Source organism: Camelus dromedarius, chromosome 13 (genome assembly GCF_036321535.1).
Source record: "Camelus dromedarius isolate mCamDro1 chromosome 13, mCamDro1.pat, whole genome shotgun sequence".
Classification (NCBI taxonomy): domain Eukaryota; kingdom Metazoa; phylum Chordata; class Mammalia; order Artiodactyla; family Camelidae; genus Camelus; species Camelus dromedarius.
Genome location: NC_087448.1, coordinates 39,858,094 through 40,146,451, shown reverse-complemented (window position 1 = coordinate 40,146,451; position 288,358 = coordinate 39,858,094).

The window sequence follows — 288,358 nt, the reverse complement described above, 5'->3', positions numbered from 1 at the left end:
GAAATAGTCGCTCATGACTTGTTCTCCCACAGATGGACACTAGCTAGAATATCTTAAAAATATTTGCCAATATGATAAGCAAAAGTGCTTTTTCATTGTTTAAGTTTGCATTTGATGACCAGTGAAGTTTTGAGCATTTTTCACTCATTAGCCATTTGACTTTTTTAAAATGAATGATTCCTTTTGTCCTTTGCCCACATTTAAGTGAGGGAGCTTCTTGTTGCTTTGTGACAGCTTTTTGTATGTTATGAAAATTAACTTCGTGACTTCATCAACATGTATCACAGAGCTTTTTCTTGTCATTTCTTTCCTTTCATTTTGTTCAGGAAGTTTTTTGATTTTTGTTGTGGTTCAAACTATTCTTAAGATAGTAACTGTCTTCCTTATGGGTTTTATCTTTGACATTATTCTTAGAAATACTCTCTTATAGTGGAATAAATCTCTTCTGTAGGTTTTTTTTTAATCTCTAAGATGGAGATTATAATAGTACATGTTATAGTGAGGAGAAGTTGAGTTAATAAGAGCAAAGAGTTGTATTTACTGTTACTAGTACTTTTTAATATTTACATCCCTATCTGCAATTTATCTCGTGGTCATTATGACAGGAATAGAATTTATTCTTTCCAGGTGATTCTCTGTCCCAGGACAATTATCGAATTCATACTTTTCTCTTTGATTTGAAATCCCACCTGTACAAAATACTTACATACACTAGAGTCTCTTTTGGGGCTCATGGTTCCCTTTTGTCAATCTCCTTTCCTCACTCCAGCACCATATCTTACATATTGTAAAAATTTATTTAATAACTGGCAGTCTGTTTTTTTTTTTATTCTTTTCTTCCATCCCAAATTTTCTTGTCAAGTATTATGACTTTATTATTCCTGAAGAATTCCAAAATATTTTGTTCAAGTTAAAAAAAATCAGATTGGAATTTTCATGGGATTTTTTAGTAAGTTTTGAATTATTCTTAGGAGAACTTACATCTTTACAAAACTGCTTTTCTCCACGCAATATGTTTATGTCTCTACATTCATACATCTTACTTTAACCCTCAGTACAGTCCTGAAGTTTCTCCATTTAGAATATGGGCTTTATTTTTTAATTTATTCCATATTATTGTTTATGTTTTTGTTAATTTTGTAAGTGAGAATTTTTTGCTATTATATTTTAAAATGCTTAAAACTGACATTTAGAAAGGAAGATTCGGTTTGTCAATACTCACTTTGTAACTTGTCATTTAAAATTGTAAGTATTAAGTACTTGTTCCAGAATCTTTTCTTTTCTGTTTTTAAAAATTTGTTTCCAAGATTCTCAAAATGCTCATAGCTAAGTAGTATAGGTGGGGAGACAGATGGAGAGAGGTAGTGTGGCTCACGTACAAACTGTGAGCAGTTTCATGGCTGCCTTTAGCCTGGAGAAGCCGCAGAAGAGCCCAGGTTAGACCGGGGGTGGCTTTGTATGCACTTGAAAGCCAGCTTTCCTGCCTGTATGGTGAAGCCTGGTGGGCGTGGCAGTTAGATGATCAAGGTCCGATGGAGGCCATTGGCTGCACAGAGCGCTGTGTCTGTGAGAACTGGAGTCCATCGCCATGGGAAATGCTTGGCGCCAGGAACACTGCAGGGGAGCTGGGGAGCCTGTGTGTTAAGGATTTTCCAGTCCTGGGAGTGGGAAGAGCAGACTCTGCATTCAGATCTGAGTTTGAATTCATCCTCTTTAGTTTACTGGTCCTCTGACTTTTGTCAAGTTATACATCCTCTTTGAACTCCTGTTTTCTTGTCTCTCAAAACAGGAGAATTACAGCCTGCTGCTAGAGTGTTTGATCAGTGTAAATGATTTGTGTCTATAAGATGCCACGTACAGTCACAATCTCAGTGAGAAATGGGCTGTCACCTCTTCTTCTGCAACTCAGTGCTCGATAAGACATTGGGGGAAAGCCAGTCCCTAATTTTTATGTGATGCAGTGAGGAACAAAATTAACGTCTTGCCTTTCCCTAGCAGTATTCTTACTTCTTTGCTTCATTTATCTCTTTCCTCCTTTACTCTCCCATTTCACCTCCTCCACCAAAAGAGACTGAGTCTGTCTCAGAACACTAGATTCAAATTACTTTAAATGTTGGCTCATCCCCATGAAATTACAGTGAAATTAAAAAAAATCTGTACACGTCCCAGACATGATTATATTTGATTTACACACACACACACACACACAATCAGGCTACCTCCCATTTGCTGAGGGAGAAGGACCACTTTTTCTGAGTTTTCATTCACTGAGCGTGAGAGCAAAGTCTCTTAAGCAGAAATTCACCTGGCTTCTTGCATGGTTTTTTAAATTGGATTTCTGCTTTGTGTCCATAGAAATATTCTCCTATTAGAAGAGGGGAAGTGGAGACATAGATATTCTGCTGAGATATTGGTGTCATCATATTTGAATTGGAAAGGACTTAAGACAGCATAGAGTCGTAACTTTTTATGGGTAAGAATACATGATAGTGTAACTTGGACAAGAACTCGGGTCTTCTGTCTTCGTGTCCACTCGGATGAAGAGGCAAATGGGTGGGGGATGGCAGGTATCCTTGCTTGAGTTCCGGGGTCTTGATAGTTTCCATTGTTCAGCTGCCTTTATTTTATGTCCATGTGGCCTCTCATGGGTAGGTCACTATGTCCTGATAGATTGAGTTTCTAATCAGCAAAAAGGTCTGGACCCACTCATGGTTCCCAGAGATTTTCTGCTGACCTGCTGACACTTTATATAAATGAGACCTAAGAAACTGCTGGATATAAAATCCTTATTGTTATCGTTTGCCCTCGAGTTCCACAGGAATGGGGTGCTGTCTCAGGCTACCTAAGGCCAGATCTGAACAAAGATATGGTGATAGGCTGTGCAGCTGGACACTCCCCAGTCGAATGGGATTTCCAACTTAGTTTTTAGAATCAGGCAGATTAGTTCAAATCTTGCCTTCACCAGTTATTAGCTTTGTGACCATGAGGAAGAAACTTTACTTTTTTGGGGACAAATTTTCTTTACCTGTAAATAAGTTCAGTATTTATTTTAGGGTTTTTGTTTTAGAATTGAATGAGCTAATTCCCTCATTTATTCCTAAAATACTGATCACATGGTTCTATGCTGGTGACTTAGTGGTTGATTACTAAGGGACTCAGCAGTGAGAATGTGGGAGAGGCTCCCTGGATAATAGAGCTTATATTCCAGGATATGCTTGTAAAAGACTGGATTGCAGTGGATTTTTAGTAAATGTCCATTCCTTTCCTAATCCCCATTGATTGTGTATATATCTTTATACTAATATATGAACAATTTTTTATTGCAATTTACGTCTTTTTGTAGTATTTAAAGTATGTAGCTATAACAAAAATACGTGAAATAAAATGATTTGACTTTTATTTTCTTTTCAATAAGCAAAACAAAATAAAATAGAAAAGAAAAGAAAAAGTTTTGAAGGAGTAGAAATAATTTTATTTCCGTCAAATCAACTCCCTATGTTAGGTTTTTCGGTTGTGTTCTTAAACAGTATACAAAATTGACAGGTTTTGACTTCAGTGTTGATAGCTGGGTGAGTATAGTTTCTTTTTGTGGTTGTCTTTGATGAATTATTTGCACTAGATCATAAATAATGTGCATGTTACATATTGGAAACGAGGAAACAGTGGAGACATACTACCTCCAATGCAGTCATTTTGTTACCGAGTCAAAACTCATTCTGCTCACCAAATGACAGGCCAATAAACAGGGAGATGAGGTGTTGAAGCAAGGAATAGTGACTTTATTTGCAAAGCTGGCAGAGCCAGAAGATGGCAGACTGATGTCCTGGAGAACCATCATCCCCAAGTCAGAATTGAGTCTCATTTTATACTAAAAAGGGGCGGGGCTGCGGTTGTTTGTTGGAAAATTCTTGTTGTATGAATTGCTTGTCCTTTGAATCCGCTGTTCTTGCAGCTGTCCATGTGGATCAAATCATGTTGCCCGTGTAAAACCTCCAAAAATAAAACAAAGTTATTCTCTATTTTGCAACTTGCCATCTCTACATATGTGCAGATGAGTTAGCATCCTTCAAGATCACGGCCAGGAGAATAGGCTGTCCTGGATATTTCAGTCTAAAGGCAACTTTCTTTTACAAATGGTGCAGAGATAGCAAGTCTGAGCCTAGAAAACAGGGCACAGGGTTAAAGCCAAAGGAACAGACCTAACATGGGGTCAAAATTGTTCTTTTCTATTACAATTCCCCTTTCCGCTTCATACATAATTTTAGTAAGAAAAATGATCAGTTTTGTATTTTTGTTTCTTAATAACCGATAAGTGGGCCAACTATATTTTTGTGAGCAGGGATGCTGTGTAGCATAGGGGTCACAGCAAACTCTTGTTGGGGTTGGCCGACCCAGCAACATGTCTGATGCCCCATGAGTGTTGGTGAGGGTCCCCCTAGCCAGCGGCTCTCTTCTGGAACCAGCATATGGGCATTGACTCCTGGAGACCTCATTTTGGGCTGAAGGAATTTTTTTAGATACTGCGATTGAAAAATCACTCCAGCTGGGGATAATTAGGGAAAAAAGGTAAAGGAAAAGGGTTTGGAGTAGAGTAGAAGAGAAGGACATCAGATCACGGAGCCTGAGTGCTTGGCAGCGGGGCTTTGGGGGAGAGGGGAGCAGAGGTGGGGAGGGGTCCGGCTCTGGAAACAGCTCCTGCACCTGTCCCCTTGCCCAAGCCACATAGCTTTTAATTGGGCCACGTCTCTGGGCTGGATGTCACCATTGACTGAACCTTGAGAATCGAAGGTAAGGGGTGGGCAGCACTCACCTAGGGGGTCACTGTGGATTTCGGTCAAGTCCACAGTGCCTTTTCTGGTCATGTGTCTTCATTTGTCCTTTATCTCAGGATCTGAGGAGGAGGAGAAAGGAACTCAGGTAGAGATCCAGGGAGATATCCGACTGTGTTTAGAGAGGACAGACACAATGACACGGGGAGCGAGGACACTTGCACCAAAGTAAAATTAATTCACAACTATTGCTTCAGAGCTGCAGGTGTGAGAGAGCCTAAGCCTGTCTCAGAGTGCAGGGGACAAGCGGAAAGGAATGGCAAAATTTCCACTGAAAATTGAAATTTGGTTAAATAGCTTGCTACTGTTGCTTGTATCACTTGAATGAATGCAGGCATATTTCAGTGGGCATTTATAGGTTCACTCAACCCCACCAGCCCCTCTTGCCCCCATCGGGGATGGGATTTCTCAAGCCCAGTGCCCCTCCTGCTTGGGTGGGCCACGCTGCGTGTCCTCGCCTGGGGCCGCGCTGCTGCAGGGCACTGAGTCCGCGAGGCGCGGCCTGGGAGACACGACAGGAACATCTCTGCTCTCGACTGAGGGCCTCCTTTTCCCCCTGCAGTGTAAAAATGCCGGTGACTGAGTTAGAGGCATGCTTCCAAGCTGTCCGTGTCCTTGCCATTCAGAAGCGGACCCTGGAAGCTTCCGAATTTCTCCAGAATGCGTTCTACATTCACATTCGGCAGGTGAAGTGTACGTCTTTACACAAGTGGAGGAATTACTGCCGTTTTCCTGGAACTTACTCACCACTAGTCCATCTGATTTTTCTGTGCTAGGATTCAGTATGGCCTGCTAAAATATCTGGAGTCAGATCTTGAAACACTGATGAAGAGGATCATTTATTTTATTTCTATATATGATAGCCTTTTACTTTCAAAATTCAGAATTTTTGGTTCTTTCAGGAATTTTTGGGGGGGTTGGCGAAACAACTTTGCTCTTATCATCTTTGAGACCTGTTGCTTTGTGCCTCTCACCTGTCTTCTGTCACTTGTGAGGCGATTCCATTTGTGACCCTGTCCGGGTTTTTCATGGTATAAAACATAAATTCTGTAAAAGTACAGGCCCTTTTACTTCGAAGACATTCCACAAATACTACTAAAATCTGGGTGTGGTTTTAAGAAGACAGAATCATTAGAACATGTACTTGCAGGTTGCTAGTGCAAAATCCCCAAATCAATAGTCTAGCTCAACATCTAAAATCTTTCTAATCTACCTTGGATTTGTATGGATAAGTGAAGCAGTTTGCTAAGAACTCAAGACCAGGGTTAGAATACAGGCTGGTGTAGCTCAGCAGGTCCTCCTGGGCCAGTGCTGTGCCAGAGGGCGGGGCCTTGGGGAAAGGGTAGGGCCAAGAAAGAGGGGGGTCCTGCCGTTCCTGAGCTCAAAGTTTCATGGCAAACACCTTCACCAGGTGAAAAACTTGGAGTTTCTTCTAAGAAAAGTAGGTTTGAAAAGAGTCATAAAAGCACGGGAGTGACAATATCCCATTTGTGTCTAGTATGGGAGAGCGGCTGGGGGACCACTTGGGAGACTCGTGAGTCTAGGTGTGCAGTGTTGGTGGCTTCCACCTGAGCGGTGGGACAGTCAGTGGGACAGTCAGTGGGTAAAAGTGAAGAGATTGAAGGCATCTTTAGATGGTAAAAAGGAAAGGATGAATGATGTCTGTGTAGGTAGGATGGAGTAAGGAACAGGTTTCTGGGTGGATTAATGAGGTAAATGATGGTCCTGCTGTGCTCTGAGGAGGGAAATCTGCAGAGGAAGCTCTGGGGTAAAACTGATGAGTTCAGCTGTGGGTAAAGTGAAAGGCTGTTCGATGTGTGGTCTGGGAGATCAGGTGAGAGCCAGTAGCGAATAGGGGGAGGGGAGAGAGACTGTCAAATCATTTTGTGAGCATACAAATAATTATGAGTAATGATACACTTACACCTCTACATTCTGGATTTAAAACCCATTAACATTTTGCTATATTGACTGCAGAGGTTCCTAATTTTTTTTAACAGAAATAAAATAAATAGAAACAAAATAGTGGAGTTAATGAACATCATAGAGTTGATGTGTGTCCTTGTATGTATTTTGATACCTCATCTGTTTATAAACATAATCTATAAAAAGTTAACTAGTTTAGCATAAGTTTTAAACAGAGGGACGTGACACACAGTGTTGGGGCTTGAAGCTGATCTTCTCAGGCAAATTATGTCGCCTCTCTGTGCCTTAGTTCCATCTTCTGTGACTGCCCCCGGGCCCCTCATCACAGTTGATTTCCTAGACTAGATGTTGGGAGGGAGGCTGCTGAAGGGAGTAAGAAGTGGCAACGGCTAGGGACACTGAAGAGAGACACAAAAAGTGATTAAAGCCGATAAACTCAGTACAAACAAATACTCTCAAAAGAGAAAGAATCCCGCAGTGTTTTGAGCCACTTAGCGTAAGGGAAACAAAAATACTTGGACCCAAAGCTCTTGAGCATGTGAATATTGTGGGTGGGAGGGTGTCATCAGAAAAGGGTTGAGAAAAGGCCTTTTGGTTTCCCTTGACGTTTCCAGTAAGGATGGGGAGCAGAATCGAAAACCCTCCGCTTCAGTGGAAGCTGCTGTTTTGTGTGAAACTGACCAAACTTTGGAGACCAGACATCAGCGGTGCTGGCAAATGAAGAGACTTCGGGATTGGGTGGGGCACTTGCTGTGACTTCCAGGAGACCTGCTGGCTGGGGGCTGTGAGGCTGGCAGTAGGTTTGCAAGGTGACCCGGACATAATCCCTGGCTCTGAGGCTGCTGGTCTGACTAGCAGACCTGGGCACCCTCAGTCCTAATGGGGCAGCTCGGGATGTGGCCTGGGACACCTGCCATGCTGAGGGCGAGAAGAGGGCTTCCCTGAGGGGGTGTCCCTGCGGAGAGTGGAAACGTCCTCCTGCAGGGAGGAAGAGCCTCTGAGCAGGGTGCTGGATGCACAGGCAAGACCACCCTGAGCACGGAGGGTTTGGGGAGCCGGAATTCACACAGTGGCCTGAGCAGCCTTGTTCCTGAGAAACTAGAGGGAGAAGAGGCTGAAAAGACAGGCTAGGGTCAGACCCTGTGGTGGGTTATGAGTGACAGTAAAGGACTGGTCAGGCAGGCACGAGAGAACCCTGTGGGAGTCCCAGCGGGGGCGTCACAACGGAGGGTGTAGCTGAGTTACAGACTTTGCCACTTATTAGCTGTGTGACTTTGAGCAAGATCACCCCACCTCTCTCTATATATCTTCATCTGTTAAATGACACAGTGACAAGCTCGTGTCATCAGAAGGCTTAGTTTAGCTCTTATCCTCTGTGTCCAGTCTTGTCAGTGCTTCCCTGCAAGGTTCTGCAGCGGCTGCTCTTACCCTCAGATGGGAGGGCGTAGAGGGACATTGTAGCACCTGACGGCAGGAAGGGGTTGCTTTAAAACCAGACACGTAGCCGCCTGCAGCTGCAGGCCTGCAGGCAGTTTGATTGATGGTCCTGGAGAGGACTTTGGAGGCCTTAGCATCGTTTTAAGACTTGTTTTCCCTTGGGGGCAGCATTTGCCTTTGCAGATTAATGTTGAAGATTTGGGCTTCTGGCAAAGCTGTCTTCAGAGATGGTTATATACGTAACATATCATATAAAATAAAACGCTTTTATTTAATGTGTGGGACTTTGCAGCTGTTGGGAACAGCTCTGTTGGCCTGGTCTCCACGGAGGACACTAGGGGTCAGTAGAGCGTGCGGGAGGGCAGGCAGCCCGCCATGCTGCTGCGGGGTGTTCTCCCCAGCACGGCACTCTGCTGAGTTGACTCTTCTCTGAGTTTGGTTGCCAGATGAGCAGACAGCAAATTAATGAGTTCTGGTGGGATTGTATAATGACAGGAAGAAAGAGGGTCCCGTAGTTTTTCTGGACTAGAACATGCTTTTGGTTCCTGATCCAGTGTGCTCCATTACAGAATTGATGAGTTGTGTCTATTCTGGGACTTGTCGACTGAAAGAAATGTGTAGCCTGAAAGTTTAGAGTTATGCTTTATTTGGCGGGAGGACTCGAGGCGGGATGACAGCCTTCAAATCTGTCTGAGGGACTGCTCCCAAGAAGTAGGGGAGGAGCTAGGATTATATAGGAACTTTACAACAAAGACCAGGGAGTTGGAAGAATAAAGATTGCTTGTTATCTAAAGAAATCCACGCATCTCAAGTTCAAGAATTTAGTGATTTTCTTTGTATGGGAGGAAGTAAACATTTTGGCTCATTGAATTCATTCCTTTTACAAGCACCTAGTTATCTAGGGCCAGTATTCTGTCCTTTCTTATTCTGAGTCCCCTCAGCGGGCACCATTCTGAGTGGCTGCCTAGGCTGAGCTATAGGCCTGTCCTCCCTGGGAGATGGCGGCAGCTGCTGCTGACTTGGTTTCAGCATTCTTTGTTTACTGACATGGTTGCAGTATTTTCATTCACATTGTAGTATTTTCATTCACAGTGCTCCCCCTTGGTCCTAAATTCGACCAATATTTTGAGAGACATTTCATGACCAATTTTGTCCCAGGGTGCTATGAAGGCTCATTCCTAGTTCAGGTTGAAGAAACTTCTGACCTGCCATTAAAGGTTTTAGGTGTTTTTATCAGGCCTTGTTGATACTGAAAGGTTTCTGTATGGCCTGTCTTACTAGTCTATTATGATCCAGGAAATGTTTACCCTTCGTTGCTCATTCCCATACCTAGAATCACACTGTTATAATTATTTTATGCAGGGTTATAAATTTTATGTATTTCTTCAATATGATTTGCCATCATCAGTCTTGTTGTAGGCCTAGCTACACTTTGGGAAACGTAAGAGAAAACAATCTTATAAAATAGACAGGATATAAGTAATACAGCTAGTAACGTTAATAAAGTCACGATTAAGAATTTAATAGTCAAGAAGTTATATTTTTGGGTTAAAATTTTTCTTGTGTTTCTGACTGAGTTTGAGTGATCTTACGAGAAAGTTCGTATTTATGGTCAGGCTTCGAGCAGGTATTAATTGGCCAGGTGAGGTCTCCCACCTTGTAAGATCATCAGTGGCCTAAACAGAACTATAATTTCCTTTTTAGAATAACGTTTCTGAGGGCTATCTAGTTAGAGCCTTGGAGTAGGGAAACCCACCAAGGTAACACAGAAGTACTAGACATAGGTAATTTACCATAAACTTAACAATTGGAGTAGTTCATAATCAAAGGTAGGAGAAATTATCAAAGTAATTGGTATACAGGCCTGGTCTGGTGTCTTGGGTCAGCTATCTACCTCATATGTCATCGTCTTCTCATCCTGGCCTGGTAGATTTTTTCCATTTGGGCATTGTTTTAAGGTGAGCAGTGCTCTATAGGCCAGTGCACTGCAGGGGCTCTTTCTGATTGGAAATGAATCCGAAAGTCAGTTTCCTTCAGCTTTGGTGTGTATGGTCTAGTTAAGAGTACCTGATAGAGTCCTTCCATTCATGTTGGAGACAGTTTTTTAAGTCATGCCTGTTCCAGTATGTATAATCCCCTGGCTGCAGGTCATGGGGCATTGGATCTTTACCCAAGGATATATTACTAAGCTTCAGAAAGAAACATACAGTGTCCTTTTAATAATTCAATTAAACTTTGCAGCAATGTAACATAACAGCAAGGAATGATCTGGGAAGTGTCTTACTAAATATAGACCTCAATTAACAAAATGAGAATTTAATATCCACTAAAATATAATCTTTTTCTCTCTAAAGTTCCCTCATTTTTATCAAATATAGTCAAATCAAGGTGAATTTGTTTACAAGTTAAGTCTGATTATTTGATCATATAGGCTCTTTTAAATTGGCTGTGTTGGAACTTTTAATAAGGACTTTTAAGCTAGAATGTTAATAAGGTTTTCTAAGGCCAGGAAAGCCCCGTCAAGGGCTTGTCATAGATTTCTGCCTAACAGATTTAGGTAAATTCTTTTCTTTTTGAAGTCCTTAAAATACCTTGAGGTTCCAATACCTGTTAGGAGATGACCTTCCTAATTTATCTCATAGAGCCACTGGGGACCTAAAAGATTTTAGTCTCTTGAGGGATCAGATAGAGAGAAAAGATAACTGTTCTAAGTCTGCTTACATAGGTATAGTTTATCAAATTGACGTGAATCATATAAGTAGTTTAAGGAGAAGAGTTTCTTTATGTCTGGTAAACAGGTTAAAAGCCAGTAGTATTTCAGACAAAATCAAAAATTGTAACCATATTCATCAGTTTACTCAGTCCCACGTAACTAATTCTTTTAATCAGAGTTTTCTTTAGACCTTTAAAATTTCTTACCCAGTTTATTTCAGTGTTATAGTTTGAAATTTATTAGAAATCAGTAAATCTCCTTGAAGAGAGAGTATTTTGCAAAATCATCAGAAGAAAACAATTACCTGCCTATAAATGACAACAGAATTAACAGCATGGTTAAACAACATTACACTGTAATCTATAAAGAAACCTGGTCACAATAACCAGAATTATGACTGGTAACATTTCAGATATACCAGAATTTTAGGGAGTCCATATAATTTCTAGAATATCTATATTAATAATATTTTCTCATACAATATAACCTAGGAAGATTTATTATTCATTTGACAATACTTCCCATGTTAGTTAACATGCCAAATGAAACTTACTACTTTAAAATCTCTCTTTGAGGTGTTTCAGGGACCCTTTGTAGCATCCCATAGTTAACTGGAGACTAAAAGAATTTTAATGAGAAATTGATATTTGGGGAGCTTGCTAAAAGTTTTCAAAACACTTGGTCAGATAAACGTATAGATCACTGTAAAGTAGTACTTACTCATTAACAAGAAAATATTTCAAAGGTAAAGGCACAACAGATCACTTAAGTCGCATAAGAAGCTTTACAATTTGTTACTGAAGGTGGATTAATATTTTAAGAAAATTTTGTCCCCTTAACAGAGAGAAAACCAAATGTAGTCTTGTACCAGCTTACTTCTAAGATTCATTTACTTTGCCCAAATTGATTCTAAACTTAGCCAATTCCGACCACGTAGAAAACTCTTTCCTCAGGGTTCCTCTTCCACAAGCCTTCCACAGCTTTCTATACTCTTATTAGTGTGTTCCTTATTTTTTCTTCCATTCAGAAGTAACCAGATTCAGGACAAAGTCACTATTTTTCATTAACAAAATATAATTCCATTCCTTATATCTTCCTTTACACATTTATCTTACCTTCCTAGGATACTGAGATCTTTCCCTTAATAATAGAGACTATTTCAGAGTGGCACCAAGCATTTATTAATATTTCTAAACACCTTTAGTTTCTCTGTAAGAGGAAGTCATATGTTAAGTAATTCATATTTCAATCTTATTTTATCTGAAAATGGCATAGCTATTAAATAAAATCCTATCATTTAACTTAATTTAGCACAACTCTAGAATTTAGATACCAAACATTTAGAGATTATCTTAAGCATACATTTTAAATGCATATTTTAAAAAATTTACCCAAAACTCTCATCTCATTTGCATTTAATTTACTTCAAATTTTATCACACCACATTACTATTATTTTTTTTGACAAATCTGCAACAGATATAACAGGATCTTATTTGACTTTCATTAAACCTGGGTACAGTAAAGGTATTATACTTAATATTGATGACTTTAAAGATGTCTATATTAATTAGAACATACTTAAACTAAGCAATACCAAGTGTTATCTTAATATTGAATATTTTCCAGTTCACGTGAACCTGAAGGTCAACTTAGTTTTTATTTTAAAAATACTTAATTTGTAAGCTATTACTTTTTACGTCAATTAAGCAGAACTCTTTGACTTTGATTTTTTTTTTTTTTTTTTTTTTAGCAGTAGAAATATCTCACATCTATAATGTGTACTCAGGCTTATAAACATACAAAAGCTAGAGATCTCATAGCTTCACTTTAAAACTTACTTATAAGATAGGTATAATAATAGTTGGAGTAAGCTGAATTTGCTTGCTCAAATCACTAAGGCTTACTATTTATGAAAAAGACATTTAAGATTTCTTGACAATTTCTGAAGGACCCATCGGAGTTCTGAGTTCTAAAATGCCAAAAATTTCTTTGGCCTTAAGTTTTATTTCATTGAGCTAATTAGGCTCAGTCCTAGGTCACTGTTTGCTGTATTTACATTTCTGATCTGCAAGACAATAACAGACACTTACAGTTCCCCAGAGAACTGCTCTGTCACCTAAGCCCAATTGTATCTCCTTATTTGGCTTTTTTGTATCAGTGAGAAGAGCTGTAAACAAAGAATTCCATTTTTTAAAACTTTAAGGTTCAATTTATCTTGTCTTCCAAAGCTTGCATACGGCATTTAGTAAGGTCTCTTTTCCTTGAGTTATAAGTTAAACCCAGGGTAAACCTCTTATTATATTTTTCTATTAGCCACTGAATATTAGTTTTTAGTTTTACATTATATTGGATGGCTCATGTAACTCTATTGGTTTCTTTATTTTGTTCAATTAATATTTTCTGAGGGACAGAAATGTGCCCAGCCTTGTAATACCAAGAAAGGGAAGCGTTTTTCCATTGAAACATATCTATCCCACAACATAATTAAGCAAAAAGTTTATATAAAGCCCATTTAAACATGCCAATTTTACAAACTTTTATCTCAATTTTATTAACTCTTATACCTTTAATTTTAATATTTATTAGGTTTAATCAGTAATTTTTATTTCTAGAAGGAATGCCGGAAGCCTTTTTCTTCTTTTCTTTTCTTTCTTTTTTTTTTTTTTTTCACTGTATCTAATTTTATAGAAAAGTCTCTGGGATCCCCAAGTTTGAGCCAAAGAACTTAGGCACTTCTCAACTTTTAATTTGATTAATTGGTCTGTTGCCCCAGTCATTGATCAAATATCACAGTCTACATATATTATATATATATATATATATATTTCTATCCCTATAAATACATACATTTTAAACTGGGGTAAATAAAACGGACTTCTTTGAACTTTAATTTTGGGGGGCAGTAGGTGATCTGTTTGGCAATTTTTTTTTTTAACTTTACGTAGTGTAGTATCAAAACCTTGTCTCTAAATCCAAAAATGTCTATTTTATTTATCTCATTCAAAATAACCATCAAAAAAATTTACTCATTTGGGATAAGCCCCTTATCTTTTTTTTTTTTTTCCGTTAAGAAAAAAATCTTTCGACATTTTTACATTCCTTTGTCCAGTTACTCAACCTAATTAACATTAATTATTCTAAGATTTTATTAACATCTCTAAAACCATTAATGGGAAAGGAAAAACATAAATGTAGCTTTTCAAACCAGTTTTTTTAAAATAAGTTCTTAGATTAACCATTAGATATATTTTCTACCTTTAAACTTGATTTTAATAGGTACCAATAAAACGGCTGTTTATAATGAGAGCTCTTTCAACTTTCACCAATTTAAAAGTTTTTCCAAATTAAAGGATCCATCACATGGTCATCAATTTATATATATATAGTGATTTTAAACGAATAAGATGAAGAGGCTTTTCCAAATGAGAGTGGGGGTGCTGCTTAAATAAAATTCAAAAGTTTACTCTCCAAAAGGTAAAGCAATTCATGGTCCAGACTGATGCAACAAAGGTTAAGATGGCAAAATGCCTGAAAATTGGTACAAAGGATTGTTGAGAATCCCAATTTATTTGCGTGGCCAACATATGTACACAATACTTGTACCTTTTGCATGGCAGAGTCCAAATTTTCCATTAAAAACAAAAAGGAAACACATATATACATACATACACACACATAAAACACCCAGAGAAAGATAAAACGTTTATATTTCAAGGACAAAGTAAGAGAAATCCAAGTTCCCCCTAAAAGGGTTTTGGTTTTTATAAGTCCAGAATTCCAAAAAATGTTTTTATCAGGCCTGGTTAGTTACTTTAAGAGTGAGATTTTTTTTTAATTCCCAATTAAATTTGTAAGTTTTGTATGTATATAAACCTGGCTGGGGTATTAGTTGGAGGCTGGCAATCTGTCATTTCTTTTTCTTTTTTTCCTTTTCTTTCTTCCTTTCTTTCTTTCTTTCTTTCTTTCTTTTTTTTTTTTTTTTTTTTTTTGAAAGTTCTATTCCCCATTCTAAGGTAGGGTTGTCAGAATAAAATTGCTAGTAGGTTTTCCCACAGGGACAACTCTATGGCATAAGTCTTTGCCTATACCACTCCTGCAAGTTTCTCAGTCATCCGAGAAAGCTGTTACCAGCCAGGAAGAGGGTCCCATTTTTGGAGTTGAAAGTTTCCTCATAAGAGTTTTACTTTTATTCTGAAAAATTCAATGGAGGTAACCAAATTGAGGAAAACATTAGACCAACCTCTTACCTAACCACTCAGTCCTGACCCCAGTGTCTTTCAACATGGACCCACTCAGGATGTCTCCACTGGGTATTTTCCTGGTATCTTTCAACCAGCCCCACCTTGGACGTCTCCTAAAGGTGGGTGTTTCCCGTTATCTTTCAACCAGGCCCCACCCAGTATGTCTCCACTGGGTGGGTTATTCCCCCCAGTATCTTTCAACTGGAGGGCCAGGTACCTGGATACACCGCCAAATAAAACTCAGGATTATCACCCAATATGGGAGATCCGAGAACCAGGAGAGACTCACCCAAATTCATCTGGACTCCCCGAGGAGGTGGATGGGCACAAAGGGCCACTGCTGGTACCAAGGCTCCGGTTACTCGAATAGTTCAGGTGGAGAAAGTCTGCTCTGGGTCCCTTCATGGTGTCCAAAACTGTTGACTGAAATACATGTGCAGCCTAAAAGTTAAGAGTTATGTTTATTTGGCGGGAGGACTCGAGCCGGGATGACAGCCTCTCAGATCGCTCTGAGGGACTGCTCAGAAGAGGTTGGGGAGGAGCTAGGATATATAGGAGCTTTACAAGAAAGACCAGGTAGATGGAACAATAAAACATTGTTTGTTATCTAAAGAAAGCCAGGTATGTCAAGTTAAAGAGCTTAGTGATTTTCTATGTATCATTTGGGCTCACTGGATTCATTCTTTAGACAAGCACCTAGCTATCTAGGGCAAGTATCCTGTCTTTTCTTATTCTCATTCTGTTCAGAGGGCACTGTTGTGAGTAGCTGTAGAGGCTGGTCTTCAGGCCTGTCCTCGCTGGGGGATGGCGGCAGCCGCTGATGACTTGGTTTCAGCATTCTTTGTTTACTGACATGGTTGCAGTATTTTCATTCACATTGCAGTATTTTCATTCACAGGCTGATTGTGGATAATCTGGAAACTTGGAAAGGTACCGAGATGGAATTACTGCAGGTACCTTCTACTTTAATATTCCGTGTGCAAACATAAACACTGATGAAGCATACATTTGAATTTGGTGGTGTAGGGAAGGGTTTCTGCACATTACACGAGAAGGCAAGGCAGAATTCCTCTACTTTGTTGGCAGGGATGTGGGTCCACCTGTCTTTTCTGTAGCGGTTTCTGAGAGCAGTTTATGGTAATTAACCAACATTGACAAACGGTGGCACACATTGCATTTAAGAGCTGGCCTGTGCAAACTTGTGTATTGGACAGGTGGATTGGAGAGAGATGTAGCCCAGGCCTGGGCTCAGATACAGGTTTAAATAGCCATTTCCTCACCAAAGGGCCTTGGACTAGAGTGCAACCTCCCTTAATCTGTTGGTGAATCTGTGAAATGTGGATTATAATATTCGTTTCTTTCTGGGTTTGTTGTAAGTTGTAAACAGTATTATAACACTCATGAAACACTTAACAAACAGGCACTTAGCAGTGTTCACTGTGTCTGTCAGCCCCGCTTAGCGTGTGTCACAGCCGTAAAGACAGCATGTGCCTTTTGAGGACGCATTGGTAGCCCCTTGAATTGGTTGTGAATTTGGTGATTTCCTTTAATCCTTGAAACTCTATATGCCATGGGCAGTTATTTTCATGGACAGATGAGGAATCTTAGGGTAAAGAAGACTGTGTAATTTGCCCAAAGTCAGACCATAATTTTGGGTGCTGGGGCCTCGGTTCAGCATGGGCCCCTGGGCCTTCTGGCCTCTCCGTTCAGCCCCAGAGCCAGAAGTGGGGTCGCCTGTCTCCCAGCCCAGAATATCCAGTAGGCAGCAACACAAACCTGGACCTGTCCTGCTTAAGCAATACTCCGGAGTGGAGGCAGGTACTAAAGGGATAAATGTAAAAACACAGGACTGCAAACTGTGATCAGCTCTGAGAAGGAAAGGAACACGCCTCGCTGGGCAGAGCTGGGAGCTTTCCCTTCGGGGCTGCTCTGGGGGCGTTCATCTCAACTAAACAAACTCCGGTCCTGCACCAACGCGGGAAGGCAGGGCGCGTGTGACCAGGTTGACTTGGCCTCGTTGATCATACTCATTCCCCATTCAGTGGCAGCTGTCACGGGCACTTACCTAGTAAACAGATGTCGGCCATAATCATCATGCATTTTGCTTGGTAGTTTTATTGGCCTCACATTTGAGATGAGGTAATTGACGCTGGGGAGTTTGTTGCATGCCCGTGACTACCTTGGAAATACCCCCACTGGTCTTTCAACCTAGACTGGTGTGGCTGTTATATCCCAACCCTGTGAATGGCATCGTGTAGCTTCTACCAAGTGGCGCAAATGACTGACATTGATTTTTCTTAATTCGTAGGAAATGGTATGTGACAATAAGAGAAAAAGGTAGTCAGAAATTGTTTGGAAAAGTAGAACAAAATCCAATTCTTCCCCAGCTGGGGAAGCGTACCCAGTGTCACTCACCCTACTCACTGCCTGGCACCTCCTCCCTGCCGACTCCACGTTCAGAAGCCACTCTGAGCCTTTGAAGAACATTTTGCCTCATGACATTGTTGACTAGGACCTGCGACCTCTCTGTCCCTGTTTAACTCTCTCTTCAAAGCCATTTAAATTTTATGCAGGCTCCTCAGCTCAGATGTAAGAATAGCCTCTTTAAACTTCTTGATGCAGCTCCTTAGTGAAGATCTTGAGAAGGAAAACTAGCCAAAACCTGGGAGGTATGCACACAGAGACTGCAACCTCAGCACTTTGTGAAGTTCAGAATCAGAGGGATGGGAGACTCAGGAAAAGCTTTTTAAGGTAGAAAGGGGAAAGTGAAAGGACGCAGGCTGTGTGAGACTGAAACATCTCGGTCCCAGCTATCAAGGCAGCTGAGTTCAGGATGGTATGTGGGGAGTACAGAGTTCTCACAAAGAAAGAAGTGGTGGGATGGGAGGGAGGACAGATAGATTCTTTACTAAGGAAGGAAAAATTGCGCTGAAAACTTCCTGGTTGAATAAGAGGACTGTGACATGATGTGCTTGTATTTTGGAGAGAAGGGTTTTGTGGGGACAGGCCTAGGAGAACGCTGTCTGGCTAGGGAGTCAGCACAACAGGGAACCACAGAGAACAGGGCCGACCTCAGGGCCCCTGCTGGGGGAGGGCTGCCCGCCATTTTGAGCCCTGGGGGCTGCTTCTGTCCCTTAGCTGGGGCCTCAGAACTCCCTTCATATCCCAGTCCTGTTGATACAAGAAAACAGATGTGGGGCATGAGAAGGGCTGTGTCCCAGGCTATGGTTGAGCCCCTGGAATGTGCCCCACCAGACATGGGTCCTGGGCTTCATGCAGGAAAGATTTCAAGAGCAAGTCAGTGTTGAGTAAAGGTAGATTTATTCACAGAGACACTTTGAAAGGCAAGAGGAAGGCCACGAGGTGTGGGGGTTGGGTGCTCAGATTAAAAGTAGGTACACACTCCACAGACTGTGGGCTTTCTCCGAAGAGGGAGAGAGAATGGTGACCAAGAGGTGGCGCTGTGTTGCTCGTTTTCTTGGGCTTGGTTGTTTCATATGCTAATAAGTAGACTGAGCAGCCTAAGGGCAAGGGGCTGGGATTCCCAGGGAGTTGGCCATTTCCCACCCTGTGACTGTTTGTGGCTAGCCTTGGGATGGCCATGGTGCCTTGGGGCATGTTATTCACCATGTTACTATTACAATGGGTGTATAATGAAGCTCAAGCTCTGCTAGAAGTTATATCTCTTCATCCTGAGCCTCAAGGCCTATTGGGGATTGAATCCTTCACCATTTTGATGTTAATTGTTGTGGCCTTCCTTGAATGGCTGTGCTCTGCCAGTTTCCATCCTGTCTCAATGTGATGACTTGGAGAGAACAAAGGCCCGGCCCTGGCTGTGGTCCTGCATTTAACAGGGGGAGTGGTGGTGTGGGCTGAGGATGACTCTGAGTGGTGGGAATGGTGTTTCAGATTTTCCCATGTGGGACATGGGGACGTGCCAGCAGCCACTGCAGATTTATCTCACGGGCATTATCGCTTGTGTCACTCAACTTTTTCAATTTTTCTTTTTTTTTTTTTTTCAAGTATTTAATCTAAATTTAATATCAGGTTTTTTTAGTAAAGAAATTTCTCTTTTTCTTTTCTTTGGGGCTCTTTAGGGGGTAGGTAATTAGGTGTATTTATCTGTTCGTGGAGGTCCTGGCACTTGAACCCAGGACCCCGTGCACACTAAGCACACGCTCTACCACTGAGCTGTACCACCCGCCCCATCATCTTTCACTTTTTGCTTTAGCTGCCAAGAATCTTACAGCTGAATTTCTAGTCGGCCTTTAACACTTACCCTAACTTCATGGCATTCATTTTTATGATTTTACCTTCCCCTGTTTTCATTTAAGTATTCAATCTCCATTTTCTCTTCACTCTAACATTTGTCTTTTTGTTGTTATGGTTGTTAAGCTGTGTTTAAAAAAATTGTTTAATTTCTCTTTTAGCAGGAGGCTGAAAGTAAATAAATATGTAAACAAACTTATCACACTTAAATATTTTATACTTTCTAAGCTGTTTAGTAGTTACTTAAAAACCGAATTGAATACTAAAGTGATAAAATTTTTAAATTATTTTTTAATTTTTTATAAAGGTATAGCTGATTTACAATATGATATAAGTTTCAGGTGTATAATAGTTGCACAATTTTATTTTTATGTTCCATTTATAGTTATTGTAAAACATTGGCTCTATTCCCTGTGTTGTAAGATACATCCCTGTAGCATGTTTATGTTAGATGGAGCAGTTTGTATAAGAAAGTTGGGTAACGCAGAGTCTGGGGAGTGGCTCTGTCTAACCCATGTTCATGGTCACCCTTCCTGTCAGAGCCCAGGCCCTCACTCCTCTCTGCAGGGGAGCGAGTGGAGGCAGCCCTCATCAGCGCTGGCACCAACCTCTGAGTGGCAGTGACAACAGTGACTGTCTGTGGACATGCAAATTGTTGTTCCAAGAGCTTTACATGCATTTCTGCATTTAATAATTAAAGCCCTCCTGTGAGGAATCATTTTATGATTTTAATGAATAATACATTTTATTTAGATTTTGATAGACTTCAAACCTCCAGAAAATGTACTGGAATAGTAAAATAAACGCTTAGAGACAGTTCACCTAAAAGGGCACTATTTGCCCTTTTGTGTCTGGCTTATTTTAGTATAAACCTTCGAGGTCCATCCATGTTGTAGCCTCAATCAGTACTTTATTCTTTTGGTTTGATAATATCTCTTTTCTTTTTTTCGTTTTTTGTCTATTTAAAAATATTTTCATTGAATTCTAGTCAGTTTATAATGTTGCATCAGTTTCTTGTACAGCACAACACTTCATTTATATAGGAACATACCTGTATTCATTTTCATATTCTTTTTCAACATAAGTTACTATAAGATACTAAATATATTCTCCTGTGCTATCCAGTATAAACTTGCTGTTTACTCTATACATACTCAGTATCTGCAAATCTTGAACTCCCAATTTATTTCTTCCCACAACCTCTCCCCTCTGGTAACCATAGTTTGGTTTCTATGTCTCTGTGTCTGTTTCTGTTCTGTAGATAAGTTTATCTTTTTGTTTGTTTGCTTTTTCTTTTTCTGTTTCTTTCTTTTTTTTTTTTTTTTAGATTCCACATGTGAGCGATCTCATATGGTATTTTTCTCTGTCTTTCTGGGTTACTTCACTTAGAATGACATTCTCCAGATCCATTCATGTTGCTACAAATGGCATTATTTTATTATTTTTTTATGGGTGAATAGTAGTCTATTGTACAAATATACTACAAACTCTTTATCCAGTCATCTGTCAGTGGACATTTAGGTTGTTTCCATGTCTTGCTATTGTAAATAGTGCTGCTGTGAACATTGGAGTGTAGGTGTCTTTTTGAATTAGGGTTCCTTCTGGATATGTGCCTAGGTGTGGGAATTCTGGGTCATATGGGAGGTCAATTTTTTGTCTTTTGAGGAACCTCTATGCTGTTTTCCACAATGGCTCCACCAAACTACATTCCCACCACAGTGTAGGAGGGTTCCCTATTCTCCACAGCCTCTCCAGCATTTATTGTTTGTGAACTTCTGAATGATGGCTATTCGGACTGGCGAGATGTGATATTTGATTGCAGTTTTGATTTGCATTTCTCTGATAATGATATTGAGCATTTTATCATGTGCCTATCGGCTGTATGTATGTCTTCATTGGAGAAAAGTTTCTTTAGGTCTTCTGCCCATTTTTGGATTGAGTTGTTTGTTTTTCTTTCTTATGAAGTGTAAAAGCTGTTTATATATTCTGGGAATTAAGCCCTTGTCAGTCTCATTTATTGCAAATATTTTCTCCCATTCCATAGGTTGTCTTTTTGTTTTGCTTACAGTTTCCTTTGCTGTGAAAAAGCTTGTAAGTTTAATTACATCCCACTTGTATATTTTTGCTTGTATTTCTATTGCTTGAGTAGACTGCTCTAGGAGAACATTGCTGAGATGTATGTCAGATGTTTTCCCTATGTTTTCTTCTAAGAGGTTTATAGTGTCTTGTCTACATGTTTAAGTCTTTAAGCCACTTTTAATTTATTTTTGTGTATGCTGTGAGGGAGTAGTCTAACTTCATTGATTTACATGCAGCTGTCCAGTTTTCCCTACACCATTTTCTGAAGAGGCTGTCTTTATTCCATTGTATGTTCTCACCTCCTTTGTCAAAGATTCAATGACCAAAAGTTTGTGGGACTATTCTTGGTAATTTTGTTTATCCGTTCATTGATGGATAGATATTTTTTGTAAACTTTGGCTACTCTGAATGATACTGCCATGAATATTGATGTGCAAGTTTTTGTGAGAATATGTTTTCATTCTGTTGGCTGTACAGTTGGCCCGCCATATCTGTAGTTTCCACTTCATGGATCCAGATGGCTGATTGTAAAGGGACTCGAACATCCTTCGATTATGGAATCCAGGATGGGGGGTTCCTGAAACCAACCCCCCGAGGATACTAAGGGATGACTATACATGTAGGAGTGAAACTGCTGAGCCATATAACTCTAACCTTTTGAGGAAACAACAGACTTCTCCAAAGAAGCTGCACCATTGTCCCTTTCCACTGGCCGCATATGAGGTATCTCTGCCTCCTGAACAACACTTGTTATTGTGCATGTTTTGATTATAACCATCCTGGTGGGTGTAAAATGAGATCTCATTTTGATTTTGATTTGGCTAGTGATGCTGAGCTTCTTTTCATATGCTTATTGGCCATTTGTGTATTTTTTTAAATCCTTGGAAAATTTAAAAATTGAGTCAATTTTCTTTGTATTGTTCAGGTGTAAGCATTTGTTATATATCCTGAATACTAGTCTCTTATTAGATACATGCTTTGTAAAATTTTTCTCCTATTCTGCAGATTGTCCTTTCACTTTAGTTTTTTAAACATTAAAACAATTTCTTTACAGGGGAGGTAATTAGATGTATTGATTTATTTTATTTTTCTTGCTAAGCACACACTCTATCAGTTGAGATACCCCCTTCCCCTGTCATTTCACTTTCTTGATGATGTCCACTGTAACAAAAAGTTTTTAATTTTGATGAAGTCCAGTTTGTCTGCTTTTTTCTTCTATCACTTGTGCTCTTCGTATTGTATCTAGGAAACCAAAGCCTTTCCTAGGACCACAAAGATTTATACTGTGTCTTCTTTTAAAAAGTTTATACATTTAGTTTTTACGTTTCTGTCTGTGATCCATTTTGAATTAATTTTTATTTGTTATATAAAATATGGGGGTCCAGATTCCAGATTCATTCTTTTGCCTGCAGATACCCAGCTTTCCCTGCACCATTTGTTGAATAGACTATTCTTTCAATGCAGTGTTGTTGGCACCATTGTGGAAAACTGACTGTAAATGTAAGTTTTTCCCCCTGGGATTTTATTGTGTCTCATAGATTTATTTATCCAAACTTATGCCAGTACCATACTAACTTAGTACTATAGCTTTTTAGTACCCTTTAAAATGAGTCCTCCCACTTTGCTCTGCTTCGTCAAGATTGCTTTGGCTGTCCTGGGCCTCTTGCACTTCCATATGAATTTTGGGATAAGTTTTTCACTTTTTGCAAAGAAGTCAGCTGGAATTTTGATAGGGATTCCACTGAATTTGTAAATCACTTTAGGGAGTCTTAACATTTTTAACAATATTGTCTACCATTCCATCAACATGGGATGTCTTCCATATATGTAGATCTTTTAAATTTTTTTGGTGATACTTCAAAATATTTAATGTACAAATCTTGTAAATTTTTGTTAAATGTATCTCTCATTTTATTTTTAATGTTGTTGTAAATGGAAAGGCTGAGCTTCTTAAGGGTAGGACTATATATCAATTTGTTTATTTCTAGGATTTCTACACAGCAAATACCCTAGGTTTATATTTGCTACATAAATCTATCCACAACTCTTCCCACCCCCGTGTTATAAGAAACAAAGACCCACGTTAAGCTATCTGAACACATATGTGGAAGTGAGAAATGAGACCCTTGGGTGGGGCTTTTGCAGATGATACTGAGAGCTTATTTAGGATGGCTTCATCTTAATTTCTTTTAAACAACACTTTCGGTGTAGTCAGATACATTAAGAACATGCCCTTTTGATGTGCAGAGGAGCTAAGACTATTATTTTCAAATAATTTCTAGAGAGAGTGTCGTACTTGAAATTAATTTGCATCAATCTTTGAAGATTTATTTTTCAGGAGCTTTGACTAAAGAACACCTGTCTTTATTCATTAGTGACAATTAAATGCTCAAGCAACATGTAATAGTCTGAGAAACTGCCCCCGCCCCGTAGTGCTCGGTGGCTGCAGCTGTAACTGGAGTCAGCCCTTACCTTTCCCAGTATGCTTGTGCTGATCTGCCTAAAGCGGTTCGTCCAACAGTGTGTCTGTAGTCTGCTGGACATAGCCATAAAACATTGAGTTAAGGTTGCTGGAATGCATTATATTCTTATTGATATTAAGTAAGCACATATTGAGTGCTTACTGTATGTTGGGAATTGTCCCTCAGCCTCACATGAATATTATTTCTCTTAAAACCTCACATATTTCCTTGTTATTCTCACTTTACAGATAAGGATACTGAGAATTAAGTCTTCTCTCTTTTGGGTGGAGCTCATTATCAATGAAGGGAAGTTGTAAGGAAAAAGATATTGATTCATCCTGAGAAAACATTTTATTGAGAGTCAGCAGTGAAGAGGGTGAACACTGAAGAAGGTGATCATTGTTCGATTGAGACGAGCCCCGGGTTGCACGGAGTCAGCATCCCTGTCCTGGACACGGCCAGTGTAGAGCTGCGTGGTGGGTGAGGCGGTGAGGCCGCGCAGGGAACGCGGATGCCGGGCCATTGGGCTGTGCTCAGGCCCGGTGGGGCTTTCTCCTAAGGGCAGTGGACCGTCATTGACAGATATTAAGTAGGGGAGTGGGGTGCTCTCGTAGATCACTTTTGTCTTGTAGAACGCTTAGAAACATTTAGAAGGCTCGGCAGGAGGTGATGTGATGAGTCAGATTAGGGTGGCTGCGAGGTGTAGGAGTGTTCAGTTTTCAAGTGGTTTTCAGTCCCAGTTTTGTGGCTCAGTAGCCGTGTCACTTTGGATGATGCACTCAAGGAAGAGAAACAATTTATCTAATCAATAAAAGCAGTGATGTACCGACCTCCCAGGACTGCTGTGGAGATCCAGTGAGATAACGTGTGCACAGTGTGCAGCGTGGTACCCAGCACAGAGTCAGTGCTGAGGGAGTGCCAGTGAGTATCTGGTAGGACAGGTGTGGGTGGTGGGACTCGGTGACTGAGGAAATCTGGGCCCTGACGGAGGGGTCCAGTCACATCTCTTAGTGATGGGCCTGAGCTGGGAGAGGCAGAGAGACCTTGACCCCCGACCAGGGGCCCTGGGCAGGACGGCTATGGGAGGAGAACCGTGAAGTCAGCTCTTTGCAGGTGGAATTGGAGTTGCCCTTGAGACATCTAAGTGCAGTGTCACGAGCTCAAAGAGGAGGTCTGGGCCCAGGCTGTAAATTTTCCTGTAATCTTAATCCCTGAGGACGCCGAGGTATTGATCACTGAACGTGAAGACATACTTTACAGGACAAGTGAATAGTAGTATCATCTCTGTCATCAAAGCTCACGTCTCTTTATTCATCACCCACTTTGCTAATTGGGTACTTATAGAGCTCACTTCACCACCCTACCCTGGGCTCAGGCTCCACAGTAAAGAGTTGGTGAGCCTCCCTCCTTTCCAGAAGATGACACATTTTGCTGGTAGCCTTCTGTACCTCGCCAGACTTAGAATTTTAGTTTGTTGATTTAATTCTATTTTCTGTTAGCCATCTCCTTACAAGAGAGACCTTTTACCTCATGGTCATATTTCAATTAGCTGTTACTGAGAATTGCTGATCTGATACATAGAGTAAGTATTATATTAACCTTGTAGAGTATTTATCATTTTTCTGTCTTTGCCCTTTAATTTTGTATGCCCTTTCTCTATCCTATTTTGGGCCTTATATTTTAATTAAAAGATGTCTGTTTGCAGTTAAGAAAACAAAAGAAAAATTACACATGATAGCTAAACTTAGAAAATACCTAGTGTGTTTTCTGTCTCGGCAAAGGAGGGTTGTAGAAACTCGTGAAAACCTTCATTACACAAGTTTCTTAAAATGCTGATTAAGAAATAATACCTTCCTTCTTCATCTTTCAAGCTGCACAGCTAATTGTGAAGAAAGTGAGGGGAAATCCTCAGAAGCCAAGACAAACCAGAAAGCAGGGATTCTGGGTGATACATGAGCCTTAGAAGCACTGGGGTGCCTGTTGGCTCCTGTACTGAGTTTCAGTTGCCTTGACAGTAGGGCAGGAGGTGAGCCCGAAGCCTCTCACACTGGGAGTTGGATGACTGATCATATGTAAGGCCAAGCCTATCCCGAGAAGCATGGTTTACTAAAGGGTGAACTAGGAAAAAAAAATTCCTCAAGGCAAGACAGTAAGGAAAGACAATTTTGTTGGAAGAGGGGAAAAATAACAAATCCAAAGTAAGGATATAGTTTAAAGCTCTTCTGGCATGAGAGTGACCACAAACTTCTGGCAGAGAAGCACAGCTTCTCCTGGAATGAGAAGCTGTGGTTTGAATGAATCAGTGAGCAGCCATTCCGAAAAAGGCCTCCAGAGTCTTGTGGATCAAGATACTTGACGGCAAACACCTCTCTTCCAAGGTCTCATTCAAATAAGTGGAAATGTTTTAAAGGAAAGAAGCCATAATCATAGTTCTATTTATTAACATTACTATATGCTAGGAATTCAGAGGTGACTATGGAGTTGACTCCTCATTTATGGACCTTACTTTCTCTTTGGGGAGACAAACTGACATAGTTGGGGAGCTTGGTGGAGGGAGGTGTTAGTCTGTTGCAATTAGCCAGGAGAGGAGATTAAGAAAGCAGTGAAGGGTGGGTGAACTTTTTAGCTGAGGACAGACAGTCTTGTTCAGTTGGCTTTTAATTGCAGGCTCAATGAGTAGTCACTGCAGGGTATAGATCTTACGGAGGATGGACTTAGCTCAGGCCTCTTTAGAATGGACAAGTGAACCTGGAGAAAGACAGTCAAATCTGTGCAGACATTGAAGTTCACTTGAACGTGCTGTATCCCTGAGCCAAAGATCGGACAAGTAGAAAGCACTTCTTGAGGACAGAGGAGTGGTTTTTAAGGTTCTCCAAGAATGAATCCCAGGGAACCGAGATGGCCAGTTGTCAAACTGTGATTTTGCTCTTTGGACGGTGTACCCACCAAGGGTATTGCTTTTTATAGGTTACCATTTCTCTTTAATACATGTCAGGTGATGAGGACGTGGGCACAAGTATTTGACACCTTGTCGAGGCGACTTTGGTTACCTGCCTAGAAGCACGGGCACAGCTTCGGCTGCGTCATATATCTTGCCGTCCATCCCGTTCTCCAGCTCCGTGATCATGGCAGAGTGGTTCCTTGTTGACCTGTCCGTCTCCTCTGTGACATCATAACCCATAAAATGACCGGAGCGTATTAACTTGGCTTTGTTAAATTCAAACGAACAGATCAAATATGGAGTCAGATTTGTTCTTTCCTATTTCAGTAGTGCCATGGAGAAGGCAGTTTGGGCAGCTTTTTGAAGGGCCCTGGAGGCTTTCTCTCAGCCTCTGGGCGCCTTTATTGAAAACCCTTCATAGCTGTCTGGCGTGCTGTAAAACCACTCCGCCTGGTTTGCCCTGAAGATGTGTTCAGTTTATAACTCATCTCTACTCCTTGGAAAACAACTCAATAAAAACTCAGTTGGTTTTCCACCAGCCATGGGCAGGGGTGGGGGATACCTTGTTATTATTTCATAAAATAAAAATAACAACAACAACAACAACAACAATAATAATAATATTAATAATAATAAAAGAAGTCTTAAAACAGCACTGGGCAGATAGGAGAGAGTCAATAAATGCTTCCTGGCTTAAGTCAAAAGTGATGACTCAGTGATTCCATGGCTGCTGTATTTGCTGAGCTAATTACTCCTTTGCTCCATTACACATTTTTTTTTAACTGAAAAAGAAATACATGCAAATGGTTAAAAAAAATTCAAACAGAGCACAAAAATACACAAGTGAAAGAAGTTTACCCTCATCCTCTGTTCTTCCAGCCCTCCCTGGAGATGCCACTGTTTACTATCCTTTGGGTGCTTTTCCAGATATGCTATGCACATTCCCACTTATGTATGTAAATTCCTTTAAAGTTTTAGTTATTTTTAACTTAAAGGGATTTAAATCCTCAAGTGGCTTCTGCCCGGGTAATAGAACAGAATAAATCTGACTCCATATTAGATCTTTTCATTTGACTTTAACCCTATGCTCTGTCTCCTAGGCTTCATCTTGCTTGTAAAACAATGTTGCTTAGAGCCTGAAATATACAGGAGAGCCTATTCTGAAGGCTCTGACCTTTAAGGATATTTAACACTTTTCCATTCATATAAAGATAACAAATTACAGAATAGAAAATAACGTTTGTTTTGTTGGAGGTTTACAGAGATTTGACCCAGGCAGATAGCTGCAAGAACAAAGGATTCTAACAAGAAGGAATTCCTACACCAAGAAGATTGCAACAACCAAGCACGTAGGAAAGGAGCCTGAATTCTGACTTGGGGAGATGGTTTTCCAGGACATTAGTTTGCCATCTAGGTCTACAGAAACTTGCTATTCCTTGCCCCAACACCTGGTCTCCCAACTTATTAGCCTGTCCTTCACTGAGGAGAATGAATTTGGACTCGGTAACACTCCTATCTACCTAGCAAGCTGGCCACTGGAACTGAGTGTTATGGAAAAAACAGGCCAGCCAAGAAAAAAGCACCAATCGGAGGGTTGGAGTACTCAGATTTATTATGCCGGCGGGCTCAGAGGGGCTTCTGCTCCGAAGTTCTGAGCACCTCCAAGACGTGCACATGAGGTTTTAAAGGGTTAATTACAAGTAAGGGGTATTAGCCAATAAGGCTCAAACAACAAAAATCAAGGAATCAGTACACTGGAGCTTATCAACTTGTAATAGATCACGTTACTGACACTTGTTGAGCTTGGATTTACGAGTTAGCTTGTTAGCCCAGTAAACTGACACTAAACTTCAGATTTACGAGTTAGCCCAACAGAATTTAGATCATTAAACCGACAGTTATCACACTAAGATTTGTGACTTAGCTTGTTAGCCCAGCTGGGCTTTTCCTTCACATGAGGATAGCTCTCCCACACCCAGGGAACTACTGTGAGCCCTTGATGGTTCCACTAGGGTGGGGTGTGGTTTACCCAGGAGGGATGGGGACTGTGCACCAACAATCAGGCAGTCTGCTCTGTCTGGGGCCCTGATCTTGTACCACCCCGCTCCCCGCCAGCCCAACACCTGGGAGAGTGGAACTAAGGCAGAGATCATGCCTGCCTGTTTCCCAGAGTGTAAAAGGGGAATATATACTCTTCCCAAGGTAGTTCTGAGCGACAACACTTGCGGTTGCTTGGTTCCCAGAGCAACAGAAAACCCAGCTCCGCGTGAGGGCAACGGGTGTGATACCCATAGGGGTTCTGCAGAAGCATCGGATGGAGGGCTGGATCAGAGAGGTAAAACATGAGCTGCGGGCCTTGAAGGGTTACAGAATGGTACAGAGGCAGGACTGCCGCCTCCTTCGGGGCGCCTCCAGAGGTAAAGCTTTTTCTCTCCATCTCCGCTACGACCCTCCCCTCTCCAGATCCCTCCCTTTTCTCTGCTCTTCCTGTCCATCTGTCTCCCTCCACTTTTCCCCTCCTCTATTCCCGCTCCCATCTTCTCCCTCCTTCGCTGCCCCACCTTCTCTCGCAGAACCCAGAGTGGATCGCTGGCCCTCCTGCGCATGGGCAGTCGGTGCCAGCTGGACCGCGGGTTGGAAGCTCCAGCTCCGAGCCGGGAATCGGCCCCAAAGGCTTCCCAGCACTGTCTACCGGTAGGCCTTTAGCTCCTGCCAGGGGCCGGGGCCTCTGGCTGTGGAAGTGCAAGGTGGGGGGCTCCCGGGAAAGGGGTCAGGCGGCTGCGGGAGGGCGGTCGGCATGTCACAGCCCCCCAGGGCGCCAGTCAGACTGTGTTCAGCTGAATTGCTCGGGCCAGACCCCTCTGCCCGCGCCACTTACACCGGCGCCCCGGCCACAACTGTCCAGGGCCAGGTGTGCACCTGCAGCCTCTCACCCAGCCGGGCTCCCCTCAGTCCGCGGCTGGCGTCCCCTTCCCCTCTCCCGCCCGCGAGTCCTCTCCTCCCGGGCTTCCTCTCCTCGGCCGCCGGCCCGTCCCCGCCCCTGGGCGGGCTGTGTCCCGGGCGGGCGGGGTCTGCAGACCCGGAAGGTGGAGGGTGGCTGGGGCTGAGGCTGGCCTCCGAAAGGGGCTGCAGCCAGCGTTTCCACCCCCCCCCCCGCTTTCCCTGCCCCGCGACCCCGGGGCTGCCCTGCTCTTCCTTTTCTGCTCCCTGAGGACAAGATCAGCGGCGTGGGCGCTGCTCCCTGGGCTGAGAGCCTCCGGTTGTTAAGCCCAGCTTCTGGTGGAGTCGGGAAAGTGGATCCTCAGTGCTGAGCGAGTTTCCGTCTCCCCCCTCAGTGTTTCTGCCCCAGGTAAGTACCTTGAACAATTTCAGGTGTTATGATGGCGGTGCTTGTTGATGTCACGTGTTTTTATAGTGCCAGGGATTACAGTGTTGAAAGCAGGGCTTGGTTCAGTTAAAAATGAGCAGAAGGCATGAGGCTGTGACATCCTCCTTCCTTCCCTCTCCCAGGGTGAAACGTGTGACCATCGATTTTAAAAAGATACTTACAGCCCCTAACTAGCCCAGCCCAGCTAAGGTGCGTTAACAGGAACAGCACCACCAGAGGCGTTGGAGACCCAGGGACATTGCAGTCCTAAAGAGCTCCTGGCACGGTTTGGTTAGTTTTGGTTTTTTGTTTTTCTTAAATCGTGGGGCAGACTAGTAGTATAGAGGGAAAAATAATTGTCAAGAAATATTTTTTCATATAACAGCTTTATTGTGATATTGTTCACACACCATGAAGTCCATCCATTTAAAAGGTACAATTCAGCAACTTTTAGCATATTCACAGTTGTGCAACCATTATTATACCAGAACGTTTTCATCACATCAGAAAGACCAGTGGAAATGAGTGACATATCCACCCCTCCCCAGTGGTGTTTCTAAAGAAGTTTCTTGGCTGTTCCTGACCATAAATTAACTTGTTACATTCCATGAAAAATCTGGTAGGAATTCTAAACAGAATTGCAATGAATCTGTGTATAAAAACAGGAAGAATTAATGTCTTTATGGCATAAATTTCTTCTACCCGTGAATATATCTGGGACTATATCTTTTCATCTCTCCAGAGCCTGGCCCATGGGAAGTCCTCACTAATTTTTGGGCTTGTGAATGATGAGATTCTATACATCGTTAGTTGCTACTGTAGCTTTTCACAGAAGAGAAAAGTAACCTCAGTGAAGCCAAGTGACTCTCTGATGGTCAGAAACAGTGACAGCCAGTGCTGGAGTGTTCCAGTGGACTTGGTGTTTGCAACCAGGATTCTCCAGCACCTAAAGATAAGGACATTACAGTATTCTGTTTTTTTTTTTTTCTTAATGGCTTGGCTTTTATTTTTACTTATTTTTTAATTTATTTTTTTTTGAAGTGTAGTCAATTTACAATGTTAGTTTCAGGATATCCAGCAGAGATTCAGTTATAAACATATGCATATGTATATACATATGTTTTAGATTGGTTTTAGTAGAACAAATTACAAGAAATCAAATATAGTTCCCTGTGCTATATAGTAGGTCCTTGTCATTTATTTTATATTTATTAATGTGTATCTGTAAATCACCCTTTCCTGCCCGCTAAGCACAGTTTGTTTCTATGTCCATGGGTCCATTTCTAGCAGCACCGTTTTTCCTAGTAATATATGCTCTTTGGCTGCTTTCAGCTTCAGTATTTCCAACTTATCTGTGGGCACTTTTCTTCTGGTGGGCCTTTATGTGGTTTGCACACGTGATAATAGAGATTTGTACTTGGGAGAACTCCAGGCCTCGTGTAGTCCCTGGAACAGAGTGCCCACTGAGTTGATGCTTCAACTGGGAAAAAAGCACAGTAAATGTTGGAATTTCCACTATGGTTGAGACTTCCAGATTTCTATAACCTGTTTAGCCCACCTTAATAGTGGCTGCACCCATACTGGGTAATTTGGTGGAACTTCATGTTATGGTGGTGTAGAGACAGGGCCTTGTATGCTTCTTCTCTTTCCTTTTTCTAACACTCATTCTCCTGGTTCTCCCAGATCCTCCCCCAGCAGTGCCCAGGGCTGGCTTGGTGCTGCGCTGAGGCAATATTTGTTAATAAGGCCCTTTCCTCATCTCTTCTGACCCTCCGTTTCTTTCTCTGCACAATGAGGGCTTACACTAGATAAGTGCTTTTCAGTTTCTTTTAAAGCCATGTTTCCTTTGAGAAACAGAAAATGCAAATCTCTCCTCCCATCCCAACACTTTAGATTTTGTTACGTCCTGCAAGGAGTGACATAGCTCTTTGTGGAAAATTGATGTGATTGTGATTCCAGGTGGCACAGAAAATACTCTTCAGAAATTTATTGCAGGGAGAAGGCAGGAAAGGGGCAGCATGTCACACTTTCTAGTGTGAGCACTGGAGCAGGGGCTTGGATTTAAATACGGTGTCTGACGTGCCCTCTCTCTAATCTTGTACAATATGATAAACTTCTCTACCTCAGTTTCTTGATGTGTCAAGTTGGGGTGATAATATTTTAAGGCTTTTGTGAAACTTTATACACATAATCTATTTGTGTCGCAGTAGAAACAAGACCTGCAAGGGATTCAGGGATTTAAAAAAAAAAAAAATCTTGCCCATAGCACTATGTCGCTGTGTATTTTAAATTTCCTGGAGGGTGAGGGTTGAGTCTAAAGTCCATCGTGGGACAGGTGGCCCATAGTTCTCTATGCCCCAGATTGCCCCCTCCTCCCCAGTCCTCTTCCTCAGTCAAGGATGAAGTTCCCTAGTAGATTTACACAGAGGTCTTGTGGAAATGGCTTTTCATTTTATTGTTTCACCAAGAGGGGCTGCCATCATGATCACTGTGGTCAGGTTTTGAAGGGCTGCCATCATGATGTCTAGTCAGGTGAAGGCTATGCAATTGGTAGTTTCTATTTAATAAAAAGAAAAAAATTACAAATAGAAAATTAGAACAAGGGTGGTGACAGGGGCTCTTGGAAGTGAGCACCATTAGCTTTGTTAGCTTCAGGTGCAGTGGCCTCTTGCCACGAGGACCCATCCTCTTGCTCTGAAGTTGGAGGGACCAGTGGGTTCAGTGGGAATGATAACTGAGTGTATCTCATGTGCTGGGCATTGTCCTATTTGTTCTGTGTGTTCCTTTTTTGAGACAGTGAGCTCATTTAACCTCAATAGCCTCTTTAAAAAAGTAGAAATTTTGTTTTGAGATATAATGTAGATTCCCATGTAGTTGTAAGAGATAATATGTAGAGGGCCTATGGACCCTTTGCCCAGTTTTCCTTAATGTTTCCATCTTGCAAAGTTGGGGTACAATTCATTACTGACTCACTAACAATTTGAGGTTTGTGTTATTGCCCTCATTTCTATTCACGATTAAACTGGGGCTTAGAGAAGCACACAGGCCTGACCAGGTCACCCACATGGTTAGTGTAGAGACGGTGGAATGTGGGCTTGGGATTTCCAGGCAGTACCATCATGATGGTCTGTGGCAGGGAGCAGCATTCATTTTGCTGGTTCATTCATTCATTCAACAAACATTTATTGAGTAACCTCTGTGGGTCAGATGCTTTCATAGGGTTATCTGATTCTTCAGCAGTACTGAGAATCAGGTAATGTTTACTTTTTTTTAAATCTGAGAAAATTAGCTCTGAGAGGTTATAACCCCCCCCCCGAAGGAAATATAGCTCATAAAGGAGGGATAGTAAATTTGTAGTCACCCCTTTTTATGCAGGTGGTACCCTAGACATTTTACATTTGCAAACTTCCGTAATCCAGATATATTATTGTAAGGCAAGGTTTTTTTTTTTTTAATTGAATTATAGTCAAGTTTACAATGTTGTGTCAATTGCAAGGTGTTTTTTGAAATTTGAATTAAAAAGTATTTTTTTGAGGAGGGTAATTAGGTTTATTTATTTGTTTCATTTATTAAAATGAGGTACTGGGACCTCGTATATGATAAGCACGTGCTCTACCACTGAACTGTACCCTCCTTCCCAAGGCAAGTTTTCTTATCCATTATTCTGCAGCTTAGGGGTTCAAATAAATTGGAATTGAAATCCAGATCTTTTGCTCCTACTGTTGTCCTTTTCTTTATATTCTGCTGAAGGGGGTTGCGGAAAGCAGTTCCTTTTTTCATTTCTTTATTCAGCATTTTTGAGCAGTGACTTTGCATCAGGGCCTTGCTAGGTGCTTAGAAACATAAAATAAGAAATGACCCTTCTCTGCAGGGGCAGGAAGCCTAGACCAAAAGCTGGGTAATGTGATCCGAGCTAGGGTAGCCATGTGCAGGCTCTGAAGGACAAACTGTACCCCTGGATTTGCTTGGGCTTCCCCTGCCTTCTGGCTGGTACACACCAGGTCACCGCAACCCAGAGGGGCCCGTAGCCCACAGCACAATATTTACCTCAATCTCCTCTCCCCTCTCGGCAGGGCCTGCAACATGAGCATCCATGACTACGTGCAGTGTGCTGAGGAATATGAGACTCTTCCCGTGGTGGTCCAACCAGTGGGGATCAACTCAGAGGAGAATTTCTTTTGCATCTAAAGGCTAATCTCCTTGGTGAGCCAGATCAGCCCGTGCAGCTCCCAGGGCGTACTCTGTATGCACTACAGGCACCACTATGCACCCGAGAATGGATGGAGTGGCTTCCAGACCTACCGCAAGGTCGTGGGCCTTGTCACCATTACCGACTGCCTCTCGGCCATGGCCTTCGAGAGGCTCCACGTGCAGAGGAGCTGTATGGCACCACGCTTAATGACTCTCAGCTCTTTGTCTTTGTGCTGCATGGGGAGGTAGCCGAGCAGCCGCGCACCAACTTGGCCTTCAAACTATGAGTAGTGCAGGGTGGTGGAGAAGAGGATCGAGGACTTCACTGAGTCACTCTTCATCTGGCTCAAGTCCAAGTGGCTGGATGGGGCCCCTGACAAGTTTGGGGACAAGATCCCACCCCTCTGCATGCCGTTTGAGAAGGAGGACTTCATGGGACTGGAGACAGACAGCAGGTAATTTTACCTGGAGGGCTGTCCACCCTGGCTGTGTGCCGGGTTTCTTCCCTCCATCCAGAAAGGTTTCAGCAAGGAATAGGACTGTCTTGTAGCCAAGGGGGGAGGGAGGTGCAGCCTGCCGTTTTACAGACATTTAAAAGTGAATCCACCTTTGTTTCAGAGAGATCCTTTTAGTGTTAGTGTGGACACTTACTCCTGCTTTTCAGCCAGGACCCTGGTGGGACCCCTGGAGTTGCTGTTCAATAGAGTAGCCACATCCACTGATGCTAGGAGCACTGGGGAGGAGGCTGGTCTGAGCTGAGATGTGCTGTAGTTCAAATGCACATGACACTCTGAGGCTTGTCTACTAAAAGCATATAAACTATCTTGTTACTTCCTATATTGATTACATGTCAAAATGATAGTATTTTACATACAGTTGATTATGTAAGATATGTTCTTAAAATCAGTTTCTAGTACTTGTTTTTTGTTTGTTGATTTGTTTCTTTGTTTACCGTTTTAAATGTGGCAACTGGGAAACTTTCTTTACATGGCTCTCATTTCATTTCTGTTGGGCAGCCTTCCCTGGGACAGTCTCATCCCTTTGCTTATAGATGTCATGCTGAATCCCGAGAGGCAGAACGAGGCGCTGGTTGAGCTGGGTCTGGAGCCGTTGTCTCCTGCATCCCAGGCTCAGCACCTGTTCGGCTCAGGCCCTCTCTTCCTGCCCGACAGCCACCATGCCATGTTAGGACATCAGAAACACTGCCAGGGGCCTCCGAATGAACTCCTTATGCAGGGAAAGGTGTATCACGCAGTATGGGAAAGAGCAGAGAAATGTTCATCCTCACTTTGTCCCAGTGATTAAGTCAACGTCCCCACTTTGCCTCGCAATTACAGACAAGCTCTTCTGGGCAGCCTAACCCCCACCTTCTGCTCTGTTTCCCGGTGTATCTATCGTGCTGTCCCTCGGGCAGAAGAGGGTGAGATGCCTTTGCCGAGAGGTGGTCCCCCTTTGCTGGGGAGAGTGAGGGAATTTGTGTCCCCCCGGCCTACGGCCTCGGGCCTTGAGTCTGGAGAGCACTCATGGCGATCCCACAGGTGACGGTTGGAGGACCTGGCACGTGCTGCCGGGCCAGCTGTGGAGGCGGTGCTCTGTGATTCTTGAACTTAACTAAGATCAGATTCTACTTTCTGGTTGTTGGTAAGTTGGAGGAGAAGATGCCAGAGAATTGATAAAAAGAATATCCAGAACAGCCCTGTGAGTGATAGGCAAGAGGACCCGAGTCCCACCTCCGTGAGGTGCCTAGCGGGCTCTGGATGAATTTTCTGTTCCTCCCGGATATGCTTAAGGAAGGGGCAAGGCATGTCGTGGCCATGATCTGTTCTTGTCCTCACAGGGCCCTGTGATCTACATGCCCGTGCTCCCCATCTGCTCTTTGGAGATGAGGTGGCAGGTTTAGGAGCATGGGCACTGCTGAGGGCACAGCTGCCAGCACCGTGCTACACCGAGGCTGGTTCCGTTCACCTCACATGTCACCTCCTGCTGATCCCCCAGGCGTCAGTCAAGGTAGGTGCATCAGTGCAACGTAAGCAGGGACCATGTTCTCCTCCTGGACAGACTGGTGGGTGAGCAGTGGAAGCCTGGAGCCCTGCCCCAGCCCCCAGGCCAGTGCCTCCTCTTATGTCACAGGAGGCACTGGTGACATTTTTGCTCAGCAACTGTTTGGCTCTGAGTCTGCGGACCCACCAGAAAATGCCAGCTTGTTTTTGCCTTTTGAAGTCTGCCCTTGGGATTTGGCAGAGTAGCTGGATATGTGCTTAGCCCATAGTGGATGACACAGTCACCATTGTTTACCCAGAACCTCGTGTACCAGGCATGGCTCCTGGCATCAAAATGTAACAGCGCATTAAACCTCCCTCCTGGTGCACCTGTCTGTTTTGGTACCGTAAAGTCTCAGCCAGCATCTGAACGTCAGTGAGATAACGCGGCCAGTGTGCTCGGGTCAAGCACGTTCTCCTCCAGTCACTTTTACTCCATTGTTGCTTTTACTATTCCGCAGACATTAATTTTTTAAACAATGCTTTGGTGCAGGAACAGAGCCTAATTCTCTCCTGCTACTCTTGGTGGAAGTGCTTAAAACTGTCCAGCCTGAAATGTGACCACAATTTGTAGCTTAAGACCTGCCTAGACCAATGTAGGTGGTGTTTTGGTTAGGGGCGCTGACCACGTTGGTGTCCCCCGGCAGCGCCGCTCCCCTCAGGCCCCTGGCTTCCCTGCAGCAGGAGGTGAGGGTGGGTCTCACCATCCCCGCGTTCCTGGCCTCAGACACTCACGTAAATTCTTGTACGTGCTGTCAAAGTCATTTTTGTTCTTGTGTGTTTCTAATTTTCTCTTGTTCCTCTTTTCCTTTTTCTTTATTCCTTTTTCTCTTGTACTGCCCTGTGAGCATGTTGTTGCGTCTGAAAATGTGTGCTGTGCACACCCTGCATTGGAAATAGCTAGATCGCCCTCCGTGCTGTCTCCATCGCTTTAAAAAGCAAAAACTTAACAGCTGCCTTGAACCATGTATTATCCTTGTCATCTTTTTATTTTCTAATTTTTTGTTAGCACATCACCCACTGATTTTTGATAACTCTTAAAATCTTTGCTTTAAGGAAACAGTTTGGTCCTCTTTATATTTGGTGACAAATGCACCCTTATTCAATTTGTTTGATTGTTTTGAAGAAGTGAGATGCGAATTGATTTAGGCAGCTGCTGAAGGATGCTTTTCATTGAGTATTTAAACTTATAAAGTCAAATTCTGCAGCATCTTGCTCGATTCCTGCTTTTACACAAACGTGCTTGGCACTCGGTTCCTGTCTGTCGCTGTGTGACGTGCGTGACGGAGCTTCCTGGCCGGCGGTCACTGGTGAGGAAGTGACAGGCTCGGGGGTGAGCAGCTGTTGGAGGAAGCAGTCACCGTTTTGTTATTTAACTTTTTTTTTTTTTTTGCATTTTACTTCCCGTGCCATTTACTTTACTTTGCCTTCATAAAGGGGCAGAAGTGCGTCTAAAATCCATGCCACTCTTTTGTTCCCTTTACGAGGCTGGTTTTTCTGAGTATCAGGACAACATGTCCTTCTCCTAAGTAGCTGGCTCACCTGCATCTGGTGGACATAGGGACTGCTAAAGGGGACCGCAGCTTCCTCTCTGCTCCAGCCAGTGGGCATTCAGAGCCGGGTCTGTGGTTTTCCTCAGCAGCCGTGCAGGCCTCCCTGCACCGGCCTTTACTTTTAACCCATGTTGGCAGTAAATAGCTGACTCCGTATCTGTTGCAGCTGACGTCCACCACTGTCGGCCTTGTCGTTAGTTTGCAGTAGTGAGTCTCCAACATCCCAGTCAACTGTGAAGGAAGATGCTTTGGCCGATATAGGACCTTGGATTCTCACCCCCACCATGGTTCATCTCACCCGGGGGAAGTGTTTGGCCACCACCATTATGCTGATCATGAGGCCTTGTTTCTCCTTTCATGTTCTGGTCCAAATGTGGACACTTCATTTTTCACTGAATTTGTCTCGCTTGAGACAGGCCAGAATATCTGAATGAGTCCATCACATTATGGGTGGGGAAGAGATCAAAAGTAAATGTCGCAAGTAGAAGGAGTCTAATCTGTCCGGGTTGGCAAATGCAGGCTGGGATCTGTGATGGCCGGGCTATGCCCTGGACACAGGCCTTTCCCGTGGCTCACGAGAGCCCAGGGTTCGGAGTGAGAACAGCCTTGCCTAGGTTTCTCCAACCTCATCTGCTTACTGGTAAGTGTGTCTGCTAATTAGGAGCTCCCCCACACCTCGGGTCCTTCAAACCTCAGACCACGGGAGAACCTTGGGTCCCTTCTCTTGGGCCGCCTTTGTGAGAATCCAGTGCCTTCTGAGGTGACCAGTGGCAGGAGATGCCTCCCCCTCCAGGGAGCACCCTTTGGAGGACTGTGACACAGTGCACCTTGCTGTGAGCTTATGGGGTTCCGGCTGTGGTCCATGCAGAACCAGAATTGAGATGGGCTTAGCGACGGAAATAACAGGACTGATTCCAGGGCAGGGCTTGGGGGAGGGAAGAGTGGAAATTGAACGTGACCTCAAACACATAGTTGGGTGCTGGGGCTGTTACTAAAATGGGGTGTCTGGGAGGTACCTGCCAGGAATCAAATTCCAGAGTAAATTGTGGACATGAGGCATTTTTAAGATGCCATTTGTCATCCAAGTTAGGACTTCAAAGAGGCACTCGTGTCTATGGCCCTGGGGCTCAGGTGAAGGAGCCGGACTAGAGATACACGTTGGGAGTCATCATTCTAAGCTGGTGTTCACAGCCTTGCATGTGAATTAGATCATCTTGAGAGCTGCAGACTGAGGCTGAGGCAGGCAGGGCTGTGCCTGGGTTGGAGGAAAGCCCAGACCATGCAGCTTTGGTGTGTCAGTCAGCGGCGTTTGCGATTTTCACACTAATGCCATTTATCCTTAAGGGGCCGGGGGTTGGGCAGGGCCAGCCAGGAAGAAATCTGAAGGGAGGGTCGTGGCCACGTGTGTGTCTTGGGAAGATGCAGAGTCTGCAGGGTCAGGGAGGGTAGAATTCTAAGGAGCTGGAGTTGGAGTGGGGAGTGGGGAGAAAGTAGTCACACTCACCTGTGAGGGAGGGAGGGAGTCCTTGGGAGTCGCCACCCTACTGGACTCGCTTTCCAATGAACAGAAGGCAATCAGACAGAGGATCTGAGGTGAGAAGTGATGGGCGCTGGGAGGGGAGCCAACCTGGAGAATGGTGCTTGCAAAGTCCTGGAATAGTCTCCCTGAAAAATAGAGTTAAAAATACCCAGAATCTTAAGAACATTGATAGTGACTGGGGAGGAGGCAGTTGTTTTTCTGGCCTCCTAAGGATAATGCATGTATCCAGGGATACACAGAAGATTCGGGCAGTCTGTTCCGGGGATTTGATCCTTACCAGGGGGAACAGTGCAAGTTTAAAGGGGGACAAGGGCAGCGGAGGGAAACTAGCCAGGCCCCGTGTCAGGTACCAGTCGGCAGCCCTACTTGCGTGTTGCATTCTCATCCATGCCTCCCAGGTGGGCGGTGGCAGCCCCCTTTTGCGGATTGGCAAGCCTTCTCAGAGGGGTTAAGGAATCGGTCCATTTAGCGGCTAGTAAATGCTGTGGCAGGATTCAAGCAGGGCCTTTTCAGACTTCAAGGGCATGTTTTCTCTACTAATTCTGGTACCTCCCTGTTGTACCTGGAATGGTGAAGTGGGTCAGTTTTGGAGCCTTTCAGAAAAAGTGCGATTAAAGTGCCTCAGGATTGTTTCGCAAAGCTCAGTGTTCTTTGATGGTTCGGAAGCACCTCAGTGCTTTTCCCCCCACAGAGTTAAGGTCTTACTCCTTTGACGATGACGTGGTTGCAAATGACGTACAGGTGCAAAACCAGACTTTGCAGCTTCTGAAGGGAAACTCTCCAGTTCTCCCTTGATCGGCTTTCTTCCACGGGATGTAACTGCTGCAGCGTAGGCCTGAGCTTTCAATATGGAGTGAGGGTTTGATATCCAAAGTTAGCATAAAACGGTCAGATGAAGAAAATCGACGTTGACAATTTATTTTTGGGTTACATTAGTGAAGATATTCTATCAGTTAATGACCCATATATCGAATGAAATTGAGTACAGAACATTGCATTTCTTACTTTTTATTTAGAGTTCTCTTACAGAGTAAGGTTGCCTGCTTTGGAACATCAGCTCCACCACCACGGCACCTATCAGTGTGTTGGTATGACTGCATTTACACAGTGAATGTTATCTGGTCTTCCTCAGCCCCAAACTCTCCAGTGCAGAATCACGGGCTGTAGCCTCTCTTAGTCATGCAAATACTTCTAAAATTATATGATGCCAGAAAAGAAAGAAGAGAGAGAGAGAGATTGCCTTTATCAAAGTTCCTTTCTATTCTAACTGCAAACTGCTGTTGAGCAGCTCTGGTTTCCTTTGGGTATGAATATATATACATTTCTTTGCATGTAACCTGGGTTTTGGACTAGAACACCAAGCTCTTGCTGTCCACAAGCCACAAAAATAGTAGCCAAATTGCACACGTGTGAAATAGTTTATACTTTTTTCTGAGAAAGTATCCTTGATTTTGGGACTTGGGCTGTGATTTTTGCTTTATGCTCCCCCACCCCTCTTGTAATCTCTCACTCCTTCCCACGTGGCCCCCAAGAGTTCGTGGTTTCAAAGGAGTGGGCAAACACCCAGTTGGTCACCATGTACTGTTGCTATAGATGGAGCCCTGCCAAGACCTAAAGGACATTATCAGAGAGGACTTCCTGGAAGAAATGGGCTCTACATTCAATCGTGAGGACAGAGTAAGGGTCAGCCAGGAGAAGGAGTCAAGAGTGTGGCTCAGGTGGCAGGTGCAGCCCAGGTAGAGGCCTGGAGGCTTGTGGGGTGGGGACCCTGGGAGAGCGCCCTGTGTGGTCCAGGGTGGAGTGTTCCCCTGCTGGGGAGGACCCTGGAGAGAGCCTGGGGTGAAAGGCTTTGGAAGACGTTTGGTTTTACTTGAACAGACACTGGAGGCAGTGAAGGGTGTCAGCAGGAAGTGACCCTCAGGAAAGGTACTTCTGGTTTTGCTTCTGATATTCTACAGACAGAAGGGTCGGGACGGGCGAGAGCAGGTCTGTCTGTCCCTTTGAGTCCCACCCCGTCATTCATTTATTCATAGCACGCGCACTTCTGTGTGTCTAGGGGAGAGAGGGTGGACCCACATTAATAAGCAAAATGTATTTGCTTCTTGTGAGCTTAGCATTGTCAGAAGTTGACTTAGCCTAGAATGTTCTAGGAATAGAGGAACAAGTTGCGGAGGTTGGAGGGAGGGAAGGCTTCCTTGGGAAAAAATCAAAATGAGCCTGGAGGCAAGTGGGAAGTAGGAGCAAGACAGGGGGTCCCTGAGGCCACTGGGGACCTGGGAACTGGGGTGAGGCTGGGTGAGCAGTGTCGGGGACGGGGCTAGAATTCCACCAGGGAGCCTCTGAAGGGTTTGAAGTGGGGTGATGTAATCAATTTTGTGATTTGGGAAGGCTGCCGTTGCTCTGTGTGTGTGTGTGTGTGTAGCGGGGAAGAGGGGGAGGGTGCCACCAACTGGGGGGGCCACTAGAAGACCATTCACAGGCTGGGAGAGGGGCGTCAGTGCTGCTTGGGGAAGGCAGGGGCACTGTGGATGACGGATTTCCTTATGGGGAGGGCTTGTTATCGGGGTCGCCCGAGAGGCGACTTTTGGCTGGAAGAAAAGAGATGGAGGCTGCCAGATGGACTTTCCTCTTCTCTCCTTCCCTGCCTTGTGTGATGATCTTAGCTCAGCCAACTTTTGGAACAGAAGAGCTAAGTTCCAGGGTAGCCCAGGACTTTGTTGAGCTCGTTCGAGTGAGATCTGGTAGGATTTAGACTTCTGTTCAGATCTGCATGTTCACTTAGCTAGAAACGTCCCGTCATTTCAATTTCCAATGGGTATTTATTCTTGATAAAGATTGCTTTCTTGGTGAGAGGAAATTTAATAAAGCTGTTGTCTTTCTCAAAAAAAAAAAAATCGTATCTTTTAAGAACTTTAATATTCAAAAGAATAGGAATATTTAAAAATGATAAAGTAAGGCTTTGGTGTAATTTCTTTGGTTTCTGAGCTAATGTGGAGTTAGAGCCTTTGCATTACTTAATAGCACATCCTTGTCAGTATTTAAACAGCTGTTAGTGAGCGCCCCAGGCCCCAACTCTCAAAACATCATTAAAGTTTGCTCTGAAATAGTGAGGTCATAAAGGTCTTGTTTGCAGAAATCAAACAGTTGGTTTATATTATGCAGCATAGCTTCATTTATAAAATAATAATAGATTCAAAATTAAGAAAGTGGAAGATAATTGATTTTTTTAACCCTGAAACATAAACTTTCTTGTGCTAATGTTGCAACTGGAAATTTTGAAAAGAAAAATCCTACTGTAATATCATCTACGTGGAATACATATATGACTTCCACATTTGAAAAGTAACGGTGCAGTGGTTTTAGAAGTCAGGAGCATTCCAGCTCAGATACTGGCATTGATGGTTGCTGGTTTTCAATGGAAGAGCCTAAATTTGCCTCCTTAGCTTTTTTTTTTTTTTTTTTTTTTTTGTAGTGAGAGGGCTGAGTAGTGCTTTGCCAGCATGATTTTGGGGCAATTTGAGGGCAGATGTCTTGTACCAGAAGGGAGATATTTCCATGCATTTAATTTTCCGGACATCACCAGGGCACATGTGGGGTTTGTGCATGCAGGCTGGGATGCTGCAGGACTCCCTAATCCATCACCGTTATGTCCTGGAGCTGCTCCGGTTAGTGAATAAATTTCTGTGCCTTGGAGGTAAAGTGGTCTGATGCAGATGATCAGATATGTAGTTAAAGTGCTATTACTTGAAATAAGAGAAACCTAGAAACATGGCTCTAACAATACAGGATGAGGGAGGAGAATTGGCTGAGCTGCGTGCAGTGGGGAGTCTTCTCAGGTGACTCCCTCGTCGTGATTCCTGCCAATATCCGCCCCAGCCCGGCAAGGTTGTCCTGCCGAAGCAAGCATTCACTTTGCTCAGAAACACACTGAATTTCCTTGCGCCTCTGTTTGTTGGCTTTTTTTTTGAAAGCACATCTTACCCTTTGCTTAAATGCCATCCCTGCTAGTCGCCTCTTACACTCATCCTTCTGGACCTCGTCCATACATAGCTGCTGAATGGATGAACAGAATGTAGAACCTCCATTTAGTGAAACATTATTCAGACGTAAGAGTGAATAAAAAAAAAAAAAGAGGAAAATGAAAAAGGCCACCTGTTCTGGGAAGTCCATTCTGACTGCTCAACCCGCCCTTTTCCCTTTGAAACACAATCACTTATGCTCCACTCTACTCTTTTTGATATTACTTACAACCCTCTAATAAACTTTAACGTTTTCAAAAAAAAAAAGAGAGAGATGCTGATACCACTTCAACATGGACGAGCCTTGACAACAGCATGTTAAGTGAAAGGAAGCAGACACAAACGGCCACATATTGTTGACTTCAGTGATCTGAAATGCCCAGAATAGGCACATGCAGAGGCAGAGAGCAGGTGATGGTTGCAAAGGTCTGGGTGGAGGGGGGTTAGGGAGCGACTGCTAGTGACAGGGGGATTCTTTTGGGGTGATGAAGTGTTCTGGAAATAGATGGTGATGAGGGCTGCACAACTGTGAGTGCAGAAGACTGCTGAGCTCTGTCTCTGGGAGTGCCTGTGGTTGGGGGCGGCTTTATTTTCTTCTCACCATGCACTCTGAAGAGTCATCTTGTGCTGTGGCCTTTCTACTAGTGTGAGTGGTGAGACGCAGAGACTTTGCAGAGTCATGTTTCTTTTTCCCCCCCTGCTGAGTGTAGGCAAAATAGTTTTAAGTCTGAGAAAGTGCTCCATCTGCAGAAATGTCTTTCAGTTTTGCATGGTGTAAAAATCTTGAGAGCTTTTTAATCGTTGAGGACAGTCTGTGGGGGGAAATAGCCCGTGAAGCCTGGGTGAGACCTGGAAAATCCGCGCTTCCCTCCCTGACACGGGTGGAGTTTTCACCCCGTTCAGGCAGTGAAGGGCCCAGACCCATGAGCGGAGTTGACAATCGTGAATATTTACGTGTATCCGCTGCTTCATCTTGGATATTAATTTCAAGCTGAGTCAGTTTGTGGCGGCAGCCTCATCCTACATCAGGAATTTATAGTATCTGCTCTTTGAGGTGAAGACCTGACAGACTTGATTATTTAACAGTCTCCCTTGAATTGATATCTCAGATTCCTTTGTCAAAAGCAAAACAGCAGAAATACAGACGTCCTTTAATGCCAATATGACCTGGAAAGGGTTTAGTCTCTGTGCCTCAGTGGTCTTATCTGCGGGTGGGGAAGATGATAACAGTGTTTCCCTCAGAGGGGCTGGTGAGGGGAGAGTGAGAAGCACAAAGGGAGGACTTATACGAGATGCTCATGAATGACCGAAGTTAGTGCTCTCAGCCTGGTGAGGCCTCAGGGGCAGAGATAGCCGAACAGAGCACTCCTAGCCAGAGCTCGATCCGTGTTGGCAGCTGTTATGATCAGTATCACCACTGTGGGTTATCATGTAGTTTTAAGACTTGGTAATATGAATTCATGAATAATGTTAGAAGACTAGACATCTCAGATCTGGTTTATGTAGTTCTCAAGATTTCCTCTGAGAAATGGATGGTTTTTTCCCCATCTTAAATCTGATATGAGTCTCTAAAAAAATTCTGTATTCCTCCAACTTTTTGCTTTAATTCTCCATTTCTTAAAAAAAAAGTTTTAAAATGGAGTTACTGGGGACTGAACTGAGGGCCTCATGCATGCTAAGCACATACTCTCCCAAATGAGGTATAATCTCCCCCCTGATTTTTTTTAAACTTTACTTTCTTAGTATTCAGAGGTTAGAGGCCTCTAATTCTTTTTCTGGAGACTTGTCCATGAACCTGTAAATCTATAATTAATGGACAAATCTTGGTTTAGTAAAAAAATGAATAGAATATTCTGCAATCCATCCAAAAGGAAATGTTCATTGGCTTAAAATGTCTCTCCTTTAAGGTGATTTGTCCTTTTTGGTCTAGCTCAATTTATTAACAGACATCCTCATCATCATAATGACCAATCTCGCTCTGAGTGGACACCTACCTAAGGCTAAAATACTTTCCTCATGTTTTACTTCATAACAGGTGTTTGACGGTAGGTATCAGTGTCTCCTTTTTTGCAGCTGAGGGATTGAGAGATGGAGCAGCTTGTCCCAAATCACATGCAGCTGGCGGTTGCTAGCTCGGTGCTGGAACCCAGGCTGCACAGGATGCATTCTTAATTGCTCCTCTAATCAGCCTCCCGTTGAGTGGTTACCCGAACTCCTGTGACTCCATAAATGGCCGATTTTAGTGATCTCAGCCTGATGAGGCCTTCAAAGGGGAGACACCAGTGAGAATGTGAGACAGAGTGGCATAAATTAAATCTGTACATTTTCACAAATGTTCAATTCTCAGGTAGTGGCATAAAAAGTTAATTTTTATGTATTTTAGTGCTCTGTGAGCACTAAAAACAAAACATTAAAAATAATTATAGTGCAAAAGAGAAGTGAGCTTTGAAAGTCCAACCACTGTTGATGATGTTACTTGTTTTTCTCTACTGGCCCTTATTGACAGAAATACTTACAAAGACTGAATTGGTTTTATGTAGTCTTAATATTGAAGAAAAGATTGTCAGTGAATATTTTAAGAAAATCTTTATTCTTTTCTTTCCTGATGATGTAAATATAAGTTGTTTTCATAGCTTAAGTACATTTCCTGTTTTGTGAAATTTGAGTAATATCGTTAAACATGTCTGACTGTGAGAGTTAGCAGCCTTGTATACAAAGAACCCAAGAGGTGCTTAGTAAAAATGTGCTGTCACAATGACAGATATTTTAGAAGGATCAACTCTGAATACTAAAGAGGGTGGCTTATTACTGATGCATATTTAATATGTATATATATGATATATATGAATATGGCTTAAAGTAACAAGGATTCTTTTTTTTTTTTTTAGTGCACTATGAAGTTTTAATGAAATCTGTATCATTCTAGTGAGACAGGGACTAGTTAAATTGCCTTAAGCAGACGATCTTGAAGATTATTTACACAGAATGTATTGTTAGAACTCAGATTTCATGTTGCCGTGTAACCATCCACTCAGACATTTAAATTCGTTGGATTCTGACCAGATTTATTAAGTTTAGAAAAATCCACATTGATCATTTTCAGGGAATAAGCTTCTCTCTTTTGTGATTAAAGAAAATTTTGATCTTTTTTCCTGCACTCTTAACAGGTTTAAAATATCAAAACATTGATTTGACATGTCACTTTTTTAATAGAGAGAATAAATCTCCTGCTGTTTTATTATGAAAATAAATGTTTTTTTATTTCAACAAACTTGTATGATTTCCTGGCTTTTTGAGAAGTATGTTGCAAGATACTTAGATAACCTACTTTCGGAAAAATACAGACACGACTTTTATGAATATAGGCCTAGTAGAGATCTGTTGGTTTTTGCTACACTGCAAGACATGAGGCCTAGGAGAGATTTGCTGCCAATTGCAAGGAGGACAGATCCCATGTCTCAGTCTCACCTCCTGTAAAATGAAGTGGCTGGACTGTATTCTTTCCTCTTCTAAGATGAGTTTCCATGAGCCTGTGTCTTTTGTTTATATTCAGGAGTATTAGCAATATCAGATTAAATACTGAGTACCCCTCCCTTCCCCCGAAGCAAAGTGCAGTCTGTGCTATAGAAGCTTTTAGTTATCTGATTCTCATTTCTGATCCTACAGGCAATTTTGTGTTGCATGCTTCCTGGCAACCTGGAAGGTCTTTTTAGCCATAGGTGGCGCTGTTGCACCTTCTTACCGTCTTAATATTCCTGTTTGTTAAAGAAGGCTTAAACAACGTTATTTTGTTTTGATTTCTTTGCTTGATGCTTCAGAATAGCACAATGTCCATTATGTCTGTCTACCTGGAAAAATTGTTCTGCTTATATTTTAGTTTTATTCTGTCATCTCACTGTGAACATCTCAGACTTGCTGTGTAAACAATGGCAAAATCGGACTTTTCTTCCAGTGCTAGAAACCAGTGAGCCGGGAATTTATAAAACAGCTAGTAGCGGCCTCTGGAGCACCTTAAAGCTGAAAAGTGTACTGAGTTCCCTGAGTACTGACCCAGCCGCTGTGTGTCATTTGGTGGGAGGTGATTTTGTACATATATGAAGGGGTGTAGTGTTTTGACTTGGGTTTGCGTGCATGCGCTGCCACTGAGCCACGTGAGCCTGAGTCAGTTTGTTCTGAGATTCTCCCTCGTCTGTGAGATGGGGATGCTCGTATCTGCTTTGCAGAATTGTGAGAATTAGAAATTATGTAAAGTGTTTACCACAGTGGGTATGTCAAGAGGGCTCATAAACTTTAGCTGCTGGTTGGTGCGAAGCCATCATTTTATAGTCTTTGGCAATTACTAAGAAACAGGAAAACAAGAAAAGCTGGTTTTATGTTGAAAGATATTTGAGGAGGTTCCATAGTTCCTATACCCATAATTAAGCATCAGCAGAGTCAGAACTGTTACACAGTCGCCCTGAACCAACGTTAAGCCACAGAATTTTTTGTTACTTCATATATGTTGGGGCTTAAGGGGATCCAACACTTATACACATGTTGTCTCCAGCAGCCAACTGAGAGATGACACAAAAGTGTAGGCAGGCAATAAATGCCTTCTTTGTTACTGATGAAGCCACGTTCTCCATGAACTTCAGGGCTGTGGAAAAATGCGTGTCATGATACTGTGTCCCAGAATTAGAGACTCACCCTGTCCCAGTTAGCTCTGGGCCACAGCGAGCCTTCCCTTGAGAGGACCTGCCCCTTCATGCACAGGGCTGTCCTGACATGGAGCTGAGCATCCCAGGTGCTTCTCAATGGTGACCAACACTGGAGGGAAAGGTAGGGTTTCACATTCCCTGCTTGTCTCCCCGGACTCACACCTCACCCTGTTAGTGTGACGAGGGCTAGCTGTGAGCCAGGGGCCAGGGGTATGAAGGGAGAAGCACTCTCCATGGCCCAGAGGAGTGTGGATGAGGCATCCCCTCCGTAGTTTAAACAGGTGGTGAGATGGAACGGGAGGGTGCTCCCCAAGAGTTTATAAAAGGAGAAATAAGGATTTTCTTTGGGAATTATACTAGCCAGGTAACACATAAGATTATTAGAAGGGAGACTTGTAAATCACTTTTATATTAAGTTGACATTTGTTGAACACCAAAAATGTGCTACATTCTTTTCTGAGAGTTTTACAGAAAAGAATCCTTCAATCTTCTCAACAAGCGAGTAAGGAAGGATTGATTGTTATCCCAGTTTTACTGTGTGGAAATTTCGGCACGGAGAGGGTAAGTAAGTTAGCCAAAATCACAGAACTGGTAAGTGGCAGAGCTGGTATTTAAACCCTGGCTGTCTGGTTTTGAGGCTCCCAGGGATGGGCTTTGGGTGTTTAGAGGTATCTGCATCCCTGAATCTTTGTACCACTTTGCATCAGTTAGCCCAGAAAGGACAGGGAAAGGAGAGTTACACAGGTGCTCACTGTCATGTCTCGGCCACTGTCCACGAAGTGTGCACTGTGATTAGCGTTAATTATTTTCTAGGCAGTAGAGCTGTTCGTATAACAGAAATTTAGTCCATTGAATTAATCTAGAAACCCTTCCTGCTCTGCTTCTGTCCACGCTTGCCATGTGACTGCCTGCCCGTGATTGGGCCTTGGAGGAGAAAATGTACTCATGGTTGAACTCTGATATTTCAGTCTGGTGTATAGCTTCACTTCTTCTGTTACATTAATAAGTTTCTGGTTTTCTTGCATCAGTGTGTCATGAGTTTGGTTAATGTGAAACCAGTCCATGGGAGCCCAGGGATGCTAACGTTATAATTTCTGAGCACATTGTCGCACTTCTACCCATGCAGACCTGGCCGGAGGATGTCCGCCTTCCTCACTGATTTCTCCAAGCAGCAGGGTCCTCTCCCACCCACGGATGTGAGGCTGGGAGCTCTATGAGTTGGCCAGTCAGTGGCCAAGTCCACCAATCAGAAAATGATGAAGTACCCAGAAGTGGGTTTAATAGAAGAAAAGGGCTTCCAGGTAGTCCGATGGGCTGTTCGAGTCCATTTGGTGAGTAACTGTCCAATGTCTGTGGTTGAGCTGCTGCTTTGCTGTTGAAAAGTCTGGATTAGATGAAGGGATTTTAAAAAGGAGAAAGGAGTGATTTCAGGGGGTACGTCCACACCGGTGAGAAGTGATGGATGACCGCCTGTGTGAGGCATAGACAGAGTCTTACAAACTTCATAAAACAGCTTTAAAAGCTCTGCCATCTGAGTGCACTTCATATGGGGTCCAGTTCATCACTGGTCGCGCTGAGAGGGCAAATAATTGATGATGGCACAAAGGACACGGAGGCATCAAAATGGTCTCAGTCATGTTCCCTGTTTAAAGGATGTGGCACAGTGTAATATATTTGAGCTGGTTTTTCACTGAACAATTTTTAGTGTTTTCTGGGACTCCCCAGTGCCCCAAGGCTCCATGCAGCTGGATGTCCCCTCAGAGCAGCTCTGTCAGCGCTTGCCCTGGGCTGACGTGGTGTCACGGGGAGCAGGACGGTCAGCGTCCCCGGCTCCTCTTAGCTCCGTCTCCTCATCCACAGTGCCGGGTTGCTCATCCATGTCTACTTAGTAGGTTTGCTGAGAATCACACGTGATGATTGTCAGGTGTGATTTGTGATTGTCTCTGTGATTGACATATAGTCAGTGTTTGATAGAAACCCTTGTTTTTTTAGTATAATTGTAGCACCTAGATTGCAGTGGTTTTTAGTCTGCATTTTTTTTTATAACTTTATTCTTATTTTTAAATATGCACTTATTTTTATTTAGTTTTTTGGAGGTACTGGGGATTGAAGCCAGGACAGTGTGCATGCTAAGTAGGTGCACTACAACTGAGTAATACACACCCTCCTTGTCTGCACTTGAAAATAAATATTGCAATACTCAAAATAGATCTTAAACACCATCATGGGACCTAGTCTCTGTATAGACAATTGAACACGTATGCTATTTCAATAAGAATAAATGTTGTTGAGACATACATTTCTGAATCTGTTAATGTGCTTAAAAACGATCATAGGAAGTGATAAACACGAGTCTTTGATCTGGTACTTCTTAGGGTCTGTTTTGCCATCAATGGAAATTACATTCTACAGAGAAGGCTAATTGGGTCTCTTTGATATTTGGATGGTTTAGCAGATGATCAAGGCTTTCAAAAGCTAACAGAATTGTATTTAAAACTAACTACAAAGTTATCTTCTAGAAGTTGGAATTCCAAAGCTTGTGAAGTGCCCAGTAATCCAGGGGGTATGTGTCTGTGTCTGTGTGAAAGTGTTTGTGTGTGATTTCAGGAAGGTAGAAATAAGTTCCATATAGACTCCTGATACCTTTCTCCTCCAGTTCAAGCTGTAGGCATATATTTACACAAATAAATTGATATTCTTTTGTCATTTGGCATATTGGGTATAAGAGGTTCTCATACTTGTTTCAGAAGGGTTGGGGAGCATGAGCTTAGAAAATGGGAGGAGAAAGAGGCAGGGAGGCACTTCACAATTTGTGCAGGATATGAGAAACAGTAGCTTTTCCTTTCTCTTTTCTTCTAAAGCAAACTGGCGCTGAATTGTAACCTACTATTACTCAGAATTGTTTTTCTGATCAGATACAAGTGCCTCAGATTTTTGAAGGCAACATGAATGATGAAATGTGTTTTAGCAGTTATCTTTAAAAGTAGTTTTATTTTTCAAGTAAAAGGCTATAGCCTGTTCTTCCAGCGGTACAACACATGCTGATTAATCTATGTACATGATCTGTGTGCTTAGTTTCTTTGGTTTTTTATTTTTATTTGTTTGAAATGCTTGTTTCATTGTGGTTTGAATGAATGTTTAAAATTTCTGGATTTTGATGTTTAGAACATGCTGATTTATGAGAACCGTTAAAAACCTGATTGTTCTTTGGTCCTTGTTTGTTGGAGCACCCTATTGATTTCTGTTGTCTGTTAAAGAGGGAAATGCTTCCTCTAGCCTGCAGATCATTAAGTGAATGGTTTGCAGTGTGCCTTTAAAATTCTTTGAATGCATTGAGCATGTTTGTCCAGTGAATTTTGAATTGACTCATTGTAATGACTTTGCTTTTGTTCTGTGGCTTTTGCTCCTCTCCACAAGAATTTGAATTCTCTGTTGCATTTTGTATATGTGTTCTTAACAGGGGAAGAAATTTTGCATTTTTTACAGAGTTGGGTTTTCCTATCCCCTCTGAATGCCTTCTATAATTGATACAATAAAAATCTGTTATTGCAATGCATAATTATTTCATAAACTATTTTTTGACATAATCAGAAACAATGACAAAGAATGATAAAAAGAATACAAAAACCTTCCTTCCTTTGAAGAATAGAAATGAGGTGGTCAGGCTCACGCATGCTTTGTGCCTGACACACTTACTCTCATGTCATTGTGTATCATGATTCGGAGATGGAGTTGCTTCAGGTTTGTAGATTTTTGTTTTAACATTTGTGTTGAATTCTTTCTCCAGGCTGATGTTTCCTGTTGTGTTTGTGGAAAGAGTTGAAGGGAAACAAATACTTTGTTTTGTTTTCAGGAGTCCTGAGTTGATGAGAAAAGAGTTGAGGGTGGGCTGAGGAAAATAGTGACACTCCCTCTCTTCCCGGCTGAAATTGATAAACAAAGAAATCAATTAAGTGTATCGATATTTGACCAATAGAAGTTAGTGAGCCCAAAATGGATAGATATGCCCAATGGAAATTACTGAGTTCACCTGTAGAATTATGTGCTTTACCAAGTAGAAGCAGATTAGAGCAATCAGAAAAATCAGTAATATGATGAGATATAAAAGGAATATTATATCTTTTATTTCTGAAACTTTTCTACGGTAAGTTGTGTAGAGCTAAAATTAAGTTTCAAGCACCAGGATTTAAGAGTGTGGGTGGTTCTGTAGGATCGTTATTCACGGATGTGCCTAGACCCTGCTAGAGTGGCTGAAGATGGCAGGAAAAGACCCAGAGGCAGGATTTGTCATCCTAGGGTGTCCTCCATAATGGTTCCATGTGAGAGCCCATGATTGGGTTAACAAACTGTAACACACCCCAGCCGCCTGTGAACTTTAATAAGAAAAACGTATGCTTAGAAACTGCTTTGCAAGCAAGTGCCTGTGCATCCTCACACTAGTCTTGCCTTAAAAAGCAGAGACAATGCTTTGCTTGCATAGTTGAGGTTTTAGATAGCACTCTGCTGGTTGCAAAGCAAGGACCATGGCCCTCAGCTATAAACGCTGGGCTTGTGTGTGGTTAGATAGTCTATTATCCCCCAAACAAGGACATGGCTGGTCTGGTGGTCTGCTTTGTAATTCACATATATAAAAATGTATCTTGTTCCCCTCACCTCATGACTTCCCTAAAGATACACTAATCATTTGTACTCATTGTTGATTTTACAATCTTTGCCTCATCCCGTCTTTCCCGAAGTTCCTCCTTACTATCTCACAACTGTTAATGAATTTTTCCTTTGATTATACACAATAAATATGGGAGCATTTGAGAGGCTCGTGGAGTTGGCTCCCTACTACCTCTCGATTTCTTGACTTTTTACACAGAGTTTTGAATAATCATTCCGTGCTGGTAAGACTTCTGCCAGCCAGATGCCACAGTTCCAGGTGAGAAGGATGAAGGCTTTATCTCTCCTACCCGAGGGAGAGAGAGGAGAGAATTGAGATATGCTCCCCCGTGGTCCCTTCCTGCCCAAGGGCCACTGCAGTTCACCTGAAGCCTTCTGGCCACTGCTCAGAGGGCCTCTGTCCCAGGACTGACTGCAGCCTTTTCTTCCCTTGTCAACATTTCCTTTCAGAAGTTGGTCTCTTCTCTGCAATTCAAACCTGGCAGATGTGATGGTGGTCAGCGTGCTGGTGGGCAGTCATTTGGGGACTCCCAGGAGCCATGCTGATTCTCCTGAGTCTCTCAATCGGGGTTACAGAACAGTCGAGAACCGAAGGAAGCCCATTCACGTGAGGTCAACAGAGCATTACATCACTTTCATTTTATTTTTGAATTTTCAGTGGAGAAATTATTTGTAGCAAACTGTTCCAGATATTCGGCCGCCTGCTTTCCTCATCACCACTTCCTTGCTGGCTCTGGTGCTTGTTTTACGGACCAGGTTTCTTCTCTGGTCATTTCTAGCAGCTGGGCTTGCAGAATCCTTGATCTGCATTTGAAGCAGAATGCTTCATCTTGATGTGAAACTAATTTTCCTATTTCTGAATATTTCGTGTACACTCAGCAACTGTTTCAAGTGAACTGCTCTTGTCCAATTTCGGTTAACTCACATTTGCTGATCTCCTGCTTTCATGCTGAGGGCAGTTTCTTCTTCCTGTAATAAAAGTTAGCAATTTGCATTTACTATGGAAGGTACTGGCCCGAGGTGCTTTTGTTCTTAACAGTTTTAATACAATTCACCCATTAAAATGTACAGTGGTTTTTACTCTATGCCCAGAATTGTGCATCCCATTCAATCTTAGAACATTTTCTTCCCCCCAACACGAAGCCCCGTACGCATAAGCAGATATTCCCATCTTCCCCATCCTCCCCCAGCCCCAAGGAGCCACCCTTCTCTCTCTGTGGATTTGCCTGTACTGGACATTTCATTTAAATCGAGTCACTTCATGTAAGTGGAACCGTCTATTGTGACTGACTTCTTTCACACTGAGTAACGTTTTCAATGTTTGTCCACGTTGTGGCCTGGGTCAGTACTCTATGCTTTGCTATTGCTGAATAATAATCCACTGTATGGCTGGGCCCCACTGTTTACCCATTCATCAGGTGATAGGCATTTGGGTTGTTTCTGCTTTTTGGCTGTGATGAGTAGTTTCGCCGCGAACATTCCTTTAGGAGTTTTTATGTGGACATTTGTTTTCAGTTATCTTACTTGTGTGCCCAGACAGCAGAATTGCTGGGTCATTCAGAAACCAAATGTTCAACTCCCTGAGGACCTGCCAGGCTGTTTACCAAAGTGGCCACGCTGTGTTACGTCCTCACCTGCAACTGCTGCGAGCTCCGCTTCCTCTGTGTCCTCATTAGTGCTTGTTAATTTTTTTTATTATAACCTATTGTTGTGGGTGTGAAGCGGTTTCTTCTAGTGGTTTTGACTTGATTTCCCTTAGAGCTAATTATATTGAACATCGTTTCATTGTGCTTATTGGCCATTTGTATATTTTCCTTGAAAAATACCTTTTCAGATCCTTTATTCACCTTTTAATTGAGTTGCTTTTTATTGTTGAGTTGTAGGGTTTTTCTTTTTTTTGTTTTTTTTTTTCATTTGGAGATACAAATTCCTAATCAGATAAATGATTTGAAATATTTTCTCCTGTTTATTGTTTTTTCACTTTCTGGATGGTGCCCTTTGAAGCAAAGTTTTAAATTTTGTTGAATTCCAATTTATCTCTGTTTTCTTTGTTCCTTGTGCTTTTGGGGTATTATTTAAAATCTGAGGTATTTTATTTAAAATTTTATATATAAAATAAATTAATTTGTAGGACCGTTCTAGGAGATGGGTGCAGTTGTTGTCCCCAGTCTATGGATAGGAGGCTGAGATGCAGAAAATTTCACTGACATATCAGTGTCACAGCTACCCAGTGCTGTGGGAGTTCAGACCCTCATGTTTGTCCCCAGCATCTGTGCTCTTCACCACCATGCTCCACTACTGCCTGGAATCGTTAATGAAAACGTATTTCCTTTTTTGATTTCTTGTTAGTTTGTTTTCTCATTGGGGACCTCATCTCCTCATTTTCCTTTCGGATATCAGTGTAGATTTATTTTAGGTCTCATGTAGGCAGAAGTATTGCTATCAGTTAACTTCTTTATTACTCACTCTCCAGTGATGATTGTTGCTAGTTGACCTAATCAAGTCATGCTTAAGTCTTTCCTGCTCATGACACTGAAAACAGTCATGACTTACAGAATGCTCAAAGAAGAAAGTACTTGATTGATTTCATCTTGCTACCCAATCAAACCAATCAAATAAAAACCCGGTGTTGACACAGATTATAAGCCCTCCAAAATAGGGTCACTGTCTTCCTTATGTTTCATTTGTTTGGTCACAGTGTCTGGATAGCGCCTTGCTGTCCAGCAGTTTTGTGAGGATACGGTGCTCGTGAATCATTGTAAGGACAGAATTTTGACAACAGACTATGTTGTTCATTTCACAAGGGAAAATATAATATAGAAATACTGCTCAGATCTATTTTAAAATTAAGCTTGGAATTTTGAGAAGAATTCAAGAAACCATACAAAGATCTTTTTCACTAATTTTAGATCTATCTTAGACACATTATGGTTACGTAGCAGAGTAACTTATCAAGTAGATTTGACAAGAGGTGTGTAGTATTGATTTTTTGTTTTAGTTGAAATATTCTATCTGGGATAAAGTAATCAGTGCCTATAAATGAACAAATATGTTTGTATTTCTATGCAACATGGGAGCAGACTTCATATGTTTCTATATAATATATATGACTGTGTGTTTTAATCTGTCTGTCAGTGTTTTTATAGTTTTTCAGCAATGTTGTAACTTTAGAATTCTTCTAAGAAATTCACTCCCGATACTACTGCAGTTTGTACTGTGTATCCTGTCTTATGCATGGGATTCCACTGTCCCCTCAGTGAGGAATTTCCTCTCCTATTGAGTTAGTAGCAGATTTAAAGGAACTGGGATTTCTAGGCCTTTGCTCTCCATGTGTTTGCAGTTGGCTGTCAATCACGATTTTCCCTTTCTTGAGTTTTCATTGTTCAATTAGAATTTTTGAAAATAACTACAAATATGTTTCACCGGTCTTCCTAGAAACTTGATGTGTTTGTGCTTTTCAGTATTCAATTTATGAAAAATGTAAATGCACTCTTGTTTTTAAGTAGTCCTTTTTCACTAGATATTTGTTTATCTCTTTATAGTTAAAATAATTTATTTCCCAATGAATGAATCGGTGTGCATGTTTTAAAAAACCTTACTTTTTATTTTTCTTATTCTAACAGGTATATTCATTGCAGAGAATTTAGAACATAAGGATAAACACAGTAATAACATAAAATGGCCTCTAATCTCACCTGGAGATACAGTTGTAAGGTTTGAAATTGAGAATTACCAGTCCTCTCACGTTGTTCTTCTTTTTCAAGTACGTTTTGGTTACTGAGACCCTCGAATTCCCATATGAACTGCAGCAGCAGCTAGTCAGTTACTGCAGAGGAGCCCACTGGGATTGTGATCGAGACCACGTTGAATATATGGATTGCTCTGTGGAGCACTGCCATTCCAAGAGCGCTGTCATCTGATCCAGGAATGTGCGTGGTGTGTCTGTCCAGGTATTTAGGTCTTCTTTAATTTCCTTCAACAATGTGTAGAGTTTACATAGGATTATTTTACTTTATTTTTTTCCTGTTATACTGAGTAAAATTGTGCAAGGTACCGGAATCATAATTGTATTATAGCCCCGCCACTTGCTGCCACCATGGACTCTGTGGTCTTTCTTTGCCCTCTGAAAAATCTCGCACAAAATAGGACCTAAGTAACTCTTTCTTCAGTGAATGATTTTTTGATTGCTGAATGATGCTTGAGAGTCCTTGTGATGATATCTTTTTTCCAGACATTCCCCTTCTCTTAACTATGCCCTTTCTCTTCCTTTCCTCCAGCCTGGGTTTCAGCCTGCCTGTGGCATTGATTTTCCCTGTCTGTAGACTCTTCCTTTCACTGGTTCACGATAATGTTACATGTGGGCTGTGGAAACTTGCTAGATGTCAAGAAAGAGCCAAACCATTGCATGCTAGTGTTTTTAGAGTGTTGTATTGTTTTATCGATTGAAATTAAATGAGGCTGACCCCCTTAGCCCTCCCGTGAGCTCTTTTCACTTTCCTACATCTGATACTGCTCTGGTTGCTACATGTGCCCTTCCCACAGACTTGGTTTTTGGGTTGAGTAAGTATCATCAGTGGAGCCCTCTCTTTAAAAGATGAAGAGAACATTTGCTCCTTCTCCCTGGTTGGGGCCTTGGATGAGATGAGATACCAGATAAAGAATGGAGCTCCACCTCATTCTGACACCCGCTCTTTCCGTTCCGTTCTCCAGAGGAAAAGAGTGCAATTCAACAGTATAAAGATTGATTGTGAGCTAATGAGATAGACAGGACAATCGATCATTTATTAAATATCCTTTCATGCCAGAAACAAATGTATTAGACACACAAAAATCACACAAAGCATGATAATATCGTGCTTACAGACGTGGGTCCGAGTTCGAGTCCTGCTCTGGAGTGACCAGTCCTGTGAGATGGAGAACTGGTAGGTCGGCTTAGGCTCTCCAGGACTGGTTTTCTGTCCTGCAGTGATGGGGCTCGCTAGGCGTCCCTACCCCGTAGAGGTGCTGTGGGGTGTAACTGTCACGCGTGCACAACTGCTCGTTCCTCGTAAGTGCAGGATAGCATAGATTTTGCGGTGACGGCTTTATGACCGCCCCTTGTAGACTCTCAGTGCTCCAAAGGGATGCCTTGTGGTTTGGAGATGGGATTCTCATTTCTGTAAATACCCAAGGATTGTGGTATTGGGCCCTGCTGATTTGAATCTATTCTTTAGAAAGTACATATTGTAGATATATTTTTCAAGCATGCATGCTTTTTTCTTTTATTGTTTATAGTTCTACCCTCTCATCTCTTGGTGTGACTTTTCATGGAATCCAGGAAACAGTCCTAAGCTACCTGCCTCTTCACTCTTCTCCGTGGTGGTTTTCTTCCCTGTCTAGAAGAGGGTTTTGCACAGGAAATTTTATCTGTTCCCCTTTTCTTGGAGTCTCTCTTTCGGTCTGCCCATCTCTCACCTGTCCATCTGTGCATTTATCTACCCACTCATTCTTCTGACTTGTTCCAAAAAGCATTTCAGGCAGCTTACAGAAGAACAGATACCAAATAAACAGGTGAGAAAATGGGGCCAAGTTCAGACAGTGAGGCTAGAAGGCGAGCCTGTGTGAGGGTGGCAGCCGTGAGACACACGCGTCTGCCCTGTGACTTATAAGATCGACAGCAACAGTGTGACTGAGGCTCCCAGCAGACAGAGGGAAACAGGGTTTGTGGGAGATGCTCACTGGCTGTGAAATAAATAAGTGGCTTAGGAGAAGCCCAGCCTTTCCAGCTACTAAGGCTTAGGAGAATATTTTGAATGTCTTCCAAGATCAGAGTATTGCATCTTTTATTTTTTCAGAGTTCTATGTATAGTTGGTTACATTCTATACCTGGAAATTTCTCCAAAACTGCTTCCCACGTGAGTCCCATGGCTCGGGAATGGGGTGGTTCTGCTCATTGAATGTGGTTGGCCAGAAACTGAAAATGACAGCCTCAAAGGAACCTGGGATTTGTCAGTTACGTTTTGTCAGTGCTGTAGATTTCAGAAAACGCTTTCACCGTTTCTCTCCATCTGAGGCGGCAGCGTGCTCTCTTAGCAGCATCAGGAGCTCAGGGCCACGAGATGGTGGGGGCTGACTGCACTGCCATCAAGACAGCTAAGGTAGTTATTGCAGGCGTGGTGCTTTCACGTAGTGCATTTCATGTTCTTTAATAGGTTTCAACAGGTAGTTAATTAACTGTGTTAATTAACATTTAATAAATATGATGCTTTGTTGAAAAGACAGTTATAGGCAGAATATAAGTTGTGAACACTTTGAAAACGGTTTCATTACTGAAATTTCAGTAGGGGAGATACACAGTTTATCTTATTTACGCCTCTCTTTAAAAGTAACAAAGAAACAAGACAGAAAAAGCAGAGGATGGTTTCTGTTCTTCCTCTCGGCTTGCAGGTGCCCTCACCTCCAGTGGCATCCATCCAGACACCAGCACTGACACTGGCCGTGCTCAGAACTGCCTCAGACCTGAAGACACAACTGACAAATAGAAGGGGGCCACGCCCTGTTACAGCAGGTGCTCTCACTTTGTGGGTCCTTATGTAACTGCGTGGTGTTAATCAGGATCGCCCGTTCTACACTGTGTGACGCTGCTGCGGTGTCTCTTAGTTATTGTTTCTGTAAGTACTCGTGTATTTTTTTCAATGTGTGGTACTGGACATCTAAAAATGCTTTTTTTCAGATGAAAAATAATGTGTATTTAATATAAAAGTATGAAAAAAGGGGCAAAAGTGTCTATCCTGGTCCCACTTCTCAGAGATAGTAATTAACACTTTAACATCTATTTTCTGTTCTTTTCATCATTATGTATCTCCTCTGTCATAAAAACCAGAGAGCACTCTGTGCCTTTTTACTGTGTGGAGACCTCCATTTTCCATTCTGCTTATTACACGTTTTTCTACAATATTCTATCTCCCCTGGCATGATTTTTAATGACCAGTATAGTATTCTGTCTTGTGGAGGCATCGTCCATTTTAGTTCGGACTTAAATAAACTTTGAAATTCCAAGTATACTTAACTGAAGTACTTAAAAGAGAACTGTGGTGGTACCAAAAGGCCCCTACATCCCTTCCCCTTTTTTCCTGAGAGTAAAAACTGCTGAAAATGTGGTGTATATATGTCATGACCTTTATGCCTATGTCATATACATATACACATTCATACATACACGTATATCAGATATCTATCTATATGTGTGTATATATATGCTTTATTGAAAAATAAGGTCATACTATATGTTTTCTGCAGCTCGGTTTATTCACTCAGGGGTATATCATAGACGTCTTCCCACTCCAGACTCACCTGGTCCTTTCAGATAGAGTAGAGGGGTCTCCTGATGTGCAGGTTTGGTCTCTTGTGCAAGGACACCTTCGGTGGGAGAGTGCTGTGGACAAGGCCTTGGACCACGCCGAAACGCCGGCCCCTTAGTGCCCACAGCTCGCCTTGATTTACCGCATCATTGTCTTGATGGTGGATACTTAAGTTTTCTCCATTTTCCACTGTCAGAAATGGTGTTTGACTAGCATCCTTCTTGTACAAACATTCCTGTGATCTTGGATGAGTATTCCTTTAGTTAAGGTTTCTGGAAATTTAGTCCCTGGATTTGACAATTACATACATCACAGGCTCCTTTCAAGTGACTCTAGAAATTCCTTCTCCTGTGGGGAATGAAAAGATGTAGAATAACTTATGTAACCAATTCTCTATCGCTGGATAAGATTTCACTTCAGCTTTTCTTCCCACCATTGTAAAAAGTGCTGTGTAAATGCTCTGATGAATACATCTTTTTGAACTGATTTTTTTCTAAATGAAATGATTCTTAAAAGTGTTCAGTGTGTGTGTACACACGTTTTTCAGAGTTTACATATCCATTGACATGTCGTCCTCCAAAAAGATCGCTCACAGTTTGTTCTCTCAAAGATGGACACTAGCTAGAATATCTTTTAAAAATATTTGCCAATATGATGAGCAAAAGTGCTTTTTCTTTGTTTTAGTTTGCACTTGATGACCAGTGAGCTATTGAGCATTTTTCACTCATTAGTCATCTGACTTTTAAAAAGTGAATGATTCCTTTTGTCCTTTGCACACATTTAAGTGAGGGAGCTTCTTGTTGCTTTGTGACAGCTCTTTGTATGTTATGAACATTAACCCATTGTCTTCATCAACATGTATCACAGAGCTTTTACTTGTCATATCTTGCCTTTCATTTTGTTCAGTAGGTTTATTTTTATTGTGGCCCAAAATAATCTTAAGATAGTAAATGTCTTCTTTTTGGGTTTTATCCTTGATTTTATTCTTAGAAATACTTATAATGGTATATATCTCTTCTGTAGTTTTTTTTTAATCTCTAAGATGGAGATGATAATAGTACTTGTTATAGAGAGGAGAAGTTGAATTAATATGAGCAAAGAGTTGTATTTGCTGTTATTAGTACTTTCTAATATTTACATCACTATCTGTAATTTTTCTTGTGGTCATTATGACTGGAATAGAATTTGTTTTTTCCAGGTGATTCTCTGATTGTCCCAAGACAATTATTGAATTCATACTTGGCTCTTTGATTTGAAATCCCACCTGTAAAATATACTTATGTACACTAGAGTCTCTTTTTGAGCTCATGGTTTATTTCTGTCAATCTTACTTTCTTATTCCAGCTCTATATCTAACATACTGTAAAAATTTATTTAATATCTGACAGTGTGATTTTTTTTTGATTCTTTTTTCCATCCCTAATTTTCTTGGCAGTATTATGGCTTTATTATTCCTCAAGAATTCTAAAATACTTTTTTCAAGTTAAAAAAAAAAAGATAAGAGTTGTCATGGGATTTTTTAGTAAGTTTTGAATTATATTTAGGAGAACGTACATCTTTACAAAACTGCTTTCCTCCACACAATATGTTGATGTCTCTACATTCACACCTCTTACTTTACCACTCAGTACGGTCCTGTACTTTCTCCATGTACAACATGGGCATTGTTTTAGAGTTTATTCCAGATTATTGTTGATGTTTTTGTTAATTTTGTAAGTGAAAATTTTTTGCTATTATATTTTTTAACTGTTCAAACTGACACCTAGGAAGGCAGATTCGGTTTGTAAATACTCACTTTGTAACAAATCATTTAAAATTGTAAGTATTAAGTACTTGTTCCAGAATCCTTTCTTTTCTGTTTTTAAAAATTTGTTTCCAAGATTCTCAAAATGCTCATAGCTAAGTAGTATAGGTGGGGAGACAGATGGAGAGAGGTAGTGTGGCTCATGTACAAACTGTGAGCAGTTTCATGGCTGCCTTTAGGCTGGAGAAGCCCCAGAAGAACCCAGGTTAGACCTGGGGTGCCATCGTATGCACTTGAAAGCCAGCTTTCCTGCCTGTATGGTGAAGCCTGGTGGGCGTGGCAGGTAGGTGATCAAGATCCGATGAAGGTCATTGGCTGCACAGAGCGCTGTGTCTGTGAGAACTGGAGACCTCTGCCATGGGAAATGCTTGGTGCCAGGAACAATGCAGGGGAGCTGGGGAGCCTGTGTGTTAAGGATTTTCCAGTCCTGGGAGTGGGAAGATGAGACTCTGCATTCAGATCTGAGTTTGAATTCATCCTCTCTTGTTTACTGGTCCTCTGACTTTTGTCAAGTTATCTACCCTCTTTGAACTCCTGTTTTCTTGTCTCTCAAAACAGGAGAATTACAACCTGCTGTTAGCGTTTGTTCAGGGTATATTATCTGTGTCTATAAGATGCCACGTATAGTCACAAGCTCAGTGAGAAATAGGCTGTCGCTTCTTCTGCAACTCAGTGCTCGACAAGACATCGGGAGAAAGACAGTTCCTAATTTGTATGTCATGCCAGTAGGAACAAAATTAATGTTTTGCCTTTCCCTAGCATTATACTTACTCCTTTGCTTCATTTACCTCTTTCCTCCTTTCCTTTCCCTTCCTCCACCAAAAGATCCTGAGACTCTCTCAGAACACTAGATTCAAATTACTTTAAAAGTTGGCTCATTCCCTAGAAGTGACAGTGACATAAAAAAAATCTGTTCACATCCCAGACTTGACTGTATTTGATTTACACACACACACACACACACACACACACACACACACACACACACACACACACATACATCTGGCTACCTCCCACTTGCTGAGGGAGAAGGACCAATTTTTCTGAGTTTTCTTTCACTGAGCGTGAGAGCAAAGTCTCTTAAGAAGACTTTCTCCTGGCTTCATGCATGGTTTTTTATTGGATTTCTCTGTGGCCATAGAATTATTCTCCAACTAGAAGAGAGAAAGTGGAGACATAGAGATTCTGCTTAGATATTGGTGTCATCATATTTGAGTTGGAAAGGACTTAAGACAGCATAGAGTCGTAACTTTTTATGGGTGAGAATCCATGATGGTGTAACTTGGACAAGAACCTGGGTCTCCTGCCATTGTGTCCACGTGGATGAAGAGGCAAATGGGTGTGGGATGGCAGGGATCCTTCTTGCTTGAGTTCCAGGGTCTTGCTAGTTTTCATTGCTCAGCTGCCTTTAGTTTATGTCCATGTGGCCTCTCATGGGAAGGTCACTCTATCCTGATAGATTGAGTTTCTTATCAGCAAAAAGCTCTGGACCCACTCACATTGCCCAGAGTTTTTCTGCTAACCTGTTGACACTTTATGTAAATGAGACCTAAGAAAACTGCTGGATATAAAACCCTTATTTTTATCATTTGCCCTCGAATTTCATAGGAAAGGGGTGCTGTCTCAGGCTGTCTAAGGCTTGATCTGAACAAAGATAGGGTGATAGGTTGTGCTGCTGGACCATCACAAGTGGAATGGGATTTCCACCTTAGTTTTTACAATCAGGCAGACAAGTTCAAATCTTGCCTTTACCAGTTAATAGCTTTGTGACATTGAGGAAGAAAGTTTACTTTTTTGTGTCCAATTTTCTTTATCTGTAAATAAGTTCAGTATTTATTTTAGGGTTTTTGTTTTAGAATTGAAGGAGCTAATTCCCTCATTTATACCTAAAATACTGATTGCGTGGTTCTATGCTGGTGCCTTGGTAGTTGATTACTAAGGGAGTTGGCAATGAGAATGGGGGTGGGGGACCCGTGGATCATAGAGCTTATATTCCAGGATATGATTGTAAAAGACTGGATGTGCAGTGGGTTTTTAGTAAATGTCTATTCTTTTCCTAATCCCCATTGATTGTATATATATATTTATACTAATATATGAACTTTTTTGTTGCAATTTAAATCTCTTTGTAGTATTTAAAATATGTAGCTATAACAAAAATACGTGAAATAAAATGATTTGATTTTTATTTTCCTTTCAATAATGAAAACAAAAGAAAATAGAAAAGAAAAAGTTTTGTAGGACTAGAAATAATTGTATTTCCATGGAATCAAGCCCCTATATTAAGTTTTTTGGTTTTGTTGTTAAACGGCATGTAAAATTAATAGGTTGTGACTTCAGTGTTGATAGCTAGGTGAGTTTCTTGTTATTGTTGTCTTTGATGAATTATTTTCACTAGATCATAAATGATGTGCATGCTACATATTGGAAATGAGGAAGAAGTGGAGACATACTAACTCCAATGTATTTTGTTACCGAGTCCAAACTCATTCTGCTTGCTGCATGACAGGCCAATAAACTGGGAGATGAGGTGTTGGGGCAAGAAATAGTGACTTTATCTGAAAAGCTGGCAGACCCAGAAGATGTCAGACTGATTTCCTGGAGAACCCTCGTCCCCAAGTCAGAATTCAGGCTCCTTTTATACAACAAAGGGGAGGGGGTGTGGCTGGTTGTTGCAAACTTCTTGCTGTACGAATTGTTTGTCCTTGGTGTCCTTTGTCCTTGCAGCTGTCCATGTGGGTCAAATCATGGTGCCCCTGTAAAACCTTCAACAAAAAATAAGGTTATTCTTTATTTTGCAACTTTAAACTCTCTACATAAGTGCAGAAGAGCTAACATCCTTAAAGATCAGAGCCCGGAGAATAGGCTCTCCTGTATATTTCAGGCTAAAGTCAACTTTCTTTCACAAAAGGTGTAGAGCTAACTAGTCTGAGCCTAGAAAACAGGGCAAAGGATTAAAGCCAAAGGAACAGATCCAACACGGAGTCAGATTTCTTCTTTCCTATTACAATTTTTTTTCCATCTCATAAATAATTTTAGTAAGAAACATAAGCAATTTTGTATTTTTGCTTCTTAATAACCGATAAGTGGGCTGACTACATTTTTGTGAGCAGGGATGCTGTGCGGGCCTTGGGGTCTCAGCAAACTCTTGTTGAGGGTGGTTGACCCCGCAACATGTCTAATGCCCCCAGGAGTGTTGGTGAGGGTCCCCCCAGCCTGGGGCTCTATTCAGGAAACAGCGTATGGGCATTGACCTCTGGAGACCTCTTTTTCGGCTGCAGGAAATTTTTTCAGATACTGTGATTGAAAAATCACTCCAGCTGGGGATAATTTGGGAAAAAAGGAAGAGGAAAAGTGTTTGGAGTAGAGTAGAAGAGAAATGCAGAAGATCAGGGAGACTGGGGGCTTGGCAGCTGGGCCTAGGGAGAGAGGGGAGCAGAGGTGGGGAGGGGCCCGGCTCCAGAAACAGCTCCTGCACCTGTCCCCGCATCCAAGCCACACAGCTTTTAATTGGCCTGGGCCACTCTCCTGGCTGGATGTCACCCTGGGCAGAACCTTGAGAACTGCAGTTGACGGGTAGGCAGCACTCACCTAGGGGGTCACTGTGGACTTTGTTCAAGTCCACAGTGCCTTTTCTGGTCATGTGCCTTCACTTGCCCTTTATCTCAGGATCTGAGGAGCAGGAGCAAGGAACTCAGGGAGAGACATCCAACTGTGTTAAGAGAGGACAGACAGAGTGACACGGGAAGCGAGGACTATCGCAGCAAAGTAAAATGACTTCACAACTATTGCATCAGACCTGCAGGTGTGAGAGAGCCTAAGCCTGTATCAAAGTGCAGGGGACAAGCAGAAAGGAATGGTAAAATTTCCACTGACAATTGAAATTTTGCAAAATAGCCTGCTACTTTTTGTTGTATCACTTGAATGAATGCAGGTGTGTTTCTGTGGGCATTTATAGGTTCACTCAACCCCACCAGCCCCTCTTGCCCCCATCAGGGGTTGGTTTTCTCAAGCACAGTGCCCCTCCTGCTTTGGGGGGCCACGCTGCGGGTCCTCGCTTGGGGCCGGACTGCTACAGGACACTGAGTCCCCGAGGCACGGCCTGCGAGACACGACAGTAACACCTCTGCTCTTGACTGAGGGCCTCCTTTTCCCCCTGCAGAGTAAGAATGCCGGTGACTCAGTTAGAAGCGTGCATGCAAGCCGTTCTTCCTTGTCATCACCATCTGGAAGCGGAACCTGAATCTTCTGAATTTCTCCAGAATGTGGTTTACAATCACCTTCGACAAGTGGTTGTGTGTCCTCTTACAAGTGGAGGTTTTACTGCCGTTTTCCTGGAACTTACTCACCACTAGTCCATCTGATTTTTCTGTGCTAGGTTTCAGTATGGCCTGCTAAAAATTCTGCAGTCAGATCTTGAAACCCTGATGAAGAGGATTATTTTATTTTTTATATGATAATCTTTTACTTTCAAAATTCAGAATTTTCTGTTCTTTTACTTTTTAGGGTGGATTTGGGGAAACAGCTTTGCTCTTACTGTCCTTGCGACCTGTTGCTTTATGCCTCTAACCTGACTTCTGTCACTTTTTAGGCAGTTCTATTCATGACCCTGTCCAGCTTGTTCATATTATAAAACATAATGTCTGTGAAAATACATTTCCTTTTATTCCGAAAGCATTCCACAGATACCACTGAAATCTGGATGTGATTTTAAGAAGACAGAACTATTAGAACATGTACTTGCAGGTTGCTAGTGCAAAATCCCCAAATCAAAAGTCTAGCTAAATATCTAACATCTTTCTAATCTACCTTGGATTTGTATGGATATGTGAAGCAGTTTGCTAAGAACTCAAGACCAGGGTTAGAATACAGGCTTGTGTAGCTCAGCAGGTCCTCCCGAGCTGATGCTCTGCCAGAGGGCGGGGCTGAGGGGAGAGGGCGGGTCCTCCCCTCCCTGAGCTGATAGTTTCATGGCAAAGACCTTCACCAGGTGAAGAACTTGGAGTTTCTTCTAAGAACAGTGGGTTTGAAAAGAGTCTTAAAAGCATGGGAGTGACAGAATCCCATTTGTGTCAAGTAGGGAAAAGCGGCTGGGGGGCCACTGGGAGATCCATGATTCCATGTGGGAAGTATTTGTGGCTTCCACCTGAGAAGTGGGACGGTCAGTGGGAAAAAGCGAACAGATTGAAGTCATGTTAGATGGTAAAATGAAAGGATGAATGATGTCTGTGAGGGTAGGATGGAGTAAGGCCAGGGTTTTTGGGTGGATTAATACGGTAAATGATGGTCCTGCTGTGCTCTGAGGAGGGGAAGCTGCAGAGGGAGTTCTGGGGGAAAACTGATGAGTTCTGCTGTGGGTAAAATGAAAGGCTGTTAGATGTGTGGTCTGGGAGTTCAGGTGAGAGCCAGTAGTGAGTAGGGGGCAGGGGAGAGAGACCTTCAAATCATTTTATCTTGTGAATATACAAAAAAGTGTGAGTAATACACTCATGCCTCTATATTCTGGATTTAAAACCCATTAACATTTTGCTATATTGACTGCAGTGGTTCTTAATTCTTTTAATACAAATAAAATAAATAGAAGCAAAATAGTGGAGTTAATGAAAATCTTAGAGTTGATGTGTGTCCTTGTATGTATTTTGATACCTCATCTGTTTATAACCATAATCTATTAAAAGTTAACTAGTTTAGCATAAGAGTTAAATAGAGGGACGTGGCACACACTGTTGGGAGTTGAAGCTGATCTTCTCGGGCAAATTATGTCGCCTCTCTGTGCCTTAGATCCATCTTCTGTGACTGCCCCCGGGCCCCTCATCACAGCTGATTTCCTAGATTAGAAGTTGGGAGGGAGGCTGCTGTAGGGAGAGAGAAGTGGCAACTGCCACGGACCCTGATGAGAGAGACAAAAACAGATTAAAGCCGATAAACTGAGTACAAACAAATACCCTCCAAAGAGAAAGAATCCCAAAGTCTTTTGAGCCACTTAGCGTAAGGGAAACAAAACCACGTGGACCCAAACTTCTTGAGTATGTGAGTACTGTGGGTGGAAATGTGTCATCAGAATAGATTTGAGAAAAGGCGATTTGGTTTCCCTTGATGTTTCCAGTAAGGATGGACAGCAGAAGGGAAAACCCCCCGCTTCAAAGTGAAAGCTGCTATTTTGTGTGAAACTGACCAAAGGTTGGAAACCAGTCATCAGCGGTTCTGGCAAGTGAACAGCCTTCTGGATTGGGTGGGGCACCTACTGTGACTTCCTGGTGACCTGCTGGGTAGGGGCTGGGAGATGGGCAGTAGTTCTGCCTGGTGATTCGGGCATAAACCTGGGCTCTGAAGCTGCTGGTCTGACTAGCAGAACTGGGCACAAACATTCTTAATGGGGCAGCTCGGGATGTGGCCTGGGACACCTGCCATGCTGAGGGCGAGAGGAGGGCTCCCCTGAGGGGGTTTCCTGCAGAGAGTGGAAAAATCCACCTGCAGGGACGGAAGAGCCTCTGAACATGGGGCAGGATGCACAGGCATGACTGGCCTGAGCACAGAGGGTTCGGTGAGCTGGAAGTCATACAGTGGCCGGAGCAGCCTTTTTCCTGAGAAACTGGAGGGAAAAGATGTTGAAAAGGCAGTCTGCGGACAGACCCTGTGGTGGGTTATCAGTGACCGGAAAGGACTGGTCAGGCAGGCACGAGACAACCCTGTGAGCGTCCCAGATGGGGCGTCACGCTGAAGGGAGGAGCAGAGTTATAGACTATGCCACTTATTAACTGTGTGACTTTGAGCAAGATCACCCCACCTCTCTATATATATCTTCATCTGTAAAGTGACAGAGTGACAAGCTCGTGTCATCAGAAGGCTTAGTTTAGCTCTGATCCTCTGTGTCCAGTACTGTCAGTGCTGCCCTGCAAGGTTCTGCAGCGGCTGCTCTTACCCTGAGATGGGAGGGCGTAGAGGGACATTGTAGCACACGAGGGCAGGAGGGGGGTGCTTTAAAAACAGACATGTAGCCGCCTGCAGCTGCAGACCTGCAGGCAGTTTGATTGATGGTTCTGGAGAGGACTTTGGAGGCCTTAGCATCGTCATAAGACTTGCTTTCCCTTGGGGACCCGGATTGCCTTTGCAGATTAATGTTGAAGATTTGAGCTTCTGGAAAAGCTGTTTTCAGAGATGGGTATATATGTAACATATCGTCTAAAATAAAATGCTTTTATTTAATGTGTGGGACTTTGCAGCTGTTGGGAACAGCTCTGTTGGCCTGGTCATGGAGGACACTAAGGGTCAGCAGAGTGTGTGGGAGGGCAAGAAGCTCGCAGTGCTGCTGCGGGGTGTTCTCCCCAGTAGGGCGCTCTGCTGAGTTGACTCTTCTCTGAGTTTGGTTGCCAGATGAGCAGACAGCAAATTAATGATTTCTGGTGGGATTGTATAATGACAGGAAGAAAGAGGGACCTGTAGTTTTCTGGACTAGGACACACATTTTGTTCTTAATCCAGTGTGTTTCATTGCGGATTTGATGAGTTGTGTCTGTTCTGGATCTGATTTGGGCTAATCTGTATATTTGGAAAGGAACCGAGATGGAATTATTGCAGACACCATGTTTTTTAATGAGTCCTGTGCAAACATAAACACGGATGAAGCATACGTTTGAATTTAGTGGTGTAGGGAAGGGTTTCTGCACATTACAGGTGAAGGCAAGGCAGAATTCCTCTTCTTTGTGGGCAGGGAATTGGGTCCACCTGTTTTTTCTGTAACGGCTTCTGAGAGCAGTTTATGGTAATTAACCAGCATTGACAAATGGTGGCACACATTGCATTTAAGAGCTGGCCGGCTGCAAACTTGTGTATTGGACAGGTGGATTTCACAGAGAAGTGATGAGGTAGATGGGAGAGAGAAGGAGCACAGGCATGGGCACCCCAGCTTCAGGTTTAAATCACCATTTCCACACCATAGGAATTTGGAATAGAATGTAACCTCAGTTAGCCTGTTGGTGATTCAGTAAAATGGGCATGATAATATTCACTTCTTCCTGGGTTTGTTGTAAGTTGTGTCGACTGAAATAAATGTGCAGCATAAAAGTTAAGAGTTAAGTTTTATTCGGTGAGAGGACTCCAGCGGGGATGACAGCCTCTCAGATTGCTCTGAGGGACTGTTCCAAAGACGTAGGAGAGGAGCTAAGATATATAGGAGCTTTACAACAAAGACCAGGTAGTTGGAACAATAAAAGATTGCTTCTTATCTAAAGAAAACCAGATATCTCAAGTTAAAGAATTTAGTGCTTTTATATTTATGGGAGGAAGCAAACATTTGGGCTCACTGAATTCATTCATTTGACAAGCACCTAGCTATCTAGGGTCAGTATCCTGTCCTTTCTTATACTGAGTCCCCTCAGAGGGCACCATTGTGAGTGGCTGCAGAGGCTGGGCTGCAGGCCTGTCCTCTCTGGGGGGTGGCGGCAGCCGCTGTTGACTTGGTTTCAGCATTCTTTGTTTACTGACATGGTTGCAGTATTTTCATTCACATTGTAGTATTTTCGTTCACGGACTGATTATGGATAATCTGCAACCTTGGAAAGCAACCGAGATGGAATTACTGCAGTTACCTTCTAGTTTAATATGCTGTGTGCAAACATAAACATGGATGAAGCATATAAAAGGATTTGGTGCTGTAGGGAAGGTGTTCTGCACACTACAGGAGAAGGCAAGGCAGAAGTCCTCTTCTTTGTGGGCAGGGATGTGGGTCTACCTGTCTTTTCTGTAGCGGTTTCTGAGAGCAGTTTATGGTAATTAACCAAAATTGACAAACAGTGGTACACATTGCATTTAAGAGCTGGCCTGTGCAAACTTGTGTTTTGGACAGGTGGCTTTCATAGGCAAGTGGTCAGGTGGATTGGAGAGAGACGTAGCCTAGGCCTGGGCTCAGATTCAGGCTTAAATAGCCATTTCCTCACCAAAGGGCCTTGGACTAGAGTGTAACTTCCCTTAACCTGTTGGTGAATCTGTGAAATGTGCATTATAATATTCGTTTCTTCCTGAGTTTGTTGCAAGTTGTAAACAATATTATAACGCACATGAAGCACTTAACACACTGGCACTTAGCAGTGTTCACTGCGTCTGTCCGCCCCACTTAGCGTGTGTCAGAGCCGTAAAGGCAGCATGTGTCTGTTGAGGACGCACTGGTGACCCTTGAATACATTGTGAATTTGGTGATTTCCTTTAATCCTTGTAACTGTATGTGCCATGGGCAGTTATTTTCTTGGACAGATGAGGAATCTCAGGGTAAATAAGACTGTGTAATTTGCCGAAACTCAGACCATAAATTTGGGTGCAGGGGCCTCGGTTCAGCATGGGCCCCTGGGCCTTCTGACCTCTCCGTTCAGCAGGTGTGGGCTCGCCTGTCTCCCAGCCCAGAATATCCAGCAGGCAGCAAGACATACCTGGCCCTGTGCTTCTTGAGCAAAACCCAGGAGGGGAGGCAGGTACTAAAGGGATGAACATAAAAACAGACGACAGCAAACTGATCAGCTCTGAGAAGGAAAGGAACACACCTCGCTGTGCAGAGGTGGGAGCTTTCCTGTCGGGGCTGCTCTGGGGGCGTTCATCTCTGCTAAACAAACTCCGGACCTGGACCAATGATGGGAAGGCAGGGCGCGTGTGACCAGGTACACTGGGCCTCGCTGATCGTACTCATTCACCATTAAGCAGCAGCTGTCACGGGCACTTACCTTGTAGACAGATGTTGGCCATAATCATCACGCACATTGCTTGGTAGTTTTATTGGCCCCACCTTTGAGATGAGGTCATTGAAGCTGGGGAGTTTGCTGCATGCCCTTGTATACCTCGGAAATTACCCCCACTGGTCTTTTAACCTAGACTGGTGTGGCTGTCATGTCCCAGCCCTGTGAATGGCATCTTGTAGCTTCTCCCAAGTGACCCAAATGACTGACATTGATTTTCTTAATTCGTAGGAAATGGTATGTGACAATAAGAGAAAATGCTAGTAAGAAATTGTTTGGAAAACTAGAACAAAATCCAATTCTTCCCCAGCTGGGGAAGTGTACCCAGTGTCACTCACTCCACTCACTGCCTGGCATCTCCTCCCTGCTGACTCCGTGTTCAGAAGCCACTCTGAGCCTTTGAAGAACATTTTGCCTCATGACACTGTTGACTAGGACCTGCGACAACTCTGTTTCTGGTTAACTCTCTCTTCAAAGCCATTTAAATTTTATGCAGGCTCCTCAGCTCAAATGTAAGAATAGACTCTTCAAACTTCTTGATGCAGCTCCTTAGTGAAGATATTGCGAAGGAAAACTAGCTAAAACCTCGGAGGTATGAACATAGTGACTGTAACCTCAGCACTTTGTGAACTTCAGAATCAGAGGGGTTGGAGACTCAGGAAAGGCTTTTTAAGGTAGAAAGGGGAAAGTGAAAGGACGCAGGCTGTGTGAGACTGAAACATCTCGGTCCCAGCCAGCAAGGCACCTGCTTTCAGGATGGTGTGTGTGGAAAGCAGAGTTCTCACAAAGAAAGAAGAGGTGGGGTGGGAGGGAGAACAGTTAGGTTTTTACTGGGGAAGGAAAAGGTGAGCTGAACATTTCCTGGTTGAACAAGAGGACTGTGACATGATGTGCTTGTATTTTGGAGAGAAGGGTTTTGTGGGGACAGGCCTAGGGAGAACGCTGTCTGGCTGGGGAGTCAGCACAACAGAGAACCACAGAGAACCGGGCCGACGCCAGGGCTGCTTCTGTCCCTTAGCCGGGGCCTAAGAGCTCCCTTCACAACCCAGTCCTGTTGATACAAGAAAACAGATGTGGGGCATGAGAAGGGCTGTGTCCCACGCGTTAGTTGAGCCCCTGGGATTTGTCCCTCCAGATGTTGGTCTTTGGCTTCGTGTAGGAAACGATTCAAGAGCAAACAACTGTTGATTAAAGGTAGATTTACTCAGAGAGATACATTGAAAGGCAAGAGAATCGCCACGAGGTGTGGGGGTTGGGTGCTCAGATTAAAAGTAGTTACACACTCCACAGAGTGGTGGGCTTTCTCCGAAGAGGGAGAGAGAGGGTTGACCACGAGGCGGCGCTGTGTTGCTTGTTTCCTTGGGCTTGGTGGTTTGATATGCTAATAAGTAGAAGGACCAGCCTAAGGGGAAGGGGCAGGGATTCCCAGGGAGTTGGCCATTTCCCACCCTGTGACCTTTTGTGGCTAGCCTTGGGACTGCCATGGTGCCTGGGGGCGTGTTATTCACCATGTTACTATTACAATGGGTGTATAATGAAGCTCAAGCTCTGCTAGAAGTTAAATCTTTTCATCCTGAGCCTCAAGGCCTATTGGAGGTTGATTCCTTCACCATTTTGATGTTAATTGCTGTGGCCTTCCTTGAATGGCTGTGCTCTGCCCCCTTCCATCCTGTCTCACTGTGATGACACAGAGAGAGCAAAGGCCGGGCCCTGCCTGTGCTCCTGCATTCAACAGGGGGAGGGGTGGGGTGGGCTGAGGATGACTGAGTGGTGAAAAGGTTGTTTCAGATTTTTGCACGTGGGATATGGGAACCTTCCTGCAGCCACCGCGGATTTATCTCTCGGGCATTATCGCTTGTGTCACTCATCTTTTTCTATTTTTCTTTAAAGTATTTAATCTAAATTTAATATCAGGTTTTTTTTAGGAAAGAAATTTCTCTTTTTTTTTCTTTGGGGCTCTTTTGGGGGGGTAGGTAATTAGGTATATTTATCTGTTAGTGGATGCCCTGGGGCTTGAACCCGGGACCCCGTGCACGCTAAGAACACGCTCTACCACTGAGCTCTCCCGCCCGCCCCATCATCTTTTTCTTTTTGCTTTAATGTTACAGAAACCACAGGCCAGCCAAGAAACAAGCACCACTCGGAGGTTTGGAGTACTCAGATTTATTATGCCGGCGGGCTCAGAGGGGCTTCTGCTCGGAAGCTCTGAGCACCTCCAAGACGTGCACATGAGGTTTTATAGGTTTAATTACAAGTATGGGGCTATTAGCCAATAAGGCTCAAACAACAAAAAGCAAGGAATCAGTACACTGGAGCTTATCAATTTGAAACACAGATCACGTTACTGACACTTGTTGAGATTGGATTTAGGAGTTAGCTTGTTAGCCCAGTAAACTAACACTAAACTTCAGATTTACGAGTTAGCCCGGCAGAACTTAGATCACTAAACCGACACATCACACTTAGATTTGTGACTTAGCTCGTTAGCCCAGCTGGGCTTTTCCTTCACATCAGCTGCCAAGAATCTTACAGCTGAATTTCTAGTCGGCCTTTAACACTTACCCTGGCTTAATGGCATCCATTTTTATGAATTTACCTCCCCCTGGTTTCATTTAATTATTGAATCTCCATTTTCTCTTCACTCTCACTTTGTCTATTTGTTGTTATGGTTTTTAAGCTGTGTTTAAAAAAATTGTTTAATTTCTCTTTTAGCAGGAGGCTGAAAGTAAATAAATATGTAAACAAACATCACACTTTAATGCTTTTATACATTCTAAGCTGTTTAGTATTTACTTAAAAACCAAATTGCCTACTAAAGAGATAACATTTTTAAATTATTTTTTAATTTTTTTATAAAGGTATAGCTGATTTACAATATGACATAAGATTCTGGTGTACAATAAATGCACAATTTTTAATGTTATGCTCCATTTATAGTTATTTTAAAACATTGGCTATATTCCCTGTGTTGTAAGTTACATCCCTGTAGCGTGTTTATGTTACATGGAGCAGTTTGTATAAGAAAGTTGGTTATCACACAGTCTGAGGCATGGCTGTGTCTGACCCAGGTTCACGGTCACCCTGCCTGTCAGAGCCCAGGCCCTCACACCTCTCTGCAGGGGAGTGAGTGGAGGCAGCCCTCATCAGCGCTGGCACCACCCTCTGAGTGGCAGTGAAAGCAGTGACTGTCTGTGGATGTGCAAAGTGTTGTTCCAGGAGGTTTACTTGCACTTCTGCATTTAATAATTAAAGCCTTCCTGTGAGGAATCCTTTTATGTTTTTAATGAATAATACATTTTATTTTGATATTGATAGACTTCAAACCTCCGGAAAATTTACAGGAGTAGTACAGTAAAAGCTTAGATACAGTTCACCTAAAAGGGCACTATTTTTCCTTTTGTGCCTGGCTTATTTTAGCATAAAGTTTCAAGGTTCATCCATATTGTAGCCTGAATCAGTACTTTATTCTTCTGGTTTGATAATATCCTTTTTCTTTTGTTTCCTTATTGGTCTCTTTAAAAATATTTTCATTGAAGTCTAGTCAGTTTATAATGTTGTGTCAGTCTCTTGTGTACAGCACAACATTTCAGTTATATAGGAACATACCTGTATTCATTTTCATATTCTTTTTAAACATTAGTTACTATAAGATATTAAATATATTTTCCTGTGCTATACAGTATAAACTTGCGGTTTATTCTATACATACTCAGTATCTGCAAATCTTGAACTCCCAATTTATTCCTTCCCACACCCTCTCCCCTCTGGTAACCATAGTTTGGTTTCTATGTCTCTGTGTCTGTTTCGGTTCTGTAGATAACTTTATCTTTTTGTTTCTTTCTTTTTTGTTTTTTGTTTTTTGGTTTTTTTTAGATTCCACATGTGAGCGATCTCATATGATATATTTCTTTCTCTTTCTGGCTTACTTCACTTAGAATGACATTCTCCAGGTCCATTCATGTTGCTGCAAATGGCATTATTTTATTATATTTTATGGCTGAATAGTAGTCTGTTTTACAATTATACTAAAACCTCTTTATCCATTCATCTGTCAGTGGACATTTAGGTTGTTTCCATGTCTTGCTATTGTAAATAGTGCTGCTGTGAACATTGGGGTGTAGGTGTCTTTTTGAATTAGGGTTCCTTCTGGATATGTGCCTAGGAGTGGGATTGCTGGGTCATATGGGAGGTCAATTTTTTGTCTTTTGAGGAACCTCTATACAGTTTTCCACAATGGCTCCACCAAACTGCATTCCCACCACAGTGTAGGAGGGTTCCCTATTCTCCACAGCCTCTTCAGCATTTATTGTTTCTGAACTTCTGAATGATGGCTATTCTGACTGGTGAGAGGTGATACTTGATTGCAGTTTTGATTTGCATTTCTCTGATAATGATATTGAGCACTTTTTCATGTGCCTATTGGCCAATTGTATGTCTTCATTGGAGAAATGTTTCTTTAGGTCTTCTGCCCATTTTTTGGATTGAATTGTTTGTTTTTCTTTCTTATTAAGTGTAAATCTGTTTACATATTCTGGGAATTAAGCCCTTGTCAGTCTCATTTATTGCAAATATAGTCTCCCATTTCATAGGTTGTGTTTTATTTTGCTTACTGTTTCCTTTGCTGTGCAAAACTTGTAAGTTTAATAATTTCCCACTTGTATATTTTTGCTTGTATTTCTATTGCTTGAGTAGACTGCTCTAGGAGAACATTGCTGAGATGTATGTCAGAAGTTTTGCCTATGTTTTCTTCTAAGGGTTTTATACTATCTTGTCGACATGTTTAAGTCTTTAAGCCATTTTGAATTTATTTTTGTGTATGCAGTGAGGGAGTAGTCTAACTTCATTGATTTACATGCAGCTGTCCAGTTTTCCCTACACCATTTGCTGAAGAGGCTGTCTTTACTCCATTGTATGTTCTCACCTCCTTTGTCAAAGATTCAATGACCAAAAGTTTGTGGGCCTATTCTTGGTAATTTTGTTTATCCCTTCATTGATGGATGGATATTGTTTGTAACTTTGGCTACTCTGAATGATACTGCCATGAATATTGATGTGCAAGTTTTTGTGAGAATATGTTTCCATTCTGTTGACTGTACAGTTGGCCCGCCATATCTGTAGTTTCCACTTCATGGATCCAGATGGCTGATTGTAAAGGGACTCGAACATCCTTGGATTATGTTATCCAGGGTGGGGGGTTCCTGAACCAACCCCCCGAGGATACTGAGGGATGAATCTATATGTAGGAGTGGAATTGCTGAACCATATAACCCTAACCTTTTGAGGAAACACCATAATTCTCCAAAGAAGCTACACCATTGTCCCTTTCCACTGGCTGCATATGAGGTTTCTCTGCCTCCTGAACGACACTTATTATTGTCCATGTTTTGATTATAACCATCCTAGTGGGTGTAGAAAGCGATCTCATTTTCATTTTGATTTGGCTAGTGATGATGAGCATCTTTTCATATGCTTATTGGCCATTTGTATATCTATTTAAATCCTTGGCAAATTTAAAAATTGGGTCTATTTTCTTGTATTGTTCACTTGTAAGCATTTGTTATATATCCTGGATACAACTCTCTTATTAGATACATGCTTTGCAAAATTTTTCTCCTCTTCTGCAGATTGTCCTTTCACTTTAGATTTTTAAACATTAAAAAAAAATCTTTATAGGGAGGTAATTAGATGTATTGATTTATTTTATTTTCTTGCTAAGCACGCACTCTATCACTTGAGATACCCCCTACCACTGTCATTTCACTTTCTTGATGATGTCCTTTGCAAGAAAAAGGTTTAATTTAGATGAAGTCCAGTTTATCTGCTTTTTTCTTCTATCACTTGTGCTCTTCGTATTGTATCTAGGAAACCAAAGCCTTTCCTAGGACCACAAAGGTTTATACTGTGTCTTCTTTTAAAAAGTTTATACATTTAGTTTTTACGTTTCTGTCTGTGATCCATTTTGAATTAACTTTATTTGTTATATAAAATATGGGGGTCCAGATTCCAGATTCATTCTTTTGCCTGCAGATACCCAGGTGTCCCTGCACCATTTGTTGAATAGACTATACTTTCAATGAAGTGTTGTTGGCACCCTTGTGGAAAACTGAATGTAAATATAAGTTTTTTCCCCCTGGGTTTTTATAGTGTCTCATAGATTTATTAATCCAAACTTATGCCAGTACCATACTGACTTGAGTACTATAGCTTTTTAGTACCCTTTAAAGTGAGTCCTCCCACTTTGCTCTGCTTCTTCAAGATTGCTTTGGCTGTCCTGGGTCTCTTGCACTTCCATATGAATTTTGGCACCAGTTTTTCAATTTTTCCAAAGAAGTCAGCCTGAATTTTCACAGGGATTCCACAGAATTTGTAGATCACTTTGGGGAGTCTTAACATTTTTAACAATATTGTCTACCATTCCATGAACATGAGATGTCTTCCATATATGTAGATCTTTTAAATTTTATTTCAGTGATACTTGAAAATGTTCAATGTACAAATCTTGTAAATTTTTGTTAAATGTATCTCACATTTTATTTTTAATGCTGTTGTAAATGGAAAGGCTGAGCTTCTTAAGGGTGGGACTATATATCAATTTGTTTATTTCTAGGATTCCCACACAGCAAATACTCTAGGTTTATATTTGCTACATAAATCTATCCACAACTCTTCTGACCCCCATGTTATAAGAAACTAAGACTCACGTTAAGCTACCTGAACACCTATCTGGAAGTGAGAAATGAGACCCTTGGTTGAGGCTTTGTGCAGTTGATACTGAGAGCTTATTCAGGATGGCTTCATCTTAATTTCTTTTAAACAACCCTTTTGGTGTATTTAGTCAGATACATTAAGAACATGGCCTTTTGATGTGCAGAGGAGCTCAGACTATAATTTTCAAATAATTTCGAGTGAGAGTGTTGTTCTTGAAAACTAATTTGCATCAGTCTTTGAAGATTTATGTTTCAGGAGCTTTGACTAAAGAACACCTGTCTTTATTCAATAACGACAACTAAATTCTCAAGCAACATGTAAGAGTTTGAGCAAACTGCCCCCGCCCCGTAGTGCTGGTTGGCTGCAGCTGTAAGTGGAGTCAGCACTTACCACTCCCAGTACGCTTGTGCTGATCTGCTCAAAGGGGTTCAACCAACAGTTTGTCAGTCTGTTGGACAAAGCCATAAAACATTGATTTAAGGTTGCTGGAATGCAATATATTCTTATTAATATTAAGTAAGCACATACTGAGTGCTTACTGTATGTTGGGAATTGTCCCTCAGCCTCACATGAATATTATTTCTCTTAAAACCTCACATATTTCCTTGTTATTCACACTTTACAGATAAGGAGACTGAGAATTAAGTCTTCTCTCTTTTGGGTGGAGCTCATTATCAATGATGGGATGTTGTAAGGAAAAAGATATTGATTCATCCTGAGAAAATATTTTTCTGAGAGTCAGCAATGAAGAGGGTGACCACTGAAGAGGGTGATCATTGTTCGATTGAGAAGAGCCCCGCGTTGCACGGAGTCAGCATCCCTGTCTTGGACACGGCCAGTGTAGAGCTGCGTGGTGGGTGAGGCGGCGAGGCCGCGCAGGGAACGCGGATGCCGGGCCGTTGGGCTGTGCTCAGGCCCGGTGGGGCTTTCTCCTAAGGGCAGTAGACCATCATTGACAGATTTTAAGTAGGGGAGTGGGGTGCTCTCGTAGATCACTTTTGTCTTGTAGAATGCTTAGAAACATTTAGAAGGCTCGGCAGGAGGTGATGTGATGAGTCAGATTAGGGTGGCTGCGAGGTGTAGCAGTGTTCAGTTTTCAAGTGGTTTTCAGTCCCAGGTTTGTGGCTCAGTAGCCGTGTCACTTTGGATGATGCACTCAAGGAAGTGAAACAATTTATCTAATCAATTAAAGCAGTGATGTACCGACTTCCCAAGACTGCTGTGGAGATCCAGTGAGATTACGTGTGCGCAGTGTGCAGCGTGGTCCCCAGCACAAAGTCAGTGCTGAGTGAGTGCCATTGAGTACCTGGTAGGACAGGTGTGGGTGGTGGGACTCCATGACTGAGGAAATCTGGGCCCTGAACGAGGGGTCCAGTCACATCTCTGAGTGATGGGCCTGAGCTGGGGTAGGGAGGGAGACCTTGTCCCCCGACCAGGGGCCCTGGGCAGGACGGCTATGGGAGGAGAACCGTGAAGTCAGCTCTTTGCAGGTGGAGTTGGAGGTGCCCTTGAGACATCTAAGTGCAATGTCACGAGCTCAAAGAGGAGGTCTGGGCCCGGGCTGTGCATTTTCCTATAATCTCAATCCCTGAGGATGCCGAGGTTTGATCACTGAACGTGAAGACATACTTTACAGGACAAGTGAATAGTAGTATCATCTCTGTCATCAAAGCTCACGTCTCTTTATTCATCACTCACTTTGCTAATTGGGTACTTACAGAGCTCACTTCACCGCCCTCCCCTGGGCTCAGGCTCCACAGTAAAGAGCTGGTGAGCCTCCCTCTTTTCCAGAAGAAGACACATTTAGCTGGTAGCCTTCTGTACCTCGCCAGACTTAGAATTTTAGTTTGTTGTATTAATTCTATTTTCTGTTGGCCATCTCCTTACAGGAGAGATGTTTTACCTCATGATCATGTTTCAATCAGCTGTTACTGAGAATTGCTGATCTCATCCATAGTGTATGTATTATATTAATTTTGTACAGTATTTATCATTTTTCTGTCTTTGTCCTTTAATTTTGTATGCCCCTTCAATGTTCTATCCTATTTGGGTGTTATTTTTTTTAATTAAAAAATGTCTGTTAGCAGTTAAGGAAACAAAAACAAAGAAAAATGCACATAATACCTAAATTTAGAAAATATCTAGTGTGTTTTCTGTCTCGGCAATGGAGTGTTCTAGAATCTCGTGAAAACCTTCATTACACAAGTTCCTTGAAATGCTGATTAAGAAATAATACCTTCCTTCCTCATCTTTCAAGCTACACAGCTAATTGTCAAGAAAGTGAGGGGAAATCCTCAGAAGCCAAGTCAAACCAGAAAGCAGGGATTCTGGGAGATAAGTGAGCCTTAGAAGCCCTGGGGTGCCGGTTGGCTCCTGAACTGAGTTGTAGTTGCCCTGACAGGAGGGCAGGAGTTGAGCCCGAGTCCTCTCACACTGGGAGTTGGATGGCTGATCATATGTAAGGCCAAGCCCATCCCGAGAAGCATGGTTTACTAAAGGGTGAACTAGGAAAAAAAATCCTCAAGGCAAGAAAGTAAGGAATGTCAATATTTTTGGAAGAGGGGAAAAATAACAAATCCAAAGTAAGGATATAGTTTAAAGCTTTTCTGGCATGAGAGTGACCACAAACTCCTGGCAGAAAAGCACAGCTATTCCTGGAATGAGAAGTTGTGTTTTGAATGGATCAGTGAACATCCATTCTGAAAAAGGCCTCCAGAGTATTGTGGATCAAGATACTGGACCGCAAACACCTCTCTTCCAAGGGTCATTTAAATAACCAGAAATGTTTTAAAGGAAAGAAGCCACAATCATATTTCTATTTATTGACATTACTATATGCTAGGAATTCAGAGGTAACTATGTGAAGGAAACTTAGCATAGAAGCTGTGGATGTGCCTGCACGCGGGACATTTCACAGAAGTGGTCGGACTTGTCTGCAAACAGAAATTCCTGCCAAGGGACTCTGCCCGTTCCCAGGGGAAACATTGCTTGCAGACAAGAATGTTTATTAGTTCCTCAAAAAGAACAGGCCTGGGAACAGGAGAGTCTGAGTGTAATTAAGATAAGGAAGCCTTAGATGTAGTGCGCATGAGTCAACCTAAAAAATGTTTACTCTCTGTGCTTGGCAAGAGTTACTCCTTTGTGTAGATGGTATAAAAAAATAAAGGAACCTGAATCTCGGGAGACATTTTGCACCATAGCAGCTCTGTGATTCATTTCGTCGGCAACAACTATGGAGTTATCTCCTATTTTATGCACCTTACTTTCTCTTTGGGGAGACAAACTGACATAGTCGGGGAGCTTGGTAGAGGGAGGTGTTAGTCTGTTGCAATTAGCCAGGAGAGGAGATTAAGAAAGCAGTGAAGGGTGGGTGAACTTTTTAGCTGAGCACAGACAGTCTTGTTCAGTTGGCTTTTAATTGCAGGCTCAATGAGTAGTCACTGGAGGGAATAGATCTTACGGAGGATGGACTTAGCTCAGGCCTCTTTAGAATGGACAAGTGAACCTGGAGAAAGACAGTCAAATCTGTGCAGACATTAAAGTTCACTTGAACGTGCTGTATCCCTGAGCCAAAGATCGGACAATTAGAAAGCACTTCTTGAGGACAGAGGAGTGGTTTTTAAGGTTCTCCAAGAATGAATCCCAGGGAACCGAGATGGCCAGTTGTCAAACTGTGACTTTGCTCTTTGGACGGTGTATCCACCAAGGTTATTGGCATTTTATGGGTTTCCATTTCTCTTTAATACATGTCAGGTGATGAGGACTTGGACACACGTGTTTGACACCTTGTCGAGGTGACTTTTGGTTCCTGCCTAGAAGCACGGACACAGCTGCAGCTGCGTCACACATCTTGCCGCCCATCCCGCTCCCCGGCTCCATGATCACTGCAGAGTCGTCCCTTGTTAACCTTTCCATCTCCTCTGTGACATCATAACCCATGAAAAGACCGGAGCGTATTAACTTGGCTTTCTTAAAGTCAAAGGAACAGATCTAATATGGAGTCAGATTTGTTCTTTCCTATTTCAGTAGTGCCATGGAGAAGGAAGTTTGGGCAGCTTTTTGTAGGGTCCTGGAGGATTTCTCTCTCAGCGTCTGGGCGCCTCTATTGAAAACCCTTCATAGCTGTCTGGCCTGCTGGAAAACCATTCCGCCTGGTTTGCCCTGAAGATGGTGTTCTGTTTATAACTCATCTCTACTCCTTGGAAAACAACTCAATAAAAACTCAGTTGGTTTTCAACCAGCCATGGGCAGGGGTGAGGGATAGCATGTTACTATTTTATAAAATAAAAATTAATAATAATAATAATAATAATAATAATAATAATAATAATAATAATAATAAAAAAAAATAATAATAAAAGAAGTTTTAAAACAGCACTGGGCAGATAGGAGAGAGTCAATAAATGCTTCTTGGCTAAAATCAAATGTGATGACTCAGTGATTCCATGGCTGATGTAATTGCTGAGCTTGTTACACCTTTGCTCCATTACACTTTTTTTAAACTGAAAAAGAAATACATGCATATGGTTAAAAACAATTCAAACAGCACAAAAATACACAAGTGAAAGAAGTTTTCCCTCATCCTCTGTTCTTCCAGCCCTCCCTGGAGATGCCACTGTTTACTATCCTTTGTGTGCTTTTCCAGATATGCTATGCACATTCCCACCTATGTATGTAAATTCCTTTAAAGTTTTAGTTATTTTTAACTTAAAGGGATTTAAATCCTCAAGTGGCTTCTGCCTTGGTAATAGAAAAGAACAAATCTGACTCCATATTAGATCTGTTCCTTTGACTTTAACCCTTTGCTCTGTCTCGTAGGCTTCATCTTGCTTGTAAAACAATGTTGCCTAGAGCCTGAAATATACAGAAGAGCCTATTCTGAAGGCTCTGGCCTTTAAGGATATTTAACACTTTTTCATTCATAAAATGATAACAAGTTGCAGAATAGAAAATAACTTTTGTTTTGTTGGAGGTTTACAGAGATTTGACCCAGGCAGATAGCTGCAAGAACAAAGGATTCTAACAACAAGGAATTCCTACACCAAGAAGTTTGCAACAACCAAGCACATAGGAAACGAGCCTGAATTCTGACTTGGGGAGATGGTTTTCCAGGACATTAATTTGCCATCTAGCTCTACAGAAACTTGCTATTCCATGCCCCAGCAGCGGGTCTCCCAACTTATTGGCCTGTCCTTCACTGAGGAGAATGAATTTGGACTCGGTAACACTCCTATCTACCTAGCAAGCTGGGCACTGGAACTGAGGACAGCTCTCCCACACCCAGGAACCTACTGTGAGCCCTTGATGGTTCCACTAGGATTAGGTGTGTTTTACCCAGGAGGAATGGGGACTGTGCACCAACACTCAGGCAGTCTGCTCTGTCTGGGGCTCTGATCTTGTACCTCCCGCTCCCCGCAAGGCCAAAACCTGGGACAGTGGAGCTAAGGCAGAGATCTTGCCTGCCTGTTTCCCAGCCTGTAAAAGGGGAATATGTACACTTCCCAAGGTAGTTCTGAGAGACAACACCTGCGGGTGATTCGTTCCCAGAGCAACAGGAAACCCAGCTCCACGTGGGGACAACGGGTGTGATCCCCGTAGGGGTTCTGCAGAGGCATCGGCTGGAGGGCTGGTCCAGGGAGGTAAAACTTGAGCTGCGGGCCATGAAGGGTTAGAGAAAAGTACAGAGGCAGGACTGCCGCCTCCTTCGGGGTGCCCCAGAAGTAAAGCTTTTTCTCTATATCTCCGCTACTCCCCTCCCCTCTCCAGATCCCTACCTACTCTCTGCTCCTCCTGTCCATCTGTCTCCCTCCACTTTTCCCCTCCTCTCCTCCTCCCCCCATCTTCTCCCTCCCTCGATGGCCCAGCCTCTATCACAGAACCAAGAGAGGAGCTCTGGCCCTCCTGCGCACGCGCAGTCGGTGCCAGCTGGACCGTGCGTTGGAAGCTCCAGCTCCGAGCTGGGAATCGGCCCCAAAGTCTTCTCAGTTCTGTCGCTCGGTAGGCCTTTGGCTCCTGCCCGAAGCCGGGGCCTCTGGCTGTGGAAGTGCAAGGTGGGGGGCTCCCGGGAAAGGGGTCAGGCAGCTGCGGGAGGGCGGTCCGCGTGTCAAAGCCCGCGAGGGCGCGAGTCAGCATGTGTTCAGCTGAATTGCTCGGGCCAGGCCCCTCTGCCCTCGCCACCTACCCCGGCGCCCCGGCCACAGCTGTCCAGGGCCAGGTGTGCACATGCCGCCTCTCGCCCCAGCCGGGCTCCCCTCAGTCCGCGGCTGGCGTCCCCTTCCCCTCTCCGGCCCGCGAGTCCTCTCCTCCCGGGCTTCCTCTCCTAGGCCGCCGGCTCGTCCCTGCCCCTGGGAGGGCTGTGTCCTGGGAGGGCTGTGTCCCGGGCTGCCGGGGTCTGCGGACCCGGACGTGGGCGAGCGGCTGGGCTTGGGCTGGCCTCCGAGCGGGGCTGCAGCCCGCGTCCACCCCCCCACCGCTTTTCCTGCCCCGCGACCATGGGGCTGCCCTCCTCTCCCTTTCCCGCTCCCTGAGGACCAGCTCAGAGGCATGCGTGCTGCTCCCTGGGCTTAGAGCCTCCGGCTGTAAAGCCCAGTTACTCCTGGTGGAGTCTGGAAAAGTGAGCGCCAGTGCTGAGCGAGTTTCCGTCTCCCCCCTCAGTGTTTCTGCCCCAGGTACGTACCTTGAATAATTTCAGGTGTTATGATGGCGGTGCTTGTTGATGTCACGTGTTTTTATAGTGAGAGGGATTACAGTGTTGAAAGCAGGGCTTGGTTCAGTTAAAAATGAGCTGAAGTCATGAGGCTGTGACATCCTCCTTCCTTCCCACTCCCAGGGTGAAACGTGTGACCGTCTATTTTAAAAACATAGTTACAGTCCCTAAATAGCCCAGCCCAGCTAGTGTGTGTTAACAGGAACAGCACCACCAGAGGCGTTTGAGACCCAGGGACATTGCAGTCCTAAAGAGCTCCTGGCACAGTTTGTTTTGTTTTCGTTTTTTGTTTTTCTTAAATTGTGAGGTAGACTAGTTGTATAGAGGGAAAAAATAATTGTCAAGAAATATTTTTTCATATAACAGCTTTATTGTGATATTGTTAACACACCGTGAAGTCCACCCATTTAAATGGTACAATTCAGCAGCTTTTAGCATATTCACAGTGGTGCAACCATTATTATTCCAGAACGTTTTCATCACATCAGAAAGAACAGTGGAAATGAATGACCTATCCACCACTCCCCAGTGGTGTTTCTAAAGAAGTTTCTTGGCTGTTCCTGACCATAAATTAATTTGTTACATTCCATGAAAAGTCTGGTAGGAATTCTAATCAGAATTGCATTGAATCTGTCTATCAAAACAGGAATAATAAATGTCTTTATGGCATAAACTTCTTCTACCCATGAATATATCTGGGACCGTATCTTTTCATCTCTCCAGAGCCTGGCCCATGGGAAGTCTTCACTAATTATTGGGCTTGTGAATGATAAGATTCTATACATCGTTAGTTGCCACTATAGCCTTTCACAGAAGAGAAAAGTAACCTCAGTGGAGACAAGTGACTGTCTGATGGTCAGAAAGAGTGACAGTCATTGCTGGAGTGATCCAGTGGACTTGGGGCTTGTAACCAGAATTCTCCACCACCTACAGCTAAGGGGATGAGAGTTCTTTTATTTTATCTTAATGGCGTTGATTTTATTTATACTTATTTTTTGAAATTATTTTTATTGAAGTGTAGTCAATTTACAATGTTAGTTTCAGGTGTACAGCAGAGATTCAGCTATAAACATATGCATATGTATATACATATGTTTTAGATAGCTTTTAGCACAACTCATTACAAGAAATTAAATATAGTTCCCTGTGCTATATAGTAGTTCCTTGTCATTAATTTTATATTTATTAACGTGTATCTGTTAATCACCCTTTCCTGCCCGCTAACCACAGTTTGCTTTTTATGTCCATGAGTCCATTTCTAGCAGCATCGTTTTTCCTAGTAACATACGCTGGTTGAATGCTTTCAGCTTCAGTAATTCCATCTTATCTGTGGGCACTTTTCTTCTGGTGGGCCTGTATGTGGTTTGCACACGTGATAATAGAGATTTGTACTTGGGAGAACTCCAGGCCTCGTGTAGTCCCTGGAACAGAGTGCCCACTGAGTTGATGCTTCAACTGGGAAAAAAGCACAGTAAATGTTGGAATTTCCACTATGGTTGAGACTTCCAGATTTCTATAACCTGTTTAGCCCACCTTAATAGTGGCTGCACCCATACTGGGTAATTTGGTGGAACTTCATGTTATGGTGGTGTAGAGACAGGGCCTTGTATGCTTCTTCTCTTTCCTTTTTCTAACACTCATTCTCCTGGTTCTCCCAGATCCTCCCCCAGCAGTGCCCAGGGCTGGCTTGGTGCTGCGCTGAGGCAATATTTGTTAATAAGGCCCTTTCCTCATCTCTTCTGACCCTCCGTTTCTTTCTCTGCACAATGAGGGCTTACACTAGATAAGTGCTTTTCAGTTTCTTTTAAAGCCATGTTTCCTTTGAGAAACAGAAAATGCAAATCTCTCCTCCCATCCCAACACTTTAGATTTTGTTACGTCCTGCAAGGAGTGACATAGCTCTTTGTGGAAAATTGATGTGATTGTGATTCCAGGTGGCACAGAAAATACTCTTCAGAAATTTATTGCAGGGAGAAGGCAGGAAAGGGGCAGCATGTCACACTTTCTAGTGTGAGCACTGGAGCAGGGGCTTGGATTTAAATACGGTGTCTGACGTGCCCTCTCTCTAATCTTGTACAATATGATAAACTTCTCTACCTCAGTTTCTTGATGTGTCAAGTTGGGGTGATAATATTTTAAGGCTTTTGTGAAACTTTATACACATAATCTATTTGTGTCGCAGTAGAAACAAGACCTGCAAGGGATTCAGGGATTTAAAAAAAAAAAAAATCTTGCCCATAGCACTATGTCGCTGTGTATTTTAAATTTCCTGGAGGGTGAGGGTTGAGTCTAAAGTCCATCATGGGACAGGTGGCCCATAGTTCTCTATGCCCCAGATTGCCCCCTCCTCCCCAGTCCTCTTCCTCAGTCAAGGATGAAGTTCCCTAGTAGATTTACACAGAGGTCTTGTGGAAATGGCTTTTCATTTTATTGTTTCACCAAGAGGGGCTGCCATCATGATCACTGTGGTCAGGTTTTGAAGGGCTGCCATCATGATGTCTAGTCAGGTGAAGGCTATGCAATTGGTAGTTTCTATTTAATAAAAAGAAAAAAATTACAAATAGAAAATTAGAACAAGGGTGGTGACAGGGGCTCTTGGAAGTGAGCACCATTAGCTTTGTTAGCTTCAGGTGCAGTGGCCTCTTGCCACGAGGACCCATCCTCTTGCTCTGAAGTTGGAGGGACCAGTGGGTTCAGTGGGAATGATAACTGAGTGTATCTCATGTGCTGGGCATTGTCCTATTTGTTCTGTGTGTTCCTTTTTTGAGACAGTGAGCTCATTTAACCTCAATAGCCTCTTTAAAAAAGTAGAAATTTTGTTTTGAGATATAATGTAGATTCCCATGTAGTTGTAAGAGATAATATGTAGAGGGCCTATGGACCCTTTGCCCAGTTTTCCTTAATGTTTCCATCTTGCAAAGTTGGGGTACAATTCATTACTGACTCACTAACAATTTGAGGTTTGTGTTATTGCCCTCATTTCTATTCACGATTAAACTGGGGCTTAGAGAAGCACACAGGCCTGACCAGGTCACCCACATGGTTAGTGTAGAGACGGTGGAATGTGGGCTTGGGATTTCCAGGCAGTACCATCATGATGGTCTGTGGCAGGGAGCAGCATTCATTTTGCTGGTTCATTCATTCATTCAACAAACATTTATTGAGTAACCTCTGTGGGTCAGATGCTTTCATAGGGTTATCTGATTCTTCAGCAGTACTGAGAATCAGGTAATGTTTACTTTTTTTTAAATCTGAGAAAATTAGCTCTGAGAGGTTATAACCCCCCCCGAAGGAAATATAGCTCATAAAGGAGGGATAGTAAATTTGTAGTCACCCCTTTTTATGCAGGTGGTACCCTAGACATTTTACATTTGCAAACTTCCGTAATCCAGATATATTATTGTAAGGCAAGGTTTTTTTTTTTTTTTAATTGAATTATAGTCAAGTTTACAATGTTGTGTCAATTGCAAGGTGTTTTTTGAAATTTGAATTAAAAAGTATTTTTTTGAGGAGGGTAATTAGGTTTATTTATTTGTTTCATTTATTAAAATGAGGTACTGGGACCTCGTATATGATAAGCACGTGCTCTACCACTGAACTGTACCCTCCTTCCCAAGGCAAGTTTTCTTATCCATTATTCTGCAGCTTAGGGGTTCAAATAAATTGGAATTGAAATCCAGATCTTTTGCTCCTACTGTTGTCCTTTTCTTTATATTCTGCTGAAGGGGGTTGCGGAAAGCAGTTCCTTTTTTCATTTCTTTATTCAGCATTTTTGAGCAGTGACTTTGCATCAGGGCCTTGCTAGGTGCTTAGAAACATAAAATAAGAAATGACCCTTTTCTGCAGGGGCAGGAAGCCTAGACCAAAAGCTGGGTAATGTGATCCGAGCTAGGGTAGCCATGTGCAGGCTCTGAAGGACAAACTGTACCCCTGGATTTGCTTGGGCTTCCCCTGCCTTCTGGCTGGTACACACCAGGTCACCGCAACCCAGAGGGGCCCGTAGCCCACAGCACAATATTTACCTCAATCTCCTCTCCCCTCTCGGCAGGGCCTGCAACATGAGCATCCATGACTACGTGCAGTGTGCTGAGGAATATGAGACTCTTCCCGTGGTGGTCCAACCAGTGGGGATCAACTCAGAGGAGAATTTCTTTTGCATCTAAAGGCTAATCTCCTTGGTGAGCCAGATCAGCCCGTGCAGCTCCCAGGGCGTACTCTGTATGCACTACAGGCACCACTATGCACCCGAGAATGGATGGAGTGGCTTCCAGACCTACCGCAAGGTCGTGGGCCTTGTCACCATTACCGACTGCCTCTCGGCCATGGCCTTCGAGAGGCTCCACGTGCAGAGGAGCTGTATGGCACCACGCTTAATGACTCTCAGCTCTTTGTCTTTGTGCTGCATGGGGAGGTAGCCGAGCAGCCGCGCACCAACTTGGCCTTCAAACTATGAGTAGTGCAGGGTGGTGGAGAAGAGGATCGAGGACTTCACTGAGTCACTCTTCATCTTGCACAATTCCAAGTGGCTGGATGGGACCCCGACAAATCTGGGGAAAGGATCCCCCTCCTCTGCACCTTGTTTGAGAAGGAGGATTTCATGGGACTGGACACAGATAGCAGGTAAGTCTACCTGGAGGCCCGGCCACCCTGGCTGTGTGCCGGGTTCCTTCCCTACATCCAGGAAGGGATCAGCAAGGAAGAGTGCTGTCTTGTAGCCAAGGGGGGAGGGAGGTGCAGCCCGACGGTTTACAGATATTTAAAAGTGAATCCGCCTTTGTTTCAGAGAGATCCTTTTAGGGTTAGTGTGGAGACTTCCTCCCGCTTTTCATCAAGGCCCCTTGTGGGACCCCTGGAGTTGCTGTCCAATAGAGTAGCCACAGCTACTGCTGCTATGAGTGCTGGGGAAGAGGCTGGTCTGAGCTGAGATGTGCTGTAGGTCAAATGCACATCAGACGCTGAGACTTGTCTAGTAAAATGTATGTACACTATCTTGTTACTTTCTATATTGATTACATGTGAAAATGATACTATTTTACATACAGCAGATTAAGTAAGATCTGTTCTTAAAATCAGTTTCTAGTATCTGTTTTTTGTTTGTTTGATTGTTTCTTTGTTTACCGTTTTAAATGTGGCAACTGGGAAGCTTTCTTTACATGGCTCTCATTTCAATTTTGTTGTGCAGCCTGTCCTGGGACAGTCTCATCCCTTTGCTTATAGATGAGATGCTGAATCCCGAGAGGCAGAACGAGTCGCTGGTTGAGCTGGGTCTGGAGCCATTGTCTCCTGCCTCCCAGGCCCAGCACCGGCTGGGTTCAGGCCCTCTCTTCCTCCCCGACAGCCAGCATGCCAAGTTAGGACATCAGAAACACCTCCAGGGAATTCCGGATGAACTCCTTATGCAGGGAAAGGGGTATCACGGATTATGAGACAGAGCATGGAAAGATTCATCCTCACTTTGTCCCTGTGATCATGTCAACGGCCCCACTTTTGCCTTGGAAGTGCAGACGAACTCTCCTGGGCTTACTACCCCCTCACCTTCTGCTCTGTTTCCCGGTGTATCTATCATGATTTCCCTCGGGCAGAAGAGGTGAGATGCCTTTGCCCAAAAGTGGTCCCCCTTTGCTGGGGAGAGTGAGGGAAGCTGTGCCCCCACGGCCTACGGCCTTGGGCCTTGAGTCTGGAGGGCGCTCATGGCTGTACCACAGGTGACAGTCGGAGGACCTGGCACGTGCTGCCGGGCCCGCTGTGGAGGCAGTGCTCTGTGATTCTTGAACTTACCTAAGATCAAATCCTACTTTCTGGTTGTTGGTAAGTTGGAGGAGAAGATGCCAGAGAATTGATAAAAAGAATGTCCAGACCAGCCCTGTGAGTGAGAGGCACAGGGGGCCCGAGTCCCACCTGCGTGTGGTGCCTGGCGGGCTTTGGATGAATTTTCTGTTCCTCCCCGAAATACCTCTATGGCTTTAGTAAGGAGTGAGACATGTAGTGGCCATGATCTGTATTTGTCCTCGCAGGGCCCTATGATCTACACGCCCTCACCTCCCTTCTGCTCCTTGGGGATGAGGTGGCAGGTTTAAGTGCTTGGGCACTGCTGTGGGCACAGCTGCCAGCACCGGGCTACACCAAGGCTGGCTATGTTCACCTCACCTGTCACCTCCTGCTCAGCCCCCAGGCGTTAATCAAGGTATGTGCATCGGTGCAACCTAAGCAGGGACCACCTTCTCCCCCTGGACAGACTGGTGGGTGAGCAGTGGAAGCCTGGAGCCCTGCCCGAGCCCCATGGCCAGTGCCTCCTCTTTTGTCATAGGAGGCACTGGTGACATTTTTGCTCAGCAACTGCTTGGTTCTGAGTCTGCAGACCCACCAGAGAATGCCACCTTGTTTTTGCCTTTTGAAGTCTGCCCTTGGGATTTGGGGGAGTAGCTGGATGTGTGCTTAGCCCATAGTGTTGACAGTGTCACCATTGTTTACCCAGAACCTCTTGTACCAGGCATGGCTCTCGGCATCAAAATACAGTAGCGCATTAAACTCCCTCCTGGTGGATCTGTCTGTTTTGGTACCATAAGGGCTCAGCCAGCATCTGAACGTCAGTGAGATAACACGGCCAGTGAGCTCGGGTCAAGCACGTTCTCCTCCAGTCACTTTTACTCCATTGTTGCTTTTACTATTCCACAGTCATTAATTTTTAAAACAATGCTTTGGTGCAGGAGCAGAGACTAATTCTCTCCTGCTACTCTCGTTGGGAGTGAGTAAAACTGTCCAGCCTGTAATGCGATCACATTTTGTGGCTCAAAAGCTGCCTAGACGCATATATGTGGAGTTTTGGTTAGGGGCGCTGACCACGTTGGGGTCCCCAAGTAGCGTCGCTCCCCTCAGGCCCCTGCCTTCCCTGGAGCAGGACCTGAGGGTGGGTCTCACCGTCCCCTTGTCCCTGGCCTCACACACTCACGTAAATTCTTGTACATGCTGTCAAAGTCATTTTTGTTCTTGTGTGTTTCTAATTTTCTCTTGTTCCTCTTTTCCTTTTTCTTTATTCCTTTTTCTCTTGTACCGCACAGTTGCGTCTGAAAAGGTGGCTGTGCATATCCTGCATTGGAAATAGCTAGATCGCCCTCCGTGCTGTCTCCATCGCTTTAAAAAGCACAAATTTTAAGCTGCCTTGATCCATGCATTATCGTAGTCATCTTGTTATTTTCTAATTTTTTGGAATATTTGCTTTGTTAGCACATCACCCACTGGTGTTTGATACCTGTTAAAATCTTTGCTTTGAGGAACCTGTTTGGTCCTCCTTATGTTTGGTGACAAATGCACCCTTATTCAATTTGATTGTTTTGAAGAATTGAGATGCGAATTGATTTAGGCAGATGTTGAGGGATTCTTTTCATGGAGTATTTAAACTTGTCAAGTCAAAGTCTGCAGCATCTTGCTCGATTCCTGCTTTTACACAAACGTGCTCAGCACGCGGTTCCTGGCTGTCTCTGTGTGATGTGCGTGACGGCGCTTCCTGACCGGCGGTCACTGCTGAGGAAGTGGCAGGCTCGGGGGTGAGCATCTGCAGGGGACGCTGTTGGAGGAATCAGTCACCGTTTGGTTATTTAACTTTTTTTTTTTTTGCATTCAACTTCCCCGTGCCATTTACTTTACTTTGCCTTCATAAAGGGGCAGAAGTGCGTCTAAAATCTATGCCACTCTTTTGTTCCCTTTACGAGCCTGGTTTTTCTGAGTATCAGGACAACATAGCCTTCTGCTAAGTAGCTGGCTCACATGGATCTGGTGGACACAGGGACTGTTAAAGGGACCGTAGCTTCCTCTCTCCTCCAGTCAGTGGGCATTCGGAGCCGGGTCTGTGGTTTGCCTCAGCAGCCATGCAGGCCTCCCTGCACCGGCCTTTACTTTTAACCCATGTTGGCAGTAAATAGCTGACTCCGTGTTTGTTGCAGCTGACGTCCCTCACTGACGGCCGTGTCGTTAGTTTGCAGTAGTGAGTCTCCAACCCCCAGTCAGCCATGAAGGAAGATGCTTTGGCTGATCTAAGACCTTGGATTCTCACCCCCAACCTTGTTCATCTCACCCGGGGGAAGTGTCTGGCCACCACCATCATGCTGATCATGAGGCCTTGTTTCTCCTTTCATGCTCTAGTCCAAATGTGGACACTTCATCCTTCACTGACTTGGTCTCGCTTGAGACAGGCCAGACATTCTGAAAGAGTCCATCATATTCTGGGGAGGAACAGAACAGAAGTAAGAGTCGCAAGTAGAAGGAGTCTAGGCTGTCCGGGTTGGCAAATGCAGCCTGGGATCTGTGATTGGTGAGCTGTGCCCTGGACACAGGCCTTTCCCGTGGCTCCCGAGGGCCCAGGGGTCGGAGTGAGGACAGCCTTACTTGGGCTCCTCCATCCTCATCTGCTCACTGGCAGGTGTGTCTGCTAATAGGAGCTCCCCCAGACCTCGGGACCTTCAAAGCTCAGATCACGGGAGAACCTTGAGTCCCTTCTCCAGGGCCTCCTTTGTGAGAATCCAGTGCCTTCTGAGGTGACCAGTGGCAGGAGATGCCTCCCCCTCCAGGGAGCACCCTTTGGAGGACTGTGACTCAGTGCACCTTGCTGTGAGCTTGTGGGGATCCGGCTGTGGTCCCTGCAGAACCAGACTTGAGATGGGCTTAGCAACGGAAATGACAGGACTAATATTCCAGGCCAGGGCTGGAGGGAGGGAACAGGGGAAATTGAATGTGACTTCAAACACCTAGGTGAGTGCTGGGTCTGTTACTAAAATGGGGAGCATGGGAGGTACCTGCCAGAAATTAAATTCCAGAGTAAATGGTGGACATGAGGCATTTTTAAGATGCCATTTGTCATCCAAGTTAGGACTTCAAAGAGGCACTCGGGTCTATGAGCCTGGGGCTGAGTTGAAGGAGCTGGACTAGAGATACACGTTGGGAGTCATCATTCTAAGCTGGTGTTCACAGCCTTGCATGTGAATTATCTCATCTTGAGAGGTGCAGACTGAGGCTGAGGCGGGACAGGGCTGTGCCTGGGTTGGAGGAAAGCCCAGACCATGCAGCTTCGTTGTGTCAGTCAGCGGCGTTTGGGATTTTCAGGACAATGTCATTTATCCTTAAGGGGCTGGGGGTTGGGCAGGGCCAGCCAGGAAGAAATCAGAAGGGAGGGTCGTGGCCACGTGTGTGTCTTGGGATGTTGCAGAGTCTGCAGGGTCTGGGAGGGTAGACTCCTCAGAAGCTGGAGTTGGAGTGGGGTGTGGGTTGAAGGTAGTCACACTAACCTGTCAGGGAGGGAAGGAGGCTTAGGGAGTCCCCACTCTTCCTGACTCGCTTTCCAATGAACAGAAGGCAGACAGAGGATCTGAGGTGAGAAGTGATGGGCTCTGGGAGGGGAGCCAACCTGGAGAATGGTGCTTGAAAAATTCTGGAATAGTCTCTCTGCAAAATATAGGTTAAAAAAATCCAGACTCTTAAGAATATTGATAGTGACTGGGGAGGAGGCAGTTGTTTTTCTGGCCTCCTAAGGGTAAGGCATGTATCCAGGGATACACAGAATATTCGGGCAGTCTATTCCGGGCGTTTGGTACCGGGGAAACAGTGCAAGTTTAAAGGGGGACAAGGGCAGCGGAGGGAAACTAGCCAGGCCCCGTGTAAGGTACCAGTCGGCCGCCCTACTTGCGTGTTGCATTCACATCCATGCCTCCCAGGTGGGCGGTGGCAGCCCCCTTTTGCGGATTGGGAAGCCTTCTCAGAGGGGTTAAGGTATTGGTCCGTTTAGAAGGTAGTAAATTCTGTAACAGGATTCAAGCAGGGTCTTGTCAGACTTCAAGGGTGTGTTTTCTCTACTAATTCCGGTACCTCCCTGTTGTACGTGAAATGGTGAAGTGGGTCAGTTTTGGGGCCTTTCAGAAAAAGTACGATTTAAGTTCCTCAGGACTGATTCACTAAGCTCAGTGTTCTTTGATTGTTCTGAAGCACCACAGTGCTTTACACCCCACAGAGGTAAGGTCTTACTCCTTTGACGATGACGTGGTTGCAAATGACGTACAGGTGCAAAACCAGACTTAGCAGCTTCTGAAGGGAAACTCTCCAGTTCTCCCTTGATCGGCTTTCTTCCACGGGATGTAACTGCTGCAGCATAGGCCTGAGCTTTCAATATGGAGTGAGGGTTTGATATCCAAATTTAGCATAAAACGGTCAGATGAAGAAAATCGACGTTGACAATTTATTTTTGGGTTACATTAGTGAAGATATTCTATCAGTTAATGACCCATATATCGAATGAAATTGAGTACAGAACATTGCATTTCTTACTTTCTATTTAGAGTTTTCTTACTGCATTAATTTGCCTGCTTTGGAACATCAGCTCCTCCACAAGGGCGCTTGTCAGTGTGATGGTGTGATTGCATTTACACAGTGAATGTAATCTGGGCTTCCTCAGCCCAAAGTCTCCAGTGCAGAATCACGGGCTGTAGCCATCTCTTAGTCACGCAAATACTTCTAAAATTATATGATGCCAGAAAAGAAAGAAGAGGGAGAGAGAGAGATTGCCTTTATCAAAATTCCTTTCAATTCTGACTGCAAACTTTTGTTGAGCAGCTCTGGTTTCCTTTGGATATGAATATATACATTTCTTTGCATGTAACCTGGGTTTTGGACTAGAACACCAAGCCCTTGCTTTCCGCAAGCCACAAAAATAGTAGCCAAATTGCACACTTGTTAAATATTTTATTCTTTTTCTGAGATAGAATCCTTGAATTTGGGACTTCAGCTGTGATTTTTGCTTTTTGCTTCTCCCACCCCTCTTGTAATCTCTCACTCCTTCCCACATGGCCCCCAATAGGTCGTGGTCCCAAAGTAGCAAGCAAACACCGAGTTGGTCACCATGCAGTGCTGCTATAGAGGGAACCCTGCCAAGACCTAAAGGATATTATCAGAGAGGACTTCCTGGAAGAAATGGGCTCTACATTCAGTTGTGAAGACAGAGTAAGGTTCAGCCAGTTGAAAGCGTGAAGACTGTGGCTCATGTGGCAGAGCAGCCCGGGTAGAGGCCTGGAGGCTTGTGCGGTGGGGACTCGGGGAGAGCGCCCTGTGTGGTCCAGGGTGGAGTGTTCCCCTGCTGGGGAGGACCCTGGAGAGAGCCTGGGGTGAAAGGCTTTGGAAGACGTTGGGTTTTACTTGAACAGACACAGGAGGCAGTGAAGGGTGTCAGCAGGAAGTGACCCTCAGGAAAGGTACTTCTGGTTTTGCTTCTGATATTCTACAGTAAGAAAGTTCGGGATGGGTGAGAGCAGGTCTGACTGTCCCTTTGAGACCCACCCCATCATTCATTTATTCATAACACGCACACTTCTGAGTGTCTAGGGGAGAGAGTTTGGACCCACATTAGTAAGCAAAATGCTCCTTGGGAGCTTAGCAGTGTCAGAAGTTGACTTAGCCTATAATGTTCTAGGAACAGAGGACCAAATTGCGGAGGTTGGAGGGAGGGTAGGCTTCCTTGAGAAAAAGTCAAAATGAACCTGGAGGCAAGTGGGAAGTAGGAGCAGGTCAGGGGGCCACTGAGGTCACTAGGGACCTGGGTACTGAGGTGAGGATGGGCGAGCAGGGTCGGGGGTGGAGCTAGAACTCTACCAGGGAGCCTCTGAAGGGTTTGAAGTGGGGTGATGTAATCAAATTTATGCTTTGGGAAGGCTGCCTTGGCTCCGCGTGTGTGTGTGTGTGTGTGAGTGTGTGTGTGTGTGTGTGTCTGTGTGTGTGTGTGTAGCGGGGAAGGGGAGGTTGCCACCAACTGGGAGTGACATTAGAAGACCATTCACAGGCTGGGAGGCCACAAGTGGGAGAGGGGCGTCGGGGCTGCTTGGGTCGGCAGGGGCAGTGTGGATGCCGGATTTCCTTATGGGGAGGGCTTGTTAGCTGGGCCGCCCTTGCGGCGCCTTTTGGCTTGAAGAAAACAGATGGAGGCCGCCAGGTGGACTTTCCTCTTTTCTTCCCTGCCTTGTGTGATGATCTTAGCTCAGCCAACATTTGGAAGAGAAGAGCTAAGTTCCAGGGTAGCCCAGGACTTTGTTGAGCTCGTTCGAGTGAGATCTGATAGAATTTATGTTTGTGTTCAGATCTGCAAGCTCACTTAGCTAGAAACGTCCTGTCTTTTGAATTTCCATAGGGGTTTTTACTCTTGATAAAGATTGCTTTCTTGGTGAGAAGATATTTAATACAGCTGTTTTCTTTCTCAAAAAAATCATATCTTTTAAGAACTTTAATATTCAAAAAATAGGAATATTTAAAAATGATAAAGTAAGGCTTTGGTGTAGTTTATTTGGTTTCCTAGTTAATGTGGACTTAGAGTATTTGCATTACTTAATAGCACATCCTTGTCAGTATTTAAAGAGATGTTAGTGAGCGCCCTAGGCCCCACCTCTCAAAACATCATTAAAGTTTGCTCTGAAATAGTGTGGTCATAAAGGTCTTGTTTGCAGAAGCCAAACACTTGGTTTATAATATGAAGCATAGCTCCATTTATAAAATAATAATAGGTTCAAAATTAAGAAAGTGGAAGATAATTGATTTTTTTAAAGCTGAAACATAATATTTCTTGTGCTAATGTTGAACTGGAAATTTCGAAACTAAAAATCCTACTGTAATATCATCTACGTGGAATACATATATGCTTACCCGTTTGAAAAGTGCGCAAGTGGTTTTTGAAGTCAGGAGCATTCCAGCTCAGATACTGGCAGTTATTGTTGCTGGTTTTCAATGGCAGAGCCTAAATTTGCCTTCTTAGCTTTTTTTTTTTTTTTTTTTTTAGTGAGAGGGTTGAGTAGTGCTTTGACAGCATGATTTTGGGGCAATTTGGGGGCAGATGTCGTACACCAGCAATGAGATATTTCCATGCATTTTATTTTCCGGACATCACCAAGGCACATGTGGGGTTTGTGCCTGCAGGCTGGGATGCTGCAGGACTCCCTGGTCCATCACAGTTTTGTCCTGGAGCTGCTCCGGTCAGTGAATGAGTTTCTGTGGCTTCGAGGTAAGTTGGTCTGATGCAGATGATCAGATGTGTAGTTAAAGTGCTTTTACATGAAATAAGAGAAACCTAGACACATGAGGGAGGAGAATTGGCTGAGCTGATTTCGGTGGGGAGTCTTCTCAGGTGACTCCCTCCCCGTGATTCCTGCCAATATCCTCCCCAGCCCTGCACGGTAGTCCTGCCGAAGCAAGCATGCACTTTGCTCAGAAACGGACTGAATTTCCTTGAGCCTCTGTTTGTTGGCTTTTTTTTTTTAAATCACATCTTGCCCTTTTGCTTAAATGCCATCCCTGCTAGTCACCTCTTACACTCATTCTTCTGGACGTCGTCCATACATAGCTGCTGAATGGATGAACTGAATGTAGTATCTCCATGTAGTGGAACATTATTCATACGTAAGGGTGAATAAAAAGGAAAAAAAATAAAGGGTAAGATGAAAAAGGCCACCTGTTATGGGAAGTCCACCCTGATTACTCAACCCGCCCTTTTCCCTTTGAATCCCCACCCCTTATGCTCCACTCTACTCTTTTTGATAGTACTTACCACCTTCTAATAAACTTTAACGTTTTCAAAAAAAAAAAAGAGAGAGAGACAAATGCTGATACCACTTCAACATGGACAAGCCTTGATAACAGCACGTTAAGTGAAAGGAACCAGACACAAACGGCCACATATTGTTGACTTCAGTGATATGAAATGCGCAGAATAGGCAAATGCAGAGGCAGAGAGCAGGTGATGGTTGCAAGGGGCTGGGTGGAAGGGGGTTGGGGAATGACTGATAGTGACGGGGGGTTCTTCTGGGATGATGGAGTGTTCTGGAAACAGATGGTGGTGAGGGCTGCACAACCGTGAGTGTGCAGAAGACTGCTGAGCGCTGTCTCTGGGAGTGCCTGTGGTTGGGGGCGGCTTTATTTTCTTCCCACCCTGCAATGTGAACAGTCATCTTGTGCTGAGGCAGTTCTACTCCTGTGAGTGGTGAGGCTCAGAGACTTTGCAGAGTCATGTTTCTTTTCTCCCCCTTGCTGAGTGTAGGCAAAAAAGGTTTAAGCCTGAGAAAGTGCTCCATCTGCAGAAATGTCTTTCAGTTTTGCATGGTGTAAAAATCTTGAGAGCTTTTTAATCGTTGACAACAGTCTGTGGGGGGAAACAGCCCGTGAAGCCTGGATGCGACCTGGAAGAGCCGCGCTTCCCTCCCTGACATGGGTGGGGATTTCACCGCCGTTCAGGCAGTGAAGGGCCCAGACCCGTGAGCGGAGTTGACAGTCATGAATATTTACGTGTATCCGCTGCTTCATCTTGGATATTAATTTCAAGTTCAGTCAGTTTGTGGCGGCAGCCTCATCCTACATCAGGAATTTATAGTATCTGCTCTTTGAGGTGAAGACCTGACAGACTTGATTATTTAACCGTCTCCCTTGAATTGATATCTCAGATTCCTTTGTAAAAAGTAAAACAGCAGAAATACAGACGTCCTTATTGCCAGTGTGACCTGGATCGGGTTTAGTCTCTGTGCCTCAGTGGCCTTAACTGCGGGTGGGGAAGATGATAACAGTGCTTCCCTCAGAGGGCCTGGTGAAGGGGGGATTGAGAAGCACAAATTGAGGACTTACACGAGATGCTCATGAATGACCGAAGTTAGTGCTCTCAGCCTGGTGAGGCCTCAGGGGCAGAGATGTCAGAACAGAGCATTCCTAGCCAGAGCTCGATCCGTGTTGGCAGCTGTTACAATCAGTATCACCACTGTGGGTTATCAGGTAGTTTTAAGACTTGGTAATATGAATTCTTGAATAATGTTAAAAGACTAGACATCTCAGATCCAGTTTACATAGTTTTTAAGATTTCCTCTGAGAAATGGATGTTTTATTCCCCATCAAAAGTCTGAGTTGAGTCTCTAAAAAATTTCTGTATTCCTCCAACTTTTTGCTTTAATTCTCCATTTCTTAAAAAAAAAGTTTTTAAATGGAGTTACTGGGGACTGAACTGAGGGCCGCATACATGCTAAGCACATACTCTCCCAAATGAGGTATAATCTCCCCCATAATTCTTTTTAAACTTTACTTTCTTAGTATTCAGAGTTTAGAGACCTCTAATTCTTTTTCTGGAGACTTGTCCATGAACCTGTAAATCTATAATTAATGGACAAATCTTGGTTTATTAAAAAAAAAATCAATAGAATATTCTGCAATCCATCCAAAAGGAAATGCTCATTGATTTAAATGTTTCTCCTTTATGGTGATTTCTACTTTCTGGTCTAGCTTAATTTATTAACACCCATCCTCATCATCATAATGACCAAACTCGCTCTGAGTGGACACCTACCTAAGGCTAAAATGCTTTCCTCATATTTTACTTCATAGCAGGTGTTTGACGGTAGGTATTATTGTCTCCTTTTTTGCAGCTGAGGGATTGAGAGATGGAGCAGCTTGTCCCAAATTACACACAGCTGGCAGTGGCTAGCTCGGTGCTGGAACCCTGGCTGCACAGGATGCATTTTTAATTGCTCCTCTAATCAGCCTCCCGTTGAGTGGTTACCCGAACTCCTGTGACTCCATAAATGGCCAATTTTAGTGATCTCAGCCTGATGAGGCCTTCAAAGGAGAGACACCAGTGAGAATGTGAGACAGAGTGGCACAAATTAAAATTGTACATTTTTACAAAAGTTTTATTCTCAGGTAATGACTTAAAAAGTTAATTTTTTTTAATTTTAGTGCTCTGTGAGCACTAAAAACAAAACATTAAAAATAATTATAGTGTAAAAGAGAAGTGGGCTTTGAAAGTCCAACCATTGCTAGTGATGTTACTTGCTTTTCTCTAGTGGCCCTTATTGACAGAAATACTTAGAAAGACTGAATTGGTTTTATGTAGACTTAGTATGGAAGAAAAGATTGTCAGTGAATATTGTAAGTAAAATCATTACTATTTTCTTTCATGATGATGAATAGGTAAGTTGTTTTTATGGCTTAAGTACATTTCCTCATTTGTGAAATTTGAGTAATATCGTTTTCCTTGTCTAACTGTGAGAGTTAGACGCCTTGTATAAAAAGCACCCAAGAAGTGCTTAATAAAAATGTGCTGTCACAATGACAGGTATTTTAAAAGGATCAACTCTGAATACTAAAAGGGGTGGCTTGTTTCTGATGCATATTCAATATGTATATATATGTTATATATGAATATGACTTAAAGTAACAAGGATTCATTTATTTTTTTTAGTGCACTATGAAGTTTTAATGAAATCTGTATCATTCTATTGAGACAGGGACTAGTTAAATTGCCTTAAGCAGACGACCTTGAAGATTATTTACACAGAATGTGTATTGTTACAACTCAGAATTCATGTTGCCGTGTAACATCCACTCAGACATTTAAATTCGTGGATTCTGACCAGATCCATTAAGTTTAGAAAAATCCACATTTATCATTTTCAGGGAATAATCTTCTCTCTTTTGTGATTAAAGAAAATTTTGATTTTTTTCCTGCACTTTTAACAGGTTTAAAATATCAAAACATTGATTTGACATGTAACTTTTTTAATAGAATAAATCTCATGCTGTTTTAATATGTAAATAAATGTTTTTGTATTTCAACAAACTTTTACGATTTCCTGGCTCTTTGAGAAGTATTTTGCAAGATACTTAGATTACCTACTGTTGGAAAAATATAGACGTTACTTTTATGAATATAGGCCTAGTAAAGATCTGTTGGTTTTTGCTACAATGCAAGACATGAGGCCTAGGAGAGCTTTGCTGCCCATTGCCAGGAGGACAGATCCCAGGTCTCAGTCTCCCCTCCTGTAAACTGAAGAGGCTGGACTGGTTTCTTTCCTCCTCTAAGATGAGTTTCCATAAGCCTATGTCTTTTGTTTATATTCAGGAGTATTAGCAATATCAGATTAAATACTGAATACCCCTCCCTTACCCCGAAACAAAGTGCAGTATGTGCTACATAAGCTTTTAGTTATCTGATTCTCATTTCTGATCCTACAGGCAATTTTGTGTTGCATGTTTCCCGGCAACCTGGAAGGTCTTTTTAGCCATAGGAGGCGCTGTTGCACCTTCTTACAGTCTTAATTTTCCTGTTTGTTCAAGAAGGCTTAAACAACGTTATTTTATTTTGATTTCTTTGCTTAATGCTTCAGAATAGCACAGTCTCCATTATCTCTGTCTACCTGGAAAAATTATTCTGCTTATATCTTAGTTTTATTCTGTCATCTCGCTGTGAGCATTTCAGACTTGCTGTGCAAGCAATGGCAAAATCGAACTTTTCTTCCAGTGCTAGAAACCAGTGAGCCGGGAATTTATAAAACAGCTAGAAGCGGCCTCTGGAGCACCTTAAAGCTGAAAAGTGTACTGAGTTCCCTGAGTATTGACCCCGCCGCTGTGTGTTAATTCGTGGTAGGAGATTTGGTACATATAGGAAGGGGTGTAGTTTTTTGACTTGGGTTTGCGTGCACGCACTGCCACTGAGACACGTGAGCCTGAGTCAGTTCGTTCTGAGATTTTCCCTCGTCTGTGAGATGGGGATGCTCGTATCTGCTTTGTACAATTGTGAGAATTAGACATTATGTAAACTGTTTACCACATTGGGTATGTCAAGAGGGCTCATAAACTTTAGCTACTGTTTTGTGAGAAACCATCATTTGATAGTCTTTGGCAATTACTAAGAAACAGGAAAATAAGGAAAGCTGGTTTTATGATGAAAGATATTTGAGGAGGTTCCATAGTTCCTATACCCATAATTTAGCATCAGCAAAGTCAGAACTGTTACACAGTCACCCTGAACCAACGTTAAGCCACAGAATTGTTTGTTACTTCAAATATGTTGGGGCTTAAGGGGATCCAATACTCATACACATGTTGTCTCCAGCAGCCAACTGAGAGATGACACAAAAGAGTAGGCAGGCGATAAATGCCTTCTTTGTTACTGATGAAGCCACATTCTCCATGAACTTCAGGGCTGTGGGAAAATGCGTGTCATTATACTGTGTCCCAGAAGTAGAGACTTACCCTGTCCCAGGTAACTCTGGGCCACAGCGAGCCTTCCCTTGAGAGGATCTGCCCCATCATGCACAGGGCTGTCCTGCCATGGAGCTGAGCATCCCGGGTGCTTCCCAAGTGTGGCCAGCACTGGAAGGAAAGGAACGGTTTCACATACCCTGCTTGTCTCTCAGGACTCACAACTCACTCTGTTAGTGTGATAAAGGCTAGCTGTGGGCCATGGGTCTGTGGTGTGGAGAAACACTCTCCATGGCCAAGAGGAGTGGGGAGGAGGCATCCCCTCCCTCAGTTTAAACAGGTGGTGGTATGGAACATAAGGGTGCTCCCCAAGAGTTTATAAAAGGAGAAGTAAGGATTTTTTTGGGACTTAGTCTAGCCAGGAAACACAGAAGATGATTAGAAAGGAGACTTTTAAATCACTTTAATATTAAGTTGATATTTGTTGAGCACCAATAATGTGCTACATTCTTTTCTGAGAGTTTTACAGAAATGAATCCTTCAATCTTCTCAACAATCGAGTAAGGAATCTTTGATTTTTATCCCAGTTTTACAATGTGGAAATTGAGGCACACAGAGGGTAAGTAAGTTGGCCAAGGTCACAGAGCTAGTAAGTGGCTGAGCTGGTATTTAAACCCTGGCTGTCTCGTTTTGAGGCTCCCAGGGATGGGCTTTGGGTGTTTAGAGGTATCTGCATCCCTGGATCTCTGTATCTCTGTGCATCAGTTTGCCCAATAAGGACAGGGAAAGGAGAGTTACACAGGTGCTCACAGTCGTGTCTCAGCCACTGTCCACGAAGAGTGCACCGTGATTAGCATTAATTGTTTTCCAGGCAGTAGATCTGTTGGTATAACAGAAATTTAGTCCATTGAGTTAATCTAGAAACCCTTCCTGCTCTGCTTCTGTCCATGTTTGCCATGTGACTGCCTGCCCGTGATTAGGCCGTGGAGGAGAACCTGCACTCATGGTTGAACTCTGATATTTCAGTCTGGTTCATAGTTTCACATATTCTGTTACATTAATAAGTTAAGTTTCTGGTTTTCTTACATCAGTGTCTCGTGAATTTGGTTAATGTGAAACCAGTCCATGGGAGCCCAGGGGTGCTGACGGTATAATTTCTGAGCACGTTGTGGCACTTCTACACGTGCAGTCCTGACTGGAGGATGTCCGACTTCCTCACTGATTTCTCCCAAGAGCAGAGTCCTCTCCCACTCCCGGATGTGAGGCTGGGAGCTCTCTGAGTAGGCCAGTCAGCGGCCAAGTCCACCAATCAGAAAATGATGAAGTACCTGGAAGTGGGTTTAATAGAAGAAAAGGGCTTCCAGGTAGTCCGATGGGCTGTTTGAGTCCATTTGGTGAAAAGCTGTCCACTGTCTGTGGTTGAGCTGCTGCTTTGCTGTTGAAAAGTCTGAATTAGATGAAGGGATTTTAAAAAGCAGAAAGGAGTGATTTCAGGTGGTACATCCACACCGTTGAGAAGTGATGGATGACCGCCTGTGTGAGGCATAGACAGAGTCTTACAAACTTCATAAAACAGCCTTAAAAGCTCTGCCGTCTGAGTGCACTTCATAAGGGGTCCAGATCATCACTGGTCACACTGAGAGGGCAAATAACTGATGATGGCATAAAGGACACGAAGGCATCAAAAAGGTCTCAGTCATGTTCCCTGTTTAAAGGATGTGGCACAGTGTAATATATTTGAGCTGGTTTTTCACTGAACAATTTTTCGTGTTTTCTGGGACTCCCAGCTCCCGAAGTTTCCACGCAGCTTCATGTCCCCTCACTGCAGCTCTGTCAGCACTTGTCCTGGGCTGACGTGGTGTCACGGGGAGCAGGACGGTCAGCGTCCCCGGCTCCTCCGAGCTCTGCCTCCTCATCCGCAGTGCTGGGCTTCTCATCCGTGTCTACTTAGAAGGGTTGCTGAGAATCACACGTGATGGTTGTCAGGGGTGATTTGTGGTTGTCCCTGTGTTTGAGATACAGTCAGTATTTGATAGAAACACATGTTTTTTATTATAGTTCTGGCTTCTACATTGCAGTGGTTTTTAGTCTGCATTTTTTTATAACTTTTTTCTTATTTTTACATAAACACTTTTTTTTGGGGGGGGGAATTACTGGGGATTGAAGCCAGCACATTGTGCATGCTAAGCAGGTGCTCTACAACTGAGTAATACCCACCCTCCTTGTCTGTACTTAAAAATAAATATTGCAATAAACAAAATAGCTCTTAAACACCATCATGGGACCTATTTTCTGTATAGACAATTGAATACATATGCTATTTCAATAAGAATAAATGTTGGGACATAACTTTCTGAATCTGTTTACTTGTTTAAAAACGATCATAGCTAGTGATAAACACGAGTCTTTGATCCAGTACTTCTTAGGGTCTGCTTTGACATCATGGGAAATTACATTCTACAGAGAAGGCAAATTGGGTCTCGTTGATATTTGGATGATTTAGCAGATGATCAAGTCTTTCAAAACTTGACAGTTTTGTATTTTAAACTAACTGCAAAGTTATCTTCTAGAAGTTGGAATTCCTAAGCTTGTGAAGTGCTCAGTAACTCAGTGTGTATGTGTTTGTGTCTGTGTGAACGTGTTTGTGTGTGATTTCAGGAAGGTAGAAATAAGTTCCATGTAGCCCTCTGATACCTTCCTCCTCCAGTTCAAGATGTAGGCATATATTTACACAAGTAAATTGATATTCTTTAGTCATTTGACATATTGGTGGGAATACGAGGTTCTCACACTTGTTTCAGAAGGGTTGGGGAGCATCAGGTTTGAAAACAGGAGGGGAAAGAGGCAGGGAGGCACTTCACACTTTGTGCAGGATTTGAGGAACAGTAGCTTTTCTTTTTTCTTCTAAAGCAAACTGGCACTGAATTGTAACATACTATTACTCAGAATTGCTTTTCTGATCAGATACAAGTGCCTCAGAGTTTTCAAGGCAACATGAATGATGAAATCCGTTTTAGGAGTTATCTTTAAAGTAGTGTTAATTTTCAAGTTAAAGGCTATAACCTGTTCTTTCTTCGAAGGGTAAAAGACGTTCTCATTGATCCAAGTGCATGATCAATGTGCTTAGTTTCTTTGGGGTTTTTTCTTTTTTTTTAAGTGCTTGTTTAATTGTGGTTTGAATGAATGTTTAAAATTTCTGAATTTTGTTCTTTAGAACATGCTGATTTATCAAAACTGTTAAATCCTGATTGGTCTTTCATCTTTGTTTGGAGGGGCACCCTTTAGATTTCTGTTTGTTAAAGAGGGAAATTCTTCCTCTAGCCTGCAGATCATTAAGTGAATGGTTTGCAGTGTGCCTTTAAAATTCTTTGAATGCTTTGAGCATGCTTGTCTAGTGAATTTTGAATTGACTCATAGTAATGACTTTGTTGATTCTGTGGCTTTTGCTCCTCTCCACAAGAATTTGAATTCTCTGTTGCATTTTGTATACGTGTTCTTAACAGGGGAAGAAATTTTACATTTTTTGCAAAGGTGGGTTTTCCTATCCCCTCTGAATGCCTTCTATAATTGATACAACAAAAATCTGTTATTGCAGTGCTTAATTATTTCATAAACTAATTTTTGGCTTAATCAGAATCAATGAGAAAGAGTGATAATAAAAAATATGAAAACCTCCCTTCCTTTGAAGAATAGAAATCAGGTGGTCAGGCTCACGCATGTTTTGTGCTTTACACACTTACTTTCATGACATTGTGTATCATGATTCGGAGATGGAGTTGCTTCAGGTTTTAAAGATTTTTGTTTTAACATTTTTGTTGAATTCTTTCTCCAGGCTGATGTTTCCTGTTGGGTTTGTGGAAAGCGTAGAAGGGAAACAAATTCTTTGTTTTATTTTCAGGAGGCCTGAGTTGCTGATGAGAAAAGAGTTGAGGGTGGGCTGAGGAACAGAGTGACACTCCCTCTCCTCCCGGCTGAAACTGATGAACAATGAAATCAATTAAGTGTATCAGTATTTGACCAATAGAATTCAGCTAGCCCAAACTGGCAAGTTATGCCCAATGGAAAGTACTGAATTCACCTGCAGAATTAGGTGCTTTACCAATTAGAAGCAGCTTAGAGCAATCAGAAAAATTAGTTCATATGATGAGATATAAAAGAATGTAATATCTTCTATTTCTGAAACTTTTCTTTGTTAAGTTGTGTAGAGCTAAAATTAAGTTTCAAGCGCCAGGAGTTAAGAGTGTGGGTGGTTCTGTGGGATCGTTATTCAGGGATGTGTCTAGATCCTGCTAGAGTGTCTGAAGCTGGCAGGAAAAGACCCAGAGCTAGGATTTGTTATCCTAGGGTGTCCTCCATAATGGTTCCATAATGGTTACATGTGGGAGCCCAAGATTAGGTTAACAAATTGTAACAGACCCCAGCCGCCTGTCAATGTTAAGAAGAAAAATGTGTGCTTAGTAACTGCTTTGCAAGCAGGAGCCTGTGCATCCTCACTCCTGTCTCCTTGCCTTAAAAAGCAGAGACAATGCTTTGCTTGCATAGTTGATGCTTTAGATAGCACTCTGCTTATTGCAAAGCAAGGACCCAGGCCCTCAGCTATAAAAGCTGGGCTTGTGTGCTTTTAGATAGTCTATTATCCCCAAAACAAGGACCTGGCTGGTCTGGTGGTCTGCTTTGTAATTCACATATCTAAAGAATGTATCTTATTCCCCTCACCCCATGACTTCCCTAAAGATACACTAAGCCTTTGTACTCATTTTGGATTCTACAATCTCTGTCTCCTCCTGTCTTTCCTCAAGTTCCTACTTACTATCACACAACTGTTAATAATTTTTTCCTTTCATTATACACAGTAAATATAGGAGCATTTGAGAGGCTCGTGGAGTTGGCTCCCTACTCCTTCTCTTTTCTGGACTTTTCCCACAGAGTCTTGAATAATCATTCCGTGTCAGTACGACTTCTGCCAGCCATAACCCACAGTTCCAGGTGAGAATGATGCAGGCTTTCTCTCTCCTACCCAAGGGAGAGAGAGAAGAGAATTGAGATCTGCTCCCTTGTGGTCCCTTCCTTCCCCAGGGCCACTCCAGTTCACCTGCATCCTTCTGGCCTCTGCTCAGAGGGCGTCTGTCCCAGGAATGACTACAGCCTTTTTTTCTCTTGTCAATATTTCCTGTGCCTTTCAGAAGTTGGTCTCTTCTCTGCAATTCAACCCTGGCAGATGTGATGGTGGTCAGCGTGCTGGTGGGCAGTCACCTGGGGAATCCCAGGAGCCATGCTGATTCTCCTGAGTCTCTCATTCTGGGTTACAGAACTGTCGAGCACCGGAGGAAGCCCATTCACTTGAGGGCAGCGCAGCATTGCATCACTTTCATTTTATTTTTGAAATTTCAGTGGAGAAATTATTTGTAGCAAACTGTTCCAGTTTTTTGCCTGACTGCTTTCCTCACCACCATTTCCTTGTTGGATGTGGTGCTTGTTTTAAGAACCAGGTTTCTTCTCTGGTCATTTCTAGCAGCTGGGCTTGCCGAATCCTTGATCTGCATTTGAAGCAGAATGCTTCATCTTCATGTCAAACTGATTTTCTTCATTCTGAATATTTCGTATACACTCAGCAACTGTTTCAAGTGAACTGCTCTTGTCCAATTTCGGTTAACTCACATTTGCTGATCTCCTGCTTTCATGCTGAGGGCAGTTTCTTCTTCCTGTAATAAAAGTTAGCAATTTGCATTTACTATGGAAGGTACTGGCCCGAGGTGCTTTTGTTCTTAACAGTTTTAATACAATTCACCCATTAAAATTTACACCGGTTTTTACTCTATGCCAAGAATTGTGCATCCCAGTCAATCTTAGAATATTTTCATCCCCCTAACAGGAAACCCCGTACGCATAAGCACTCATTCCCATCTTCCCCGTCCTCCCCCAGCCCCAGAGAGCCACGCTTCTCTCTCTGTGGATTTGCCTGTGCTGGACATTTCATGTAAATCGAGTCAATTCATGTAAATCGAGTCAATTCATGTAAATGGAACCGTCTATTGTGACTGACTTCTTTCACACTGAGTAACCTTTTCAATGTTTGTCCACGTTGTTGCCTGGGTCAGTACTCCATGCTTTGCTATTGCTGAATAATTTTCCACTGTATGGCTGGGCCCCTCTGTTTACCCATTCATCAGGTGATAGGCATTTTGGTTGTTTCTTCTTTTTGGCTGTGATGAATAATGGCGCCGTGAACATTCCTGTAGGAGTTTTTATGTGGACATTTGTTTTCAGTTCTCTTACGTGTGTGCCCACAGAGCAGAATTGCTGGGTCATTCAGAAACCAACTGTTCAACTCTCTGAGGTCCTGCCAGACTGTTTTCCAAAGTAGCCACTCAGCGTTACATCCTCACCAGCAAGGGTTGCTATCTCTGATTCCTGTGTGTCCTCATCAGTTCTTGTTATTCTTTTTTTAATTATAACCTAATGTAGTGAGTGTGAAGCGGTTTCTCCTAGTGGTTTTGACATGATTTCCCTTATAGCTAATGATTTTGAACATCATTTCATTGTGCTTATTGGCCACTTGTATATTTTCCTTGAAAAATACCGTTTCGGATCCTTTATTCATTGTTTAATTTAGTTGTCTTTTTTATTGAATTTTAGGAGCTCTTTTTTATTTGGAGATACAAATTCCTAATCAGAAAAATTATTTGAAAATATTTTCTCCTGAGTGTTTTTTTTTCACTTTCTTGATGGTGTCCTTTGAAGCAAAGTTTTAAATTTGATGAAATCAAATTTATCTCTGTTTTCTTTGTTCCTTGTGCTTTTGGGGCAATATTTAAATTCTGAGGTATTTTATTTAAAATTTACATATAAAATAACTAAATTCTTAGGACCGTTCTAGGAGACGGGTGCTGTTGTTGTCCCCAGTCTATGGATAGGAGGCTGAGAATCAGAAAATTTCACTGACTTATCAGTGTCAAAGCTACCCAGTGCTGTGGGAGTTCAGAGCCTCATGATTGTCCCCAGCATCTGTGCTCTTCACCACCATGCTCCACTACTGCCTGGCACCGTTAATGAAAAAGTCTTTCCTTTTTTGGTTTCTTGTTTTGTTTGTTTTCTCATTGGGAACCTCATCTCCTCATTTTCCTTGCAGAGATCAGTGTAGGTTTATCTTAGGTCTCATGTAGGCAGAAGCATTGCTATCAGTTAACTTCTTTATTACTCACTCTCCGGTGATGATTGTTGCTCTTTGACCTAATCAAGTCATGCTTAAGTCTTTCCTCCTCATGACACTAACAGCAGAGTCATGACTTACAGAATGCTCAAAGAAGAAAATAATTGATTGATTTTATTTTGCTACCCAATCAAACCAATCAAATAAAAACCCCGGTGTTGACATAGACGGTAAGCCCTCCAGAATAGGGTCACTGTCTTCCTTGTGTTTCGTTTGTTTGGTCACAGTGTCTGGATAGTGACTTGCTGTCCAGCAGTTTGTGAGGATACGGTGCTCGTGAATCATTGTAAGGACAGAATTTTGACAACAGACTGTATTGGTCATTTCACGAGGGAAAGATAATATAGAAATACTGCTCAGATCTATTTTAAAATTAAGTTTGGAATGTTGAGAAGAGTTCAAGGAACCATACAAAGATCTTTTTCACTTATTTTAGATCTATCTTAGGCACATTATGATTACATAGCAGAGTAACTTATCAACTAGATTTTACAAGAGAGGTGTATTATTGACTATTTGTTTTAGTTGAAATACTCTACGTGGGAAAAAGTAATCAGTGCCCATAAATGAACAAATATGTTTGTATTTCTATGTAACATGGGAGCAGACTTCATCTGTTTCTATATAATATATATGACTGTGTGTTTTAATCTGTCTGTCAGTGTATTTATAGTTTTTCAGCAATGTTTTAACTTTAGAATTCTAAGAAAATCACCCCTGATTCTAGCGCAGTTTGTACTGTGTATCCTGTCTTATGCATGGGATTCCACTGTCTCCTCAGTGAGGAATTTCCTCCCCTACTGAGGTAGTAGCAGAGTTAAAGGAACTGTGATTTCTAGGCCTTTGCTCTTCATGTGTTTGCATTTGGCTGTCAATCGCAATTTTCCCTTTCTTGAATTTTCATTGTTCAATTAGAATTTTTGAAAATAAGTGTTAATATGTTGTATTTGTCTCCCTAGAAACTTGATGTGTTTGTGCTTTTCAGTTTTCAATTTCTTAAAACTGTAAATGCACTCTTGTTTTTAAGTAGTCCCTTTTCACTAGATATTTGTTTACCTCTTTATAGTTAAAATAATTTATTTCCCAATGAATGAATCGGTGTGCATGTTTTAAAAGATACCTTACTTTGTATTTTCCTTATTATAACAATTATATTTATTCTAGAGAATTTAGAAAATAAGGAAAAACACAGTAATAACTTAAAAATGGCCTCTAATCTCACCTGGAGATACAGTTGTAAGGTTTGAAATTGAGAATTACAAGTCCTATCACGTTGTTCTTCTTTTTCAAGTACGTTTTGGTTACTGAGACCCTCGAATTCCCATATGAATTGTAGCAGCAGATAGTCAGTTTCTGCAGTGGAGCTCGCAGGGATTGTGATCGAGACCACGTTGAATATACGGATCGTTCTGGGGAGCACTGCCATTCCAAGAGCGCTGTCTTCTGATCCAGGAATGTGCGTGGTTTGTCTGTCCAGGTATTTAGGACTTCTTTAATTTTTTTTCATCAATGCTTTGAGTTTACAGAATATTATTTTACTTTTTTTCTTTGCCTTTATACTGAGTAAAAGTGTGCAAGGTACCGGGATCAGAAGTGTATTTTAGCCCCGCCCCTTGCTGCCAATATGGTCGCTTCGCTCTTGCTTTGCCTTGTGTACAATCTTGCACAAAATAGGACCTCAGTAACTCTCTCTTGAATGAATGATTATATGATTGTTGGATGATGCTTGAGAGTCCTTGTGATGATTTTTTTCCTGCAGCACTTCCCCAATTCTTAACTATGCCCTTTCTCTTCCTTTCCTCCAGCCTGGGTTTCAGCCTGCCTGTGGCATTGATTTTCCCTGTCTGTAGACTCTTCCTTTCACTGGTTCACGATAATGTTACATGTGGGCTGTGGAAACTTGCTAGATGTCAAGAAAGAGCCAATCCATTGCATGCTAGTGTTTTTAGAGTGTTGTATTCTTTTATCGATTGAAATTAAATCAGGCTGACCCCCTGAGCCCTCCCGTGAGCTCTTTTCACTTTCCTACATCTGATACTGCTCTGGTTGCTACATGTGCCCTTCCCACAGACTTGGTTTTTGGGTTGAGTAAGTATCATCACTGGAGCCCTCTCTTTAAAAGATGAAGAGAACATTTGCTCCTTCTCCCTGGTTGGGGCCTTGGATGAGATGAGATACCAGATAAAGAATGGAGCTCCACCTCATTCTGACCCCCGCTCTTTCCGTTCCATTCTCCAGAGGAAAAGAGTGCAATTCAACAGTATAAAGATTGATTGTGAGCTAATGAGATAGACAGGACAATCGATCATTTATTAAATATCCTTTCATGCCAGAAACAAATGTATTAGACACACAAAAATCACACAAAGCATGATAATATCGTGCTTACAGACGTGGGTCCGAGTTCGAGTCCTGCTCTGGAGTGACCAGTCCTGTGAGATGGAGAACTGGTAGGTCGGCTTAGGCTCTCCAGGACTGGTTTTCTGTCCTGCAGTGATGGGGCTCGCTAGGCGTCCCTACCCCGTAGAGGTGCTGTGGGGTGTAACTGTCACGCGTGCACAACTGCTCGTTCCTCGTAAGTGCAGGATAGCATAGATTTTGCGGTGACGGCTTTATGACCGCCCCTTGTAGACTCTCAGTGCTCCAAAGGGATGCCTTGTGGTTTGGAGATGGGATTCTCATTTCTGTAAATACCCAAGGATTGTGGTATTGGGCCCTGCTGATTTGAATCTATTCTTTGGAAAGTACATATTGTAGATATATTTTTCAAGCATGCATGCTTTTTTCTTTTATTGTTTATAGTTCTACCCTCTCATCTCTTGGTGTGACTTTTCATGGAATCCAGGAAACAGTCCTAAGCTACCTGCCTCTTCACTCTTCTCCGTGGTGGTTTTCTTCCCTGTCTAGAAGACGGTTTTGCACAGGAAATTTTATTTATTTCCCTTTTCTTGGAGTCTCTCTTTCGGTCTGCCCATCTCTCACCTGTCCATCTGTGCATTTATCTACCCACTCATTCTTCTGACTTGTTCCAAAAAGCATTTCAGGCAGCTTACAGAAGAACAGATACCAAATAAACAGGTGAGAAAATGGGGCCAAGTTCAGACAGTGAGGCTAGGAGGCGAGCCTGTGTGAGGGTGGCAGCCGTGAGACACACGCGTCTGCCCTGTGACTTATAAGATCGACAGCAACAGTGTGACTGAGGCTCCCAGCAGACAGAGGGAAACAGGGTTTGTGGGAGATGCTCACTGGCTGTGAAATAAATAAGTGGCTCAGGGAAGCCCAGCCTTTCCAGCTGCAAAGGCTTAGGAGAATATTTTGAGTGTCTTCCAAAATCAGGGTTTTGCATTGTTTCTTTTTTCAGAGTTCTACGTATAGTTGGTTACATTCTATACCTGGAAATTTCTCCAAAACTCCTTACCAAGTGAGTGCCATTGCTCGGGAATGGGGTGATTCTGCTCATTGACGGGGGTTGGCCAGAAACCGAAAATGACAGCTTCAAAGGAGCCTGGGATTTGTCAGTTATGTTTTGTCAGTGCTGTAGATTTCAGGAAATGCTTTCACACTTTCTCTCCATCTGAGGCAGCAGCGTGCTCTCTTAGCAGCATCAGGAGCTCAGAGCCACGGGATGTTGGGGGCTGACTGCACTGCCGTCAAGACAGCCAATCTAGTCACTGCAGGCGTGGTCCTTTCACGTAGTGCATTTCATGTTCTTTAGTAGAAGTTTTCAACAGGGAGTTAATTAACTGAGTTAATTAAGTTTTAATAAATATGAAGCTTTGATGAAAAGACGGTTATAGGCAGAATATGAGCTGTGAAGAGTTTAAAAACTGTTTCATTACTGAAATTTCAGTAGGGAAGATACACAGTTTATCTTATTTATGCCTCTCTTTTAAAGTAACAAAGAAATAAGACAGAAAAGGCAGAGGATGATTTTTGTTCTTCCTCTCGGCTTGCAGGTGCCCTCACATCCAGTGGCATCCATCCAGACACCAACACTGACACTGGCCATGCTCAGAACTGCCTCAGCCCTGAAGACACAAGTGACAAATAGAAGGGGTCCGCACCCTGTTACAGCAGGAGCTCTCACTTTGTGGGTCCTTATGTAACTGCGCGGTGTTAATCAGGATCGCCCGTTCTACATTGTGTGGCGCTGCTGCGGTGTCTCCTAGTTATTTGTTTCTGTAAGTAGTCGTGTATTATTCTCCAATATGTGGTACTACAAATCTAAAAATGCTTTGTTCAAATGAAAAATAATGTATATTTAGTATAATAAGTCTGAAAAAAGGGACAAAAAAGGCTATCCAGGTCCCACTACTCAGAAATAATAATTAACACTTAACATCTACTTTCTGTTCTTTTCATCAGTGTGTATCAGCTCTGTCATAAAAACCAGTGAGCACTCTGTGCCTGTTTACTGTGTGGAGACCTCCATTTTCCATTCGGCTTATTACATGTTTTTCTACAATATTCTATCTCCCCTGGCATGATCTTTAATGACCAGTATAGCATTCTGTCTTGTGGAGGCATCGTCCATTTTACTTCGGACTTAAATAAACTTTTAAATTCCAAGTATACTTAACTGAAATACTGAAAAAAGAACTGTGGTGGTACCGAAAGAGCCCTACCTCCCTTCCGCTTATTTCCTGTGTGTAAAAGCTGTTGCCAATGTGGTGTATATATTTCATGACCTTTATGCATATGACATATATATATACCGATATATACATACATACATATGAGAAATCTATGTATATGTGTGTATATATGCTTTTTTGAAAAATAAGGCCATACTATATGTTTTCTGCAGCTCGCTTTATTCACTCAGGGGTATATCATAGACGTCCTCCCACTCCAGACTCACCCGGTCCTTTCAGATAGAGTGGAGGGGTCTCCTGATGTGCAGGTGTGGTCTCTTGTGCAAGGACACCTTTGGTGGGAGAGTGCTGTGGACAAGGCCCTGGGCCATGGGGAAACGCTGGCCCCCTCAGTGCCCGCAGCTCACCGTGATTTACCGCATCATTGTCTTGATGGTGGACACTTAAGTTTTCTCCATTTTCCACTGTCAGAAAGGATGTTTGACTGGCATCTTTCTTTAACAGACATTCCTGTGATCTTGTATGAGCATGCCTTTAGTTAAGTCTTCTGGAAATTTAGTCCCTGGATGTGACATTTATGTTCATCACAGGCTACTTTCAAGTGACTAGAAATTCCTTCTCCAGTGTGGAATGAAAAATGTAGAATTACTTATGTAATCAATTCTCTATCGCTGGATATGATTTCACTTCAGCTTTTCTTCCCACCAGTGTAAACAGTACATCTATTTGAACTGATTTTTTTTCTAAATGAAACGATTCCTAGAAGTGGGGTTGAATCAGTGTGTACACACGTTTTTCAGAGTTTATATATCCATTGACATGTCATCCTCCAAAAAGGTCGCTCACAGTTTTTTCTCCCACAGATGGACACTAGCTAGAATATCTTTTAACAATATTTACCAATAAGGTGAGCAAAAGTGCTTTTTCATTGTTTTAGTTTGCATTTGATGACCAGTGAGGTATTGAGCATTTTTCACTGATTAGCCATCTGACTTTTGAAAAGTGAATGATCCATTTTGTCCTTCGCACAAATTTAAGTGAGGAAGCTTCTTTTTGCTTTGTGACAGCTCTTTGTATGTTATGAACATTAATCCCTTGTCTTCATCAACATCTGTCACAGAGTTTTTCCTTGTCATTTCTTTCGTTTCATTTTGTTCAGTAGGTTTATTTTTATTGTGGCTCAAAATATTCTTAAGATAGTAAATGTCTTCCTTTTGGGTTTTATCTTTGGTATTATTCTTAGAAATACTTTCTTATAATGGTATAAATCTCTTATGTAGGTTTATTTAATGTCTAAGATGGAGATGATAATAGTACTTGTTATAGTGAGGGGAAGTTGAATTAATGTGAGCGAAGAGTTGTATTTGCTGTTATTAGTATTTTAATATTTACATCACTATCTGTAATTTTTTTTGTGGTCATTATGACAGGAATAGAATTTGTTCTTTCCAGGTGATTCTCTGATTGTCCCAGGACAATTATTGAATTCATACTTTGCTCTTTGATTTGAAATCCCACATGTACAAAATACTTATGTATACTAGAGTCTCTTTTTGAGCTCATGCTTTATTTCTGTCAATCTTACTTCCTTACTCCAGCGCTATATCTTACATATTGTAAAAATTAATTATTATCTGACAGTGCGATTTTTTTTGTTCTTTTCTTCCATCTCAAATTTTCTAGGCTATTATGAATTTATTATTCCTGAAGAATTCTAAAATACTTTGTTCAAGTTAAAAAAAATCAGATAAGAGTATTCATGGGATTTTTATTAAGTTTTGAATTATTTTTAGGAGAACTTCCATATTTACAAAACTGTTTTCCTCCATCGAATATGTTGATGTCTCTATATTCACACCTCTTATTTACCCCTCAGTACAGTCCTGTAGTTTTCTCCATGTATAACATGGGCATTAATTTTGAGTTTATTCCAGATTATTGTAGATGTTTTTGTTAATTTTGTAAGTGAGAATTTTTTGCTATTATATTTTTTAACTGTTTAAACTGACACCTAGGAAGGCAGATTCGGTTTTTAAAATACTCACTTTGTAACAAATCATTTAAAATTGTAAGTATTAAGTAATTGTTCCAGGATCCTTTCTTTTGTGTTTTTAAAAATTTGTTTCCAACATTATCAGAATGGTCATAGCTAAGAAGTATAGGTGTGGAGACAGATGGAGAGAGGTAGTGTGGCTCATGTACAAACTGTGAGCACTTTCATGGCTGCCTTTAGGCTGGAGAAGCCCCAGAAGAGCCCAGGTTAGACCAGGGGTGGCTTTGTATGCACTTGAAAGCCAGCTTTCCTACCTTTATGGTGAAGCCTGGTGGGCGTGGCAGGTAGATGATCAAGATCTGATCAAGGTCATTGGCTGCACAGAGCGCTGTGTCTGTGAGAACTGGAGTCCATCACCATGGGAAATGCTTGGCGCCAGGAACACTGCAGGGGAGCTGGGGAGTCTGTGTGTTAAGGATTTTCCAGTCCTGGGAGTGGGAAGATCAGACTCTGCATTCAGATCTGAGTTTGAATTCATCCTCTCTTGTTTACTGGTCCTCTGGCTTTTGTCAAGTTATCTACCCTCTTTGAACTCCTATTTTCTTGTCTCTCAAAATAGGAGAATTACGGCCTGCTGCTAGAGTGTTTGATCAGTGTAAATGATTTGTGTCTATAAGATGCCACGTACAGTCACAAGCTCAGTGAGAAATGGGCTGTCACCTCTTCATCTGCTACTCAGTGCTCGACAGGACATCGGGGCAAAGCCAGTCCATAATTTGTTTGTGATGCAAGTAGGAACAAAATTAATGTCTTTCCTTTCCCTTGCAGTATTCTTACTCCTTTGCTTCATTTACTTCTTTCCTCCTTTCCTTTCCCCTTTCCCCTCCTCCACCAAAAGATCCTGAGACTCTCTCAGAACACTACATTCAAATTACTTTAAAGGGTGTCTCATCCTCATGAAATGACAGTAACTTAAAAAAAATCTGTACAGATCCCAGACGTCATTGTATTTGATTTACACACACACACGCACACCCACCCACACACACAATCAGCCTACCTCCCACTTGCTGAGGGAGAAGGACCAATTTTTCTGAGTTTTCATTCACTGAGCGTGAGAGCAAAGTCTCTTATGCAGACTTTCACCTTGCTTAGTGCATGGTGTTTTTAATTGGATTTCTGCTTTGTGGCCATAGAACTATTCTCCTTATAGAAGAGAGGATGTGGAGACATAGACATTCTGCTGAGATATTGGTGTCAACATATTTGAGTTGGAAAGGACTTAGGACAGCATAGAGTCGTAACTTTTTATGGGTGAGAATTCATGATAGTGTAACTTGGACAAGAACCTAGGTCTTCTGTCTTCGTGTCCACGTGGATGAAGAGGCAATAGGGCGGGAGATGGCAGGGATCCTTCTTGCTTGAGTTCCAGGGTCTTTCTAGTTTTCATTGCTCAGCTGCCTTTAGTTTATGTCCATGTGGCCTCTCATGGGAAGGTCACTCTGTCTTGATAGACTGAGTTTCTAATCAGCAAAAAGCCCTGGACCCACTCATATTTCCCAGAGTTTTTCTGCTGTCCTGCTGACAGTTTATATAAATGATACCTAAGAAACTACTGGATATAAAATCCTTATTGTTATCATTTGCCCTCAAGTTCCATAGGAATGGGGTGCTGTCTCAGGCTGTCTAAGGCTAGATCTGAACAAAGATAGGGTGATAGGCTGTGCTGCTGGACCCTCCCCAGTCGAAAGGGAATTCCACCTTAGTTTTTAGAATCAGACAGATGAGTTCAAATCTTGCCTTTACCAGTTATTAGCTTTGTGAACTTGGGGAAGAAACTGTACTTGTTTGTGTCCAATTTTCTTTATCTGTAAATAAGTTCAATATTTACTTTAGGGTTTTTGTTTTAGAATTGAATGAGCTAATTCCCTCATTTATACCTAAAATACTGATCACGTGGTTCTATGCTGGTGCCTTGGTAGAAGATTACTAAGGGACTCAGCAGTGAGAATGCAGGTGGGGGACCCCTGGATCATAGAGCTTATATTCCAGGATATGCTTGTAAAAGACTGGATGTGCAGTGGATTTTTAGTAAATGTCCATTCCTTTCCTTATCCACATTGATTGTGTATATATCTTTGTACAATATATGAACAATTTTTTATTGCAATTTAAATCTCTTTGTAGTATTTAAATTATGTAGCTATAACAAAATACGTGAAATAAAATGATTTGTCTTTTATTTTCTTTTCAATATGCAAAACAAAATAAAATAGAAAAGAAAAAAGGTTTTGAAGGAGTAGAAATAATTTTATTTCTGTGGAATCAATTCCCTATGTTAGGTTTTATAGTTGTGTTGTTAAACAGCATATAAAATTGATAGGTTGTGACTTCAGTGTTGATAGCTAGGTGAGTGTAGTTTCTTTTTGTGGTTGTCTTTGATGAATTATTTGCACTAGATCATAAATGATGTGCATGTTACATATTGGAAACGAGGAAAGAGTGGAGACATACTACCTCCAATGCAGTCATCTTGTTACCAAGTCGAAAGTCGTACTGCTTGCTGCATGGTAGGCCAATAAATCGGGAGATTGAGGTGTTGGAGCAAGGAATAGTGACTTTATTTGAAAAGCTGGCAGACCCAGAAGATGGCAGAATGACATGCTGGAGAACTGTCTCCCCCAAGTCAGAAATCAGTCCGCTTTTATACTGAAAAGGGGCGGGGATGTGGTTGGTTGTTGCAAACTTCTTGCGGTATGAATTGTTTCTCCTTGGAATTCTTTGTTCTTGCAGCTGTCCACGTGGGTCAAATCATGGTGCCCCTCTAAAACCTCCAAAAAAAAAAAAAAACCAAAGTTTATTCTCTATTTTGCAACTTGCCATCTCTACATAAGTGCAGAAGAGTTAACATCGTGAAAGATCAGAGCCCGGAGAAGAGGCTCTCCTGGATATTTCAGGCTAAAGGCAACTTTCTTTTACAAAAGGTACAGAGCTAGCAAGTCTGAGCCTAGAAAACGGCAAAGGTTTAAAGCCAAAGGAACAGATCTAACATGCAGTCAAATTTATTCTTTTCTATTACAATTTCTTTTTCCACCTCATAAATAATTTTAGTAAGAAACATGAGCAATTTTTTTACTTTTGCTTCTTAGTAACGGATAAGTGGGCCCAATACATTTATGAGAGCAGGGATGCTGTGCGGGCACTGGGGTCACAGCAAACTCTTGTTGGGGGTGGTAGACTCTGCAACATGTCTGATGCCCCGTGGGTGTTGGTGAGGGACCCCATAACCAGGGGCTCTCTTCAGGAACCAGCATATGGGCATTTACCTCTGGAGACCTCTTTTTCAGCTGCCGGAAATTTTTTTCAGATTCTGTGACTGAAAAACCACTTCAGCTGGTGATAATTAGGGAATAAAGGAAGAGGAAAAGGGCTTGGATTAGATTAGAAGAGAAGGACAGAATATCAGGGAACATGGGGTCTTGGCAGTGGGTCCGTGTGAGAGAGGGGAGCAGAGGTGGGGAGGGGCACGGCTCTGGAACCAGCTCCTGCACCTGTCCCAGGGCCCAAGTCACACAGCTTTTAATTGGCCCAGGACGCTCTCCTGTCTGGATGTCACCCTGGGCAGAACCTTGAGAATCGAAGGTAAGGGGTGGGCAGCACTCACATAGGGGATCACTGAGGACTTCGTTCAAGTCCACGGTGCCTTTTCTGGTCATGTGTCTTCACTTGCCCTTTATCTTAGGATCTGAGGAGCAGGAGCAAGGAACGCAGGGAGAGATCCAGGAAGACATCTGACTGTGTTAAGAGACGACAGTCACAGCCACATGGGGAGCGAGGACACTTGCAGCAAAGTAAAACGACTTCACAACTATTGCATCAGAGCTGCCGGTGTGAGAGAGCCTAAGCCTGTCTCAGAGTGCAGGGGACAAGCGGAAAGGAATGGTAAATTTCCCCTGACAGTTGAAATTTTGTTAAATAGCCTGCTACTGTTGCTTGTATCACTTGAATGAATGCAGGCATATTTCTATGGGCATTTATATGTTCACTCAAACCCACCAGCCACTCTTGCCCCCATCGGGGATGGGCTTTCTCAAGCACATTGCCCCTCCTGCTTGGGTGGGCCACGCTGCGGGTCCTAGCCTGGGGCCGGGCAGCTGCAGGGCACTGAGTCCCCGAGGCACGGCCTGAGAGACACAACAGGAACACCTCTGCTCTTGACTGAGGGCCTCTGTTTCCCCCTGCAGTGTAAGAATGCTGGTGACTGAGTTAGAAGCTTGCTTCGAAGCTGTCCGTGTCTTTGACATCCAGAAGCGGAGCCTGGGAGCTTCCGAATTTCTCCAGAATGCGGTTTACATTCACCTTAGACAGGTGAGTTTATGTCCTTTTACAACTGGAGGAATTACTGCAGTTTTCCTGGAACTTACTCGCCACTAGTCCATCTGATTTTTCTGTGCTAGTATTCAATATGGCATGCTAAAAATTCTGGAGTCAGATCTTGAAACCCTGATGAAGAGGATTATTTTATTTCTTTATATGATAGTATTTTACTTTCAAACTTCAGAGTTTTCGGTTCTTTCAAAAATTTTTTGGGTGGTTGGAGAAACAACTTTGCTCTTACCATCTTTGTTACCTGTTGCTATATGCCTCTCACCTGTCTTCTGTCACTTGTGAGGCTGTTCCATTTGTGACCCTGTCCGGGTTTTTCATGGTATAAAACATAAATTCTGTAAAAGTACAGGCCCTTTTACTTCGAAGACATTCCACAAATACTACTAAAATCTGGGTGTGGTTTTAAGAAGACAGAATCATTAGAACATGTACTTGCAGGTTGCTAGTGCAAAATCCCCAAATCAATAGTCTAGCTCAACATCTAAAATCTTTCTAATCTACCTTGGATTTGTATGGATAATTGAAGCAGTTTGCTAAGAACTCAAGACCAGGTTTAGAATACAGGCTGATGTAGCTCAGCAGGTCCTCCCAAGCTCTGCCAGAGGGCGGGTCCTAGGGGAGAGGGCATGTCCTCCCCTCCCTGAGCTGACATTTTGATGGCAAACACCTTCATCAGGTGAAGAACTTGGAGTTTCTTCTAAGAACAGTGGGTTTGAAAAGAGTCCTAAAAGCGTGGGAGTGACACAATCCCATTTGCCTCAAGTAGGGGAGAGTGGCTTTTGGGCCACTTGGGAGACTCGTGAGTCCAGGTGGGCAGTGTTGGTGGCTTCCACTTGAGCGGTGGGACAGTCAGTGGGTAAAAGTGAACAGATTGAAGGCATGTTTAGATGGTAAAAAGGAAAGGATGAATGCTGTCTGTGAAGGTAGGATGGAGTAAGGAACAGGTTTCTGGGTGGATTAATGAGTTAAATGATGGTCCTGCTGTGCTCTGAAGAGGGAAAGCTGCAGAGGGATTTCTGGGGGATAACTGATGAGTTCAGCTGTGGGTAAAGTGAAAGGCTGTTAGATGTGTGGTTTGGGAGCTCAGGTGAGAGCCAATAGTGAGTAGGGGGAGGGGAGAGAGACTTTCAAATCAGTTTGTCTTGTGAGCATACAAATAATTATGAGTAATGACACACTTAACACCTCTATATTCTGTATTTAAAGCCCAGTAACATTTTGCTGTATTGACTGCAGAGGTTCTAAATTTTTTTTTAATAGAAATAAAATAAATAGAAACAAAATTGTGGAGTTAATGAACATCTTAGAGTTGATGTGTGTCCTTATATGTATTTTGATACCTCATCTGTTTATAACCATAATCTACAAAAAGTTAGCTTGCTTAGCATAAGAGTTAAACAGAGGGACGTGACACACAGTGTTGGGGCTTGAAGCTGATTTTCTCGGGCAAATTATGTCACCTCTCTGTGCCTTAGTTGCATCTTCTGTGACTGCCCCCGGGCCCCTCATCACAGCTGATTTCCTAGACTAGATGTTGGGAGGTAGGCTGCTGAAGGGAATAAGAAGTGGCAACTTCTAGGGATATTGAAGAGAGAGACAAAAACAGATTAAAGCCAAAAAACTGAGTACAAATACCCTCAAAACAGAAAGAATCCCGCAGTGTTTTGAGCCACTTAGCGTAAGGGAAACAAAATCAGGTAGACCCAAAGCTCTTGAGCATGTGAGTATTGTGGGTGGGAGGGTGTCCTCACAAAAGTGTTGAGGAAAGGCCTTTTCATTTCCCTTGATGTTTCCAGTAAGGATGGGGAGCAGAAGAGAAAACCCCCTGCTTCACAGTGGAAGCTGCTGTTTTCTGCAAAACTGACCAAACTTTGGAGACCAGTCATCAGCGGTGCTGACAAATGAAGAGACTTCTGGATTGGGTGGGGCACTTGCTGCGACTTCCAGGTGACCTGCTGGCTGGAGGCTGTGAGGTGGGCAGTAGGTTTGCAGGGTGACCCGGGCATAATCCCTGGGTCTGAGGCTGCTGGTCTGACTAGCAAACCTGGGCACCCGCAGTCCTAATGGGGCAGCTCGGGATGTGACCTGGGACACCTGCTCTGCTGAGGGCGAGAAGAGGGCTTCCCTGAGTGGGTGTCATGCGGAGAGTGGAAACGTGTTCCTGCAGGGTAGGAAGAGCCTCTGAGCAGTGGGCCGGATGCACAGGCAAGACCACCCTGAGCACGGAGGCTTCTGGGAGCCAGAAGTCATACAGTGGCCCGAACCGCCTTGTTCCTGCGAGACTGCAGGGAAAAGATGCTGAAAAGTTAGGCTAGGGTCAGACCCTGTGGTGTTTTATGAGTGACAGTAAAGGACTGGTCAGGCAGGAACGAGAGAACCCTGTGGGAGTCCCAGCTGGGGCGTCACACCGGAGGGAGGAGCAGAGTTATAGACTTTGCCACTTATTAGCTGTGTGACTTTGAGCAAGATCACCTCACCTCTCTCTATATATATCTTCATCTGTAAAGTGACAGAGTGACAAGCTCATGTCATCAGAAGGCTTAGTTTACCTCTGATCCTCTTTGTCCTGTCCTGTCAGTGCTGCCCTTTGAGGTTCTGCAGCGGCTGCTCTTACCCTCAGATGGGAGGGCGTAGAGGGACATTGTAGTGCCCGAGGGCAGGATGGGGTTGCTTTAAAAGCAGACATGTTGCCGCCTGCAGCTGCAGGCCTGCAGGCAGTTTGGTTGAAGGTCCTGCAGGGGACTTTGGAGGCCTTAGGTCGTGGAGAGTACTTTGGACGCCTTAGCTTTGTCTTAAGTCTTGTTTTCCCTTGCGGACCGGATTTGCCTTTGCAGATTGATGCTGAAGATTTGGGCTTCTGGCAAAGCTGTTTTCAGAGATGGGTATATACGTAAAATATCGTATAAAATAAAATGATTTATTTAACGTGTGGGACTTCGCAGCTGTTGGGAACAGCTCTGTTGTCCTGGTCGTCACGGAGGACACCAATGGTCAGCAGAGCATGCAGGAGGGCAGGTAGCCTGCAGTGCTGCTGCGGGGTGTTCTCCCGAGTAGAGCACTCTGCTGAGTTGACTCTTCTCTGAGTTTGGTTGCCAGATGAGCAGACAGCAAATTAATGAGTTCTGGTGGGATTGTATAATGACAAGAAGAAAGAGGAAACCGTAGTTTTTCCAGACTAAAACACGCTTTTGTTTCCTGATCCAGTGTGTTCCATTACAGAATTGATGAGTTGTGTCTATTCTGGGACTTCATTGAAATAAACGTTCAGCCTAAATGTTATGAGTTATGTTTTATTTGGCTGGAGGACTCGAGCCGGGATGGCAACCTCTCAGTTCACTCTGAGGGACTGCTCCCAAGAGGTAGGGGAGGAGCTAGGATATATAGAAGTTTTGCAAGAAAGACCAGGTAGTTGGAACAATAAAATAATGCTTGTTATCTAAAGAAAACCAGATATCTCAAGATCAAGTATTTAGTGCTTTTCTATGTATGGGAGGAAGCAAACATTTGTGTCATTGAATTCATCCCTTTGGCAAGTACCTAGCTATCTAGGGCCAGTATCCTGTCCTTTCTTACTGTGAGTCCGCTCAGAGGGCACCACTGTGAGTGGCTGAGAGGCTGGGCTGCAGGTATGCACTCGCTGGGGGGTGGCAGCAGCCGCTGATGACTTGGTTTCAGCATTCTTTGTTTACTGACATGGTTGCAGTATTTTCATTCACAGTGCTCCCCCTTGGTCCTAAATTCTGCCAATATTTTGAGAGACATTTCATGACCAATTTTGTCCCATGGTGCTAGGATGGCTCAATCCTAGTTCAGGTGAAGAATCTTCTGAGTTGCCATTCAAGGTGTTAGTTCTTTATCAGGCCCTGTTGATACTAAAAATTCTCTGGATCACCTGTCTTACTAGTTTGTTATGATCCAGGAAGTGTTTACCCTTCATTGCTTATTCCCATACCTAGAATCACACTATTACAATTACTTTATTCAGGGTTATAAATTTTATCTATTTCTTCAAGATGTTTAGCCATCATCAATTTTGTAGGCCTAGTTACACTTTGGGAAATGTAACAGACAATTTTATAAAATAGACAGGATATAAGTAATACAGCTAGTAACGTTAATAAAGTCACGAGTAAGAATTTAATAGTCAAGAAGTTGTATTTTTGGGTTAAAATTTTGCTTGTGTTTCTGACTGAGTTTGAGTGATCTTACGAGAAATTTCGTATTTATGGTCAGGCTCAGAGCAGGTATTAATTGGTCAGGTGAGGTCTCCCACCTTGTAAGATCAACAGTGGCCTAAACAGAACTATAATTTCTTTTTAGAATAACGTTTCTGAGGGCTATCTAGTTAGAGCCTTGGAGTAGGGAAACCCACCAAGGTAACACAGAAGTATTAGACATAGGTAATTTACCATAAACTTAACAATTGGAGTAGTTCATAATCAAAGGTAGGAGAAATTATCACAGTAATTGTTATGCAGGCCTGGTCCGGTGTCTTGGGTCAGCTGTCTACCTCAGATATCGTCTTCTTCTCATCCTGGCCTGGTAGATTTTTCTCCATTTGGGCATTGTTTTAAGGTGAGCAGTGCTCTATAGGCCAGTGCATTGCAGGGGCTATTTCTGATAGGAAATGAACCCGAAAGTCCGTTTCCTTCAGCTTTGGTGTGTATGGTCTATTTAAGAGTACCTGATAAAGGGTCCTTCCATTCAGGTTGGAGATAGTTCTTTAAGTCATGCCTGTTCCAGTTTGTATAATCCCCTGGCTGCAGGTCATGGGGCATTGGAACTTTACCCAAGGATAGATTAGTAAGCTTCAGAAACAAAGCTAGAGTATCCTATTAATAATTCAGTTAAACTGTACAGCAATGTGACATAACAGCAAGGAATGATGTGGGAAGTGTCTTAGTAAATACGGACGTCAATTAACAAAACTAGAATTTAATATCCACTAAAATATAATCTTTTTTCTCTTTAAAGTTACCCTCATTTTTCTCAAATAAAGCCATGTCAAGATTAATTTGTTTACAAGTTGTCTGATTATTTGATCATATAGGCTTTTTTAAATTGGCTGTGTTGGAACTTTTAATTAGGAGTCTCAGGGTAGAATGTTAATAAGGTTTGCTAATGCCAGGAAAGCCCCGTCAAGGGCTTGTCATGGATTTCTGCCTTACAGATTTAGGTAAATTCTTTTCTCTTTAAAATCCTTAAAATACCTTGAGATTCCTATATCTGTTAGGAGATGATCTTCCTAATTTGTCTGATAGAGCCACTGGGGACCTAAGAGTTTTTAGTCTATTGAGGGATCAGATAGAGAGAAAAGATAACTGTTCCAAGTCTGATTACATAGGTATAATTTATCAAATTGCTGTGAATCATAACTAGCTTAAAGAGAAGAGATTCTTTATGTCTGGGAAACAGGTTAAAAGCCAGTAGTATTTTAAACAAAATCAAAAATTATAACCATATTCACCAGTTTACTCAGTCCCATGTAACTAATTCTTTTAATCACAGTTTTCATTGGAAATTTAAAATTTCTTACCCAGTTTAGTTCACTGCTATAGTTTGAAATTTATTAGAAATCAGTAAATCTCCTTGAAGAGCAAGCATTTTGCAAAACCATCAGAAGACAACCATTAACTGTCTATAAATGACAAAAGATTTAAAATCATGGTTAAACACCGTTACACTATAATCGATAAAGAAACCTGGTCACTATACCCAGAATTATCACTGGTAACATTTCAGATATACCAGAATTTTAGGGAGTCCATATAATTTCTACAATATCTATATTAATAATATTTTCTCATACAATATAACCTTAGAAGATTTATGATTCATTTGACAATACCATGTTATTTAACATGCCAAATGAAATTTACTAGATTAAAATCTCTCTTTGGGATGTTTCAGGGGCCCTCTGTAGCATCCCAAACTTAACTGGAGATTAAAAGAACTTTAATTAGAAATTGATATTTGGGGAGCTTGTTAAAAGATTTCAGAACACTTGGTCAGATAAACATAGAGATTACTGTAACGTAGTACTAATTCATTAACAAGAAAATGCGTCAAAGGTAATGGCAGAACAGATCAGTTAAGTGGTATAAGAAGTTTTACAATCTGTTACTGAAGGTGGATTAACATTTTAAGAAAATTTTTTCCTCTTAACAGCGAGAAAACCAAATCTAGTCTTGTACCTGCTTACTTCTAAGATTCATTTACTTTGCCCAAGTTGATTCTAAACTTAGCCAATTCCGACCAAGTATGAAACTCTTTCCTCAGGGTTCCTCTTCCACAAGCCTTCCCTAGCTTTCTATACTCATATTAGTGTATCCCTTATTTTCTCTTCCATTCAGAAGTAACCAGCTTCAGGAGAAATTCACTATTTTTCATTAACAAAATATAATTCCATTCTTATATCTTCCTTTACACATTTATCTTACTTTCCTAGGATACTGAGATCATTCCCTTAATAATAGAGACTACTTCAGGGTGGCATCATCCATTTATTAGTATTTCTAAACACCTTTATTTTCTCTGTAAGAGGAAGTTACATGTTAAGTAATTCATATTTCAATCTTATTTTATCTGAAAATGGCATAGCTATTTAATAAAATCCTATCATTTGACTTAATTTAGCACAAATCTAGAATTTAAAGATACCAAACATTTAGAGATTATCTTAAGCATACATTTTAAAAATATATTTTAAAAATTTACCCAAAGCTCTCATCTCATTTGCACTTAATTTACTTAAAATTTTATCACACCACATTACTGTTTTTTTTTTCTTGACAAATCTGCAACAGATATAACAGGATCTTATTTGACTTTCATTAAACCTAGGTACAGTAAAGGTATTATACTTAATATTGATGACTTTAAAGATGTCTATATTAATTAGAACATTCTTAAACTAAACAATATCAAATATTATCTTAATATTGAATATTTTCCAGTTCACGTGACGCTGAAAGTCAATTTGTTCAGTTTTTATTTTAAAAATACTTAATTTTCAAGCTCTTATTTTTTACGTCAATTAAGCAGATCTCTTTGACTTTGATTTTTATTTTTAGCTGTAGAAATATCTCACATCTATAATGTGTACTCAGGCTTATAAACAGACAAAAGCTAGAGATCTCAAAGCTTCACTTTAAAACTTACTTATAAGATAGGTATAATAATAGTTGGAGTAAAGTGAATGTTCTTGCTCAAATCACTAAGGCTTATTATTTATGAAACAGACATTTAAGATTTCTTGACAAAGTCTGAAGGGCGCATCAGAGTTCTGAGTTCTAAAATGCCAAAAATTTCTTGGCCTTAATTTTTATTTCATTGAGCTAATTAGGCTCAGTCCTAGGTCACTGTTTGCTGTATTTACATTTCTGATCTGCAAGACAATGACAGACACTTCCAGTTCCCCAGAGAACTGCTCTGTCACCCAGACCCAATTTTATCTCCTTAATTGACATTTTTTTATCAGTGAGAAGAGCTGTAAACAAAGAATTCTGTGTTTTAAAACTTTAAGGTTTACTTTATCATGTTTTCCAAAGCTTGCATAAGGCATTTAGTAAGGTCTCTTTTCCTTGAGTTATAAGTTAAACCCAGGGTAAAACTCTTATTATATTTTTTTATTAGCCACTGAATATTAGTTTTTAGTTTTACGTTATACTGGACGGCTCATGTAACTCTATTGGTTTCTTTTACTTTGTTCAATTAATATTTTCTGAGGGACAGATTTGTGCCCAGCCTTATAATACCAAGAAGGGGAAGCATTTTTCCATTGAAACATATGTATCCCACAACATAATTAAGCAAAAGTTTTATATAAAGACCATTTAAATATACCAATTTTACAAAATTTATCTCAATTTTATTAAATCTTATACCTTTAATTTTTATATTTATGTTTTAATCAATAATTTTATTTCTAGAAGGAGTGCTAGAAGACTTTTTTTTTTGTGCATTGTATCTAATTTTATAGAAAAGTCGCTAGGATGCCCAAGTTTCAGCCAAAGAGCTTAGACCCTTCTCAATTTTTAATTTGATTAATTGGTCTGTTGTCCCAATCATTGATCAAGTATTTCAGTCTATATATACATATATTTTAAACTGTGGCAAATAAAACGGACTTGTTTGAACTTTAATGTTGGGGGGCAGTAGGTAATCTCTTTGGCCCTTTTTTTACTTTATGTAGTGTAGTATCAAAACCTTGTACCTAAATCCAAAAATGTCCATTTTATTTATCTCATTCAAAATAACCATATAAAAATATTTATCCACTTGGGATAAGCCCCTTATCTTTTTTTTTTTCGACATTTTAACAATCCTTTTTCCAGTTATTCAACCTAATTAACATTAATTATTCTAAGTTTTTATTAGCATCTCTAGAACCATTTATCAGGAAGGAAAAACACAAATGTAGCTTTTCAAACCAGTTTTATTTTTTTCACTAAGTTCTTAGGTTAACCATTAGATATATTTTTCTACCTTTAAAATTAATTTTAATAGGTACCAATAAAACAGCTGTTTATAATGAGATCTCTTTCAACTTTCACCAATTTAAAAGTTTTTCCAAATTAAAGGATCCATCTATGGCCATCAATTTATATATATATAGTGATTTTAAACGAATAAGATGAAGAGGCTTTTCCAAATGAGAGTGGGGGTGCTGCTTAAATAAAATTCAAAGGTTTACTCTCCAAAAGCTAAAGGCTTTTGTGGTCCAGGCTGATGAAACAAAGTTTAAGATGGGAAAATATCTGACAATTGGTACAAAGAATTGCTTAGAATCCCAATTTATTTGTGTGGCCACCATATGTACACAATACTTGAACCTTTTGTATGGCAGAGTCAAAGGTTTCCTTTAAAAAAAAAAAAGTAAACATATATAGACATACATACACACACTTAAAACGTTTATATTTCAAGGACACAGGAAGAGAAATCCAAGTTCCCCCTAACGGGGATTTTGTTTTTATAAGTTCAGAATTCCAAAAAATGTTTTTATCAGGCCTGGTTAGTTACTTTCAGAGTGAGTTTTTTTTTTTTTTTTTTCTTTCTAATTCCCAATTAATACTGTAAGTTTTGTACGTACATAAACCTGGCTGGGGTAATAGTTGGAGGCTGGCAATCTGTCATTTCTTTTTCTTTTCTTTTCTGTTTTTTATTTTTTTTGAAAGTTCTATTCCCCATTCTAAGGTCGGGTTCTCAGAAAAAATTTGCTAGTAAGATTTCCCTCAGGGACAACTCTATGGCATGAAGTCTTTGCCTCTACCACTCCTGCAAGATTCTCTGTCACCAGAGAAAGCTGTTACCAGCCAGGAGGAGGATCCCATTTTTGGAGTTGAAAGGTTACTCATAAGAGTTTTACTTTTATCCTGAAAAAATTCAATGGAGGTAACCAAATTGAGGAAAACATTAGACCAACCTCTTACCTAACCACTCAGCCCTGAACCCAGTGTCTTTCAACTTGGACACACTCGGGACGTCTCCACTGGTTGAGTATTTTCCTGGTATGTTTCCACCAGCCCCACTTTGGACGTCTCCTCAAGGTGGGTATTTCCCGTTATCTTTCAACCAGGCCCCACCCAGTATGTCTCTACTGGGTGGGTATTTCACCCCAGTATCTTTCAACTGGAGGGTCAGTTACCTGGAAACACCGCCAAATAAAACTCAGGATCATCAACCAATATGTGAGTTCCGAGAACCAAGAGAGACTCACCCAAATTCATCTGGACTCCCCGAGGAGGCGGATGGGTACAAAGGGCCACTTATGGTACCAAGGCTCCGGATACTCGGAGAGTTCAGGTGGAGAAAGTCTGCTCTGGGTCCCTTCATGGTGTACAAAACTGTTGACTGAAATACATGTGTAGCCTAAAGGTTAAGAGTTATGTTTTATTTGGCGGGACGACTCGAGCCGTGATGACAGCCTCTCAGATCTCTCTGAGGGACTGCTCCCAAGAGGTTGAGGAGGAGCTAGGATATATAGGAGCTTTACAACAAAGACCAGGTTGTTGGAACAGTAAAAGATTGCTTGTTATCTAAAGAAAGCCAGGTATCTCAAGTTCAAGAATTTAGTGCTTTTCTACGTATGGGAGGAAGCAAACATTTTGGACTCCCTGAATTCATTCTTTAAACAACCACCTAGCTACCTAGGGCCAGTATCCTGTCCTTTCTTATTCTGAGTCTGCTCAGAGGGCACCATTGTGAGTTGCTGCAGCTGCTGGGCTGCAGGCCTGTCCTCGCTGGGGGTTGGCAGCAGCCACTAGTGACTTGGTTTCAGCATTCTTTGTTTACTGACATGGTTGCAGTATTTTCATTCACATTGTAGTATTTTCATTCACGGACTGATTATGGATAATCTGCAACCTTGGAAAGCAACCGAGATGGAATTACTGCAGGTACCTTCTACTTTAATTAGCCGTGTGCAAACATAAACATGGAGGAAGCATACATTTGGATTTGGTGGTGTAGGGAAGGGTTTCTGCACATTACAGGAGAACGCAATGCAGAATTCCTTAAGTCCACCTTTCTTTTCTGTAGTGGTTTCTGAGAACAGTTTATGGTAATTAACCAACATTGACAAATGGTGGCACACATTGCATTTAAGAGCTGGCCAGCTGCAAACTTGTGTATTGGACAGGTGGAATTCATAGGCAAGTGGTCAGGTGGATGGGAGAGAGATGGAGCCTAGGCCTGGGCCCAGATTCCGGTTTAAATCCCCATTTCCTCACCATAAGGCCTTGGACTAGAATGTAACCTCTCTTAACCTATTGGTGAATCTGTGAAATGGGCATAATAATATTCGTTTCTTCCTGGGATTGTTGTAAGTTCTAAAGAGTATTGTAGCACACATGAAGCACTTAACACACTGGCACTTAGCAGTGTTCACTGTGTGCGGCCTCCACGCTTGGCGTGTGTCAGAGCCGTAAAGGCAACATTTGTCTGTTGAGGATGCACTGGTAGCCCCTTGAATAGGTTGTGAATTTGGTAATTTCCTTTAATCTTGGTAACTCTGTGTGCCATGGGCAGTTATTTTCATGGACAGATGAGGAATCTCAGGGTAAATAAGACTGTGTAATTTGCCCAAAGTCAGACCATAATTTTGGGTTCAGGGGCCTCGGTTCAGCATGGGCCCCAGGGCCTTCTGCCCTCTCCGTTCAGCACCAGAGCCAGATGTGTGGTCGGCTATTTCCCAGCCCAGAATATCGGGCAGGCCGCAAGACACACCTTGTCCTGCGCTGCTTGAGCAAAAACTCCGGAGGAGAGGAAGTTACAAAAGGGATAAACATAAAAACAGACGACAGCAAACTGTGATCAGCACTGAGAAGGAAAGGAATACGCCTTGCAATGCAGAGCTGCGAGCATTCCCGTCGGGGCTGCTCTGGGGGCGTTCATCTCAGCTAAACAAACTCTGCTGCTGCACCAAGGCAGGAAGGCAGGGAGCGTGAGGCCAGGTAGACAGGGCCTTGTTAATCATACTCATTCCCCATTAAGCTGCAGCTGTCACGGGCACTTACCTAGTAAACAGATGTCTTCCATAATCATCACACACTTTTCTTGGTTGTTTTATTGCCCCACTTTGAGATGAGGTCATTGAAGCTGGGGAGTTTGCTGCATGCCCGTGATCACCATGGAAATACCCCCACTGGTCTTTCAACCTAGACTGGTGTGGCTGTCATGTCCCAGCCCTGTGAATGGCATCGTGTTGCTTCTCCCAAGCGGCCCAAATGACTGACATTGATATTCTTAATTCGTATTAAACGGTATGTGACAATAAGAGAAAAAGGTAGTAAGAAATTGTTTGGAAAACTAGAAAAAAATCCAATTCTTCCCCAGCTGGGGGAGCGTACCCTGTGTCACTCACCCCACTCACTGAGTGTCAACTCCTCCCTGCCGACTCTGCGTTCAGAAGCCACTCTGAGCCTTTGAAGAACATTTTGCCTCATGACACTGTTGACTAGGAGCTGCGACCTCTCTGTCCCAGGTTAACTCTCTCTTCAAAGCCATTTAAATTTTTTGTAGGCTCCTCCAGTCAGATGTAAGAATAGCCTCTTTCAACTTCTTGATGCAGCTCCTTAATGAAGATCTTGTGAAGGAAACTTAGTCAAAACCTGGGAGGTATGCTCACAGTGACTGCAACCTCAGCACTTTATGAAGTTCAGAATCAGATTTGTGGGTGACTCAGGAAAGGCTTTTTTAAGGTAACAAGGGGAAAGTGAAAGGACGCAGGCTGTGTGAGACTGAAACATCTCGGTCCCAGGCAGCAAGGCACCTGCGTTCATGTTGGTGTGTGGGGAGTGCAGAGTTCTCACAAAGAAAGAAGTGTTGGGATGGGAGGGAGGACAGTTAGGTACTTTACTGTGGAGGGAAAAAGTGGGTTGAATATTTCCTGGTTGAACAAGAGGATTGTGACTTGATGTGCTTGTATTTTGGAGAGAAGGGTTTTGTGGGGACAGACCTAGGGAGAACGATCTGTGGCTGGGGAGTCAGCACAACAGAGAAACACAGAGAACCGGGCAGAACCCAGGGCCCCTGCTGGGGAAGAGGCTGCCCGCCAATTCGAGCCCTGGGGGCTGCTTTTGTCCCTTAGCTGGGGCCTCAGAGCTCCATTCACAACCCAGTCCTGTTGATACAAGAAAAAAAAGGTTGAGGCATGAGAAGGGCTGTATCCCAGGCTTTTGTTCAGCCCCTGGGATGTGCCCCACTAGATGTTGTTCCTTGGCTTCATGCTGTAAAGGATTCAAGAGCAAGCCAGTGTTGAGTAAAGGTAGATTTATTCAGAGAGATACATTGAAAAGCAAGAGAAAGGCCACGAGGTGCGGGGGTTGAATGCACAGATTAAAAGTAGGTACACACTCCACAGACAGAGTGTGGGCCTTCTCCTAAGAGGGAGAGAGAGTTGTGACCTCGAGGAGGCTCTGTGTTGCTGGTTTTCATGGGCTTGGTGGTTTCATTTGCTAATATGTAGAAGGACCAGCCTAAGGGCAAGGGGCTGGGATTCCCAGGGAGTTGGCCATTTTGCACCCTTTGACCTTTTGTGGCTTGCCTTGGGACTGCCATGGTGCCTAGGGCATGTTATTCACCATGTTACTATTACAATGGGTGTATAATGAAGCTCAAGCTCTGCTAGAATTTAAATCTCTTCATCCTGAGCCTCAAGGCCTACTGGGGGTTGAATCCTTCACCATTTTGATGTTAATTGCTGTGGCCTTCCTTGAATGGCTCTGCCCTGCCCCCTTCCATCCTGTCTCACTGTGATGACAGAGAGAGCAAAGGCCGGGCCCTGCCTGTGCTCCTGCATTTAACAGCGGGAGGTGTGGGGTGGCTTATGATGACTCTGAGTGGTGAGAAGGATGTTTCAGATTTTCCCACGTGAGACATGAGGACCTGCCAGCAGCCATCACGTATTTATCTCACGGGCATTATCGCTTGTGTTGTTACGGAAACAACAGGCCAGCCAACAAACAAGCACTGAGATTTATTACGCTGGCGGGCTCAGAGGGGCTTCTGCTCCGAAGTTCTGAGCACCTCCAAGCCGTGCACATGAGGTTTTAAAGGGTTAATTACAAGTAAGGGGCTATTAGCCAATAAGGCTCAAACAACAAAAAGCAAGGAATCAGTACACTGGAGCTTATCAACTTGTAATAGATCACGTTACTGACACTTGTTGAGCTTGTATTTACGAGTTAGCTTGTTAGCCCAGTAAACTGACACTAAACTTCAGATTTACGAGTTAGCCCAGCAGAATTTAGATCAGTAAACCGACACTTATCACACTTAGATTTGTGACTTAGCTCGTTAGCCCAGCTGGGCTTTTCCTTCACAGTGTCACTCATCTTTTCTATATTTCTTTTTTTTTTTTTAAGTATTTAATCCAAATTTAATATCAGGTTTTTTTGGAAAGAAATTTCTCTTTTTCTTTTCTTTGGGGCTCTTATAGGGGTAGGTAATTAGGTGTATTTATCTGTTAGTGGAGGCCCTGGGGCTTGAACCCAGGACCCCGTGCACGCTAAGCACACGCTCTACCACCCCCCCATGATCTTTTCTTTTTGCTTTAGCTGCCAAGAATCTTACAGCTGAATTTCTACTCGGCCTTTAACACTTGCCCTGACTCCAGGGAATCCATTTGTATGACTTTACCTCCCCCTGATTTCATTTAAGTATTGAATCTCCAATTTCTCTTCACTCTCAGTTTTGCCTTTTTGTTGTTATGGTTGTTAAGCTGTGTTTAAAAAAATTGTTTAATTTCTCTTTTAGCAGGAGGCTGAAAGTAAATAAATATGTAAACAAACAGCACACTTAAATGCTTTTATACATTCTAAGCTGTTTAGTAGTTACTTAAAAACCGAATTGAATATTAAAGTGATAACATTTTTAAATTATTGTTTAATTTTTTACAAAGATATAGCTGATTTAAAGTATGATATTTTTCAGGTGTACAATAGATGCTCCATTTATAGTTACTGTAAACATTGGCTGTATTCCCTGTGTTGTAAGATACATCCCTGTAGCGTGTTTACATTACATGTTGCAGTTTGTATAAGAAAGTTGGGTAACGCAGACTCTGGGGCATGGCTGTGTCTGACCCAGTGTCACGCTCACCCTGCCTGTCAGAGCCCAGGCCCTCACTCCTGTCTGCAGGGCAGTGAGTGGAGGCAGCCCTCATCAGCGCTGGCACCACCCTCTGAGCGGCAGTGACAGCAGTGTCTGTGTGTGGACATGCAAAGTATTGTTCCAGGAGCTTTACATGCATTTCTGCATTTAATAATTAAAGCCCTCCTATGAGGAAGCGTTTTATGATTTTAATGAATAATACATTTTATTTTGATATTGATAGACTTCAAACCTCCGGAAAATTTACAGAAGTAGTACAGTAAACGCTTAGATACAGTTCACCTTAAAGGGCACTATTTGTCCTTTAGTGTCTGGCTTATTTTAGCATAAAGTTTCAAGGTTCATCCACATTGTAGCCTGAATCAGTACTTTATTCTTTTGGTTTCATAATATCCTTTTTCTTTTTTTTCGTTTTTGGTCTATTTAAAAATATTTTCATTGAACTCTAGTCAGTTTATAATGTCGTGTCAGTTTCTTGTATACAGCACAACAATTCAGTTAAATAGGAACATACCTGTATTCATTTTCATATTCTTTTTAAACATAAGTTACTATAAGATATTAAATATATTCTCCTGTGCTATACAGTATAAACTTGCGGTTTATTCTATACATACTCAGTATCTGCAAATCTTGAACTCCCAATTTATTCCTTCCCACACCCTCTCCCCTCTGGTAACCATAGTTTGGTTTCTATGTCTCTGTGTCTGTTTCGGTTCTGTAGATAACTTTATCTTTCTGTGTCTTTGTTTTTGATTTTTTTTTTTTTTTTTTTTTTTAGATTCCACATGTGAGCGATCTCATATGGTATTTTTCTTTCTCTTTCTGGCTTACTTCACTTAGAATGACATTCTCCAGGTCCATTCATGTTGCTGCAAATGGCATTATTTTATTATTATTTTATGGCTGAATAGTAGTCTATTGGAGAAATATACTACACTCTCTTTATCCAGTCATCTTTCAGTGGACATTTAGGTTGTTTCCATGTCTTGCTATTGTAAATAGTGCTGCTGTGAACATTGGGGTGTAGGTGTCTTTTTGAATTACAGATCCTTCTGGATGTATGTCCAGGAGTGGCATTGCTGGGTCATATGGGAGGTCAATTTTTTGTCTTTTGAGGAACCTCTATACATTTTTCCACAATGGCTCCACCAAACTGCATTCCCACCACAGTGTAGGAGGGTTCCCAATTCTCCGCAGCCTCTCCTGCATTTACTGTCTGTGGACTTCTGAATGATGGCTATTCTGACTGGTGAGAGGTGAGACTTGATTGCAGTTTTGATTTGCATTTCTCTGATAATGATATTGAGCATTTTTTTCATGTGCCTATTGGCCATTTTTATGACTTCATTGGAGAAATGTTTCTTTAGGATGTCTGCCCATTTTTGAATTGAATTGTTTGTTTTTCTTTCTTATTAAGTATAAAAGCTGTTTACATATTCTGGGAATTAAGCCCTTATCAGTTTCATTTATTGCAACTATTTTCTCCCATTCCATAGATTGTCTTTTTGTTTTGCTTTTTGTTTCCTTTTCTGTGCAAAAGCTTGTAAGTTTAATTAGATCCCACTTGTATTATTTTGCTTGTATTTCTATTGGTTGAGTTGACTGCTCTAGGAAAACATTGTTGAGATGTATGTCAGATGTTTTGCCTATGTTTTCTTCTAAGAGGTTTATAGTGTCTTGTCTACATGTTTAAGTCTTTAAGCCATTTTTAATTTATTTTTGTGTATGCTGTGAGGGAGTAGTCTAACTTCATTGATTTACATGCAGCTGTCCAGTTTTCCCCACACCATTTTCTGAAGAGGCTGTCTTTACTCCATTGTATGTTCTCACCTCTTTTGTCAAAGATTCAATGACCAAAATTTTGTGGGACTATTCTTGGTAATTTTGTTTATCCGTTGATTGATGGATGGATATTGTTTGTAACCTTTGGCTACTCTGAATGATACTGCCATGAATATTGATATGCAAGTTTTTGTGAGAATATATTTTCTTTCATTTGGCTGTACAGTTGGCCCGCCATATCTGTAGTTTCCACTTCATGGATCCAGATGTCTGATTGTAAAGGGACTCGAACATCCTTGGATTATGGTATCCAGGGTGGGGGTTTCTTGAAACGAACCCCCCGAGGATACTGAGGGATGACTCTATATGTAGGAGTGGAATTGCTGTGCCATATAACTCTAACTTTTGAGGAAACACCAGGCTTTTCCAAAGGAGCTGCACCATTGCCCCTTTCCAACGGCTGCGTATTGAGGGTTCCCATTTCTCTGCCTCCTGACCGACACTTGTTATTGTGCATGTTTTGATTATAACCATCCTAGTGAGTGTAAAATCAGATCTCATTTTGATGTTGATTTCGCTAGTTATGCTGAGCATCTTTTCATATGCTTATTGGCCAATTGTGTATCTATTTAAATACTTGGCATATTTAAAAATTGGGTCGATTTTCTTTGTATTGGTCAGTTGTAAGCATTTGTTTTATATCCTGGATACTAGTCTCTTATTAGATATATGCTTTGCAAAATTTTTCTCCTATTCTGCAGATTGTCGTTTCACTTTACTTTTTTTAAACATTAAAACAATTTCTTTCTAGGGGAGGTAATTAGATTTATTCATTTTATTTTTCTTGCTAAGCACGCACTCTATCACTTGAGCTACCCCCTTCCCCTTTCATTTCACTTTCTTGATGATGTCGTTTGTAACAAATGATTTTAGTTTTGATGAAGCCAATTTTATCTTTCTTTTTTTTTCACTTGTGCTCTTGGTATTGTATCTAGGAAGCCATAGCCTATCCTAGGACCACAAAGTATTAAACTATGTCTTCTTTTAGAAAATTTATACATTTAGTTTTTACGTTTCTGTCTGTGATCCATTTTGAATTAATATTTTATTTGTTATATAAAATACGGGGGTCCAGATTCCAGATTCATTCTTTTGCCTTCAGATACCCAGGTGTCTCTGCACCATTTGTTGAATAGACTATTCTTTCAATGGAGTGTTGTTGGCACATTTCTGGAAAAATGACTGTAAATGTAAGTTTCCCCCCTGGATTTTTTATTGTGTCTCATAGATTTTTGCATCAACTTATGCCAGTACCATAATGACTTGAGTACTATAGATTTGTAGTAACCTTTGAGTGAGTCCTCCAACTTTGCTCTTCTTTTTCAAGATTGTTTTGGCTGACCTGTGTCCCTTGCACTTCCATATGAATTTTGGCATCAGTTTTTCAATTTTTGCAAAGAAGTCAGCTGGAATTTTGATAGGGATTCCATTAAATTTGTAGATCACTTTGGGGAGTCTTAACATTTTTAACAATATTGTCTACCATTCCATGAACATGGGATGCCTTCCATGTATGTAGGTCTTTTAATTTTTTTTTGGTGATACTTCAAAATATTCGATGTGCAAATCTTGTAAAATTTTGTTAAATGTATCTCTCATTTTATTTTTAATGCTGTTGTAATTGGAAAGGCTGAGCTTCCTAAGGGTGGGACTATATATCAATTTATTTATTTCTAGGATTCCTACACAGCAAATACCCTAGATTTATATTTGCTACATAAATCTATCCACAATTCTTCCCACCCCCGTGTCATAATAAACCAAGACCCAGGTTAAGCTACCTGAACACCTATGTGGAAGTGAGAAGTGAGACCCTTGGGTGGGGCTTTGTGCAGATTATACTGAAAGCTTATTCATTATGGCATCATCTTAATTCCTTTTAAACAATCCTTTCAGTGTATATAGTCAGATACATTAAGAACATGCCCTTTTGATGTGTGGAGGAGCTAAGACTATAATTTTCAAATAATTTCTAGTGAGAGTGTTGTACTTGAAACCTAATTTGCATCAATCTTTGAAGATTTATGTTTCAGGAGTTTGACTATATAATACCTGTCTTTATTCAATAACTACAACTAAATGCTCAAACAACATGTAAGAGTTTGAGCAAACTGCCCCCGCCCCGTAGTGCTGGTTGGCTGCAGCTGTAACTGGAGTCAAGGCTTACCTATCCCAGTACGCTTGGGCTGATCTGCTCAAAGGGGTTCTTCCAATAGTTTGTCGGTAGTCTTTTGGACAAAGCCATAAAGCATTGATTTAAGGTTGTTGGAATGGTATCTATTTTATTAATATTAAGTAAGCACATATTGAGTGCTTACTGTATTTTGGGAATTGTCCCTCAGCTTCACATGAATATTATTTCGCTTAAAACCTCTCATATTTCCTTGTTATTCTCACTTTACAGATAAGGAGACTGAGGATTAGGTCTTCTCTCTTTTCGGGGGAGCTCATTATCAATGATGGGAAGTTGTAAGGAAAAAGATATTGATTCATCCAGAGAAAACATTTTTCTGAGAGTCAGCACTGAAGAGGGTGATCATTGTTTGAGTGAGACGAGCCCCGGGTTGTACGGAGTCAGCATCCTTGTCCTGGACACGGCACGTATAGCGCTGCATGGTGGGTGAGGCGGCGCGGCCGCTCAGGGAATGCGGATGCCGGGCCGTTGGGCTGTGCTCAGGCCCGGTGGGGCTTTCTCCTAAGGGAAGTGGAACGTCATTGTCAGATTTTAAGTAGGGGAGTGGGGTGCTCTCGTAGATCACTTTTGTCTTGTAGAATGCTTAGAAACATTTAGAAGGCTCGGCAGGAGGTGATGTGATAAGTCAGAGTAGGGTGGCTGTGAGGTGTAGCAGTGTTCAATTTTCAAGTGATTTTCAGTCCCAGGTTTGTGGCTCAGTAGCTGTGTCACTTTGGATGACACACTCAAGGAAGTGAAACAATTTATCTTATTAATTGAAGCAGTGATATACCGACTTCCCAGGACTGCTGTGGAGATCCAGTGAGATAACGTGTGCACAGTGTGCAGCATGGTCCCCAGCACAGAGTCAGTGCTGAGGGAGTGCCAGTGAGAACCTGGTAGGTGAGGTGTGGGTGGTGGGACTCGTTGACTGAGGAAATTGGGCCCTGACGGAGGGGTCCAGTCACATCTGTGAATGATGGGCCTGAGCTGGGAGAGGCAGAGAGACCTTGTCCCCCGACCAGGGGCCCTGGGCAGGACGGCTATGGGAGGAGCACCGTGAAGTCAGCCCTTTGCAGGTGGAGTTGGAGGTGCCCTTGAAACATCTAAGTGCAGTGCCACAATCACAGAGGAGATCTGGGCCCGGGCTGTGCATTTTCCTATAATCTCAATCCCTGAGGAAGCCGAGGTATTGATCATTGAACGTGAAGACATACTTTACAGGACAAGTGAATAGTAGTATCATCTCTGTCATCAAAGCTTACGTCTCTTTATTCATCATTCACTTTGTTAATTGGGTACTTTCAGAGCTCACTTTACCGCCCTCACTTGGGTTCAGGCTCCACAGTAAAGAGCTGGTGAGTCTTCCTCTTTTCCAGAAGAAAACACATTTAGCTGGTAGAATTCTCTACCTCGCCAGACTTAGAATTTTAGTTTGTTGATTTAATTCTGTTTTCTGTTGGCCGTCTCCTGACAGGAGAGATATTTTACCTCATGGTCAGGTTTCAATTAGCTGTTACTGAGAATTGCTGATCTGATCCATAGTGTATGTTTTCTATTAACTTTGTGGAGTACTTATCATTTTTCTGTCTTTGCCCATTAATTTTGTTTCCTCTTCAATGTTCTATCCTATTTGGGACCTTATTTTATTTTTTAATTAAAAAATATTTGTTAGCAGTTAAGAAAACAAAAGCAAGGAAAAAATGCACATGATAGCTACATTTAGAAAATATTTATTGTGTTTTCTGTCTCGGCAAGGAGGGTTCTAGAACTCTTGAAAACCTTCATTACATAAGTTCCTTAAAATGCTGATTAAGAAATAAGACCTTCCTTCCTCATCTTTCAAGCTGCACAGCTAATTGTCAAGAAAGTGAGGGGAAATCCTCAGGAGCCAAGTCAAACCAGAAAGCAGGGATTCTGGGAGATACGTGAGCCTTAGAAGCCCTGGGGGGCCGGTTGGCTCCTGAACTGAGTTTCAGTTGCCTTGACAGAAGGGCAGGAGTTGAGCCCCAGGCCTCTCACACTGGGAGTTGGATGGCTGTTCTTATGTAAGGCCAAGCACATCCTGAGAATCCTGCTTTATAAAAGGGTGAATTAGAAAGATAAGTAAAAAAGCATTCCTCAAGGCAAGGAAGTAAGGAAAATCAATTTTTTTGGAAGCGGGGAAAAATAACTTATCCAATGTAAGTATTTAGTTTAAATCTGTTCTGGCATGAGAGTGACAACAAACTCCTGGCAGAAAATCACAGCTCCTCCCGGAAAGAGAAGTTGTGTTTTGAATGAATCAGTGGGCAGCCATTCCGAAAAAGGTCTCCAGAGTCTTCTGGATCAAGATACTGGACCCAAACACATCCCTTCCATGGTCTCATTTAAATAACCAGAAAGGTTTTAAAGGAAAGAAGCCATAATCATAGTTCTATTTATTGACATTAATATATGCTAGGAATTCAGAGGTGACTATGAAGTTGTCTCCTCTTCTATGGACCTTACTTTCTATTTGACATAGTTGGGGAACTTGGTGGAGGGTGGTGTTAGTCTGTTGCAATTAGCCAGGAGAGGAGATTAAGAAAACAGTGAAGGGTGGGTGACATTTTTAGCTGAGGACAGTCCTGTTCAGTTGGTTTGTAATTGCAGACTCGTTGAGTTGTCACTGTAGGGAATTGATCTTATGGAATTTGGACTTAACTCAGGCCTCTTCAGAATGGACAAGTGAACCTGGAGAAAGACAGTCAAATCTGTGCAGACATTAAAGTCCACGTGAACGTGCTGTATCCCTGAGCCAAAGATAGGACAATTAGGCAGCACTTCTTGAGGACAGAGGAGTGGTTTTTAAGGTTCTCCAAGAATGAATCCCAAGGAACCGGGATGGCCAGTTGTCAAACTGTGACTTTGCTCTTTGGACGGTGTACCCACCGAGGGTATTGGCCGTTTATAGGTTTCCATTTCTCTTTAATACATGACAGGTGATGAGGACGTGGGCATACACTTTTGACACCTTGTTGAAGTGACTGGGTACCTGCCTAGAAGCGCGTGCACGGCTACAGCTGCGTCACACATCTTGCCACCCATCCCGCTCCCCGGCTCCGTGATCACGGCAGAGTGGTTCCTTGATGACCTGTCTGTCTCCTCTGTGACATCGTAACCCAACAAAATACCGGAGAGTATTAGCTTGGCTTTGTTCTTTTCCATCCTTCCCTTCGAATGATGATGACTGATAGTGGACCCAGTTACGTTTGCAGATGATTTACACGTAGGACTTTCAGTACAAACCTTGTAATCCCCACTGTGTGATCTAGAGAAGAAAGTTACATTCTTTCCAAATTGTTTTGATGCACTTATGTGGGAAAATGATGTACGTTTGTATATGTGTTTCCTCTCTGAATCATCATGGCTCGAGATGAATATTTGTAGACATAGAATGAGTTTTCTGTATTTGAACTGTATGGTCCCCTAAATTCTCCCCAGCTTTTTAAAGTCATCACTGGAGTGCTACCTCCAGAGTGTCCCAAAGCATCCACCACTACCTCTTCTTCGGACACTTTGAGTTTGCAAGTTGGAGAAGGCTGCTGGCTGTTGAGGCATTCTCTGGCACATCTCTGGCTGGCTGATGTGAACTTAGCACACAAGACTTGGCAGAGAGTATCTAACCACGGTCACATCCATTTCTGGAACACTCATGGAGGATTTTACACCTATGCTAGTGGCATACGTTATTTCATTTAGTTTTCCCAACAATCATAATTAGATTTTATCCCCTGTATTAATAAGGAAACTGTCAAAGCGAGTGACGTGCAGACTTTGGACTGGAACACGGGTCTTTCTGATCCCTGTCTCTGTTCCCTCCCCAGCCTATCCTTCCAAATGTCCTGGAGACTCTTCCTCAGTCTTGAGTTTCCCGCTGATGTTACCACTCTCTTTGTTTCTGGAGAGGAAAACAAGTCTAAACTTACTTTCCAGTTGGAAATGGAATGGAGAGTTAAAGTTGGAAGCCGGGAGAGTCTGTCCTGTGATGAAGCGGCCTCCGAGCCACTTCCATTGGGACGTCACGTCACTGTCTGGGCCCCTTGCACAGCCTGTGCACAGGTGATAAGCCAGATGTGCCGAGCAGTCCTCCCGGACAGGGCAGTGCGTTGGAAATGAGTTTGGGGATTTGGTTTCATTACATAGGTTCCTGAGGGCCTTGGCCTGGCACTTCGAGTGGGACCACTCCCTGTCCCACAGACTCATGCTCTGGGCCCGTGCAGACCTGACGTGGCCTCAGCCTGAGGCTCAGGGCCCGTGGTGTTGAGGAGCATTTTTGTCCAGGGTCTGCCGGAGGCTCTGACACTTCTGGGTCGTGGGACTTTGTCCAGGATGATAATTCCTCCCCGAGTTTCAGATTTCCTTGCCTGTGAGCCGGGGTAGTGATAGTTTCTGAAATGATTGTAATGATTCAGTAACGCACACAGCGTGTGATGGCAGGTAGCTTGTGTTTAAGGAGCAGAAGTCGCAGTCACTCTGTCAGCCTCTCACTTTGTGCTCTGTGCTTTGAGAGGTTGTGTGTTTGGTGAAAGTCCCGCCCAAACCCTAGGGTCTAGATGAACTTTTGTTCCTTTACTTTCCCTTCCTTTTCCTCTTTCCCTTCTCTGTGTCCCACGTTTAGGTAGCAGATTCCTCTGTTTCAGGGAATACGGGCCTTTCTAGTAAAAGGAGAGGCGGAACGCGGAGAGGTGGGGCCCAGAGGGGGTCTGGAGCGTCTGCACAGCGCTGCTTCCCTGCATTTCTGCATCCGGTCCCATCAGTGCGCGAAGTCAGCCTTCCTCTTCCTTCCTGTGTCATTGGGTCTCTGTTTTAAGGGAAAACTTTTTACGGGTATTTTTTCACTTACATGTTTCGTTCAGATGCTTGTTGCTTTTCTCCCTGTGCTTCAGTGTTCCTAGGAGAGAATTCAGCAGTGCAGCATCCTCTCCGAGCTCTATGATTTGATCGGCTTCCACCGCAAGTCCGCCTTCTTCAAGCGGGTGGCCCCTGTGCAGCGCGCGGCCCCCGGCATCCCGGAGCCTGGCGGGAAGGCCTGCTACCGACTCCTGCAGACGCTTCCTGGCTACAGTCTGTCACTGGACCTGCAGGACTTCAGCAAAGGTGTTGGAACTAAAACATTGCTTCAGTCCCATTAACCATGCCTGGTTTGGGCCCTGCTGTCCTGTCTCATCAGGGTGAATACTGATTCGTTTAGAACAGGGCTCAGCAGACTTTTTCTGTCAAGGGCTTGGAAGTAAGTATTTCAGGGTCTGCAAACCTCCTGATCTCTGGTGCAGCTGCTCAGCTCTGCTGTTCAGACACCAGAGCAGCCGGACATTCCACACACCCACAGAGCTTTATTAACAGGGGTGGCTGGGGCTGGATTCGGTGTATAAACTGCAGTTTGTCCCCACAGCCTCCTCACTATTGACGCCTGCACCAGAGCGTGCATTTGCAACAATGGGTGAACCTGCACTGACACGTCATCATCACCCAGAGCCCAGACTTTACACTAGGATTTACACTTGGTGGTGTGCACTCTGTGGGTTTGGACAGATGTGCAATGACATGTATCCACCGTCACAGCATCATACAGAGTAGTCTGTCTTAGTGACCTTAAAATGCTCCGTGCTGCACCTCATTCATTGCTCCTTCCCCTCTAGCCTCTGACAGCCACTGATCTTTTAGTCTCTGTGGTTTTCCCTTTCCCAGAACGCCATACAGTTGGAATCAGACAGTTGCGGAACCTTCCCAGATTGGCTTCTTTCACTTAGTAATATGCATTTAACGTTCCTCCATGTCTTTCCATGCCTTGATAACTCATTTCATTTTAGCACCAAGTAATAGTCCATTTTCTGGCTGGACCACAGTTGATCCATTCACCTACTGAGGAACAGCTTAGTTGCTTCTGAGTTCTGGTGATTATGAATAAAGCTGCTATTAACATCTTTATGCAGATTTGTGTGTGGACATAAGTTTCCATTTCGTCGAGTAAACACCAAGGAGCACAGTTGCCGGATCATATGTTAGGAGTACGTTTAGTTTTGTAAAAAATTGCCAGACCGTCTTCCAAAGTATCTGGGCCATTTTACATTCCCACCAGCAATGCATGAGAATTCCTGACGCTCCACATCCTCACCAGCATTCAGTGCTGTCAGTGTTCTGTGTTTTGGCAGTTCTGACAGGTGTGCAGTGGTACCTCGCTGTTTCAGTCTTCATCCCCTTGATGACAGATGCTGTGGAGCATCTTTCCATAGACTTCTTTGGCATCTAGATTTCTTCTTTGATGAGGTGTGTGTTCAGGCATTTTGCTCATTTTTTAATCAGGTTATTCATCCTTCTTTTTGAGTTTAAAGAGATTTTGGTATATTCTGCATATCAGCCCTTTATCAATGTGTCCCTGCCCTTCAACTGCAGCACCGGAGTTGTCCTTTGGGTCTCAGTGGAGTGTCAGCTCTTCAAAGAGGTTCCCTGTCTTCCCTCAGCCTAAATACTGTCCTTGTATTTTTCACTTTCATTGACTCATTTTGTTCTTTTTAAATAGCATTTCCCATAATTTGTAAGTACATTAAAAAAAAGGGCAATATTTGAACACCGCCTCCGCCACCAGGCTGTGTGCCCTGTGAGAGCAGAGGCCCTGTCCCCACTCACCGTTTCCCGTGACAGCACATGGCACATGTCCGTGTAAAAGTGTGTAACATGGGGCCAAACCTGATGAGCAGCTATGATGACATGTGTTGGCTACCATTTATTGAGTAGACTTTGTTTCTGATCTTAATTATTAAATCACATGAATGAAACTTGTTTGTTTTGAGAAATAAAACAACAAAGCACACCTCCATTTGATTGGTACTTTCTACTTAGCCTTCTGACCCAGGAGGGAATGTTCACCATCATTTTGTGGAGGAGGTTGGGGAGGTAAAGTAAGAGAGTGAGATCAAATAAAGTAAAAATGATAACTATCAGTTGGCTTTATTTTCACTAAGACATAAAAGTTACTTTAAACCCTATCTCAGCTGTTGTTCTGTTGTTTTAAACATTTCTCATAGAATTAAATGGAAGCCCACTAAACCCTGAAAGGGAAATTGTGTGCTCAGGCCCTGAAAAGTGCTTATGTCTATTTCTTGAAATGCACATTTTCCCTGCTGGTTACAGAAAGTCGAGGCGGGAACACAGCCGTGCGCTGTGTGTCTGCTGGCTTCACTGGCTGCTCACTGTCATTTTCAATTTCTTGTGTTGCAGTTTATGAAGGTTTACCATGAGATATATTGCTCAGCCTTTTCCTGAATGAAGGATTGAATTTTCCACAGGAAATCTTATGAAAGAGAGTGACAAGGCACATGGGTTTCCCAAAAAGGAATACTTGATGTAATAAACTCTCACTATGGTGAACTTTTTTAATACAAACCAGTTGAAAATTTTATCACTAAGTCATAGGCCACAAATCTGTCTTAAGAATAAAAAGATTCAAATTTTGTAGAAGAAGCAGTTTGAATCAAGTAGAAATTATGATTTGTACACTAGTTGGTGTTAGAACTTATACTCAGTCTTATCATAATTGCCTGTGGTAGGAACTGGATCTTTATTTATTTATTAAAAAAAAAAAATCCACTAGGTGCTATTTGCCCCATTCTTGATGCAGCAGTGCTGAGGTTAGTTAAGTTGGGCCATTTAGGATTGTTAGCTAGGTTTTCCGGACATTGATTTCAGCCTCTTTATCTTTTTTACAATCTCTTCTTTTGTATCGGCCTTTGGTCTTTTGACAACGTGGAAATACTGCACGGATCTGCCTTTCCCTTTTCTCCTGTCTTTGTGGGAAAAGATTTCTGAAAGACAAACTACTAGGATATTAAGGATTTTGTGTGGGGTAAGTTTGTTCAGTTCTAAGGATTTCAATTAATACGTATTAATACTTGCTATTCAGCTAATGACAGTAAAATTATAAACTAACTTAAGTATACATCAGTAAGTATAGTAAAATAAGCCCATCACCCAGATTAAGGAATTCACAAACTTTTCCATATTTCCTTTATTCAGACCTTTGTTCTTTAATTTGTCCTTTGTTGAAGTATTTGACAGCAAATCCAAGAAGACATGTCATTTTACCCTATGTGCTGAAGTAGGCATGTCTGAAAAATGAGGGCATTTTTTTGATCAGGTTTTTCCATTTGACCCATGTGCTCGTTAAGTACCAGCTTTATCAGGCATCTCACTAGGCATTAGGGATCCTTGGGGCAATGAGACAGTCCTGGCTCCCAAGGAAGTTAAGGGCTGATGGAAGAAACCAACACAGGAGCTTGGGTGCCTCACTTAAGGTCCCTACTGGATGACACCAATTGGACAAAATTTGTGCACAATACAGTAGGATTCACAGAAGGGACTGGTCAGACTTGTAGGGCAGGCCGTGAGAGAGGCGGTCAGCAGGGCTACAAGAGGAGGACTCATTTGATCAGAATCTGAAATCCTTTCTGCCAACCTTTCTACCAAGCTCCCAGGGCCCATCACACACAACCCTGTGCTGTAACTCTTTTTGATTCCAGTTACCACATCTCTTTCAGGAAGGATTTTAAGGTGGAAAATATTTAAAATCCGTAATTGTTGCCAGAAGGGACATAGAACAAGGAACATGTAAACAACAAAAATGTCCATCAGCACATGACTGGATAAAGACGAGGTGATACATATATACAATGGAATACTACTCAGCCATAAAAGATGCCATTTGCAGCAACATGGATGGACCTGAAGACTGTCATTCTAAGTGAAGTGAGGTGGAAAGAGAAAGAAAAATGTCATATGACTTCATTTATGGGGAATCTAAAATTAATAGCAATAATAATAAGACCACAAATGAACTAAATATTGTTTTGATTTCTTGAATATATGCAAGCACATCTGACTGTCCTTTGTGATTGGATTACCATATTCTGTTTATTCTTTTGTAGATGTCCTTATTCCTCTGGTAACTAATTTTAAAAATCTAAAGCTCTAATCTGTTCTTAGAAACAATAATTAGTACATATATGTAAACTAAAAAATGCAGTATGCTCTATACATGTATTTACATGCAATATGTGTATGTGAAGTTGAACTGTAAAAATTCTACCTAATAAAACTGAAAAAGGAAAAAAATAAAAAATTTATTTTAAAAAATCACCCCTCTTTAGATATTAAAACGTTCATTTCTGAGATTCTGTGAAAGACAGCATGGAAGTAGGTTTTAAGATTTTCTCCTTGTTCCTCGGTGAGCAGCCTGGGCTGCACAGCTTGGCCGCCACAGGCACCCAGGACTTGCCGGCTTGCTCCTCACTTGTTGGGAGGAAGATTAGCTGCTTCAGGAATATTTATGTTCTTAGAAGTTGCTGAAAACCCCACAGAGCTTCTGTTTACATGGAGTGTATCTGTCAATATACCCCATTTTAGAAATTAGAACAGAAAATTTAAACCCAAGAACTGACAAGCACACGCTGTCCCAGCACGTGGTCAAAGCAGTGCTGCCACGGTGGCGTGTGTTGGTTCTAGAAAAAATGCACAATACACTCAAGAATGAGGGTGAACCCATAGATCTCATCTCAGCAATGCTATAAAGAGGTGGGACGCAAAGCCCCTAAAACAGTGCTGAAGTCCCCAGATGTCTCAGAACACACAGAGCCATGGGATCAAGAATCCAGTGTCTCACGGATCATCAGCTGTGGAGACCGCGTCCTGGGTCAGGAGGAGCAGAAGTAGGGATAGAAGGCACACAGTCCTATTGACAGCAAAGCTTCAAAGGTTTTGAATTGACTGAAAGTTTGGCAAAGATTTGCATTTAGACTACTACATTTCCTCTCCTGGAGACGTTAGAAGGATAACACTGATTAATAGAGGATGATTGTAATGGATTAATTATGATACTGATGACATGGGCTGTGAACACTAACCCTGCACTCAGTGTAGACTAAGCCTTTTATGTACACACTTCATTAGGTCTCCACACCCCTGCAACGTGGCATTAAGCACTCATACAACCATGAAACCAGTGACTATAAAACAGTCACAAGCCTTCCTCTCCAGCATGAGGTAGCAAAACCAGCAAGGATTTTCAATGACAAAAGCCAAAATCATATATTTTTGGGAAAGAAAGCAAATGAAACACTGAAGAACAATAAACCAAAAGAGCAGATGGAATGGAAAATTTTATTGAAGAAAGCAATGATTGATTCAATTAAAACAGCTAATGTCCCTGGTATAATTGAACCATCAATACAAATTTTTGGAAAAATGGGTTGTGAAATTACTGTCTCATTTAATATTGGAATTCCTATTTGGACCAATTTGATATGCATCACTGGTGTGAGGTTAGATATTTAGGTAAATAACAATATTCTTATTTTTTAAGTTAACAGGAAACATAACACAGGACTCCAGATTTAGGGAGAGAATGCAAAAAACTACTATCATACTCCATCCAGTAAGGACAAGTGTCCCTGCGTCACCAAAGCAATGAGAATTTGCACAAAGAAAACACAGTTCTCCAATTGTGACAAATACGAGACCGTGAGCCGTGAGTTACGAGAACAAGCAACCGTTTAAATGCCATGGGCAAATTTTTTTTATCATCTTGAAAACATCACTGATGTTCTAGGTAAGAAAAATAATAGTTTTACTAACAAATCCAACTGACACAGGGGTTTTTCCAATTGAGAAGGTGATTCCAAAAAGTGCAGTAAAATGAGTAAAGATGATCTGCGCAGTGACGGAGATGGTCTTAGACTAACCAGCACCACGATTCCCGGTTTTACACTTGCTCTCTGCTCGTCACCTCTGACACAAGATCTCATCAAATGATAGTTTTTTCTTTAGGGAAAAAAAAGATAAATAAAATCTAACTACAAGATGTGGTATGTAAAGCGGTAATGAAGTTTTCTAACCTTATGATGCAGCCAGTGTAATGTAGCACTTATTCGGGCACTAGAATTTTTTAATTTATTTCTTTTATACCCTATTTCTATCCTAAAGGAGACACTTAAAGTTTTCTCCTTTATTCAACATATCTTGTGGGGGTTGTGATATACACTGGTATGGCAGTTTCCAGAGATTCAAAATCGCCTCTGTGGTTGTGGTCAGGAAAGGCAAGGCTCCCTCACAGCTGCGAAGGAGAAGGAATCCCCGGAGTCAGCCTCCGGGCAGCTTCCGAACCGCATTTGCTTGCGCTTAGCACAGGACATCATCAGCAAGTGTAACTCTGACAAGGAGATTTCCCCGGGGACATGGGAGGTGCTCTAACATTCTGAAGCCACTTGTTTCCCAGTTAGGTAAGGCTTGGAAAAATAGTTTATTAGGAGTGAATCCCTTTGTATGTGCCTTTTGTCCTGAGAGGTCACTAATTAGCATAGAATATAAAATACCCCATATTATAAGAATTTAGGCACCACATCTTTCCATCTACCTGTCTATTTGTTTATCATATTTATAGTTAGGTTACATTTTCTATGACTTTCACTTCCGGGCACCAGAAAAGAAAGGTTACAAAATATTTATTATAAATAGGGTGGACTGGGTCTAAGGGTTAAAAACCACTACTGCTAACAATAAAAACCATATAATAATTTTAATCTCAGTTGCATCAGACCTTCCAGAATTACTCCCTCAATTTCACTGTTAAAACAGTAATGGAATCTCTGTTCTTCCAAGACTCGGGCCTGATCGCCACCCATCCAGACATCTGTCTGTGGGTCCCTACTTGTCCTCTAGGCCCCCGAACACACCTTATGGGGTGAACTTTCTTCAGTGTCCCTACTGTAGGGGAAACCTGGAAGTCCCAGGCACTATCCAGGATTCACACCTACCTGCAAAAATCAAAGTCATGTGACTGAAACGGGACAACCCAGGTTGTGTGATAGGGCTGAAAGCTCACCAAAAAACAGGTTTGGGGGCCTAACCCAAGCCCTCCGGCTCCTAACATGAAGAAGGACAGGGAGGCCCAATTAGCCACGAGACTGGGGGGCTTCATTACTCCATGAATAAAGGATTTGTGCCAGTGCCACCTTTAGATAGGGAACCCCAGAACCCAAACTTGGAAGCACCCCATCCCCTCCCCTCTGAACAAATATTCTCTCAAGACACGTAGTGAGAGATGGGAGCCCCGATGAGCTCTGGAATAAGATGCAATCTGAAAGACTGCTGGTAACAAATGGTGTGGAGCTCGGGCAGCCCCCAGGGCCACCAGCCCTTCTGGCACCACTGATGCCCACACTTCCATCCACAACAGTTTCTTCAGGACCCTTACACACACATAACCATCACACAAAAATGATTGCTTAGACATATTTTAAGAGAAATAACATTATGAGAATGCCAAATTCATGACAAGTCAGAGTCAAGTCCCCAGAGTATTTACTTAATGAGATCTCACGTGTGCTCCGCAGTGAGTTTTAAACCCTTAGGACACAGTCATGGAACAGTAGGCATTTTCTTTCTTTCCTCCAAGTTGGCTTTACTGGAGAACTCCTTAGACACAGGAAGACTCTGGATCCCACCTCTACTACTTACACAAAGGGCTCATCTCACCATTTGGAGTGGGATCAGCGATGGTGCGACCGTCTCCAATGTGCGCACTCCCGTGCCCAGCTCCCCGAGGAGCAGAGCTCCCCCCACAGGAGCAGAGAACCCCAGGAGCAGAACTCCCCCCACGGGCACTGCATTGCCTGCAAGAATCAGGTGTCTGATGAGTGAGCCTGGGGCGGGCAAGACAGGAAGCAAGCACCACTTCCTCACGCTCTGCAGGTGATCTCTGTGTCATCTTGAATAAATACAGTCAGCATTAAAGATGTTTGGCAAGAGGGTAAAAGGTAAGGCCTCCCCAAATCTCCTCGCATTCCTTTAGTGGGAGTCCTGTTAGAACACATGGTTACAAGAGACGCTGGCTTTACATGCGCACGTTGCCCTCAGGGATGCAGGGGAGGCCACGGTGCTGCCTCTGCCCCACCTCCTGCCCTCATTCCCCAGACCTCACGGGGGCCGCTGACTCGTCTCTCTTTCTCTCCTTGGTTGTGCTGCTCTTCCAGCTCTTAAGAGCTCATAAAATCCTCACCAGAAAATCTTTAACAATGAAAGCAAATCAAATGAAATCAACCACAGAAACACACTGCCTTCATCATTACTTTACATTTTAGGAAGAAATTCTTGAAGACGACTCCCTGACCTGAAGGGATGGATGGAGGAGAAAAGAAAAGAAGACAAGCATTTTTGGCCCACACAAAATGAAAGGTAACCAGATGGTAGCTAGTTTTCATTGCACCTCTCTGCCCGCCCCAATTTCACATGCCCCTCCCAACTCAACTCATCAGAAATCGACTGAAGGAGACGGCTTTGCAAATTTACTGGAAGCCAAAGAAATTGCTCCAGAAACAGTCTCCCAAATCCAGCGAGAACACTGAAAATTGACCAGTGCCAGGATCTGAATACTAAAACACACAGATTCAAACTCCGACACCCTCACTGGTGGGTGTACTTACCGTGCGGGTGTCACCGTGAAATTTGTCAGCATCCAACATATAAAAATGAATGGGACACCAGTTTTCAACATCACAGTCCCTCTGAAACAACTGGTAGTCAATTAGCGTTTGTCGGCAGCAAAAGTCGATTTTCTCCCCTGCACGTGGAGGTCAACACACAGAAGAGACTGATGATCCCCGCTGCGAGTGTAGCTAAGTGTGTCTAAGCAAACTGGCTCCATCAGCCTCCTGATGAGCAGGGGAGTGTGTGAGCCGCGGGGCTCTGCAGACTAATGGCCAGGCAAGGAGGGCGCTTCCTTACTTTGGGGAGAAAAACGCGGAAGCAACACTCGCTGTAAATAAATTCTAATTAAAATTTCAGGTGCAGTTCCTGCAGCGTAACCCACGCCAATAGATGAGGCTCCCTCCGTGCTGTCCGGTCATGTGAGCCAGGCTCATTATTGTACCTGTGTGTTTGGTTTAGCAAGTGAATCATGTCTGTTTTCTGGAAATTACATGAGGGTGGAAAACCTTCCAAACATGTTCATTTATTTGCTGTGGAATTTGTTTAAGCCTCTTAAGAACATTTACAATGACAACCTTCTTAAATAAGTATCTTTGCCCGAGAGACATTTCCAGGCACATGCGCTGAAACCTAGGACAACCCAGAAGCAAAATCAAATCCGTTTCAGCTGCACAGCACCGCAGAATGCGTCCAGTTTGCGAGTCAAGGATTTTTTTCTCCACACCCTTTTACTCTTCTGCCCAAATTAATCAGCCTCTGCTTCTCTTGTATAGTGAGTATCGTATGACTCATCTTCTCTGCCTGTAAAATGGAAATGGGAGATACTTCTACCCAACAAAATGTCATAGAACTAACCACCAAAATTATATATATTTAAAAAAAAAGCCAGGGCTTTATGCTGTCCAGGGATATGAATCATTTATTTAATGTGTCAATTGTTACAAGAATAAACTTTTCTAAATGTAAAACCTCCTCAGAAATCTTCAAGTACTTTTCAAGAAAAAATATCACAGAAAATTTCTGAAAAGTATTTAAAGGAAAATCATTTTTAACTGAATCATATTCTAGGCACACTGAATAAATTCTCTTTAGAGAACTCCAACTTTTTTTTTAATAAATGACCTATAAAAATGCACCCAGCATTAATCAGTAAATCTTCATTCCTTATTTTTAAAATTCTTAAGGCATGCTATTTTTCTTAAATCAAATGAGGAGGTATTCTCAAGCCAATGGACAATGGAATTACCTAAGAGGACATTATAAAGCAGCAAGAGCAACTAGCACTTTGCCAAGCATTCTGCATGAGAGTCACTCGTACCATCTCATTTTGACCTGACCACTTGGAGGTGAGCTCCATCAGCCCATTTAAAACATGAAGAAACTGAGGCTCTAGGTGGTCATGTTTCCAGTACTTGATGGAGCCAGGATCCAAACCCGGATATTTGTCTATAGAGCCTGTGCCTTTACCAGATCACACTTAACATTTCTCACTCTTCAAATGCACTCAGTCCCCGAGGTAACACACCTTCCTTGCGTTTCTGAGAGTTTTAGGAAGTACTGAATTACAAGGACTAAGCAGTCATTTGTGTGGGCTAATTTTTTATTTTCTGATTTTCCTGAATCAGCTCAGGCTGAATTCGTACTACTTACGAGGAGAAGTCCTGAGGCAGAAGAGAGAGGGGAAGATAAGCCAGACATAAACAATTTCAAGAGATCCAATTCATCAAGGAAGCCAAGTATTAAATAAACCACTTCAGCTACACGCTTATCAATAAAACTTGGTGTCTCTCAGCCTGAAGGAGGGTAAGCCCTCCAGCCCATCTGCCTTCCAGCCACTTACCCTGGATGACCTTGGTTCCCTCACCTGTGACACGTGTGTTCTCCAGGGAATCTTTGTAGAGATTTAACGATAAAACTATATGCAAAAGGGATACTTATTTGTTAGACAGTAGGCACTAAACAAATAATAAAATTATTTTATTTCATGAAAATGGGAGGTAGGTCTCCCAATTAAACATTCCTGATAGAATCCCAGCAAGGACTTTAATTTATCTGCCAGAAATTGTAAAATAACTTTTCTTTTTTAAAGGATGTATCCATTCTCCCTACTTTTTACCAATCCTGGCTTTTATCCTGAAAATCTATTCCCAGAACTTGGCATCCATCTCCCATATTTAAATTCTTAAAGTTTGAAATTATGATGAAGCTTGGGCACATAAAGATTCACACCATAATTCACAGAATAAACAAAAACCACAGGAACAGGGCCACCTCCAGACCCCATGTGCTCAGGACAGGCTCCAAACTTCATAAAATCAGATGCATGTTGTTTGAACAGAAAGAAAATTGAATGTGATCAAGGAGGCTGACATAGAGCACTGGCCGGCTCAAGATACGACTACTTCACCCCTCATCTGACTTAAGTCATCTAACAGTTATCAGTTGAGCTCTAACTAAAAGTAAAACAGGAGTAGGGTTGGAAAGTAAATTTTTTCCTACAATATATACATATTGTCAACTAAAATTTGGCACTTGTCATCTGCCTCTGATTTGATTAAGTCATGAGCCGCTGCAGCTGCTGACCTTGAACACCCTCTGAAAGTAGTTCAGGGTGGAGATCAGGAATGGGGCACTCTGTGCTCTGGGAAAATGGGCAGAAAATCCTTCAGATAGTTAGACATTTTCAGGAAATTTTATGAGCCCAAATTCTTGCATCTCCTCCTATCTAGAAAAGCACTAAAATCATTAACAGAGACACCTGTTCCTCGACTAGCAGCAGCCTCTGACTTAACGTATACTTGACTGCACGTTCCCCTTCAATGAAATCTCATATAATGCTGAACTCCCCCTCAACTTCAGAGCAGTTCCTCCGAGCTCTCTGAGATGCTGACACCTGGGCTCTGGTCCTCATTTTGCCCCAGATAAAACTTAACCCACAACTCTCACATTGTGTGGTTTATCGACAGTACCACAAAAATTAAGCTTACATACTTGAACTCATAGTAAACATTCAGTATCAAACATTTCTTGACTTAAATTACTTTTTAAAAGTAAATAATTATTCCATTTTTTAAATATAGCATCTTTAAATATAAAGTAACAGATATTTGTGAATCTTAGGAAAATATATTCTGGAAAAATTTTTAGCTAATTAATAAAAAAGCTATTGTGTGGAGTTATAGAAATTCAGAAGTGGAAAAGAATAGTATTGTAACTCAAGTTCTTGTTTTAATTGCAGAGATCTTGAGGCCTCAAAAGACACATAAATTTGCCTGATTTTATACACTGTCCTTTAACAGAAATCCTAGAACTAAGATCCTGGTCTTTGAGAAACCAAGACTTGCTCTGCTGGTGCAGGGCTGAACCTGATGAAAATGGGTGGTGAGAAAGAACCAGAATGCAGGGGGCTGGGCGAGGCAGCGGAGGAAAGGAGGGTCTCACCTGGTCGTGGGTGAGAAATAGGCTCCCACAATGCTGGTGCGATGGGCATCCCTTAAGTGCCTGAAAACTACTACTTAGCACACCTGCCACTGAAACGCACACAAGCTGTTTAACTAGAAGGCTGACCAGGAGGCTTTCTCAGTGACACAACAAGCTATTTTCACATTAACTCTACAACTACAGGAAGAGAAAGAATAGAAAGCTGATATTAATTAATAATTTACACCAAGAGCCAAGGAATTTCCAGGAGAAATATAAAGACTTGTTGGAAGTTTCATTATGTGAACTTACTGCCAATTCAGTTGTCTTAAAAATTGTTCTGTAAAATATATTGTCCTTTGCTGTTCCAAATCACATTTGAAAGAAATAATGTTTCTTAACGGTGTTTCTGGAATTTTCTTCTATTTCCTAACACCAAATCTCAGAGCTTTAAAGAAATGGAGGGTTGGAATTTTGTCCACTCTTCTCTAGGCAATTTTTTGTTCCTTCAAAGAACAAGGGGGGAATCACACACAAAAGCATTTGAGCATCAGGCTGCTTACATTTCCTCTGGAAGTCTTGGAAAATAACGTGGAAATGAACAGCAGGACAGAAACCTGGCGGGAGGGTCACTGGCTAGAAGGTGAGAACAAATGTGTTCTCCAACGTGCTCTGGTAGCCACTAGTTTAAATGAGCCGAGCAATTGTTCAAGCATACACGCACCTCTACGTGAAAATCTCAACCGTTACCAACCGCTCAGTGCAGCCTGAAGAATGGGCGGACTGCAGAGGCCCCTGGCGGCTCATCGTGGTGTCTTACACCATGTGAAGGATGATCGGTTCCTCCCCGCCCACTCCCTCCCCTCCCGTCGAGGGTGAAGGCTGGTCCTGAGTTGAGCTTACCTCATAGCAAGCTGTCTCTCAGCCCTCTGTCTAAAGCAAGATAAAAGCAGGAAAGCTACCTGGGACTTTACAGAACCATCCCAAAAGGGAACTGAAGCACCTTTCTTCCCTCCTCTCTGCTGCCTGGAATGTGGACCTGATGGTTGACCCTCAGGCAGCCACTTTGGGCCATCAGGTTGATGGGCTGAAGATAACAGGCATCTTGTTCTCTGACCCAGAGGCCATCATGCAAACCAGCCCTGGGCTACCGATTGCTTGACTTCTTTATGTAAGAGGGAAATACAGTTTTAGCATGTTTAAGCCACTGCTGTTATCTGGGGAACTAGGTGTTGTACATTGCCATGGTAAGACCTAATAATAAAGTTAAATATTCACCAAAAACTATTTACCAAATAGTTAATAAATGATAAAGAGATCTTGATTTTTGTTTTAATGCTATGAAATGTAAATCAAGTTTCAGCATATGCCAGTAAAACAAGACACTGTGGAGATAAAGCAAAACAGAGTTCGTAGAACAGAGACCCAAAGCATCCTCCTCTCCAAGGCACAGAAGGACAGCCGTGACTCTACGTGCCAAGGCTGGAGTCACATGGGCTCCCTGTTTTCCTTGTCTTGGGTTATGTTTTGTTTCCAGCCTTGGGAAAAATGGATAAGACTGCTGGTCAAATCATTTCAGGAGCAGCTTCCATCGTGTAGAACCCCTGTCTCTTCCTTTCCTCTGCCTCCTGGAATGTTCTGACACAATTAATCAGTCCAGCCTTCTAAATTGAGCAAATGGGGCTCAATCAATCTGCTTTTAGACAGAGTTAAAAATAGACATTAAAAAGCATAACTAGGAAATCTTATCTTCCAGAGGTCATTGCACAGATGAAATAGGAGAATATCTGTGAATCACTCTGTAAACACTAAGTACAATACAAACAATATTAGTACTGATTCTATGTTAGATTCATCAATAAAGGAATACAGAACCCTTTCTTACCAGAAGGAAAATGTGCTTTGTAATTTTCTGTCACTTTAATTCTTCAAAAGTTTCTATAAATTTGATGTCTTTTAAAAAATCAATGCACATTAGGGACTAATTTTAAATCCTTCACCTCCCCCTGTTTAACACATATCAAGAATGTTACCATTTCTAGATATTTTATTTAGGAAAGCCTTTGGTATACATGAGGCACAGAGCACGGCAAATTGTCAGAATCACTCAGGATAGGAAAACCATGTTGGATACCCGAACTTGAGGACATGAAGAAGATGCCTGACATGTCCCACTGACCTTTCAATCTATTCTTTTTCAAACACTTGTTTCTTCTTGGTCCAGAACAGACACGCATTTGTTGATGTGAGACTCTTTAAGTGAAAAGGTCAACCCATCATTGCCACTTTAGAGACTGAAATCTTACCCTCCTCATCCATGTGGACATAGCATCCTTACTGATTCCTAACATGAAAAATGACCATCGATGACATCTCAGGATGCTCCAATGCAGAGGTTCTCTGCTGCAGTGAGGAGGAAAGAGCCGTGTGCTTCAAGATGTACTTATTGTCTGTAGCTCACTTGGCAAGACACTGCAACTTGTCTAAGCTAAAGCTTAAAAGTGGAGAATAGAGACAACATCCATGGCAAAGGGCATTCGGAGGCTAATTCCTTGGCCCCACTTCATCGCTTCTCAAGAGCCGTGGGCAATACCTTGAGAAAGGCAGCAACGTGGTACCCAAGTCATCAAAAAGCTGCACCTCCTACTAGTTGACAGTAAAGCAAGTGTCATCTGGCTCAACAGATCTCCCTGTGTCTCTACAGTGTATGGCTACATTTTCTTTATTTTCTCGGTTGGGGGACACTCCATTTTTGAAAATCCCCCTCCCTGCAGTAGAAGTTCTTAGTTTCCCAATCAGAATGCAGGGTTGAAGGGGGGATAACAGAGCTGATAAAACATAGATCACTATTTATTCCTTGATATATTTTTGGCACATGGACTAAAAATCTTTGGGTCAGTTGGACATCAAGATCATATCTAATTTACACAATTGTCAACTGTCATTTTACTACCAGCTCCTGAAACAGTCACGTGGTCACTAGGTTTTTTTTTCCTTCCCTTGACCCTGGATTTGATTATTTCTAACCAGACACAATAGATTTTTGAAAAGAAATCTGTTTCACCTTTTGTTTTTAAACTAAATTTGTGTACCTGACCCTGACTTCACTCTAACATTCACAAAAAGCTATCCAAGGACACCCCCTTTTGACATCATCTCTAGATGTCTCGAATACACTGCTGAGCTGATTCTTCCAGATCATTAAAATATATATGCACATTATGCTGTGGTCCTCTTCAATTTGTGGTGTTTTCAGTAATCATTACCTCTTTGGATACTTTATTACACATTTAGCATTTCTTTATCCAATTCAGTTACATTAGTATATAAGATTTCAAAACAACTGGTTTCTCAAAATCATGATATTTAACATCTATGGCCTTTTCTTAATCAAGTAATTCTATAAGGCTGTCAAGGACAGCAGTGTAAGTTGTGTGTGGTGATTGCTGCTTCAGAGTCTCCGGTCCTGCCCCATGATCTTGCACGTGTTTACGCATCCTTGTGAATGTCAACACATCAGTCTATTAGGAGCTGAAATTAAACTACCTGGATGCTAATTTTTCTTTTAAAAACAATAAACTCAATTTCCCCTACTAATTCTTTATTGTTTGTCATACTGAGGCTCACCACTTTTCCTAATATATATGTTTGGTGGGGAGGGGGGCACAGCCCTGAAAGCCTGCAGACAGCACCCACACTATAAGATTAACCAGAGGTGACCGTGGATGTTGTGTGACTTCAGCCACTGAGCATGAGCACCTGCTGTCCCTCCAACTGTTCTGCCTCCATTGCTGACAGTCCTGAAGGTCACTGTCTCTTGTAAAATTCTACAACATTACAGTTCATATATTTTTAAAATGTATCAAATTGTGAAAGTCGTCTGTTGATTGTGTAAAATGGGGGGTACTTGCCTTTGCTCATTTCAGGCTAAACTAAGGCCAGAAGGACACACACACACACACACAAACACACTCACTCAGTTCCGAGTGCCCCCAAAGAAAAGTTTGAAAGTCTTCGGGACAGTGGTGGCACTCAAACCTTTGGAATTTTGAGCTCTGTGAAATTATCACTTATTCAGAAATTAAGCATTATAGTTCTAGACCAACAGAATCAGAGTCCCCCACAAGTTACTTACCAGAATTTTTTTAAAGAAACTATCTTCCCTAAAATCCAATGATAAATCAAATATCCATGGAAAGAATATAAATCAGTAATATCAAGCAACAATTTCTACACTAATGCTGATTAGCCATCAGCCCAAACCAAAGGACATAGAAATAAGACACCTGGAGATAAAGAGATGGAAGAAAGGTATTAAAAAGCAAGAATATAAAAGAAGTAATGGCCCTATGGAAACCTGCTCATTTTTTTGAAATAATTACTTGGTTAAAGGAACTCACTCTTGAGGATTGGTAATGCACCAAGAGGAAATCTAGCAGGGAAAAGAAGCAGAAGCAGGTCTCAGTTTTCTCCGAGGCTGATCCTAAATGAAAAAAAAATTTCCTTGGCTTCCACAATACACAACCTGCATTGATGTCTAAGCAGAAGAGTGAGGAGGAGAGAAAACCGAATGTGTGTGGAAGCCATCCTTCACCAACACTGCTGGAAACACAGAATTGTGGTGTTGGGGCACTGCCCGACCAATATATATAACAGCAGGAATAAGCTCTAACTAGGTTTCTGAGCGAAAAATGCTTTTAGCTTTAAATCTACTCAGGTAAACATGCAGAGAAATCATGGTAAGTGCTTGAGATTTAGCCTTGCTGTTTAGGTGAGATAAAGGAATTCTTCTACACTTGTTCCATTTTGGAAACATATGTGAGTGGAAGCCAACTTTCACCTAGGTTTTTGAGAACCCAGTTTCTGGCCTCGGGGAATTACAGTACTTACTTATATAAGGGGAGGCACAAGCTCCAGTTGGCTTTTCCATTCCAAAGAGCTTTTACTTGAAACCGGCTTTCAGAATCATGCTGAGAAATCAGAGTTAGTGTTTCTATATGTCACTCCACCTTTTATGCTGTATGAAAGAACTCCACACCACATGCTCAATTTTTAGATAATGTATGAGTTTGGAAGCTGTCCTTCAACTAGCTAATTGGGAACCCACAGTTTCTGGGGTAGGGAAACTACGCTACATACATATCTATGGGGATGCACTAGTACCAAAACGGTTTTTCACAGCAAACCGCGTTTACTTGCAACCGGCTCTGAAAAACACACTGAGAAATCAGAGTAAGTGTTTCTGTATGTCACTTAACCGTCAATGCTGGACGAAAGAATGCCTCTCCACATGATAACTTCTGACATTTGAATGTGTGTTGGAGGTGTCCTTCACCTTACTTGTTGGAAACCCAGAGTTTCTGGTCTAGGGGAACTACGCTACTTACATATGTAACCGGAGGCAGTCGCTCCAACACGGTTTTCCTAAGCAAACCACTTTTACTTTGAAACCAGCGTTAGTAAACATGCTGAGAAATCAGAGAATGTGTTTCTACATGTCATTCTGCCTTTTATGATGGATGAAAGAACGCCACTCCACATGCTCTATTTTCAAATCTGCGTATGTATGGAAGCCATCTTTCAACTATTTGTTGGGAACCATAGTTTCAGGACTAGGGGAACTACGCTGCTTTCTTATATTTGGGGACGTCCTAGCACCAACTCGCATTTCCACTGCAAACTCCTTTACTTGAAACCGGCTTTGAGAAACATGCTGAGAAATCAGAGTAAGTGTTTCAGTATGTCACTTAACCTTCAATGCAGGATGAAAGAACACCTCTCCACATGCTCACTTATGACAGCTGGATGAGTGTTGGAGACGTCCTTCACTTAAAATGTTGGAAAACAAGAGTTTCTGGTCTAGGGGAACTACGCTACTTACATATGTAACCGGAGGCAGTCGCTCCAAAGCGGTTTTCCTAAGCAAACCACTTTTACTTTGAAACCAGCGTTAGTAAACATGCTGAGAAATCAGAGAATGTGTTTCTACATGTCACTCTGCCTTTTATGCTGGATGAAAGAACGCCACTCCACATGCTCTATTTTCAGATCTGTATAAGTGTGGAGGCCGTCCTTCACCAAGCTTGTTGGGAACCCAGAATTTCTGGACTAGGGAAACTACGCTGCTTTCATATATATGGCAACGTACTAGCACCAACTCGGTTTTCCTATGCAAACCGCTTTTACTTGAAACCGGCTTTGTGAAACATTCTGAGAAATCAGAGTAAATATTTCTGTATGTCACTTAACCTTCAATGCTGGATGAAAGAACGCATCTCCACATGCTCACGTCTGACAGATAAATGTGTGTTGGAACTGTCCTTCACCTAACTTGCAGTAAACCCATTGTTTCTGGTCTAGGGGAACTACGCTACTAACATGTCTAAGGGGAGGCACTCGCTTCAACGTGGATTTCCACAGCTAACTACTTTTACTTTGAAATCGGCGTTAGTAAATATGCTGAGAAATCAGAGAATGTGTTTCTACATGTCACTCTGCCTTTTATGCTGGGTGAAATAAGGCCTCTACACATGCTCTATTTTCAAATCTGTATATGTATGGAAGCCGTCCTTCACCTAGCTCGTTGGGAACCAACAGTTTCTGGACTAGGGAAACAACGCTGCTTTCATATATATGCGAACGAACTAGCACCAACTCTCATTTCCACTGCAAGACGTTTTTACTTGAAACGGATTTCAGAAACATGCTAAGAAATCAGAGTGAGTGTTTCAGTATGTCACTTAACCTTCAATGGTGGAAGAAGGAACGCCTCCCAACATGCTCACTTCTGACATCTAAATGTGAGTTGGAGCCATTCTTCAAATAACTTCTTCGAAAACAAGGGTTTCTGGTCTAGGGGAACTACGCTGCTTACATATCTAAGCAGAGGCTCTCCCTCCAAAGCGGTTTTCCACAGCAAACCGCTCTTCCTTAGAAACTGGCATTAGGAAACATGCTGAGAATTCAGAGTAAGTATTTCTGTATGTCACTTAACCTTCAATGCTGGATGAAAGAATGCCTTTCCACAAGATCACTTCTGACATTTGAATTTGTGTTGGAGACGTCCTTCTCCTAACATGTTGGAAAACCAGAGCTTCTGGAAAAAGGGAACTACCCAATTTACATATCAAAGCGGAGGAACTCGATTCAAAGCAGTTTACCAAAGCAAAGTGATTTTTCTTTCAAACCAGCGTTTCACAGTAAACATAAAAGGCAGAGTGAAATGTACAAACACGTTCTCTGATTTCTCAGTATGTTTCTTAAACCCGGTTTCAAGTAAAAGCGGTTTGCACTGAAAAACTGAGTTCGTGCTAGTACATCCCCATATATATGAAAGCAGCAAAGTTTACCTTGGACTGAAAATCTGGGTTTCCAACAAGCTAGGTGAAAGGCGGCTTCCACACTCCTACATTCTTGAAAATTGAGCATGTGGAGAGGCGTTCCTTCATCCAGCATAAAAGGCAGAGGGACTTCTAGACACACATTCTCTGATTTCTGAGCATGTTTCTTACGCCGGTTTCAATGTAAAAGCGGTTTGATCTGGAAAACGAAGTTGGAGCGAGAGCCCCCCCCTTACATATGTAAGTAGCGTAGTTCCCCTATACAAGAAACTCTGGGGTTCCAACAAGTTAGGTGAAGGACAGCTCCAAGAGAAATTCAGATGTCAAAAGTGAGCTTGTGGAGAGGCTTCTTTCATCCAGCCTTGAAGGTTAAGTTACATACAGAAACAAGTACTCTGATTTCTCAGCATGTTTCTCAAAGCAGGTTTCAAGTAAAAGCCGATTGCAGTGAAAAATCGAGTTCGTGCTAGTACATCCCCATATATTGGAAAGCAGCGTAGTTTACCTTGGACTGAAACACTGTGTTTCCAGAAAGCTAGGTGAAGAACGGCTTTCACACTCGTAAAGATCTGATAATTGAGCATGTTGAGAGGCGTTCCTTCATGCAGCATAAAAGGCAGAGGTATTCTAGACACAAATTCTCTGATTTCTAAGCATGTTTCCTAACGCCTTTTTCAATGTAAAACCAGTTTGCTGTGGAAAACCGCGTTGGAGCGAGTGTCTCCCCTTAGATATGTAAGTAGCGTAGATCCCCTATACCAGAAACTCTGGATTTCCAACAAGTTAGCTGAAGGATGGCTCCAACACAAACTCAGATGTCAGAAGTGAGCTTGTGGAGAGGCGTTCTTTCATCCAGCATTGAAGGTTAAGTGACATACAGAAATAATTACTCTGATTTCTCAGCATGTTTCTCAAAGCCGTTTTCAAATAAAAGTGGTTTACAGTAAAAAACCGTGTTGCTGCCAGTACGTCCCCATATATATGAAAGCAGCGTAGTTTACCTTGGACTGAAACTCTGGGTTTCCAACAAGCTAGGTGAAGTACGGCTTCCATACTCATATATTTCTGAAAATTGAGAATGTTGAGAGGCGTTCCTTCATGCAGCATAAAAGGCAGAGGTACTCTACACACACAATCTGTGATGTCTCACCATGTTTCCTAACACCGTTTTCAAAGTAAAAGCGTTTTGCTGTGGAAAACCGCTTTAGAGCGAGTGCCTCCCCTTCCATATGTAAGAAGGGTAGTTCCCCTATACAAGAAACTTTGGGTTTCCAACTAGTTAGGGGAAGGACGGCTCCAACACAAATACAGATGTCAGAAGTGAGCTTGTGAAGAGGCGTTCTTTTATCCAGCATTAAAGGTTATGTGACATACATAAACATTTACTCTGATTTCTCAGCATGCTTCTCAAGGCCGGTTTCAACTAAAAGCCGTTTGCAGTGTAAAACCGAGTTCGTGCTTGTTCGTCCCTATATATATGAAAGCAGCTTAGTTTACCTTAACTGAAACTCAGGGTTTCCAACAACCTAGGTGAAGTACGGATTCCAAAATCATAGAGCTCTGAAAATTGAGCATGTGGAGAGGAGTTCCTTCATGCAGAATAAAATGTAGAGGTATTACAGACACACATTCTCTAAAATTTCAGCATGTTTCCCAACGCCGTTTTCAATGTAAAAGCAATTTATTGTGGAAAACCACGTTGCAGTGAGCGCCTGCCCTTAGATAAGTAAGTAGCTTAGTTCCCCTATAACAGAACCTCTGGTTTTCAAACAAGTTAGGTGAAGGTCGTCTACAAAACAAATTCAGATGTCAGAAGTAAGCCTGAGGAGAGGAGTTTTTTCATCCAGCATTGAAGGTTAAGTGATATACAGAAACAGATTCTCTGAGTTGTCAACATGTTTCTCAAAGCCGGTTTCAAATAAAAGCACTTTGCAGTATAAAACCGAGTCCGTGCTAGAAAGTTCCTATATATATGAAAGAAACGTAATTTCCATTGGACTGAAACTCTGGGTTTTCAACAAGGTAGGTGAAGGATGGCTTCAACACTCATTCAGTTCTGAATATTGAGAATGTGGAGAGACATTCATTTGTCTAGCATAAAGGGAATGGTTTGCAGTAGAAACACCTACATTGGATTCTCACTATGCTTCCTAGTGCTGGTTTGAAGTTCATGCAGTTTTCATTGTAAATACGAGTTGTAACTAGTATCTCCACATTTATACAAATGTAGTGAATTTACCCACTCATAAGAAACTGTGTGTTCCCAACAAGAAAATTGATTGAAGACTTCACACACACATAACACTCAGAATTGTGCAAGTGGAGAGAAGTTCGTTCATCTATAAAAAGGAAAAGGGTTGAAATAGAAACACTTACCCTGGACTCACAGTATGATTCAGAGTGCCGCTTTGAAGTTCACGAAGTTTTCACTGTAAAACTTGGTTGGAGCTAGTACCTCCCCATATATATGCATGTAGTGTATTTACCCACTAAAAAGAAACTGTTTTCCCAACAAGTAAGGTTTCTGATGACATGCACAAATATTTATCTGTCAGAATTGAGAATGAGAAGAGAAGTTCGATCATCCCGTATAAATGGAATGGACTGTAGTAGAAAAAATTACTCTGGTTTCTCAGTACCTTATCCTAGATCCGGTTAAAATTTCATGAAGTTTTTCTGTAAAGCAGAGTTGGAGCTAGTAATCCCCATATATATGTATGTAGGGCAGTTCCCAACAGAAAACAAAATGTGTTCTCAACAACCTAGAAGACTGAAGACTTCCACCACACTTAACACGCACTATTCAACATATACAAAGACGTTCGTTCATCTAGCAAAAGGGAGTGATTTCAGTAGAATGATTTATAATGGTTTCTTAGTCTGTTTCCTAGTGACGGTTTAAAGTTCATGCGGCTTTCAGAGCAAAACGAAGTAGGAGCTAGTACATCCCAATAAATATATATGTAGTGTTGTTTCCAAAAGAAAAAAATTTTGTATTCCCAGGAAGATAGGTGAAAGACGGCTTTCATGGACAATTATCTCTCAGAAATGAGCTTGAGGAGAGACGTTCATTCATATAGCATAAAGGTAATGGTTTGAACTTGAAACACTTATTCTGTTTTCTCAGTATTTTTCCTACTGTCGGTATGAACTTCATGCAGATATCATTGAAAATCAAAGTTGCAGCTACGACTTCCCCTTATAAATGAATGCAGGGTTATTAGGAACTAAAAAGAAACTAAAGGTTCCAAACAAGATAGGTGAAGGAGGTCTTTAACACACATTTATCACTCAGAAATGAGCATGAGGAGAGACATTCGTTCACCTAGCACAAAGAAAATGGGATACAGGAGAAAACATTACTGCGGTTTCACAGTCTATTACATAGTGCTGTTTATAACTCCAGCAGTTTTCACTATACTACAGAGTTAGAGATATTACAACCTCATATATATGTGTGGAGTGTAGTTTGCTTCTGAAAGGAAAATTAGAGTTCCAAACAAGCTACGTTACTGACGGCTATCACACAGATTTATCTATCAGAAGAGCATGTGGAGAGACGTTCGTTCATCTAGCACAAAGGGAACGGGTTGGAGGAGAAACTTTTTCTCTCGTTCTCAGTCTGTTTCCTAGTGCCGCTTTGAAGTTCCTGCAGTTTTCACTGTAAAACCGAGTTGGAGCTTGTGCCTCCCCATATATATGTATGGAGTGTAGTTTGCAACTGAAGAGAAACTTTGTGTTCCCAGCAATCTAGGTGAAAGACGGCTTTCACACACACTTATCTCTCAGAAATGAGCATGTGGAGAGACGTTCGTTCATCTAGGACAAAGGGATCGGGTTGCAAGAGGAACTTATACTCTTGGTTCTCATTCTGTTTCCAAGTGCCGGTTTGAAATTCCTGCAGTTTTCACTGTAAAACCGAGTTGGAGCTTGTGTCTCCCCATATATATGTATGGAGTGTAGTTTGCAACTGAAAAGAAACTTTGTGTTCCCAACAATCTAGGTGAAGGACGGCTTTCACTCACACTTATCTCTCAGAACTGAGCATGTGTAGAGACTTTCGTTCATGTAGCACAAAGGGAATGGGTTGCAGGAGAAACTTTTATTCTGGTTTCCCAGTCTTTTTCCTAGTGCCGGTTTGAAGTTCCTGCAGTTTTCACTGTAAAAACGAGTAGGAGCTAGTGCCTCCCCATATTTATCTAAGAAGTGTAGCTTGCAACTGAAAAGAAACTTCGTGTTCCCAACAATCTAGGTGAAGGAAGGCTTTCACCCACACTTATCTCTCAGAACTGAGCATGTGGAGAGACGTTCGTTCATCTAGCACAAAGGGAACGGGTCGCAGGGGAAAGTTTTACTCTGGTTTCTCAGTGTGTTTCCTAGTGCCTGTTTGAAGTTCCTGCAGTTTTCACTGTAAAACCGAGTTGGAGCTTGTGCCTCCCAATATATATGTATTTATTGTAGTTTGCACCTGGAAATAATCTTTGTGTTCGCAACAAGCTAGGTGAAAGACGGCTTTCACACACAAATATCTCTCAGAACTGAGCATGTGGAGATACTTTCGTTATTCTAGCACAAAGGGAACGGGTTGCAGGAGAAAGTTTTACTCTGGTTTCTCAGTCTGTTTCCTAGTGCCGGTTTGAAGTTCCTGCAGTTTTCACTGTAAAACCGAGTAGGAGCTTGTGCCTGCCCATATATATGTAAGGAGTGTAGTTTGCAACTGAAAAGTAACTTTGGGTTCCCAACAATCTATTTCAAGGACGGCTTTCACACACACTTATCTCTCAACAGTGAGCATGTGGAGAGACGTTCGTTCATCTAGCACAAATGGAATGGGTTGCAGGAGAAACTTTTTCTCTGGTTTCTCAGTGTGTTTCCTAGTGCCGGTTTGAAGTTCCTGCAGTTTTCACTGTAAAACCGAGTTCGAGCTTGTGCCTCCACATATATATGTATGGAGTGTAGTTTACAACTGAAAAGAAACTTTGTGTTCCCAACAAGCTAGGTGAAGGACGGCTTTCACACACACTTATCTCTCAGAACTGAGCATGTGGAGAGACGTTCGTTCATCTAGCACAAAGTTAACGGGTTGCAGGAGAAACTTTTTCTCTGGTTTCTCAGTGTGTTTCCTAGTGCCGGTTTGATGTTCCTGCAGTTTTCACTGTAAAATCGAGTTGGAGCTTGCGCCTCCCCATATATATGTATGGAGTGTAGTTTGCAACTGAAAAGAAACTCTGTGTTCCCAACAAGCTAGGTGAAGGACGGCTTTCACACGCACTTATCTCTTAGAACTGAGCATGTGGAGAGACGTTCGTTCATCTAACACAAAGGGAATGGGTTGCAGGAAAAACTTTTTCTCTGGTTTCTCAGTGTGTTTCCTACTGCCGGTTTGAAGTTCCTGCAGTTTTCACTGTAAAACCGAGTAGGAGCTAGTGCCTCCCCATATTTATCTAAGAAGTGTAGCTTGCAACTGAAAAGAAACTTTGTGTTCCCAACAAGCTAGGTGAAGGACGGCTTTCACACACACTTATCTCTCAGAACTGAGCATGTGGAGAGACGTTCGTTCATCTAGCACAAAGTTAACGGGTTGCAGGAGAAACATTTACTCTGGTTTCTCAGTGTGTTTCCTAGTGCCGGTTTGAAGTTCCTGCAGTTTTCACTGTAAAACCGAGTTGGAGCTTGTGCCTCCCCATATATATGTATGGAGTGTAGTTTGCAACTGAAAAGAAACTTTGTGTTCCCAACAAGCTAGGTGAAGGACGGCTTTCACACACACTTATCTCTCAGAACTGAGCATGTGGAGAGACGTTCCTTCACCTAGCACAAATGGAATGGGTTGCAGGAGAAACTTTTTCTCTGGTTTCTCAGTGTGTTTCCTAGTGCCGGTTTGAAGTTCCTGCAGTTTTCACTGTAAAACCGAGTTCGAGCTTGTGCCTCCACATATATATGTATGGAGTGTAGTTTACAACTGAAAAGAAACTTTGTGTTCCCAACAAGCTAGGTGAAGGACGGCTTTCACACACACTTATCTCTCAGAACTGAGCATGTGGAGAGACGTTCGTTCATCTAGCACAAAGTTAACGGGTTGCAGGAGAAACTTTTTCTCTGGTTTCTCAGTGTGTTTCCTAGTGCCGGTTTGATGTTCCTGCAGTTTTCACTGTAAAATCGAGTTGGAGCTTGCGCCTCCCCATATATATGTATGGAGTGTAGTTTGCAACTGAAAAGAAACTCTGTGTTCCCAACAAGCTAGGTGAAGGACGGCTTTCACACGCACTTATCTCTTAGAACTGAGCATGTGGAGAGACGTTCTTTCATCTAACACAAAGGGAATGGGTTGCAGGAGAAACTTTTTCTCTGGTTTTTCAGTGTGTTTCCTAGTGCCGGTTTGATGTTCCTGCAGTTTTCACTGTAAAATCGAGTTGGAGCTTGTGCCTCCCCATATATATGTATGGAGTGTAGTTTGCAACTGAAAAGAAACTTTGTGTTCCCAACAAGCTAGGTGAAGGACGGCTTTCACACACACTTATCTCTCAGAACTGAGCATGTGGAGAGACGTTCGTTCATCTAGCACAAAGTTAACGGGTTGCAGGAGAAGCATTTACTCTGGTTTCTCAGTGTGTTTCCTAGTGCCTGTTTGAAGTTCCTGCAGTTTTCACTGTAAAACCGAGTTGGAGATTGTGCCTCCCCATATATATGTATGGACTGTAGTTTGCAACTGAAAAGAAACTCTGTGTTCCCAACAAGCTAGGTGAAGGACGGCTTTCACACGCACTTATCTCTCAGAACTGAGCATGTGGAGAGACGTTCGTTCATCTAGCACAAATGGAATGGGTTGCAGGAGAAACTTTTTCTCTGGTTTCTCAGTGTGTTTCCTAGTGCCGGTTTGAAGTTCCTGCAGTTTTCACTGTAAAACCGAGTTCGAGCTTGTGCCTCCACATATATATGTATGGAGTGTAGTTTACAACTGAAAAGAAACTTTGTGTTCCCAACAAGCTAGGTGAAGGACGGCTTTCACACACACTTATCTCTCAGAACTGAGCATGTGGAGAGACGTTCGTTCATCTAGCACAAAGTTAACGGGTTGCAGGAGAAACTTTTTCTCTGGTTTCTCAGTGTGTTTCCTAGTGCCGGTTTGATGTTCCTGCAGTTTTCACTGTAAAATCGAGTTGGAGCTTGCGCCTCCCCATATATATGTATGGAGTGTAGTTTGCAACTGAAAAGAAACTCTGTGTTCCCAACAAGCTAGGTGAAGGACGGCTTTCACACGCACTTATCTCTTAGAACTGAGCATGTGGAGAGACGTTCGTTCATCTAACACAAAGGGAATGGGTTGCAGGAAAAACTTTTTCTCTGGTTTCTCAGTGTGTTTCCTACTGCCGGTTTGAAGTTCCTGCAGTTTTCACTGTAAAACCGAGTAGGAGCTAGTGCCTCCCCATATTTATCTAAGAAGTGTAGCTTGCAACTGAAAAGAAACTTTGTGTTCCCAACAAGCTAGGTGAAGGACGGCTTTCACACACACTTATCTCTCAGAACTGAGCATGTGGAGAGACGTTCGTTCATCTAGCACAAAGTTAACGGGTTGCAGGAGAAACATTTACTCTGGTTTCTCAGTGTGTTTCCTAGTGCCGGTTTGAAGTTCCTGCAGTTTTCACTGTAAAACCGAGTTGGAGCTTGTGCCTCCCCATATATATGTATGGAGTGTAGTTTGCAACTGAAAAGAAACTTTGTGTTCCCAACAAGCTAGGTGAAGGACGGCTTTCACACACACTTATCTCTCAGAACTGAGCATGTGGAGAGACGTTCCTTCACCTAGCACAAATGGAATGGGTTGCAGGAGAAACTTTTTCTCTGGTTTCTCAGTGTGTTTCCTAGTGCCGGTTTGAAGTTCCTGCAGTTTTCACTGTAAAACCGAGTTCGAGCTTGTGCCTCCACATATATATGTATGGAGTGTAGTTTACAACTGAAAAGAAACTTTGTGTTCCCAACAAGCTAGGTGAAGGACGGCTTTCACACACACTTATCTCTCAGAACTGAGCATGTGGAGAGACGTTCGTTCATCTAGCACAAAGTTAACGGGTTGCAGGAGAAACTTTTTCTCTGGTTTCTCAGTGTGTTTCCTAGTGCCGGTTTGATGTTCCTGCAGTTTTCACTGTAAAATCGAGTTGGAGCTTGCCCCTCCCCATATATATGTATGGAGTGTAGTTTGCAACTGAAAAGAAACTCTGTGTTCCCAACAAGCTAGGTGAAGGACGGCTTTCACACGCACTTATCTCTTAGAACTGAGCATGTGGAGAGACGTTCTTTCATCTAACACAAAGGGAATGGGTTGCAGGAAAAACTTTTTCTCTGGTTTCTCAGTGTGTTTCCTACTGCCGGTTTGAAGTTCCGGCAGTTTTCACTGTAAAACCGAGTTGGAGCTTGTGCCTCCCCATATATATGTATGGAGTGTAGTTTGCAACTGGAAAGAAACTTTGTGTTCCCAACAAGCTAGGTGAAGGACGGCTTTCACACACACTTATCTCTCAGAACTGAGCATGTGGAGAGACTTCCGTTCATCTAGCACAAAGGGAATGGGTTGCAGGAGAAACTTTTTCTCTGGTTTTTCAGTGTGTTTCCTAGTGCCGGTTTGATGTTCCTGCAGTTTTCACTGTAAAATCGAGTTGGAGCTTGTGCCTCCCCATATATATGTATGGAGTGTAGTTTGCAACTGAAAAGAAACTTTGTGTTCCCAACAAGCTAGGTGAAGGACGGCTTTCACACACACTTATCTCTCAGAACTGAGCATGTGGAGAGACGTTCGTTCATCTAGCACAAAGTTAACGGGTTGCAGGAGAAGCATTTACTCTGGTTTCTCAGTGTGTTTCCTAGTGCCTGTTTGAAGTTCCTGCAGTTTTCACTGTAAAACCGAGTTGGAGATTGTGCCTCCCCATATATATGTATGGACTGTAGTTTGCAACTGAAAAGAAACTCTGTGTTCCCAACAAGCTAGGTGAAGGACGGCTTTCACACGCACTTATCTCTCAGAACTGAGCATGTGGAGAGACGTTCGTTCATCTAGCACAAAGGGAATGGGTTGCAGGAAAAACTTTTTCTCTGGTTTCTCAGTGTGTTTCCTAGTGCCGGTTTGAAGTTCCTGCAGTTTTCACTGTAAAACCGAGTTGGAGCTTGTGCCTCCCCATATATATGTATGGAGTGTAGTTTGCAACTGGTAAGAAACTTTGTGTTCCCAACTCGCTAGGTGAAGGACGGCTTTCACACACACTTATCTCTCAGAACTGAGCATGTGGAGAGACGTCCGTTCATCTAGCACAAAGGGAATGGGTTGCAGGAGAAACTTTTTCTCTGGTTTCTCAGTGTGTTTCCTAATGCCGGTTTGATGTTCCTGCAGTTTTCACTGTAAAATCGAGTTGGAGCTTGTGCCTCCCCATATATATGTATGGAGTGTAGTTGGCAACTGAAAAGAAACTTTGTGTTCCCAACAAGCTAGGTGAAGGACGGCTTTCACACACACTTATCTCTCAGAACTGAGCATGTGGAGAGACGTTCGTTCATCTAGCACAAAGTTAACGGGTTGCAGGAGAAACATTTACTCTGGTTTCTCAGTGTGTTTCCTAGTGCCTGTTTGAAGTTCCTGCAGTTTTCACTGTAAAACCGTGTTGGAGCTTTTGCCTCCCCATATATATGTATGGAGTGTAGTTTGCAACTGAAAAGAAACTTTGTGTTCCCAACAAGCTAGGTGAAGTACGGCTTTCACACACACTTATCTCTCAGAACTGAGCATGTGGAGAGACGTTCGTTCATCTAGCACAAAGTTAACGGGTTGCAGGAGAAACATTTACTCTGGTTTCTCAGTGTGTTTCCTAGTGCCTGTTTGAAGTTCCTGCAGTTTTCACTGTAAAACCGAGTTGGAGATTGTGCCTCCCCATATATATGTATGGAGTGTAGTTTGCAACTGAAAAGAAACTCTGTGTTCCCAACAAGCTAGGTGAAGGACGGCTTTCACACACACTTATCTCTCAGAACTGAGCATGTGGAGAGACGTTCCTTAATCTAGCACAAATGGAATGGGTTGCAGGAGAAACTTTTTCTCTGGTTTCTCAGTGTGTTTCCTAGTGCCGGTTTGAAGTTCCTGCAGTTTTCACTGTAAAAACGAGTAGGAGCTAGTGCCTCCCCATATTTATCTAAGAAGTGTAGCTTGCAACTGAAAAGAAACTTTGTGTTCCCAACAAGCTAGGTGAAGGACGGCTTTCACACACACTTATCTCTCAGAACTGAGCATGTGGAGAGACTTCAGTTCATCTAGCACAAAGGGAATGGGTTGCAGGAGAAACTTTTTCTCTGGTTTCTCAGTGTGTTTCCTAGTGCCGGTTTGATGTTCCTGCAGTTTTCACTGTAAAACCGAGTTGGAGCTTGTGCCTCCCCATATATATGTATGGAGTGTAGTTTGCAACTGAAAAGAAACTTTGTGTTCCCAACAAGCTAGGTGAAGGACGGCTTTCACACACACTTATCTCTCAGAACTGAGCATGTGGAGAGACGTTCGTTCATCTAGCACAAAGTTAACGGGTTGCAGGAGAAACATTTACTCTGGTTTCTCAGTGTGTTTCCTAGTGCCTGTTTGAAGTTCCTGCAGTTTTCACTGTAAAACCGAGTTGGAGCTTGTGCCTCCCCATATATATGTATGGAGTGTAGTTTGCAACTGAAAAGAAACTTTGTGTTCCCAACAAGCTAGGTGAAGGACGGCTTTCACACACACTTATCTCTCAGAAATGAGCATGTGGAGAGACGTTCGTTCATCTAGCACAAAGTTATCGGGTTGCAGGAGAAGCATTTACTCTGGTTTCTCAGTGTGTTTCCTAGTGCCTGTTTGAAGTTCCTGCAGTTTTCACTGTAAAACCGAGTTGGAGATTGTGCCTCCCCATATATATGTATGGACTGTAGTTTGCAACTGAAAAGAAACTCTGTGTTCCCAACAAGCTAGGTGAAGGACGGCTTTCACACGCACTTATCTCTCAGAACTGAGCATGTGTAGAGACGTTCGTTCATCTAGCACAAAGGGAATGGGTTGCAGGAGAAACTTTTATTCTGGTTTCCCAGTCTTTTTCCTAGTGCCGGTTTGAAGTTCCTGCAGTTTTCACTGTAAAAACGAGTAGGAGCTAGTGCCTCCCCATATTTATCTAAGAAGTGTAGCTTGCAACTGAAAAGAAACTTCGTGTTCCCAACAATCTAGGTGAAGGAAGGTTTTCACCCACACTTATCTCTCAGAACTGAGCATGTGGAGAGACGTTCGTTCATCTAGCACAAAGGGAACGGGTCGCAGGGGAAAGTTTTACTCTGGTTTCTCAGTGTGTTTCCTAGTGCCTGTTTGAAGTTCCTGCAGTTTTCACTGTAAAACCGAGTTGGAGCTTGTGCCTCCCAATATATATGTATTTATTGTAGTTTGCACCTGGAAATAATCTTTGTGTTCGCAACAAGCTAGGTGAAAGACGGCTTTCACACACAAATATCTCTCAGAACTGAGCATGTGGAGATACTTTCGTTATTCTAGCACAAAGGGAACGGGTTGCAGGAGAAAGTTTTACTCTGGTTTCTCAGTCTGTTTCCTAGTGCCGGTTTGAAGTTCCTGCAGTTTTCACTGTAAAACCGAGTAGGAGCTTGTGCCTGCCCATATATATGTAAGGAGTGTAGTTTGCAACTGAAAAGTAACTTTGGGTTCCCAACAATCTATTTCAAGGACGGCTTTCACACACACTTATCTCTCAACAGTGAGCATGTGGAGAGACGTTCGTTCATCTAGCACAAATGGAATGGGTTGCAGGAGAAACTTTTTCTCTGGTTTCTCAGTGTGTTTCCTAGTGCCGGTTTGAAGTTCCTGCAGTTTTCACTGTAAAACCGAGTTGGAGATTGTGCCTCCCCATATATATGTATGGAGTGTAGTTTGCAACTGGAAAGAAACTTTGTGTTCCCAACAAGCTAGGTGAAGGACGGCTTTCACACACACTTATCTCTCAGAACTGAGCATGTGGAGAGACGTCCGTTCATCTAGCACAAAGGGAATCGGTTGCAGGAGAAACTTTTTCTCTGGTTTCTCAGTGTGTTTCCTAGTGCCGGTTTGAAGTTCCTGCAGTTTTCACTGTAAAAGCGAGTTGGAGCTTGGGCCTCCCCATATATATGTATGGAGTGTAGTATGCAACTGAAAAGAAACTTTGTGTTCCCAACAAGCTAGGTGAAGGACGGCTTTCACACACACTTATCTCTCAGAACTGAGCATGTGGAGAGACGTCCGTTCATCTAGCACAAAGGGAATGGGTTGCAGGAGAAACTTTTTCTCTGGTTTCTCAGTGTGTTTCCTAGTGCCGGTTTGAAGGTCCTTCAGTTTTCACTGTAAAACCGTGTTGGAGCATGTGCCTCCCCATTTATATGTATGGAGTGTAGTTTGCAACTGAAAAGAAACTTTGTGTTCCCAACAAGCTAGGTGAAGGACGGCTTTCACACACACTTATCTCTCAGAACTGAGCATGTGGAGAGACGTTCGTTCATCTAGCACAAAGTTAACGGGTTGCAGGGGACAATTTACTCTGGTTTCTCAGTGTGTTTCCTAGTGCCTGTTTGAAGTTCCTGCAGTTTTCACTGTAATACCGAGTTGGAGCTTGTGCCTCCCCATATATATGTATGGAGTGTAGTTTGCAACTGAAAAGAAACTTTGTGTTCCCAACAAGCTAGGTGAAGGACGGCTTTCACACACACTTATCTCTCAAAACTGAGCATGTGGAGAGACGTCCGTTCATCTAGCACAAAGGGAATGGGTTGCAGGAGAAACTTTTTCTCTGGTTTCTCAGTGTGTTTCCTAGTGCCGGTTTGAAGGTCCTTCAGTTTTCACTGTAAAACCGTGTTGGAGCTTGTGCCTCCCCATTTATATGTATGGAGTGTAGTTTGCAACTGAAAAGAAACTTTGTGTTCCCAACAAGCTAGGTGAAGGACGGCTTTCACACACACTTATCTCTCAGAACTGAGCATGTGGAGAGACGTTCGTTCATCTAGCACAAAGTTAACGGGTTGCAGGGGACAATTTACTCTGGTTTCTCAGTGTGTTTCCTAGTGCCTGTTTGAAGTTCCTGCAGTTTTCACTGTAATACCGAGTTGGAGCTTGTGCCTCCCCATATATATGTATGGAGTGTAGTTTGCAACTGAAAAGAAACTTTGTGTTCCCAACAAGCTACGTGAAGGACGGCTTTCACACACACTTATCTCTCAGAACTGAGCATGTGGAGAGACTTTCTTTCATCTAGCACAAAGGGAATGGGTTGCAGGGGAAACTTTTTCTCTAGTTTCTCAGTGTGTTTCCTAGTGCCGGTTTGAAGTTCCTGCAGTTTTCACTGTAAAACCGAGTTGGAGCTTGTGCCTCCCCATATATATGTATGGAGTGTAGTTTGCAACTGGTAAGAAACTTTGTGTTCCCAACTCGCTAGGTGAAGGACGGCTTTCACACACACTTATCTCTCAGAACTGAGCATGTGGAGAGACGTCCGTTCATCTAGCACAAAGGGAATGGGTTGCAGGAGAAACTTTTTCTCTGGTTTCTCAGTGTGTTTCCTAATGCCGGTTTGATGTTCCTGCAGTTTTCACTGTAAAATCGAGTTGGAGCTTGTGCCTCCCCATATATATGTATGGAGTGTAGTTGGCAACTGAAAAGAAACTTTGTGTTCCCAACAAGCTAGGTGAAGGACGGCTTTCACACACACTTATCTCTCAGAACTGAGCATGTGGAGAGACGTTCGTTCATCTAGCACAAAGTTAACGGGTTGCAGGAGAAACATTTACTCTGGTTTCTCAGTGTGTTTCCTAGTGCCTGTTTGAGGTTCCTGCAGTTTTCACTGAAAAACCGAGTTCGAGCTTGTGCCTCCCCATATATATGTATGGAGTGTAGTTTGCAACTGAAAAGAAACTTTGTGTTCCCAACAAGCTAGGTGAAGTACGGCTTTCACACACACTTATCTCTCAGAACTGAGCATGTGGAGAGACGTTCGTTCATCTAGCACAAAGTTAACGGGTTGCAGGAGAAACATTTACTCTGGTTTCTCAGTGTGTTTCCTAGTGCCTGTTTGAAGTTCCTGCAGTTTTCACTGTAAAACCGAGTTGGAGATTGTGCCTCCCCATATATATGTATGGAGTGTAGTTTGCAACTGAAAAGAAACTCTGTGTTCCCAACAAGCTAGGTGAAGGACGGCTTTCACACACACTTATCTCTCAGAACTGAGCATGTGGAGAGACGTTCCTTAATCTAGCACAAATGGAATGGGTTGCAGGAGAAACTTTTTCTCTGGTTTCTCAGTGTGTTTCCTAGTGCCGGTTTGAAGTTCCTGCAGTTTTCACTGTAAAAACGAGTAGGAGCTAGTGCCTCCCCATATTTATCTAAGAAGTGTAGCTTGCAACTGAAAAGAAACTTTGTGTTCCCAACAAGCTAGGTGAAGGACGGCTTTCACACACACTTATCTCTCAGAACTGAGCATGTGGAGAGACTTCAGTTCATCTAGCACAAAGGGAATGGGTTGCAGGAGAAACTTTTTCTCTGGTTTCTCAGTGTGTTTCCTAGTGCCGGTTTGATGTTCCTGCAGTTTTCACTGTAAAACCGAGTTGGAGCTTGTGCCTCCCCATATATATGTATGGAGTGTAGTTTGCAACTGAAAAGAAACTTTGTGTTCCCAACAAGCTAGGTGAAGGACGGCTTTCACACACACTTATCTCTCAGAACTGAGCATGTGGAGAGACGTTCGTTCATCTAGCACAAAGTTAACGGGTTGCAGGAGAAACATTTACTCTGGTTTCTCAGTGTGTTTCCTAGTGCCTGTTTGAAGTTCCTGCAGTTTTCACTGTAAAACCGAGTTGGAGCTTGTGCCTCCCCATATATATGTATGGAGTGTAGTTTGCAACTGAAAAGAAACTTTGTGTTCCCAACAAGCTAGGTGAAGGACGGCTTTCACACACACTTATCTCTCAGAAATGAGCATGTGGAGAGACGTTCGTTCATCTAGCACAAAGTTATCGGGTTGCAGGAGAAGCATTTACTCTGGTTTCTCAGTGTGTTTCCTAGTGCCTGTTTGAAGTTCCTGCAGTTTTCACTGTAAAACCGAGTTGGAGATTGTGCCTCCCCATATATATGTATGGACTGTAGTTTGCAACTGAAAAGAAACTCTGTGTTCCCAACAAGCTAGGTGAAGGACGGCTTTCACACGCACTTATCTCTCAGAACTGAGCATGTGTAGAGACGTTCGTTCATCTAGCACAAAGGGAATGGGTTGCAGGAGAAACTTTTATTCTGGTTTCCCAGTCTTTTTCCTAGTGCCGGTTTGAAGTTCCTGCAGTTTTCACTGTAAAAACGAGTAGGAGCTAGTGCCTCCCCATATTTATCTAAGAAGTGTAGCTTGCAACTGAAAAGAAACTTCGTGTTCCCAACAATCTAGGTGAAGGAAGGCTTTCACCCACACTTATCTCTCAGAACTGAGCATGTGGAGAGACGTTCGTTCATCTAGCACAAAGGGAACGGGTCGCAGGGGAAAGTTTTACTCTGGTTTCTCAGTGTGTTTCCTAGTGCCTGTTTGAAGTTCCTGCAGTTTTCACTGTAAAACCGAGTTGGAGCTTGTGCCTCCCAATATATATGTATTTATTGTAGTTTGCACCTGGAAATAATCTTTGTGTTCGCAACAAGCTAGGTGAAAGACGGCTTTCACACACAAATATCTCTCAGAACTGAGCATGTGGAGATACTTTCGTTATTCTAGCACAAAGGGAACGGGTTGCAGGAGAAAGTTTTACTCTGGTTTCTCAGTCTGTTTCCTAGTGCCGGTTTGAAGTTCCTGCAGTTTTCATGGTAAAACCGAGTAGGAGCTTGTGCCTGCCCATATATATGTAAGGAGTGTAGTTTGCAACTGAAAAGTAACTTTGGGTTCCCAACAATCTATTTCAAGGACGGCTTTCACACACACTTATCTCTCAACAGTGAGCATGTGGAGAGACGTTCGTTCATCTAGCACAAATGGAATGGGTTGCAGGAGAAACTTTTTCTCTGGTTTCTCAGTGTGTTTCCTAGTGCCGGTTTGAAGTTCCTGCAGTTTTCACTGTAAAACCGAGTTGGAGATTGTGCCTCCCCATATATATGTATGGAGTGTAGTTTGCAACTGGAAAGAAACTTTGTGTTCCCAACAAGCTAGGTGAAGGACGGCTTTCACACACACTTATCTCTCAGAACTGAGCATGTGGAGAGACGTCCGTTCATCTAGCACAAAGGGAATCGGTTGCAGGAGAAACTTTTTCTCTGGTTTCTCAGTGTGTTTCCTAGTGCCGGTTTGAAGTTCCTGCAGTTTTCACTGTAAAAGCGAGTTGGAGCTTGGGCCTCCCCATATATATGTATGGAGTGTAGTATGCAACTGAAAAGAAACTTTGTGTTCCCAACAAGCTAGGTGAAGGACGGCTTTCACACACACTTATCTCTCAGAACTGAGCATGTGGAGAGACGTCCGTTCATCTAGCACAAAGGGAATGGGTTGCAGGAGAAACTTTTTCTCTGGTTTCTCAGTGTGTTTCCTAGTGCCGGTTTGAAGGTCCTTCAGTTTTCACTGTAAAACCGTGTTGGGGCTTGTGCCTCCCCATTTATATGTATGGAGTGTAGTTTGCAACTGAAAAGAAACTTTGTGTTCCCAACAAGCTAGGTGAAGGACGGCTTTCACACACACTTATCTCTCAGAACTGAGCATGTGGAGAGACGTTCGTTCATCTAGCACAAAGTTAACGGGTTGCAGGGGACAATTTACTCTGGTTTCTCAGTGTGTTTCCTAGTGCCTGTTTGAAGTTCCTGCAGTTTTCACTGTAATACCGAGTTGGAGCTTGTGCCTCCCCATATATATGTATGGAGTGTAGTTTGCAACTGAAAAGAAACTTTGTGTTCCCAACAAGCTAGGTGAAGGACGGCTTTCACACACACTTATCTCTCAGAACTGAGCATGTGGAGAGACTTTCTTTCATCTAGCACAAAGGGAATGGGTTGCAGGGGAAACTTTTTCTCTAGTTTCTCAGTGTGTTTCCTAGTGCCGGTTTGAAGGTCCTGCAGTTTTCACTGTAAAACCGAGTTCGAGCTTGTGCCTCCACATATATATGTATGGAGTGTAGTTTGCAACTGAAAAGAAACTTTGTGTTCCCAACAAGCTAGGTGAAGGACGGCTTTCACACACACTTATCTCTCAGAACTGAGCATGTGGAGAGACGTTCGTTTATCTAGCACAAAGTTAACGGGTTGCAGGAGAAACATTTACTCTGGTTTCTCAGTGTGTTTCCTAGTGCCTGTTTGAAGTTCCTGCAGTTTTCACTGTAAAACCGAGTTGGAGCTTGTGCCTCCCCATATATATGTATGGAGTGTAGTTTGCAACTGGAAAGAAACTTTGTGTTCCCAACAAGCTAGTTGAAGGACGGCTTTCACAAACACTTATCTCTCAGAACTGAGCATGTGGAGAGACTTCCGTTCATCTAGCACAAAGGGAATGGGTTGCAGGAGAAACTTTTTCTCTGTTTTCTCAGTGTGTTTCCTAGTGCCAGTTTGAAGTTCCTGCAGTTTTCACTGTAAAACCGAGTTGGAGCTTGTGCCTCCCCATATATATGTATGGAGTGTAGTTTGCAACTGAAAAGAAACTTTGTGTTCCCAACAAGCTAGGTGAAGGACGGCTTTCACACACACTTATCTCTCAGAACTGAGCATGTGGAGAGACTTTCTTTCATCTAGCACAAAGGGAATGGGTTGCAGGGGAAACTTTTTCTCTGGTTTCTCAGTGTGTTTCCTAGTGCCGGTTTGAATTTCCTGCAGTTTTCACTGTAAAACCGAGTTCGAGCTTTTGCCTCCACATATATATGTATGGAGTGTAGTTTGCAACTGAAAAGAAACTTTGTGTTCCCAACAAGCTAGGTGAAGGATGGCTTTCACACACACTTATCTCTCAGAACTGAGCATGTGGAGAGACGTTCGTTCATCTAGCACAAAGGGAATGGGTTGCAGGAGAAACTTTTTCTCTGGTTTCTCAGTGTGTTTCCTAGTGCCGGTTTGAAGGTCCTTCAGTTTTCACTGTAAAACCGTGTTGGAGCTTGTGCCTCCCCATTTATATGTATGGAGTGTAGTTTGCAACTGAAAAGAAACTTTGTGTTCCCAACAAGCTAGGTGAAGGACGGCTTTCACACTCACTTATCTCTCAGAACTGAGCATGTGGAGAGACGTTCGTTCATCTAGCACAAAGTTAACGGGTTGCAGGAGAAACATTTACTCTGGTTTCTCAGTGTGTTTCCTAGTGCCTGTTTGAAGTTCCTGCAGTTTTCACTGTAAAACCGAGTTGGAGCTTGTGCCTCCCCATATATATGTATGGAGTGTAGTTTGCAACTGAAAAGAAACTTTGTGTTCCCAACAAGCTAGGTGAAGGACGGCTTTCACACACACTTTTCTCTCAGAACTGAGCATGTGGAGAGACGTTCGTTCATCTAGCACAAAGGGAATGGGTTGCAGGAGATACTTTTTCTCTGGTTTCTCAGTGTGTTTCCTAGTGCCGGTTTGAATTTCCTGCAGTTTTCACTGTAAAACCGAGTTGGAGCTTGTGCCTCCACATATATATGTATGGAGTGTAGTTTGCAACTGAAAAGAAACTTTGTGTTCCCAACAAGCTAGGTGAAGGACGGCTTTCACACACACTTATGTCTCAGAACTGAGCATGTGGAGAGACGTTCGTTCATCTAGCAGAAAGTTATCGGGTTGCAGGAGAAACATTTACTCTGGTTTCTCAGTGTGTTTCCTAGTGCCTGTTTGAAGTTACTGCAGTTTTCACTGTAAAACCGAGTTGGAGATTGTGCCTCCCCATATATATGTATGGAGTGTAGTTTGCAACTGAAAAGAAACTCTGTGTTCCCAACAAGCTAGGTGAAGGACGGCTTTCACACACACTTATCTCTCAGAACTGAGCATGTGGAGAGACGTTCGTTCATCTAGCACAAAGGGAATGGGTTGCAGGGAAAACTTTTTCTCTGGTTTCTCAGTGTGTTTCCTAGTGCCGGTTTGAAGTTCCTGCAGTTTTTACTGTAAAACCGAGTTGTAGCTTGTGCCTCCCCATATATATGTATGGAGTGTAGTTTGCAACTGGAAAGAAACTTTGTGTTCCCAACAAGCTAGGTGAAGGACGGCTTTCACACCCACTTATCTCTCAGAACTGAGCATGTGGAGAGACATCCGTTCATCTAGCACAAAGGGAATGGGTTGCAGGAGAAACTTTTTCTCTGGTTTCTCAGTGTGTTTCCTAGTGCCGGTTTGAAGTTCCTGCAGTTTTCACTGTAAAACCGAGTTGGAGCTTGTGCCTCCCCATATATATGTATGGAGTGTAGTTTGCAACTGAAAAGAAACTTTGTGTTCCCAACAAGCTAGGTGAAGGACGGCTTTCACACACACTTATCTCTCAGAACTGAGCATGTGGAGAGACGTTCCTTAATCTAGCACAAATGGAATGGGTTGCAGGAGAAACTTTTTCTCTGGTTTCTCAGTGTGTTTCCTAGTGCCGGTTTGAAGTTCCTGCAGTTTTCACTGAAAAACCGATTTCGAGCTTGTGCCTCCACATATATATGTATGGAGTGTAGTTTGCAACTGAAAAGAAACTTTGTGTTCCCAGCAATCTAGGTGAAAGACGGCTTTCACACACATATATCTCTCAGAACTGAGCATGTGGAGAGACGTTCGTTCATCTAGCACAAAGTTAACGGGTTGCAGGAGAAACATTTACTCTGGTTTCTCAGTGTGTTTCCTAGTGCCGGTTTGAAGTTCCTGCAGTTTTTACTGTAAAACCTAGTTGGAGCTTGTGCCTCCCCATATATATGTATGGAGTGTATTTTGCAACTGAAAAGAAACTTTGTGTTCCCAACAAGCTAGGTGAAGGACCGCTTTCACACACACTTATCTCTCAGAACTGAGCATGTGGAGAGACGTCCGTTCATCTAGCACAAAGAGAATGGGTTGCAGGAGAAACTTTTTCTCTGGTTTCTCAGTGTGTTTCCTAGTGCCGGTTTGAAGTTCCTGCAGTTTTCACTGTAAAACCGAGTTGGAGCTTGTGCCTCCCCATATATATGTATGGAGTGTAGTTTGCAACTGAAAAGAAACTTTGTGTTCCCAACAAGCTAGGTGAAGGACGGCTTTCACACACACTTATCTCTCAGAACCGAGCATGTGGAGAGACGTTCGTTCATCTAGCACAAAATTTACGGGTTGCAGGAGAAACATTTACTCTGGTTTCTCAGTGTGTTTCCTAGTGCCAGTTTGAATTTCCTACACTTTTCACTGTAAAACCGATTTGGAGCTTGTGCCTCCCCATATATATGTATGGAGTGTAGTTTGCAACTGAAAAGAAACTTTTTGTTCCCAACAAGCTAGGTGAAGGACGGCTTTCACACACACATATCTCTCAGAACATAGCATGTGGAGAGACGTTCGTTCATCTAGCACAAAGGGAATGGGTTGCAGGAGAAACTTTTTCTCTGGTTTCTCAGTGTGTTTCCTAGTGCCGGTTTGAAGTTCCTGCAGTTTTCACTGTAAAACCGAGTTCGAGCTTGTGCCTCCACATATATATGTATGGAGTGTTGTTTGCAACTTAAAAGAAACTTTGTGTTCCCAACAAGCTAGGTGAAGGACGGCTTTCACACACACTTTTCTCTCAGAACTGAGCATGTGGAGAGACGTTCGTTCATCTAGCAGAAAGTTAACGGGTTGCAGGAGAATCATTTACTCTGGTTTCTCAGTGTGTTTCCTAGTGCCTTTTTGAAGTTCCTGCAGTTTTCACTGTAAAACCGAGTTGGAGCTTGTGCCTCCCCATATATATGTATGGAGTGTAGTTTGCAACTGAAAAGAAACTTTGTGTTCCCAACAAGCTAGGTGAAGGACGGCTTTCACACACACTTATCTCTCAGAACTGAGCATGTGGAGAGACTTTCTTTCATCTAGCACAAAGGGAATGGGTTGCAGGGGAAACTTTTTCTCTGGTTTCTCAGTGTGTTTCCTAGTGCCTGTTTGAAGTTCCTGCAGTTTTCACTGTAAAACCGAGTTCGAGCTTTTGCCTCCACATATATATGTATGGAGTGTAGTTTGCAACTGAAAAGAAACTTTGTGTTCCTAACAAGCTAGGTGAAGGATGGCTTTCACACACAATTATCTCTCAGAACTGAGCATGTGGAGAGACGTTCGTTCATCTAGCACAAAGGGAATGGGTTGCAGGAGAAACTTTTTCTCTGGTTTCTCAGTGTGTTTCCTAGTGCCGGTTTGAAGGTCCTTCAGTTTTCACTGTAAAACCGTTTTGGAGCTTGTGCCTCCCCATTTATATGTATGGAGTGTAGTTTGCAACTGAAAAGAAACTTTGTGTTCCCAACAAGCTAGGTGAAGGACGGCTTTCACACACACTTATCTCTCAGAACTGAGCATGTGGAGAGACGTTCGTTCATCTAGCACAAAGTTAACGGGTTGCAGGAGAAACATTTACTCTGGTTTCTCAGTGTGTTTCCTAGTGCCTGTTTGAAGTTCCTGCAGTTTTCACTGTAAAACCGAGTTGGAGCTTGTGCCTCCCCATATATATGTATGGAGTGTAGTTTGCAACTGAAAAGAAACTTTGTGTTCCCAACAAGCTAGGTGAAGGACGGCTTTCACACACACTTTTCTCTCAGAACTGAGCATGTGGAGAGACGTTCGTTCATCTAGCACAAAGGGAATGGGTTGCAGGAGATACTTTTTCTCTGGTTTCTCAGTGTGTTTCCTAGTGCCGGTTTGAATTTCCTGCAGTTTTCACTGTAAAACCGAGTTGGAGCTTGTGCCTCCACATATATATGTATGGAGTGTAGTTTGCAACTGAAAAGAAACTTTGTGTTCCCAACAAGCTAGGTGAAGGACGGCTTTCACACACACTTATGTCTCAGAACTGAGCATGTGGAGAGACGTTCGTTCATCTAGCAGAAAGTTATCGGGTTGCAGGAGAAACATTTACTCTGGTTTCTCAGTGTGTTTCCTAGTGCCTGTTTGAAGTTCCTGCAGTTTTCACTGTAAAACCGAGTTGGAGATTGTGCCTCCCCATATATATGTATGGAGTGTAGTTTGCAACTGAAAAGAAACTCTGTGTTCCCAACAAGCTAGGTGAAGGACGGCTTTCACACACACTTATCTCTCAGAACCGAGCATGTGGAGAGACGTTCGTTCATCTAGCACAAAGGGAATGGGTTGCAGGGAAAACTTTTTCTCTGGTTTCTCAGTGTGTTTCCTAGTGCCGGTTTGAAGTTCCTGCAGTTTTTACTGTAAAACCGAGTTGGAGCTTGTGCCTCCCCATATATATGTATGGAGTGTAGTTTGCAACTGGAAAGAAACTTTGTGTTCCCAACAAGCTAGGTGAAGGACGGCTTTCACACCCACTTATCTCTCAGAACTGAGCATGTGGAGAGACGTCCGTTCATCTAGCACAAAGGGAATGGGTTGCAGGAGAAACTTTTTCTCTGGTTTCTCAGTGTGTTTCCTAGTGCCGGTTTGAAGTTCCTGCAGTTTTCACTGTAAAACCGAGTTGGAGCTTGTGCCTCCCCATATATATGTATGGAGTGTAGTTTGCAACTGAAAAGAAACTTTGTGTTCCCAACAAGCTAGGTGAAGGACGGCTTTCACACACACTTATCTCTCAGAACTGAGCATGTGGAGAGACGTTCCTTAATCTAGCACAAATGGAATGGGTTGCAGGAGAAACTTTTTCTCTGGTTTCTCAGTGTGTTTCCTAGTGCCGGTTTGAAGTTCCTGCAGTTTTCACTGAAAAACCGAGTTCGAGCTTGTGCCTCCACATATATATGTATGGAGTGTAGTTTGCAACTGAAAAGAAACTTTGTGTTCCCAGCAATCTAGGTGAAAGACGGCTTTCACACACATATATCTCTCAGAACTGAGCATGTGGAGAGACGTTCGTTCATCTAGCACAAAGTTAACGGGTTGCAGGAGAAACATTTACTCTGGTTTCTCAGTGTGTTTCCTAGTGCCGGTTTGAAGTTCCTGCAGTTTTTACTGTAAAACCTAGTTGGAGCTTGTGCCTCCCCATATATATGTATGGAGTGTATTTTGCAACTGGAAAGAAACTTTGTGTTCCCAACAAGCTAGGTGAAGGACCGCTTTCACACACACTTATCTCTCAGAACTGAGCATGTGGAGAGACGTCCGTTCATCTAGCACAAAGAGAATGGGTTGCAGGAGAAACTTTTTCTCTGGTTTCTCAGTGTGTTTCCTAGTGCCGGTTTGAAGTTCCTGCAGTTTTCACTGTAAAACCGAGTTGGAGCTTGTGCCTCCCCATATATATGTATGGAGTGTAGTTTGCAACTGAAAAGAAACTTTGTGTTCCCAACAAGCTAGGTGAAGGACGGCTTTCACACACACTTATCTCTCAGAACCGAGCATGTGGAGAGACGTTCGTTCATCTAGCACAAAATTTACGGGTTGCAGGAGAAACATTTACTCTGGTTTCTCAGTGTGTTTCCTAGTGCCAGTTTGAATTTCCTACACTTTTCACTGTAAAACCGATTTGGAGCTTGTGCCTCCCCATATATATGTATGGAGTGTAGTTTGCAACTGAAAAGAAACTTTTTGTTCCCAACAAGCTAGGTGAAGGACGGCTTTCACACACACTTATCTCTCAGAACTGAGCATGTGGAGAGACGTTCGTTCATCTAGCACAAAGTTAACGGGTTGCAGGAGAAACATTTAGTCTGGTTTCTCAGTGTGTTTCCTAGTGCCTGTTTGAAGTTCCTGCAGTTTTCACTGTAAAACCGAGTTGGAGCATGTGCCTCCCCATATATATGTATGGAGTGTAGTTTGCAACTGGAAAGAAACTTTGTGTTCCCAACAAGCTAGGTGAAGGACGGCTTTCACACACACTTATCTCTCAGAACTGAGCATGTGGTGAGACGTCCGTTCATCTAGCACAAAGTTAACGGGTTGCAGGGGAAACATTTACTCTGGTTTCTCAGTGTGTTTCCTAGTGCCGGTTTGAAGTTCCTGCAGTTTTCACTGTAAAACCGAGTTGGAGATTGTGCCTCCCCATATATATGTATGGAGTGTAGTTTGCAACTGGAAAGAAACTTTGTGTTCCCAACAAGCTAGGTGAAGGACGGCTTTCACACACACTTATCTCTCAGAACTGAGCATGTGGAGAGACGTCCGTTCATCTAGCACAAAGGGAATGGGTTGCAGGAGAAACTTTTTCTCTGGTTTCTCATTGTGTTTCCTAGTGCCGGTTTGAAGTTCCTGCAGTTTTCACTGTAAAACCGAGTTGGAGCTTGTGCCTCCCCATATATATGTATGGAGTGTAGTTTGCAACTGAAAAGAAACTTTGTGTTCCCAACAAGCTAGGGGAAGGACGGCTTTCACACACACTTATCTCTTCAGAACTGAGCATGTGGAGAGACGTTCGTTCATCTAGCAGAAAGTTAACGGGTTGCAGGAGAATCATTTACTCTGGTTTCTCAGTGTGTTTCCTAGTGCCTTTTTGAAGTTCCTGCAGTTTTCACTGTAAAACAGAGTTGGAGATTGTGCCTCCCCATATATATGTATGGAGTGTAGTTTGCAACTGGAAAGAAACTTTGTGTTCCCAAGAAGCTAGGTGAAGTACGGCTTTCACACACACTTATCTCTCAGAACTGAGCATGTGGAGAGACGTTCGTTCATCTAGCACAAAGTTAACGGGTTGCAGGAGAAACATTTAGTCTGGTTTCTCAGTGTGTTTCCTAGTGCCTGTTTGAAGTTCCTGCAGTTTTCACTGTAAAACCGAGTTGGAGCATGTGCCTCCCCATATATATGTATGGAGTGTAGTTTGCAACTGGAAAGAAACTTTGTGTTCCCAACAAGCTAGGTGAAGGACGGCTTTCACACACACTTATCTCTCAGAACCGAGCATGTGGAGAGACGTTCGTTCATCTAGCACAAAATTTACGGGTTGCAGGAGAAACATTTACTCTGGTTTCTCAGTGTGTTTCCTAGTGCCAGTTTGAATTTCCTACACTTTTCACTGTAAAACCGATTTGGAGCTTGTGCCTCCCCATATATATGTATGGAGTGTAGTTTGCAACTGAAAAGAAACTTTTTGTTCCCAACAAGCTAGGTGAAGGACGGCTTTCACACACACTTATCTCTCAGAACTGAGCATGTGGAGAGACGTTCGTTCATCTAGCACAAAGTTAACGGGTTGCAGGAGAAACATTTAGTCTGGTTTCTCAGTGTGTTTCCTAGTGCCTGTTTGAAGTTCCTGCAGTTTTCACTGTAAAACCGAGTTGGAGCATGTGCCTCCCCATATATATGTATGGAGTGTAGTTTGCAACTGGAAAGAAACTTTGTGTTCCCAACAAGCTAGGTGAAGGACGGCTTTCACACACACTTATCTCTCAGAACTGAGCATGTGGTGAGACGTCCGTTCATCTAGCACAAAGTTAACGGGTTGCAGGGGAAACATTTACTCTGGTTTCTCAGTGTGTTTCCTAGTGCCGGTTTGAAGTTCCTGCAGTTTTCACTGTAAAACCGAGTTGGAGATTGTGCCTCCCCATATATATGTATGGAGTGTAGTTTGCAACTGGAAAGAAACTTTGTGTTCCCAACAAGCTAGGTGAAGGACGGCTTTCACACACACTTATCTCTCAGAACTGAGCATGTGGAGAGACGTCCGTTCATCTAGCACAAAGGGAATGGGTTGCAGGAGAAACTTTTTCTCTGGTTTCTCATTGTGTTTCCTAGTGCCGGTTTGAAGTTCCTGCAGTTTTCACTGTAAAACCGAGTTGGAGCTTGTGCCTCCCCATATATATGTATGGAGTGTAGTTTGCAACTGAAAAGAAACTTTGTGTTCCCAACAAGCTAGGGGAAGGACGGCTTTCACACACACTTATCTCTTCAGAACTGAGCATGTGGAGAGACGTTCGTTCATCTAGCAGAAAGTTAACGGGTTGCAGGAGAATCATTTACTCTGGTTTCTCAGTGTGTTTCCTAGTGCCTTTTTGAAGTTCCTGCAGTTTTCACTGTAAAACAGAGTTGGAGATTGTGCCTCCCCATATATATGTATGGAGTGTAGTTTGCAACTGGAAAGAAACTTTGTGTTCCCAAGAAGCTAGGTGAAGTACGGCTTTCACACACACTTATCTCTCAGAACTGAGCATGTGGAGAGACGTTCGTTCATCTAGCACAAAGTTAACGGGTTGCAGGAGAAACATTTAGTCTGGTTTCTCAGTGTGTTTCCTAGTGCCTGTTTGAAGTTCCTGCAGTTTTCACTGTAAAACCGAGTTGGAGCATGTGCCTCCCCATATATATGTATGGAGTGTAGTTTGCAACTGGAAAGAAACTTTGTGTTCCCAACAAGCTAGGTGAAGGACGGCTTTCACACACACTTATCTCTCAGAACTGAGCATGTGGTGAGACGTCCGTTCATCTAGCACAAAGTTAACGGGTTGCAGGGGAAACATTTACTCTGGTTTCTCAGTGTGTTTCCTAGTGCCGGTTTGAAGTTCCTGCAGTTTTCACTGTAAAACCGAGTTGGAGATTGTGCCTCCCCATATATATGTATGGAGTGTAGTTTGCAACTGGAAAGAAACTTTGTGTTCCCAACAAGCTAGGTGAAGGACGGCTTTCACACACACTTATCTCTCAGAACTGAGCATGTGGTGAGACGTCCGTTCATCTAGCACAAAGTTAACGGGTTGCAGGGGAAACATTTACTCTGGTTTCTCAGTGTGTTTCCTAGTGCCGGTTTGAAGTTCCTGCAGTTTTCACTGTAAAACCGAGTTGGAGATTGTGCCTCCCCATATATATGTATGGAGTGTAGTTTGCAACTGGAAAGAAACTTTGTGTTCCCAACAAGCTAGGGGAAGGACGGCTTTCACACACACTTATCTCTTCAGAACTGAGCATGTGGAGAGACGTCCGTTCATCTAGCACAAAGGGAATGGGTTGCAGGAGAAACTTTTTCTCTGGTTTCTCAGTGTGTTTCCTAGTGCCGGTTTGAAGTTCCTGCAGTTTTCACTGTAAAACCGAGTTGGAGCTTGTGCCTCCCCATATATATGTATGGAGTGTAATTTGCAACTGAAAAGAAACTTTGTGTTCCCAACAAGCTAGGTGAAGGACGGCTTTCACACACACTTATCTCTCAGAACTGAGCATGTGGAGAGACGTCCGTTCATCTAGCACAAATGGAATGGGTTGCAGGAGAAACTTTTTCTCTGGTTTCTCAGTGTGTTTCCTAGTGCCGGTTTGAAGTTCCTGCAGTTTTCACTGTAAAACCGAGTTGGAGCTTGTGCCTCCCCATATATATGTATGGAGTGTAGTTTGCAACTGAAAAGAAACTTTGTGTTCCCAACAAGCTAGGTGAAGGACGGCTTTCACAAACACTTATCTCTCAGAACTGAGCATGTGGAGAGACGTTCGTTCATCTAGCACAAAGGGAATGGGTTGCAGGAGAAACTTTTTCTCTGTTTTCTCAGTGTGTTTCCCTGTGCCGGTTTGAAGTTCCTGCAGTTTTCACTGTAAAACCGAGTTGGAGCTTGTGCCTCCCCATATGTATGTATGGAGTGTAGTTTGCAACTGAAAAGAAACTTTGTGTTCCCAACAAGCTAGGTGAAGGACGGCTTTCACACACACTTATCTCTCAGAACTGAGCATGTGGAGAGACGTTCGTTCATCTAGCACAAATTTAACGGGTTGCAGGAGAAACATTTACTCTGGTTTCTCTGTGTGTTTCCTAGTGCCTGTTTGAAGTTCCTGCAGTTTTCACTGTAATACCGAGTTGGAGCTTGTGCCTCCCCATATATATGTATGGAGTGTAGTTTGCAACTGAAAAGAAACTTTGTGTTCCCAACAAGCTAGGTGAAGGACGGCTTTCACACACACTTATCTCTCAGAACTGAGCATGTGGAGAGACTTTCTTTCATCTAGCACAAAGGGAATGGGTTGCAGGGGAAACTTTTTCTCTGGTTTCTCAGTGTGTTTCCTAGTGCCGGTTTGAAGTTCCTGCAGTTTTCACTGTAAAACCGAGTTCGAGCTTGTGCCTCCACATATATATGTATGGAGTGTAGTTTGCAACTGAAAAGAAACTTTGTGTTCCCAACAATCTAGGTGAAGGATGGCTTTCACACACACTTATCTCTCAGAACTGAGTATGTGGAGAGACGTTCGTTCATCTAGCACAAAGGGAATGGGTTGCAGGAGAAACTTTTTCTGTGGTTTCTCAGTGTGTTTCCTAGTGCCGGTTTGAAGGTCCTTCAGTTTTCACTGTAAAACCGTGTTGGAGCTTGTGCCTCCCCATTTATATGTATGGAGTGTAGTTTGCAACTGAAAAGAAACTTTGTGTTCCCAACAAGCTAGGTGAAGTACGGCTTTCACACACACTTATCTCTCAGAACTGAGCATGTGGAGAGACGTTCGTTCATCTAGCACAAAGTTAACGGGTTGCAGGAGAAACATTTACTCTGGTTTCTCAGTGTGTTTCCTATTGCCTGTTTGAAGTTCCTGCAGTTTTCACTGTAAAACCGAGTTGGACATTGTGCCTACCCAAATATATATATGGAGTGTAGTTTGCAACTGAAAAGAAACTTTGTGTTCCCAACAAGCTAGGTGAAGGACGGCTTTCACACACACTTAACTCTCAGAACCGAGCATGTAGAGAGACGTTCGTTCATCTAGCACAAAGTTTACAGGTTGCAGGAGAAACATTTACTCTGGTTTCTCAGTATGTTTCTAGTGCCGGTTTGAAGTTCCTGCAGTTTTCACTGTAAAACCGAGTTGGACATTGTGCCTACCCAAATATATGTATGGATTGTAGTTTGCAACTGAAAAGAAACTTTGTGTTCCCAACAAGCTAGGTGAAGGACGGCTTTCACACACACTTATCTCTCAGAACTGAGCATGTGGAGAGACGTTCGTTCATCTAGCACAAAGTTAACGGGTTGCAGGAGAAACATTTACTCTGGTTTCTCAGTGTGTTTCCTAGTGCCTGTTTGAAGTTCCTGCAGTTTTCACTGTAAAACCGAGTTGGAGCTTGTGCCTCCCCATATATATGTATGGAGTGTAGTTTGCAACTGAAAAGAAACTTTGTGTTCCCAACAAGCTAGGTGAAGGACGGCTTTCACACACACTTATCTCTCAGAACTGAGCATGTGGAGAGACGTTCGTTCATCTAGCACAAAGTTATCGGGTTGCAGGAGAAGCATTTACTCTGGTTTCTCAGTGTGTTTCCTAGTGCCTGTTTGAAGTTCCTGCAGTTTTCACTGTAAAACCGAGTTGGAGATTGTGCCTCCCCATATATATGTATGGAGTGTAGTTTGCAACTGAAAAGAAACTCTGTGTTCCCAACAAGCTAGGTGAAAGACGGCTTTCACACGCACTTATCTCTCAGAACTGAGCATGTGGAGAGACGTTCGTTCATCTAGCACAAAGGGAATGGGTTGCAGGAAAAACTTTTTCTCTGGTTTCTCAGTGTGTTTACTAGTGCCGGTTTGATGTTCCTGCAGTTTTCACTGTAAAACCGAGTTGGAGCTTGTGCCTCCCCATATATATGTATGGAGTGTAGTTTGCAACTTGAAAGAAACTTTGTGTTCCCAACACGCTAGGTGAAGGACGGCTTTCACACACACTTATCTCTCAGAACTGAGCATGGGGAGAGACGTCCGTTCATCTAGCACAAAGGGAATGGTTTGCAGGAGAAACTTTTTCTTGGTTTCTCAGTGTGTTTCCTAGTGCCGGTTTGATGTTCCTGCAGTTTTCACTGTAAAATCGAGTTGGAGCTTGTGCCTCCCCATATATATGTATGGAGTGTAGTTTGCAACTGAAAAGAAACTTTGTGTTCCCAACAAGCTAGGTGAAGGACGGCTTTCACACACACTTATCTCTCAGAACTGAGCATGTGGAGAGACGTTCGTTCATCTAGCACAAAGTTAACGGGTTGCAGGAGAAACATTTACTCTGGTTTCTCAGTGTGTTTCCTAGTGCCTGTTTGAAGTTCCTGCAGTTTTCACTGTAAAACCGAGTTGGAGCTTGTGCCTCCCCATATATATGTATGGAGTGTAGTTTGCAACTGAAAAGAAACTTTGTGTTCCCAACAAGCTAGGTGAAGGAGGGCTTTCACACACACTTTTCTCTCAGAACTGAGCATGTGGAGAGACGTTCGTTCATCTAGCACAAAGGGAATGGGTTGCAGGAGATACTTTTTCTCTGGTTTCTCAGTGTGTTTCCTAGTGCCGGTTTGAATTTCCTGCAGTTTTCACTGTAAAACCGAGTTCGAGCTTGTGCCTCCCCATATATATGTATGGAGTGTAGTTTGCAACTGAAAAGAAACTTTGTGTTCCCAACAAGCTAGGTGAAGTACGGCTTTCACACACACTTATCTCTCAGAACCGAGCATGTGGAGAGACGTTCGTTCATCTAGCACAAAGTTTACGGGTTGCAGGAGAAACATTTACTCTGGTTTCTCAGTGTGTTTCCTAGTGCCTGTTTGAATTTCCTACAGTTTTCACTGTAAAACCGAGTTGGAGCTTGTGCCTCCCCATATATATGTATGGAGTGTAGTTTGCAACTGAAAAGAAACTTTGTGTTCCCAACAAGCTAGGTGAAGGACGGCTTTCACACACACTTATCTCTCAGAACTGAGCATGTGGAGAGACGTTCCTTCATCTAGCAAAAATGGAATGGGTTGCAGGAGAAACTTTTTCTCTGGTTTCTCAGTGTGTTTCCTAGTGCCGGTTTGAAGTTCCTGCAGTTTTCACTGTAAAACCGAGTTCGAGCTTGTGCCTCCACATATATATGTATGGAGTGTAGTTTGCAACTGAAAAGAAACTTTGTGTTCCCAACAAGCTAGGTGAAGGACGGCTTTTACACACACTTATCTCTCAGAACTGAGCATGTGGAGAGACGTTCCTTAATCTAGCACAAATGGAATGGGTTGCAGGAGAAACTTTTTCTCTGGTTTCTCAGTGTGTTTCCTAGTGCCGGTTTGAAGTTCCTGCAGTTTTCACTGAAAAACCGAGTTCGAGCTTGTGCCTCCACATATATATGTATGGAGTGTAGTTTGCAACTGAAAAGAAACTTTGTGTTCCCAACAAGCTAGGTGAAGGACGGCTTTCACACACACTTATCTCTCAGAACCGAGCATGTGGAGAGACGTTCGTTCATCTAGCACAAAATTTACGGGTTGCAGGAGAAACATTTACTCTGGTTTCTCAGTGTGTTTCCTAGTGCCAGTTTGAATTTCCTACACCTTTCACTGTAAAACCGAGTTGGAGCTTGTGCCTCCCCATATATATGTATGGAGTGTAGTTTGCAACTGAAAAGAAACTTTGTGTTCCCAACAAGCTAGGTGAAGGACGGCTTTCACACACACATATCTCTCAGAACATAGCATGTGGAGAGACGTTCGTTCATCTAGCACAAAGGGAATGGGTTGCAGGAGAAACTTTTTCTCTGGTTTCTCAGTGTGTTTCCTAGTGCCGGTTTGAAGTTCCTGCAGTTTTCACTGTAAAACCGAGTTCGAGCTTGTGCCTCGACTTATATATGTATGGAGTGTTGTTTGCAACTTAAAAGAAACTTTGTGTTCCCAACAAGCTAGGTGAAGGACGGCTTTCACACACACTTATCTCTCAGAACTGAGCATGTGGAGAGACGTTCCTTCATCTAGCAAAAATGGAATGGGTTGCAGGAGAAACTTTTTCTCTGGTTTCTCAGTGTGTTTCCTAGTGCCGGTTTGAAGTTCCTGCAGTTTTCACTGTAAAACCGAGTTCGAGCTTGTGCCTCCCCATATATATGTATGGAGTGTAATTTGCAACTGAAAAGAAACTTTGTGTTCCCAACAAGCTAGGTGAAGGACGGCTTTCACACACACTTATCTCTCAGAACTGAGCATGTGGAGAGACGTTCCTTAATCTAGCACAAATGGAATGGGTTGCAGGAGAAACTTTTTCTCTGGTTTCTCAGTGTGTTTCCTAGTGCCGGTTTGAAGTTCCTGCAGTTTTCACTGAAAAACCGAGTTCGAGCTTGTGCCTCCACATATATATGTATGGAGTGTAGTTTGCAACTGAAAAGAAACTTTGTGTTCCCAACAAGCTAGGTGAAGGACGGCTTTCACACACACTTATCTCTCAGAACCGAGCATGTGGAGAGACGTTCGTTCATCTAGCACAAAATTTACGGGTTGCAGGAGAAACATTTACTCTGGTTTCTCAGTGTGTTTCCTAGTGCCAGTTTGAATTTCCTACACCTTTCACTGTAAAACCGAGTTGGAGCTTGTGCCTCCCCATATATATGTATGGAGTGTAGTTTGCAACTGAAAAGAAACTTTGTGTTCCCAACAAGCTAGGTGAAGGACGGCTTTCACACACACATATCTCTCAGAACATAGCATGTGGAGAGACGTTCGTTCATCTAGCACAAAGGGAATGGGTTGCAGGAGAAACTTTTTCTCTGGTTTCTCAGTGTGTTTCCTAGTGCCGGTTTGAAGTTCCTGCAGTTTTCACTGTAAAACCGAGTTCGAGCTTGTGCCTCCACATATATATGTATGGAGTGTTGTTTGCAACTTAAAAGAAACTTTGTGTTCCCAACAAGCTAGGTGAAGGACGGCTTTCACACACACTTATCTCTCAGAACTGAGCATGTGGAGAGACGTTCGTTCATCTAGCACAAAGTTAACGGGTTGCAGGAGAAACATTTACTCTGGTTTCTCAGTGTGTTTCCTAGTGCCTTTTTGAAGTTCCTGCAGTTTTCACTGTAAAACAGAGTTGGAGATTGTGCCTCCCCATATATATGTATGGAGTGTAGTTTGCAACTGAAAAGAAACTCTGTGTTCCCAACAAGCTAGGTGAAGGACGGCTTTCACACACACTTATCTCTCAGAACTGAGCATGTGGAGAGACGTTCGTTCATCTAGCACAAAGGGAATGAGTTGCAGGAAAAACTTTTTCTCTGGTTTCTCAGTGTGTTTCCTAGTGCCGGTTCGAATTTCCTGCAGTTTTCACTGTAAAACAGAGTTGGAGCTTGTGCCTCCCCATATATATGTATGGAGTGTAGTTTGCAACTGGAAAGAAACTTTGTGTTCCCAAGAAGCTAGGTGAAGAACGGCTTTCACACACACTTATCTCTCAGAACTGAGCATGTGGAGAGACGTTCGTTCATCTAGCACAAAGTTAACGGGTTGCAGGAGAAACATTTAGTCTGGTTTCTCAGTGTGTTTCCTAGTGCCTGTTTGAAGTTCCTGCAGTTTTCACTGTAAAACCGAGTTGGAGCATGTGCCTCCCCATATATATGTATGGAGTGTAGTTTGCAACTGGAAAGAAACTTTGTGTTCCCAACAAGCTAGGTGAAGGACGGCTTTCACACACACTTATCTCTCAGAACTGAGCATGTGGAGAGACGTCCGTTCATCTAGCACAAAGTTAACGGTTTGCAGGAGAAACATTTACTCTGGTTTCTCAGTGTGTTTCCTAGTGCCTGTTTGAAGTTCCTGCAGTTTTCACTGTAAAACCGAGTTGGAGATTGTGCCTCCCCATATATATGTATGGAGTGTAGTTTGCAACTGGAAAGAAACTTTGTGTTCCCAACAAGCTAGGTGAAGGACGGCTTTCACACACACTTATCTCTCAGAACTGAGCATGTGGAGAGACGTCCGTTCATCTAGCACAAAGGGAATGGGTTGCAGGAGAAACTTTTTCTCTGGTTTCTCAGTGTGTTTCCTAGTGCCGGTTTGAAGTTCCTGCAGTTTTCACTGTAAAACCGAGTTGGAGCTTGTGCCTCCCCATATATATGTATGGAGTGTAGTTTGCAACTGAAAAGAAACTTTGTGTTCCCAACAAGCTATGTGAAGGACGGCTTTCACACACACTTATCTCTCAGAACTGAGCATGTGGAGAGACGTCCGTTCATCTAGCACAAAGGGAATGGGTTGCAGGAGAAACTTTTTCTCTGGTTTCTCAGTGTGTTTCCTTGTGCCGGTTTGAAGTTCCTGCAGTTTTCACTGTAAAACCGAGTTGGAGCTTGTGCCTCCCCATATATATGTATGGAGTGTAATTTGCAACTGAAAAGAAACTTTGTGTTCCCAACAAGCTAGGTGAAGGACGGCTTTCACACACACTTATATCTCAGAACTGAGCATGTGGAGAGACGTCCGTTCATCTAGCACAAAGGGAAAGGGTTGCAGGAGAAACATTTACTCTGGTTTCTCAGTGTGTTTCTAGTGCCGGTTTGAAGTTCCTGCAGTTTTCACTGTAAAACCGAGTTCGAGCTTGTGCCTCCCCATTTATATGTATGGAGTGTAGTTTGCAACTGAAAAGAAACTTTGTGTTCCCAACAAGCTAGGTGAAGTACGGCTTTCACACACACTTATCTCTCAGAACTGAGCATGTGGAGAGACGTTCGTTCATCTAGCACAAAGTTAACGGGTTGCAGGAGAAACATTTACTCTGGTTTCTCAGTGTGTTTCCTAGTGCCTGTTTGAAGTTCCTGCAGTTTTCACTGTAAAACCGAGTTGGACATTGTGCCTACCCAAATATATACATGGAGTGTAGTTTGCAACTGAAAAGAAACTTTGTGTTCCCAACAAGCTAGGTGAAGGACGGCTTTCACACACACTTAACTCTCAGAACCGAGCATGTGGAGAGACGTTCGTTCATCTAGCACAAAGTTTACGGGTTGCAGGAGAAACATTTACTCTGGTTTCTCAGTGTGTTTCTAGTGCCGGTTTGAAGTTCCTGCAGTTTTCACTGTAAAACCGAGTTGGAGCTTGTGCCTCCCCATATATATGTATGGAGTGTAGTTTGCAACTGGAAAGAAACTTTGTGTTCCCAACAAGCTAGTTGAAGGACGTCTTTCACACACACTTATCTCTCAGAACTGAGCATGTGGAGAGACGTCCGTTCATCTAGCACAAAGGGAATCGGTTGCAGGAGAAACTTTTTCTCTGGTTTCTCAGTGTGTTTCCTAGTGCCGGTTTGAAGTTCCTGCAGTTTTCACTGTAAAAGCGAGTTGGAGCTTGGGCCTCCCCATATATATGTATGGAGTGTAGTATGCAACTGAAAAGAAACTTTGTGTTCCCAACAAGCTAGGTGAAGGACGGCTTTCACACACACTTATCTCTCAGAACTGAGCATGTGGAGAGACGTCCGTTCATCTAGCACAAAGGGAATGGGTTGCAGGAGAAACTTTTTCTCTGGTTTCTCAGTGTGTTTCCTAGTGCCGGTTTGAAGGTCCTTCAGTTTTCACTGTAAAACCGTGTTGGAGCTTGTGCCTCCCCATTTATATGTATGGAGTGTAGTTTGCAACTGAAAAGAAACTTTGTGTTCCCAACAAGCTAGGTGAAGGACGGCTTTCACACACACTTATCTCTCAGAACTGAGCATGTGGAGAGACGTTCGTTCATCTAGCACAAAGTTAACGGGTTGCAGGAGACAATTTACTCTGGTTTCTCAGTGTGTTTCCTAGTGCCTGTTTGAAGTTCCTGCAGTTTTCACTGTAATACCGAGTTGGAGCTTGTGCCTCCCCATATATATGTATGGAGTGTAGTTTGCAACTGAAAAGAAACTTTGTGTTCCCAACAAGCTAGGTGAAGGACGGCTTTCACACACACTTATCTCTCAGAACTGAGCATGTGGAGAGACTTTCTTTCATCTAGCACAAAGGGAATGGGTTGCAGGGGAAACTTTTTCTCTAGTTTCTCAGTGTGTTTCCTAGTGCCGGTTTGAAGTTCCTGCAGTTTTCACTGTAAAACCGAGTTCGAGCTTGTGCCTCCACATATATATGTATGGAGTGTAGTTTGCAACTGAAAAGAAACTTTGTGTTCCCAACAAGCTAGGTGAAGGACGGCTTTCACACACACTTATCTCTCAGAACTGAGCATGTGGAGAGACGTTCGTTCATCTAGCACAAAGTTAACGGGTTGCAGGAGAAACATTTACTCTGGTTTCTCAGTGTGTTTCCTAGTGCCTGTTTGAAGTTCCTGCAGTTTTCACTGTAAAACCGAGTTGGAGCTTGTGCCTCCCCATATATATTTATGGAGTGTAGTTTGCAACTGGAAAGAAACTTTGTGTTCCCAACAAGCTAGTTGAAGGACGGCTTTCACAAACACTTATATCTCAGAACTGAGCATGTGGAGAGACTTCCGTTCATCTAGCACAAAGGGAATGGGTTGCAGGAGAAACTTTTTCTCTGTTTTCTCAGTGTGTTTCCTAGTGCCAGTTTGAAGTTCCTGCAGTTTTCACTGTAAAACCGAGTTGGAGCTTGTGCCTCCCCATATATATGTATGGAGTGTAGTTTGCAACTGAAAAGAAACTTTGTGTTCCCAACAAGCTAGGTGAAGGACGGCTTTCACACACACTTATCTCTCAGAACTGAGCATGTGGAGAGACTTTCTTTCATCTAGCACAAAGGGAATGGGTTGCAGGGGAAACTTTTTCTCTGGTTTCTCAGTGTGTTTCCTAGTGCCGGTTTGAAGTTCCTGCAGTTTTCACTGTAAAACCGAGTTCGAGCTTTTGCCTCCACATATATATGTATGGAGTGTAGTTTGCAACTGAAAAGAAACTTTGTGTTCCCAACAAGCTAGGTGAAGGATGGCTTTCACACACAATTATCTCTCAGAACTGAGCATGTGGAGAGACGTTCGTTCATCTAGCACAAAGGGAATGGGTTGCAGGAGAAACTTTTTCTCTGGTTTCTCAGTGTGTTTCCTAGTGCCGGTTTGAAGGTCCTTCAGTTTTCACTGTAAAACCGTGTTGGAGCTTGTGCCTCCCCATTTATATGTATGGAGTGTAGTTTGCAACTGAAAAGAAACTTTGTGTTCCCAACAAGCTAGGTGAAGGACGGCTTTCACACACACTTATCTCTCAGAACTGAGCATGTGGAGAGACGTTCGTTCATCTAGCACAAAGTTAACGGGTTGCAGGAGAAACATTTACTCTGGTTTCTCAGTGTGTTTCCTAGTGCCTGTTTGAAGTTCCTGCAGTTTTCACTGTAAAACCGAGTTGGAGCTTGTGCCTCCCCATATATATGTATGGAGTGTAGTTTGCAACTGAAAAGAAACTTTGTGTTCCCAACAAGCTAGGTGAAGGACGGCTTTCACACACACTTTTCTCTCAGAACTGAGCATGTGGAGAGACGTTCGTTCATCTAGCACAAAGGGAATGGGTTGCAGGAGATACTTTTTCTCTGGTTTCTCAGTGTGTTTCCTAGTGCCGGTTTGAATTTCCTGCAGTTTTCACTGTAAAACCGAGTTGGAGCTTGTGCCTCCACATATATATGTATGGAGTGTAGTTTGCAACTGAAAAGAAACTTTGTGTTCCCAACAAGCTAGGTGAAGGACGGCTTTCACACACACTTATGTCTCAGAACTGAGCATGTGGAGAGACGTTCGTTCATCTAGCAGAAAGTTATCGGGTTGCAGGAGAAACATTTACTCTGGTTTCTCAGTGTGTTTCCTAGTGCCTGTTTGAAGTTCCTGCAGTTTTCACTGTAAAACCGAGTTGGAGATTGTGCCTCCCCATATATATGTATGGAGTGTAGTTTGCAACTGAAAAGAAACTCTGTGTTCCCAACAAGCTAGGTGAAGGACGGCTTTCACACACACTTATCTCTCAGAACTGAGCATGTGGAGAGACGTTCGTTCATCTAGCACAAAGGGAATGGGTTGCAGGGAAAACTTTTTCTCTGGTTTCTCAGTGTGTTTCCTAGTGCCTTTTTGAAGTTCCTGCAGTTTTTACTGTAAAACCGAGTTGGAGCTTGTGCCTCCCCATATATATGTATGGAGTGTAGTTTGCAACTGGAAAGAAACTTTGTGTTCCCAACAAGCTAGGTGAAGGACGGCTTTCACACCCACTTATCTCTCAGAACTGAGCATGTGGAGAGACGTCCGTTCATCTAGCACAAAGGGAATGGGTTGCAGGAGAAACTATTTCTCTGGTTTCTCAGTGTGTTTCCTAGTGCCGGTTTGAAGTTCCTGCAGTTTTCACTGTAAAACCGAGTTGGAGCTTGTGCCTCCCCATATATATGTATGGAGTGTAGTTTGCAACTGAAAAGAAACTTTGTGTTCCCAACAAGCTAGGTGAAGGACGGCTTTCACACACACTTATCTCTCAGAACTGAGCATGTGGAGAGACGTTCCTTAATCTAGCACAAATGGAATGGGTTGCAGGAGAAACTTTTTCTCTGGTTTCTCAGTGTGTTTCCTAGTGCCGGTTTGAAGTTCCTGCAGTTTTCACTGAAAAACCGAGTTCGAGCTTGTGCCTCCACATATATATGTATGGAGTGTAGTTTGCAACTGAAAAGAAACTTTGTGTTCCCAGCAATCTAGGTGAAAGACGGCTTTCACACACATATATCTCTCAGAACTGAGCATGTGGAGAGACGTTCGTTCATCTAGCACAAAGTTAACGGGTTGCAGGAGAAACATTTACTCTGGTTTCTCAGTGTGTTTCCTAGTGCCGGTTTGAAGTTCCTGCAGTTTTTACTGTAAAACCTAGTTGGAGCTTGTGCCTCCCCATATATATGTATGGAGTGTATTTTGCAACTGAAAAGAAACTTTGTGTTCCCAACAAGCTAGGTGAAGGACCGCTTTCACACACACTTATCTCTCAGAACTGAGCATGTGGAGAGACGTCCGTTCATCTAGCACAAAGAGAATGGGTTGCAGGAGAAACTTTTTCTCTGGTTTCTCAGTGTGTTTCCTAGTGCCGGTTTGAAGTTCCTGCAGTTTTCACTGTAAAACCGAGTTGGAGCTTGTGCCTCCCCATATATATGTATGGATTGTAGTTTGCAACTGAAAAGAAACTTTGTGTTCCCAACAAGCTAGGTGAAGGACGGCTTTCACACACACTTATCTCTCAGAACCGAGCATGTGGAGAGACGTTCGTTCATCTAGCACAAAATTTACGGGTTGCAGGAGAAACATTTACTCTGGTTTCTCAGTGTGTTTCCTAGTGCCAGTTTGAATTTCCTACACTTTTCACTGTAAAACCGATTTGGAGCTTGTGCCTCCCCATATATATGTATGGAGTGTAGTTTGCAACTGAAAAGAAACTTTTTGTTCCCAACAAGCTAGGTGAAGGACGGCTTTCACACACACATATCTCTCAGAACATAGCATGTGGAGAGACGTTCGTTCATCTAGCACAAAGGGAATGGGTTGCAGGAGAAACTTTTTCTCTGGTTTCTCAGTGTGTTTCCTAGTGCCGGTTTGAAGTTCCTGCAGTTTTCACTGTAAAACCGAGTTCGAGCTTGTGCCTCCACATATATATGTATGGAGTGTTGTTTGCAACTTAAAAGAAACTTTGTGTTCCCAACAAGCTAGGTGAAGGACGGCTTTCACACACACTTTTCTCTCAGAACTGAGCATGTGGAGAGACGTTCGTTCATCTAGCAGAAAGTTAACGGGTTGCAGGAGAATCATTTACTCTGGTTTCTCAGTGTGTTTCCTAGTGCCTTTTTGAAGTTCCTGCAGTTTTCACTGTAAAACCGAGTTGGAGCTTGTGCCTCCCCATATATATGTATGGAGTGTAGTTTGCAACTGAAAAGAAACTTTGTGTTCCCAACAAGCTAGGTGAAGGACGGCTTTCACACACACTTATCTCTCAGAACTGAGCATGTGGAGAGACGTTCGTTCATCTAGCACAAAGTTAACGGGTTGCAGGAGAAACATTTACTCTGGTTTCTCAGTGTGTTTCCTAGTGCCTGTTTGAAGTTCCTGCAGTTTTCACTGTAAAACCGAGTTGGAGCTTGTGCCTCCCCATATATATGTATGGAGTGTAGTTTGCAACTGAAAAGAAACTTTGTGTTCCCAACAAGCTAGGTGAAGGACGGCTTTCACACACACTTTTCTCTCAGAACTGAGCATGTGGAGAGACGTTCGTTCATCTAGCACAAAGGGAATGGGTTGCAGGAGATACTTTTTCTCTGGTTTCTCAGTGTGTTTCCTAGTGCCGGTTTGAATTTCCTGCAGTTTTCACTGTAAAACCGAGTTGGAGCTTGTGCCTCCACATATATATGTATGGAGTGTAGTTTGCAACTGAAAAGAAACTTTGTGTTCCCAACAAGCTAGGTGAAGGACGGCTTTCACACACACTTATGTCTCAGAACTGAGCATGTGGAGAGACGTTCGTTCATCTAGCAGAAAGTTATCGGGTTGCAGGAGAAACATTTACTCTGGTTTCTCAGTGTGTTTCCTAGTGCCTGTTTGAAGTTCCTGCAGTTTTCACTGTAAAACCGAGTTGGAGATTGTGCCTCCCCATATATATGTATGGAGTGTAGTTTGCAACTGAAAAGAAACTCTGTGTTCCCAACAAGCTAGGTGAAGGACGGCTTTCACACACACTTATCTCTCAGAACTGAGCATGTGGAGAGACGTTCGTTCATCTAGCACAAAGGGAATGGGTTGCAGGGAAAACTTTTTCTCTGGTTTCTCAGTGTGTTTCCTAGTGCCGGTTTGAAGTTCCTGCAGTTTTTACTGTAAAACCGAGTTGGAGCTTGTGCCTCCCCATATATATGTATGGAGTGTAGTTTGCAACTGGAAAGAAACTTTGTGTTCCCAACAAGCTAGGTGAAGGACGGCTTTCACACCCACTTATCTCTCAGAACTGAGCATGTGGAGAGACGTCCGTTCATCTAGCACAAAGGGAATGGGTTGCAGGAGAAACTTTTTCTCTGGTTTCTCAGTGTGTTTCCTAGTGCCGGTTTGAAGTTCCTGCAGTTTTCACTGTAAAACCGAGTTGGAGCTTGTGCCTCCCCATATATATGTATGGAGTGTAGTTTGCAACTGAAAAGAAACTTTGTGTTCCCAACAAGCTAGGTGAAGGACGGCTTTCACACCCACTTATCTCTCAGAACTGAGCATGTGGAGAGACGTTCCTTAATCTAGCACAAATGGAATGGGTTGCAGGAGAAACTTTTTCTCTGGTTTCTCAGTGTGTTTCCTAGTGCCGGTTTGAAGTTCCTGCAGTTTTCACTGATAAACCGAGTTCGAGCTTGTGCCTCCACATATATATGTATGGAGTGTAGTTTGCAACTGAAAAGAAACTTTGTGTTCCCAGCAATCTAGGTGAAAGACGGCTTTCACACACATATATCTCTCAGAACTGAGCATGTGGAGAGACGTTCGTTCATCTAGCACAAAGTTAACGGGTTGCAGGAGAAACATTTACTCTGGTTTCTCAGTGTGTTTCCTAGTGCCGGTTTGAAGTTCCTGCAGTTTTCACTGTAAAACCTAGTTGGAGCTTGTGCCTCCCCATATATATGTATGGAGTGTATTTTGCAACTGGAAAGAAACTTTGTGTTCCCAACAAGCTAGGTGAAGGACCGCTTTCACACACACTTATCTCTCAGAACTGAGCATGTGGAGAGACGTCCGTTCATCTAGCACAAAGAGAATGGGTTGCAGGAGAAACTTTTTCTCTGGTTTCTCAGTGTGTTTCCTAGTGCCGGTTTGAAGTTCCTGCAGTTTTCACTGTAAAACCGAGTTGAAGCTTGTGCCTCCCCATATATATGTATGGAGTGTAGTTTGCAACTGAAAAGAAACTTTGTGTTCCCAACAAGCTAGGTGAAGGACGGCTTTCACACACACTTATCTCTCAGAACCGAGCATGTGGAGAGACGTTCGTTCATCTAGCACAAAATTTACGGGTTGCAGGAGAAACATTTACTCTGGTTTCTCAGTGTGTTTCCTAGTGCCTGTTTGAAGTTCCTGCAGTTTTCACTGTAAAACCGAGTTGGAGATTGTGCCTCCCCATATATATGTATGGAGTGTAGTTTGCAACTGAAAAGAAACTCTGTGTTCCCAACAAGCTAGGTGAAGGACGGCTTTCACACACACTTATCTCTCAGAACTGAGCATGTGGAGAGACGTTCGTTCATCTAGCACAAAGGGAATGGGTTGCAGGGAAAACTTTTTCTCTGGTTTCTCAGTGTGTTTCCTAGTGCCGGTTTGAAGTTCCTGCAGTTTTTACTGTAAAACCGAGTTGGAGCTTGTGCCTCCCCATATATATTTATGGAGTGTAGTTTGCAACTGGAAAGAAACTTTGTGTTCCCAACAAGCTAGGTGAAGGACGGCTTTCACACCCACTTATCTCTCAGAACTGAGCATGTGGAGAGACGTCCGTTCATCTAGCACAAAGGGAATGGGTTGCAGGAGAAACTTTTTCTCTGGTTTCTCAGTGTGTTTCCTAGTGCCGGTTTGAAGTTCCTGCAGTTTTCACTGTAAAACCGAGTTGGAGCTTGTGCCTCCCCATATATATGTATGGAGTGTAGTTTGCAACTGAAAAGAAACTTTGTGTTCCCAACAAGCTAGGTGAAGGACGGCTTTCACACACACTTATCTCTCAGAACTGAGCATGTGGAGAGACGTTCCTTAATCTAGCACAAATGGAATGGGTTGCAGGAGAAACTTTTTCTCTGGTTTCTCAGTGTGTTTCCTAGTGCCGGTTTGAAGTTCCTGCAGTTTTCACTGATAAACCGAGTTCGAGCTTGTGCCTCCACATATATATGTATGGAGTGTAGTTTGCAACTGAAAAGAAACTTTGTGTTCCCAGCAATCTAGGTGAAAGACGGCTTTCACACACATATATCTCTCAGAACTGAGCATGTGGAGAGACGTTCGTTCATCTAGCACAAAGTTAACGGGTTGCAGGAGAAACATTTACTCTGGTTTCTCAGTGTGTTTCCTAGTGCCGGTTTGAAGTTCCTGCAGTTTTCACTGTAAAACCTAGTTGGAGCTTGTGCCTCCCCATATATATGTATGGAGTGTATTTTGCAACTGGAAAGAAACTTTGTGTTCCCAACAAGCTAGGTGAAGGACCGCTTTCACACACACTTATCTCTCAGAACTGAGCATGTGGAGAGACGTCCGTTCATCTAGCACAAAGAGAATGGGTTGCAGGAGAAACTTTTTCTCTGGTTTCTCAGTGTGTTTCCTAGTGCCGGTTTGAAGTTCCTGCAGTTTTCACTGTAAAACCGAGTTGAAGCTTGTGCCTCCCCATATATATGTATGGAGTGTAGTTTGCAACTGAAAAGAAACTTTGTGTTCCCAACAAGCTAGGTGAAGGACGGCTTTCACACACACTTATCTCTCAGAACCGAGCATGTGGAGAGACGTTCGTTCATCTAGCACAAAATTTACGGGTTGCAGGAGAAACATTTACTCTGGTTTCTCAGTGTGTTTCCTAGTGCCAGTTTGAATTTCCTACACTTTTCACTGTAAAACCGATTTGGAGCTTGTGCCTCCCCATATATATGTATGGAGTGTAGTTTGCAACTGAAAAGAAACTTTTTGTTCCCAACAAGCTAGGTGAAGGACGGCTTTCACACACACATATCTCTCAGAACATAGCATGTGGAGAGACGTTCGTTCATCTAGCACAAAGGGAATGGGTTGCAGGAGAAACTTTTTCTCTGGTTTCTCAGTGTGTTTCCTAGTGCCGGTTTGAAGTTCCTGCATTTTTCACTGTAAAACCGAGTTCGAGCTTGTGCCTCCACATATATATGTATGGAGTGTTGTTTGCAACTTAAAAGAAACTTTGTGTTCCCAACAAGCTAGGTGAAGGACGGCTTTCACACACACTTATCTCTCAGAACTGAGCATGTGGAGAGACGTTCGTTCATCTAGCAGAAAGTTAACGGGTTGCAGGAGAATCATTTACTCTGGTTTCTCAGTGTGTTTCCTAGTGCCTTTTTGAAGTTCCTGCAGTTTTCACTGTAAAACAGAGTTGGAGATTGTGCCTCCCCATATATATGTATGGAGTGTAGTTTGCAACTGGAAAGAAACTTTGTGTTCCCAAGAAGCTAGGTGAAGGACGGCTTTCACACACACTTATCTCTCAGAACTGAGCATGTGGAGAGACGTTCGTTCATCTAGCACAAAGTTAACGGGTTGCAGGAGAAACATTTAGTCTGGTTTCTCAGTGTGTTTCCTAGTGCCTGTTTGAAGTTCCTGCAGTTTTCACTGTAAAACCGAGTTGGAGCATGTGCCTCCCCATATATATGTATGGAGTGTAGTTTGCAACTGGAAAGAAACTTTGTGTTCCCAACAAGCTAGGTGAAGGACGGCTTTCACACACACTTATCTCTCAGAACTGAGCATGTGGTGAGACGTCCGTTCATCTAGCACAAAGTTAACGGGTTGCAGGGGAAACATTTACTCTGGTTTCTCAGTGTGTTTCCTAGTGCCGGTTTGAAGTTCCTGCAGTTTTCACTGTAAAACCGAGTTGGAGATTGTGCCTCCCCATATATATGTATGGAGTGTAGTTTGCAACTGGAAAGAATCTTTGTGTTCCCAACAAGCTAGGTGAAGGACGGCTTTCACACACACTTATCTCTCAGAACTGAGCATGTGGAGAGACGTCCGTTCATCTAGCACAAAGGGAATGGGTTGCAGGAGAAACTTTTTCTCTGGTTTCTCAGTGTGTTTCCTAGTGCCGGTTTGAAGTTCCTGCAGTTTTCACTGTAAAACCGAGTTGGAGCTTGTGCCTCCCCATATATATGTATGGAGTGTAGTTTGCAACTGAAAAGAAACTTTGTGTTCCCAACAAGCTAGGTGAAGGACGGCTTTCACACACACTTATCTCTTCAGAACTGAGCATGTGGAGAGACGTCCGTTCATCTAGCACAAAGGGAATGGGTTGCAGGAGAAACTTTTTCTCTGGTTTCTCAGTGTGTTTCCTAGTGCCGGTTTGAAGTTCCTGCAGTTTTCACTGTAAAACCGAGTTGGAGCTTGTGCCTCCCCATATATATGTATGGAGTGTAATTTGCAACTGAAAAGAAACTTTGTGTTCCCAACAAGCTAGGTGAAGGACGGCTTTCACACACACTTATCTCTCAGAACTGAGCATGTGGAGAGACGTCCGTTCATCTAGCACAAATGGAATGGGTTGCAGGAGAAACTTTTTCTCTGGTTTCTCAGTGTGTTTCCTAGTGCCGGTTTGAAGTTCCTGCAGTTTTCACTGTAAAACCGAGTTGGAGCTTGTGCCTCCCCATATATATGTATGGAGTGTAGTTTGCAACTGAAAAGAAACTTTGTGTTCCCAACAAGCTAGGTGAAGGACGGCTTTCACAAACACTTATCTCTCAGAACTGAGCATGTGGAGAGACGTTCGTTCATCTAGCACAAAGGGAATGGGTTGCAGGAGAAACTTTTTCTCTGTTTTCTCAGTGTGTTTCCCTGTGCCGGTTTGAAGTTCCTGCAGTTTTCACTGTAAAACCGAGTTGGAGCTTGTGCCTCCCCATATGTATGTATGGAGTGTAGTTTGCAACTGAAAAGAAACTTTGTGTTCCCAACAAGCTAGGTGAAGGACGGCTTTCACACACACTTATCTCTCAGAACTGAGCATGTGGAGAGACGTTCGTTCATCTAGCACAAATTTAACGGGTTGCAGGAGAAACATTTACTCTGGTTTCTCTGTGTGTTTCCTAGTGCCTGTTTGAAGTTCCTGCAGTTTTCACTGTAATACCGAGTTGGAGCTTGTGCCTCCCCATATATATGTATGGAGTGTAGTTTGCAACTGAAAAGAAACTTTGTGTTCCCAACAAGCTAGGTGAAGGACGGCTTTCACACACACTTATCTCTCAGAACTGAGCATGTGGAGAGACTTTCTTTCATCTAGCACAAAGGGAATGGGTTGCAGGGGAAACTTTTTCTCTGGTTTCTCAGTGTGTTTCCTAGTGCCGGTTTGAAGTTCCTGCAGTTTTCACTGTAAAACCGAGTTCGAGCTTGTGCCTCCACATATATATGTATGGAGTGTAGTTTGCAACTGAAAAGAAACTTTGTGTTCCCAACAAGCTAGGTGAAGGATGGCTTTCACACACACTTATCTCTCAGAACTGAGTATGTGGAGAGACGTTCGTTCATCTAGCACAAAGGGAATGGGTTGCAGGAGAAACTTTTTCTGTGGTTTCTCAGTGTGTTTCCTAGTGCCGGTTTGAAGGTCCTTCAGTTTTCACCGTAAAACCGTGTTGGAGCTTGTGCCTCCCCATTTATATGTATGGAGTGTAGTTTGCAACTGAAAAGAAACTTTGTGTTCCCAACAAGCTAGGTGAAGTACGGCTTTCACACACACTTATCTCTCAGAACTGAGCATGTGGAGAGACGTTCGTTCATCTAGCACAAAGTTAACGGGTTGCAGGAGAAACATTTACTCTGGTTTCTCAGTGTGTTTCCTAGTGCCTGTTTGAAGTTCCTGCAGTTTTCACTGTAAAACCGAGTTGGACATTGTGCCTACCCAAATATATATATGGAGTGTAGTTTGCAACTGAAAAGAAACTTTGTGTTCCCAACAAGCTAGGTGAAGGACGGCTTTCACACACACTTAACTCTCAGAACCGAGCATGTAGAGAGACGTTCGTTCATCTAGCACAAAGTTTACGGGTTGCAGGAGAAACATTTACTCTGGTTTCTCAGTGTGTTTCTAGTGCCGGTTTGAAGTTCCTGCAGTTTTCACTGTAAAACCGAGTTCGAGCTTGTGCCTCCCCATATATATGTATGGATTGTAGTTTGCAACTGAAAAGAAACTTTGTGTTCCCAACAAGCTAGGTGAAGGACGGCTTTCACACACACTTATCTCTCAGAACTGAGCATGTGGAGAGACGTTCGTTCATCTAGCACAAAGTTAACGGGTTGCAGGAGAAACATTTACTCTGGTTTCTCAGTGTGTTTCCTAGTGCCTGTTTGAAGTTCCTGCAGTTTTCACTGTAAAACCGAGTTGGAGCTTGTGCCTCCCCATATATATGTATGGAGTGTAGTTTGCAACTGAAAAGAAACTTTGTGTTCCCAACAAGCTAGGTGAAGGACGGCTTTCACACACACTTATCTCTCAGAACTGAGCATGTGGAGAGACGTTCGTTCATCTAGCACAAAGTTATCGGGTTGCAGGAGAAGCATTTACTCTGGTTTCTCAGTGTGTTTCCTAGTGCCGGTTTGAAGTTCCTGCAGTTTTCACTGTAAAACCGAGTTGGAGATTGTGCCTCCCCATATATATGTATGGAGTGTAGTTTGCAACTGAAAAGAAACTCTGTGTTCCCAACAAGCTAGGTGAAGGACGGCTTTCACACGCACTTATCTCTCAGAACTGAGCATGTGGAGAGACGTTCGTTCATCTAGCACAAAGGGAATGGGTTGCAGGAAAAACTTTTTCTCTGGTTTCTCAGTGTGTTTCCTAGTGCCGGTTTGATGTTCCTGCAGTTTTCACTGTAAAACCGAGTTGGAGCTTGTGCCTCCCCATATATATGTATGGAGTGTAGTTTGCAACTTGAAAGAAACTTTGTGTTCCCAACACGCTAGGTGAAGGACGGCTTTCACACACACTTATCTCTCAGAACTGAGCATGGGGAGAGACGTCCGTTCATCTAGCACAAAGGGAATGGTTTGCAGGAGAAACTTTTTCTTGGGTTCTCAGTGTGTTTCCTAGTGCCGGTTTGATGTTCCTGCAGTTTTCACTGTAAAATCGAGTTGGAGCTTGTGCCTCCCCATATATATGTATGGAGTGTAGTTTGCAACTGAAAAGAAACTTTGTGTTCCCAACAAGCTAGGTGAAGGACGGCTTTCACACACACTTATCTCTCAGAACTGAGCATGTGGAGAGACGTTCGTTCATCTAGCACAAAGTTAACGGGTTGCAGGAGAAACATTTACTCTGGTTTCTCAGTGTGTTTCCTAGTGCCTGTTTGAAGTTCCTGCAGTTTTCACTGTAAAACCGAGTTGGAGCTTGTGCCTCCCCATATATATGTATGGAGTGTAGTTTGCAACTGAAAAGAAACTTTGTGTTCCCAACAAGCTAGGTGAAGGAGGGCTTTCACACACACTTTTCTCTCAGAACTGAGCATGTGGAGAGACGTTCGTTCATCTAGCACAAAGGGAATGGGTTGCAGGAGATACTTTTTCTCTGGTTTCTCAGTGTGTTTCCTAGTGCCGGTTTGAATTTCCTGCAGTTTTCACTGTAAAACCGAGTTCGAGCTTGTGCCTCCCCATATATATGTATGGAGTGTAGTTTGCAACTGAAAAGAAACTTTGTGTTCCCAACAAGCTAGGTGAAGAACGGCTTTCACACACACTTATCTCTCAGAACCGAGCATGTGGAGAGACGTTCGTTCATCTAGCACAAAGTTTACGGGTTGCAGGAGAAACATTTACTCTGGTTTCTCAGTGTGTTTCCTAGTGCCAGTTTGAATTTCCTACAGTTTTCACTGTAAAACCGAGTTGGAGCTTGTGCCTCCCCATATATATGTATGGAGTGTAGTTTGCAACTGAAAAGAAACTTTGTGTTCCCAACAAGCTAGGTGAAGGACGGCTTTCACACACACTTATCTCTCAGAACTGAGCATGTGGAGAGACGTTCCTTCATCTAGCAAAAATGGAATGGGTTGCAGGAGAAACTTTTTCTCTGGTTTCTCAGTGTGTTTCCTAGTGCCGGTTTGAAGTTCCTGCAGTTTTCACTGTAAAACCGAGTTCGAGCTTGTGCCTCCACATATATATGTATGGAGTGTAGTTTGCAACTGAAAAGAAACTTTGTGTTCCCAACAAGCTAGGTGAAGGACGGCTTTTACACACACTTATCTCTCAGAACTGAGCATGTGGAGAGACGTTCCTTAATCTAGCACAAATGGAATGGGTTGCAGGAGAAACTTTTTCTCTGGTTTCTCAGTGTGTTTCCTAGTGCCGGTTTGAAGTTCCTGCAGTTTTCACTGAAAAACCGAGTTCGAGCTTGTGCCTCCACATATATATGTATGGAGTGTAGTTTGCAACTGAAAAGAAACTTTGTGTTCCCAACAAGCTAGGTGAAGGACGGCTTTCACACACACTTATCTCTCAGAACCGAGCATGTGGAGAGACGTTCGTTCATCTAGCACAAAATTTACGGGTTGCAGGAGAAACATTTACTCTGGTTTCTCAGTGTGTTTCCTAGTGCCAGTTTGAATTTCCTACACCTTTCACTGTAAAACCGAGTTGGAGCTTGTGCCTCCCCATATATATGTATGGAGTGTAGTTTGCAACTGAAAAGAAACTTTGTGTTCCCAACAAGCTAGGTGAAGGACGGCTTTCACACACACTTATCTCTCAGAACCGAGCATGTGGAGAGACGTTCGTTCATCTAGCACAAAGTTTACGTGTTGCAGGAGAAACATTTACTCTGGTTTCTCAGTGTGTTTCCTAGTGCCAGTTTGAATTTCCTACAGTTTTCACTGTAAAACCGAGTTGGAGCTTGTGCCTCCCCATATATATGTATGGAGTGTAGTTTGCAACTGAAAAGAAACTTTGTGTTCCCAACAAGCTAGGTGAAGGACGGCTTTCACACACACTTATCTCTCAGAACTGAGCATGTGGAGAGACGTTCCTTCATCTAGCAAAAATGGAATGGGTTGCAGGAGAAACTTTTTCTCTGGTTTCTCAGTGTGTTTCCTAGTGCCGGTTTGAAGTTCCTGCAGTTTTCACTGTAAAACCGAGTTCGAGCTTGTGCCTCCACATATATATGTATGGAGTGTAGTTTGCAACTGAAAAGAAACTTTGTGTTCCCAACAAGCTAGGTGAAGGACGGCTTTTACACACACTTATCTCTCAGAACTGAGCATGTGGAGAGACGTTCCTTAATCTAGCACAAATGGAATGGGTTGCAGGAGAAACTTTTTCTCTGGTTTCTCAGTGTGTTTCCTAGTGCCGGTTTGAAGTTCCTGCAGTTTTCACTGAAAAACCGAGTTCGAGCTTGTGCCTCCACATATATATGTATGGAGTGTAGTTTGCAACTGAAAAGAAACTTTGTGTTCCCAACAAGCTAGGTGAAGGACGGCTTTCACACACACTTATCTCTCAGAACCGAGCATGTGGAGAGACGTTCGTTCATCTAGCACAAAATTTACGGGTTGCAGGAGAAACATTTACTCTGGTTTCTCAGTGTGTTTCCTAGTGCCAGTTTGAATTTCCTACACCTTTCACTGTAAAACCGAGTTGGAGCTTGTGCCTCCCCATATATATGTATGGAGTGTAGTTTGCAACTGAAAAGAAACTTTGTGTTCCCAACAAGCTAGGTGAAGGACGGCTATCACACACACATATCTCTCAGAACATAGCATGTGGAGAGACGTTCGTTCATCTAGCACAAAGGGAATGGGTTGCAGGAGAAACTTTTTCTCTGGTTTCTCAGTGTGTTTCCTAGTGCCGGTTTGAAGTTCCTGCAGTTTTCACTGTAAAACCGAGTTCGAGCTTGTGCCTCGACTTATATAGGTATGGAGTGTTGTTTGCAACTTAAAAGAAACTTTGTGTTCCCAACAAGCTAGGTGAAGGACGGCTTTCACACACACTTATCTCTCAGAACTGAGCATGTGGAGAGACGTTCGTTCATCTAGCACAAAGTTAACGGGTTGCAGGAGAAACATTTACTCTGGTTTATCAGTGTGTTTCCTAGTGCCTTTTTGAAGTTCCTGCAGTTTTCACTGTAAAACAGAGTTGGAGATTGTGCCTCCCCATATATATGTATGGAGTGTAGTTTGCAACTGAAAAGAAACTCTGTGTTCCCAACAAGCTAGGTGAAGGACGGCTTTCACACACACTTATCTCTCAGAACTGAGCATGTGGAGAGACGTTCGTTCATCTAGCACAAAGGGAATGAGTTGCAGGATAAACTTTTTCTCTGGTTTCTCAGTGTGTTTCCTAGTGCCGGTTCGAAGTTCCTGCAGTTTTCACTGTAAAACAGAGTTGGAGCTTGTGCCTCCCCATATATATGTATGGAGTGTAGTTTGCAACTGGAAAGAAACTTTGTGTTCCCAAGAAGCTAGGTGAAGGACGGCTTTCACACACACTTATCTCTCAGAACTGAGCATGTGGAGAGACGTTCGTTCATCTAGCACAAAGTTAACGGGTTGCAGGAGAAACATTTAGTCTGGTTTCTCAGTGTGTTTCCTAGTGCCTGTTTGAAGTTCCTGCAGTTTTCACTGTAAAACCGAGTTGGAGCATGTGCCTCCCCATATATATGTATGGAGTGTAGTTTGCAACTGGAAAGAAACTTTGTGTTCCCAACAAGCTAGGTGAAGGACGGCTTTCACACACACTTATCTCTCAGAACTGAGCATGTGGAGAGACGTCCGTTCATCTAGCACAAAGTTAACGGGTTGCAGGAGAAACATTTACTCTGGTTTCTCAGTGTGTTTCCTAGTGCCTGTTTGAAGTTCCTGCAGTTTTCACTGTAAAACCGAGTTGGAGATTGTGCCTCCCCATATATATGTATGGAGTGTAGTTTGCAACTGGAAAGAAACTTTGTGTTCCCAACAAGCTAGGTGAAGGACGGCTTTCACACACACTTATCTCTCAGAACTGAGCATGTGGAGAGACGTCCGTTCATCTAGCACAAAGGGAATGGGTTGCAGGAGAAACTTTTTCTCTGGTTTCTCAGTGTGTTTCCTAGTGCCGGTTTGAAGTTCCTGCAGTTTTCACTGTAAAACCGAGTTGGAGCTTGTGCCTCCCCATATATATGTATGGAGTGTAGTTTGCAACTGAAAAGAAACTTTGTGTTCCCAACAAGCTAGGTGAAGGACGGCTTTCACACACACTTATCTCTCAGAACTGAGCATGTGGAGAGACGTCCGTTCATCTAGCACAAAGGGAATGGGTTGCAGGAGAAACTTTTTCTCTGGTTTCTCAGTGTGTTTCCTTGTGCCGGTTTGAAGTTCCTGCAGTTTTCACTGTAAAACCGAGTTGGAGCTTGTGCCTCCCCATATATATGTATGGAGTGTAATTTGCAACTGAAAAGAAACTTTGTGTTCCCAACAAGCTAGGTGAAGGACGGCTTTCACACACACTTATATCTCAGAACTGAGCATGTGGAGAGACGTCCGTTCATCTAGCACAAAGGGAATGGGTTGCAGGAGAAACATTTACTCTGGTTTCTCAGTGTGTTTCTAGTGCCGGTTTGAAGTTCCTGCAGTTTTCACTGTAAAACCGAGTTCGAGCTTGTGCCTCCCCATTTATATGTATGGAGTGTAGTTTGCAACTGAAAAGAAACTTTGTGTTCCCAACAAGCTAGGTGAAGTACGGCTTTCACACACACTTATCTCTCAGAACTGAGCATGTGGAGAGACGTTCGTTCATCTAGCACAAAGTTAACGGGTTGCAGGAGAAACATTTACTCTGGTTTCTCAGTGTGTTTCCTAGTGCCTGTTTGAAGTTCCTGCAGTTTTCACTGTAAAACCGAGTTGGACATTGTGCCTACCCAAATATATACATGGAGTGTAGTTTGCAACTGAAAAGAAACTTTGTGTTCCCAACAAGCTAGGTGAAGGACGGCTTTCACACACACTTAACTCTCAGAACCGAGCATGTGGAGAGACGTTCGTTCATCTAGCACAAAGTTTACGGGTTGCAGGAGAAACATTTACTCTGGTTTCTCAGTGTGTTTCTAGTGCCGGTTTGAAGTTCCTGCAGTTTTCACTGTAAAACCGAGTTCGAGCTTGTGCCTCCCCATATATATGTATGGATTGTAGTTTGCAACTGAAAAGAAACTTTGTGTTCCCAACAAGCTAGGTGAAGTACGGCTTTCACACACACTTATCTCTCAGAACTGAGCATGTGGAGAGACGTTCGTTCATCTAGCACAAAGTTAACGGGTTGCAGGAGAAACATTTACTCTGGTTTCTCAGTGTGTTTCCTAGTGCCTGTTTGAAGTTCCTGCAGTTTTCACTGTAAAACCGAGTTGGAGCTTGTGCCTCCCCATATATATGTATGGAGTGTAGTTTGCAACTGAAAAGAAACTTTGTGTTCCCAACAAGCTAGGTGAAGGACGGCTTTCACACACACTTATCTCTCAGAACTGAGCATGTGGAGAGACGTTCGTTCATCTAGCACAAAGTTATCGGGTTGCAGGAGAAGCATTTACTCTGGTTTCTCAGTGTGTTTCCTAGTGCCTGTTTGAAGTTCCTGCAGTTTTCACTGTAAAACCGAGTTGGAGATTGTGCCTCCCCATATATATGTATGGAGTGTAGTTTGCAACTGAAAAGAAACTCTGTGTTCCCAACAAGCTAGGTGAAGGACGGCTTTCACACGCACTTATCTCTCAGAACTGAGCATGTGGAGAGACGTTCGTTCATCTAGCACAAAGGGAATGGGTTGCAGGAAAAACTTTTTCTCTGGTTTCTCAGTGTGTTTCCTAGTGCCGGTTTGATGTTCCTGCAGTTTTCACTGTAAAACCGAGTTGGAGCTTGTGCCTCCCCATATATATGTATGGAGTGTAGTTTGCAACTTGAAAGAAACTTTGTGTTCCCAACACGCTAGGTGAAGGACGGCTTTCACACACACTTATCTCTCAGAACTGAGCATGGGGAGAGACGTCCGTTCATCTAGCACAAAGGGAATGGTTTGCAGGAGAAACTTTTTCTCTGGTTTCTCAGTGTGTTTCCTAGTGCCGGTTTGATGTTCCTGCAGTTTTCACTGTAAAATCGAGTTGGAGCTTGTGCCTCCCCATATATATGTATGGAGTGTAGTTTGCAACTGAAAAGAAACTTTGTGTTCCCAACAAGCTAGGTGAAGGACGGCTTTCACACACACTTATCTCTCAGAACTGAGCATGTGGAGAGACGTTCGTTCATCTAGCACAAAGTTAACGGGTTGCAGGAGAAACATTTACTCTGGTTTCTCAGTGTGTTTCCTAGTGCCTGTTTGAAGTTCCTGCAGTTTTCACTGTAAAACCGAGTTGGAGCTTGTGCCTCCCCATATATATGTATGGAGTGTAGTTTGCAACTGAAAAGAAACTTTGTGTTCCCAACAAGCTAGGTGAAGGAGGGCTTTCACGCACACTTTTCTCTCAGAACTGAGCATGTGGAGAGACGTTCGTTCATCTAGCACAAAGGGAATGGGTTGCAGGAGATACTTTTTCTCTGGTTTCTCAGTGTGTTTCCTAGTGCCGGTTTGAATTTCCTGCAGTTTTCACTGTAAAACCGAGTTCGAGCTTGTGCCTCCCCATATATATGTATGGAGTGTAGTTTGCAACTGAAAAGAAACTTTGTGTTCCCAACAAGCTAGGTGAAGAACGGCTTTCACACACACTTATCTCTCAGAACCGAGCATGTGGAGAGACGTTCGTTCATCTAGCACAAAGTTTACGGGTTGCAGGAGAAACATTTACTCTGGTTTCTCAGTGTGTTTCCTAGTGCCAGTTTGAATTTCCTACAGTTTTCACTGTAAAACCGAGTTGGAGCTTGTGCCTCCCCATATATATGTATGGAGTGTAGTTTGCAACTGAAAAGAAACTTTGTGTTCCCAACAAGCTAGGTGAAGGACGGCTTTCACACACACTTATCTCTCAGAACTTAGCATGTGGAGAGACGTTCCTTCATCTAGCAAAAATGGAATGGGTTGCAGGAGAAACTTTTTCTCTGGTTTCTCAGTGTGTTTCCTAGTGCCGGTTTGAAGTTCCTGCAGTTTTCACTGTAAAACCGAGTTCGAGCTTGTGCCTCCACATATATATGTATGGAGTGTAATTTGCAACTGAAAAGAAACTTTGTGTTCCCAACAAGCTAGGTGAAGGACGGCTTTCACACACACTTATCTCTCAGAACTGAGCATGTGGAGAGACGTCCGTTCATCTAGCACAAAGGGAATGGGTTGCAGGAGAAACATTTACTCTGGTTTCTCAGTGTGTTTCCTAGTGCCTGTTTGAAGTTCCTGCAGTTTTCACTGTAAAACCGAGTTGGACATTGTGCCTACCCAAATATATACATGGAGTGTAGTTTGCAACTGAAGAGAAACTTTGTGTTCCCAACAAGCTAGGTGAAGGACGGCTTTCACACACACTTAACTCTCAGAACCGAGCATGTGGAGAGACGTTCGTTCATCTAGCACAAAGTTAACGGGTTGCAGGAGAAACATTTACTCTGGTTTCTCAGTGTGTTTCCTAGTGCCTGTTTGAAGTTCCTGCAGTTTTCACTGTAAAACCGAGTTGGAGCTTGTGCCTCCCCATATATATGTATGGAGTGTAGTTTGCAACTGAAAAGAAACTTTGTGTTCCCAACAAGCTAGGTGAAGGACGGCTTTCACACACACTTATCTCTCAGAACTGAGCATGTGGAGAGACGTTCGTTCATCTAGCACAAAGTTATCGGGTTGCAGGAGAAGCATTTACTCTGGTTTCTCAGTGTGTTTCCTAGTGCCTGTTTGAAGTTCCTGCAGTTTTCACTGTAAAACCGAGTTGGAGATTGTGCCTCCCCATATATATGTATGGAGTGTAGTTTGCAACTGAAAAGAAACTCTGTGTTCCCAACAAGCTAGGTGAAGGACGGCTTTCACCCGCACTTATCTCTCAGAACTGAGCATGTGGAGAGACGTTCGTTCATCTAGCACAAAGGGAATGGGTTGCAGGAAAAACTTTTTCTCTGGTTTCTCAGTGTGTTTCCTAGTGCCGGTTTGATGTTCCTGCAGTTTTCACTGTAAAACCGAGTTGGAGCTTGTGCCTCCCCATATATATGTATGGAGTGTAGTTTGCAACTTGAAAGAAACTTTGTGTTCCCAACACGCTAGGTGAAAGACGGCTTTCACACACACTTATCTCTCAGAACTGAGCATGGGGAGAGACGTCCGTTCATCTAGCACAAAGGGAATGGTTTGCAGGAGAAACTTTTTCTCTGGTTTCTCAGTGTGTTTCCTAGTGCCGGTTTGATGTTCCTGCAGTTTTCACTGTAAAATCGAGTTGGAGCTTGTGCCTCCCCATATATATGTATGGAGTGTAGTTTGCAACTGAAAAGAAACTTTGTGTTCCCAACAAGCTAGGTGAAGGACGGCTTTCACACACACTTATCTCTCAGAACTGAGCATGTGGAGAGACGTTCGTTCATCTAGCACAAAGTTAACGGGTTGCAGGAGAAACATTTACTCTGGTTTCTCAGTGTGTTTCCTAGTGCCTGTTTGAAGTTCCTGCAGTTTTCACTGTAAAACCGAGTTGGAGCTTGTGCCTCCCCATATATATGTATGGAGTGTAGTTTGCAACTGAAAAGAAACTTTGTGTTCCCAACAAGCTAGGTGAAGGAGGGCTTTCACACACACTTTTCTCTCAGAACTGAGCATGTGGAGAGACGTTCGTTCATCTAGCACAAAGGGAATGGGTTGCAGGAGATACTTTTTCTCTGGTTTCTCAGTGTGTTTCCTAGTGCCGGTTTGAATTTCCTGCAGTTTTCACTGTAAAACCGAGTTCGAGCTTGTGCCTCCCCATATATATGTATGGAGTGTAGTTTGCAACTGAAAAGAAACTTTGTGTTCCCAACAAGCTAGGTGAAGAACGGCTTTCACACACACTTATCTCTCAGAACCGAGCATGTGGAGAGACGTTCGTTCATCTAGCACAAAGTTTACGGGTTGCAGGAGAAACATTTACTCTGGTTTCTCAGTGTGTTTCCTAGTGCCAGTTTGAATTTCCTACAGTTTTCACTGTAAAACCGAGTTGGAGCTTGTGCCTCCCCATATATATGTATGGAGTGTAGTTTGCAACTGAAAAGAAACTTTGTGTTCCCAACAAGCTAGGTGAAGGACGGCTTTCACACACACTTATCTCTCAGAACTTAGCATGTGGAGAGACGTTCCTTCATCTAGCAAAAATGGAATGGGTTGCAGGAGAAACTTTTTCTCTGGTTTCTCAGTGTGTTTCCTAGTGCCGGTTTGAAGTTCCTGCAGTTTTCACTGTAAAACCGAGTTCGAGCTTGTGCCTCCACATATATATGTATGGAGTGTAGTTTGCAACTGAAAAGAAACTTTGTGTTCCCAACAAGCTAGGTGAAGGACGGCTTTTACACACACTTATCTCTCAGAACTGAGCATGTGGAGAGACGTTCCTTAATCTAGCACAAATGGAATGGGTTGCAGAAGAAACTTTTTCTCTGGTTTCTCAGTGTGTTTCCTAGTGCCGGTTTGAAGTTCCTGCAGTTTTCACTGAAAAACCGAGTTCGAGCTTGTGCCTCCACATATATATGTATGGAGTGTAGTTTGCAACTGAAAAGAAACTTTGTGTTCCCAACAAGCTAGGTGAAGGACGGCTTTCACACACACTTATCTCTCAGAACCGAGCATGTGGAGAGACGTTCGTTCATCTAGCACAAAATTTACGGGTTGCAGGAGAAACATTTACTCTGGTTTCTCAGTGTGTTTCCTAGTGCCAGTTTGAATTTCCTACACCTTTCACTGTAAAACCGAGTTGGAGCTTGTGCCTCCCCATATATATGTATGGAGTGTAGTTTGCAACTGAAAAGAAACTTTGTGTTCCCAACAAGCTAGGTGAAGGACGGCTTTCACACACACATATCTCTCAGAACATAGCATGTGGAGAGACGTTCGTTCATCTAGCACAAAGGGAATGGGTTGCAGGAGAAACTTTTTCTCTGGTTTCTCAGTGTGTTTCCTAGTGCCGGTTTGAAGTTCCTGCAGTTTTCACTGTAAAACCGAGTTCGAGCTTGTGCCTCCACATATATATGTATGGAGTGTTGTTTGCAACTTAAAAGAAACTTTGTGTTCCCAACAAGCTAGGTGAAGGACGGCTTTCACACACACTTATCTCTCAGAACTGAGCATGTGGAGAGACGTTCGTTCATCTAGCACAAAGTTAACGGGTTGCAGGAGAAACATTTACTCTGGTTTCTCAGTGTGTTTCCTAGTGCCAGTTTGAATTTCCTACAGTTTTCACTGTAAAACCGAGTTGGAGCTTGTGCCTCCCCATATATATGTATGGAGTGTAGTTTGCAACTGAAAAGAAACTTTGTGTTCCCAACAAGCTAGGTGAAGGACGGCTTTCACACACACTTATCTCTCAGAACTGAGCATGTGGAGAGAAGTTCCTTCATCTAGCAAAAATGGAATGGGTTGCAGGAGAAACTTTTTCTCTGGTTTCTCAGTGTGTTTCCTAGTGCCGGTTTGAAGTTCCTGCAGTTTTCACTGTAAAACCGAGTTCGAGCTTGTGCCTCCACATATATATGTATGGAGTGTAGTTTGCAACTGAAAAGAAACTTTGTGTTCCCAACAAGCTAGGTGAAGGACGGCTTTTACACACACTTATCTCTCAGAACTGAGCATGTGGAGAGACGTTCCTTAATCTAGCACAAATGGAATGGGTTGCAGGAGAAACTTTTTCTCTGGTTTCTCAGTGTGTTTCCTAGTGCCGGTTTGAAGTTCCTGCAGTTTTCACTGTAAAACCGAGTTCGAGCTTGTGCCTCCACATATATATGTATGGAGTGTAGTTTGCAACTAAAAAGAAACTTTGTGTTCCCAACAAGCTAGGTGAAGGACGGCTTTTACACACACTTATCTCTCAGAACCGAGCATGTGGAGAGACGTTCGTTCATCTAGCACAAAATTTACGGGTTGCAGGAGAAACATTTACTCTGGTTTCTCAGTGTGTTTCCTAGTTCCAGTTTGAATTTCCTACACCTTTCACTGTAAAACCGAGTTGGAGCTTGTGCCTCCCCATATATATGTATGGAGTGTAGTTTGCAACTGAAAAGAAACTTTGTGTTCCCAACAAGCTAGGTGAAGGACGGCTTTCACACACACATATCTCTCAGAACATAGCATGTGGAGAGACGTTCGTTCATCTAGCACAAAGGGAATGGGTTGCAGGAGAAACTTTTTCTCTGGTTTCTCAGTGTGTTTCCTAGTGCCGGTTTGAAGTTCCTGCAGTTTTCACTGTAAAACCGAGTTCGAGCTTGTGCCTCCACATATATATGTATGGAGTGTTGTTTGCAACTTAAAAGAAACTTTGTGTTCCCAACAAGCTAGGTGAAGGACGGCTTTCACACACACTTATCTCTCAGAACTGAGCATGTGGAGAGACGTTCGTTCATCTAGCACAAAGTTAACGGGTTGCAGGAGAAACATTTAGTCTGGTTTCTCAGTGTGTTTCCTAGTGCCTGTTTGAAGTTCCTGCAGTTTTCACTGTAAAACCGAGTTGGAGCATGTGCCTCCCCATATATATGTATGGAGTGTAGTTTGCAACTGAAAAGAAACTTTGTGTTCCCAACAAGCTAGGTGAAGGACGGCTTTCACACACACTTATCTCTCAGAACTGAGCATGTGGAGAGACGTCCGTTCATCTAGCACAAAGTTAACGGGTTGCAGGAGAAACATTTACTCTGGTTTCTCAGTGTGTTTCCTAGTGCCAGTTTGAATTTCCTACAGTTTTCACTGTAAAACCGAGTTGGAGCTTGTGCCTCCCCATATATATGTATGGAGTGTAGTTTGCAACTGAAAAGAAACTTTGTGTTCCCAACAAGCTAGGTGAAGGACGGCTTTCACACACACTTATCTCTCAGAACTGAGCATGTGGAGAGACGTTCCTTCATCTAGCAAAAATGGAATGGGTTGCAGGAGAAACTTTTTCTCTGGTTTCTCAGTGTGTTTCCTAGTGCCGGTTTGAAGTTCCTGCAGTTTTCACTGTAAAACCGAGTTCGAGCTTGTGCCTCCACATATATATGTATGGAGTGTAGTTTGCAACTGAAAAGAAACTTTGTGTTCCCAACAAGCTAGGTGAAGGACGGCTTTTACACACACTTATCTCTCAGAACTGAGCATGTGGAGAGACGTTCCTTAATCTAGCACAAATGGAATGGGTTGCAGGAGAAACTTTTTCTCTGGTTTCTCAGTGTGTTTCCTAGTGCCGGTTTGAAGTTCCTGCAGTTTTCACTGAAAAACCGAGTTCGAGCTTGTGCCTCCCCATATATATGTATGGAGTGTAGTTTGCAACTGAAAAGAAACTTTGTGTTCCCAACAAGCTAGGTGAAGGACGGCTTTCACACACACTTATCTCTCAGAACCGAGCATGTGGAGAGACGTTCGTTCATCTAGCACAAAATTTACGGGTTGCAGGAGAAACATTTACTCTGGTTTCTCAGTGTGTTTCCTAGTGCCAGTTTGAATTTCCTACACCTTTCACTGTAAAACCGAGTTGGAGCTTGTGCCTCCCCATATATATGTATGGAGTGTAGTTTGCAACTGAAAAGAAACTTTGTGTTCCCAACAAGCTAGGTGAAGGACGGCTTTCACACACACATATCTCTCAGAACATAGCATGTGGAGAGACGTTCGTTCATCTAGCACAAAGGGAATGGGTTGCAGGAGAAACTTTTTCTCTGGTTTCTCAGTGTGTTTCCTAGTGCCGGTTTGAAGTTCCTGCAGTTTTCACTGTAAAACCGAGTTCGAGCTTGTGCCTCCACATATATATGTATGGAGTGTTGTTTGCAACTTAAAAGAAACTTTGTGTTCCCAACAAGCTAGGTGAAGGACGGCTTTCACACACACTTATCTCTCAGAACTGAGCATGTGGAGAGACGTTCGTTCATCTAGCACAAAGTTAACGGGTTGCAGGAGAAACATTTACTCTGGTTTCTCAGTGTGTTTCCTAGTGCCTTTTTGAAGTTCCTGCAGTTTTCACTGTAAAACAGAGTTGGAGATTGTGCCTCCCCATATATATGTATGGAGTGTAGTTTGCAACTGAAAAGAAACTCTGTGTTCCCAACAAGCTAGGTGAAGGACGGCTTTCACACACACTTATCTCTCAGAACTGAGCATGTGGAGAGACGTTCGTTCATCTAGCACAAAGGGAATGAGTTGCAGGAAAAACTTTTTCTCTGGTTTCTCAGTGTGTTTCCTAGTGCCGGTTCGAAGTTCCTGCAGTTTTCACTGTAAAACAGAGTTGGAGCTTGTGCCTCCCCATATATATGTATGGAGTGTAGTTTGCAACTGGAAAGAAACTTTGTGTTCCCAACAAGCTAGGTGAAGGACGGCTTTCACACACACTTATCTCTCAGAACTGAGCATGTGGAGAGACGTCCGTTCATCTAGCACAAAGTTAACGGGTTGCAGGAGAAACATTTACTCTGGTTTCTCAGTGTGTTTCCTAGTGCCTGTTTGAAGTTCCTGCAGTTTTCACTGTAAAACCGAGTTGGAGATTGTGCCTCCCCATATATATGTATGGAGTGTAGTTTGCAACTGGAAAGAAACTTTGTGTTCCCAACAAGCTAGGTGAAGGACGGCTTTCACACACACTTATCTCTCAGAACTGAGCATGTGGAGAGACGTCCGTTCATCTAGCACAAAGGGAATGGGTTGCAGGAGAAACTTTTTCTCTGGTTTCTCAGTGTGTTTCCTAGTGCCGGTTTGAAGTTCCTGCAGTTTTCACTGTAAAACCGAGTTGGAGCTTGTGCCTCCCCATATATATGTATGGAGTGTAGTTTGCAACTGAAAAGAAACTTTGTGTTCCCAACAAGCTAGGTGAAGGACGGCTTTCACACACACTTATCTCTCAGAACTGAGCATGTGGAGAGACGTCCGTTCATCTAGCACAAAGGGAATGGGTTGCAGGAGAAACTTTTTCTCTGGTTTCTCAGTGTGTTTCCTTGTGCCGGTTTGAAGTTCCTGCAGTTTTCACTGTAAAACCGAGTTGGAGCTTGTGCCTCCCCATATATATGTATGGAGTGTAATTTGCAACTGAAAAGAAACTTTGTGTTCCCAACAAGCTAGGTGAAGGACGGCTTTCACACACACTTATATCTCAGAACTGAGCATGTGGAGAGACGTCCGTTCATCTAGCACAAAGGGAATGGGTTGCAGGAGAAACATTTACTCTGGTTTCTCAGTGTGTTTCTAGTGCCGGTTTGAAGTTCCTGCAGTTTTCACTTTAAAACCGAGTTCGAGCTTGTGCCTCCCCATTTATATGTATGGAGTGTAGTTTGCAACTGAAAAGAAACTTTGTGTTCCCAACAAGCTAGGTGAAGGACGGCTTTCACACACACTTATCTGTCAGAACTGAGCATGTGGAGAGACGTTCGTTCATCTAGCACAAAGTTAACGGGTTGCAGGAGAAACATTTACTCTGGTTTCTCAGTGTGTTTCCTAGTGCCTGTTTGAAGTTCCTGCAGTTTTCACTGTAAAACCGAGTTGGACATTGTGCCTACCCAAATATATATATGGAGTGTAGTTTGCAACTGAAAAGAAACTTTGTGTTCCCAACAAGCTAGGTGAAGGACGGCTTTCACACACACTTAACTCTCAGAACCGAGCATGTGGAGAGACGTTCGTTCATCTAGCACAAAGTTTACGGGTTGCAGGAGAAACATTTACTCTGGTTTCTCAGTGTGTTTCTAGTGCCGGTTTGAAGTTCCTGCAGTTTTCACTGTAAAACCGAGTTCGAGCTTGTGCCTCCCCATATATATGTATGGATTGTAGTTTGCAACTGAAAAGAAACTTTGTGTTCCCAACAAGCTAGGTGAAGTACGGCTTTCACACACACTTATCTCTCAGAACTGAGCATGTGGAGAGACGTTCGTTCATCTAGCACAAAGTTAACGGGTTGCAGGAGAAACATTTACTCTGGTTTCTCAGTGTGTTTCCTAGTGCCTGTTTGAAGTTCCTGCAGTTTTCACTGTAAAACCGAGTTGGAGCTTGTGCCTCCCCATATATATGTATGGAGTGTAGTTTGCAACTGAAAAGAAACTTTGTGTTCCCAACAAGCTAGGTGAAGGACGGCTTTCACACACACTTATCTCTCAGAACTGAGCATGTGGAGAGACGTTCGTTCATCTAGCACAAAGTTATCGGGTTGCAGGAGAAGCATTTACTCTGGTTTCTCAGTGTGTTTCCTAGTGCCTGTTTGAAGTTCCTGCAGTTTTCACTGTAAAACCGAGTTGGAGATTGTGCCTCCCCATATATATGTATGGAGTGTAGTTTGCAACTGAAAAGAAACTCTGTGTTCCCAACAAGCTAGGTGAAGGACGGCTTTCACACGCACTTATCTCTCAGAACTGAGCATGTGGAGAGACGTTCGTTCATCTAGCACAAAGGGAATGGGTTGCAGGAAAAACTTTTTCTCTGGTTTCTCAGTGTGTTTCCTAGTGCCGGTTTGATGTTCCTGCAGTTTTCACTGTAAAATCGAGTTGGAGCTTGTGCCTCCCCATATATATGTATGGAGTGTAGTTTGCAACTGAAAAGAAACTTTGTGTTCCCAACAAGCTAGGTGAAGGAGGGCTTTCACACACACTTTTTCTCAGAACTGAGCATGTGGAGAGACGTTCGTTCATCTAGCACAAAGGGAATGGGTTGCAGGAGATACTTTTTCTCTGGTTTCTCAGTGTGTTTCCTAGTGCCGGTTTGAATTTCCTGCAGTTTTCACTGTAAAACCGAGTTCGAGCTTGTGCCTCCCCATATATATGTATGGAGTGTAGTTTGCAACTGAAAAGAAACTTTGTGTTCCCAACAAGCTAGGTGAAGAACGGCTTTCACACACACTTATCTCTCAGAACCGAGCATGTGGAGAGACGTTCGTTCATGTAGCACAAAGTTTACGGGTTGCAGGAGAAACATTTACTCTGGTTTCTCAGTGTGTTTCCTAGTGCCAGTTTGAATTTCCTACAGTTTTCACTGTAAAACCGAGTTGGAGCTTGTGCCTCCCCATATATATGTATGGAGTGTAGTTTGCAACTGAAAAGAAACTTTGTGTTCCCAACAAGCTAGGTGAAGGACGGCTTTCACACACACTTATCTCTCAGAACTGAGCATGTGGAGAGACGTTCCTTCATCTAGCAAAAATGGAATGGGTTGCAGGAGAAACTTTTTCTCTGGTTTCTCAGTGTGTTTCCTAGTGCCGGTTTGAAGTTCCTGCAGTTTTCACTGTAAAACCGAGTTCGAGCTTGTGCCTCCACATATATATGTATGGAGTGTAGTTTGCAACTGAAAAGAAACTTTGTGTTCCCAACAAGCTAGGTGAAGGACGGCTTTTACACACACTTACCTCTCAGAACTGAGCATGTGGAGAGACGTTCCTTAATCTAGCACAAATGGAATGGGTTGCAGGAGAAACTTTTTCTCTGGTTTCTCAGTGTGTTTCCTAGTGCCGGTTTGAAGTTCCTGCAGTTTTCACTGAAAAACCGAGTTCGAGCTTGTGCCTCCACATATATATGTATGGAGTGTAGTTTGCAACTGAAAAGAAACTTTGTGTTCCCAACAAGCTAGGTGAAGGACGGCTTTCACACACACTTATCTCTCAGAACCGAGCATGTGGAGAGACGTTCGTTCATCTAGCACAAAATTTACGGGTTGCAGGAGAAACATTTACTCTGGTTTCTCAGTGTGTTTCCTAGTGCCAGTTTGAATTTCCTACACCTTTCACTGTAAAACCGAGTTCGAGCTTGTGCCTCCACATATATATGTATGGAGTGTAGTTTGCAACTGAAAAGAAACTTTGTGTTCCCAACAAGCTAGGTGAAGGACGGCTTTCACACACACATATCTCTCAGAACATAGCATGTGGAGAGACGTTCGTTCATCTAGCACAAAGGGAATGGGTTGCAGGAGAAACTTTTTCTCTGGTTTCTCAGTGTGTTTCCTAGTGCCGGTTTGAAGTTCCTGCAGTTTTCACTGTAAAACCGAGTTCGAGCTTGTGCCTCCACATATATATGTATGGAGTGTTGTTTGCAACTTAAAAGTAACTTTGTGTTCCCAACAAGCTAGGTGAAGGACGGCTTTCACACACACTTATCTCTCAGAACTGAGCATGTGGAGAGACGTTCGTTCATCTAGCACAAAGGGAATGAGTTGCAGGAAAAACTTTTTCTCTGGTTTCTCAGTGTGTTTCCTAGTGCCGGTTCGAAGTTCCTGCAGTTTTCACTGTAAAACAGAGTTGGAGCTTGTGCCTCCCCATATATATGTATGGAGTGTAGTTTGCAACTGGAAAGAAACTTTGTGTTCCCAAGAAGCTAGGTGAAGGACGGCTTTCACACACACTTATCTCTCAGAACTGAGCATGTGGAGAGACGTTCGTTCATCTAGCACAAAGTTAACGGGTTGCAGGAGAAACATTTAGTCTGGTTTCTCAGTGTGTTTCCTAGTGCCTGTTTGAAGTTCCTGCAGTTTTCACTGTAAAACCGAGTTGGAGCATGTGCCTCCCCATATATATGTATGGAGTGTAGTTTGCAACTGGAAAGAAACTTTGTGTTCCCAAGAAGCTAGGTGAAGGACGGCTTTCACACACACTTATCTCTCAGAACTGAGCATGTGGAGAGACGTCCGTTCATCTAGCACAAAGTTAACGGGTTGCAGGAGAAACATTTACTCTGGTTTCTCAGTGTGTTTCCTAGTGCCTGTTTGAAGTTCCTGCAGTTTTCACTGTAAAACCGAGTTGGAGATTGTGCCTCCCCATATATATGTATGGAGTGTAGTTTGCAACTGGAAAGAAACTTTGTGTTCCCAACAAGCTAGGTGAAGGACGGCTTTCACACACACTTATCTCTCAGAACTGAGCATGTGGAGAGACGTCCGTTCATCTAGCACAAAGGGAATGGGTTGCAGGAGAAACTTTTTCTCTGGTTTCTCAGTGTGTTTCCTAGTGCCGGTTTGAAGTTCCTGCAGTTTTCACTGTAAAACCGAGTTGGAGCTTGTGCCTCCCCATATATATGTATGGAGTGTAGTTTGCAACTGAAAAGAAACTTTGTGTTCCCAACAAGCTAGGTGAAGGACGGCTTTCACACACACTTATCTCTCAGAACTGAGCATGTGGAGAGACGTCCGTTCATATAGCACAAAGGGAATGGGTTGCAGGAGAAACTTTTTCTCTGGTTTCTCAGTGTGTTTCCTTGTGCCGGTTTGAAGTTCCTGCAGTTTTCACTGTAAAACCGAGTTGGAGCTTGTGCCTCCCCATATATATGTATGGAGTGTAATTTGCAACTGAAAAGAAACTTTGTGTTCCCAACAAGCTAGGTGAAGAACGGCTTTCACACACACTTATATCTCAGAACTGAGCATGTGGAGAGACGTCCGTTCATATAGCACAAAGGGAATGGGTTGCAGGAGAAACATTTACTCTGGTTTCTCAGTGTGTTTCTAGTGCCGGTTTGAAGTTCCTGCAGTTTTCACTGTAAAACCGAGTTCGAGCTTGTGCCTCCCCATATATATGTATGGATTGTAGTTTGCAACTGAAAAGAAACTTTGTGTTCCCAACAAGCTAGGTGAAGGACGGCTTTCACACACACTTATCTCTCAGAACTGAGCATGTGGAGAGACGTTCGTTCATCTAGCACAAAGTTAACGGGTTGCAGGAGAAACATTTACTCTGGTTTCTCAGTGTGTTTCCTAGTGCCTGTTTGAAGTTCCTGCAGTTTTCACTGTAAAACCGAGTTGGAGCTTGTGCCTCCCCATATATATGTATGGAGTGTAGTTTGCAACTGAAAAGAAACTTTGTGTTCCCAACAAGCTAGGTGAAGGACGGCTTTCACACACACTTATCTCTCAGAACTGAGCATGTGGAGAGACGTTCGTTCATCTAGCACAAAGTTATCGGGTTGCAGGAGAAGCATTTACTCTGGTTTCTCAGTGTGTTTCCTAGTGCCTGTTTGAAGTTCCTGCAGTTTTCACTGTAAAACCGAGTTGGAGATTGTGCCTCCCCATATATATGTATGGAGTGTAGTTTGCAACTGAAAAGAAACTCTGTGTTCCCAAAAAGCTAGGTGAAGGACGGCTTTCACACGCACTTATCTCTCAGAACTGAGCATGTGGAGAGACGTTCGTTCATCTAGCACAAAGGGAATGGGTTGCAGGAAAAACTTTTTCTCTGGTTTCTCAGTGTGTTTCCTAGTGCCGGTTTGATGTTCCTGCAGTTTTCACTGTAAAACCGAGTTGGAGCTTGTGCCTCCCCATATATATGTATGGAGTGTAGTTTGCTACTTGAAAGAAACTTTGTGTTCCCAACACGCTAGGTGAAGGACGGCTTTCACACACACTTATCTCTCAGAACTGAGCATGGGGAGAGACGTCCGTTCATCTAGCACAAAGGGAATGGTTTGCAGGAGAAACTTTTTCTCTGGTTTCTCAGTGTGTTTCCTAGTGCCGGTTTGATGTTCCTGCAGTTTTCACTGTAAAATCGAGTTGGAGCTTGTGCCTCCCCATATATATGTATGGAGTGTAGTTTGCAACTGAAAAGAAACTTTGTGTTCCCAACAAGCTAGGTGAAGGACGGCTTTCACACACACTTATCTCTCAGAACTGAGCATGTGGAGAGACGTTCGTTCATCTAGCACAAAGTTAACGGGTTGCAGGAGAAACATTTACTCTGGTTTCTCAGTGTGTTTCCTAGTGCCTGTTTGAAGTTCCTGCAGTTTTCACTGTAAAACAGAGTTGGAGCTTGTGCCTCCCCATATATATGTATGGAGTGTAGTTTGCAACTGAAAAGAAACTTTGTGTTCCCAACAAGCTAGGTGAAGGAGGGCTTTCACACACACTTTTCTCTCAGAACTGAGCATGTGGAGAGACGTTCGTTCATCTAGCACAAAGGGAATGGGTTGCAGGAGATACTTTTTCTCTGGTTTCTCAGTGTGTTTCCTAGTGCCGGTTTGAATTTCCTGCAGTTTTCACTGTAAAACCGAGTTCGAGCTTGTGCCTCCCCATATATATGTATGGAGTGTAGTTTGCAACTGAAAAGAAACTTTGTGTTCCCAACAAGCTAGGTGAAGAACGGCTTTCACACACACTTATCTCTCAGAACCGAGCATGTGGAGAGACGTTCGTTCATCTAGCACAAAGTTTACGGGTTGCAGGAGAAACATTTACTCTGGTTTCTCAGTGTGTTTCCTAGTGCCAGTTTGAATTTCCTACAGTTTTCACTGTAAAACCGAGTTGGAGCTTGTGCCTCCCCATATATATGTATGGAGTGTAGTTTGCAACTGAAAAGAAACTTTGTGTTCCCAACAAGCTAGGTGAAGGACGGCTTTCACACACACTTATCTCTCAGAACTGAGCATGTGGAGAGACGTTCCTTAATCTAGCACAAATGGAATGGGTTGCAGGAGAAACTTTTTCTCTGGTTTCTCAGTGTGTTTCCTAGTGCCGGTTTGAAGTTCCTGCAGTTTTCACTGAAAAACCGAGTTCGAGCTTGTGCCTCCACATATATATGTATGGAGTGTAGTTTGCAACTGAAAAGAAACTTTGTGTTCCCAACAAGCTAGGTGAAGGACGGCTTTCACACACACTTATCTCTCAGAACCGAGCATGTGGAGAGACGTTCGTTCATCTAGCACAAAATTTACGGGTTGCAGGAGAAACATTTACTCTGGTTTCTCAGTGTGTTTCCTAGTGCCAGTTTGAATTTCCTACACCTTTCACTGTAAAACCGAGTTGGAGCATGTGCCTCCCCATATATATGTATGGAGTGTAGTTTGCAACTGAAAAGAAACTTTGTGTTCCCAACAAGCTAGGTGAAGGACGGCTTTCACACACACATATCTCTCAGAACATAGCATGTGGAGAGACGTTCGTTCATCTAGCACAAAGGGAATGGGTTGCAGGGGAAACTTTTTCTCTGGTTTCTCAGTGTGTTTCCTAGTGCCGGTTTGAAGTTCCTGCAGTTTTCACTGTAAAACCGAGTTCGAGCTTGTGCCTCCACATATATATGTATGGAGTGTTGTTTGCAACTTAAAAGAAACTTTGTGTTCCCAACAAGCTAGGTGAAGGACGGCTTTCACACACACTTATCTCTCAGAACTGAGCATGTGGAGAGACGTTCGTTCATCTAGCACAAAGTTAACGGGCTGCAGGAGAAACATTTACTCTGGTTTCTCAGTGTGTTTCCTAGTGCCTTTTTGAAGTTCCTGCAGTTTTCACTGTAAAACAGAGTTGGAGATTGTGCCTCCCCATATATATGTATGGAGTGTAGTTTGCAACTGAAAAGAAACTCTGTGTTCCCAACAAGCTAGGTGAAGGACGGCTTTCACACACACTTATCTCTCAGAACTGAGCATGTGGAGAGACGTTCGTTCATCTAGCACAAAGTTAACGGGTTGCAGGAGAAACATTTAGTCTGGTTTCTCAGTGTGTTTCCTAGTGCCTGTTTGAAGTTCCTGCAGTTTTCACTGTAAAACCGAGTTGGAGCATGTGCCTCCCCATATATATGTATGGAGTGTAGTTTGCAACTGGAAAGAAACTTTGTGTTCCCAACAAGCTAGGTGAAGGACGGCTTTCACACACACTTATCTCTCAGAAATGAGCATGTGGAGAGACGTCCGTTCATCTAGCACAAAGTTAACGGGTTGCAGGAGAAACATTTACTCTGGTTTCTCAGTGTGTTTCCTAGTGCCTGTTTGAAGTTCCTGCAGTTTTCACTGTAAAACCGAGTTGGAGATTGTGCCTCCCCATATATATGTATGGAGTGTAGTTTGCAACTGGAAAGAAACTTTGTGTTCCCAACAAGCTAGGTGAAGGACGGCTTTCACACACACTTATCTCTCAGAACTGAGCATGTGGAGAGACGTCCGTTCATCTAGCACAAAGGGAATGGGTTGCAGGAGAAACTTTTTCTCTGGTTTCTCAGTGTGTTTCCTAGTGCCGGTTTGAAGTTCCTGCAGTTTTCACTGTAAAACCGAGTTGGAGCTTGTGCCTCCCCATATATATGTATGGAGTGTAATTTGCAACTGAAAAGAAACTTTGTGTTCCCAACAAGCTAGGTGAAGGACGGCTTTCACACACACTTATATCTCAGAACTGAGCATGTGGAGAGACGTCCGTTCATCTAGCACAAAGGGAATGGGTTGCAGGAGAAACTTTTTCTCTGGTTTCTTAGTGTGTTTCCTAGTGCCGGTTTGAAGTTCCTGCAGTTTTCACTGTAAAACCGAGTTGGAGCTTGTGCCTCCCCATATATATGTATGGAGTGTAGTTTGCAACTGAAAAGAAACTTTGTGTTCCCAACAAGGTAGGTGAAGGACGGCTTTCACAAACACATATCTCTCAGAACTGAGCATGTGGAGAGACGTCCGTTCATCTAGCACAAAGGGAATGGGTTGCAGGAGAAACTTTTTCTCTGGTTTCTCAGTGTGTTTCCTAGTGCCGGTTTGAAGTTCCTGCAGTTTTCACTGTAAAACCGAGTTGGAGCTTGTGCCTCCCCATATATATGTATGGAGTGTAGTTTGCAACATAAAAGAAACTTTGTGTTCCCAACAAGCTAGGTGAAGGACGGCTTTCACACACACTTATCTCTCAGAACTGAGCATGTGGAGAGACGTTCGTTCATCTAGCACAAATTTAACGGGTTGCAGGAGAAACATTTACTCTGGTTTCTCTGTGTGTTTCCTAGTGCCTGTTTGAAGTTCCTGCAGTTTTCACTGTAATACCAAGTTGGAGCTTGTGCCTCCCCATATATATGTATGGAGTGTAGTTTGCAACTGAAAAGAAACTTTGTGTTCCCAACAAGCTAGGTGAAGGACGGCTTTCACACACACTTATCTCTCAGAACTGAGCATGTGGAGAGACTTTCTTTCATCTAGCACAAAGGGAATGGGTTGCAGGGGAAACTTTTTCTCTGGTTTCTCAGTGTGTTTCCTAGTGCCGGTTTGAAGTTCCTGCAGTTTTCACTGTAAAACCGAGTTCGAGCTTGTGCCTCCACATATATATGTATGGAGTGTAGTTTGCAACTGAAAAGAAACTTTGTGTTCCCAACAAGCTAGGTGAAGGATGGCTTTCACACACACTTATCTCTCAGAACTGAGCATGTGGAGAGACGTTCGTTCATCTAGCACAAAGGGAATGGGTTACAGGAGAAACTTTTTCTCTGGTTTCTCAGTGTGTTTCCTAGTGCCGGTTTGAAGGTCCTTCAGTTTTCACTGTAAAACCGTGTTGGAGCTTGTGCCTCCCCATTTATATGTATGGAGTGTAGTTTGCAACTGAAAAGAAACTTTGTGTTCCCAACAAGCTAGGTGAAGGACGGCTTTCACACACACTTATCTCTCAGAACTGAGCATGTGGAGAAACGTTCGTTCATCTAGCACAAAGTTAACGGGTTGCAGGAGAAACATTTACTCTGGTTTCTCAGTGTGTTTCCTAGTGCCTGTTTGAAGTTCCTGCAGTTTTCACTGTAAAACCGAGTTGGACATTGTGCCTACCCAAATATATATATGGAGTGTAGTTTGCAACTGAAAAGAAACTTTGTGTTCCCAACAAGCTAGGTGAAGGACGGCTTTCACACACACTTATCTCTCAGAACTGAGCATGTGGAGAGACGTTCCTTCATCTAGCAAAAATGGAATGGGTTGCAGGAGAAACTTTTTCTCTGGTTTCTCAGTGTGTTTCCTAGTGCCGGTTTGAAGTTCCTGCAGTTTTCACTGTAAAACCGAGTTCGAGCTTGTGCCTCCACATATATATGTATGGAGTGTAGTTTGCAACTGAAAAGAAACTTTGTGTTCCCAACAAGCTAGGTGAAGAACGGCTTTCACACACACTTATCTCTCAGAACCGAGCATGTGGAGAGACGTTCGTTCATCTAGCACAAAGTTTACGGGTTGCAGGAGAAACATTTACTCTGGTTTCTCAGTGTGTTTCCTAGTGCCAGTTTGAATTTCCTACAGTTTTCACTGTAAAACCGAGTTGGAGCTTGTGCCTCCCCATATATATGTATGGAGTGTAGTTTGTAACTGGAAAGAAACTTTGTGTTCCCAACAAGCTAGGTGAAGGACGGCTTTCACACACACTTATCTCTCAGAACTGAGCATGTGGAGAGACGTCCGTTCATCTAGCACAAAGGGAATGGGTTGCAGGAGAAACTTTTTCTCTGGTTTCTCAGTGTGTTTCCTAGTGCCGGTTTGAAGTTCCTGCAGTTTTCACTGTAAAACCGAGTTGGAGCTTTTGCCTCCCCATATATATGTATGGAGTGTAGTTTGCAACTGAAAAGAAACTTTGTGTTCCCAACAAGCTAGGTGAAGGACGGCTTTCACAAACACTTATCTCTCAGAACTGAGCATGTGGAGAGACGTTCGTTCATCTAGCACAAATTTAACGGGTTGCAGGAGAAACATTTACTCTGGTTTCTCTGTGTGTTTCCTAGTGCCTGTTTGAAGTTCCTGCAGTTTTCACTGTAATACCGAGTTGGAGCTTGTGCCTCCCCATATATATGTATGGAGTGTAGTTTGCAACTGAAAAGAAACTTTGTGTTCCCAACAAGCTAGGTGAAGGACGGCTTTCACACACACTTATCTCTCAGAACTGAGCATGTGGAGAGACTTTCTTTCATCTAGCACAAAGGGAATGGGTTGCAGGGGAAACTTTTTCTCTGGTTTCACAGTGTGTTTCCTAGTGCCGGTTTGAAGTTCCTGCAGTTTTCACTGTAAAACCGAGTTCGAGCTTGTGCCTCCACATATATATGTATGGAGTGTAGTTTGCAACTGAAAAGAAACTTTGTGTTCCCAACAAGCTAGGTGAAGGATGGCTTTCACACACACTTATCTCTCAGAACTGAGCACGTGGAGAGACGTTCGTTCATCTAGCACAAAGGGAATGGGTTGCAGGAGAAACTTTTTCTCTGGTTTCTCAGTGTGTTTCCTAGTGCCGTTTTGAAGGTCCTTCAGTTTTCACTGTAAAACCGTGTTGGAGCTTGTGCCTCCCCATTTATATGTATGGAATGTAGTTTGCAACTGAAAAGAAACTTTGTGTTCCCAACAAGCTAGGTGAAGGACGGCTTTCACACACACTTATCTCTCAGAACTGAGCATGTGGAGAGACGTTCGTTCATCTAGCACAAAGTTAACGGGTTGCAGGAGAAACATTTAGTCTGGTTTCTCAGTGTGTTTCCTAGTGCCTGTTTGAAGTTCCTGCAGTTTTCACTGTAAAACCGAGTTGGAGCATGTGCCTCCCCATATATATGTATGGAGTGTAGTTTGCAACTGGAAAGAAACTTTGTGTTCCCAACAAGCTAGGTGAAGGACGGCTTTCACACACACTTATCTCTCAGAAATGAGCATGTGGAGAGACGTCCGTTCATCTAGCACAAAGTTAACGGGTTGCAGGAGAAACATTTACTCTGGTTTCTCAGTGTGTTTCCTAGTGCCTGTTTGAAGTTCCTGCAGTTTTCACTGTAAAACCGAGTTGGAGATTGTGCCTCCCCATATATATGTATGGAGTGTAGTTTGCAACTGGAAAGAAACTTTGTGTTCCCAACAAGCTAGGTGAAGGACGGCTTTCACACACACTTATCTCTCAGAACTGAGCATGTGGAGAGACGTCCGTTCATCTAGCACAAAGGGAATGGGTTGCAGGAGAAACTTTTTCTCTGGTTTCTCAGTGTGTTTCCTAGTGCCGGTTTGAAGTTCCTGCAGTTTTCACTGTAAAACCGAGTTGGAGCTTGTGCCTCCCCATATATATGTATGGAGTGTAATTTGCAACTGAAAAGAAACTTTGTGTTCCCAACAAGCTAGGTGAAGGACGGCTTTCACACACACTTATATCTCAGAACTGAGCATGTGGAGAGACGTCCGTTCATCTAGCACAAAGGGAATGGGTTGCAGGAGAAACTTTTTCTCTGGTTTCTTAGTGTGTTTCCTAGTGCCGGTTTGAAGTTCCTGCAGTTTTCACTGTAAAACCGAGTTGGAGCTTGTGCCTCCCCATATATATGTATGGAGTGTAGTTTGCAACTGAAAAGAAACTTTGTGTTCCCAACAAGCTAGGTGAAGGATGGCTTTCACACACACTTATCTCTCAGAACTGAGCACGTGGAGAGACGTTCGTTCATCTAGCACAAAGGGAATGGGTTGCAGGAGAAACTTTTTCTCTGGTTTCTCAGTGTGTTTCCTAGTGCCGTTTTGAAGGTCCTTCAGTTTTCACTGTAAAACCGTGTTGGAGCTTGTGCCTCCCCATTTATATGTATGGAATGTAGTTTGCAACTGAAAAGAAACTTTGTGTTCCCAACAAGCTAGGTGAAGGACGGCTTTCACACACACTTATCTCTCAGAACTGAGCATGTGGAGAGACGTTCGTTCATCTAGCACAAAGTTAACGGGTTGCAGGAGAAACATTTAGTCTGGTTTCTCAGTGTGTTTCCTAGTGCCTGTTTGAAGTTCCTGCAGTTTTCACTGTAAAACCGAGTTGGAGCATGTGCCTCCCCATATATATGTATGGAGTGTAGTTTGCAACTGGAAAGAAACTTTGTGTTCCCAACAAGCTAGGTGAAGGACGGCTTTCACACACACTTATCTCTCAGAAATGAGCATGTGGAGAGACGTCCGTTCATCTAGCACAAAGTTAACGGGTTGCAGGAGAAACATTTACTCTGGTTTCTCAGTGTGTTTCCTAGTGCCTGTTTGAAGTTCCTGCAGTTTTCACTGTAAAACCGAGTTGGAGATTGTGCCTCCCCATATATATGTATGGAGTGTAGTTTGCAACTGGAAAGAAACTTTGTGTTCCCAACAAGCTAGGTGAAGGACGGCTTTCACACACACTTATCTCTCAGAACTGAGCATGTGGAGAGACGTCCGTTCATCTAGCACAAAGGGAATGGGTTGCAGGAGAAACTTTTTCTCTGGTTTCTCAGTGTGTTTCCTAGTGCCGGTTTGAAGTTCCTGCAGTTTTCACTGTAAAACCGAGTTGGAGCTTGTGCCTCCCCATATATATGTATGGAGTGTAATTTGCAACTGAAAAGAAACTTTGTGTTCCCAACAAGCTAGGTGAAGGACGGCTTTCACACACACTTATATCTCAGAACTGAGCATGTGGAGAGACGTCCGTTCATCTAGCACAAAGGGAATGGGTTGCAGGAGAAACTTTTTCTCTGGTTTCTTAGTGTGTTTCCTAGTGCCGGTTTGAAGTTCCTGCAGTTTTCACTGTAAAACCGAGTTGGAGCTTGTGCCTCCCCATATATATGTATGGAGTGTAGTTTGCAACTGAAAAGAAACTTTGTGTTCCCAACAAGCTAGGTGAAGGACGGCTTTCACAAACACATATCTCTCAGAACTGAGCATGTGGAGAGACGTCCGTTCATCTAGCACAAAGGGAATGGGTTGCAGGAGAAACTTTTTCTCTGGTTTCTCAGTGTGTTTCCTAGTGCCGGTTTGAAGTTCCTGCAGTTTTCACTGTAAAACCGAGTTGGAGCTTGTGCCTCCCCATATATATGTATGGAGTGTAGTTTGCAACTGAAAAGAAACTTTGTGTTCCCAACAAGCTAGGTGAAGGACGGCTTTCACACACACTTATCTCTCAGAACTGAGCATGTGGAGAGACTTTCTTTCATCTAGCACAAAGGGAATGGGTTGCAGGGGAAACTTTTTCTCTGGTTTCACAGTGTGTTTCCTAGTGCCGGTTTGAAGTTCCTGCAGTTTTCACTGTAAAACCGAGTTCGAGCTTGTGCCTCCACATATATATGTATGGAGTGTAGTTTGCAACTGAAAAGAAACTTTGTGTTCCCAACAAGCTAGGTGAAGGATGGCTTTCACACACACTTATCTCTCAGAACTGAGCATGTGGAGAGACGTTCGTTCATCTAGCACAAAGGGAATGGGTTGCAGGAGAAACTTTTTCTCTGGTTTCTCAGTGTGTTTCCTAGTGCCGTTTTGAAGGTCCTTCAGTTTTCACTGTAAAACCGTGTTGGAGCTTGTGCCTCCCCATTTATATGTATGGAATGTAGTTTGCAACTGAAAAGAAACTTTGTGTTCCCAACAAGCTAGGTGAAGGACGGCTTTCACACACACTTATCTCTCAGAACTGAGCATGTGGAGAGACGTTCGTTCATCTAGCACAAAGTTAACGGGTTGCAGGAGAAACATTTACTCTGGTTTCTCAGTGTGTTTCCTAGTGCCTGTTTGACGTTCCTGCAGTTTTCACTGGAAAACCGAGTTGGACATTGTGCCTACCCAAATATATATATGGAGTGTAGTTTGCAACTGAAAAGAAACTTTGTGTTCCCAACAAGCTAGGTGAAGGACGGCTTTCACACACACTTATCTCTCAGAACTGAGCATGTGGAGAGACGTTCCTTCATCTAGCAAAAATGGAATGGGTTGCAGGACAAACTTTTTCTCTGGTTTCTCAGTGTGTTTCCTAGTGCCGGTTTGAAGTTCCTGCAGTTTTCACTGTAAAACCGAGTTCGAGCTTGTGCCTCCCCATATATATGTATGGAGTGTAGTTTGCAACTGAAAAGAAACTTTGTGTTCCCAACAAGCTAGGTGAAGAACGGCTTTCACACACACTTATCTCTCAGAACTGAGCATGTGGAGAGACGTTCGTTCATCTAGCACAAAGTTTACGGGTTGCAGGAGAAACATTTACTCTGGTTTCTCAGTGTGTTTCCTAGTGCCAGTTTGAATTTCCTGCAGTTTTCACTGTAAAACCGAGTTGGAGCTTGTGCCTCCCCATATATATGTATGGAGTGTAGTTTGCAACTGAAAAGAAACTTTGTGTTCCCAACAAGCTAGGTGAAGGACGGCTTTCACACACACTTATCTCTCAGAACTGAGCATGTGGAGAGACGTTCGTTCATCTAGCACAAAGTTATCGGGTTGCAGGAGAAGCATTTACTCTGGTTTCTCAGTGTGTTTCCTAGTGCCTGTTTGAATTTCCTGCAGTTTTCACTGTAAAACCGAGTTGGAGATTGTGCCTTCCCATATATATGTATGGAGTGTAGTTTGCAACTGAAAAGAAACTCTGTGTTCCCAACAAGCTAGGTGAAGGACGGCTTTCACACACACTTATCTCTCAGAACTGAGCATGTGGAGAAACGTTCGTTCATCTAGCACAAAGTTAACGGGTTGCAGGAGAAACATTTACTCTGGTTTCTCAGTGTGTTTCCTAGTGCCTGTTTGAAGTTCCTGCAGTTTTCACTGTAAAACCGAGTTGGACATTGTGCCTACCCAAATATATATATGGAGTGTAGTTTGCAACTGAAAAGAAACTTTGTGTTCCCAACAAGCTAGGTGAAGGACGGCTTTCACACACACTTATCTCTCAGAACTGAGCATGTGGAGAGACGTTCCTTCATCTAGCAAAAATGGAATGGGTTGCAGGAGAAACTTTTTCTCTGGTTTCTCAGTGTGTTTCCTAGTGCCGGTTTGAAGTTCCTGCAGTTTTCACTGTAAAACCGAGTTCGAGCTTGTGCCTCCACATATATATGTATGGAGTGTAGTTTGCAACTGAAAAGAAACTTTGTGTTCCCAACAAGCTAGGTGAAGAACGGCTTTCACACACACTTATCTCTCAGAACCGAGCATGTGGAGAGACGTTCGTTCATCTAGCACAAAGTTTACGGGTTGCAGGAGAAACATTTACTCTGGTTTCTCAGTGTGTTTCCTAGTGCCAGTTTGAATTTCCTACAGTTTTCACTGTAAAACCGAGTTGGAGCTTTTACCTCCCCATATATATGTATGGACTGTAATTTGCAACTGAAAAGAAACTTTGTGTTCCCAACAAGCTAGGTGAAGGACGGCTTTCACACACACTTATCTCTCAGAACTGAGCATGTGGAGAGACGTTCGTTCATCTAGCACAAAGTTAACGGGTTGCAGGAGAAACATTTACTCTGGTTTCTCAGTGTGTTTCCTAGTGCCTGTTTGAAGTTCCTGCAGTTTTCACTGTAAAACCGAGTTGGAGCTTGTGCCTCCCCATATATATGTATGGAGTGTAGTTTGTAACTGGAAAGAAACTTTGTGTTCCCAACAAGCTAGGTGAAGGACGGCTTTCACACACACTTATCTCTCAGAACTGAGCATGTGGAGAGACGTCCGTTCATCTAGCACAAAGGGAATGGGTTGCAGGAGAAACTTTTTCTCTGGTTTCTCAGTGTGTTTCCTAGTGCCGGTTTGAAGTTCCTGCAGTTTTCACTGTAAAACCGAGTTGGAGCTTGTGCCTCCCCATATATATGTATGGAGTGTAGTTTGCAACTGAAAAGAAACTTTGTGTTCCCAACAAGCTAGGTGAAGGACGGCTTTCACAAACACTTATCTCTCAGAACTGAGCATGTGGAGAGACGTTCGTTCATCTAGCACAAATTTAACGGGTTGCAGGAGAAACATTTACTCTGGTTTCTCTGTGTGTTTCCTAGTGCCTGTTTGAAGTTCCTGCAGTTTTCACTGTAATACCGAGTTGGAGCTTGTGCCTCCCCATATATATGTATGGAGTGTAGTTTGCAACTGAAAAGAAACTTTGTGTTCCCAACAAGCTAGGTGAAGGACGGCTTTCACACACACTTATCTCTCAGAACTGAGCATGTGGAGAGACTTTCTTTCATCTAGCACAAAGGGAATGGGTTGCAGGGGAAACTTTTTCTCTGGTTTCACAGTGTGTTTCCTAGTGCCGGTTTGAATTTCCTGCAGTTTTCACTGTAAAACCGAGTTCGAGCTTGTGCCTCCACATATATATGTATGGAGTGTAGTTTGCAACTGAAAAGAAACTTTGTGTTCCCAACAAGCTAGGTGAAGGATGGCTTTCACACACACTTATCTCTCAGAACTGAGCATGTGGAGAGACGTTCGTTCATCTAGCACAAAGGGAATGGGTTGCAGGAGAAACTTTTTCTCTGGTTTCTCAGTGTGTTTCCTAGTGCCGTTTGGAAGGTCCTTCAGTTTTCACTGTAAAACCGTGTTGGAGCTTGTGCCTCCCCATTTATATGTATGGAATGTAGTTTGCAACTGAAAAGAAACTTTGTGTTCCCAACAAGCTAGGTGAAGGACGGCTTTCACACACACTTATCTCTCAGAACTGAGCATGTGGAGAGACGTTCGTTCATCTAGCACAAAGTTAACGGGTTGCAGGAGAAACATTTACTCTGGTTTCTCAGTGTGTTTCCTAGTGCCTGTTTGACGTTCCTGCAGTTTTCACTGTAAAACCGAGTTGGACATTGTGCCTACCCAAATATATGTATGGAGTGTAGTTTGCAACTGAAAAGAAACTCTGTGTTCCCAACAAGCTAGGTGAAGGACGGCTTTCACACACACTTATCTCTCAGTACTGAGCATGTGGAGAGACGTTCCTTCATCTAGCAAAAATGGAATGGGTTGCAGGAGAAACTTTTTCTCTGGTTTCTCAGTGTGTTTCCTAGTGCCGGTTTGAAGTTCCTGCAGTTTTCACTGTAAAACCGAGTTCGAGCTTGTGCCTCCCCATATATATGTATGGAGTGTAGTTTGCAACTGAAAAGAAACTTTGTGTTCCCAACAAGCTAGGTGAAGAACGGCTTTCACACACACTTATCTCTCAGAACTGAGCATGTGGAGAGACGTTCGTTCATCTAGCACAAAGTTTACGGGTTGCAGGAGAAACATTTACTCTGGTTTCTCAGTGTGTTTCCTAGTGCCAGTTTGAATTTCCTGCAGTTTTCACTGTAAAACCGAGTTGGAGCTTGTGCCTCCCCATATATATGTATGGAGTGTAGTTTGCAACTGAAAAGAAACTTTGTGTTCCCAACAAGCTAGGTGAAGGACGGCTTTCACACACACTTATCTCTCAGAACTGAGCATGTGGAGAGACGTTCGTTCATCTAGCACAAAGTTATCGGGTTGCAGGAGAAGCATTTACTCTGGTTTCTCAGTGTGTTTCCTAGTGCCTGTTTGAATTTCCTGCAGTTTTCAATGTAAAACCGAGTTGGAGATTGTGCCTTCCCATATATATGTATGGAGTGTAGTTTGCAACTGAAAAGAAACTCTGTGTTCCCAACAAGCTAGGTGAAGGACGGCTTTCACACGCACTTATCTCTCAGAACTGAGCATGTGGAGAGACGTTCGTTCATCTAGCACAAAGGGAATGGGTTGCAGGAAAAACTTTTTCTCTGGTTTCTCAGTGTGTTTCCTAATGCCGGTTTGAAGTTCCTGCAGTTTTCACTGTAAAACCGAGTTGGAGCTTGTGCCTCCCCATATATATGTATGGAGTGTAGTTTGCAACTGGAAAGGAACTTTGTGTTCCCAACACGCTAGGTGAAGGACGGCTTTCACACACACTTATCTCTCAGAACTGAGCATGGGGAGAGACGTCCGTTCATCTAGCACAAAGGGAATGGTTTGCAGGAGAAACTTTTTCTCTGGTTTCTCAGTGTGTTTCCTAGTGCCGGTTTGATGTTCCTGCAGTTTTCAGTGTAAAATCGAGTTGGAGCTTGTGCCTCCCCATATAAATGTATGGAGTGTAGTTTGCAACTGAAAAGAAACTTTGTGTTCCCAACAAGCTAAGTGAAGGACGGCTTTCACACACACTTATCTCTCAGAACTGAGCATGTGGAGAGACGTTCGTTCATCTAGCACAAAGTTAACGGGTTGCAGGAGAAACATTTACTCTGGTTTCTCAGTGTGTTTCCTAGTGCCGGTTTGAATTTCCTGCAGTTTTCACTGTAAAACCGAGATCGAGCTTGTGCCTCCCCATATATATGTATGGAGTGTAGTTTGCAACTGAAAAGAAACTTTGTGTTCCCAACACGCTAGGTGAAGGACGGCTTTCACACACACTTATCTCTCAGAACCGAGCATGTGGAGAGACGTTCGTTCATCTAGCACAAAGTTAACGGGTTGCAGGAGAAACATTTACTCTGGTTTCTCAGTGTGTTTCCTAGTGCCTGTTTGAAGTTCCTGCAGTTTTCACTGTAAAACCGAGTTGGACATTGTGCCTACCCAAATATATATATGGAGTGTAGTTTGCAACTGAAAAGAAACTTTGTGTTCCCAACAAGCTAGGTGAAGGACGGCTTTCACACACACTTATCTCTCAGAACTGAGCATGTGGAGAGACGTTCGTTCATCTAGCACAAAGGGAATGGGTTGCAGGAGAAAATTTTTCTCTGGATTCTCAGTGTGTTTCCTAGTGCCGGTTTGAAGTTCCTGCAGTTTTCACTGTAAAACCGAGTTGGAGCTTGTGCCTCCCCATATATATGTATGGAGTGTAGTTTGCAACTGGAAAGAAACTTTGTGTTCCCAACAAGCTAGGTGAAGGACGGCTTTCACACACACTTATCTCTCAGAACTGAGCATGTGGAGAGACGTCCGTTCATCTAGCACAAAGGGAATGGGTTGCAGGAGAAACTTTTTCTCTGGTTTCTCAGTGTGTTTCCTAGTGCCGGTTTGAAGTTCCTGCAGTTTTCACTGTAAAACCGAGTTGGAGCTTGTGCCTCCCCATATATATGTATGGAGTGTAGTTTGCAACTGAAAAGAAACTTTGTGTTCCCAAAAAGCTAGGTGAAGGACGGCTTTCACAAACACTTATCTCTCAGAACTGAGCATGTGGAGAGACGTTCGTTCATCTAGCACAAATTTAACGGGTTGCAGGAGAAACATTTACTCTGGTTTCTCTGTGTGTTTCCTAGTGCCTGTTTGAAGTTCCTGCAGTTTTCACTGTAATACCGAGTTGGAGCTTGTGCCTCCCCATATATATGTATGGAGTGTAGTTTGCAACTGAAAAGAAACTTTGTGTTCCCAACAAGCTAGGTGAAGGACGGCTTTCACACACACTTATCTCTCAGAACTGAGCATGTGGAGAGACTTTCTTTCATCTAGCACAAAGGGAATGGGTTGCAGGGGAAACTTTTTCTCTGGTTTCTCAGTGTGTTTCCTAGTGCCGGTTTGAAGTTCCTGCAGTTTTCACTGTAAAACCGAGTTCGAGCTTGTGCCTCCACATATATATGTATGGAGTGTAGTTTGCAACTGAAAAGAAACTTTGTGTTCCCAACAAGCTAGGTGAAGGATGGCTTTCACACACACTTATCTCTCAGAACTGAGCATGTGGAGAGACGTTCGTTCATCTAGCACAAAGGGAATGGGTTGCAGGAGAAACTTTTTCTCTGGTTTCTCAGTGTGTTTCCTAGTGCCGGTTTGAAGGTCCTTCAGTTTTCACTGTAAAACCGTGTTGGAGCTTGTGCCTCCCCATTTATATGTATGGAGTGTAGTTTGCAACTGAAAAGAAACTTTGTGTTCCCAACAAGCTAGGTGAAGTACGACTTTCACACACAATTATCTCTCAGAACTGAGCATGTGGAGAGACGTTCGTTCATCTAGCACAAAGTTAACGGGTTGCAGGAGAAACATTTACTCTGGTTTCTCAGTGTGTTTCCTAGTGCCTGTTTGAAGTTCCTGCAGTTTTCACTGTAAAACCGAGTTGGACATTGTGCCTACCCAAATATATTTATGGAGTGTAGTTTGCAACTGAAAAGAAACTTTGTGTTCCCAACAAGCTAGGTGAAGGACGGCTTTCACACACACTTATCTCTCAGAACTGAGCATGTGGAGAGACGTTCCTTCATCTAGCAAAAATGGAATGGGTTGCAGGAGAAACTTTTTCTCTGGTTTCTCAGTGTGTTTCCTAGTGCCGGTTTGAAGTTCCTGCAGTTTTCACTGTAAAACCGAGTTCGAGCTTGTGCCTCCACATATATATGTATGGAGTGTAGTTTGCAACTGAAAAGAAACTTTGTGTTCCCAACAAGCTAGGTGAAGAACGGCTTTCACACACACTTATCTCTCAGAACCGAGCATGTGGAGAGACGTTCGTTCATCTAGCACAAAATTTACGGGTTGCAGGAGAAACATTTACTCTGGTTTCTCAGTGTGTTTCCTAGTGCCTGTTTGAAGTTCCTGCAGTTTTCACTGTAAAACCGAGTTGGAGCTTGTGCCTCCCCATATATATGTATGGAGTGTAGTTTGCAACTGGAAAGAAACTTTGTGTTCCCAACAAGCTAGGTGAAGGACGGCTTTCACACACACTTATCTCTCAGAAATGAGCATGTGGAGAGACGTCCGTTCATCTAGCACAAAGTTAACGGGTTGCAGGAGAAACATTTACTCTGGTTTCTCAGTGTGTTTCCTAGTGCCTGTTTGAAGTTCCTGCAGTTTTCACTGTAAAACCGAGTTGGAGATTGTGCCTCCCCATATATATGTATGGAGTGTAGTTTGCAACTGGAAAGAAACTTTGTGTTCCCAACAAGCTAGGTGAAGGACGGCTTTCACACACACTTATCTCTCAGAACTGAGCATGTGGAGAGACGTCCGTTCATCTAGCACAAAGGGAATGGGTTGCAGGAGAAACTTTTTCTCTGGTTTCTCAGTGTGTTTCCTAGTGCCGGTTTGAAGTTCCTGCAGTTTTCACTGTAAAACCGAGTTGGAGCTTGTGCCTCCCCATATATATGTATGGAGTGTAATTTGCAACTGAAAAGAAACTTTGTGTTCCCAACAAGCTAGGTGAAGGACGGCTTTCACACACACTTATATCTCAGAACTGAGCATGTGGAGAGACGTCCGTTCATCTAGCACAAAGGGAATGGGTTGCAGGAGAAACTTTTTCTCTGGTTTCTTAGTGTGTTTCCTAGTGCCGGTTTGAAGTTCCTGCAGTTTTCACTGTAAAACCGAGTTGGAGCTTGTGCCTCCCCATATATATGTATGGAGTGTAGTTTGCAACTGAAAAGAAACTTTGTGTTCCCAACAAGGTAGGTGAAGGACGGCTTTCACAAACACATATCTCTCAGAACTGAGCATGTGGAGAGACGTCCGTTCATCTAGCACAAAGGGAATGGGTTGCAGGAGAAACTTTTTCTCTGGTTTCTCAGTGTGTTTCCTAGTGCCGGTTTGAAGTTCCTGCAGTTTTCACTGTAAAACCGAGTTGGAGCTTGTGCCTCCCCATATATATGTATGGAGTGTAGTTTGCAACATAAAAGAAACTTTGTGTTCCCAACAAGCTAGGTGAAGGACGGCTTTCACACACACTTATCTCTCAGAACTGAGCATGTGGAGAGACGTTCGTTCATCTAGCACAAATTTAACGGGTTGCAGGAGAAACATTTACTCTGGTTTCTCTGTGTGTTTCCTAGTGCCTGTTTGAAGTTCCTGCAGTTTTCACTGTAATACCAAGTTGGAGCTTGTGCCTCCCCATATATATGTATGGAGTGTAGTTTGCAACTGAAAAGAAACTTTGTGTTCCCAACAAGCTAGGTGAAGGACGGCTTTCACACACACTTATCTCTCAGAACTGAGCATGTGGAGAGACTTTCTTTCATCTAGCACAAAGGGAATGGGTTGCAGGGGAAACTTTTTCTCTGGTTTCTCAGTGTGTTTCCTAGTGCCGGTTTGAAGTTCCTGCAGTTTTCACTGTAAAACCGAGTTCGAGCTTGTGCCTCCACATATATATGTATGGAGTGTAGTTTGCAACTGAAAAGAAACTTTGTGTTCCCAACAAGCTAGGTGAAGGATGGCTTTCACACACACTTATCTCTCAGAACTGAGCATGTGGAGAGACGTTCGTTCATCTAGCACAAAGGGAATGGGTTACAGGAGAAACTTTTTCTCTGGTTTCTCAGTGTGTTTCCTAGTGCCGGTTTGAAGGTCCTTCAGTTTTCACTGTAAAACCGTGTTGGAGCTTGTGCCTCCCCATTTATATGTATGGAGTGTAGTTTGCAACTGAAAAGAAACTTTGTGTTCCCAACAAGCTAGGTGAAGGACGGCTTTCACACACACTTATCTCTCAGAACTGAGCATGTGGAGAAACGTTCGTTCATCTAGCACAAAGTTAACGGGTTGCAGGAGAAACATTTACTCTGGTTTCTCAGTGTGTTTCCTAGTGCCTGTTTGAAGTTCCTGCAGTTTTCACTGTAAAACCGAGTTGGACATTGTGCCTACCCAAATATATATATGGAGTGTAGTTTGCAACTGAAAAGAAACTTTGTGTTCCCAACAAGCTAGGTGAAGGACGGCTTTCACACACACTTATCTCTCAGAACTGAGCATGTGGAGAGACGTTCCTTCATCTAGCAAAAATGGAATGGGTTGCAGGAGAAACTTTTTCTCTGGTTTCTCAGTGTGTTTCCTAGTGCCGGTTTGAAGTTCCTGCAGTTTTCACTGTAAAACCGAGTTCGAGCTTGTGCCTCCACATATATATGTATGGAGTGTAGTTTGCAACTGAAAAGAAACTTTGTGTTCCCAACAAGCTAGGTGAAGAACGGCTTTCACACACACTTATCTCTCAGAACCGAGCATGTGGAGAGACGTTCGTTCATCTAGCACAAAGTTTACGGGTTGCAGGAGAAACATTTACTCTGGTTTCTCAGTGTGTTTCCTAGTGCCAGTTTGAATTTCCTACAGTTTTCACTGTAAAACCGAGTTGGAGCTTGTGCCTCCCCATATATATGTATGGAGTGTAGTTTGTAACTGGAAAGAAACTTTGTGTTCCCAACAAGCTAGGTGAAGGACGGCTTTCACACACACTTATCTCTCAGAACTGAGCATGTGGAGAGACGTCCGTTCATCTAGCACAAAGGGAATGGGTTGCAGGAGAAACTTTTTCTCTGGTTTCTCAGTGTGTTTCCTAGTGCCGGTTTGAAGTTCCTGCAGTTTTCACTGTAAAACCGAGTTGGAGCTTTTGCCTCCCCATATATATGTATGGAGTGTAGTTTGCAACTGAAAAGAAACTTTGTGTTCCCAACAAGCTAGGTGAAGGACGGCTTTCACAAACACTTATCTCTCAGAACTGAGCATGTGGAGAGACGTTCGTTCATCTAGCACAAATTTAACGGGTTGCAGGAGAAACATTTACTCTGGTTTCTCTGTGTGTTTCCTAGTGCCTGTTTGAAGTTCCTGCAGTTTTCACTGTAATACCGAGTTGGAGCTTGTGCCTCCCCATATATATGTATGGAGTGTAGTTTGCAACTGAAAAGAAACTTTGTGTTCCCAACAAGCTAGGTGAAGGACGGCTTTCACACACACTTATCTCTCAGAACTGAGCATGTGGAGAGACTTTCTTTCATCTAGCACAAAGGGAATGGGTTGCAGGGGAAACTTTTTCTCTGGTTTCACAGTGTGTTTCCTAGTGCCGGTTTGAAGTTCCTGCAGTTTTCACTGTAAAACCGAGTTCGAGCTTGTGCCTCCACATATATATGTATGGAGTGTAGTTTGCAACTGAAAAGAAACTTTGTGTTCCCAACAAGCTAGGTGAAGGATGGCTTTCACACACACTTATCTCTCAGAACTGAGCACGTGGAGAGACGTTCGTTCATCTAGCACAAAGGGAATGGGTTGCAGGAGAAACTTTTTCTCTGGTTTCTCAGTGTGTTTCCTAGTGCCGTTTTGAAGGTCCTTCAGTTTTCACTGTAAAACCGTGTTGGAGCTTGTGCCTCCCCATTTATATGTATGGAATGTAGTTTGCAACTGAAAAGAAACTTTGTGTTCCCAACAAGCTAGGTGAAGGACGGCTTTCACACACACTTATCTCTCAGAACTGAGCATGTGGAGAGACGTTCGTTCATCTAGCACAAAGTTAACGGGTTGCAGGAGAAACATTTAGTCTGGTTTCTCAGTGTGTTTCCTAGTGCCTGTTTGAAGTTCCTGCAGTTTTCACTGTAAAACCGAGTTGGAGCATGTGCCTCCCCATATATATGTATGGAGTGTAGTTTGCAACTGGAAAGAAACTTTGTGTTCCCAACAAGCTAGGTGAAGGACGGCTTTCACACACACTTATCTCTCAGAAATGAGCATGTGGAGAGACGTCCGTTCATCTAGCACAAAGTTAACGGGTTGCAGGAGAAACATTTACTCTGGTTTCTCAGTGTGTTTCCTAGTGCCTGTTTGAAGTTCCTGCAGTTTTCACTGTAAAACCGAGTTGGAGATTGTGCCTCCCCATATATATGTATGGAGTGTAGTTTGCAACTGGAAAGAAACTTTGTGTTCCCAACAAGCTAGGTGAAGGACGGCTTTCACACACACTTATCTCTCAGAACTGAGCATGTGGAGAGACGTCCGTTCATCTAGCACAAAGGGAATGGGTTGCAGGAGAAACTTTTTCTCTGGTTTCTCAGTGTGTTTCCTAGTGCCGGTTTGAAGTTCCTGCAGTTTTCACTGTAAAACCGAGTTGGAGCTTGTGCCTCCCCATATATATGTATGGAGTGTAATTTGCAACTGAAAAGAAACTTTGTGTTCCCAACAAGCTAGGTGAAGGACGGCTTTCACACACACTTATATCTCAGAACTGAGCATGTGGAGAGACGTCCGTTCATCTAGCACAAAGGGAATGGGTTGCAGGAGAAACTTTTTCTCTGGTTTCTTAGTGTGTTTCCTAGTGCCGGTTTGAAGTTCCTGCAGTTTTCACTGTAAAACCGAGTTGGAGCTTGTGCCTCCCCATATATATGTATGGAGTGTAGTTTGCAACTGAAAAGAAACTTTGTGTTCCCAACAAGCTAGGTGAAGGATGGCTTTCACACACACTTATCTCTCAGAACTGAGCACGTGGAGAGACGTTCGTTCATCTAGCACAAAGGGAATGGGTTGCAGGAGAAACTTTTTCTCTGGTTTCTCAGTGTGTTTCCTAGTGCCGTTTTGAAGGTCCTTCAGTTTTCACTGTAAAACCGTGTTGGAGCTTGTGCCTCCCCATTTATATGTATGGAATGTAGTTTGCAACTGAAAAGAAACTTTGTGTTCCCAACAAGCTAGGTGAAGGACGGCTTTCACACACACTTATCTCTCAGAACTGAGCATGTGGAGAGACGTTCGTTCATCTAGCACAAAGTTAACGGGTTGCAGGAGAAACATTTAGTCTGGTTTCTCAGTGTGTTTCCTAGTGCCTGTTTGAAGTTCCTGCAGTTTTCACTGTAAAACCGAGTTGGAGCATGTGCCTCCCCATATATATGTATGGAGTGTAGTTTGCAACTGGAAAGAAACTTTGTGTTCCCAACAAGCTAGGTGAAGGACGGCTTTCACACACACTTATCTCTCAGAAATGAGCATGTGGAGAGACGTCCGTTCATCTAGCACAAAGTTAACGGGTTGCAGGAGAAACATTTACTCTGGTTTCTCAGTGTGTTTCCTAGTGCCTGTTTGAAGTTCCTGCAGTTTTCACTGTAAAACCGAGTTGGAGATTGTGCCTCCCCATATATATGTATGGAGTGTAGTTTGCAACTGGAAAGAAACTTTGTGTTCCCAACAAGCTAGGTGAAGGACGGCTTTCACACACACTTATCTCTCAGAACTGAGCATGTGGAGAGACGTCCGTTCATCTAGCACAAAGGGAATGGGTTGCAGGAGAAACTTTTTCTCTGGTTTCTCAGTGTGTTTCCTAGTGCCGGTTTGAAGTTCCTGCAGTTTTCACTGTAAAACCGAGTTGGAGCTTGTGCCTCCCCATATATATGTATGGAGTGTAATTTGCAACTGAAAAGAAACTTTGTGTTCCCAACAAGCTAGGTGAAGGACGGCTTTCACACACACTTATATCTCAGAACTGAGCATGTGGAGAGACGTCCGTTCATCTAGCACAAAGGGAATGGGTTGCAGGAGAAACTTTTTCTCTGGTTTCTTAGTGTGTTTCCTAGTGCCGGTTTGAAGTTCCTGCAGTTTTCACTGTAAAACCGAGTTGGAGCTTGTGCCTCCCCATATATATGTATGGAGTGTAGTTTGCAACTGAAAAGAAACTTTGTGTTCCCAACAAGCTAGGTGAAGGACGGCTTTCACAAACACATATCTCTCAGAACTGAGCATGTGGAGAGACGTCCGTTCATCTAGCACAAAGGGAATGGGTTGCAGGAGAAACTTTTTCTCTGGTTTCTCAGTGTGTTTCCTAGTGCCGGTTTGAAGTTCCTGCAGTTTTCACTGTAAAACCGAGTTGGAGCTTGTGCCTCCCCATATATATGTATGGAGTGTAGTTTGCAACTGAAAAGAAACTTTGTGTTCCCAACAAGCTAGGTGAAGGACGGCTTTCACACACACTTATCTCTCAGAACTGAGCATGTGGAGAGACTTTCTTTCATCTAGCACAAAGGGAATGGGTTGCAGGGGAAACTTTTTCTCTGGTTTCACAGTGTGTTTCCTAGTGCCGGTTTGAAGTTCCTGCAGTTTTCACTGTAAAACCGAGTTCGAGCTTGTGCCTCCACATATATATGTATGGAGTGTAGTTTGCAACTGAAAAGAAACTTTGTGTTCCCAACAAGCTAGGTGAAGGATGGCTTTCACACACACTTATCTCTCAGAACTGAGCATGTGGAGAGACGTTCGTTCATCTAGCACAAAGGGAATGGGTTGCAGGAGAAACTTTTTCTCTGGTTTCTCAGTGTGTTTCCTAGTGCCGTTTTGAAGGTCCTTCAGTTTTCACTGTAAAACCGTGTTGGAGCTTGTGCCTCCCCATTTATATGTATGGAATGTAGTTTGCAACTGAAAAGAAACTTTGTGTTCCCAACAAGCTAGGTGAAGGACGGCTTTCACACACACTTATCTCTCAGAACTGAGCATGTGGAGAGACGTTCGTTCATCTAGCACAAAGTTAACGGGTTGCAGGAGAAACATTTACTCTGGTTTCTCAGTGTGTTTCCTAGTGCCTGTTTGACGTTCCTGCAGTTTTCACTGGAAAACCGAGTTGGACATTGTGCCTACCCAAATATATATATGGAGTGTAGTTTGCAACTGAAAAGAAACTTTGTGTTCCCAACAAGCTAGGTGAAGGACGGCTTTCACACACACTTATCTCTCAGAACTGAGCATGTGGAGAGACGTTCCTTCATCTAGCAAAAATGGAATGGGTTGCAGGACAAACTTTTTCTCTGGTTTCTCAGTGTGTTTCCTAGTGCCGGTTTGAAGTTCCTGCAGTTTTCACTGTAAAACCGAGTTCGAGCTTGTGCCTCCCCATATATATGTATGGAGTGTAGTTTGCAACTGAAAAGAAACTTTGTGTTCCCAACAAGCTAGGTGAAGAACGGCTTTCACACACACTTATCTCTCAGAACTGAGCATGTGGAGAGACGTTCGTTCATCTAGCACAAAGTTTACGGGTTGCAGGAGAAACATTTACTCTGGTTTCTCAGTGTGTTTCCTAGTGCCAGTTTGAATTTCCTGCAGTTTTCACTGTAAAACCGAGTTGGAGCTTGTGCCTCCCCATATATATGTATGGAGTGTAGTTTGCAACTGAAAAGAAACTTTGTGTTCCCAACAAGCTAGGTGAAGGACGGCTTTCACACACACTTATCTCTCAGAACTGAGCATGTGGAGAGACGTTCGTTCATCTAGCACAAAGTTATCGGGTTGCAGGAGAAGCATTTACTCTGGTTTCTCAGTGTGTTTCCTAGTGCCTGTTTGAATTTCCTGCAGTTTTCACTGTAAAACCGAGTTGGAGATTGTGCCTTCCCATATATATGTATGGAGTGTAGTTTGCAACTGAAAAGAAACTCTGTGTTCCCAACAAGCTAGGTGAAGGACGGCTTTCACACACACTTATCTCTCAGAACTGAGCATGTGGAGAAACGTTCGTTCATCTAGCACAAAGTTAACGGGTTGCAGGAGAAACATTTACTCTGGTTTCTCAGTGTGTTTCCTAGTGCCTGTTTGAAGTTCCTGCAGTTTTCACTGTAAAACCGAGTTGGACATTGTGCCTACCCAAATATATATATGGAGTGTAGTTTGCAACTGAAAAGAAACTTTGTGTTCCCAACAAGCTAGGTGAAGGACGGCTTTCACACACACTTATCTCTCAGAACTGAGCATGTGGAGAGACGTTCCTTCATCTAGCAAAAATGGAATGGGTTGCAGGAGAAACTTTTTCTCTGGTTTCTCAGTGTGTTTCCTAGTGCCGGTTTGAAGTTCCTGCAGTTTTCACTGTAAAACCGAGTTCGAGCTTGTGCCTCCACATATATATGTATGGAGTGTAGTTTGCAACTGAAAAGAAACTTTGTGTTCCCAACAAGCTAGGTGAAGAACGGCTTTCACACACACTTATCTCTCAGAACCGAGCATGTGGAGAGACGTTCGTTCATCTAGCACAAAGTTTACGGGTTGCAGGAGAAACATTTACTCTGGTTTCTCAGTGTGTTTCCTAGTGCCAGTTTGAATTTCCTACAGTTTTCACTGTAAAACCGAGTTGGAGCTTTTACCTCCCCATATATATGTATGGACTGTAATTTGCAACTGAAAAGAAACTTTGTGTTCCCAACAAGCTAGGTGAAGGACGGCTTTCACACACACTTATCTCTCAGAACTGAGCATGTGGAGAGACGTTCGTTCATCTAGCACAAAGTTAACGGGTTGCAGGAGAAACATTTACTCTGGTTTCTCAGTGTGTTTCCTAGTGCCTGTTTGAAGTTCCTGCAGTTTTCACTGTAAAACCGAGTTGGAGCTTGTGCCTCCCCATATATATGTATGGAGTGTAGTTTGTAACTGGAAAGAAACTTTGTGTTCCCAACAAGCTAGGTGAAGGACGGCTTTCACACACACTTATCTCTCAGAACTGAGCATGTGGAGAGACGTCCGTTCATCTAGCACAAAGGGAATGGGTTGCAGGAGAAACTTTTTCTCTGGTTTCTCAGTGTGTTTCCTAGTGCCGGTTTGAAGTTCCTGCAGTTTTCACTGTAAAACCGAGTTGGAGCTTGTGCCTCCCCATATATATGTATGGAGTGTAGTTTGCAACTGAAAAGAAACTTTGTGTTCCCAACAAGCTAGGTGAAGGACGGCTTTCACAAACACTTATCTCTCAGAACTGAGCATGTGGAGAGACGTTCGTTCATCTAGCACAAATTTAACGGGTTGCAGGAGAAACATTTACTCTGGTTTCTCTGTGTGTTTCCTAGTGCCTGTTTGAAGTTCCTGCAGTTTTCACTGTAATACCGAGTTGGAGCTTGTGCCTCCCCATATATATGTATGGAGTGTAGTTTGCAACTGAAAAGAAACTTTGTGTTCCCAACAAGCTAGGTGAAGGACGGCTTTCACACACACTTATCTCTCAGAACTGAGCATGTGGAGAGACTTTCTTTCATCTAGCACAAAGGGAATGGGTTGCAGGGGAAACTTTTTCTCTGGTTTCACAGTGTGTTTCCTAGTGCCGGTTTGAATTTCCTGCAGTTTTCACTGTAAAACCGAGTTCGAGCTTGTGCCTCCACATATATATGTATGGAGTGTAGTTTGCAACTGAAAAGAAACTTTGTGTTCCCAACAAGCTAGGTGAAGGATGGCTTTCACACACACTTATCTCTCAGAACTGAGCATGTGGAGAGACGTTCGTTCATCTAGCACAAAGGGAATGGGTTGCAGGAGAAACTTTTTCTCTGGTTTCTCAGTGTGTTTCCTAGTGCCGTTTGGAAGGTCCTTCAGTTTTCACTGTAAAACCGTGTTGGAGCTTGTGCCTCCCCATTTATATGTATGGAATGTAGTTTGCAACTGAAAAGAAACTTTGTGTTCCCAACAAGCTAGGTGAAGGACGGCTTTCACACACACTTATCTCTCAGAACTGAGCATGTGGAGAGACGTTCGTTCATCTAGCACAAAGTTAACGGGTTGCAGGAGAAACATTTACTCTGGTTTCTCAGTGTGTTTCCTAGTGCCTGTTTGACGTTCCTGCAGTTTTCACTGTAAAACCGAGTTGGACATTGTGCCTACCCAAATATATGTATGGAGTGTAGTTTGCAACTGAAAAGAAACTCTGTGTTCCCAACAAGCTAGGTGAAGGACGGCTTTCACACACACTTATCTCTCAGTACTGAGCATGTGGAGAGACGTTCCTTCATCTAGCAAAAATGGAATGGGTTGCAGGAGAAACTTTTTCTCTGGTTTCTCAGTGTGTTTCCTAGTGCCGGTTTGAAGTTCCTGCAGTTTTCACTGTAAAACCGAGTTCGAGCTTGTGCCTCCCCATATATATGTATGGAGTGTAGTTTGCAACTGAAAAGAAACTTTGTGTTCCCAACAAGCTAGGTGAAGAACGGCTTTCACACACACTTATCTCTCAGAACTGAGCATGTGGAGAGACGTTCGTTCATCTAGCACAAAGTTTACGGGTTGCAGGAGAAACATTTACTCTGGTTTCTCAGTGTGTTTCCTAGTGCCAGTTTGAATTTCCTGCAGTTTTCACTGTAAAACCGAGTTGGAGCTTGTGCCTCCCCATATATATGTATGGAGTGTAGTTTGCAACTGAAAAGAAACTTTGTGTTCCCAACAAGCTAGGTGAAGGACGGCTTTCACACACACTTATCTCTCAGAACTGAGCATGTGGAGAGACGTTCGTTCATCTAGCACAAAGTTATCGGGTTGCAGGAGAAGCATTTACTCTGGTTTCTCAGTGTGTTTCCTAGTGCCTGTTTGAATTTCCTGCAGTTTTCAATGTAAAACCGAGTTGGAGATTGTGCCTTCCCATATATATGTATGGAGTGTAGTTTGCAACTGAAAAGAAACTCTGTGTTCCCAACAAGCTAGGTGAAGGACGGCTTTCACACGCACTTATCTCTCAGAACTGAGCATGTGGAGAGACGTTCGTTCATCTAGCACAAAGGGAATGGGTTGCAGGAAAAACTTTTTCTCTGGTTTCTCAGTGTGTTTCCTAATGCCGGTTTGAAGTTCCTGCAGTTTTCACTGTAAAACCGAGTTGGAGCTTGTGCCTCCCCATATATATGTATGGAGTGTAGTTTGCAACTGGAAAGAAACTTTGTGTTCCCAACACGCTAGGTGAAGGACGGCTTTCACACACACTTATCTCTCAGAACTGAGCATGGGGAGAGACGTCCGTTCATCTAGCACAAAGGGAATGGTTTGCAGGAGAAACTTTTTCTCTGGTTTCTCAGTGTGTTTCCTAGTGCCGGTTTGATGTTCCTGCAGTTTTCAGTGTAAAATCGAGTTGGAGCTTGTGCCTCCCCATATAAATGTATGGAGTGTAGTTTGCAACTGAAAAGAAACTTTGTGTTCCCAACAAGCTAAGTGAAGGACGGCTTTCACACACACTTATCTCTCAGAACTGAGCATGTGGAGAGACGTTCGTTCATCTAGCACAAAGTTAACGGGTTGCAGGAGAAACATTTACTCTGGTTTCTCAGTGTGTTTCCTAGTGCCGGTTTGAATTTCCTGCAGTTTTCACTGTAAAACCGAGATCGAGCTTGTGCCTCCCCATATATATGTATGGAGTGTAGTTTGCAACTGAAAAGAAACTTTGTGTTCCCAACACGCTAGGTGAAGGACGGCTTTCACACACACTTATCTCTCAGAACCGAGCATGTGGAGAGACGTTCGTTCATCTAGCACAAAGTTAACGGGTTGCAGGAGAAACATTTACTCTGGTTTCTCAGTGTGTTTCCTAGTGCCTGTTTGAAGTTCCTGCAGTTTTCACTGTAAAACCGAGTTGGACATTGTGCCTACCCAAATATATATATGGAGTGTAGTTTGCAACTGAAAAGAAACTTTGTGTTCCCAACAAGCTAGGTGAAGGACGGCTTTCACACACACTTATCTCTCAGAACTGAGCATGTGGAGAGACGTTCGTTCATCTAGCACAAAGGGAATGGGTTGCAGGAGAAAATTTTTCTCTGGATTCTCAGTGTGTTTCCTAGTGCCGGTTTGAAGTTCCTGCAGTTTTCACTGTAAAACCGAGTTGGAGCTTGTGCCTCCCCATATATATGTATGGAGTGTAGTTTGCAACTGGAAAGAAACTTTGTGTTCCCAACAAGCTAGGTGAAGGACGGCTTTCACACACACTTATCTCTCAGAACTGAGCATGTGGAGAGACGTCCGTTCATCTAGCACAAAGGGAATGGGTTGCAGGAGAAACTTTTTCTCTGGTTTCTCAGTGTGTTTCCTAGTGCCGGTTTGAAGTTCCTGCAGTTTTCACTGTAAAACCGAGTTGGAGCTTGTGCCTCCCCATATATATGTATGGAGTGTAGTTTGCAACTGAAAAGAAACTTTGTGTTCCCAAAAAGCTAGGTGAAGGACGGCTTTCACAAACACTTATCTCTCAGAACTGAGCATGTGGAGAGACGTTCGTTCATCTAGCACAAATTTAACGGGTTGCAGGAGAAACATTTACTCTGGTTTCTCTGTGTGTTTCCTAGTGCCTGTTTGAAGTTCCTGCAGTTTTCACTGTAATACCGAGTTGGAGCTTGTGCCTCCCCATATATATGTATGGAGTGTAGTTTGCAACTGAAAAGAAACTTTGTGTTCCCAACAAGCTAGGTGAAGGACGGCTTTCACACACACTTATCTCTCAGAACTGAGCATGTGGAGAGACTTTCTTTCATCTAGCACAAAGGGAATGGGTTGCAGGGGAAACTTTTTCTCTGGTTTCTCAGTGTGTTTCCTAGTGCCGGTTTGAAGTTCCTGCAGTTTTCACTGTAAAACCGAGTTCGAGCTTGTGCCTCCACATATATATGTATGGAGTGTAGTTTGCAACTGAAAAGAAACTTTGTGTTCCCAACAAGCTAGGTGAAGGATGGCTTTCACACACACTTATCTCTCAGAACTGAGCATGTGGAGAGACGTTCGTTCATCTAGCACAAAGGGAATGGGTTGCAGGAGAAACTTTTTCTCTGGTTTCTCAGTGTGTTTCCTAGTGCCGGTTTGAAGGTCCTTCAGTTTTCACTGTAAAACCGTGTTGGAGCTTGTGCCTCCCCATTTATATGTATGGAGTGTAGTTTGCAACTGAAAAGAAACTTTGTGTTCCCAACAAGCTAGGTGAAGTACGACTTTCACACACAATTATCTCTCAGAACTGAGCATGTGGAGAGACGTTCGTTCATCTAGCACAAAGTTAACGGGTTGCAGGAGAAACATTTACTCTGGTTTCTCAGTGTGTTTCCTAGTGCCTGTTTGAAGTTCCTGCAGTTTTCACTGTAAAACCGAGTTGGACATTGTGCCTACCCAAATATATTTATGGAGTGTAGTTTGCAACTGAAAAGAAACTTTGTGTTCCCAACAAGCTAGGTGAAGGACGGCTTTCACACACACTTATCTCTCAGAACTGAGCATGTGGAGAGACGTTCCTTCATCTAGCAAAAATGGAATGGGTTGCAGGAGAAACTTTTTCTCTGGTTTCTCAGTGTGTTTCCTAGTGCCGGTTTGAAGTTCCTGCAGTTTTCACTGTAAAACCGAGTTCGAGCTTGTGCCTCCACATATATATGTATGGAGTGTAGTTTGCAACTGAAAAGAAACTTTGTGTTCCCAACAAGCTAGGTGAAGAACGGCTTTCACACACACTTATCTCTCAGAACCGAGCATGTGGAGAGACGTTCGTTCATCTAGCACAAAATTTACGGGTTGCAGGAGAAACATTTACTCTGGTTTCTCAGTGTGTTTCCTAGTGCCAGTTTGAATTTCCTACAGTTTTCACTGTAAAACCGAGTTGGAGCTTGTGCCTCCCCATATATATGTATGGAGTGTAGTTTGCAACTGAAAAGAAACTTTGTGTTCCCAACAAGCTAGGTGAAGGACGGCTTTCACACACACTTATCTCTCTGAACCGAGCATGTGGAGAGATGTTCGTTCATCTAGCACAAAGGGAATGGGTTGCAGGAGAAACTTTTTCTCTGGTTTCTCAGTGTGTTTCCTAGTGCCGGTTTGAAGTTCCTGCAGTTTTCACTGTAAAACCGAGTTCGAGCTTGTGCCTCCCCATATATATGTATGGATTGTAGTTTGCAACTGAAAAGAAACTTTGTGTTCCCAACAAGCTAGGTGAAGGACGGCTTTCACACACACTTATCTCTCAGAACTGAGCATGTGGAGAGACGTTCGTTCATCTAGCACCAAGTTAACGGGTTGCAGGAGAAACATTTACTCTGGTTTCTCAGTGTGTTTCCTAGTGCCTGTTTGAAGTTCCTGCAGTTTTCACTGTAAAACCGAGTTGGAGCTTGTGCCTCCCCATATATATGTATGGAGTGTAGTTTGCAACTGAAAAGAAACTTTGTGTTCCCAACAAGCTAGGTGAAGGACGGCTTTCACACACACTTATCTCTCAGAACTGAGCATGGGGAGAGACGTCCGTTCATCTAGCACAAAGGGAATGGTTTGCAGGAGAAACTTTTTCTCTGGTTTCTCAGTGTGTTTCCTAGTGCCGGTTTGATGTTCCTGCAGTTTTCAGTGTAAAATCGAGTTGGAGCTTGTGCCTCCCCATATAAATGTATGGAGTGTAGTTTGCAACTGAAAAGAAACTTTGTGTTCCCAACAAGCTAAGTGAAGGACGGCTTTCACACACACTTATCTCTCAGAACTGAGCATGTGGAGAGACGTTCGTTCATCTAGCACAAAGTTAACGGGTTGCAGGAGAAACATTTACTCTGGTTTCTCAGTGTGTTTCCTAGTGCCGGTTTGAATTTCCTGCAGTTTTCACTGTAAAACCGAGATCGAGCTTGTGCCTCCCCATATATATGTATGGAGTGTAGTTTGCAACTGAAAAGAAACTTTGTGTTCCCAACAAGCTAGGTGAAGAACGGCTTTCACACACACTTATCTCTCAGAACCGAGCATGTGGAGAGACGTTCGTTCATCTAGCACAAAGTTAACGGGTTGCAGGAGAAACATTTACTCTGGTTTCTCAGTGTGTTTCCTAGTGCCTGTTTGAAGTTCCTGCAGTTTTCACTGTAAAACCGAGTTGGACATTGTGCCTACCCAAATATATATATGGAGTGTAGTTTGCAACTGAAAAGAAACTTTGTGTTCCCAACAAGCTAGGTGAAGGACGGCTTTCACACACACTTATCTCTCAGAACTGAGCATGTGGAGAGACGTTCGTTCATCTAGCACAAAGGGAATGGGTTGCAGGAGAAAATTTTTCTCTGGATTCTCAGTGTGTTTCCTAGTGCCGGTTTGAAGTTCCTGCAGTTTTCACTGTAAAACCGAGTTGGAGCTTGTGCCTCCCCATATATATGTATGGAGTGTAGTTTGCAAATGGAAAGAAACTTTGTGTTCCCAACAAGCTAGGTGAAGGACGGCTTTCACACACACTTATCTCTCAGAACTGAGCATGTGGAGAGACGTCCGTTCATCTAGCACAAAGGGAATGGGTTGCAGGAGAAACTTTTTCTCTGGTTTCTCAGTGTGTTTCCTAGTGCCGGTTTGAAGTTCCTGCAGTTTTCACTGTAAAACCGAGTTGGAGCTTGTGCCTCCCCATATATATGTATGGAGTGTAGTTTGCAACTGAAAAGAAACTTTGTGTTCCCAAAAAGCTAGGTGAAGGACGGCTTTCACAAACACTTATCTCTCAGAACTGAGCATGTGGAGAGACGTTCGTTCATCTAGCACAAATTTAACGGGTTGCAGGAGAAACATTTACTCTGGTTTCTCTGTGTGTTTCCTAGTGCCTGTTTGAAGTTCCTGCAGTTTTCACTGTAATACCGAGTTGGAGCTTGTGCCTCCCCATATATATGTATGGAGTGTAGTTTGCAACTGAAAAGAAACTTTGTGTTCCCAACAAGCTAGGTGAAGGACGGCTTTCACACACACTTATCTCTCAGAACTGAGCATGTGGAGAGACTTTCTTTCATCTAGCACAAAGGGAATGGGTTGCAGGGGAAACTTTTTCTCTGGTTTCTCAGTGTGTTTCCTAGTGCCGGTTTGAAGTTCCTGCAGTTTTCACTGTAAAACCGAGTTCGAGCTTGTGCCTCCACATATATATGTATGGAGTGTAGTTTGCAACTGAAAAGAAACTTTGTGTTCCCAACAAGCTAGGTGAAGGATGGCTTTCACACACACTTATCTCTCAGAACTGAGCATGTGGAGAGACGTTCGTTCATCTAGCACAAAGGGAATGGGTTGCAGGAGAAACTTTTTCTCTGGTTTCTCAGTGTGTTTCCTAGTGCCGGTTTGAAGGTCCTTCAGTTTTCACTGTAAAACCGTGTTGGAGCTTGTGCCTCCCCATTTATATGTATGGAGTGTAGTTTGCAACTGAAAAGAAACTTTGTGTTCCCAACAAGCTAGGTGAAGTACGACTTTCACACACAATTATCTCTCAGAACTGAGCATGTGGAGAGACGTTCGTTCATCTAGCACAAAGTTAACGGGTTGCAGGAGAAACATTTACTCTGGTTTCTCAGTGTGTTTCCTAGTGCCTGTTTGAAGTTCCTGCAGTTTTCACTGTAAAACCGAGTTGGACATTGTGCCTACCCAAATATATTTATGGAGTGTAGTTTGCAACTGAAAAGAAACTTTGTGTTCCCAACAAGCTAGGTGAAGGACGGCTTTCACACACACTTATCTCTCAGAACTGAGCATGTGGAGAGACGTTCCTTCATCTAGCAAAAATGGAATGGGTTGCAGGAGAAACTTTTTCTCTGGTTTCTCAGTGTGTTTCCTAGTGCCGGTTTGAAGTTCCTGCAGTTTTCACTGTAAAACCGAGTTCGAGCTTGTGCCTCCACATATATATGTATGGAGTGTAGTTTGCAACTGAAAAGAAACTTTGTGTTCCCAACAAGCTAGGTGAAGAACGGCTTTCACACACACTTATCTCTCAGAACCGAGCATGTGGAGAGACGTTCGTTCATCTAGCACAAAATTTACGGGTTGCAGGAGAAACATTTACTCTGGTTTCTCAGTGTGTTTCCTAGTGCCAGTTTGAATTTCCTACAGTTTTCACTGTAAAACCGAGTTGGAGCTTGTGCCTCCCCATATATATGTATGGAGTGTAGTTTGCAACTGAAAAGAAACTTTGTGTTCCCAACAAGCTAGGTGAAGGACGGCTTTCACACACACTTATCTCTCTGAACCGAGCATGTGGAGAGATGTTCGTTCATCTAGCACAAAGGGAATGGGTTGCAGGAGAAACTTTTTCTCTGGTTTCTCAGTGTGTTTCCTAGTGCCGGTTTGAAGTTCCTGCAGTTTTCACTGTAAAACCGAGTTCGAGCTTGTGCCTCCCCATATATATGTATGGATTGTAGTTTGCAACTGAAAAGAAACTTTGTGTTCCCAACAAGCTAGGTGAAGGACGGCTTTCACACACACTTATCTCTCAGAACTGAGCATGTGGAGAGACGTTCGTTCATCTAGCACAAAGTTAACGGGTTGCAGGGGAAACATTTACTCTGGTTTCTCAGTGTGTTTCCTAGTGCCTGTTTGAAGTTCCTGCAGTTTTCACTGTAAAACCGAGTTGGAGCTTGTGCCTCCCCATATATATGTATGGAGTGTAATTTGCAACTGAAAAGAAACTTTGTGTTCCCAACAAGCTAGGTGAAGGACGGCTTTCACACACACTTATATCTCAGAACTGAGCATGTGGAGAGACGTCCGTTCATCTAGCACAAAGGGAATGGGTTGCAGGAGAAACTTTTTCTCTGGTTTCTTAGTGTGTTTCCTAGTGCCTGTTTGAAGTTCCTGCAGTTTTCACTGTAAAACCGAGTTGGAGCTTGTGCCTCCCCATATATATGTATGGAGTGTAGTTTGCAACTGAAAAGAAACTTTGTGTTCCCAACAAGCTAGGTGAAGGACGGCTTTCACAAACACATATCTCTCAGAACTGAGCATGTGGAGAGACGTCCGTTCATCTAGCACAAAGGGAATGGGTTGCAGGAGAAACTTTTTCTCTGGTTTCTCAGTGTGTTTCCTAGTGCCGGTTTGAAGTTCCTGCAGTTTTCACTGTAAAACCGAGTTGGAGCTTGTGCCTCCCCATATATATGTATGGAGTGTAGTTTGCAACATAAAAGAAACTTTGTGTTCCCAACAAGCTAGGTGAAGGACGGCTTTCACACACACTTATCTCTCAGAACTGAGCATGTGGAGAGACGTTCGTTCATCTAGCACAAATTTAACGGGTTGCAGGAGAAACATTTACTCTGGTTTCTCTGTGTGTTTCCTAGTGCCTGTTTGAAGTTCCTGCAGTTTTCACTGTAATACCAAGTTGGAGCTTGTGCCTCCCCATATATATGTATGGAGTGTAGTTTGCAACTGAAAAGAAACTTTGTGTTCCCAACAAGCTAGGTGAAGGACGGCTTTCACACACACTTATCTCTCAGAACTGAGCATGTGGAGAGACTTTCTTTCATCTAGCACAAAGGGAATGGGTTGCAGGGGAAACTTTTTCTCTGGTTTCTCAGTGTGTTTCCTAGTGCCGGTTTGAAGTTCCTGCAGTTTTCACTGTAAAACCGAGTTCGAGCTTGTGCCTCCACATATATATGTATGGAGTGTAGTTTGCAACTGAAAAGAAACTTTGTGTTCCCAACAAGCTAGGTGAAGGATGGCTTTCACACACACTTATCTCTCAGAACTGAGCATGTGGAGAGACGTTCGTTCATCTAGCACAAAGGGAATGGGTTACAGGAGAAACTTTTTCTCTGGTTTCTCAGTGTGTTTCCTAGTGCCGGTTTGAAGGTCCTTCAGTTTTCACTGTAAAACCGTGTTGGAGCTTGTGCCTCCCCATTTATATGTATGGAGTGTAGTTTGCAACTGAAAAGAAACTTTGTGTTCCCAACAAGCTAGGTGAAGGACGGCTTTCACACACACTTATCTCTCAGAACTGAGCATGTGGAGAAACGTTCGTTCATCTAGCACAAAGTTAACGGGTTGCAGGAGAAACATTTACTCTGGTTTCTCAGTGTGTTTCCTAGTGCCTGTTTGAAGTTCCTGCAGTTTTCACTGTAAAACCGAGTTGGACATTGTGCCTACCCAAATATATATATGGAGTGTAGTTTGCAACTGAAAAGAAACTTTGTGTTCCCAACAAGCTAGGTGAAGGACGGCTTTCACACACACTTATCTCTCAGAACTGAGCATGTGGAGAGACGTTCCTTCATCTAGCAAAAATGGAATGGGTTGCAGGAGAAACTTTTTCTCTGGTTTCTCAGTGTGTTTCCTAGTGCCGGTTTGAAGTTCCTGCAGTTTTCACTGTAAAACCGAGTTCGAGCTTGTGCCTCCACATATATATGTATGGAGTGTAGTTTGCAACTGAAAAGAAACTTTGTGTTCCCAACAAGCTAGGTGAAGAACGGCTTTCACACACACTTATCTCTCAGAACCGAGCATGTGGAGAGACGTTCGTTCATCTAGCACAAAGTTTACGGGTTGCAGGAGAAACATTTACTCTGGTTTCTCAGTGTGTTTCCTAGTGCCAGTTTGAATTTCCTACAGTTTTCACTGTAAAACCGAGTTGGAGCTTGTGCCTCCCCATATATATGTATGGAGTGTAGTTTGTAACTGGAAAGAAACTTTGTGTTCCCAACAAGCTAGGTGAAGGACGGCTTTCACACACACTTATCTCTCAGAACTGAGCATGTGGAGAGACGTCCGTTCATCTAGCACAAAGGGAATGGGTTGCAGGAGAAACTTTTTCTCTGGTTTCTCAGTGTGTTTCCTAGTGCCGGTTTGAAGTTCCTGCAGTTTTCACTGTAAAACCGAGTTGGAGCTTTTGCCTCCCCATATATATGTATGGAGTGTAGTTTGCAACTGAAAAGAAACTCTGTGTTCCCAACAAGCTAGGTGAAGGACGGCTTTCACAAACACTTATCTCTCAGAACTGAGCATGTGGAGAGACGTTCGTTCATCTAGCACAAATTTAACGGGTTGCAGGAGAAACATTTACTCTGGTTTCTCTGTGTGTTTCCTAGTGCCTGTTTGAAGTTCCTGCAGTTTTCACTGTAATACCGAGTTGGAGCTTGTGCCTCCCCATATATATGTATGGAGTGTAGTTTGCAACTGAAAAGAAACTTTGTGTTCCCAACAAGCTAGGTGAAGGACGGCTTTCACACACACTTATCTCTCAGAACTGAGCATGTGGAGAGACTTTCTTTCATCTAGCACAAAGGGAATGGGTTGCAGGGGAAACTTTTTCTCTGGTTTCACAGTGTGTTTCCTAGTGCCGGTTTGAAGTTCCTGCAGTTTTCACTGTAAAACCGAGTTCGAGCTTGTGCCTCCACATATATATGTATGGAGTGTAGTTTGCAACTGAAAAGAAACTTTGTGTTCCCAACAAGCTAGGTGAAGGATGGCTTTCACACACACTTATCTCTCAGAACTGAGCATGTGGAGAGACGTTCGTTCATCTAGCACAAAGGGAATGGGTTGCAGGAGAAACTTTTTCTCTGGTTTCTCAGTGTGTTTCCTAGTGCCGTTTTGAAGGTCCTTCAGTTTTCACTGTAAAACCGTGTTGGAGCTTGTGCCTCCCCATTTATATGTATGGAATGTAGTTTGCAACTGAAAAGAAACTTTGTGTTCCCAACAAGCTAGGTGAAGGACGGCTTTCACACACACTTATCTCTCAGAACTGAGCATGTGGAGAGACGTTCGTTCATCTAGCACAAAGTTAACGGGTTGCAGGAGAAACATTTACTCTGGTTTCTCAGTGTGTTTCCTAGTGCCTGTTTGACGTTCCTGCAGTTTTCACTGGAAAACCGAGTTGGACATTGTGCCTACCCAAATATATATATGGAGTGTAGTTTGCAACTGAAAAGAAACTTTGTGTTCCCAACAAGCTAGGTGAAGGACGGCTTTCACACACACTTATCTCTCAGAACTGAGCATGTGGAGAGACGTTCCTTCATCTAGCAAAAATGGAATGGGTTGCAGGACAAACTTTTTCTCTGGTTTCTCAGTGTGTTTCCTAGTGCCGGTTTGAAGTTCCTGCAGTTTTCACTGTAAAACCGAGTTCGAGCTTGTGCCTCCCCATATATATGTATGGAGTGTAGTTTGCAACTGAAAAGAAACTTTGTGTTCCCAACAAGCTAGGTGAAGAACGGCTTTCACACACACTTATCTCTCAGAACTGAGCATGTGGAGAGACGTTCGTTCATCTAGCACAAAGTTTACGGGTTGCAGGAGAAACATTTACTCTGGTTTCTCAGTGTGTTTCCTAGTGCCAGTTTGAATTTCCTACAGTTTTCACTGTAAAACCGAGTTGGAGCTTGTGCCTCCCCATATATATGTATGGAGTGTAGTTTGCAACTGAAAAGAAACTTTGTGTTCCCAACAAGCTAGGTGAAGGACGGCTTTCACACACACTTATCTCTCAGAACTGAGCATGTGGAGAGACGTTCGTTCATCTAGCACAAAGTTATCGGGTTGCAGGAGAAGCATTTACTCTGGTTTCTCAGTGTGTTTCCTAGTGCCTGTTTGAATTTCCTGCAGTTTTCACTGTAAAACCGAGTTGGAGATTGTGCCTTCCCATATATATGTATGGAGTGTAGTTTGCAACTGAAAAGAAACTCTGTGTTCCCAACAAGCTAGGTGAAGGACGGCTTTCACACACACTTATCTCTCAGAACTGAGCATGTGGAGAAACGTTCGTTCATCTAGCACAAAGTTAACGGGTTGCAGGAGAAACATTTACTCTGGTTTCTCAGTGTGTTTCCTAGTGCCTGTTTGAAGTTCCTGCAGTTTTCACTGTAAAACCGAGTTGGACATTGTGCCTACCCAAATATATATATGGAGTGTAGTTTGCAACTGAAAAGAAACTTTGTGTTCCCAACAAGCTAGGTGAAGGACGGCTTTCACACACACTTATCTCTCAGAACTGAGCATGTGGAGAGACGTTCCTTCATCTAGCAAAAATGGAATGGGTTGCAGGAGAAACTTTTTCTCTGGTTTCTCAGTGTGTTTCCTAGTGCCGGTTTGAAGTTCCTGCAGTTTTCACTGTAAAACCGAGTTCGAGCTTGTGCCTCCACATATATATGTATGGAGTGTAGTTTGCAACTGAAAAGAAACTTTGTGTTCCCAACAAGCTAGGTGAAGAACGGCTTTCACACACACTTATCTCTCAGAACCGAGCATGTGGAGAGACGTTCGTTCATCTAGCACAAAGTTTACGGGTTGCAGGAGAAACATTTACTCTGGTTTCTCAGTGTGTTTCCTAGTGCCAGTTTGAATTTCCTACAGTTTTCACTGTAAAACCGAGTTGGAGCTTTTACCTCCCCATATATATGTATGGACTGTAATTTGCAACTGAAAAGAAACTTTGTGTTCCCAACAAGCTAGGTGAAGGACGGCTTTCACACACACTTATCTCTCAGAACTGAGCATGTGGAGAGACGTTCGTTCATCTAGCACAAAGTTAACGGGTTGCAGGAGAAACATTTACTCTGGTTTCTCAGTGTGTTTCCTAGTGCCTGTTTGAAGTTCCTGCAGTTTTCACTGTAAAACCGAGTTGGAGCTTGTGCCTCCCCATATATATGTATGGAGTGTAGTTTGTAACTGGAAAGAAACTTTGTGTTCCCAACAAGCTAGGTGAAGGACGGCTTTCACACACACTTATCTCTCAGAACTGAGCATGTGGAGAGACGTCCGTTCATCTAGCACAAAGGGAATGGGTTGCAGGAGAAACTTTTTCTCTGGTTTCTCAGTGTGTTTCCTAGTGCCGGTTTGAAGTTCCTGCAGTTTTCACTGTAAAACCGAGTTGGAGCTTGTGCCTCCCCATATATATGTATGGAGTGTAGTTTGCAACTGAAAAGAAACTTTGTGTTCCCAACAAGCTAGGTGAAGGACGGCTTTCACAAACACTTATCTCTCAGAACTGAGCATGTGGAGAGACGTTCGTTCATCTAGCACAAATTTAACGGGTTGCAGGAGAAACATTTACTCTGGTTTCTCTGTGTGTTTCCTAGTGCCTGTTTGAAGTTCCTGCAGTTTTCACTGTAATACCGAGTTGGAGCTTGTGCCTCCCCATATATATGTATGGAGTGTAGTTTGCAACTGAAAAGAAACTTTGTGTTCCCAACAAGCTAGGTGAAGGACGGCTTTCACACACACTTATCTCTCAGAACTGAGCATGTGGAGAGACTTTCTTTCATCTAGCACAAAGGGAATGGGTTGCAGGGGAAACTTTTTCTCTGGTTTCACAGTGTGTTTCCTAGTGCCGGTTTGAATTTCCTGCAGTTTTCACTGTAAAACCGAGTTCGAGCTTGTGCCTCCACATATATATGTATGGAGTGTAGTTTGCAACTGAAAAGAAACTTTGTGTTCCCAACAAGCTAGGTGAAGGACGGCTTTCACACACACTTATCTCTCAGAACTGAGCATGTCGAGAGACGTTCGTTCATCTAGCACAAAGGGAATGGGTTGCAGGAGAAACTTTTTCTCTGGTTTCTCAGTGTGTTTCCTAGTGCCGTTTGGAAGGTCCTTCAGTTTTCACTGTAAAACCGTGTTGGAGCTTGTGCCTCCCCATTTATATGTATGGAATGTAGTTTGCAACTGAAAAGAAACTTTGTGTTCCCAACAAGCTAGGTGAAGGACGGCTTTCACACACACTTATCTCTCAGAACTGAGCATGTGGAGAGACGTTCGTTCATCTAGCACAAAGTTAACGGGTTGCAGGAGAAACATTTACTCTGGTTTCTCAGTGTGTTTCCTAGTGCCTGTTTGACGTTCCTGCAGTTTTCACTGTAAAACCGAGTTGGACATTGTGCCTACCCAAATATATGTATGGAGTGTAGTTTGCAACTGAAAAGAAACTCTGTGTTCCCAACAAGCTAGGTGAAGGACGGCTTTCACACACACTTATCTCTCAGTACTGAGCATGTGGAGAGACGTTCCTTCATCTAGCAAAAATGGAATGGGTTGCAGGAGAAACTTTTTCTCTGGTTTCTCAGTGTGTTTCCTAGTGCCGGTTTGAAGTTCCTGCAGTTTTCACTGTAAAACCGAGTTCGAGCTTGTGCCTCCCCATATATATGTATGGAGTGTAGTTTGCAACTGAAAAGAAACTTTGTGTTCCCAACAAGCTAGGTGAAGAACGGCTTTCACACACACTTATCTCTCAGAACTGAGCATGTGGAGAGACGTTCGTTCATCTAGCACAAAGTTTACGGGTTGCAGGAGAAACATTTACTCTGGTTTCTCAGTGTGTTTCCTAGTGCCAGTTTGAATTTCCTGCAGTTTTCACTGTAAAACCGAGTTGGAGCTTGTGCCTCCCCATATATATGTATGGAGTGTAGTTTGCAACTGAAAAGAAACTTTGTGTTCCCAACAAGCTAGGTGAAGGACGGCTTTCACACACACTTATCTCTCAGAACTGAGCATGTGGAGAGACGTTCGTTCATCTAGCACAAAGTTATCGGGTTGCAGGAGAAGCATTTACTCTGGTTTCTCAGTGTGTTTCCTAGTGCCTGTTTGAATTTCCTGCAGTTTTCAATGTAAAACCGAGTTGGAGATTGTGCCTTCCCATATATATGTATGGAGTGTAGTTTGCAACTGAAAAGAAACTCTGTGTTCCCAACAAGCTAGGTGAAGGACGGCTTTCACACGCACTTATCTCTCAGAACTGAGCATGTGGAGAGACGTTCGTTCATCTAGCACAAAGGGAATGGGTTGCAGGAAAAACTTTTTCTCTGGTTTCTCAGTGTGTTTCCTAATGCCGGTTTGAAGTTCCTGCAGTTTTCACTGTAAAACCGAGTTGGAGCTTGTGCCTCCCCATATATATGTATGGAGTGTAGTTTGCAACTGGAAAGAAACTTTGTGTTCCCAACACGCTAGGTGAAGGACGGCTTTCACACACACTTATCTCTCAGAACTGAGCATGGGGAGAGACGTCCGTTCATCTAGCACAAAGGGAATGGTTTGCAGGAGAAACTTTTTCTCTGGTTTCTCAGTGTGTTTCCTAGTGCCGGTTTGATGTTCCTGCAGTTTTCAGTGTAAAATCGAGTTGGAGCTTGTGCCTCCCCATATAAATGTATGGAGTGTAGTTTGCAACTGAAAAGAAACTTTGTGTTCCCAACAAGCTAAGTGAAGGACGGCTTTCACACACACTTATCTCTCAGAACTGAGCATGTGGAGAGACGTTCGTTCATCTAGCACAAAGTTAACGGGTTGCAGGAGAAACATTTACTCTGGTTTCTCAGTGTGTTTCCTAGTGCCGGTTTGAATTTCCTGCAGTTTTCACTGTAAAACCGAGATCGAGCTTGTGCCTCCCCATATATATGTATGGAGTGTAGTTTGCAACTGAAAAGAAACTTTGTGTTCCCAACAAGCTAGGTGAAGAACGGCTTTCACACACACTTATCTCTCAGAACCGAGCATGTGGAGAGACGTTCGTTCATCTAGCACAAAGTTAACGGGTTGCAGGAGAAACATTTACTCTGGTTTCTCAGTGTGTTTCCTAGTGCCTGTTTGAAGTTCCTGCAGTTTTCACTGTAAAACCGAGTTGGACATTGTGCCTACCCAAATATATATATGGAGTGTAGTTTGCAACTGAAAAGAAACTTTGTGTTCCCAACAAGCTAGGTGAAGGACGGCTTTCACACACACTTATCTCTCAGAACTGAGCATGTGGAGAGACGTTCGTTCATCTAGCACAAAGGGAATGGGTTGCAGGAGAAAATTTTTCTCTGGATTCTCAGTGTGTTTCCTAGTGCCGGTTTGAAGTTCCTGCAGTTTTCACTGTAAAACCGAGTTGGAGCTTGTGCCTCCCCATATATATGTATGGAGTGTAGTTTGCAACTGGAAAGAAACATTGTGTTCCCAACAAGCTAGGTGAAGGACGGCTTTCACACACACTTATCTCTCAGAACTGAGCATGTGGAGAGACGTCCGTTCATCTAGCACAAAGGGAATGGGTTGCAGGAGAAACTTTTTCTCTGGTTTCTCAGTGTGTTTCCTAGTGCCGGTTTGAAGTTCCTGCAGTTTTCACTGTAAAACCGAGTTGGAGCTTGTGCCTCCCCATATATATGTATGGAGTGTAGTTTGCAACTGAAAAGAAACTTTGTGTTCCCAAAAAGCTAGGTGAAGGACGGCTTTCACAAACACTTATCTCTCAGAACTGAGCATGTGGAGAGACGTTCGTTCATCTAGCACAAATTTAACGGGTTGCAGGAGAAACATTTACTCTGGTTTCTCTGTGTGTTTCCTAGTGCCTGTTTGAAGTTCCTGCAGTTTTCACTGTAATACCGAGTTGGAGCTTGTGCCTCCCCATATATATGTATGGAGTGTAGTTTGCAACTGAAAAGAAACTTTGTGTTCCCAACAAGCTAGGTGAAGGACGGCTTTCACACACACTTATCTCTCAGAACTGAGCATGTGGAGAGACTTTCTTTCATCTAGCACAAAGGGAATGGGTTGCAGGGGAAACTTTTTCTCTGGTTTCTCAGTGTGTTTCCTAGTGCCGGTTTGAAGTTCCTGCAGTTTTCACTGTAAAACCGAGTTCGAGCTTGTGCCTCCACATATATATGTATGGAGTGTAGTTTGCAACTGAAAAGAAACTTTGTGTTCCCAACAAGCTAGGTGAAGGATGGCTTTCACACACACTTATCTCTCAGAACTGAGCATGTGGAGAGACGTTCGTTCATCTAGCACAAAGGGAATGGGTTGCAGGAGAAACTTTTTCTCTGGTTTCTCAGTGTGTTTCCTAGTGCCGGTTTGAAGGTCCTTCAGTTTTCACTGTAAAACCGTGTTGGAGCTTGTGCCTCCCCATTTATATGTATGGAGTGTAGTTTGCAACTGAAAAGAAACTTTGTGTTCCCAACAAGCTAGGTGAAGTACGACTTTCACACACAATTATCTCTCAGAACTGAGCATGTGGAGAGACGTTCGTTCATCTAGCACAAAGTTAACGGGTTGCAGGAGAAACATTTACTCTGGTTTCTCAGTGTGTTTCCTAGTGCCTGTTTGAAGTTCCTGCAGTTTTCACTGTAAAACCGAGTTGGACATTGTGCCTACCCAAATATATTTATGGAGTGTAGTTTGCAACTGAAAAGAAACTTTGTGTTCCCAACAAGCTAGGTGAAGGACGGCTTTCACACACACTTATCTCTCAGAACTGAGCATGTGGAGAGACGTTCCTTCATCTAGCAAAAATGGAATGGGTTGCAGGAGAAACTTTTTCTCTGGTTTCTCAGTGTGTTTCCTAGTGCCGGTTTGAAGTTCCTGCAGTTTTCACTGTAAAACCGAGTTCGAGCTTGTGCCTCCACATATATATGTATGGAGTGTAGTTTGCAACTGAAAAGAAACTTTGTGTTCCCAACAAGCTAGGTGAAGAACGGCTTTCACACACACTTATCTCTCAGAACCGAGCATGTGGAGAGACGTTCGTTCATCTAGCACAAAATTTACGGGTTGCAGGAGAAACATTTACTCTGGTTTCTCAGTGTGTTTCCTAGTGCCAGTTTGAATTTCCTACAGTTTTCACTGTAAAACCGAGTTGGAGCTTGTGCCTCCCCATATATATGTATGGAGTGTAGTTTGCAACTGAAAAGAAACTTTGTGTTCCCAACAAGCTAGGTGAAGGACGGCTTTCACACACACTTATCTCTCTGAACCGAGCATGTGGAGAGATGTTCGTTCATCTAGCACAAAGGGAATGGGTTGCAGGAGAAACTTTTTCTCTGGTTTCTCAGTGTGTTTCCTAGTGCCGGTTTGAAGTTCCTGCAGTTTTCACTGTAAAACCGAGTTCGAGCTTGTGCCTCCCCATATATATGTATGGATTGTAGTTTGCAACTGAAAAGAAACTTTGTGTTCCCAACAAGCTAGGTGAAGGACGGCTTTCACACACACTTATCTCTCAGAACTGAGCATGTGGAGAGACGTTCGTTCATCTAGCACCAAGTTAACGGGTTGCAGGAGAAACATTTACTCTGGTTTCTCAGTGTGTTTCCTAGTGCCTGTTTGAAGTTCCTGCAGTTTTCACTGTAAAACCGAGTTGGAGCTTGTGCCTCCCCATATATATGTATGGAGTGTAGTTTGCAACTGAAAAGAAACTTTGTGTTCCCAACAAGCTAGGTGAAGGACGGCTTTCACACACACTTATCTCTCAGAACTGAGCATGGGGAGAGACGTCCGTTCATCTAGCACAAAGGGAATGGTTTGCAGGAGAAACTTTTTCTCTGGTTTCTCAGTGTGTTTCCTAGTGCCGGTTTGATGTTCCTGCAGTTTTCAGTGTAAAATCGAGTTGGAGCTTGTGCCTCCCCATATAAATGTATGGAGTGTAGTTTGCAACTGAAAAGAAACTTTGTGTTCCCAACAAGCTAAGTGAAGGACGGCTTTCACACACACTTATCTCTCAGAACTGAGCATGTGGAGAGACGTTCGTTCATCTAGCACAAAGTTAACGGGTTGCAGGAGAAACATTTACTCTGGTTTCTCAGTGTGTTTCCTAGTGCCGGTTTGAATTTCCTGCAGTTTTCACTGTAAAACCGAGATCGAGCTTGTGCCTCCCCATATATATGTATGGAGTGTAGTTTGCAACTGAAAAGAAACTTTGTGTTCCCAACAAGCTAGGTGAAGAACGGCTTTCACACACACTTATCTCTCAGAACCGAGCATGTGGAGAGACGTTCGTTCATCTAGCACAAAGTTAACGGGTTGCAGGAGAAACATTTACTCTGGTTTCTCAGTGTGTTTCCTAGTGCCTGTTTGAAGTTCCTGCAGTTTTCACTGTAAAACCGAGTTGGACATTGTGCCTACCCAAATATATATATGGAGTGTAGTTTGCAACTGAAAAGAAACTTTGTGTTCCCAACAAGCTAGGTGAAGGACGGCTTTCACACACACTTATCTCTCAGAACTGAGCATGTGGAGAGACGTTCGTTCATCTAGCACAAAGGGAATGGGTTGCAGGAGAAAATTTTTCTCTGGATTCTCAGTGTGTTTCCTAGTGCCGGTTTGAAGTTCCTGCAGTTTTCACTGTAAAACCGAGTTGGAGCTTGTGCCTCCCCATATATATGTATGGAGTGTAGTTTGCAACTGGAAAGAAACTTTGTGTTCCCAACAAGCTAGGTGAAGGACGGCTTTCACACACACTTATCTCTCAGAACTGAGCATGTGGAGAGACGTCCGTTCATCTAGCACAAAGGGAATGGGTTGCAGGAGAAACTTTTTCTCTGGTTTCTCAGTGTGTTTCCTAGTGCCGGTTTGAAGTTCCTGCAGTTTTCACTGTAAAACCGAGTTGGAGCTTGTGCCTCCCCATATATATGTATGGAGTGTAGTTTGCAACTGAAAAGAAACTTTGTGTTCCCAAAAAGCTAGGTGAAGGACGGCTTTCACAAACACTTATCTCTCAGAACTGAGCATGTGGAGAGACGTTCGTTCATCTAGCACAAATTTAACGGGTTGCAGGAGAAACATTTACTCTGGTTTCTCTGTGTGTTTCCTAGTGCCTGTTTGAAGTTCCTGCAGTTTTCACTGTAATACCGAGTTGGAGCTTGTGCCTCCCCATATATATGTATGGAGTGTAGTTTGCAACTGAAAAGAAACTTTGTGTTCCCAACAAGCTAGGTGAAGGACGGCTTTCACACACACTTATCTCTCAGAACTGAGCATGTGGAGAGACTTTCTTTCATCTAGCACAAAGGGAATGGGTTGCAGGGGAAACTTTTTCTCTGGTTTCTCAGTGTGTTTCCTAGTGCCGGTTTGAAGTTCCTGCAGTTTTCACTGTAAAACCGAGTTCGAGCTTGTGCCTCCACATATATATGTATGGAGTGTAGTTTGCAACTGAAAAGAAACTTTGTGTTCCCAACAAGCTAGGTGAAGGATGGCTTTCACACACACTTATCTCTCAGAACTGAGCATGTGGAGAGACGTTCGTTCATCTAGCACAAAGGGAATGGGTTGCAGGAGAAACTTTTTCTCTGGTTTCTCAGTGTGTTTCCTAGTGCCGGTTTGAAGGTCCTTCAGTTTTCACTGTAAAACCGTGTTGGAGCTTGTGCCTCCCCATTTATATGTATGGAGTGTAGTTTGCAACTGAAAAGAAACTTTGTGTTCCCAACAAGCTAGGTGAAGTACGACTTTCACACACAATTATCTCTCAGAACTGAGCATGTGGAGAGACGTTCGTTCATCTAGCACAAAGTTAACGGGTTGCAGGAGAAACATTTACTCTGGTTTCTCAGTGTGTTTCCTAGTGCCTGTTTGAAGTTCCTGCAGTTTTCACTGTAAAACCGAGTTGGAGATTGTGCCTTCCCATATATATGTATGGAGTGTAGTTTGCAACTGAAAAGAAACTCTGTGTTCCCAACAAGCTAGGTGAAGGACGGCTTTCACACGCACTTATCTCTCAGAACTGAGCATGTGGAGAGACGTTCGTTCATCTAGCACAAAGGGAATGGGTTGCAGGAAAAAATTTTTCTCTGGTTTCTCAGTGTGTTTCCTAGTGCCGGTTTGAAGTTCCTGCAGTTTTCACTGTAAAACCGAGTTGGAGCTTGTGCCTCCCCATATATATGTATGGAGTGTAGTTTGCAACTGAAAAGAAACTTTGTGTTCCCAACACGCTAGGTGAAGGACGGCTTTCACACACACTTATCTCTCAGAACTGAGCATGGGGAGAGACGTCCGTTCATCTAGCACAAAGGGAATGGTTTGCAGGAGAAACTTTTTCTCTGGTTTCTCAGTGTGTTTCCTAGTGCCGGTTTGATGTTCCTGCAGTTTTCACTGTAAAATTGAGTTGGAGCTTGTGCCTCCCCATATATATGTATGGAGTGTAGTTTGCAACTGAAAAGAAACTTTGTGTTCCCAACAAGCTAGGTGAAGGACGGCTTTCACACACACTTATCTCTCAGAACTGAGCATGTGGAGAGATGTTCGTTCATCTAGCACAAAGTTAACGGGTTGCAGGAGAAACATTTACTCTGGTTTCTCAGTGTGTTTCCTAGTGCCGGTTTGAATTTCCTGCAGTTTTCACTGTAAAACCGAGTTCGAGCTTGTGCCTCCCCATATATATGTATGGAGTGTAGTTTGCAACTGAAAAGAAACTTTGTGTTCCCAACAAGCTAGGTGAAGGACGGCTTTCACACACACTTATCTCTCAGAACTGAGCATGTGGAGAGACGTTCGTTCATCTAGCACAAAGTTAACGGGTTGCAGGAGAAACATTTACTCTGGTTTCTCAGTGTGTTTCCTAGTGCCTGTTTGACGTTCCTGCAGTTTTCACTGTAAAACCGAGTTGGACATTGTGCCTACCCAAATATATATATGGAGTGTAGTTTGCAACTGAAAAGAAACTTTGTGTTCCCAACAAGCTAGGTGAAGGACGGCTTTCACACACACTTATCTCTCAGAACTGAGCATGTGGAGAGACGTTCCTTCATCTAGCAAAAATGGAATGGGTTGCAGGAGAAACTTTTTCTCTGGTTTCTCAGTGTGTTTCCTAGTGCCGGTTTGAAGTTCCTGCAGTTTTCACTGTAAAACCGAGTTCGAGCTTGTGCCTCCCCATATATATGTATGGAGTGTAGTTTGCAACTGAAAAGAAACTTTGTGTTCCCAACAAGCTAGGTGAAGGACGGCTTTCACACACACTTATCTCTCAGAACTGAGCATGTGGAGAGACGTTCGTTCATCTAGCACAAAGTTTACGGGTTGCAGGAGAAACATTTACTCTGGTTTCTCAGTGTGTTTCCTAGTGCCAGTTTGAATTTCCTGCAGTTTTCACTGTAAAACCGAGTTGGAGCTTGTGCCTCCCCATATATATGTATGGAGTGTAGTTTGCAACTGAAAAGAAACTTTGTGTTCCCAACAAGCTAGGTGAAGGACGGCTTTCACACACACTTATCTCTCAGAACTGAGCATGTGGAGAGACGTTCGTTCATCTAGCACAAAGTTATCGGGTTGCAGGAGAAGCATTTACTCTGGTTTCTCAGTGTGTTTCCTAGTGCCTGTTTGAAGTTCCTGCAGTTTTCAATGTAAAACCGAGTTGGACATTGTGCCTACCCAAATATATATATGGAGTGTAGTTTGCAACTGAAAAGAAACTTTGTGTTCCCAACAAGCTAGGTGAAGGACGGCTTTCACACACACTTATCTCTCAGAACTGAGCATGTGGAGAGACGTTCGTTCATCTAGCACAAAGGGAATGGGTTGCAGGAGAAAATTTTTCTCTGGATTCTCAGTGTGTTTCCTAGTGCCGGTTTGAAGTTCCTGCAGTTTTCACTGTAAAACCGAGTTGGAGCTTGTGCCTCCCCATATATATGTATGGAGTGTAGTTTGCAACTGGAAAGAAACTTTGTGTTCCCAACAAGCTAGGTGAAGGACGGCTTTCACACACACTTATCTCTCAGAACTGAGCATGTGGAGAGACGTCCGTTCATCTAGCACAAAGGGAATGGGTTGCAGGAGAAACTTTTTCTCTGGTTTCTCAGTGTGTTTCCTAGTGCCGGTTTGAAGTTCCTGCAGTTTTCACTGTAAAACCGAGTTGGAGCTTGTGCCTCCCCATATATATGTATGGAGTGTAGTTTGCAACTGAAAAGAAACTTTGTGTTCCCAAAAAGCTAGGTGAAGGACGGCTTTCACAAACACTTATCTCTCAGAACTGAGCATGTGGAGAGACGTTCGTTCATCTAGCACAAATTTAACGGGTTGCAGGAGAAACATTTACTCTGGTTTCTCTGTGTGTTTCCTAGTGCCTGTTTGAAGTTCCTGCAGTTTTCACTGTAATACCGAGTTGGAGCTTGTGCCTCCCCATATATATGTATGGAGTGTAGTTTGCAACTGAAAAGAAACTTTGTGTTCCCAACAAGCTAGGTGAAGGACGGCTTTCACACACACTTATCTCTCAGAACTGAGCATGTGGAGAGACTTTCTTTCATCTAGCACAAAGGGAATGGGTTGCAGGGGAAACTTTTTCTCTGGTTTCTCAGTGTGTTTCCTAGTGCCGGTTTGAAGTTCCTGCAGTTTTCACTGTAAAACCGAGTTCGAGCTTGTGCCTCCACATATATATGTATGGAGTGTAGTTTGCAACTGAAAAGAAACTTTGTGTTCCCAACAAGCTAGGTGAAGGATGGCTTTCACACACACTTATCTCTCAGAACTGAGCATGTGGAGAGACGTTCGTTCATCTAGCACAAAGGGAATGGGTTGCAGGAGAAACTTTTTCTCTGGTTTCTCAGTGTGTTTCCTAGTGCCGGTTTGAAGGTCCTTCAGTTTTCACTGTAAAACCGTGTTGGAGCTTGTGCCTCCCCATTTATATGTATGGAGTGTAGTTTGCAACTGAAAAGAAACTTTGTGTTCCCAACAAGCTAGGTGAAGTACGACTTTCACACACAATTATCTCTCAGAACTGAGCATGTGGAGAGACGTTCGTTCATCTAGCACAAAGTTAACGGGTTGCAGGAGAAACATTTACTCTGGTTTCTCAGTGTGTTTCCTAGTGCCTGTTTGAAGTTCCTGCAGTTTTCACTGTAAAACCGAGTTGGAGATTGTGCCTTCCCATATATATGTATGGAGTGTAGTTTGCAACTGAAAAGAAACTCTGTGTTCCCAACAAGCTAGGTGAAGGACGGCTTTCACACGCACTTATCTCTCAGAACTGAGCATGTGGAGAGACGTTCGTTCATCTAGCACAAAGGGAATGGGTTGCAGGAAAAAATTTTTCTCTGGTTTCTCAGTGTGTTTCCTAGTGCCGGTTTGAAGTTCCTGCAGTTTTCACTGTAAAACCGAGTTGGAGCTTGTGCCTCCCCATATATATGTATGGAGTGTAGTTTGCAACTGAAAAGAAACTTTGTGTTCCCAACACGCTAGGTGAAGGACGGCTTTCACACACACTTATCTCTCAGAACTGAGCACGGGGAGAGACGTCCGTTCATCTAGCACAAAGGGAATGGTTTGCAGGAGAAACTTTTTCTCTGGTTTCTCAGTGTGTTTCCTAGTGCCGGTTTGATGTTCCTGCAGTTTTCACTGTAAAATTGAGTTGGAGCTTGTGCCTCCCCATATATATGTATGGAGTGTAGTTTGCAACTGAAAAGAAACTTTGTGTTCCCAACAAGCTAGGTGAAGGACGGCTTTCACACACACTTATCTCTCAGAACTGAGCATGTGGAGAGATGTTCGTTCATCTAGCACAAAGTTAACGGGTTGCAGGAGAAACATTTACTCTGGTTTCTCAGTGTGTTTCCTAGTGCCGGTTTGAATTTCCTGCAGTTTTCACTGTAAAACCGAGTTCGAGCTTGTGCCTCCCCATATATATGTATGGAGTGTAGTTTGCAACTGAAAAGAAACTTTGTGTTCCCAACAAGCTAGGTGAAGGACGGCTTTCACACACACTTATCTCTCAGAACTGAGCATGTGGAGAGACGTTCGTTCATCTAGCACAAAGTTAACGGGTTGCAGGAGAAACATTTACTCTGGTTTCTCAGTGTGTTTCCTAGTGCCTGTTTGACGTTCCTGCAGTTTTCACTGTAAAACCGAGTTGGACATTGTGCCTACCCAAATATATATATGGAGTGTAGTTTGCAACTGAAAAGAAACTTTGTGTTCCCAACAAGCTAGGTGAAGGACGGCTTTCACACACACTTATCTCTCAGAACTGAGCATGTGGAGAGACGTTCCTTCATCTAGCAAAAATGGAATGGGTTGCAGGAGAAACTTTTTCTCTGGTTTCTCAGTGTGTTTCCTAGTGCCGGTTTGAAGTTCCTGCAGTTTTCACTGTAAAACCGAGTTCGAGCTTGTGCCTCCCCATATATATGTATGGAGTGTAGTTTGCAACTGAAAAGAAACTTTGTGTTCCCAACAAGCTAGGTGAAGGACGGCTTTCACACACACTTATCTCTCAGAACTGAGCATGTGGAGAGACGTTCGTTCATCTAGCACAAAGTTTACGGGTTGCAGGAGAAACATTTACTCTGGTTTCTCAGTGTGTTTCCTAGTGCCAGTTTGAATTTCCTGCAGTTTTCACTGTAAAACCGAGTTGGAGCTTGTGCCTCCCCATATATATGTATGGAGTGTAGTTTGCAACTGAAAAGAAACTTTGTGTTCCCAACAAGCTAGGTGAAGGACGGCTTTCACACACACTTATCTCTCAGAACTGAGCATGTGGAGAGACGTTCGTTCATCTAGCACAAAGTTATCGGGTTGCAGGAGAAGCATTTACTCTGGTTTCTCAGTGTGTTTCCTAGTGCCTGTTTGAATTTCCTGCAGTTTTCAATGTAAAACCGAGTTGGAGATTGTGCCTTCCCATATATATGTATGGAGTGTAGTTTGCAACTGAAAAGAAACTCTGTGTTCCCAACAAGCTAGGTGAAGGACGGCTTTCACACGCACTTATCTCTCAGAACTGAGCATGTGGAGAGACGTTCGTTCATCTAGCACAAAGGGAATGGGTTGCAGGAAAAACTTTTTCTCTGGTTTCTCAGTGTGTTTCCTAATGCCGGTTTGAAGTTCCTGCAGTTTTCACTGTAAAACCGAGTTGGAGCTTGTGCCTCCCCATATATATGTATGGAGTGTAGTTTGCAACTGGAAAGAAACTTTGTGTTCCCAACACGCTAGGTGAAGGACGGCTTTCACACACACTTATCTCTCAGAACTGAGCATGGGGAGAGACGTCCGTTCATCTAGCACAAAGGGAATGGTTTGCAGGAGAAACTTTTTCTCTGGTTTCTCAGTGTGTTTCCTAGTGCCGGTTTGATGTTCCTGCAGTTTTCAGTGTAAAATCGTGTTGGAGCTTGTGCCTCCCCATATAAATGTATGGAGTGTAGTTTGCAACTGAAAAGAAACTTTGTGTTCCCAACAAGCTAAGTGAAGGACGGCTTTCACACACACTTATCTCTCAGAACTGAGCATGTGGAGAGACGTTCGTTCATCTAGCACAAAGTTAACGGGTTGCAGGAGAAACATTTACTCTGGTTTCTCAGTGTGTTTCCTAGTGCCGGTTTGAATTTCCTGCAGTTTTCACTGTAAAACCGAGATCGAGCTTGTGCCTCCCCATATATATGTATGGAGTGTAGTTTGCAACTGAAAAGAAACTTTGTGTTCCCAACAAGCTAGGTGAAGAACGGCTTTCACACACACTTATCTCTCAGAACCGAGCATGTGGAGAGACGTTCGTTCATCTAGCACAAAGTTAACGGGTTGCAGGAGAAACATTTACTCTGGTTTCTCAGTGTGTTTCCTAGTGCCTGTTTGAAGTTCCTGCAGTTTTCACTGTAAAACCGAGTTGGACATTGTGCCTACCCAAATATATATATGGAGTGTAGTTTGCAACTGAAAAGAAACTTTGTGTTCCCAACAAGCTAGGTGAAGGACGGCTTTCACACACACTTATCTCTCAGAACTGAGCATGTGGAGAGACGTTCGTTCATCTAGCACAAAGGGAATGGGTTGCAGGAGAAAATTTTTCTCTGGATTCTCAGTGTGTTTCCTAGTGCCGGTTTGAAGTTCCTGCAGTTTTCACTGTAAAACCGAGTTGGAGCTTGTGCCTCCCCATATATATGTATGGAGTGTAGTTTGCAACTGGAAAGAAACTTTGTGTTCCCAACAAGCTAGGTGAAGGACGGCTTTCACACACACTTATCTCTCAGAACTGAGCATGTGGAGAGACGTCCGTTCATCTAGCACAAAGGGAATGGGTTGCAGGAGAAACTTTTTCTCTGGTTTCTCAGTGTGTTTCCTAGTGCCGGTTTGAAGTTCCTGCAGTTTTCACTGTAAAACCGAGTTGGAGCTTGTGCCTCCCCATATATATGTATGGAGTGTAGTTTGCAACTGAAAAGAAACTTTGTGTTCCCAAAAAGCTAGGTGAAGGACGGCTTTCACAAACACTTATCTCTCAGAACTGAGCATGTGGAGAGACGTTCGTTCATCTAGCACAAATTTAACGGGTTGCAGGAGAAACATTTACTCTGGTTTCTCTGTGTGTTTCCTAGTGCCTGTTTGAAGTTCCTGCAGTTTTCACTGTAATACCGAGTTGGAGCTTGTGCCTCCCCATATATATGTATGGAGTGTAGTTTGCAACTGAAAAGAAACTTTGTGTTCCCAACAAGCTAGGTGAAGGACGGCTTTCACACACACTTATCTCTCAGAACTGAGCATGGGGAGAGACGTCCGTTCATCTAGCACAAAGGGAATGGGTTGCAGGAGAAACTTTTTCTCTGGTTTCTCAGTGTGTTTCCTAGTGCCGGTTTGATGTTCCTGCAGTTTTCAGTGTAAAATCGAGTTGGAGCTTGTGCCTCCCCATATAAATGTATGGAGTGTAGTTTGCAACTGAAAAGAAACTTTGTGTTCCCAACAAGCTAAGTGAAGGACGGCTTTCACACACACTTATCTCTCAGAACTGAGCATGTGGAGAGACGTTCGTTCATCTAGCACAAAGTTAACGGGTTGCAGGAGAAACATTTACTCTGGTTTCTCAGTGTGTTTCCTAGTGCCGGTTTGAATTTCCTGCAGTTTTCACTGTAAAACCGAGATCGAGCTTGTGCCTCCCCATATATATGTATGGAGTGTAGTTTGCAACTGAAAAGAAACTTTGTGTTCCCAACAAGCTAGGTGAAGAACGGCTTTCACACACACTTATCTCTCAGAACCGAGCATGTGGAGAGACGTTCGTTCATCTAGCACAAAGATAACGGGTTGCAGGAGAAACATTTACTCTGGTTTCTCAGTGTGTTTCCTAGTGCCTGTTTGAAGTTCCTGCAGTTTTCACTGTAAAACCGAGTTGGACATTGTGCCTACCCAAATATATATATGGAGTGTAGTTTGCAACTGAAAAGAAACTTTGTGTTCCCAACAAGCTAGGTGAAGGACGGCTTTCACACACACTTATCTCTCAGAACTGAGCATGTGGAGAGACGTTCGTTCATCTAGCACAAAGGGAATGGGTTGCAGGAGAAAATTTTTCTCTGGATTCTCAGTGTGTTTCCTAGTGCCGGTTTGAAGTTCCTGCAGTTTTCACTGTAAAACCGAGTTGGAGCTTGTGCCTCCCCATATATATGTATGGAGTGTAGTTTGCAACTGGAAAGAAACTTTGTGTTCCCAACAAGCTAGGTGAAGGACGGCTTTCACACACACTTATCTCTCAGAACTGAGCATGTGGAGAGACGTCCGTTCATCTAGCACAAAGGGAATGGGTTGCAGGAGAAACTTTTTCTCTGGTTTCTCAGTGTGTTTCCTAGTGCCGGTTTGAAGTTCCTGCAGTTTTCACTGTAAAACCGAGTTGGAGCTTGTGCCTCCCCATATATATGTATGGAGTGTAGTTTGCAACTGAAAAGAAACTTTGTGTTCCCAAAAAGCTAGGTGAAGGACGGCTTTCACAAACACTTATCTCTCAGAACTGAGCATGTGGAGAGACGTTCGTTCATCTAGCACAAATTTAACGGGTTGCAGGAGAAACATTTACTCTGGTTTCTCTGTGTGTTTCCTAGTGCCTGTTTGAAGTTCCTGCAGTTTTCACTGTAATACCGAGTTGGAGCTTGTGCCTCCCCATATATATGTATGGAGTGTAGTTTGCAACTGAAAAGAAACTTTGTGTTCCCAACAAGCTAGGTGAAGGACGGCTTTCACACACACTTATCTCTCAGAACTGAGCATGTGGAGAGACTTTCTTTCATCTAGCACAAAGGGAATGGGTTGCAGGGGAAACTTTTTCTCTGGTTTCTCAGTGTGTTTCCTAGTGCCGGTTTGAAGTTCCTGCAGTTTTCACTGTAAAACCGAGTTCGAGCTTGTGCCTCCACATATATATGTATGGAGTGTAGTTTGCAACTGAAAAGAAACTTTGTGTTCCCAACAAGCTAGGTGAAGGATGGCTTTCACACACACTTATCTCTCAGAACTGAGCATGTGGAGAGACGTTCGTTCATCTAGCACAAAGGGAATGGGTTGCAGGAGAAACTTTTTCTCTGGTTTCTCAGTGTGTTTCCTAGTGCCGGTTTGAAGGTCCTTCAGTTTTCACTGTAAAACCGTGTTGGAGCTTGTGCCTCCCCATTTATATGTATGGAGTGTAGTTTGCAACTGAAAAGAAACTTTGTGTTCCCAACAAGCTAGGTGAAGTACGACTTTCACACACAATTATCTCTCAGAACTGAGCATGTGGAGAGACGTTCGTTCATCTAGCACAAAGTTAACGGGTTGCAGGAGAAACATTTACTCTGGTTTCTCAGTGTGTTTCCTAGTGCCTGTTTGAAGTTCCTGCAGTTTTCACTGTAAAACCGAGTTGGACATTGTGCCTACCCAAATATATTTATGGAGTGTAGTTTGCAACTGAAAAGAAACTTTGTGTTCCCAACAAGCTAGGTGAAGGACGGCTTTCACACACACTTATCTCTCAGAACTGAGCATGTGGAGAGACGTTCCTTCATCTAGCAAAAATGGAATGGGTTGCAGGAGAAACTTTTTCTCTGGTTTCTCAGTGTGTTTCCTAGTGCCGGTTTGAAGTTCCTGCAGTTTTCACTGTAAAACCGAGTTCGAGCTTGTGCCTCCACATATATATGTATGGAGTGTAGTTTGCAACTGAAAAGAAACTTTGTGTTCCCAACAAGCTAGGTGAAGAACGGCTTTCACACACACTTATCTCTCAGAACCGAGCATGTGGAGAGACGTTCGTTCATCTAGCACAAAATTTACGGGTTGCAGGAGAAACATTTACTCTGGTTTCTCAGTGTGTTTCCTAGTGCCAGTTTGAATTTCCTACAGTTTTCACTGTAAAACCGAGTTGGAGCTTGTGCCTCCCCATATATATGTATGGAGTGTAGTTTGCAACTGAAAAGAAACTTTGTGTTCCCAACAAGCTAGGTGAAGGACGGCTTTCACACACACTTATCTCTCTGAACCGAGCATGTGGAGAGATGTTCGTTCATCTAGCACAAAGCGAATGGGTTGCAGGAGAAACTTTTTCTCTGGTTTCTCAGTGTGTTTCCTAGTGCCGGTTTGAAGTTCCTGCAGTTTTCACTGTAAAACCGAGTTCGAGCTTGTGCCTCCCCATATATATGTATGGAGTGTAGTTTGCAACTGAAAAGAAACTTTGTGTTCCCAACAAGCTAGGTGAAGGACGGCTTTCACACCCACTTATCTCTCAGAACTGAGCATGTGGAGAGACGTTCGTTCATCTAGCACCAAGTTAACGGGTTGCAGGAGAAACATTTAGTCTGGTTTCTCAGTGTGTTTCCTAGTGCCTGTTTGAAGTTCCTGCAGTTTTCACTGTAAAACCGAGTTGGAGCTTGTGCCTCCCCATATATATGTATGGAGTGTAGTTTGCAACTGAAAAGAAACTTTGTGTTCCCAACAAGCTAGGTGAAGGACGGCTTTCACACACACTAATCTCTCAGAACTGAGCATGTGGAGAGACGTTCGTTCATCTAGCACAAAGTTATCGGGTTGCAGGAGAAGCATTTACTCTGGTTTCTCAGTGTGTTTCCTAGTGCCTGTTTGAAGTTCCTGCAGTTTTCACTGTAAAACCGAGTTGGAGATTGTGCCTTCCCATATATATGTATGGAGTGTAGTTTGCAACTGAAAAGAAACTCTGTGTTCCCAACAAGCTAGGTGAAGGACGGCTTTCACACGCACTTATCTCTCAGAACTGAGCATGTGGAGAGACGTTCGTTCATCTAGCACAAAGGGAATGGGTTGCAGGAAAAAATTTTTCTCTGGTTTCTCAGTGTGTTTCCTAGTGCCGGTTTGAAGTTCCTGCAGTTTTCACTGTAAAACCGAGTTGGAGCTTGTGCCTCCCCATATATATGTATGGAGTGTAGTTTGCAACTGAAAAGAAACTTTGTGTTCCCAACACGCTAGGTGAAGGACGGCTTTCACACACACTTATCTCTCAGAACTGAGCATGGGGAGAGACGTCCGTTCATCTAGCACAAAGGGAATGGTTTGCAGGAGAAACTTTTTCTCTGGTTTCTCAGTGTGTTTCCTAGTGCCGGTTTGATGTTCCTGCAGTTTTCACTGTAAAATTGAGTTGGAGCTTGTGCCTCCCCATATATATGTATGGAGTGTAGTTTGCAACTGAAAAGAAACTTTGTGTTCCCAACAAGCTAGGTGAAGGACGGCTTTCACACACACTTATCTCTCAGAACTGAGCATGTGGAGAGACGTTCGTTCATCTAGCACAAAGTTAACGGGTTGCAGGAGAAACATTTACTCTGGTTTCTCAGTGTGTTTCCTAGTGCCGGTTTGAAGTTCCTGCAGTTTTCACTGTAAAACCGAGTTCGAGCTTGTGCCTCCCCATATATATGTATGGAGTGTAGTTTGCAACTGAAAAGAAACTTTGTGTTCCCAACAAGCTAGGTGAAGAACGGCTTTCACACACACTTATCTCTCAGAACCGAGCATGTGGAGAGACGTTCGTTCATCTAGCACAAAGTTAACGGGTTGCAGGAGAAACATTTACTCTGGATTCTCAGTGTGTTTCCTAGTGCCTGTTTGAAGTTCCTGCAGTTTTCACTGTAAAACCGAGTTGGACATTGTGCCTACCCAAATATATATATGGAGTGTAGTTTGCAACTGAAAAGAAACTTTGTGTTCCCAACAAGCTAGGTGAAGGACGGCTTTCACACACACTTATCTCTCAGAACTGAGCATGTGGAGAGACGTTCCTTCATCTAGCAAAAATGGAATGGGTTGCAGGAGAAACTTTTTCTCTGGTTTCTCAGTGTGTTTCCTAGTGCCGGTTTGAAGTTCCTGCAGTTTTCACTGTAAAACCGAGTTCGAGCTTGTGCCTCCACATATATATGTATGGAGTGTAGTTTGCAACTGAAAAGAAACTTTGTGTTCCCAACAAGCTAGGTGAAGAACGGCTTTCACACACACTTATCTCTCAGAACCGAGCATGTGGAGAGACGTTCGTTCATCTAGCACAAAGTTTACGGGTTGCAGGAGAAACATTTACTCTGGTTTCTCAGTGTGTTTCCTAGTGCCGGTTTGAAGTTCCTGCAGTTTTCACTGTAAAACCGAGTTCGAGCTTGTGCCTCCACATATATATGTATGGAGTGTAGTTTGCAACTGAAAAGAAACTTTGTGTTCCCAACAAGCTAGGTGAAGGATGGCTTTCACACACACTTATCTCTCAGAACTG